The sequence below is a fragment of the Galleria mellonella genome, unplaced genomic scaffold (assembly GCF_026898425.1).
Source record: "Galleria mellonella isolate WM207_F2 unplaced genomic scaffold, CSIRO_AGI_GalMel_v1 utg56, whole genome shotgun sequence".
Taxonomy (NCBI): domain Eukaryota; kingdom Metazoa; phylum Arthropoda; class Insecta; order Lepidoptera; family Pyralidae; genus Galleria; species Galleria mellonella.
In genome coordinates, this window is record NW_026442117.1 from 2,829,040 (window position 1) to 3,033,312 (window position 204,273).

The 204,273-nt window shown below is 33.2% G+C and overlaps 20 protein-coding genes and 1 long non-coding RNA gene across 33 annotated transcripts; 9 read left to right on the plus strand and 12 right to left on the minus strand.

Annotated features, from left to right (window-relative positions):
- Nucleotides 1-510: 510 nt before the first annotated feature.
- Nucleotides 511-12,462, minus strand: LOC113516176 (NADH-ubiquinone oxidoreductase 75 kDa subunit, mitochondrial). Of its 3 annotated transcripts, XM_052899106.1 has the most exons (15): nucleotides 12,423-12,462; nucleotides 12,263-12,316; nucleotides 11,821-11,991; nucleotides 9,297-9,628; nucleotides 8,488-8,629; nucleotides 8,098-8,223; nucleotides 7,364-7,459; nucleotides 6,695-6,868; nucleotides 6,168-6,333; nucleotides 5,302-5,453; nucleotides 4,613-4,819; nucleotides 3,265-3,439; nucleotides 2,371-2,533; nucleotides 1,782-1,929; nucleotides 511-1,458 (listed from the first exon to the last, which is right to left on the minus strand). In XM_052899106.1, exons 3-15 carry the CDS (start codon nucleotides 11,986-11,988, stop codon nucleotides 1,312-1,314), a joined length of 2,196 nt encoding a protein of 731 aa, XP_052755066.1. In that variant the 5' UTR covers nucleotides 11,989-11,991; nucleotides 12,263-12,316; nucleotides 12,423-12,462; the 3' UTR covers nucleotides 511-1,311. The 3 variants fall into 3 exon arrangements, with proteins under 3 accessions (XP_052755066.1, XP_052755065.1, XP_052755067.1); XM_052899105.1 differs by lacking the exon at nucleotides 12,423-12,462 and having other exon boundaries at nucleotides 12,263-12,413; XM_052899107.1 differs by lacking the exons at nucleotides 12,263-12,316; nucleotides 12,423-12,462 and adding an exon at nucleotides 12,108-12,230.
- Nucleotides 12,463-13,943: 1,481 nt separating this feature from the next.
- LOC113516275 (elongation factor 1-beta') lies at nucleotides 13,944-15,477 on the plus strand. Its single transcript, XM_026900669.3, has 3 exons — nucleotides 13,944-14,103; nucleotides 14,383-14,626; nucleotides 15,087-15,477. The coding sequence occupies exons 1-3, from the start codon at nucleotides 14,024-14,026 to the stop codon at nucleotides 15,429-15,431; spliced, it is 669 nt and encodes a 222-aa protein (XP_026756470.1). The 5' UTR covers nucleotides 13,944-14,023; the 3' UTR covers nucleotides 15,432-15,477.
- Nucleotides 15,478-17,137: 1,660 nt separating this feature from the next.
- Nucleotides 17,138-20,392, minus strand: LOC113516274 (erlin-2-like). 2 transcript variants are annotated; one of them, XM_031908733.2, is made up of 7 exons: nucleotides 20,169-20,392; nucleotides 19,979-20,111; nucleotides 19,789-19,869; nucleotides 19,597-19,705; nucleotides 19,257-19,408; nucleotides 18,458-18,610; nucleotides 17,138-18,097 (listed from the first exon to the last, which is right to left on the minus strand). In XM_031908733.2, the coding sequence occupies exons 2-7, from the start codon at nucleotides 20,084-20,086 to the stop codon at nucleotides 17,735-17,737; spliced, it is 966 nt and encodes a 321-aa protein (XP_031764593.1). In that variant the 5' UTR covers nucleotides 20,087-20,111; nucleotides 20,169-20,392; the 3' UTR covers nucleotides 17,138-17,734. The 2 variants fall into 2 exon arrangements, with proteins under 2 accessions (XP_031764593.1, XP_026756469.1); XM_026900668.3 differs by having other exon boundaries at nucleotides 19,979-20,093; nucleotides 20,169-20,391.
- A 794-nt stretch (nucleotides 20,393-21,186) lies between these two features.
- Nucleotides 21,187-28,359, minus strand: LOC113516177 (SET domain-containing protein SmydA-8-like). The gene is made up of 7 exons (XM_052899108.1): nucleotides 28,230-28,359; nucleotides 26,375-26,574; nucleotides 25,692-25,915; nucleotides 24,565-24,849; nucleotides 23,107-23,350; nucleotides 22,579-22,809; nucleotides 21,187-21,966 (listed from the first exon to the last, which is right to left on the minus strand). Exons 1-7 carry the CDS (start codon nucleotides 28,271-28,273, stop codon nucleotides 21,653-21,655), a joined length of 1,542 nt encoding a protein of 513 aa, XP_052755068.1. The 5' UTR covers nucleotides 28,274-28,359; the 3' UTR covers nucleotides 21,187-21,652.
- A 1,495-nt stretch (nucleotides 28,360-29,854) lies between these two features.
- Nucleotides 29,855-43,935, minus strand: LOC113516185 (protein lin-54 homolog). Of its 2 annotated transcripts, XM_052899109.1 has the most exons (23): nucleotides 43,513-43,935; nucleotides 42,452-42,599; nucleotides 41,817-41,908; nucleotides 41,005-41,109; nucleotides 40,472-40,655; nucleotides 40,030-40,127; nucleotides 39,749-39,821; nucleotides 39,220-39,341; nucleotides 38,589-38,673; nucleotides 38,287-38,372; nucleotides 38,032-38,106; nucleotides 37,483-37,597; nucleotides 37,215-37,304; nucleotides 36,522-36,598; nucleotides 35,881-36,033; nucleotides 35,200-35,337; nucleotides 34,779-34,919; nucleotides 34,354-34,447; nucleotides 33,399-33,606; nucleotides 32,280-32,391; nucleotides 31,216-31,388; nucleotides 30,485-30,740; nucleotides 29,855-30,264 (listed from the first exon to the last, which is right to left on the minus strand). In XM_052899109.1, the coding sequence occupies exons 1-22, from the start codon at nucleotides 43,561-43,563 to the stop codon at nucleotides 30,524-30,526; spliced, it is 2,637 nt and encodes an 878-aa protein (XP_052755069.1). In that variant the 5' UTR covers nucleotides 43,564-43,935; the 3' UTR covers nucleotides 29,855-30,264; nucleotides 30,485-30,523. The 2 variants fall into 2 exon arrangements, with proteins under 2 accessions (XP_052755069.1, XP_052755070.1); XM_052899110.1 differs by lacking the exon at nucleotides 37,215-37,304.
- A 589-nt stretch (nucleotides 43,936-44,524) lies between these two features.
- Nucleotides 44,525-49,932, plus strand: LOC113515949 (COP9 signalosome complex subunit 4). Of its 5 annotated transcripts, none has more exons than XM_026900255.3 (10): nucleotides 44,525-44,643; nucleotides 45,164-45,264; nucleotides 45,425-45,504; nucleotides 46,361-46,512; nucleotides 46,869-46,972; nucleotides 47,432-47,617; nucleotides 47,967-48,085; nucleotides 48,512-48,666; nucleotides 48,742-48,958; nucleotides 49,552-49,932. In XM_026900255.3, exons 2-10 carry the CDS (start codon nucleotides 45,182-45,184, stop codon nucleotides 49,683-49,685), a joined length of 1,230 nt encoding a protein of 409 aa, XP_026756056.2. In that variant the 5' UTR covers nucleotides 44,525-44,643; nucleotides 45,164-45,181; the 3' UTR covers nucleotides 49,686-49,932. The 5 variants fall into 5 exon arrangements, with proteins under 5 accessions (XP_026756056.2, XP_026756053.2, XP_026756055.2 ...); XM_026900252.3 differs by having other exon boundaries at nucleotides 44,534-44,685; XM_026900254.3 differs by having other exon boundaries at nucleotides 44,543-44,680.
- Nucleotides 49,933-50,737: 805 nt separating this feature from the next.
- LOC113515995 (voltage-dependent anion-selective channel) lies at nucleotides 50,738-58,767 on the minus strand. The gene is made up of 6 exons (XM_026900323.3): nucleotides 58,635-58,767; nucleotides 57,769-57,927; nucleotides 57,286-57,449; nucleotides 56,602-56,829; nucleotides 54,496-54,704; nucleotides 50,738-51,239 (listed from the first exon to the last, which is right to left on the minus strand). The coding sequence occupies exons 2-6, from the start codon at nucleotides 57,922-57,924 to the stop codon at nucleotides 51,148-51,150; spliced, it is 849 nt and encodes a 282-aa protein (XP_026756124.1). The 5' UTR covers nucleotides 57,925-57,927; nucleotides 58,635-58,767; the 3' UTR covers nucleotides 50,738-51,147.
- Nucleotides 54,698-56,626, plus strand: LOC128201612 (uncharacterized). The gene is made up of 3 exons (XR_008253330.1): nucleotides 54,698-55,725; nucleotides 55,862-56,080; nucleotides 56,511-56,626. It is a non-coding gene; the product is annotated as an uncharacterized LOC128201612 (long non-coding RNA).
- Nucleotides 58,768-64,742: 5,975 nt separating the features above from the next.
- On the plus strand, nucleotides 64,743-73,036 carry LOC113513575 (SET domain-containing protein SmydA-8). The gene is made up of 8 exons (XM_052899184.1): nucleotides 64,743-65,029; nucleotides 65,579-65,782; nucleotides 66,991-67,189; nucleotides 67,373-67,497; nucleotides 69,158-69,384; nucleotides 70,047-70,210; nucleotides 71,743-71,935; nucleotides 72,374-73,036. The coding sequence occupies exons 1-8, from the start codon at nucleotides 64,890-64,892 to the stop codon at nucleotides 72,604-72,606; spliced, it is 1,485 nt and encodes a 494-aa protein (XP_052755144.1). The 5' UTR covers nucleotides 64,743-64,889; the 3' UTR covers nucleotides 72,607-73,036.
- A 3,559-nt stretch (nucleotides 73,037-76,595) lies between these two features.
- On the minus strand, nucleotides 76,596-79,549 carry LOC113516183 (MATH and LRR domain-containing protein PFE0570w-like). The gene is made up of 4 exons (XM_052899055.1): nucleotides 79,271-79,549; nucleotides 77,987-78,925; nucleotides 77,306-77,413; nucleotides 76,596-76,775 (listed from the first exon to the last, which is right to left on the minus strand). Exons 1-4 carry the CDS (start codon nucleotides 79,406-79,408, stop codon nucleotides 76,635-76,637), a joined length of 1,326 nt encoding a protein of 441 aa, XP_052755015.1. The 5' UTR covers nucleotides 79,409-79,549; the 3' UTR covers nucleotides 76,596-76,634.
- Nucleotides 79,550-80,444: 895 nt separating this feature from the next.
- On the minus strand, nucleotides 80,445-91,144 carry LOC113516067 (uncharacterized). 4 transcript variants are annotated; one of them, XM_031908769.2, is made up of 2 exons: nucleotides 90,982-91,144; nucleotides 80,445-81,141 (listed from the first exon to the last, which is right to left on the minus strand). In XM_031908769.2, the coding sequence occupies exon 2, from the start codon at nucleotides 81,133-81,135 to the stop codon at nucleotides 80,506-80,508; it is 630 nt and encodes a 209-aa protein (XP_031764629.2). In that variant the 5' UTR covers nucleotides 81,136-81,141; nucleotides 90,982-91,144; the 3' UTR covers nucleotides 80,445-80,505. The 4 variants fall into 4 exon arrangements, with proteins under 4 accessions (XP_031764629.2, XP_031764631.2, XP_052755016.1 ...); XM_031908771.2 differs by lacking the exon at nucleotides 90,982-91,144 and adding an exon at nucleotides 90,897-90,915; XM_052899056.1 differs by lacking the exon at nucleotides 90,982-91,144 and adding an exon at nucleotides 87,604-88,006.
- On the plus strand, nucleotides 88,026-90,513 carry LOC113516066 (sedoheptulokinase-like). Its single transcript, XM_026900414.3, has 2 exons — nucleotides 88,026-88,484; nucleotides 88,593-90,513. The coding sequence occupies exons 1-2, from the start codon at nucleotides 88,204-88,206 to the stop codon at nucleotides 89,686-89,688; spliced, it is 1,377 nt and encodes a 458-aa protein (XP_026756215.2). The 5' UTR covers nucleotides 88,026-88,203; the 3' UTR covers nucleotides 89,689-90,513.
- Nucleotides 91,145-97,613: 6,469 nt separating the features above from the next.
- Nucleotides 97,614-99,275, plus strand: LOC113516104 (ubiA prenyltransferase domain-containing protein 1 homolog). Its single transcript, XM_026900473.3, has one exon. The coding sequence runs from the start codon at nucleotides 97,810-97,812 to the stop codon at nucleotides 98,803-98,805; it is 996 nt and encodes a 331-aa protein (XP_026756274.1). The 5' UTR covers nucleotides 97,614-97,809; the 3' UTR covers nucleotides 98,806-99,275.
- A 1,281-nt stretch (nucleotides 99,276-100,556) lies between these two features.
- On the minus strand, nucleotides 100,557-118,619 carry LOC113516182 (ubiquitin conjugation factor E4 B). The gene is made up of 19 exons (XM_052899117.1): nucleotides 118,438-118,619; nucleotides 117,642-118,289; nucleotides 116,786-116,924; nucleotides 115,561-116,123; nucleotides 114,570-114,851; nucleotides 113,867-114,113; nucleotides 110,448-110,621; nucleotides 109,332-109,452; nucleotides 108,428-108,559; nucleotides 107,398-107,610; nucleotides 106,301-106,643; nucleotides 105,890-105,985; nucleotides 105,312-105,427; nucleotides 105,007-105,145; nucleotides 104,413-104,526; nucleotides 103,626-103,746; nucleotides 102,974-103,080; nucleotides 101,994-102,087; nucleotides 100,557-101,706 (listed from the first exon to the last, which is right to left on the minus strand). Exons 1-19 carry the CDS (start codon nucleotides 118,459-118,461, stop codon nucleotides 101,645-101,647), a joined length of 3,735 nt encoding a protein of 1,244 aa, XP_052755077.1. The 5' UTR covers nucleotides 118,462-118,619; the 3' UTR covers nucleotides 100,557-101,644.
- A 712-nt stretch (nucleotides 118,620-119,331) lies between these two features.
- On the plus strand, nucleotides 119,332-133,535 carry LOC113516298 (serine/threonine-protein kinase Tor-like). 2 transcript variants are annotated; one of them, XM_052899085.1, is made up of 11 exons: nucleotides 119,332-119,425; nucleotides 119,543-119,975; nucleotides 120,936-124,261; nucleotides 124,381-124,550; nucleotides 124,639-124,924; nucleotides 125,006-126,747; nucleotides 127,234-127,393; nucleotides 127,476-127,691; nucleotides 128,482-128,853; nucleotides 129,916-130,230; nucleotides 130,827-133,535. In XM_052899085.1, exons 2-11 carry the CDS (start codon nucleotides 119,753-119,755, stop codon nucleotides 131,259-131,261), a joined length of 7,245 nt encoding a protein of 2,414 aa, XP_052755045.1. In that variant the 5' UTR covers nucleotides 119,332-119,425; nucleotides 119,543-119,752; the 3' UTR covers nucleotides 131,262-133,535. The 2 variants fall into 2 exon arrangements, with proteins under 2 accessions (XP_052755045.1, XP_026756498.2); XM_026900697.3 differs by lacking the exon at nucleotides 119,332-119,425 and having other exon boundaries at nucleotides 119,454-119,975.
- A 934-nt stretch (nucleotides 133,536-134,469) lies between these two features.
- LOC113516133 (cytidine deaminase-like) lies at nucleotides 134,470-138,008 on the minus strand. The gene is made up of 2 exons (XM_026900506.3): nucleotides 137,863-138,008; nucleotides 134,470-135,177 (listed from the first exon to the last, which is right to left on the minus strand). Exons 1-2 carry the CDS (start codon nucleotides 137,897-137,899, stop codon nucleotides 134,756-134,758), a joined length of 459 nt encoding a protein of 152 aa, XP_026756307.1. The 5' UTR covers nucleotides 137,900-138,008; the 3' UTR covers nucleotides 134,470-134,755.
- Nucleotides 138,009-139,559: 1,551 nt separating this feature from the next.
- On the minus strand, nucleotides 139,560-153,935 carry LOC113516181 (serine/threonine-protein kinase mTOR). The gene is made up of 10 exons (XM_052899059.1): nucleotides 153,527-153,935; nucleotides 151,529-152,326; nucleotides 148,868-151,452; nucleotides 148,298-148,470; nucleotides 146,871-147,156; nucleotides 144,894-146,780; nucleotides 144,377-144,592; nucleotides 143,517-143,882; nucleotides 142,093-142,407; nucleotides 139,560-141,607 (listed from the first exon to the last, which is right to left on the minus strand). Exons 1-10 carry the CDS (start codon nucleotides 153,744-153,746, stop codon nucleotides 141,152-141,154), a joined length of 7,302 nt encoding a protein of 2,433 aa, XP_052755019.1. The 5' UTR covers nucleotides 153,747-153,935; the 3' UTR covers nucleotides 139,560-141,151.
- Nucleotides 153,936-154,516: 581 nt separating this feature from the next.
- Nucleotides 154,517-166,324, plus strand: LOC113515978 (probable actin-related protein 2/3 complex subunit 2). The gene is made up of 8 exons (XM_026900296.3): nucleotides 154,517-154,733; nucleotides 155,211-155,304; nucleotides 157,218-157,317; nucleotides 159,454-159,640; nucleotides 160,503-160,638; nucleotides 160,940-161,024; nucleotides 162,150-162,357; nucleotides 164,273-166,324. The coding sequence occupies exons 1-8, from the start codon at nucleotides 154,660-154,662 to the stop codon at nucleotides 164,298-164,300; spliced, it is 912 nt and encodes a 303-aa protein (XP_026756097.1). The 5' UTR covers nucleotides 154,517-154,659; the 3' UTR covers nucleotides 164,301-166,324.
- LOC113515979 (transmembrane inner ear expressed protein) lies at nucleotides 166,319-169,771 on the minus strand. Its single transcript, XM_026900297.3, has 4 exons — nucleotides 169,558-169,771; nucleotides 168,499-168,651; nucleotides 167,156-167,248; nucleotides 166,319-166,785 (listed from the first exon to the last, which is right to left on the minus strand). Exons 1-4 carry the CDS (start codon nucleotides 169,679-169,681, stop codon nucleotides 166,619-166,621), a joined length of 537 nt encoding a protein of 178 aa, XP_026756098.1. The 5' UTR covers nucleotides 169,682-169,771; the 3' UTR covers nucleotides 166,319-166,618.
- A 627-nt stretch (nucleotides 169,772-170,398) lies between these two features.
- Nucleotides 170,399-177,568, plus strand: LOC113516289 (UPF0047 protein YjbQ). Its single transcript, XM_026900688.3, has 4 exons — nucleotides 170,399-170,747; nucleotides 170,931-171,067; nucleotides 172,272-172,400; nucleotides 173,432-177,568. The coding sequence occupies exons 1-4, from the start codon at nucleotides 170,591-170,593 to the stop codon at nucleotides 173,504-173,506; spliced, it is 498 nt and encodes a 165-aa protein (XP_026756489.1). The 5' UTR covers nucleotides 170,399-170,590; the 3' UTR covers nucleotides 173,507-177,568.
- Nucleotides 177,299-203,162, minus strand: LOC113516180 (centromere-associated protein E). The gene is made up of 12 exons (XM_052899054.1): nucleotides 202,986-203,162; nucleotides 190,519-190,583; nucleotides 185,346-185,565; nucleotides 184,135-184,362; nucleotides 182,720-182,918; nucleotides 182,471-182,638; nucleotides 181,884-182,035; nucleotides 181,274-181,434; nucleotides 180,675-180,831; nucleotides 179,694-179,753; nucleotides 179,441-179,606; nucleotides 177,299-177,737 (listed from the first exon to the last, which is right to left on the minus strand). Exons 1-12 carry the CDS (start codon nucleotides 203,001-203,003, stop codon nucleotides 177,688-177,690), a joined length of 1,644 nt encoding a protein of 547 aa, XP_052755014.1. The 5' UTR covers nucleotides 203,004-203,162; the 3' UTR covers nucleotides 177,299-177,687.
- Nucleotides 203,163-204,273: the final 1,111 nt, after the last annotated feature.

The following is a 204,273-nucleotide window of genomic DNA, read 5'->3' on the forward strand; positions in this document are numbered from 1 at the left end:
AAAATCAACAACAATCAACAAATAAACCAGAGGGAGACTTTGGACAAAAGTCGATTGCTTGGGTACATCTGTCCCATTCATGTTTCAACCGTGAAGCAGTTGTTTGCATGGCTGTGTTTCGGTTTGAAGGGTGGGATATGGCGTGAATTTACTGGATACAGAGCAACAACACCTGAGTCCTGAGGAATGGCAACGCATGGGGGGTATCATGGGCGAAACAGTATACTTACTCTGTTATGTCCATAGTACTGCTCATGTCTATAGGCGACGGTTACCACTTTCCATCAGGTGGGCTGTCAGCTTGTTTGCCATTCTAAGTGGTATAAAAAAAAATCGAAGCGGCAATGAAAATGTGTACCACTTTGTTTCAGCATTACAAAAAAAAACTGCTTGGATGTATCTGTACTAGGTACCTGTGTCAAAGTATTAGTCGCTTTTAATAAACCAAACGATTTAATTAAATTCATATGCTCATATTTGATTTAGAAGGATGTTCAATAAAATTCCGAGTTCGACAATCATTATACTACATTTTATTTTATACTACAAACATTTACTATGTACAAAATCTGTTCTTACATTCCAATACCAGACTATTACATTACAAAACGTTTACTTCCCTTTTGAATTCTAAAATTGATTATTTACTTGGTTATATAATAATACAGGGAAATATTGAAAACATTTTTACGCTTAACTATTAAATAACAAAATAAATAGCATCAATAATCACATTATACACATACGGTTGATGAAAATATTATATACTATACCTTTTTAAAAATGATTGCAGAAAGGCGTAAGTGAATTTAAAAATTATCCTACTTTCTAACTGCTGTCGCTTTTATATTGTGGAACGTGAGTGTATTTGTCTGTCAGCAAATGGTTTGTACTAAAATATATGAATGCGAGTTACCAATAATTATGTTATACAAAGAGATAAGTGTATTTTTTAACACAAAAGCGACAACAGTTACAAATACATTTCATATCCTTATATTTAACCGTAGATACAATTCATTACACGAATTATATTAAAAAATAAATGTTTTATTACTCGGTCTTTTAATTATTCAATACAACCTATATAGGGTATTGCTGAATGTAGAGCTTCTTCATATTTATCCAAAAAACAGCACACGGAAGTTAATAAATCAACTTAAACTTCTAACCACAATTAAGGGTCTATCTAGAGAAATTTTAAGACGGGGGATAATCGCATCATTACGTCAGATCAGGTACTAAATTCGTCAATCTTCTTAAGATTTTTTTCAAAAGAATTCGTGTACTGAACTGATGCAACACAGTTGTTTAATACACAGACGACTTCTGCTTGATGACGGCTTGCACGCATTTGGCCATAGTAGGCGAGGCCCGGCTGATTGGGTCAGTCATGAAGAAATCTTCCAGCTGCTTTAATTGGACATCTAGGGTGCCAGATACAGGCTTCTGGAGACTCTAGTTTGACCAAAATAAAAATGTTCATTATAAACATCATAATTTTATAAATAAGTTTTTTATTTCAATTAAATTATATTCATGTCAAATCCCTTACGGGATATACAGATAGAACCGATATCCTCTATAATTAAATACATACATCTCTTGTAACATACTTATTTTTCACTTGTTAAGAAAGAGTAGACTTTGCTACTTTTCCTTTTATCTAATTTCATAGAACTTTATAAATTACTTCTAGAAATAAAAAATATGTGATAAATTTCTGAAGTTAGAACTTTTATAATAACAACTCAAACAAAAAACCAACAGTTCATATTTACCTTTGATAAAGCTCTCGCCTGCGCGAAGTAGTTGTTATCTTGCACCTCCCCATACGACACTAAAGCGGGACTGATTTGACCGAGTCGGTCGCGTACTTCATCCAAATTGTTGTATGGTAGACGTTCGCCGACAACCTCCGATAGAGCTCTGTGACATGATGAATAAAAATAAGAAAATGCAAATCGCAGTAGCGACAGCATATCTTAGTACACAAATCCCATAATAAGAATCTAATGCAATTAACTGGGGGGAAAGGGATGTTAGTAATGGAGACTGAGAATCCCATTGCTAGCAATATACCCAACCAGGTCGACCTCCTCGCGGTTCCACCCTGAAACTACCATGGTTAATTCCTGATGAATTCATCATGATGGGCTAACTGGCCTGTTTTCATTCTCATCTATCACCCTTTGCTCTGCAAACGTATACTATTAACGCAAGCGGGGTTACCATACCATTTTCACCCATAAAAAAATGCAATTAACTGCAATTTTATTTAATCAAATGTTGAAATACTGAACATATGCAAATAGAAATGGACGGATGCGAACGTACGTGAACGTGTTCGATCACGCGTAGCGTACAAACCGTATAATCTTCCAGTCGTCGCGAGCACGACCAGGCGGCGAGACAGCAGGCAGCGTCTGCTGCGCGCGGCCCTCCGCGTTAACATAGGTGGCGCGTTTCTCGGTGTACGCCGCGCCCGCAAACACCACGTCCGCAATGCTCGCGCCAACATCTCCATGGTGACCTACACACACACGGAAATTTGTACTATTTGTTGCCAACTCGTTTTAATTGCAATTTGCCACTGGAACTTTAAATCAACGCCTCAGCGGTAAAATAAATTCACAATGGGTTAACAAAGTCGTTTTTTAATTTTTGTTCGAATAGGCAAAGCAGGTAGGTCAACAACTGCCTTGAATATTTTTGTTATAGAAGAAAAACATGTCTAAGAGTTTCATATTTGAAGCAATAGGTATTGAAATTATTTATGAAACTCATTTTATCGTAATAAATATATACTTCGTTGGTTCTGATCCAACTAGAAGGACCAAAAAATTTTTGTTCCTATGGACAAAAATTTTTTTGGTCCTTCTAGTTGGATCTATCTATCTATATAGATAGATACTTCTTATTGTTTCTTCCAAAAGATTACAACAGTAAACTTATTCTAGATATAAACAATTACAAGAAATAATCACAGTGAGAAAACAATGGGCGACGTTATCGCTAAAAGCGATCTCTTCCAGGCAACCTTTGGATGGAAAGGAGTATTCTTTTTCATCAGACTTATAACCATAGTAAAAATATTCACACCAAAATTGAGCCTCTAGAGTCTAGACGGTTTTCATTCACATACCCTTTACCATAATGTTGTATGACGATCGAAATTGTTAATTTCATTCATTAATTTTATGACGTGTCGTATTCTGATCAACTAAAAAATTTTGGCCAAATATTCATGGTATAAGCAATCACCTTGGTAGATTACGAAGGCATCCTTGGGCAGCTGTTCCCTGGTGACGACGCCACCGTCGGCGCCCAGCAGGAATACGACGCGAGGCTGAGCCGCCAGAGCGGTGGCAACTCCTGGCCGGTAGCCAAGGTCTAGCGCCGCCACCGCGCCTGCGCTGCGTTGCAGCACGTTCAGCACCTGCGTACACACCACACCACAAAATTTATATCTAAACCTGATAATTCCTCCCCATAGAATAGGAGAGAAAAAAATATAAAAACATACTTAATTTTTTTTTAACGATTTGGAATAGTAAACAAACTAATGGCACACTTGATGGAAAATCGTAACCATCTCATAGACTTGGACAGCACCTAAAGATAAAAAAAAACATACTGTTGCATTCATGGTACCCCACTTGTACCGGTTTAATTAGTCTAAAACAATAAAATCCATGTCTAATACACTAAATAAACCAGCAGTACTATATTTTTTATTGTAAATGCACTGTGTCACTCAGAACAAAAATTACATGATAAAACTTATTTTTTACTACTATAATAAAATTGAAACTAAACGATGTGTACATGGGAGATATTTATAAAAAAAATTCAATGGTCTTAATAAAGGCAACAGAATCCAAAACAATAATTGTTAGAAATTTCATCTATGTATGTATGCTTATTCTGGCATCACGCAAAAACTGCTGCACCAAATTTATTGGTTTTCACAGTTGTATACCTGAAGGCCTAACTTAAAATCTGGTATGTTTCATTTCGATACACCATCTAGAAGTGACCTATTTAATTGGTTTTCCTTTTTTTGATTTGATCAGTTTTGATTTTCGCGCGGCCAAAGTAGCGAACGAAAAGCCAGTACCAAATAACAAATGACAAACCTGTACTATGTATACTAGACAACTGATAGATAGATATTTATATCCATAATTTCCATAGATAATATGAGAACCAAAAACGCAAACATTTGAAAGCGAGGCATTTGTTTAATTACCACCACTAACACAATAATCCCCAAAAACAGGATGCATATAGAGGTCATAACACATGTTAGTATATAGGATACACTAACATGAAGCCCATGGTTTTTGCCTACCGATGATCACTATCCGTTTTGCATCAGGTGGCTCATCAACTTATTTACAGTTCCCAGTTAAATAAAGCATATATTATTTATTTTAGCATCATTGTAATACATTTTGCCCATGTTATGTTCATGGTACTGTTCATGGCTACAGTCGACGGTTACCACTTTCTATAAAGGTGGGCCGTCAGCTTGTTTTCCATTCTAAGTTACATAAAAACAATCATATATATCAATAGTTTTCACTCAAAACCTGTTCATCAGGTATACCTTCCAGTTTTTATCCTGAAGCTTGTCTTGGAGCCTGAGAGCGAGCTCCTGAGTATAAGCGAGTAGTGCTGAACCTTCCTGTGTCTTTAGCTGGTCAGCTCCCAAGATGACAATCGGCCTCTTGGCAGCATCCAACCTCTTCAGCACCTCATGAGAAGATGAGCCAGTCGCCAAATCCTTTACAACGGAAGCTGAATCACCGACGTGCTGTAACAATTTTAACATAAAAGATTAATGTATTATGGATATGTTTTTTTTTATTTATTTTTTATACAACTTAGAATGGCAAACAAGCTGACGGCCCACCTGATGAAAAGTGGTAACCATCGCCTATAGACATGAGCAGTATCATGGACATAACAGAGTATACTGTTTTGCCCATGATACCCCCCATGCGTTGCCATTCCTGAGGACTCAAGTGTTATTCCTCTGTACCCAGTAAATTCACGCCATATCCCACCCTTCAAACTGAAACACAGCCATGCAAACACAACTGCTTCACGGTTGAAACACGAATATATATGTACTTTACAAAACTAGTTGAAGTTTTAGACATTTTTAAAATGTATGTCACTAATTACCTTACCAGAAATAGTGCCGTTTACAATACAGAAATTACAAGCAAAAAATTATTACATTAAATGAGCTGTTTGCTTATTTACCTACCAACTATAAAAAAAAACACTGACCAAATAGTCGTAGGTGAGGTCTATTTTAGGTCCGATGACCGCAACGTCGGTCTCCTTATGTATGAATGCCTTGCGGATGCGTGCGTTCAGCAACGGCGCCTCAAAACGAACGTTGGTGCCAATTAGCAACACGAAATCAGCGTCCTCCACGTCTTGCAAAAAACAGAAAAAAAATAAAAATCATTCTATTTCCTCTTTTGACTACACATGTCTTGTTACTGGATGTTGCTAAGAAATTTTTTGGTAATTTTTTTTTTCCTATCATCATCTTCCTACCCTTATCCCAACCATTTGGGGTCGGCGTAATATGATTTTATCCATATTACAAAAAGACTTGGTTTTTAGTTTTACAATCGGCCACCTGCCTGACGTCAACCCTCTTTGGGAATGCATTTGTTGGTGGTTTCCGCCACTTACGGTATAAAGGACAGAATTGAGGATTTTTTTTCCTATATTTTGTCTATTACACACAAATGTACAGGTTTCAACTGTCCACTGCTGAAAACAAACTGAGGAGTTTTGCCAGTAGTTGCCACGCTTGGCAGGCGGATTGGCAACCACAGTTAGGCTTTGAAGAGTTTTAAGAGGGATGCTGCTGGCCATCCCTCGCCCACCCTTAGTCGCCTCTTACGATACCCACGGGAAACGAAGAGTTGGCATATTCTATGCCGGGACCACACGGCCTTTTATATATTATTATTTATATTTTTTATTTATGCACAAAAAAACTTAATTAACAGCACTTTTATTAAACATTTATTAAACTAAACAAATTAATGAAAATATACCAGATTAAACCATAATGCAACAGGTACAGTTAAATCGTGGTTTAAGACCACGAAAAAGAAGAGTAAAAGAAAACATACTTGCAATCTTAGTATTGAGGAGATACGATGACCGCAAGTCAGTGCCAGAACCCTCTAGAGGGAAGTCACGCTCTGTGTAAACATTCTCTGAACCAAGCCGGTTTACCAGGTCCTTGAGAGCCACAAGGGATTCCGCGTCCGCCAGATCGCCAGCCACTGCTAAAAGCTTTAATAAAAAAAAAAGGTTACATTAGGGACTAGTTATTACCCTGCACTCCTATGCTTATTTTCTTACTTCTTAAGTTTTTAGCTTACTAAGCATCATAATACTTTCTAAATCCGGTTTCTAAGCAAACGGCCAAAACTCAGTTCATTAAAAAAAAAAGAAAAGCCACATTATGAAAAAATATTATTGTAGCCGCGTACTTCTACAATTGACATAAATCACACAAAAAAAAATATAATTATCCATGAACAAAAACATACAACTACATGTTACAAAAAACTATATAACTTAGCCATTAATCGCTTAAAAAATTACCCTTTTTTCGGTAATTGGGTAGTTACGGAAAATAGCACTACAATACCTTGTCAGGGGGGCAATCCTGGATAGCGCGGGCGGCGGCCACGATGGCATCCTCCCATTCGACGGGCGTAAGGTTGCCGCGGCTGTCGGCCAGCATGGGCGTCACCAGACGCTGCCGCTTGAGACCGTCGCACGCAAACCGAGATTTATCAGACAGCCATTCCTCATTTATTTCCTGTAAATTATTATACAGCGATTAGAAATAGAATACGAATACGACAATCCAATGTCACAGTATTCGTTTACACTAATCTTCGTAACCGCTCAACACTTTATAATGATTTTTTTGATGTAAATTTTTTACTTCAACTTAAGTGGGTGGAAAAGGGATTGTTAATAGTGGGATTAGCAACCTCATTAGCAATATACCCTATCAGGTCGATATTCTCGCAGTTGCCCCTGGAAACTATCGTGATTGATTCATTAGTGAATTTGTCACGATGGGCTAACTGACCTGCTTCATCTTCACCTATCATTCTTCACTGGTGCCCCGCCGGTGGATACCGATAGTGCAGGCGGGGTAACCATTCCATTGCCATCCATTAAAAAAACCTAAGTGGCAGATTAATTAATTTACCTCAATATGAATGGACACAGCTAGTATTAATTTGACTAGTACTTACAGATATTTTTTATGAATGATTTTATATATTTAATTTCCAATATTTACCTCATTGGTTCTAGGCAGTATACGTAATACTTCATTAGTACGGGTCGTTACGACTATATTGCTACCCAAGGGGTCCAAAACATCGACAGAGTCAATCTGAAAAACAATAAAGTTAATTATTTTTGACAGTTTAATTTTTTTGTTCATTTCTTTTATTTCTAGCTATTGCTGGAAAACTTACAGATTTTAGAAACTTTATATTATAAAATAATAACAGTAATCTTCAAAAATATTACAATATATAACAATTTCTAAAAAATCTAATATTTCTTCTTTTTTTATTATAGCATGTGATCACACCATCTTATGTGAACACAGAAACAACATGTCCGAGTTTATAGAATAAAGGAAATGATGTAACAATAGATAGTTAATTAAGTATAGAGCCATCAAAATAGCAAAAAGAAAGAAATATTACGTGGGTATAAAATTAACAATAATTAAAATTCAAATTATCTTTATTCAAATAGACTTGGTAACAAGCTCTTTTTAATCATCATTCCCTTTTAAAACTCTCTTAACATTATATGTATTTATTTAAATGTACAATTAAACTTTATCTTAATATTAAATACTCATTCAATAACATTGTGATCCGAGATCTTCTAATCGAATACTATACTCTATTTAAAACTCTGTAATGATACTAATAGGTATCAATGTCACAAAAATTTGTAATAAAATTGTCAATACATGAAGCACTGTTACCAATTTTAATTATGTTTCACACTTACCCTTCTAGTCTCCCATGGTCGAGCTGCAAAACTATATGGTTTCGAAGTGAGAGCACCAACTGGACACAAGTCTATGATGTTGCCTGACAATTCAGAGAGGAACATCTTTTCGACGTATGTCCCCACCTGAATTTAGGATAAATAATTAATTAATAAAAAAAAAACTATCACTCTCGCTTTTTATGTACCAACATCATTTTCGAAATTATAAACACTCGACAAGTAAAGTGGTTTTATTTCTCAAACAAATTCAGGATAACGGTTTCAATGAAGCTCTATTTTGTTTTATAAACAAAATTTTAAACATAATGTAATACTAAACAAATCAAAGGAATATTAAAATTCTTTGTTATTATTATATTTTTTTCACTTAAATGTCAAAGTATGTACCTGCATATCAGACCCTCTACCGGTGGTACCGAAATCGTCGACTCCAGCGACTTCTGATGCAAATCGGATACACCGTGTGCAATGAATACAACGGGTCATGATTGTCTTGATCAAGGGCCCAACGTCTTTATCCTCCACGGCCCTATGAAGGGATTGAAGATTTTGAAGATAAGCTCAAATGCAAGAATAAAAGTACTCTAAATATTGAGCTCGATTCTTTAAATTCTCTTTAACCTAATATTTTAAATTTAATTCATAATAATTTAGACATAAGACTATTATAAATTTAGTTTATATTAATTATTATTCCTTACAATAAAGATTTTGCTACAACATCAAATTGAAATTTTAATTTTAGAAATAGGTTTAGCACAATGGCGCCTAAGGTTTGATTGCATTATACACTTACTTAACAAGGATTATTACATTTCACCACGTCAGCTTGTCCACCATTTTAAGCTACATAAAAAAATTATTATAGGTAGTTCTAGGATATTGGCAACCAACTCTCTCTCTCAACTATTGGAAGCTACATTACAGCAAGTAACACAGGTGGTTTATTATTTAAAAAAAAAAGTGCAAAATCAGAACTGGTCACTAGTACTTATATAAAACAAACCCAAATAAAAATGTATATTTATTTTATACTACAAACTTATAACCCAAACAAATATGATAGACTATGGCTATAATGTTAGTATCTTATTAATATCACCTTCATTAAGTTAAAATCTATTATAGAGAATTAAAGCTTTAACTTAATTAATTTATAAATATAATCTATAACAGATTCAATCTAAAAATGTTACCTCTTTCCAGAGAAATGAATATCGGTGAACCTGCTCTTGTCAGATCCAAAAGCCATTGATTGATCCTGGAGATCACATTCACCACCTTGATCACAAATAGGACAATCCAACGGATGGTTTACAAGCAGAAATTCCATTACACCTTCGCGGGCTTTCTTAGTGAGGTCAGAGTCAGTTTTAACTCTCATACCCTTCATAACAGGCATAGCACAAGCCGCAACAGGCTTGGGTGACTTCTCAACTTCAACCAGACACATTCTGCAGTTGCCAGCGACAGCCAAACGTTCATGGTAACAGAATCGGGGAATTTCAACACCAACTTGAGCAGCAGCCTGGTAAAAGTAAAATTAGATATGTTCTTAAGAAGGTTCTGAACTTTTAAAACCAATCTTAAATTACAAATACAATTAGCTTGCTTGAGACATCCTTTTTAGATTATACACTTACAATATCAATTATTTCAAAAAACTATAACCTATTCATTGTTATTCAGAGATCAGGATATTAAATATAAAAAATAAAGTTTCAAGTCAAATTGTTTACTGCTTACATGATAGCATAATACAATTATTAGTTATTAAAATTTTAATTTTCTGACTGAAGGGGTAGCCACATGGCATAGAATTTAAAGATGTCATTCATTCATCTTCAATTCTATGCCATGTGGCCCCGCCATAGAATAGGCCACTCCTTCCTTTTCTGTGAATGTCATAAGAAGTGACTAAGAGAGGATGAGGGATGGGCAAGAGCATCCCTCTTAAAACATCTCCAAACCCTAACTGTGGTTGCCAATCTGCCTATCAAACATGGCAATTACTCGCAAAACACCCAAGGGGTAGGCTAATGTTCAACAGTAGCCAGTTAAAGGCTGATATAACGATTCATTCAACAAAACAATTAAAAAATAATAAAGTGATTTATTGATACATATGTAAGATATAGAAAAGACTTCAAGAATCACAATATATCCTATTTTTCTTGAGAGGCAATCATAGGCAGATTCAAAAGAAAGGGGACTAGCAGGTTACTCTTAAATCTAATATCAATATCAATCCAATCTATTGCCAATGACAGTTTTATATTATACTCAAGAAACAACAGTTAGGAATTAGGTTATAATTGGGATTGGTTTACAATAGTTTGCAATGGCAACTTACACTAATATGCATCTATCAGAACAATAAGGAATCATTATGTCACTAATATTGCAAATCAAGAGTGTGAAATGTTTTAACTTCAATATTGATTTATTGTAATTTATGTCAAGTGTAACCAAACAGATGGACCATACCCACTCCAGAAATGGATTGTAAGTCATTAGATAAGCTTTACACTAAGACTTATCTATAAGCATATTTTTTAAGGGGCCAGGCCCCTCTAAAACAATTTTAAACATGCTAATGATGTCAATTTTTTCTGAGCATTCATTTATATACATAGAGCACTCTGGAATAACTAATCTATAAGGTACCATGGGATAGTAGTATACACAGTGATACCGAGTATACCATTTCATTTCACATCTATAAGGAATATTTACCAGTTTAGACCTGTGGCTTGTTTATTATTCCACTTCACAAAAGTAAAAGTTTAAACAAATAACAATAAATTTTATTTCACATATTTTTATAAGGTTGATTATTTGATGAAAAGTTAGCTTACACTTAATACATACTGATTTTCTAATTTTCAATAGGAAATAATGATTGTATATCGTTATAGCTGTAGAATACTGACAGATATGTATACTTAACCTTTGTCAGATCCGTCAGTATTCTACAACTATGGCGATATCAAAATAATCATATCACTAAATGCATAATATTGTAAATGTGTGTAAAATTATTAAGATAGTTAATTGGGTAGTCTTTTGGAACTAGTAGTGTTTAGACATTTCAGTGTTAGTTATACATAAACAAGCAGATTTGAATGAAATTTGACACAAACATACTATACCTGAATTAACACAGGATACTTTTATTTATTATTTTATATAATCAAAGCCACAAGGAACTGCTAGTTTAAAATTATATTCTGATCCATATTACATAATATTTTTTATTAATGCTGTCTATATATGTGTGTGTATACTTTTTTCATTATAGGTTTTTGAATACATAATACACATGTAATAAAATTGTAACTGGATGATGTCAATACATAGAAGATATTAAGGGAATATTTTATATACAGGGATCATAACAATACAATAAGAAACAAAAACCAAAACAATAACATTTAAGATACTTGTCTGTCTATATATATGTAAAACTACTGTACCAAATTGAATATAATTTTCACTATTGTTATAATTAAAATCTAGCATATGTTTCATATCGAAATATCAATGTTTCATACAGAAATAGTCTATCTCATTAATTTACCTTTTTTCAAAATTCATACATATGACATTGAAGGTACAAACTAGTATAGCATATGTATAATGAAATACTCCTATTTGAAATAAATAATAAAATAAAGGTCTAATAAAATATTACAATGTTTAAATATTAAATTTAATTACCTGCAGTACTGTGGTGCCTGGAGGAACATACACAGGTTTATCATCAATGAACACCTCCACCTTCTCAGGTTGGGCAGGGACGGCATCAGCGTACCGGCGAGCCCCGAGGGGCGCCACACGGGACGGCGAACTTAACGCAATCGCCCGAGTCAGCGGCTGGCGCAACATTTTCTGCAGTCAAACACCAATCTATCACTACTACGCACATACGACCATTAAATTTATACCGTTTTTCTAGTGATAATAGTGAACTAATGAATAAACAATAAATTAATAATGTGACATACTTTATATCAGAGTTTAAAGAGATAGCAATAGGGGAGAAAATCTTGTTATTGTTACATAAGTACAAGATACATAACCTATATACAAAAGACTACAAATACATAATGAAATAAATTAGACTTATCATATAATGCACATAAGTACGAAAAAAAATTACTTAATCAATTTATTCTCCTATTTTTGTGAAATTCCTATCAAAATATATAATTTTATCCGTTTCGTTTTTTTTTTTTTTTTAGTACGTTTGTTCCGTTTGGAACAGGCTAAGGTCGGAGACCATGCTGCCTAGTCTTCAAAAAGATAATTTGTCTGGAATAATCCGTTTCGTTTACGTGACAGCTGCTGACTGTCAAAAAAAATAACAGATACTATTCTTGTATTGTAAAAATGGGGTGAATAGGAATTACGTGTTCAAATAGGAACGAAACCAAAAATATGGTTTGGAGTAGAGAAAATAAACATTATTGAATTCATATATGAATATTAGCTGTTTTATCCAATAGTACAACAGTTGATCTGCCATTATTTCACACCAAAACAATGTGACGTTTCATGGATTGTCATAAATATTATATTCAAAATGGGTCGACGTATTTTTTATGTTCGCGATATTCATAGTTATTTACGATATTAATCTTGTAATTGTTACGTTTTATAGCTAGTTGTAAATAATAGATCTAAATATGTTTTTTTTTTCTCATAGCTCTTAAGTTAAATAAATGTTCAATGTTCTCTGTATTGTGTTTTACGCCTCATGGTAGAAATAAGATTGATAATAGACAAGTAGTTTGTATTTAATAGAAATATGTTTAATTAAAAAATAAATAGACACCCAGTACTAGTGCTACTCAGAATAGTTAGCGCCTCCCTTTCACACTCGCTCCATCCCGCTCGCACCAACTCACCAACGTGAGTTTTTTTTTTTAATGGGTGATAGTGGAATGGTAGCCCCACCCGCGCTATCGATATACACCGGCGGGGCACCAGTGAAAGATGATAGGTGAGGATGAAGTAAGTCAGATAGCCCATTGTGACGAATTCAACAAGAATTGTTCACAATGGTTTCCAGGGAGAACTACGTGGAGGTCGACTTAATAAGACATATTGCTAGCAATAGGGCTGTCAAACTCCATTGCTAACAATCCCTTTCCCCCACCAACGTGAGTTAGTAATAGATAACGTGCGACCGGGCGGGGTATAAATATAGGCCGCCTACGCCGTTAGCGGCATGACCAAGTGACCAGATGATTAGCCGACCAGAAGACCTCTCCGAACGAGATAAGAAGAAAACTCTTCTGAGCAGCACAACGGGACTTCAAAGGAAGCAGTTGGATATTTTATTTCTCCAGCCGGCATCACTATATACAACCCCAAACCAAAGCGGGTCTGTCGAAGGTGTCCCGCACATTTTATATTTCTAAATTTATGGTATAATTCAACAATCAAAGGTACCTATTTTTATCAGAAGTGTCATTACTAAAATATTTAATTCTTTCTGGAGGTGCGCTTACTTTTATTATCGTTAGCACAAGTGGGATTACTATCAGACGGAGTTACTATTACCTAATTGTAATCCCACCTGCGCAATAAATAACAATTTGTCTAACAAAATAAAGAAATTGAAGTGTAAAGATTTCGTTCGAATTCGGGCTTATTCACCCCATTTTATAGTACAATTTATCTGTTTGATGAAGTAACAATTTGGTACAAGTTATGCGTCTACAGAGGTTATTGCTATCCCTAAATAGAACTATTCTTCATCTATGCTAACCTGTATCAATCATTTCGTTCATGCCGTCATTCCTTCTATTCATTCATTCGTTACATCTATTCATCTATCTCTTTTTTTATTCTTTTCTTTCACTTGCGGCCGGCTAGTGTGTCTTTTGGACCATTATATCTATTTTCTATCAGAATAATGGCAATTGGAGATGTTAAAACTGCTCAAGGTCTCAATGATCTGAACAAATATTTGGTTGAGAGAAGTTATCTCTCGGGGTGCGTATGGTTTTGTTATCATATAGGTTGGAATATCATAACCACGTCAGAGTACAGATGTTAGTCTTTTCATAACCTACCTTTTCGAACACTTATTGCCTAATGAACACTTAATGCATGAATTAGTTGCACCGACAAGAGGAAACTCTTAAATGAAAAAAGAGAGATTGCCTAATAATATTTAGATTATAAAATTTAGTCCTATCTTCGACCTTATTAAAATTTCTCAAATTCACAGGTCCTTTTATTGAATTAATTTTTTTATTAATGATAATTCAGATACACTCCCTCTCAAGCCGATGTTCAAGCGTTCGAACAAGTCGGCAAAGCACCGGCCGCCAGCTTGCCACACGCCCTCCGCTGGTATAGACAAATTGCTTCGTACACACCTGCTGAGCGTAAAGCTTGGCCCGCTGGTGAGAGCCCTCTGACAGCGGGAGGTAAACCTACTACAGCCGTAGCCCCAGCTAAGGACGACGACGATGACGACGTTGACTTGTTTGGTTCTGGTGATGAGGAAGAAGTTAGTATATTTTGCAGCATATCTTAATAGGGCTTTTTTACAATGTAGGGGGGAAACAAGCATGTGTCTCACCTAATGGTTATTACTGATTATCTTAGAAATTCCAGATATGTTACCAGCATTTTAGAAAGAAATATCGTCATAGTCGTACAATACTGACGGATTTGACAAATATTATATATATAGATCTGTTAGTATTCTACAACTATGAAGATATAATCATTTCTTAAATATTTCAGTGTTGATTTATGATGACCTATACAGATGAGGAACCACTCTAAGCATACTTTTCAGTCTAGAAATACACTAATATAGTAATACATTAGCATAAGTTAATGACAACACTTGCTCATCATCTCAGGCCTTTACCATTTTGATGTAATTTTTCAAGATAACATTACATCGAAGTTGAACAAAATTATATTATAAAAGTAATTATGATATCTCTTATTATTCACAGGATGCTGAGGCAGCCAAAATTCGTGAAGAGCGTCTTAAGGCTTATGCAGATAAAAAGTCAAAGAAACCTGCTCTCATTGCCAAATCATCCATAGTCCTTGATGTGAAACCTTGGGATGATGAAACAGATATGAAAGAAATGGAAAAGAATGTTCGTACTATTGAAATGGATGGTCTCTTATGGGGTGCATCTAAACTCGTTCCTGTTGGTTATGGTATCAACAAACTACAAATTATGTGTGTTATTGAAGATGACAAAGTCTCAGTCGACCTTCTAACGGAAAAGATCCAAGAATTTGAAGACTTTGTACAGTCTGTAGATATTGCTGCCTTCAATAAAATCTAAATGAAGCCATAATTTAACATCTTTCCAATAAAACCATGCTTTAATATTTTGTTGTTTTATTACACATAAAAAAATCTTTACACATTAAATTGTGAGACCTTCAAATCAGTCCGTACATCTAGTGAGATTTTTTACTAGTTACAGTACTCTTCAAAAGAATTTAGCTATTTTGTTTAAATTACAAACATTTTGAAGGGATCATTTATTAGGTTTCATTGTTTGTGTAACACCACAAAATATTTATCTAGGAGGAAAGGATTGCTAGCAATCGGGGGGTTAGTCGCCATTGTAATCAATATGCCATATCAGGTCGACTTCCACGCGGTTACCCTAGAAATTATGGTGACTAATTTATCGTTGAATTCATCACGATAGGGTAACTGACCTGCCTTTACATCCTCACCTATCACCTCTCACTTTACCATACCATTTACACCCATTAAAAACAATACCTATCTTTAGGACAATTGTAAACAGCTTATTGTTATTTGACAATTGCTGGTCATAAAATCATAATAGTGATATTGAAATCGCAATTTTGTTTTGATTTAGTTGAGAAATAAGTAAAATATAGAATTACTACAAAATTTTTTTGTGAATTATCTAATGTCATTCCACCAGAAAACACGCTCTCCATAGCTCAGTATTTAGAGTCTACCAATATTTTTTTATTTTTCACTTCTGATGTTAGTTTTTTGAAGAAAATGGGTAAAACTAATGAATATTTCCAAGAGATCATAGGTATAATAATCGGCCTTCGTAAATCCGATAAAAGTAATCGTGATCTTTCAAGACTACAGAAGATAACAAGACAAACTTCACTACATCGTTAAGCTTGCGGCTAAAGGGACAATTCCAAACAAACGTCGTTCAGGTAGACCGACAACTACAACTTGGAGTGAAGATTTAAGTATGGTTATTAATAGCAAACGAAATAGACGATTAACTGAACCGGAAATAGCAGTTTAATGTGGATCGTGATAAACCAGTCAGTGTATCCACAATTAAAATAAGACTGTGACGCAGGAGTTGAGGGATGCATAGCGGTATTAAAACCACTTCTTAAATCTATTAACAAAAAGAATAGAATTGAGCAATAGCAGATTGGAAAAAGATCATCTGGACAAACAAATCAAAATTTGAAATTTATGGAACCAAACGATTTCAAAAGGCGGCAGTCAAACTAAAGAATGAATGACGCTTATATTGTGGCTTTAATTAAACACGACAACGACACCAAAACAGCCCCAAACCGTCACAGGCCCTCCGCCTGTGACGGTTTGGTGATGTTTTGGTGGCTCCGCCGTTAGAGATCTTGTGCAGATATTGGAGGATAGTGCAGTGCCTTATGGAACCTACTTAATTGGTCCGAGATTTATATTTCAACAGGATAAATGACCCGAAACACATTTCAAGACTATACAAGGACTTTTTACAAGAAAAAGAATGACAACAGATGTTGAAACTTATGATATAGCCTCCACAGTCCCTTGACTTAAACCCCATAGAACTATTGTGGAATCAGCTGGATAAACATGTGCGAAAACGTTGTTTTATTTCTCAGGAAGACAAGTCTTCCCAGAAAAAAACTGCAAGAATTGTAAAAGACAAGCAAGACTGCATTGCAAAAATTTGCAACTAGGAAGCCGAAGCTTAGTGAGAGGGAGTGTGGAGGCTGTCATTAAAAATAAATGTGAAAACATAAATTCGTCCAAAATTTATAAATTATATTCTTGTTATTTCTAAAAATGGGTAATAAACATGTTAAAATAATTATAAAGTAGTTTCTCTCAATAAGACTTACAAAATGTATTTACTAGGTGGCCAAATACTTTTGAGCGACAGTACTTCTAATGAAAAAGAATTAGTTAAACCTAGAACATAAATATGTCAAATTTAAATTATTACATAAGTAATATTCCTCCTCTCTCCCCAAGGGGACGATTATATTCAGCAGTGGACAATTAGCTGATATGATGAATATTTTTTTTATCCCACAAATAATGCCTATTAATCAATTTCGTTCGTTTTTTTAATTATTATTTTTAATATTATAAATTATTATATTTTTAATATCAAAAATAATAATGAAAATAATCAAAATGTACATGATTTACATAGAAATTTACAGTAATGTAACATTGTTATTATAAATTAATTTTCTTAAAAATATATCACAATCATAATTCTATTAACAAAACAATTATTTACAAACAAAATGCATGTCTTAAATTCAGAACACATTAAATTCATTCTCAATGACTTATATCATTAAATGACTAGCTGAGCTTTGACAGAACAACTCATTCAACAAGTACATTCTTTTGTGTACTATCTCCGACATTGGCTTGCAGAAACATATTTGGTATGTCACTTCCAAAATAGACCTTATTGTTCAAACTGAGTGCCTCATATTTTTTTAATTCTAAATATTCTTTAGTCAAAAGTAGTTTGTTGGCTTCAGCCTGCTTCTTCAAGTGATAGTAGTCTGCTTCAGCTTTAGTTTGTTGCTTAGCCTTATGAATACTATCCTCAATCAATTCAATCTTTTGCAAAGATTCTTTCTCCATAATTTTTTGTTCATATTGGATTTTAGCAACTTGAGCTTCTTTCTCCGCTTCTATGACAGCCTTACGACGAGCAGTCTCAGCTTCTTTTTCTACAACCTGTAAAAAAGGAGACATGAATAATTGATAATCCAAATTTTTTTCATCATTTCAGTCTTTAACTGCTGAACATGAGCCTTGCTCATAAGAGGAATTTTTCCAGTAGTTGCCACACTTGGCAGACGATTAGGCAATCACAGTCAGACATTTAGAGATGTTTTAAATGGGATGCTGTTGCTCCTTCTTCTACCATTATATTCATTTAGTCACCTCTTACAACACATACAGGAAAGAGTTGGTTGATTCTATAAAGATCTACTTATCCTTTCTAATAAACAGAAGAAAGATTACATGCACAGTAATCTTAATATTATTTTGTGGACTCTTATTTGAATGTATATGAATACTAAGTAACCTTACTTTTTGATGTTGTGCTGCAATAAGAAGTTTAGACTTCTCAGCCTCCATAAGTTCATAATTCTTTCGGATAGCTTCTGGAATCTTTGGTTTGGTTACTCGAACTGCCTGTACTCTCAATCCTGGTGCCATTTCATCCAAGTCCCTTTGTAAAGCCTTGAATAAATATGTAACAATAAATAATATATTGAACAATCACAAAATCAACACTCATTACAATTTTAGTTATTTTTTACACTTACTGACAAATTTTATATATATATTCTTTATTGCACTTGTAAGTTACATATAAAATAATCTATTTATAAATGTTGTGAGCAAGGGTGGACTTATCTTTGACAGAGATCTCTTCCAGTCAACCCAGTACAGTAAGAAAGCATTTCGTTAGCAGACAGCTGAAGTGCTACAACTATTAATACATAAACAAATATGCAGTTAAATAAAATATTAAAATATATAATAAAATATTACATAAATACATACACTATAAATATATACAATACCTACCTACTTATATAGTATATGTTAAAATAAATTAATATACTACTTACATTAGAAATTTCGTTTAATGATTTTAAGATTTGAGAGTTCAATTAGAAAAATACAAAAAAAAAATATTACTCAAGGGAAAGAAAATGTGATTTCAACCTCTTCTTGAAAGAGGTAATAGATTTTATTTATAAATTTGTGGCCTTTTCATAACTTTTATTTAAGTAGTAAATATAGCTCCCCCAAATAATGGCTTTATAACAAAAAACAAATGCTCAAAACAAATAATTTAATATATTATTTTAATACTTACCGTTCTTAAGTTCTCATCTATTTGGTCAAATAAGTCAATGTACACTTCGTGTAGGGAATGGGCACTGCAGAATTGATTCAGTTCATGGTGCACTTTATTGAATATTAATGTTTTGTCATACTCTGCAGTAAAATTGCGTACCATATCCAAAACTGAAATAAAGTTTTAAAAAATGTTATTTTAACCATTATTGATATAAAAGTGTGATTATTTATCACCTCTTGGACCCTTAACAGCTCAAATAATCATATGGAAACTTGATATTTGGCAGAGAAGAATATACATTGCTATCAGCTAAAGTAATAATCACAATTACTGATAATTTGATTAGATTACTTACCGCTGCCTGGTTCCAACTTATTGACAACTTCAATCCTTTCAAAGTATATCATCACACCACCACTAGTACCACATGGCACATTTTTAACTTCATCAGTCTGTAGTGTTGTCTAAAAATGTAATAGAATGTATTTGTAAATTATTATCTATAATAAATTTGAAATTTAAAGTATAATAAAGTTTAAGTTTGTACCTGAATAGCTTTATAAGAGGTCAATAAAGGTATCATCATGTGGAATCCAGGTTGGCTAGTTACTGGGAGAAGGGCACCACCCTAAGGAATAATACAATTAAGAGATATTAGTAATCTTCAGTAAGAATTTTGCATTTACAAAATACACCATCTCATCTATTATAGTAGTGATGCAAAATAGATACTATACCCGGTAATAAACTCCTACATGGCCCTCCTCTACTTTGTGCAGAGAAAAATGCACAGTAACTCCGACCGCTAATATCACTAAAGCTAATACTGACGACTGATCCGCCATAGCTGGACTGCAAAAATAAAGATGCCTACTTATTACACGAAAATTAATAAATAAAACGTGCTAAATAATACGGCAAATTTACCTCCACAAATCCAAATGTACACTCACTATTAGCGGTATGATGAAAGAAAAACGTAATGCTTATTTAATATTAAAATGCAAGTGATACTCAAAAGAATCTAAAGCAATCAACATATACAATACTGTGCTAATGGTTTTAGTTATCAATTATAAATTTAATATTTCTTTAATTCTTATACAGACACCTAATCAAATTTAAACAGTTCGGTTTCGTACAAATTTCACATTTCTTAACATTTAGGAACCGTAGAACGGGGTGAATAGGAAAAAAAACATCGCTTTATTTTTTTTAATTAATCTATTTATGTAGTAAGATTTGATGATTCAACATACAATTCGAGATCATAATCTTTAACATTTGGCTTCTCTTCCAATCTTTCAAAATCCTTCAAAATGTGTTCACTTTGTATATTTGGTTGGGGTGAATAGAAATGGGAAAGGGGTTAGAGTAAGTTAGGGTAAGAGTAATAAAAGTTTACGTTGCCTCTGTGGAGCGATTCACAAATATGAGTCAGTTTTCAAAAGTAATTGAACGTTATTCGATGTTTCCGATTGATTCATTATTTAAAAAGTGTTTTTCTAGCAAACTAAAACGTTGATCATGTAATAATATACATTTTATATATCTATACAGTCTAACTGATGGGTATCTTTTGGGGGAAAGGAACTGCTAGTCTAACAGCTCCATTGCTATCAATATACTCTACCGGCTCAACCTCCATGCGGTTCCCCTTAAAAACTATCATGATTAATTCTTATGGAATTCATCATAATAAGCACAATGAACTGCATTTATTCTCATTTATTTCTTACTGGTACCCCGCTAACATATATCGATAGCATAAGAAGATTACCATTTCATTATCAGCTATTAAAAATAACTAGATAGGTATCTTTTTTTTTAAGTCTAAGTATAACTTATATTTTTAAGTCTAACTCTAAGTAAGGATTAAATCACTAGGTACTTATAATAATTGTTTGAAAAATTAAAAACAGCAGTTTGATATTTTAAACTTTTATTATACATACTAACTTGTGTATTGGATATTTTATTTATCTAGCTGCAGAAGCAGTGGACGTTCCGATGTTTCTGCTATGAAGCCTCACTACTGTTATCGGTTTAGACGTATTTAAAGGAGGAGAGGTGTACTCATCCCAGAATTGTCTAGTGCCTAACCCAGGAACGGCATCAGAGCTTTTAACTATGAACACAAACATGTTTAAAATTCTAAAAGTGGTGCTTTTTTAGGGGCCAAGACCCGCACCTGAAAAACAAACTTAAATACGCCAATTTTTTGCTTAAAGGCGCCCAGGCCGCTGCTATTATTTCTGACTAGATTAACATTCCATGGTGTCAAATTAAACACCCTAGAACATTAAATCCAATAAACGTTTAGGATATTGCATTAAAAATATTAAAGTGATCTTCGGGACCGGGAGGTGGGACATACTGACATTTTTGCGCGGGATGTCCTCAATTCGCAACTACGCCACCGCCTGAGCTTGTGAATGTTCTTCTCTATCAGCAGCATTCACGTATGTTTTACCTTCTGCATGTATACCATCTAAAACGCTATTTATTGTTGCTTTCAAAGCTCGGTACTCTTCTAGTGCCTTAGCACATAATTCTCCTTCAGGAGAATTACCAGGTTCAATAAACAACATTTCCAGGGCCCGTTTTAGGAATACCTCTGCATTTAGTAATTCATCCATGTATCCGGAACCCGTTATTTCACGTCCGTCAAACTTTTTTTTGGCCAATTGCACCATAGTTGCGTGTAATTCATACATAGTAATAGCTGAAAATACGAAAAATATATTTAAAATAAAATAATATTCATAGAATCTGGTAGAGATAGACTAAGAAAACATGGAGCACAGGTCAGGAACCAATTGCGTTGATATATCAAACTACAGATCTTAAATTGATTGTTATAAATTAACTGAATTGATTAAAAAAAATTGACTTCATATTTCTACAGTACATTTAAGAGTATATATTACATCGTATCTTCGCTAATGAAGCACCGATTTCGATTATTCTTTTTTCAATCGACAAGCTTTTTTATACAAGATGACAATAGAAACAAATGGAAAAATAATTCTGCCTGCGCTAACGATATAGACTAGTGGGGCATCAGTGAAAGATGATAGGTGAGATGAAAAGACAAGGCAGTTAACCTATGGTGATGAATACACCAGAAAATCAGCACGAAAATTTTCAGGGAGGACCATGTGGAAGTCAACCTGACAGTGTATATAAGGGGTGGCCCATTCTTTGCCGGGAGCACAGGTTCTAGTTCCATATTAGGTCGTAAATTATTAAATTAGAGAAATTGCATATATAAAAAACTAGGACATTACAAGTTATCAAAGTATCTATTTTAAATCGATTCCAAGTTAGTACCGACCTTTAGTCCTAGATATGCCTGGGACAAGTTTCTCAATGATAGGCAATAGTTCGTTACACAATTGTATTTTACGGCGCATCACCTTCTTGGTCGGGTGTGGTTCCCTATTGATAAGATCCCTTAACACGCCAGCTAGACGTTGCTTAGCTTCCAACAACAGGTAGTGGTTGGGAGCCAACAGTAACGACACATTTCGAATGTACTCTTCCAGCTCTTTTTCATCTTTCTTGTCTAAATGTAAACGAAAATATAAATAAAGTTTAAATTAAACATAATTTAGACAACTTTAGGTCAGATGCTTATGAACTCTTAGTTATTCAATCTCACACACTCAAGGACTAATTTATATATTTTATAAAATTTGCTCAACATAATTACACGGTGTTGGGGCATAAACAACCCTGATTAATAGTTTTTAAAAAAGCTGGATAATTTAAATATTATTTCAAAAGATATCTAAACAAGGTTTTTTAGCCTATCCTAAAGAGATCTGGAATGAGAATGTATATATTTAAGTGAATCACTTACTAATTACATCAAATTTATCAGAACAACTTTGAATCTTCTTGCCAATATATGACTGTGCATAATCTTTTTTGCAATTATTGCATTTCCAATCACCGTTTTCACCCATGGATACGAGGCCGATCTTGCATTCTGGACATATAATAGAACTGATATAGGTACCCAGCTCTGTGGAGTCCGTACACCGAAGACAGGTGCATTTGAAGTATTTGCCTACCAGTAAATGTTGTTGTCGTAACGTTGTGCCCTGAAGAAGCAAATTTAGCGAATCTACAATCTAATTGGTATTGTTTGTTAAAATAAAACATAATGAAATAATAATCAAGTTCTGTTGAAATTATCACCGAAACGGTCTCTAATGAATTTATAAACAAATTGAAACTTCAATCAATCAATGGCCTTTTGTACTATTACTATTAGACATCAATAGACTATCTACTTCAATCATTCAATTGACTAATTGCCAGAGAGAGACTTTATATAAAAATCGTTTGCTTGGGCACGTCTGTCCCATTCATGTTTCTACCGTGAAGCAGTTTTGTTTGCATGGCTGTGTTTCCGTTTGAATGGTGGAATATAGCAATGAATTTACAGGGTACAGAGGAATAACACCTGAATACTCAGGAATGGTAACGCATAGGAGGTATCATGGGCGAAACAGTATACTCTATTATGCTCATTTCTATAGGCGACGGTTACCACTTTTACCAGAGGGAGACTTTGTACAAAAGTCGATTGCTTGGGTACCTCTGTCCCATTCGTGTTACAACCGTGAAGCAGTTGTGTTAGCATGGTTGTGTTTCGGTTTGAAGGGTGGGATATGGCGTGAATTTACTGGGTACAGAGGAATAACACCTGAGTCCTCAGAAATGGCAACGCATGGGGGATATCATGGGCAAAACAGTATACTCTGTTATGTCCATGGTACTGCTCATGTCTATAGGCGACGGTTACCACTTTCCATCAGGTGGGCCGTCAGCTTGTTTGCCATTCTAAGTTTTATAAAAAAAAAAAAAAACTTTCCATCAGGTGGACCGTCAGCTTGTTTGCCATTCTAAATTGCATTAAAAAAATCTGATCGGGTAAATTCAATCAAATTTCAATCAAAAAAATTCAATTGTTTACATTAAGTAAAATACTGTATATAATTATTAAATAACTAAAATAAATATCTAATGTTACATTTTTTAAAATAATTATTATATTTTTTTATACCACGAAGGCGATAAACAATCATACAACTTGGCTGATGGTAAACAGTTACTGTAGCCTATGGACTCCTGCAACACTAGGGGTGTCACGTGCACGTTGCCGACCCTGAAGAAATCTTAATATACCCATTTTGAAGAATCTGTACATTTACATGAAAAATACTGTAGTTTCTAGGAAAAACCTAGACCTCATTTCACAGCCTTAGCGTTCCATTGAAATTCCATTCAATTTCCTGTGCTTAAACCATACCTTTAAGGGGTCCGAGTAATTAAAATAAATCACGTCCCCTTTCTTGATATTTATGCTCGCATGGCACACAAGCAAATTATTGTCGTTTATAGCCATATGCGTATTCCCGATACAGTCGTGTGCAAGTAGTGATGCTTTGAGATAAACTCCGCGCAGTATCTCTGAGCAGCCGATGGCGGGTATCTGAGGTCCCCGTACGTCAAAGCTATTCACGTCGACCGCTGCACACACTTTCTGTACTAAATTTACATCGACGCCCTCGAAAAAATCCAATGATTCAATAAACTGTAACAATATATTTTTTTTTAATTTTCTTAGAATGTCAAACAAGCTGACGATTCACCTGATAGAAAGTGGTCGTGTTTAGACATGAATTGCACCATGGATACTAATAAATATACTCATGGTACCATTCATATAATATAATAAGTATATCTAGTCTTATTGGAGGTGGTAATAAGGTCAGGCCGACCTCCACGCAGTCCCCTTTGAAAGCATCGCGATTAATTGATGAAGACTTTGTGGTCAATGGACTAACTGATCTGATGAGCAACATATAATAATAGAGTAGGCAGGGGAACCTTTAAATTTTAAACCCATAAAAATATTATTTATTAAGTAGTGAGTTGTATCTCCTTCTATTCATATGTATTAACATAATTATTTAATCAACAATATCATTGCAAAATAATATGAAACTTACACATCACAAATAAATACTTTTATATTTTATTTATAATATATTATTTTTAAATCATAAATAAATACTTTTATCTAAAAATATCAAAATCATACACACAATTTATTAGGATTAAGAACCATCTCATTTTGAAGACGATATAAAACAAAATTTGGCCGTGTGGTCCTGACATAGAATGGATCATCCCTTGCTTTCCCATAGGTGTTGTAAAAGGCAACTAAGGTACTTAATGGTTGAGGAATAGGCAGCAGCGTCCATCTTAAAACATCACCAAAGCCTCATTGCGGTTGCCAACCTGCCTGCCAAGCGTGGCAACTACTGGCAAAATCTCTCAATAGATGGAGGCCTATGTAAAACAACTGTTAAATGGTAATGGCTGATATGATATAGTATACGATGTAAAACAAAATTATCCTAATAAATTTACCTGTACAGTATTTTGATAGTATTGCCAGATGCTAGTATTCTTTCTCTTCTCCATATGCGTTTCTAGTTCCATAAACTCTTCCCAAGCTTGTGGATCTGTTTTCTTCTTTAACATTGCGCGAAAGATTAATAATGATCCAACATTCTGAACCATAATCATTGGATTTAGGCCCTTGGTGAGCTTCAGTGTTCTAAAGAACTCACATTCTGTATTAGTATGCCAGTCTAAAAAAGAAGCAAGCGTCTTATATTATTTACTTACGAGTATTGTGAATTTTGTAAAAGCTATCATTTACTAATCCAACTCAGGCCATTATTCATGTTTTCTTTATTCAACAAAGAATAGCAATCGCGCGGAACTGGCAATTAAATAAAAAACAAGTGATATAATACGTAGAATGTTGATATGTTCACGATCATAAACGCCAATGGGGAATTCAGAGGCATTTGTTATGTGTTGGCATCCAATTTGCTCGATCTTTTTTCATTATTTACCTATCGTCCTTCACTGGTGCCCCGCCAGCGTAAACCGTTAGCGCAGGCGGGGCTACCATTCCATTAATCATGTATTAAAAAAAATATATCTAAAGTATAAAAAATATGGCATGAAGAATAAATAGACAGGTAATTAAATATAGTGTTTTTTCATACCTAAATCTACAGTATACAGTGTAGTATACTAACTGTAAGCGAGTGGCTGGGGGCATCCGTCTCCGGGGCATAGTGGCGCCACGGCACAGTTCTTGCATACAATGAACTTGCTTATCAGCGGCAAGTAGCAGTTGTGGCAAACAAGCGACGTGTCGCTGTTAGGACCGAGGACGAACGGCTCGTCCGATAAGATTTTCTCGCCCGCTTTTAAATCTTTAGCGGCTATAAGGTATCTACAATGGAAAATCGAGAGCTGTTAGGAAAATACTCGGGTTTCTTTCGAGCCCGAAATCTTTAGATGGAAATTGTTTAATTTAAATAGGTATATTTGGAAACACCTAATTAGTATATCTTTATTATTTATCTTTTTCTGTGGGATCATTAATTTAAACTATCTACACAGAATACACAGGTGTTGGGATGGATATAGAAACACCATTCGCAGTTTCTAAAATTTCAGATTTACAGCAAAATTATTATATATCTTTAATAATTAATACAAACAAAATTTTATGGATATATAAATTTTACTTAGAACTATCAATTAAAATTTTTATATAAATAATATTAGTATCTCTAAGAAATGCCACTCAGTCTAGTCCCTTATGCGTGATTAGTCTAGGTATAATAATTATACCAGTGTCTTATAATACTATAAAACTATACCTGTATCATATATAACTTGATCAAACAAAAATGCAGGTTCACAATTTAATTATCAGTGATTACTACACTAGACTCACAGGCCTGTTTCGTGGTAACCGGTGAGTGAGTAATTAAATTAATACATGTTTATTGCTATTTGCGGTCCGGCTCTTTTACAATTTAGTTATTTAAATAACTCAAAAAGGTCCATATACTTATAAAATGAAATTAAAAAGGAACAAAAAGAAACAGAATAAAATAGTTATGGTTCTTAGTATAAAGTAGTACTAAGTATCTATTTATTTATTTGCAATGAAGCAGTTGCATTACATTGCGTTTCTCTAAAAAAGGCAATATATCATGCGTAATCACAGTCAAGAAATATACACCTAAGGCATAAAGGATGCTATGATAGTACGTCTACGAAGTCTTTATTGTTTATATTTATAAGCAGCGAATGTCGCTTTGCATCAAATCAGCTTCTATGAAATTACAATATCCGATAAAATATTTTTTATTAAGTTATTGTATTTAATAATTCCAATTGTCGTAAATCCCCTCAAGTATGATTACTCACAATTATTCAATAAAAATACCTCTAAATTTGAAAGAATAAATTACTATTTCTTGAAGGAAGGCAATTACATATTTATAATTAGAGCTGAGCACTATTTGAATTACTTGTAATTAAAATGCGTAAATACAAATACATATTTAGGAAGTAATTGAAATATCAATTACTTCCTAAAAATGCAATTGGTAGGAAGTTCGTATTTCAAATACCTGACGCCGAGGTATTATTCTAGTTAGTATTTTAAATATTTTGGCTTCAGAATGCATTTTGATATAAATATATTTAGCCTTCATTTAGAGATCTTATTTATAGGGGCGTTATGTAGAAAACAGCACTCATTAGCATTTCGTAACCCAAATATCATATTCATGAAAGGTAATATTTCTTTTACCGATTCTATTTACGTTATCAAATACGTAACTATATTTTGTATTTTATATTTCAAATAAACTTTACTTAAAAATATTTTAAAAACACACGAGATAGTTTTTTTAATTTTATTTTAATTAAAGCCAAATCTTTTGCCCAGCTCTGTTTATTATCCATGTCACTCTATGATATTTAATTTAGTTAAATTTTTATAAATAAAAAAATACTAGTATTGTACTGTAATAATAATATAAAAAGTGTAAATCTTATATGAAATTTTCTACACAAATGGAAACAAACCTTCCAAGTTTATCCGATCTCCGTACTTCATATCGTGCACTCATCTTGTAGATATTACTTTCAAAGGATTTATAATTTAAATGTACGAGAAGCAACTAGAAGACAACAATCTCGCCTATGAACACACGTGCGGGACTCGAGTGTGTTGTTATTTATAGTAGTACCTACGCTTACTGTGATTTATTTATAGACATTTCACTAGGTGAAGCACGTCAAGTAGGTATATGACACATTAAGTATAATGTATGCATGACCCGAATAATATAAATTTGCATTTACAAAAAGTGCCTGTATAATACACATCTCAAGCCTATCTCGCGGGGTAAACAGAAACAATACATGCCAATGATCCTCAATCTATTAAATTTTTAATTATAATAGCAGTGTGATATTCTGATATAAAAATTCTTTAAAATTGTAATATTTTTTTAAATATTTATCGATTGTCAGATCGTAAATCTTTTTTTTTATACTACTTAGAATGGCAAACAAGCTGACGGCCCACCTAATCGAAAGTGGTAACCGTCGCCTATAGACATGAGCAGTACCATGGACATAACAGAGTATAATGTTTCGCCCATGATACCCCCCATGCGTTGCCATTCCTAAGGACTCAGGTGTTATTCCTCTGTACCCAGTAAATTCACGCTATATCTCACCCTTCAAACCGAAACACAGCCATGCAAACACAACTGCTTCACGGTTGAAATACGAATGGGACAGAGGTACCCAAGCAATCGACTTTTGTAGTCTCCCTCTGGTAAAATCATAATAATGTCGTTATTTACTAGAATCTGATCAATATTTCATATGTAACTTTTGTATATAATTATAACCCATGTCCCATGAGCTGTAACTATGTACTTTAAAATTATATTTTGTACGTTTTGCATCTAGCGTGAATCAGCATCGCGTTTTATAACGTTGGCAAAGGACATTACGAGTCAGATTTGTATGAGACTGATAATCCAGTCTTAGCTTTACATGTATTTCACGCAACGTAATTAGCTACAAGCGCATTGCACTCATTCCTCAGTATGCAGTTGAAAGTACGCGCACGTAGGGGGGAAAGGATTGTTAGTAATGTGGACTATCAGTCCCGTTTTTAGCAATATACCCTGCCAGGTCGATCTTCACGTGGTCCCCCCTGGAAACCATCATTCTGAATTCCATTCATTACGATGGGCTAACTGACCTGCCTTTTCCTTCTCACCTATGGTCACTCACTGGTCGCCTGCCAGCGTATACCATTAGCGCTGGCGAGGCTACCATTTCATTATTATCCATTAAAAAAGTATGCGCACGGAATTTATATCAAACGCTTGTTTTTATACAAATTTTGTTCGACCATGTATGTATGCAACGCATTCGTTCGGAAACGCGCCAATAAGCCATTAATGGCTCTAACTCGAAAACACAAAATTAAATTTTAGATTAGTAAGAATAAAAGGAAAACATATTAGAAATAATTATTGCATTTATTAATACTATATACATTTCAATACCTCAGTTCAAAAGGTACTCTTAAGACTAGTAAAATATATATAAATAGGAGCGTTCATAATGAAGAATTTTATGTATGATTAATTTTACTATATATATATATATATATATATATATATATATATATATATATATTGTGTTCAATTGTTTTTGAAAATTGATAGTTGCGACGTCACTGCACTTGCTCAAGCTAAAATTATGAACGCTCTTAAAATAAAATTATTTACATTTTACATATGATGTCCATATACATGACCGATGAATATAAATCTTTATAAAATCTGATCGAATAACCTAATATTATTTACATCCTCATTGTCATAGAATATTAATTTATGGTTCCATTTTGTCACTATATACCACTGTACAAGTCTTGATATAATACACAAATTTTGATAAAAAAATCTTCCTTATAAAAACATAGCATGCTATGATATTATTTCTTATAATAAATAATAGATTATTATCACTTGGCAATGGCGGATTAAATACGATGTAGCATCGAAATGGAGTTCGAACATCACACATGACCCTGAAATAATAAGACAATTTATATTTGGGAACACCTAACGATTTAAACTACAAATTCAGTATAATCAATTTAATATTATTAACGAGAAAGATTTTTATTGTTTGTAATGGATAAATTCAAAAATTACTTAAGGATATTTTAATACATTTTTCACTTATAAAAAGCTACATTATCAGTGAGTAACATAAGCTGTAAAAAATCTTCATCTCGTAATGCGTACCTGGTAAGAGAGCCGGTGTGAGGTGACAGGTAGCCGCGATCAGACGTCGTCGCCGAGAGCGAGGGGCGCGGTCTGGTGCGAGGCGCTGATGATATCCTGCAGGCAGCGCGCGAACTCCTCGATGACGTCACGCATGGGGTCGGGCTCCGCCTCCTCTGCCGCTTCTCCTGTCCTCGTGCCGGGCTCTGCCGCGGCCGCTACCAAGCACTGACACACGGCCTCTATTACTTCCGATGTCATGAAGCTGCACGGTTGCCTGTTGATGTTTCAATAATATATATGAATTTTATTTTTTTCTCAAACATGCGTGGAATGTGAAATGTTTAAATTTCGAACTGGCTTGCAAATAGAAAGCTGTTTATTGAAAAAAAAAAACAAAGGAACATTATGGCGCGTGAAAAATTATTATTGTTCGTTATTCGTCATTGAACTTAAAAAGTAAAATTGTGTTTTTGATTTCCGCGCATTGTTTGAGAAAAGTACTATACAAGCCTTGGCCAAAACTAGGCATTGATGGACTCACGTACGTTTGCACGTTCGTCCATCAAAGCCTCAGTTGCTGGCCGCTGCAGTAATGTACTAATAATGATATATTTTTTGTTTATAAATAAAGTGTATCAACCTGGTTACGACTACTGTATTTTGTACGCACGTGTGGTGCGAGGCGGACGTGGTGTGCGAGTACTTATTCGTAGTACGTGGCGAGGCGGGCGCAGCGTGCGGGTACTCACTTGTGGTGCGTGAGCGGCGGCGGGCGGTAGAGCGCGGTGGGCGAGGAAAGGCGCGGGTCGCGGCCGGCGAGCGGGTGCCGCCGTGTGATGTCACGCCGCCGCGCACGCTCCAGCGTCTCTTCCACGTTGCGGCAGCCCACGCACTTGCACATCGACGTACACGCAATTTTGGCCTGCGAACACACGCCACACGTTCAAGCTGGATGCGAACACTCACGAAGCAAAAACATAAATAGTATTAGCTTACTTCCAAATAAAGCTAATCACATTAACATGTTGAGCCCGCGCCGAATTTGCTGTCCTTTCCGTTCAGCCGGCAGCCGACGAGAGATACAATGTTGTATGCTATCGCCAAGAGGTTACTTTAGTACTAATGAGATAAGGAATTCTTTGTCGCGCTATTTTGGACGTTTTGGACGAAAGACAGCTACAAATATTACCAAAAAAAGTTGTTACGTATTGTAATATGTGTAAAGATAAACCGCATTTTTGTTTAGAATGTTTCAATAAATTTCATTAAAATTATATTTGATCACATTTCATTGAGACTAATTTTATTTTTTAACTTTAATACTGTCGGTCTCACAAACCGACGCCAGCTAAATGAAAATTCTAGTGCTGGTTCCCAGGGACCGACGCTGGCCACACGGATAGTTCGCTGCCGGTCCCTAGGAACCGGCGCCGGACACACGGTACGGTAAGTTCGCTGCCGGTCCCCAGGGACCGGCGCCGGGCCCAACGTCTTAAACAGTACTGACATACAATAGATCCCGTTCTACCAATCAATATCATGAAAATGTAAAAAAATAAATAAATTACTACTATTAAATACTGATAGAACAAACTAATTACTGTCTATCAATGGCATTACATATATTATCAGTCAAAACTTTGCATCTCTACATAATGTACAAATTTAGCTTTAAAGTGGAGAACCATTTTTTAATAAATGACTCATCATCAAGTTCCAGCCTAATCAAAAAAAAAAAAAAAAAAAAAAAAAAAAAAAAAAAAACAATAATCCTATTATAAAAATGCATTAAATAAAAATATTAGCAACTCACCTCGTAACACTCACAGTAATTCTTCAAACACCCACTCCTTTTACAATTACAGCCCTTGTTATGTCTCCGTATTATTTCTGGACCACCAGTTTTACTCTTGCCAATTTTTGGTCTACAATATAAAAAAATCAATAACTATATAGTACAAAAGTACTTTTAACCATCTCCATTGGGCAAAAGTACTTTTGACTGATTTTGCTAGTCAATAGTACTTTTGACTGGTAAAAAAATTTTGATTGCAACATATACACGAAACCTTCTTACATGATCTTTATATTTTTAAACATCTCAAATACTATTTTGATCCAAAATATAAGTATTCCATTTGGTGATGATTAATAAATTCCATCGCGTAAAGGGTTAAATTCTCTAATTCTATTAATTTCCTTAAATTTGTAATGACGGTTAAATGGACGGATATTTATTATTCTTTCATACAAAAACTACTAAACAGATTTTAATTAAATTTAGTACATGAGTAAGTTATATCCTAACTAAGCACGTAGGATACTTTATATATTAATTCACGGTGGTGAAATGGCGGGATACAGTTAGTAGTCAAATTTCAAATCTCTTCCAATTCAAATTTGATAGATGGGTTTTGCGATTTATTGCTTAAATATTCACTATTTTCTTCCTTATAACAGACAGTCCCGGTTTGAGGATCAAGTAGACTAAACAAGTATTACTGCTCAAAATGACAACCTCTACTAATTTTACTATTATTAGTTGTACAGTTTGCCGGTATAAAATAGACCATATTTTCCTTTCCCGTGGTTGTCGTAAGAGAGTAAAGGAACATAATGGTTGAAAGATAGGCAGCATAGACCCTCTTAAAACATCTTTAAAATCTTACTGCGGTTGCCAATCCACCTGCCAAGCGTGACAACTACTGGCAAATCCCTCCTTTTATGAATATGATGATGATGAATTATACCGTTAATAATTTCTAGTAAAAATAAAAATATATATATATACCATTAGGACTTAGTTAATAAACAGATAATATAAAAACCTGCTTAAAAGTACCTGTTCATTATGAAACAAGTTAACCATGTAACAGAAGGTAATTTTAATAAAAGTTATATGCGTAATATGTTACAAAAGAACATTATTTACCTGAAAGCATTTGGATTCCTATCGAGACATGCCCTGATGGCCTTCTGTCGCAACTCTTCGTTCTCCAGGTTGTTGTGGCAGTTGTTGCAGTTGCACCGATTGCAAAATTCACCATTCGCGAAGCAATCGCAGTACAACTTGAGGCATTGGGACTTTGTACAATTACAAGCCTTCCTTGGCCGTATACCCAATTCCGTTGATACTACATCTGGAAAAAATAATCAATAGATGCATGTTCTATTTTTTTATACTTCTAAACAATATTTAAAATTGTAAATTTTGCACGTAAAATGGAAAAAATAAAGGGATAATAATACTTTGAGGCTATTAGTGAAAATCAACAAACTGTTAGTACACAGTAAACCCAGATTGGCAATAAGCTTAATATTATTTAACATATTTGTAAAATTTGGGACTTTTTTATCTAAATGGTATACCCGGGTTTTAAAGTTGATTTAAATATATTTAAACCAACTTTAAAACCCGGGGCTTTTCACGCGTTGTATCGTGATTCCTCTTGTGATGTTTACGTTATAAAATGAATATATATCCTAAATTTCAACTTTCTATATTTAGTAGTTCTGACTGTGTGTTAACAGTCAGTCATTATATTAAAAGGCAAACCATTTTATACGTATTCCCTTTTTGATTCCTAGAAAAATCCAGTAGCTGTGTCTAATGTAATGTAAGACTAACACAGCGGGTAATTAAACAATGTACAGCCTGTACTGAGAGTAGGAACTTTGAGATTACTTATAGTAGTTTTGTTTGTAGTTTGTTTTATAGTGTGAATATGAACTACGACTTACAGAAAGAAAACTAAAAGGAAGCTGTAATAAAAACTAATAACACATATTTTTGGAAAACATCTATAGTCGGCAAGACGGTCTCTTTTATAATTTTATATAATAAATTATACCCTAAATAAGTGATCAGAAATAACATATTACAATACCTGATTCCGAGACAGCCGGCGGCGTTGTAGGCGATTGATATGGATTCATTACCTCTTCTACATTTAACATATGTTTCATTTTTCTTTTCTCTTCCTAAAATTATATAATAAAGTTTAAGTCTGTTCCTATATAGAATAATATTCTCCGTATATACATATATAGATACGTATATATACATTTTTTTGTTATAGAGAAAATAAAAATAAAATTAAAACCCATAGACTATATCCTTATTTAGTAATGAGATATATGTGGCATATAAATTATGTACTAGGATAGTTAAGGGAGGTATTTTTGTAAAGAAATTCGAAAAAATAAAATTATTTTAGTTATTATGACGACGAAGTATCAAGAAGCCGAAAATATGTAACAAGATTAAGACTTTGGAAAATGTAATTTGCTAAGATGAAATATAAATACTTACACTTTTAACTAAATCCTCCACAAGAAGTGACTCTTCTGAATTTCTGTAATTGGAAGGGATAACAATGAGCGGATGTTCTTCTGGCCTAGTACTTGAATCTTGCTGATCTATACTGTTTACACTCTCTTCTCGTATTGGACTCTGCAAATGTAAGGTTTCATATAAATCATAGAAGCTTTTAACATTATCAAACATGTAGTGAAATAAAAAGTAATTTCACTAGACGATTCCTAAACTACATAAAATATTACAGCAACTATGACACGAATTATGACAGAAGAGTATTATATTGTCAATTAAAAACGGGCCATAAACAATGATATTAAATATCCAGCAGGAAATTTTCTAGTGGGAACTAAGAAGAAACTCCCCGATTGCTCTTTTTAGTCTAACAATATATAATTTGTTGATTTGAACAAACCTGTTGTCTCTCATATTCCACTTCGACCTCTTGCATGGATTGTATATTCACTTCATTACCAACTGTGTCTGCGATTAAAGCTTGTAGTGAAGTCTTGGAATCCTCCGCCTGTTCCTCTTCCACTTCCTCCTTTTGCACCTGACAGAATATAAATTTATTTTTCAGTTATCTTTGTTATAATGACGACCAAGCACTGCTTGTTAATATATTTACACTAACGGTCCGACCCAACTTGGTACGGGTACATAGAATATACGAAAATAATATAAAATATAATTACTCACAGATAATGTAGCTTTCTATAAGTAAAAGATTTTTTAAAATCAGTCGAGTATTTTTTAAGTTTATCCATTACAAACAATAAAACTTTTCTCTTTATAACATTAGTATAGATATAAAATATACCGATTTTTTATGCCTATTCAAAGGTATTTATTTTTCAGGCATTAGTAAAAGAGTAATAACTCGATCAAAATTGAACTCATTTCTATCTGGCCAATAACGTTTGAGTGCAAATGTCCTGAAATGTTCTTATAATTTTAAAAATATAACATTTGTACACAAAGTTTCATATTTAGACTAGTTATGCCTTGTTCTAAATTTTTTTCTTTAGGATATGCTTTTAACTGTAACTTTTGTATGAGAGTTATTAATTAAGGATTACGTTGAATAATACATTACCTCTTCCTCTACATCGGCCTCCTCGATAACCTCTTCAACGACGGGCAAGGTATGAGGCAACAGCTGTATTTCTTTTATCTCTTCCATCGTCGTTGGCGAAGTATCTGCTGTCGCCAGGGGTGCTAGTAGACTTTGTGCCGATCTGGTCGGTTGCTATTATAAAATATATAGTGTAGAAATATAAACTATATAAAATTATGGTTTGTTATTAATTGAAATCACTTTTCATTTATTACACGTTAAAAGTATTTATAAGTTATAACTTTTCGTTACAAAATAATATTTAAAACTATTCGTTACAAATATTTTCAATAACAAAATGGAGCAAATAATTAAGCATTATATTCGGCAAATCTGAATTTAGCATTTAGAAAATTATAATTTGAAAAGAATAAAAACGCCCAAACAGCCCACCTAATGAGCGTTTTTATATTTTTCTGTGGATTTCACGATAAATCGCGCACTGTAAAGAATAAAAACGCCCAATGCATGTTTGCCATCTCAGCAGTATAAAATAAAAATACGGGGCAATGTATCTCAGTGGTACCCATGTCTATTGAACAATTAATAGCTGAAATGATGTAGATAACAAATTGTATCCTTGTACAAAATTATTTAACTTAATAAATATCGTTCCTTACCACCGAATGCGACGATTTGGTGACAGGCGGAGCTGCTGCTATCCGTACCAACTTTTGCTGCGGTTTCGAGGTCACTACTGCAAAACCAATATTAATTATTCATATAAATAACAAATCTAGCATAATAATCTAATCGCGTTGTACCTATTGACAGCTAAATATTTAAAATTTTCGAATATTACGTATTACATGTTCCAAAATATATTTAAATAGAGAAAACTGTCACTTGGTCATTTTGAATTCTAAAATGGTTTTCACTTTTATAAATATAAAAATGTTAAGTTTACACTATGACCGATTTCCATTCAGTGATACCTAAAGAGTTTCTATACTTTATGGATAGAGTGATACTCCGTGTCTTTCTCCTTATACAGCCGCCATTTTCTGATTTTAATATTTTTTATAGAATTGTATACTAACAAAATATGGGTTTAACAATTATTATTATGTATGGCTAGCTAACTAATGGGCTGGCTGCACGCAACATTTACACATGGAGTAAGTACTATTGTAACTACCACAATCCAAAAACATTCACATTAAAATTGCATTAAAAATTTTTTGCAAACTAAACTGTGCTATCTACTAAAATATTGCATGTACCCGAATTAATAAATATGAGAAACGAGAGTTGTATATGAAGAACAATATAATTATTATGACACTTGTTTATAAAGCATTATATGAACATACGTTTACTAGCCGTGGTAGTATTTCCAGTGATGACCAGCGGCGGTGGTTGACCACTGAGCATTTTCTCTGCAGTCATCTGGATTAAGTTACCTACAATATTTATTATACAAGTATTCATTACATAAGCAAATTTTACGAGGTTAACATGTCATACATTACTATTTACATTATTTTGATGACTGGAGTGAGATAATAATATAATTCTATAATTATTTGCATGACATTTGTATATGATACTGCATTTAAAAAATGTGAAAATTTGACCTACCTTTACTATCTTGTAAAACAAAAGTTTTGGAAGGCACTGCTATTGCAGGTGGTGGTTTCGTGACAGGTTTGGCTGCTGTAGTTGTTGGGTTTGTTATTAATCGTATTAATTGTATCTGAAAAACAAACATAGTCAACATAGTAAACACTTCAATTATTGATAGAAAATATTATTATTACATCAGTCGTTAACTGTCCACTGCTAAACATAGGCTGCCTTCCCCATAAAGGGAGCTTTACCAGTAGTTGTTATGTTTGGCAGGCGGGTTAGGAACCGAAGTCAGGCTTAGGCGATGTTTTAAGAGAGACACTGTTGTCCATATCTCAACCACTCCTTAGTCGCCTCTTACGACACCCACGAGAAAGGGAGAAGTTGTCCATTCTATGCCGGGACCACACGACAAATCTTATCAATGATTTAATAGAAAATCTTAGCTATGCACTAATAGTACTAGTCATCAACATATTTAATCATCATTTAGAACTACATAAAAAAAAAAATTACATAAAAGTATAAGAGCAAAATCATGCTAGTATCTTTAACACTTACGCCTTTGCCGGGAACGTCGATTTTATGAAGTTGCGATCTTTGTCCTTGGACCAAAACTTTGCTCTCTTTGTTTATCTAAAAAGAATTTTCCATATGGTTTAAGAAATTAAAAATTATTTCTACATGACATTTTGTTCACTTATGTTTTAAATTAAATATTGATTAATTCTTTAACGTTTTTTAAAGCTGTCTATATAATTGTGATTTGTACCAATTGCTATATAGTGTTGTTCTACAAAAACTATGATCACTTACTTGTGTAGTTTTAGGGGCAGCAGTTTTCAATATAACATTCTGTGACGAATTGGCAGTTATGACAATCTTTTTCGTAGTAGTAGGTGCTAAGGAAAAAAAAAATCAATTTAATAAAGTTATAAATCATAAAATAATACTATCAAGATGTAGTCATCTTGATAGTATTATTTCATTCTTTGAGAAATAAAATATTTGTGCATCTAAGTATTGGTAAATCAGTTCTTTTAAAATATAACATTATTTTCTCTGGTATTGAAGATTAGAAGTAATATATATAATAGCAATGAAATATTAATAAATACCTTGAGACTGCTTTGTAGGCGCATTTGACTTTATAGTTATGATCTGTTGTTTTTTCCCTTGTTTGGTTGGAGATGTTAGTAACACCTGTAATTTTGATTTAAAGGAACCTTAGCTCAAGCTTACATTTTAATTTAAATCTGTGAAATATTGAATAGATAATTCTATTAATATACAAGATATTGTCTCCACAGTAAAGAATATATTCCCTGTTATGCTTGTTATGCTTCTTGTTTACGCAACAGAAATACAATTTTTAAGGTTCTTTTCGTTTTTAAACTACAACTGCATTGCGTAACAGACATAAAAACCCAATCAGTAGAACTAAAATTAAGTTTTATTCAATGTGCATAAAATACACAGTATAGAGACAAAACATACCAAAATACCTAAAATAGATTTTAATGTGTACTTTTAAAATCATAGAAAATTAAAAGAAATATATTTTTTAAATTTTAATTCTATGTAGTGAGTATGGTTTTTAATTTAGAAGATTTTTATGATTATTAATTTTGATTTAATAATATAGATTTCATTCTGTACAGAAATTCAAATGAACTAATTTTATATTTAACACAATTTAATCATAACTACCGAGGAGACATAATTATGAGCAGGTCTGTTAATATCTACCTTATTATTTGCAATTGATATTGGTATAGTTTTTTGATGCATGACATAACGAGCTTGTGGTGTCACAGCACTTCCGGTCGGTAATATTTTCGTAATCACAGCGGGCTGATTGCTACTCTGAGCTGAAATATTGAACCACATTACAAACCATTCAAATAAGATATACTACAAAGGGTACATATACAGGGTATAATAATTGGATGACTTGACGACTAATAATATATCTATGTGTATGCCATATAGCCATGTGGCTCTGGCATAAAATAGCCCACCTCTTCCTATCCCATATAGAGTCGATTAAGAAGGGTGAAGAATGAGCAGCAGCGTCCCTCTTAAAACATATCTAAAGCCTGATTGCGGTTGCCAATCTGCCTGCATGAGGCCACTTGAGGTGATATGAATTAAAAATGCACCATTCTTCATAGGTTTGTGTGGTGAGTTTATCACAATAAGTCTCATAATATCTCACGAAAGAACAAACCAACCAACCAAGACAAACCAACCTCAGATTTAAATTTTAATAAATTACCTTGTCCTATTACTTTTGCGACCACGGGTTTGGCAGATTGCGTAGTGGGTACACTTTTTGATATTATTTGAGCCTGAAATAATGAAATTATTATCCAAACATTATAATTTCATACTGTACAAAAAGTACTAAAAAAAAAATATTACAACTACTGAAAAATAGATTTACAAAGTAGTTTATTGATACAAAAATGTTTATGGTTATTATTTTACATTTCTGAAACATGTCAAAAGGTTCTCTCAACTGTATATATAAAATATGACATTCCCACTAGCACTTACATATTGAACAGTAGACACACCAGAATTTGAGGTTGACACAAGTTTTATCTTCTGGGAGCCCCCAGTAGGCAACATGACCAGCTGCTTTCCTATTTGTGCTGTAAAAAAACACTATATAAATTAGGTCAAATGTACATATTAATTTATTTGAAGTTTTATGTTTTATACATCATTATCATAATTTCCCATTTAAATTTAGAAAAATACATTTAGAGTCTTTAGTCAGAAAGTGGAATTGATTTTTATATTTAGAGATTTATACAATATATTATAGTAGCATTATAATACAATTTATTATAATGTGTCACTCTTTGATTTCGTTAACATTCACTCTATATACATATGAAGTATTATATTTCCAGTCTTTGCACACAACTCTGTCAAATTCTTGCTTTATATAACTACAATCCTTAGAACTAGGAAAGACAGGTATATCATTTACCTAAAACAGTGTTTCCTTTTGATGTGCCTTGCATAATGCCTGTCCTGTTTGCCACTAAGGCAACAGGTTTAGGTGCTATAGCATATTGTTTGCCATGAACCAGATCTGGCTTGTGAACGGGAGTGCTGAATTTTGATGGCTTCGGTGCTATAGCTACGGGACGAGGAGGTCGCGGTACAGCCGCCTTCATGAAACAATTTTTAGTAAACATTTATTTTTTATATATTTATTTATTTATTTTTTACAACACAGGGGGCAAACGAGCATGCGGCTCACCTGATGGTAAGTGACTACCGCCGCCCATGGTCACCCACAACACCTACGGCATGGCAGGTGTGCTGCCAGCTTTTTTAAATTTAAGAAATGATATGCATATTTCTAGTCTAGTTAGTTAATATTCGAAAAAATTACTAAATGTACAGACTTGGATAATTAAGGTTTCATTATAGATATTGTATACTAATAATAGGTAATCAAATTGGTAGACATTCTTAGAGAGCTATCATTGCAAAAATAAAACTTTTTACATTTACCTTCACAGAAATATATTTAGTTTGTGGTGGATTCTCTTGTTTTAAAGGTGGTTCAAACTGCAAGTTCACCATAGTTTCTGATTGAGACTGTAAAATACTCTGAATCTGTAAATGAAAATGTTCAACTACAATATATCATATATCATAAAATACAGTTAAAGAGTCTCCCTCAGAGTACTTTTCTATTAATTGCATTGCACATGTAAAACTAAAAATGTCACATCTCTGTAGTAGAGTATAATTAATAGTACTACTCCACACAGTATGATCATTCTCTGTCCCTCTCTGCTGGAAAGGTGAACTCAACACCTGCTTGTTATTACAAAATTACCTTTTGAAAAAAATATTTCTCATACTACAAACTGATTAATACATATACATATTTGGAGGTATAAAGGTGTTATTAAAAAAAAAGAGTCAACACTAAAAATGCTAACTCTGTTGTTTGGACTCTGTTTTGACTCTTGTTGTTTGAAAAGTATTTGAATAATGAGAGAATTGTAGTACACTAACCCAACTTACAAACCCTAAAGGTTGTGAATTTGAATTTGGCTGACATTACAAAGATTGTCTATTAAAATTTTCAGTTATGGAAAACATTATTAGCAAACCAAATTAATGTCAGAGATCAAACAGTAGGCTTACCCCTAACCAAATTTGTATGGTACTTCAACAAAACGTTGTGTATGTAGAGTATTACGTTTTCTACAAATCTTTTTAACTACCTCTTTTAGGATAACAGTTACAACACATTTTTTCACAAGATAATTGCATTGTTAGTTTTATAAACATTATATTAAAAGTGTACACACATTAGACTCTTCTGTTGTAGTTGCTCCTGAAGTTTGGTCATCTTTGATAGAATATTCTTGTAGTGTAAATTGTTCTCCCATAAAATCTGAAACTATATATTTATATGTTAGCAAAATAGCTATAATTAATCAAAATACTGCTTCTCCACTACTTAAAATAAGTAATAAAAATATATATATTTCTAATTAAAATAAAATTTTGTAAATTCATTTTATGTGCAAACATTGTATAGTAACTAAGAAAAGCTTATATTAAAAATAATATGTAATAAAATTATGATATAGTCTATTTCAATACAATATAATAAAAAAAATAACCAAGTTTTGTTGAAATTAACACAGCACACTAATTTGTGATACAAATTGAAAGTATTACCTAATCATATTTAATTTTACATGACTACTGAACATAACTGGAATATCTTCTGATCGAGAGAATTATTACTTTGTTTATATTTTTATTACAATTCTATAAAATAGATTAAAAAATATTATAAATATGAAAGTTTATAAAGATATTTATTACTTGATCACACTTAAACCTACATAGACTTGAATGAAGTTTATTACTTGGGTAGGTTACATATTAACTTGGGACATTTAATACCAATTTATGTGGGCTATTAAATATTTACCAATAATTTCTTCATTTCCTGTATCCATTAACATAGGTTGCTGTTCAATATGTTCAAACTCCATCGGTATATCACCTTCTTGCCCACTAGCTTCAAGGGTGATATCTGCTTGGCTGACAACTGCATCCTCAGAATGTGTAAAATCCATCTGTGTGTAACCATTAGAAAATTTTATTTAAACCTTATTGACAAAGTAATTTCACTATTTGATAATAATAATAACTCTTAAATTATGAGATAATATTATTAGGTATATTGGCAATATAGCCGGTTACAGTATCTTTTTGATAACTAGAAATTAAATCTTCTTGCTTTATCCAAAATCAAGGATATTACAGAGGTGAGGGGGTCAAAAGTACCATAAAGAACTTTGAGAAAAGGATGGATGCTTGATTTGTAGAGGGCACTGCCATACCTCCTGATATTCGAGTTTATTATTATATATTCACTAGAAATAAAAAATAAAATCTAACCTCCATATAATATTATTTTATATTTTGAAAATTATTCCTAAATTACTCAACACTCTTAGTTTTTAGTGAAAAGAGGTCAAATGAATCTATCATTCACTTGATAATAAATTATTACCTATGAACATTAATAACTTCAGAGAAGTATATTTATTTATATTTTGGGAAGGCCAAGTCTATCCATTTTATTTTTATACTTTTGTTGGTTACATATATTACTTACTTATGTAGAAAGACTTTTTTCAATTAACTTCTTTAAGAGAAATACACCCTATTATACAGCAAAATCTAAATTACTATAATTCTATATAAATCGAATTAGTAATGTGTGATAAAATCCAAATAACACTTAACTGATACGAAACATTTAACTATATCAAACTTAAGACAACTTAGCAAAACATTATAGTCCATTGAAGTCTATGAAAATTTTAATAGAAAATAATAGCACGAACAAAACATAAAAAATTTAAAGATATTATTTCATTGTGAACTATTACATGTGAATAACATAAAAGATTGAAAGAATACATAGAAATTAAAGAATTGGAAGTATATATTTATCAAGAAAATTAGCATTCATTTACTCACTTCACTTATTGCACTTTCCAAGTTTAAAGTATCTTCTAAATTATGATCCATTGTGATATTTTAACTTACTAACTACAATTTAATTTATCGCACAATTAACATCATAAGATTTGTTTAATGACATGAAATTTATAAAACAATCTGTAGTTCAAAAGAGGCCGCCATTTTAGGTTGTCAAATCTCAATAGCTCCGCCACGGTTAAAAACAAATATATCACGATAATAAAACGCCATTTAAAACACAAAAATGGATAGACTGATACAGTTTATTTAGTCATTTATGAAGAATAATTAATATACTTTAGTATAGAGCACTTGAATTGTCTGAATATCGAATTATTTTGTAAAAATTGCAATAAAATTGAATTATAAAGAATGGCGCTTCTTTCAATTTCATCAGCTGTCAAACAAATTGGAAGAATCAAGAAGCCAACATAACAAAATAAACACTTTTTTGTGGTTTTGGAAAAAAGGAAATTATTTTTATTGAAATTTGTATCTACGATCATTAATGTTTTTTTTCTTGAAAATATTAAAATTAAGTATTTTATTTGTTCCTTGCAAATGTCCTTTTAATTTGTTTGTAAACAAATTAAAAACCTTAACAATGGAAAAAATGCAAACAATACTTTTTTTATATTGATTTAGTGGTGATATTTTTAAAGATCAAATAGTTTACTTATAATTCTTATTCCTTATAAACTACTGCGCACTACAAACAAACAAATACTGCGCACTACGCGAAAACTTTGTAAAGGATTTCTAAGTACCAAAGTATAGCATTATATATTACAAATGCTTCTTAATCGCTAAATCTGCTATATCTGCACTTATTTCTCATAAATGGCATTGTTTTCGATTTAGTGGCAAAAGACAGAATTAACTCATACAATAATTTTAGTTTATAACATTGGTTAGCAGAAGCAGATATATCGTTTTTAGACTAAAAGTACGAAATAATACAAAATATCTCAATATGAAGATTGACAGTAAAAATAAAATATCGTGAAACTATTTCCTTTTTTTATACCACGATATTACGCGATGTTTCTCTAAGTAGTCTGTGATGGTGTAACTATAGTCTCTTTAATCTGTAGTGTAACCAAAACGTAGTGATTATTTATTTTCTATGTTAGTGATTACAAACTTAATTTATAAACTTTAAATAGTAAGGTATTTAGATAATAATTAACAGCAAAACATTTTCATTTTTAAACATTTTGATAAACATAGGTACAAAATCGATACATACTGTTTTTTTTTTACATTTCTTAGATTTTGAGATACTGTTTTTAATTAGATATAATAATTAGTTGTCCTGTGATGTGATGTATTTTTTTTAATGAGTGATAATGGAATGATAACCCCACCTGCGCTATCAGTATACGCTGGCGGGGCACCAATGAGGGCTGATAGGTTACAATGAAATCAGGTCGGTTAGCCCATCGTGACGAATTCCACTAGAATTAACCACGATGGTTTCCATGGGGAACCGCTTGGAGGTCGACCTGACGGTGTATTGCTAGCAATAAGTCATACCCCATTACCAACAATCTCTTTCCTCCAATGTGATGTATTGGATTGCATATTGCATTTTAGACTTACTAACGATAAATATTTTGCTTTATTAATATTTTTCTTTTCTGATCAGGAACATTATCGAAACAAAATGCCGTTAAATTTGCAAGGAGTGAGACAGTATCTGAGTGAACTGAGAAATTCAGGGGGACTTCACAGAGATCAAGCAGAAAAGTATGTACTTATTTATGTACATCTTGTAAAATATAAATTTTATGTAAAACTCAGTTTGATCAGTTAGTACTCTTAAAGGCTATTAAAAAGTACAGTTGAAATAGCAATCAGATATGTGCTAGTTACATATAGAATATTAAATGCTTCTATTAATTTTTAGGTATCGTAATGTTCTTATAGAAATTCTCAAAAACCCAGAAGGTGAATTAGCAGAAGCTCTCAAGGCATTCGTTGAAGCAAGTATGTATTTTAATCATGATTTTTGTTTGTTAAATTTGTAATTACAATATTCATGGTTGTAATTATCAACACTTAATAGAACTTTGAACACATATTGATATTATTACTTTAAGAAACAGAATAGTTTTTATTTCAATAAGAAAAAGAACCTGATAGTATATGGTAAAATTTTATACAATGTTCAACTGATTGCCAGCAGGTCTACTCTTAATTCTGATATCGAAATAAATCCAATCTATTGATAATGACAGTTTTGTGCTGCACTCATGAAACAACAATTAGGAATTAGGTTAGATTTGGTATTGGTTTGTTGTAGTTTGCATTAGTAAGTTTCACAATGTATATCTATTAGAACAATATGACACCATTGCATTGCTAGAGTTGTAATTCTAGAGTGTTAATCACCTCAATTTCAATGCCAGTTTATTGTAATTAATTTCAAGAGTAACCTCACTGATTAGTATAAAAATATTTTATTTTACCCAAAAGTTGCTTGAAAAAAAAGGTCTCAGGTTCAATTCTAATAGGGCCAATTTAGAAAATATTTTTTGTAAATTGGCTTGGGTTTGGGTATTTAGGTTTTTTTATATTGCCTTGTTATTTATTGAAGGATATTCTATTTGGAGACCTATCAATGGTTGTCTTTGGTATAGAACTGATACTATATACAAATACCCAATCCTCTATATATGTACTAAAAAAATATTGTGTTACAAAATCTTAATATATTTTTTAATATTTAGTAATTAATTTAATTATAAAGGTCAGTGGGTACCCTTAGGGGTAGTTAATTAATTTATATTGTTTATTACAGAGATTGGTATTATAATAATACAGTTTGGTTTAAATTTTGCAGTTGTAAATGAAAATGTAAGCCTAGTAATATCTCGACAGCTGCTCACAGATGTCAGTGCCCACCTTGCCAATCTTCCTGACAATGTTTCCCAAGAAGTATCACATTTTGCACTTGATGTCATTCAACCTCGGGTTATATCATTTGAGGAACAGGTAATGGAAGTTTTAAAAAATTACACAAGACAGTAAGATTAATCAAGATGAATATAAACTAAGAACTTTTGTATAAAAGATAGACAACTTAATTGTGTAACACCTTACCGGTAATTTAGTAACACTTTATGCTTTGCCTTTTCTAAGGACTTTGTTATTATGCCTCCATAGTCTATAATTTTATTGCCATATCCACTCTACAATACCCAAACACAGCTGCTTCATAACTGAAATGGGTTAGATAGTCTATTCATGCAGATTGTATAACTATAAATAAAATTTTTAGAGAAGTATAATTTTACCAAACGGATACTCTCTCTGGAGGTCACATGAATATTACTTTTGAAATGTTGTAGGTTGCCAGTATTAGACAACATTTGGCTGATATCTATGAGCACAATCAAAACTGGAAAGAGGCAGCAAATGTCCTTGTTGGCATTCCTTTAGAAACTGGCCAGAAGTAAGTGCCTTTTTTTCATATTTATAATTTTCCAGTATTTCTAAAGTTAATAAAGTTTCTAAAGTCATATAAATATACAAACAAATTTTGTGGTTAGACTTTAATATGGGTTGCCAATAAACCTAATAGCAAAAATGTATTAGTGCCTTTTCAACCAATTTCAAAAGATGGTGAAAGTTAGATTTTCTTAGAACACTGTCATTTAAAAATTTATTTTTTATCTGAAAGGATATGCTTTCAGATTGGTTCGTAGGCATTTTATTAAAATTGGTTCAGTTGTATAGTTTTTAAACCAAAAAAACTGATTTACCATTATGATTGTAGTCACTTTTTTCTAGTGTAATAAAACTTACGTGTTATCTATGCCAATGTGAATATAAGATTTAGATTTTATGCTATAACTATATATCAGAATATACTTTTTATATTATAATTATTTTATGTGATCAATATTTTCAGGCAATACTCTGTCGATTACAAGTTAGAGACATACTTAAAAATAGCTCGCTTGTACTTGGAGGTTGATGATCCCGTGCAAGCAGAGGCATTTGTCAATCGAGCATCACTACTGCAAGCCGAAACTACTAATGAACAGCTTCAAGTATATTACAAAGTGTGCTATGCTCGAGTGTTGGATTATAGAAGGTATGCAATGTTTAATTTATATAACAAAGGATGAATTGTGCCATAATATAGTCATCAATGATATGTTTACTTTTCCCGAGACAAGAACTTACGTCACTCGCTAGATTAGGAATGTTTCTGTTTATCGTAATTTAAATTATAAGACTTAAATTTGTCTTTGGCTATTCCAGTCTCAGCAATGAAAGTGTCATTTGCAATAAGTCTGAATTTGGCCCTGGCATTCCTATATGCCTAAGTTAGTCTTCTTTGGTAGTATTGAAACTGGAAAAATAGATTAATATTATTGTTCCTTTAGAATGTTGAGGTGAGATTGAGGTTGATAATTCAGAACTCTATTATTGTTTTTTAGGAAATTTATAGAAGCAGCTCAAAGGTACAATGAATTATCATATCGCAATATTATACATGAAGACGAGAGAATGACGTGTCTTAGGAACGCACTTATCTGTACAGTGCTAGCTTCAGCAGGTAAATTATCGTATATTATATAAAAAAAAAAAATTACAATTATATGCATGCATGCATATGCTGAATCTGTTAATCACTTCTATGCTGCCTCATTCCACTTTAAAAATGTTTTTATATCAGATTACAAAGAGGTAGGTATGGCAAGTTAATATAATACCTAATTTATTCAAGTAGCAAGAAAGAGTAAACTGAGAGCAAAAGTGTTATCCTTACACTATATCAAAATATTCCAAAAGAAGGTAGGTATAGAAAAGTAAGGTTAATTAATTTATATTTTACGTTTACGAAAAACACACGAATTTATAAAAAGAAATGTTAATATTGAAATTAATTCTCCAGCGATCGTAAATGTCTTTAACAACAGATAATTATGTGGCAGTGTATTAAAACAGTTTCTGATTTTCAACAAATTAAATATTTTTTTAGGGCAGCAAAGGTCTAGAATGCTCGCAACACTCTTTAAAGATGAAAGATGTCAACAACTACCTGCATATTCAATTCTAGAGAAAATGTACTTGGATCGTATAATTCGCAGATCTGAATTGCACGAATTTGAAGCTCTTATGCAGACCCATCAGAAGGTAATAGTAATAAACTGGAATAAAGTACAATACACCAATGCAAAATATACCTATAACAATAATTGACATTATCAGGCAACTACAGCTGATGGATCGACGATCCTGGACCGTGCAGTATTCGAGCACAACCTACTGTCAGCCAGCAAGCTATACAATAATATAACGTTTGAGGAACTGGGCGCACTGCTCGAGACACCACCAGCGAAAGCCGAGAGAATTGCCAGCCACATGATCAGCGAGGGCAGAATGAATGGATACATAGATCAAATCAGTTCCGTTGTACATTTTGAAAGTAAGTCACGCTTAATCAGTTCTGTGTCGAATATTAATTCTGCCGCTGAACTGCTTACTAGCACGCTGTGTTCAGATTTGAAAGGTTGAATATGACAATAAATTTACTGGTAAATAACATAATTTATCTGCCATATGATCTACCAGTTTTACATTGTGTGTGAAATTGTATTTATGAAAGAAAATGCGTTGATTTAAGATTTATTCGGCGAAAAAATAAAATTATAACTTTTACCGTGACAAAATACAGATCGAACGTAAGAGTAAATCATATTAAATCAAAAAAATATATCAAATCAAGTGTCGAGATGTCAAGTAGCATACGTTAATTTTTAGACTTTCGCATTGCACAGTTTATAAGAAACGTGAATTAATGCGATTATTTAGGTAAACTATGGTAATTTACCTGAGTTATCTCGACGTTTCGACCAAGTTACACCGGCTGTAGTCACAAGTAGACATAACTTAGGCAAATTATCATAATTTATATAGTTGCATACACACAAAAAATACAAGCCGAACCTATTTTCCTAATTCGCCTGTATTTAAAAAAGTTATAGTGACACATTTATTGATTTTTTTTTTTTATTTTAGCTCGCGAGATTCTACCACAATGGGACAAACAGATTCAAAGTCTGTGCTATCAAGTGAATAGCCTCATTGAAAAGATAGCCGCTGCTGAACCAGAATGGATGGCGAAACTCATGGAAGAAGAAATGATACAGTAATTTTGATCCAATCGACTTGCTTAGTTTGATTTCATAAATATGATTATTTTATATAGTTATAATCAGCATTGTTTGTCCTGCTTTTGTGAAGATGACTTCTTTTTTCAAATATCGCTAAAGAAAAACCAGAAATCATTTGATAACATCTGCTATTTACCACAAAATATAAATGAAACAAATTTGTCCTTACCTTTAATAGCCATTTTCATTGTGAATATATTGCATAATTAAACAAAAATCTTGTCAATCGTTTTTTATTTATTTTTTTCTAAGAAGTTTTTCATCGCAGTTATTAGAGAAAATAAATGAAGACTTATAGTAGATACTAATGTAGTAGCAAAGGGTTTGTATAGTAGGAATTGTTTCGGAAAAGATGGGTGAAAAATAAAGAGGTTAGGAGCCGCCCTAGACAAACATTTGACAATTTTCGAATAGCTGTTGTACTAAAAAAAGGACTAATTTTGTAATCAGCGCTATGGTGGTATTTTAATATACTCTTTATTTCTAAATATAGGCATGTCAATTGTTTCATATACTATAATGTAACAAACAAACCTGCCTGGGGGAAAAGTGATTGTTAGTAATAGTTTGATTTCCCTATAATTAGCAATATACCCTATCAGGTCGACCTCCACACAGTTCGCCCTGGAAACTATCGTGATTAATTCTAGTGGAATTCGTCATGATTGGCTAACCTGATTTTTCATAGTCACCTATCATCCCTCACTGGTGCCCCGCCAACGTATACCGAAAGCGTAGGCAGGGTTACCATTTCATTATCACAAATTAAAAAAAAACATGCCTGCTTTCGATTACCCCATTAGGAACTAAATATTAAAAAATATAAATATTAAAAACAGATAGTTATAAAAATTTAATATCTTATCGAAATGAAAAATATATCGTATAAATATAATATAGCAAATAGAAATAGCACTTCTTTTCCGTTGGCCTATCACTCGACTACATGGCGGACGTACGGGAACATGGGATTAGTTCAGGAGAACGACAACCGGGTTGACCGGGTCGTCAGGTATAATAAAACAAGTGAATGATGCTGCTCGCAACAAACTATTAATATTTATTTCCATTCAATTAATAGGACAATACACCGTAGGTGTTTATTTACAAGACATCAACTGGGAAAGTTCAAGATATACGGATAAAATTAGCAAAAAAAAAAAATAGGGATGGTTCGAAGGACCGCATGTTAAACAATACATACACGCTAATCTTTACTAGAAGATAACGCGTCCGCCATCTTGATACAAACAAATATACTGACATTAGATGGCGGCTAACAGATGTAAATTTTATAACAGCGTTTCGAACACTAAATTACATTATAAGGGGAACACTGAAGATATTATTTTGATTGATATCTCTATATATGCTTGTTTTATGTTATTACATAATAGTGAATGTGGTAATGTGTATCTACAAGATTAAATAATCAGAGTGCCTAGGGTTCCAATTCGAGGGCGACGCCGACCTTGTGTCCGCCGGCGTTGAAGTTCTGCCCGTCAATCGCAGCAGACAACGTCAGAGTCACGCCTGTAACAAATAACATACATAGATTTAATCTCATATACAATTCTGAAACATTTCGCTATATTACAGATAAGACTTGATAAGATACAGTAACATGGCGTGACAGTTGTTATGAATAAACATAATATCATATGATAACTATGGCTTAGGGAACAACTTGTATAAAGTTAAAGGTAATAGAAGCAGTTAGCTCCGTACTCTTTGGCTACATCCTAAGAAACTGAGCGTGAAGACACGGCTCTAATTTATGGATCCGCTTGTAAACCATCATAACCAGAATAACTATTGCATAATTAAAATATTTTTTTTTATGCAACTTACAATGGAAAACAAGCTGACGGCCCACCTGATGGAAAGTAGTAACCGTCGCCTATAGACATGAGCAGTACCATGAACATAACAGAGTGTTTTACTGTTTCGCCCATGATACCTTCCATGCGTTGCCATTCTTGAGGATTCAGATATTATTCCTCTGTACTCTGTAAATTTACTGCCATATCCTACCCTTCAAACCGAAACACAGTCATGCAAACACAACTGCTTCATGGTAGAAACACGAATGGGTTAGAAGTGCCTAAGCAAACGACCTTTGTACAAAGTCTCCCTCTGGTAAACTTACAGTCCAAAGGTCTGAATATGACCGACACCAAAAAGGTTCCCACTAACCGTCCTATATGATAACACCTTTAAAAAATCAAATATACCCAAGAGATATGCTCATCACCTACACGATGGATTTAAATAATTTTGACCAAATTCCAGCATATCTTTCAATACAATAGTAGCAACAAATAAATGCCTCGGAATACCCCATCATAAAAGTGATTATTGAGTCGTAATTTTTTTTTTCTAATCGTAAGAGGTGATGACACTGTTAGATTTTATAGCATACCGCCACAAACAAATGTAAATAAATTTGAACTAAGTCATGTAATCATTTAGATTTATACAAATAGGCCACGCCCCCATTGTATACGATGATTGACTAAAACGTTTAGGTGTTACATTTTACCACTGAACACATTAGCATTACAACTGACTACAAACTATTAATGAATATTAGTAACTTATTACTAGTATTAGTATTACGGCAGTAAATCCGTTTATGTATCTCAAAATTTTTAATGCACTTTTTACCTCTACAAACTCTTTTGCTTTATTGGTGAAAGGAACTGCGAAAATTTTGGGAAAAATATAAATCAAGATATAATTTATCTACGTATCAAATTTCATTCAAGTCCGTTCAATAGTTTTTGCGTGAAAAAGTTATAAACATCCGTCTATCCATCCATCCATCGTTACAAACTTTCGCACTTATAATATTAACCCTTTTAGTGCCGGGAGCCGATATATCGGCTCGCGCCTTGTAGCGGTTTACTACTCGCATTGCGGGAGAACTATCTCAAAATAAATTTGTAATGCGTTATAAATGATCTAATTTCATTACAAGATAATAAAAAAATTTTTTTTTTTGTTTGAAATCTTTGTGGACGACGTTTTTCCTATCCTTTATAAAACTGTGAAATTCGGCCGGCTTTTTTCGCATAGGCACCTCTGTTTCGCCCAGCACTAAAAGGGTTAATAGAACAGTGGAGTTGTCGAAAAATTATTACGGCACCATTGTTGATTAGTTGTCTCTCAGTGTTCATATAAACGACAATAAAGGGCATAATTTAATTATAATCAATTAATACAAATAATAAAGAACATGTAAATTTATGACAACTTATTCACGTGTTAAGATCTACATATCGAGGCGAGGTTATTATGATTAATTTCAACACACGTACAAGATAAATTGTACATTGCAGCCGCATAAAACTGGTGATGGATCGATTGATACTTTTATATATTATCTAACATTGTTATCTCCATACATCTTATTAGTGGCTTAACTACGCGAGGGCTAGACGGGGCAGTGTCCCGGGGCTCCCAAGCTCAGGAGGGAACCCTCGGATCCTGACTTACATAAATAAACCAGATTCCAGGAACGCAACTTTAATAATGGCATCTTATTTGAAAAAAAAAAAATACAGGGGAATTCCCAACAAGTCTCGAACATCTTTGTATAAAAGGCAAGGAACTCCCCTATATGTTTAGGCTGGTTTTACAAACGCGCCGTCAAATAGCTCGTCTCAATAGCACGCGCTTGATAACGCATTTAGATTACGATAAACCGGGAGTATGTAAATTCGGAACACGACGAATAAGGAACAAATGAGCCCTAATTCATTTTTTGCCTCAGGGTTTTTGCTTACCTTGTAAGCCACTGCATTAAACCCAGGTCTATGAACTATATGACCATGATAACTTAGAAATCAAAAATAATGTCAAATATATAATTTAAAAATACATAACCTACCATTTATATTTGTCTAAGAACACTAAGTTTGGATAGTCAAGTGAGGTGATATTTGAATAGATTAACAATTAAAATAAAAAAAATAGACTACTAATAAAATTTGTATATTAACTCAGAAGTCAGTAAACCCTGTCGAAAAAAGAAACCACACGATCCAAAATCGATGATGATAGTGCACACATAAAATCATTGATGATGATGATGATTGAGGTGATGATGATATACACAAAACAATTATCAACTATTTGATACTCGGCGGCCTGCGATTTCATTTCTAATAAGTATTTTAAATTTTTATCACTTTATTTTCAATTCAATTAGGTACTACATGAATTTCCCACGTAAACGCACGATTACAACTACTATCCCACCTTTTTATAGGTACACACAATGTAATGTGAAGATAACTCGCATAGCACTATGGTATTTGTAAAAACTTTCTACATTGCCATTATGATTGTCAACCTGGGGGAGTTAAAAACTCGGTTCACAAGAATCGAAACAAGATTTTTGTATAATCCGCTAAAGTTACACAGATCTCTCACACTGAAAGCTTAATAATAACAAACTAGAGCAGTTTCATGGACGAGTAATATAAATACAATCCTGTTATGTAATGCGAGTTTATTTACTTCCGTCAACTTTTCTTCTACATCACTAATTTCATGGTTTGTCTTCTGTCATAATGTTGGGTTTAATGATTACTAATATCATAAATGTAAGTTTGTATGAATGTATATTAGTTACTCAACCACAATAAAAGAATGAAATATGTTAATAAATGTAGGTAATTCATTTTGTTAACACAAGATAATTTTTATCTTATTTCACGCTATTATCTAAAAAAATCTTAGTCTGGCATATGTATATATCAGAGAAACCCAAAAAATATCTCACCTGGGCGCAACTTCTGTTGATAACCAAGACCAATGAGGGATTTGTTGTTGATCTTGGCATGCAAGGACGCATCTTGGTCCAGCGCGAATTTGGCGCCAACGCCGAATAGTGTATCCGAGGAGCCAGAGGTCCACTTCATGCTGATACCACAGTCCAGCTTGTCAGACACCTTCTGGTAGATGGAACCACCAAAGTCCTTGCCATTGTCACTGTTTATGAAAACACATCACTATATTAGTAATGTAACAATTTTATATGAAAAAGGTTTCAATGTCGCACAGTACCATCTTGTTGAGACATACAAATTCTTAAAAAGTTTTTATTTTAAAATCCTCTAATCTTAGATAATATAGATAGAGTGTCTTCATACAAATGCTTTGAGAAAAGCGAGTCAACTTTTTCATACAATTTTGCGTAATAAATAGTTATGAGTGATTCCTTTATAACTTCTATATTTATTTTGTTTTATAATTTTGACATATTATTAATGCGTTAAAACTAATTTTATTTACTAAATAATTAATTATAGCAAGGTACATAACATGCGTAAGTATATAGAACAATAATAAAAAAACGAGTCAGCTAATTTGACTATTAGCTGACAAAAAGTTGATCTGTTTTTGAGGCTCAATGTTCTATCAATATCATTTAAGCCTCTAATAATGTCTGTTCTTTTAAAGTCACTGCAAATTTCTATTAAAGCCACTGTAAATTTAAAATACCTAGTTTTGTGATTTCTAAAGGGTTCCTATGAATAGAAAATTAATCATATTTAAAAATTATTTCATTAATTTTTAAATAGAAAAATTGGAAACGAAACCCACTGAGTTAAATTGAAAGATTGAACTTAAGCTTTAATTATTATGCTATAATATAAAAAGAGGCGGACATGACGAAATTATAAAGATTTTGTATTTGCTATTTCATTAAAATCCTAAAAATATATACAAAGATATCACACATACAGAGCATAGCAAAAAAAATTACCAGTGAGATAAACATTATTTCATAAACCTATTTTATGTTTAAAAATGTGATAAGATTAAAGTTCTACGAAATTGTATATTTTCGTAACAAAGCTCGTATAAAGAAACTATAGCAATAAAAGTTATCCAGTAATGTAATTTAACAACTGAATAATAAAAAGCAAAATTGGACCTACTTGCAGTCAGTGTACCACTGAACTAATACAAAGTGTGGTCAATGAGACGTCAATAAAAATAATAAGAGGTCAGGTATAAGATGATATTGAGAGTTCATAACACTTTCTTTAAGGAGCGTATTTGAAATGTGAACATTGAATTCGAAATAATATAAATAGATTTATATAGAAACAAAATATTTATTATCTATTTTTCTTTTATAGATATATATTTGAATAAGCAAAATGTGTGTATGTAACAAAGTTGATTCATTGTACATATGTCTTGAAGAACAATAGTAAGATGAGACCAAACATTAGAGTCAATGTCATCTGGATTATACTGGATATAAGAGACGTATGAAGTGAGGACACATGACATACTGAATTCAAAGTGGCCTGTTATGTAATCCTATAAAATCAATATCTGTGATTCACATTGCAGTAAGCCTCACTTCACTTTGTAATTTGTTAAATAATAAATGTTTAACACAATGACTAAAAATTTTTTTAGCAAACACCTTATTATATTTTGGACTGCATTTATATTCTTTTACTAATATAAAGTAAGCAGAGTGAATAATGTTCAAAAGGTTTTTTATCCTTACATGCACCTCTTAGTGTATCCACTTTCAAATTACTTTTGATACTATTACTGCTGCTTCACAGCAAAAATATGGATGGGAAACAAGTACCCACATACATATAATTTTTGTAGTCTCCCTCTGGTAAAATATATACCCACATTAGATTAGGGTGATATTTTTTTTCAAACAAATCAATATTGTTATTGTTTGTTGATTACTATTGAAAAAAGTATAATCTCTTAGGTGATTTATTAATTGTATTATTGTTGTATATGTTATAATTTCAGCCATTAATTTACCCACTGCTAAACAATAGACTTTCATTGTGGAATAACTTTATAAAATATACTTTAAATATACACTATAGTTTATACTTACACATTGGTATGGAGTGCAAAGTCCCTAGTTTGGTAGCCAAGAGCAAAGTTGTTCTTAGCAAACTTGGCCTTCTGTGAGTCAAACTGTGTGTGAACACCAGCAAGCCAGCCCTGGTACTTGAGCACAGCTGCTACATCCACAATGGGACCAGCGAGATCTAAATCCAAGTTGGTGTTTATCGCCACTGTATCATTGGCATATGAAGACTTCAATTTCCCTGTCTTGCTCCTAAAATTTTATGAGTAATATATGCAAAATTGTAGAATTACTTGATCATTGGGGTTGATTCTAAAAAGTTGTTATATAAAATTCTCTAAAATTTGTCATAGAAATACAGTGAATTATCATCATCAGACAACTTGTAAATAAAAGCCTAAATATCAATTTATGCAATACATAATTATGCAACAGGTAATAACTTTATATCTAATAATAACAATATTATAAAAAGTGAGCATATATTCCCTTAATGTAAACCCCCCTCTCTATTCTAAAATATTGCCATTGGCTTGCAAGAAAAAATACACTTTTTCATCATTTCTTGTATCATTGTTTAGAAATATTTAAACCCTGTATTTGGAAATCTTAAATCATCATGTTATTTTTAATATGGAGTCCAAACTAAATTTATTTTTTAGTTAAATATTATTTCAGTCCCGAAATGTCAAATAATGCACATCTTACCCTGTTTGTGGTGCAAATGTGCCCTCCAATGTTACTTTAAGACCGGCAGCAATCTTATCCTGAATAGTGATATCAGTGGCCAGTGTGTTGTCCGTGTTCCATTTCTCTGTGAATGTGAGACCGTAGTCTTTCACAGCATATTTGGATGAAAGGCTGCCAAATACCTGTGGCAATTATTTCATGATCAAACTTTAGTTAACAATGTCAACTGAGCAGTTATGATACAACTGTCGGTAACTATCTTCAAATAACTCAACAACTATATAAAATATAGTAAAGCTTTAGAACTACTTGGTTACAAACTAAATAAGTAATGTAAGAAGTACTATAACATTAAATTTGTTATAGATTTCATATTACATAAAATTTGTTTTAACAGAGAGCAATATACTTTAGTTTACTGCAACTGTATAATATAATATAATAATTCTGACAAGGTGATATTTAGTAAGAATTAATCAATTTATTTTCTTTTAATTATACCTTTCCACTCTCCTGGTTGGAGGTAATACCACTGCTGAACTCCACACCAGACTCACTCTTAGTCTTAAGATCAAGTTTGAACACACCAAAGTGGTATCCTTTGCCGAAGACATCATTTGCCTTCTTTCCAAGATCAGCATAATAGGGAGGGGCCATTATCTGATAAAAATTATTGTCTTCTAAGTAAACATTAAATATTAACTTAAAAAAATATAAAATTCTAATTTAGTTTTAGAAACATTTATCTGATTCATAAATAGGATGTGACATATCAATATAAAATAATTCATTCTGGTGGATTAGTATTTTTTAGAAATAAGAATATTAGTTGTAGTAACAAAAATCGCTAAATTGACCATCTGTGCCAGCTGGGTCAGGGTTGGGTTGTCTTCGCGACATAGACATATTTACAAGCCACTTTCATTGAAGCTATTACATAACACTATTAGACTACAACTCATACATCATCCATCAAAGTTAGAACAAATTGATGTCTCTAATCACATGTAAATAACTACTGATAAACTTAATATACGAGTCATCGTAAACTTGACCTTAAGAAAATCTGCCCAATTGAAACTAATAGGAGAAATCACATGTCAGGCACATCACATCACATCTCCAGTGGGCACAGTTACAAAGATATTAAAATAAGCTGGTAATGAATTATTCCAAAATATACAATGAATTCTAGACACATTTTTACTGGATCAAGTGACATAAAATTAGAATAAAGGGGGATGACGTCGATAATTTCTCCAAGAAAACCGGCTGATGGTAATGTATAGTGTAACCTAACATAAATGATTTTTTCTATGAAGTACACACTAAAATACTTTCTTGTAAACTTGAGAAATGATACTTACAGAGGTATATATTTATTCACAGTTAGAAACTAAATAACTGTAATATTCGGGCAATAAAATTGCCGTGGCAAACCTCTGCACCGCACCACAAGACAGTTTTAGTTTGAATACATTAACGCTAGAGGGCGTGCAAAATAATACATACCGGATATAACACTATTGATATTATTACATTAATATAATTTTAGCATTTTTAAAAATACTATGAAATGGATTTTTGTTAAAAATAATAAAACTATTAAATATTGTCAGCATAACTTGGAATCAATATTGAAAATAATGTAATATTTAAATAATACTTGATTTGACCATAATTGATTTGACGTAACGTCAATGACGTAAATGTAGGTACGTAACGTATGCAGGTAACTAAAATACATGGGCATGACACTGAGATCGCAGATGAGAGGATTAATTTTACTTTACAACAATTAAAATGTACTTTATAATTACAAGTCCAGCCTCTATAGTACAAATAAAGCTGTCTTTGATTAGGCTATTTGAGGTTTCTGTTTTTTAATGTCTAACGCGAAGGTGTATCAAGCTTATGGCCCGCCTAATGGTAAATGCTAAGAGTAAATGCTTACTAATACTTATAGCCTAGGACGTCTGTATTTCTGCAACAACAGTGATGTATGTGCCAATTGTGTATACTGAAGACACATAGCTGAAAACCTCGCCATACAATAGATTCTAGGCTAGGGAAATCTCGGCTAAAAGCTCATTTCATACAGATAGCGCGATTGCAGGGAATGCGGAAAGTTTTATTTCAGTAAGACACACTTTAATTCTAGTGTAAGATAGACAGTAGTGGATATTTGCCGGCTATTCAAATTTTGCCGTTTTTCCAGACTTCTGATATTCTTTACTATAGTTGCAATCATATTAATAAAAATTTTTATGATTTAAAAAAAAATTAGCCCTAAATTGCCGTCCCTAAAATCTTCCGTCCTAGGCTCCAAGCCTATTGAGCCTGCTGATAAACCGCCACTAAAAGGAGATATATAACGTCTGTAATAGTTTAGCAAAGCCCAATAAATTGTTGTTACTACCTATGTTTTATTGAATACCTTATATCCTAATACATAGTTACTAACTCTTCCTATTGTAATACTTGGCATAATAGTCTAACTAACTTCTTATTCTTACATTCTATTAATTCAAAATGAAAAATTGGATGCTAAGCCCTAATTCGGCCTTGTGGCGTGGGTCTTGTAGTGCTTCTTTAATAGCATCACAAGACCTAAGTACAATATTATATTATATCTAGTCTCTTAATTTAAGAATTATTATTTACTTACAGGACCAAATACTTCTCTAGCAAATATATCCATATGATCATTATAATTATCATCTTCACTCGTCAAAGGACAATCGATTCGGTTTCCATCTTCATCTGTACAAATCACCTTTTCACCGAACGTACCATCCTAGGTATTAAAACTACTAAGAATATTGATGATTTTAATTATTTAATAATTTAATACCCCATCTACCATGTTTGGAAGTGTGGGGGGGGGGGGGGAGTGTTCATAGTTTTTTATATTGCGGTATTCATCATTATCATCGCATATTCCCTGTCGGTGTATACCAACCGAGAGCACAGGCAGAGTTACCATTCTATTTTCATCCCATAAAAAAAACTTTTTTTTTATACAACTTAGAATGGCAAAAAAGCTGACGGCCCATCTGATGGAAAGTGGTAACCGTTGCCTATAGACATGAGCAGTACCATGAACATAACAGAGTATATTGTTTCGCCCATAATACCCCCCATGCGTTGCCATTCCTGAGGACTCAGGTGTTATTCCTCTGTACCCTGTAACTTCACACCATATCCCATCCTTCAAACAGAAACACAGCCATGCAAACACAATTGCTTTATGGTTGAAACACGAATGGGACAGAGGTACCCAAGCGAATGTCTTTTGTACAAAGTCTTCCTCTGGTCCCTATGATTTACTGATCATAATACTGTATTTCATCAATATATAGTATCAACAAAAAATATAAAACAGCACCAAAGCCTAACTGTACAGTAGCGGGAAGCCAATGTTCAGTAGACAATTAACGGCTTACATCATCACCATCATCTTAGTATCATTATAACTATGTTGATTAAAAGTTTATGTAGTCTATGTGTTAACATATTTAGTTTAATATATTCTGAAAATTTCATCTCAATCTGTCAGTCCGTTTTTATGTTAAATGCTAAATAACACTCAAATAACAACATATAGGGGGAAAGAGATTGTAAGTAATGGAGTTTGACAGCCCTATTGCCAGCAATATACCTTATCAGGTTGACCTCCACGTGGTTCCCCTTGGAAACCATCGTGGTTAATTCTTGTTGAATTAGTCACGATGGGCTAACTGACCTGCTTCATCGTCATTTATCATCACTGGTGCCCCGCCAGAGTATACCGATAGCGCAGGCGGGATTACCATTCCATTATCGTCAATAAAAAAAATAACAACATATAAATAAACAGAGGAATATTACAAAAAATATCATTATAGACTCAGTATTACTTATTATTATTATAAACTTATTATTATTAACTCTGTATTATTATAAACTACGCTTCCTAAAATAATATGTATAGCTTTAGGCTTCGTCGTGATTTTATTCTTTATTGTACACAAAAGGTTATTGAAATGTAAAAACAAAGATAATAAGGCGAGCTTATCTCCAATAGAGATTTCTTCCAGCAAACCCAATATGAGAAAACTGACAGTTTATTTGTAGTTACAGTCATACATGTGTACCAATCGACTTAGATGTTATAGTTAAAAATAAATAAATAAAATGTCTTTACAATTGAAAAGACCGATAGGTATAAATAAATAAATAAAAATATATATAATAAAAATATTTTATTATATGTAGCCACTCAAAGATAAAGATTTATATGAATTAATATTGACTTACAGATCGAATACACGGTATAACTTCTTGTCTAAAAGCTGCTTTTACAGTCGGAAATTTGAACGGACACGAAAAATCTACAATTTTATTTAGTACAGTATTTTGTAAACCATATAAATAATCAAGAATTAACATAATTATGAATAAATCATTAAATTATATGTAAACAATACTATTACCGAAAATAAATATGTCAGTAAAAGACGTCTAGATTGTTTAGGTATTTGAATTTATTGAATCTATTAGGCTTTATCTATCTGATTATTATTGACAATACCGCTCAGCATATTAATACTTTCACATTTTATTTAATGATATTTATCAATTTTTTTGCCATTTTGAACGCCACTAATAGAGCGTAGTAACTAATTTAGAGAGAAATTGAGATAGTTATATTATCGTAGCGTTGATGTTTTTATTTTAAAGGGGTGGTGGGTCAGAAAAATTGGGAATAACTGATTTATACAGCTACTGGCACTATTTGTATAAGAATTTATTCTTATCATGAGAATAAATTAATAATAATAAATAAGAATCTTATGCTACTAATCTTTGCCAACGACTTCGTCAGCGTGACTGGGATATGTTACCAAATTTTATGACGATTTAATTACGCCGTTAAAAAGCTAAGAAATAACAAACAAATAAACGCACTTTCATCTTTATAATATTAAATATTTTTTTATTTAAATTTGTTTTTTTCTTTTTCTTTAACCTTAATAATCACAAATTTTAATTTGTATACTTATTTAAATTATAAATTAGATTTGCATGCGACTACGATTTTAAGGCAATTAAATAGATGCCAAAAAGTCCTGTCACATTACCTTTATTATGTCAAATGTCTATTTAAAGCACATAAATATTTCATTTCATTAGTTAGAATAGTAAGGATTTTGTTGTAAAAAATGTGACTATAATAATTAAGTTTCTCTAAGAATATTGTAAGCTTTCAGTAATTAGGGTTCCGTATACCATTTAGGAATACATTGAACCCTTTTTCATCATGTCTATGATGATACCCATGCAGAATGGTATAATTTTATAAATACTTAAATATCAAACAAGACTTATGCAAGCTCACAAAAGATACGTAACAGTTACGTTTTTACGGACCATACCACATGTGTTATATCTAACGCGTTCGTCTATTTATTAACATAGTAACATTCGTAAAGAAATGTTCTGCTAGACTAGAATATTATCTAAAACTATGTAAATTTTTATTAAAATCAGTTCATTAATTTTCACGATGACGTGCAAAGACAAACTGACAAAACTATAATTATAGTAGAACGTATAGACATTGGCACATATGAGTAAGAAAGAAACTAGAACATTTTCGCTGCTCGAGTTGCAACATACCTACCTAATTGTGGATTTTGATCACCACTTGATCAAAATAAACTGTTTTTGTATATTTTATAGCACTTTTACACGCGAGTTTCATTTATTGGTATATAACTGCTGTAACTTTACTAATTTATAATTATTAGGTAGTAGAGAGAGTTGTACTATGCAAAGGAACAAAAATAAATGACTTTCATGAGGTTATTGTTTCAAAAACTTTAATTTGGCACCGTTCCAAAAGTTTTCAGTAAATTTAACTCCATTTACGATTGTACAGTCATCTAGTGCTAATTTAGAAACTATAAAATTAGTACAATTTGAAGTATAATAAACAATAATCATTGAACAAAACACTGCAGGTAGATACAACTACCCATCTACCTACTGGTAAAAAGAGTCTGAAAAGCGTATTTTTTGCAAATTCAAAAATAATACACGATTCTTTATTTAGACGTTCATTTGGTTTGTTTGGGCTGGTTGTAATTTGTGAGATGCCCAGTTATGTCATTTATCTGATTGATCTTCGAACCAGTGTTTTGTTTTGTATTTTGTAATATATAACCCACAGCTGTCCGCGGCTATTTCTATTGAATGAATTCTAGAAAAGTCTAAAAGTAAGTATAGGTAACATAGGTATGGTCATATTAAATATAGAGCAATCTAGGTAATTACGTGGGGTAAGGGATTGTTAGTAATGGAGACTAAGGGCCCCCCCATTGCTAGCAATATACCCAACCACGTCGACTTCTACGGGATCCCCCTGAATACCATCGTGCTAAATTTCAAATGTATTAATTACGGTGGACTAACTGACTTTTCCTTTCATCCTCACCCATCATCCGTCACTGATACTCTGCAGGTCTATACCGTTAGTGCGGGTGGGATTTAGGTACCATTACATTGTCATAAAAAAAAACTGGATAATTATTATAATATTATAAAACTTGTTTATAATGTTTCAGAAATATTTATGAATATTTTTTTCATAAAATTATTTAATTGATATGTTAGCAAATATATCTTCAATAACAAAAAAAAAGAGTAAATAAATGGCTGTACTCGGGACGTTGTTCACGCTGCGAATTTTTATATTTTCCCATGGGAATGAGACATACTATAGTAAAAATGACCTAGTTAACTATTTTTTGATGGATGAAAATGATAACCCCGTCTGCGCTATCGATATACGCTGCTGGGGCACTACTAGTGAAGGATTATTGATGAGAATGGAAAAGGCAGGTCTGTTAACCCCTCATGATGAATGCGTTAGAAATTAAGCCCGATGGTCTCTAGGAATGATCGCTAAAAGGTCTACTTGTCAATATTAACAATCACTATCCCCCCATCCTGGTTAACTAGGTATATTTATTATTGAACTTGACTCCATATTTTACTACACCAAATGTTAAAATCAAATAGACAAATACAAATAGATGACCAAGTATTATTGTATAATTCGGGCACAGATATTGTTTAGAATATATATATATATATATATATATATATATATATATATATATATATATATATATATATATATATATATATATACCTAGATACCTAAATTTAAATAATGCTATATCCTAAAAGTAAATTATATGCGATGTACAGAAAATATTACGAAACAAATATTGAATTGATCAATAAAAAGTTGATTATTTTTTTTATGCAACAACCATTACATATAACTCTCAACGGAACCCTCCGTATGAGTTACCGACACCCGCTTGCCCGATTTTTTTTTTTGTCAAATTGGTATTAGTTACTGTGTACATATATACTATTGGAAATGTTATATCTGCAGAAACTTCTCGTGAACTCGATCGGCACCATTCTCGAATGGTCCGCGTCTTATTATAGCCGCTAATGTTATTCAGACAGCAAGCATTTACAGACGCGTCAATTATCACTCGGCTACCTCTTGAGGCATATCTTTTCATAATCTCAGAGAACAATCTTCGTTAGTTCAAAGCACAATGGCTGAAACACAGTCTAGTAATTATGATGTTCTACGAAATGAAAAGTATGGACGTTATTTAGTTGCGAATAAGGATTTGGATAGTGGAGAATTAATTTTCACGGATATGCCTTTTGCTGTTGGACCCAAACCAGGCAAGTACCAAAGCCCAGTTTCTCCAGTGAAAAAAAATGTTTCCGTTTTAAATTTACTATTCAAAGGCATTTAAAATATGAATACCTTGATAATTTTCGAAACATATTGGTGCATTTTGTGCTAGTGTTAATACAGATACTTGACTAGGTAGAAACTGCCACAGACAGTATAATCTATACTACTATTATTAATAATACTATACTAGACACGTTTCTTCCTTTTATGTACTTTATTTGGCAAAGGTTCCCAAAAAGCACGTCATGACACCTTGTTGAAAAGTAAACGCACCGCTACTGGCGCCAATGTTTACTCTTCATATATTTTCTTCTCCTTATATTACACAGTAGGATAAAAAAATATCTAAAACTATTATATTTTTGTCGTTGTGTATATATATTTTGATTTTGATATAGTGACAAATTAAGTACCAAACATATTAATATACCGCGAACTGTAGAAGTTTCAGAACCCCTAACTTTCATTTACTACAGAGTAAGGAGTAGGAAATAAAATGATATAATAATTATTTAATGTATTTTTTTTTGCAGACAGTCCACCTCTGTGTCTTGGGTGTTATGCTCCTATTGACAACAGCTTGTGTTCGCGGTGTGGTTGGCCTATATGTAGTCCGGAATGTGAAACAGCGGCATCTCATTTGAACGAGTGCGAAGTGTTTTCCGCTGCAAATGTACGATTCCAATCCGTAGAAGACTGGACCGCGAGCTCTCCCCAACTGGACTGCATCACACCACTCAGGTATGCGAGACAATTTTTTCACAACATACTCTCAATTTTCAAGTTAGAAAAAGTGGCTTTTTACAAACTTTTTAAAATTTGGTTACAAATTGCTCTGTATTGATAAATTGTTTATATATGCTTTTCGTTCCAATTTGCAAGACTATAAAACTTGATTATCAAAATATTTTTTGTCTAAATTGTGCAAAAATCACAAAACTTGTGAAAACTTAAACTTGTCTTGTGACTTGAATGTCTTGTCTTTAAAGACACTGACTTGACCTGCAAGTTGCAAGTCAAACGCTCTTTGCCTGCCTCTTTCTGGCAATTGTCCGGAACTGGAATTTATGATAACACTAAATAATATTCTCTCAGAAAATCTTCAAAACTGGAAGTAATTGAATAGAATGTGATAGTCGATAGTGGTAGTACAGTTCGTTAAAATTTCTAAGTTTAGAAGTGTGTGTCTCGCTGTCGACGTGTGGTTGTCCGGAACAAGAACCAACGATACTGACGTTTGATGCTAATCCAAGCCTGAAGCAAGGCCTTCAAATCACAGGAATCACGGGAATCTTCTATTTTTGGGATTATTATTACGAAAATTATAACAAATACAGATTTGTTGTTAGATATTTTTTCGCTGTTGTATACATGAGATAGAACGAGAGACCAATATCAATTTTTTAATATAATAATTTGATTATCTATCCTTACCTTTAATAATTTTTTTTCTAATTAAATTGAATTATCATAACGTATACTCGTACATATATACATAGGACAGGTCAATTGCATTTAGCCGTAGTTAATAGTGTACAATTTACAAACAAACAAATTATAAGTCTCGTCAATAATCCTTTTTCACACTGATAGATGGTAGCATAAGGATGATAGAAATTTGGGAAAAAAACAAGTATAAAATACAAACTACCACTATTGACCGATCCATCCCTTATCGTTGATAAGATTAGGTATTATCATCATCATCATTTTAGCCGTCATTCGTCCACTGCTGGGCATAAGCCTCCCCCATAAAATTGTCATAAAGAGCGGTCCTGAGCCACCTGCATCCATTGACTCCCTGCAACGCATTTCAGGTCGTCACTCCATCTAGTGGGGGGTCGTCCTACACTGCGTTTACCCGTACGTAGTCGCCACTAAAGAACCTTTCTTCCAAGGTGATAAGATAAGGTATAAAGCTTAATAATTTCGCATTATGTAATAAATAGGGTACTTCTAGCAAAAGAAAAGGATCCAGAAAAATGGCAGCAAGGGCTTGAACTGATGGAAACGCATACGGAAGCTAGGCAGCAGAAGCCTTCGTGGGCTGTGGACCAAGTCAACATAGCAGATTTCCTTGTTGATCATTGCAAACTTGGCAATAAATTTGACAAAGAATTGGTACAACGAGTCTGCGGTATTTTAGAGGTAATTATTTAGTATTTATATACATATATAAGAGATGTATTTAATCTCCCTCAGGAGATTACACATTGTTGACTCGATCCTTGGACACGCACATCCAGGTCATGCTTTTTACATTAATATCTTATAGTGGCTTTCTTCTCACTTATAAATGTTGGTATATTAATATGAGACCTACTTATTTAGATAAATTCCGTGGAAATACCATCGCGAGGCGGATTTAGCATCAGAGCCGTATACCCACGGCTGGCAATCGCTGCTCACAGTTGTGTACCGAACATCGTCCACACTATACTTTACAATGACTACCAGTAAGTGGATTTTAATTTTAATTTTCCTGTCTCACATTTAATAGGGCTTTGTGAAATAAATAAATCATCACCACTATAAGTTGGTGCCTACAACCGTCTGTCTGTTGCAAAATGTGATCAAAACAGCGTATAGAATTATTTTATTGAACTAGGTGTTATTTTGCGAAAGTGCATATCACTGGTTAGTCGATTCCAATTATTTTGTATCATTTCGCTACCTAGTAGTAGTATGTGTGCGACTGTCAACCATAATCAAATGCTGAGAGTCGCACGCAAAGGTACTATGCGGTATTAAATACGAGGTTTGTCCGGAAAGTACGTATAAAAGTTTTTAAAAATTTTATTTTACAATTATTCAGGTAAATCAATTTTATCCCCTTCAAAGTACTCCCCCTGTGACATAATGCACTTGTGCCAACGCCGTTTCCACTGTGAGAAGGCTCCTTGAAAGTCCTCTGGTTGTAGGTTTCTCAGCTGCCCCGTCGTAGCTTTTTTTATCTCATTTATGTCCCCCAAATGCCGCCCCCGAAGTACCAATTTGGTTTTTGGGAACAAGAAGAAGTCACACGGGGCCAAATCCGGCGAATAGGGGGGTGTTCGGTCACCGTAATGGAATTTTTACTCAAAAACTCACGGACAACAAGAGAGGTGTGGGCAGGGGAATTGTCGTGGTGAAGAATCCAACGCCCCTCTCGCGCCAATTCTGGACGAACTCGTGCCACACGAGCTTTGAGGCGTCTGAGCACATCGACGTAGAATTTTCCATCAACTGTCTGGCCTGGAGGGACGAATTCTTGATGGACAATCCCCCGAACATCGAAAAAAACAATCAACATTGTCTCGGCCCTCTCTGAATCTTTTTAGCCACTTGTGGACGGTTGGTTCCTTCACAGCATCATCCCCATAAACTGTTCTGAGATCGGCAAAAATTTCACGGCCATTCTTGCCGAGTTTCGAGAGAAACTTGATTACGACGCGCTGCTCTTCAACGGAAGCGGGCTCCATGCCGACGGGGTTTCGTTAAGAGGTAACTTCACAGATGGCGTGACAAGCCAGTTCGCACCGCACGGCGGTCAGACCAGAACTGAAGCATTGTTAGGGACATAAGGAAGGGGTCCTGCGCTTACCTGGCCTCCCCACTCCTCTTTCTCGCATTCCAGAACACTTTTATACGAACTTTCCGGACAGACCTCGTAGAGTAATTGGAATCGACTAACCAGTTAAGAGATTTGTTTTAACAAATGATAACTCAGTGTTTAGAATACAAACATAATTATTATGTTTAATTTACACTTCATCATCTAACATAACGTAACGGAACTTATGTGGTGGCGCGGGCAACACGCCCGGGAGCTGTGTTTGTCAAAATTCTTGTGGTGGGCTTTCATGTCCGACTAGATCGATACTAGTTCACTTTTTACTTTTCAATTTTTAGTTTACTTAGTTCACTGATCTAATCAGTAGATTATTTTGCTCATCCACTATATGTTTACAATATTAATGTGAACGCATGAGAGGTACTGTGGGTATCACAATGTATTCTGTTGTCTTTTACTGCTAACTATCAAGAGGCCGTCAGAGGGCGTCACTTGCTTTACCATATATATATACATATATTCTAAAAACACTATAACCAATTCTTTCTTTTTTCTTATGCTAGGGTACAAGTAAGAGCTGCAGTGCCAATCAAATCGGGAGAAACTCTTCACCTATGCTACACGCACGCGCTGTCCCCAACACCCATCCGCAGAGAGTACCTACTAGAGTCTAAATTTTTCAACTGTGAGTGTGCGCGCTGTGCTGATCCCACCGAACTGGGCACACACCTTAGTACGCTGAAGTGCAATAAGTGTGATAATGGTGTTATACTGTCCACTAATCCTCTAGGTAAGTTATCAGCGGCTATTATAAACATTGTCGTGTTATTTAGTGTCGATATTTTATTAAATACGTAATTAGGGCTCGATGGTTTCGTCTATTGATAAGTGAAAACAAAACATTGTTATCAGTTCAATATTATGAGACTAATATTCCCATCGTAATAGTAACAGAGAGGACGAAAGGGATTTTTATTCCACAAGATCAAACCACCTCCTACCAAAAGGAGACTTTGTACAAAAGTCGTTTGCTTGGGCACCTCTGTCCCATTCGTGTTTTTACCGTGAAGCAGTTGTTTGCATGGCTGTGTTTCGGTTTGGAGGGTGAGATATGGTAGTGAATTTACAAGGTACAGAGTATGCTCCTGAATCCTCAGGAATGACAACGCATGGGAGGTATCATGGGCGAAACATTATACTCTGTTATGTCCATGGTACTGCTCATGTCTATAAGCGACGGTTACCACTTTCCATCAAGCGGGCCGTCAGCTTGTTTGCCATTCTAAGTTGCATAAAAAGCCCTTTTGAAGCTACTTAAAAAAACCACCATCATTCTCGACAAAATTATGAGTAGATAACGTTTATTAAATTGATGAATATATTAATTAATATATACACTTTAAAATGAGACTATTATATCATTTCTCTATATTGATTTCTCGATTCTGCCAGATAACGATGCCCCGTGGAAGTGCACGGAGAAAAATTGTGAGTTCAAAACATCCGGAGCAGCGGTACGTAAGATGTTGGCCGTAGTGCAGGCGGAGGCCGATCAGCTAGATGTGTTGGAACCCAATGCGCAGGCCATCGAGCAACGGGAGGCCTTCATCAACAAGGTACGAGGTTTGTCCGGAAAGTACGTATAAAAGTTTTTTAAAAATTTTATTTTACAATTATTCAGGTAAATCAATTTTATCCCCTTCAAAGTACTCCCCCTGTGACATAATGCACTTGTGCCAACGCCGTTTCCACTGTGAGAAGGCTCCTTGAAAGTCCTCTGGTTGTAGGTTTCTCAGCTGCCCCGTCGTAGCTTTTTTTATCTCATTTATGTCCCCCAAATGCCGCCCCCGAAGTACCAATTTGGTTTTTGGGAACAAGAAGAAGTCACACGGGGCCAAATCCGGCGAATAGGGGGGGTGTTCGGTCACCGTAATGGAATTTTTACTCAAAAACTCACGGACAACAAGAGAGGTGTGGGCAGGGGCATTGTCGTGGTGAAGAATCCAACGCCCCTCTCGCGCCAATTCTGGACGAACTCGTGCCACACGAGCTTTGAGGCGTCTGAGCACATCGACGTAGAATTTTCCATCAACTGTCTGGCCTGGAGGGACGAATTCTTGATGGACAATCCCCCGAACATCGAAAAAAACAATCAACATTGTCTTGACATTTGAGCGGGATTTTCTTGATTTTTTTGTTCGTGGTTCCCCGGATGTCTTATCGAATTAGATCGGCAAAAATTTCACGGCCATTCTTGCCGAGTTTCGAGAGAAACTTGATTACGACGCGCTGCTCTTCAACGGAAGCGGGCTCCATGCCGACGGGGTTTCGTTAAGAGGTAACTTCACAGATGGCGTGACAAGCCAGTTCGCACCGCACGGCGGTCAGACCAGAACTGAAGCATTGTTAGGGACATAAGGAAGGGGTCCTGCGCTTACCTGGCCTCCCCACTCCTCTTTCTCGCATTCCAGAACACTTTTATACGAACTTTCCGGACAGACCTCGTACATGAAATTTTTAAACCTTTTCACCGTTTAACTTCGTACTTATCAATTCCCGCGCGTTTAACAGTCGAATTCAAATCGGCAATGAAAAAAAAAAAGTAAACATACCTACAAATTGTTTCTTTGATAAGTCCAACAAAGGCGGTACAGACACAAAGATATTTGGGTACTTAATGTTTTTGACGTGATTGAAGTCGGTCGGTTCCTTCCTTTAAGTACTATACCAGTTATCTAATACCCATAATTAAGGGGGAAATGGATTGTTACTAATACGGACTACCAGTTCCAATGCTAGGAATACACCCTATCCGGTCGACCTTCACGTGGTATCCCCTGGAAACCATCGTGCTGAATTCCTGGTGTATTCATCACGGTGGGCTAGTTGACCTGCCTTCATTCTCATCTATCTTCGTTCACTGGTGTCTCGCCAGCGTATACCGTTAGCGCAGGCGGGGTTACTATTCCATTATCATTCATTGAAAAAAAAAAATACCCATAATCTCTGCTTAGTTTGGAACATAATATCGCTGTGTGGTATGTCCAAGAGATTAATTTATTTAATGCTCTTATTTGATTTTTTATGTATGTTTTTTTATTTTATTAAATATAAAATTAGTCCAATTTTTTATTTGTCGTAATTTCAGTACAAATCTGTATTCCACCCGCGGCATTCGTTACTGTTGTCCATCAAGCAGGCGCTAGGACAATTGTACGGCCGAGTGGAGGGCTATAATATCGACGAGTTGCCAGATCTAATGCTAGAACGAAAGGCAGAATTCTGCCGGCTCGTATTGAAGACACTTGATGTCATCATGCCAGGAGAAAGTAGAATGAGAGGTAAAGTATAATATCAAATACAAGTTTGTTTCAGTATTACTTAATGGACAATCGATATTTCTTTTATGGAAATGTTCTCTCAGTCGAACAATGATTCAAATGAAAGATTTTCATGTTTATTGTATATTCATTAATCACTATATCTTCATTATTTCAGAAGTGATTTTGGTGCTTTTATTAATCGATAGTTTTTCTTTCATATTATACAAATCACTATTTTCTTCTGTTAATAATTAAACTATGTTATATTAAACTCTTAAAAAAAATAATAGATTTCTAATATCGGCGCAAAGGACACGATATCTTCTATGCTATGAACCGATTTTCATTATATTTTAGCTATTAATAGTATTTATTTCCGTTGGTTGCATGATACGAGATACCTACTTCCATCACACCTGAAGTTTTTTTTTTTAATTCAATAACAAATTATTTCAGGTATGGTACTTTACGAGCTCCATGCTCCAATAATGTTCATGGCAAGAAACGAATTCAGTGCAGGTGTTATAACACAAGAAAAATTAAAAGACAGATTGCAAGAACCCATAAAGTGTCTGGCTGATGCGGCCAGAATCCTAATGCGTGAGGATCCACAAAGTCCAGAAGGAATCACAGGACAGATAGCCTATCAGTCTATGGAGCAACTAAAAGCTAGCTTAGATAGTTTGTAATTAACATGTACCAATCTCTTTTCAATAATGTCCCTTACATTAAAGTTAAAAGATGTAAAAGTATTATATAGTAATTATAGAAACTTATTAACGACGTCGTTAAATTAGACATTTTACAAGTCAATAATAATTTTAACTTTACACCATACCATATATACTCCCTAACAAAACTATATTCATTTCAGTTTTTTTTTTTTTTTTTTATTCTTGTAAACCCATCTTATTCTGGCTCAAACGAGCATTAGATAAGATCTAATATAATGCAATAAGACATCATTGTTTCTGTTAGGAGTATGAGTTGTAGATATACGACCTAATTATCTGTGTCTATCGATGACAATGTTCGTTGCTAAGCATCTTGTTGATTGTAACATTTTATTCTGCTTATTATACGTATTATAATATTTAATATCGCTTTCCGTTCTCCACTTTAATATGGTAGCAGAGCAAATAATAACGATATAAAATGGCCTCCTATGGAAAAATAGAACAATTAAATAAAGATAACTATGACACTTGGGCCTTACAAGCAAAAGCAGTCCTTGTTAAACAAAAGCTATGGAAATACGTAGTAACTCCAGACATAGAATATGAGGATCCTAAAATTAAAGAAGAAGACTTGCTAGCGCAGTCAGAACTCATTCTATTGATGTCTGCAGCAGAAATAAAACTAATAAAAAAATGTGAAACTGCACATGAAATGTGGCAAAAGCTCAATGATATATATTCGAGCAAAGGTCCGGCAAGAAAAGCTAGTCTATTAAAACAACTAATTCTAAGTAGATTACAAAATGACGATGATATACGTGAACATTTAAATAAGTTTATGGATATAGTTGAAAAGTTAAATCAAATGGATATAAGTATTCATGACGATTTACTTTCAGTTATGATGCTATACACCTTGCCGCCAGACTATGAAAATTTTAGAGTAGCGATAGAATCGAGAGACACGTTACCTAAACCTGAGGATCTTAAGATCAAAATTATTGAAGAATCGGAAGCGAGAAAACATTTATCCTCTCAAGATGCAAGCACAAGTAATGAAGAAGTTTATTATGCTTTTTGCAAGATATGTAAGAAAAAAGGACATAATACTAAAAACTGTAAAAAGAAGTCATCATACTACAAAAATAAGACGAATATAAAATCAAGTCATGATAGCAAAGACGTAAATAAAAATAATATTGCGATTTGTCTATATATATCTAAGGAAGAAAACAAAAATGAATGGATCATAGATAGCGGATGCACTTCACATATGTCTTATGAAAGAAATATATTTCAAAATTTAGAAAACACTTGCAAAACGTTAAAATTAGCGTCTAACGATGGTGCTGCTGAAATAAAAGGACAAGGTTTAGTATGTTTACAATTAAATGAACCTGGAAAGAAAGGAGAAATTAAATTATGTGACACATTATATGTACCAGATTTGTCACTGAATCTGTTATCTGTTGGTAAGATTACCGAAAATGGGTGTACTGTACTCTTTACAAAAAATAAGGCAGTAGTTACTCACAAAGATGAAGGTGTGATTTTGAAAGCACATAGAAAAGCCGATGGCTTATACTATGTTGATGCCAAACTAAATAAATCTCAAACATGTTATTACACAGATCAAAGCAAAATTCATCACTGGCACAGGAAACTTGGTCATATGAATGAAAATGACATGAAGTTTGCTTTAAGAAATAAAAGCCTAAAAGGTTTAGAATTTGGTTTAAACGAGAAACTTGGAGATTGTGAAATTTGTATTCAAGCCAAAATAAAAAGACTACCATCTAAAGCTAATACTGTTCCTCGTACTACACAACGATTAGAAATCATACATACTGACGTTTGTGGACCGATGAAGTCTGAAACTTATGCAGGTAACAAATACTTTGTTACTTTCATCGATGATCTTACTCGGTATAGTCGTGTATATTGTATCAAAAAGAAAAGTGAAGTATTAGACAAATTTATGGAATTTAAATCTGAGATGGAAAATTATACTGGCAATAAAATAAAATGTCTTCAGTCAGACAATGGCTTAGAGTACTGTAATAATGAATTTGAAATGTTTTTAAAGAAGAATGGTATAACAAGACGATTAACAGCTCCATACACTCCTCACCAAAATGGTATAGCTGAAAGAAAGAATAGAACCCTTTTAGAAAAAGCTAGATGTTTAATGATAGAATCTGGAGCACCGATGACTCTATGGGGTGAAGCTATATGTACAGCGAACTACATTTCGAATAGAAGTATAAATAAAAGTATTGACAACTTGACACCGTTTGAAAAATGGGTCGGAAGAAAACCGTCTTTAAATCATTTTAATGTATTCGGAATAAAAGCGTACATGCTTCTTAAAAATAAACAAAACAGAAACAAATTTGAAACAAAAGCCATTCCTGGCATGTTTGCAGGATATTCTGAACGATCAAAAGCTTTTAAAATTTGGGTACCTACAAAAGGTAAAATTATGATTTCAAAAGATGTGAAATTTGTTGATAAATTTTTCTATAAAGAAAACTTTAATTCAAATAAATTAGCAAATAAATCAAGTACAATTGGTTATGTAGATCTGCTCTTTGATAATATTGAAAAACTAGAAGAGAGAGATAAAAAACAAACTATAATCAATGAAAAGAACATTGACCCAAATGAAACTGAAAGCGAATATGATTCAATTAATAATGATTTTGAGACAGATGATGAAAGAAATATCCAGATGATAGAAGAAACAAGACCTTTTGAAAGCCAAGCTACAAATGATGAAGAGACACATGAAGAAGTTCAAACAGAAGTTAAACGGTCAACGAAATCGTAATTATTTACGAGCACCTACAAGATTTGATGACTTTGTAATGACTGCTTCAGGAGAGATAAAGAACTCACAAAAGCACCTAAAACCTATAATAAATCATATCAAGCGCAAGCATTTTTGTGTCAGTGAATGTGCAAAGGACAAGCATCCAGGTACAGATTAGTAAAGCATGTCTCATTTGAACATCAACAAGCGGACACATTTACAAAGCTACTCTACAGACCAAGATTAGAATAACTGCCATTACGCATTGGAATGAGTAGCAGCAGCTATAAAAAGTAGACGGGATGTTAGGAGTATGAGTTGTAGATATACGACCTAATTATCTGTGTCTATCGATGACAATGTTCGTTGCTAAGCATCTTGTTGATTGTAACATTTTATTCTGCTTATTATACGTATTATAATATTTAATATCGCTTTCCGTTCTCCACTTTAATAGTTTCAAGATATTTTACAGGAGTATTCAATGTTTAAATAGTAAATTGTTGCATTTTAATTCAAAAGACAGCTATTATAATCATGATCTCTGTACATTTTATTTTTATTGGCTTATTTTTCATTAAATATATTCTGATTATACAGTTACAGGATCTTTTATTTATATTTAACAATACATAATGTCCTTCTAAAAACAGTATATATCTAAGTATTTTAAGAGGGTTGAGCAAATATTCTCAATATTAGGGATCCTCTGATTTTAATTACATAATAATAAAAACAAATAATTTTAATCACCGTTTGTATGAATGCACTCAACAATATGTTTAAAAATATAAACACAAAACAATAATTATCGCTGACAATTTTCTTTAATCGAAGCACGTTCAAAATGACTGCATGAATGACATAACAACGTGCTTGTACTGTCAACACTGAAAAAAGTTTTAATTTGACAGCACAATCCCCATCTTATAAAAAGTTTGAATTTGACACAAAACCCCCATTAATATATATATATATATATATATATATATATATATATATATATATATATATATATATATATATATATATATATATATATATATATCAATTTAAACAATTTATATAATTTACAAAATTCAACAACAATTGGTAACTGGATTCATTTAAAAAAAGGAATAATTGTTCTACTTACTGAACAATTATTATTTAATCTGAAGTAAATAGAAAAGAAATAAAACAGTTGATATAAACAAATATAATATTTATTACAAAATTACATCATTACCTAAAATCTAATTTTCTTTACTTTTTTAGTTGTCTCCAGAGAACTTGCCGTATTATTTCCTTGTGATCCAATACCTTCTACATCATTTACACTATCTAAAGTTTGGAGTTTAATAGATTTTTCCTCTTTCTTATCCATTACCTAGAATTAAATCAGTAGAATTATAGTACTATATAATAGAATATAATACTATAGTTTGTACATATTTTGCAGTAAAAAAAATATTGTAGAAAAATGTTTAAAAAATTATATATATATTCTTTATTGCACTTGTAAGTTACATATAAAATAATGTATTTATGAATATTGTGAGCAAGGGTGGACTTATCTCTGACAGAGATCTCTTCCAGTCAACCCAGTACAGTAAGAAAGCATTTCGTTAGCAGGCAGATGAAGTGCTACAAATATTAATACATAAACAAATATACAGTTAAATAAAATATTAAAATATATAATAAAATATTACATATATACATACACTATACATATAATATCTACTTACTTACATAATAAATGTTAAAACAAATGAATATACTACTAAAATTGAAAGTAATTGGAATATGTTATTACAAATTATTACATATGGATAAAAAATATAAACTGGCTTAATTTAAAATTTTACAATAGAAGTCAATACAGAGAAAAAATATTATTAATAGACTGAAACTTACAGTAGGGCAATCCTTTCTTAAATGTGTGACATCACCACATAATTTACAGCTGCCTCCATTCGGATATAAACCTTTTGGATTATCAGGGCACTGTCTTGCTATATGGCCCTGGAAATTTAACGTTGAATATTAGAATTTAATTATAACTGAGGAGGAAAAAAGTTCTCGACTCGTGATCCTGTGCAAGCAAGTATAGTATGGTTTTTTTATGGACGGTACACCTGCGCTAACAGTATACACTGGCAGGGCACCAATGAAAGATGATAGGTAGCAATAGGACTGAAAGTTCACATTACTAACTATCTCCTCCCCCCTAGTATAGTGGGGGGTGACCCCTCATGAGATAGAGTGTGCTGATCTCAAGTATTGCAGGGAGTCACTGGAAGTAAATAATGAAGGATCATACTTTATGGCATAATATATGTATTTTCCTTTGTTCAGCAATAGACATTGAGTTTTTGTCATAGGTGAAAATTAAATGATAACACTGACTACAGTATCTGTATACACTAGCATGGAACCAGAGTGAGGCAGAGCACTCATTATGATAATTTTGATTTTCAAGGAGAAATAAGGAGGTATTAAACCCTTATTGGCCTTCTTGGCAATCTATGGGGGAGGCTTACATCCAGCAGTGGAGGGATAATAGCTGAAATGATTATATTACAAATACAAACTTACTGGCTCTTTACATATGAAGCATGTTGCAAATCTGAATTCTTTATCCCTTTGCACTTTGCATTCAAACTGCCTGTGTTCTGTTGAGCCACATTTAAAACAAACCCCTTCAGGAGCATCAACACCTGGTATTTTTGATTTTAAGTCTGGACAATCAGACAAGTTGTGTCCTCCTTTTCTACAATTATAACAAACTTCTCTCTTTAATCTTGCCAGAGCTTTCTCTGCTCGCCTCCTTTCCAACTTCATAGTTCTCTGTATTTCACTCTTTGGTATACCTTTTTGCAACATGTTAGCTTTAAGTTCATGTAGACGCTCAGCATCTTTTTTCATAACAGGGAATCCATCAACTCTAACCAATTCCACCTCCTTACCATTGATGATAAGTTGAAAACTGTTATCATTAATATCTTTGCGTCTAACAACTTTGCCATTCACTAATGTTTTATTTTTCTTCTTATGTTTAGGAGGCTGCTTGGGTGTATTATTACCTTTCTTTTCTTCTGTTTGCAATTTTTGGTTGTTATCTAGTGGATTTGAACTAGGAATAGTTGTCTGGTTTGTTTTGTTTTTCTTATTCTTTTTTTTCTTTTTTACTGCAAGTGTTTCCTGTCCAGAAGAGTTATTAACAGTCTCCTCAAGTATTTCTTTGTCAGTGTCAGTTTCTTTATTTTCATTGTGAATCTGTGTTAAATTCTTCTTTTTTATCTTTTCTTTCTGAATTGGTAAGTCGGATACTACAATATTATTTGAACTATATGCAATAATTTTATCATTATTTTCAGTTATTTGTTTACTTTTGTTCTTCTTTTTTTTCTTAGTTGGTGATTGTGTACTTTGTCCTTCTTGTGTCTCTGGAAAATCACACCATATGGCTTTACGTTTTTGAGTCTTTTGCTCTTTTAAAAAGTTTTCATAATTTTGTATCCTTTGTTTTTCAGCCTGGAATAGAAATTTAGCCAAATGTAAAGTAGTCATCTTTATGCTATGTATTCAGTCCACCATAGCTCTTAATATTATTTGCTAATTATCATATTTAAACAGATATGAAAGAAAATTTTATACATGGGTAGATTATATTATAGAATAAAATTAAAATTTTTCATTTTATGTGGTTAAAAGCGCATCTTACAATTAATAATGAATAATTTAAGAGTAGCATAGACCACAATACATATAATGAAAATACAAAAAAATATATATAATGATAGTGTCAGACAAAATTAACATGCACGAAAATGATAGTTCTATATTGAATGATATATATGAAGCAAATATAACAATTACCTCCTCTATTTTTTTATATTCATCTTTTTCTTTTTTCGTACGCAGTAGCTGTTCCTTCATAACCTCCCAGGGCGTGCTATCTTCCGGAGCTTTTTCATTTGAAGCTTTAGAACCTTTACTACGAGCAAATCTCGTCATATTTATTAAAAATTAAAGGAAGTAGCAAAGAAAGGATTAAATTAGGATTTATAATATTTTAATTTTTATATTTATACCGCAATGCTTTTTATGACATAAATACAAAAGATAATTAAAAATACAGATTACAGCAAACATTACAGAAACTATATCTAAAGAAGAATATAAATACAGTAGGGCAGTGACAGTTGACAGCTGTCAAATACCACTATAACCATAGACTCAGTACAACGTACTACGTTATAATTTAAGATTATAACAAATATCACTTATCTACTTACATCACTAAGGGGTTGGAAAGGGATTGTTAGTAATGCGAACTATTAGTCCCATTGCTAGCAATATACCCTGTCAAGTTGATCTCCATGTGATCCCCCCTGGAAACCACCGTACTGAATTCCAGGTATATTTTTCACGATGGGCTAACTGACCTGCCTTCTCATCCTCGACTATCATCTCTCACTGGTGCCCTACAAACGTATTCTGCTAGTGCAGGCAAGGTTACATTATTATCTATTAAAAATCCTATATTAGTAGCAATTTGTTAAGGTCCTAAATCTATGGTAGAGAGAGAGGAGTGATAATTAAAAATAAATTGTATTTTTAATACTTTATTATCTAAAATAAGACTCAATGAAAAGTTAACCAAGTTTTATTGAAATTATATAGACACTCTAAATGAAATTAATGTCTATTTGAAATACGCAGGAGACTATTCGTTTGCTTGAATTTTCTTTATACCGACTATCGTGGGTGACACAGAATTCAATATAGTAACGTCTCCTATAGTCATAAACAGTACCATGAACATAACAAAATATACGGTGTCGCCCATGATATCCTTCACGAGTTTGAAGGTGTTTTTCTTTAATGGATGATAATCGAATAGTAACCCCGCCTGCGCTAATGGGATACGCTGGCAGGACACCAGTGAGGGGGAATGAAAAGACAGGTCAGTTAGTCCATCGTGATGAATACAACTAGAAAACAGCATGTTGGATTCCGATAGTAAAATAAAAATGGGCCACAGCAAAAATGATAATTTAGTATTAAGTATATAATTATTTCCCAATGTATAAATTAAATTACAATTTTTGTTATTTTTTATTCGGTTGTAATTTAGCTTCAATCAATTTAACCCAGTTTTCGTATTGCTCATTATCTTCTTCATCTATTTCATCACAAAATTTATCAATATCTTCATCCTTTACATCCATTTCATTGTCCTGAAATGTTTGTTCATTTTTGTTCTTTGTATTCATGTTTCTTGTTGCTTCGTCATTTACAGTATTCTGTTTCACTACTTCAGTTGCTGCTTTATTTTTACTTTTTACGACATCATTACTGTTTGCACAATTGGAATCACTTTCAGAAACTAGATTTTTCTGTTTCTTCTTTACTTTATGTTTAGTAGGTATTTCTTCAGTGACAACATTTTGAAATATACCTTTAGAGTCATGCTTTTTTTTCTTTTTCGTTTTAGTGCCACCATCATATGTGTTATCAGAACTTTCAATGACTTGAAGCTCATCTTTCAATATTTCTTTTTTAGGACGAATATCATTAGTGATTGCTGAAGGATCAAAATGTGCTTTATTTTTATTTTTTCTTTTCTTTTTAAAAGCTGATTCATTAGTGTTAACATCATTAGAACTGTCATTTTGATTTACTCCATCGTTTGCTGATCTTTCCTCTTTTGATATACTCGTTTTATGTCTTTTGCCCATTATGTTCTGAAACAAAATTATACTTGTTAAATATTATTATTTTAAATAAAATAAAAATAATATAATTGAGGTAAAAAGTGGCCTAATTACCAACGAATAAATGAATTACGAATGCTGACCACTTAGCACAGAATTTTATTTCAAATTTTCCTTTTCTAGCAATGGTACCACCATTCGATACAATACAACATTACAATTCAATTTATTATTGCATTTTCATGTTACAAAGAGGTACAGTATCAATATGAATTCTAGAATGGGCACACAATCATATTAATAAATTTTTACATAAAATACTAGTTGTCCGAAAGATAGAATAGCAATAGTTGATTTCTATTAGATTCGTATTATTTGCGTCATAAATAAAAAAAGATCATTATCATCATCTTGCTCTTAACTCAATTATTTAGGGTCGACGTAATATGTTTTTATTCATAATATACAAGATTTTCACTGTTAGGTAAATAAAAAAATAAAAACAAAAACAAAAAATAAATAAAAATAACAGTTAAAACTTTATATAGCGAAATTGAAAGGACCGATTATTTTAATGCGTTATAAAGAGTTTTCGTTAAACAGAGAGAAAAAAAAATAATATAATTTTATAAGTACATTTTAATTTTGAATATATATACCCAAATTATTCGCAATACCAAATATTACTTAATCCGGCGTGTCACACAAAGTTCACGCACAAGTAAACACCAGTAAAATAAACTCAGAAAAGTGCCAACATCTTTAATATAAATTAATTTCTCAAAAATTTATACTAAATGACCTGTCTGCAAGCGTGTATATGGAAATTAGATGAATTATGTTAAGATATTTAATCTTATGCTGACCTTCACATGTGTTCATACAACACAAACAACTAAATAGCGTTTCACATAATTATTACATTTTTGTGCATAAAATTTGCCTTGTTATTTTGTCTAAGGCTAACAAGTGCCGAGTCATGAGATCCGACATCTATTCTATAAAAACTGTAGATGAGGAACCACTACAAACAGATTATTGCATTTCACATGATTATTTGCGTGCAAGATTCACATAGGAGTTCTAAAGAGTAACCAAAATTTAGTTCAAAAATCAATTTATATATTTTTTTCTATATGCGTTTTTGCTCATAAACAATTTTATAAAATACTAGCTTTAAATCCGCTACTTCATATGCATGGTTTTCAGAAGTAGGAGTAGCAATGAAATAGACTATTCCTAGATGGTGTATCGAAATAAAACACCACAGCAGCTTTTAAGTGAAACTTTTAAGAACACAAAAGTGAAAACCGAGTTCAGTTGGTACAGTAATTTTTACGTGATACCGTAACAAACATGTAATCAGACAGACGGACAAAATTTCTAAAAAATATTGTTTTGGCTTCTATTGTTTCCATTAAAACTTCTTACATCAATTTTTCTCTAATATATTCCAAGAGCAGACATTGTCTAGTTACAACTTCATTATATTAGTAAGAAAATACAACTTGTGACCATAAAAAAAGGTAACAGCCTCTAACTAAAATAATTAGTTATATCAACATACAATGTGTGTGTGTGTGTGTGTGTGTGTGTGTGTGTGTGTGTGTGTGTGTGTGCGTGTGCGTGTGCGTGTGCGTGTGTGCGTGCGTGTGCATGTGCGTGTGTGTGTGTGTGTAAGACAAATTTTATTCTTTAGTTTCGTAAGTACACATTATACTTTAACTAATCGAGCATTCTCAACAAAAGTACTCCTAAGGCAATCCAATCTGACTACAATGGATACTAAAACAAAATAAGTAACATACTCAGAGGTGAATATTAATACTCCTATCTATTACCTAAATCGATAAATAAATATTATTATTATTATTGAGGTCATAAGTTATCATAATTGATATTTAATACGTTTTTAATTTGAAGAACATATCTACAACGGCTCTTTTACAGTTAACCATCCGGTTTTTAAGATTTACTTCGATCCAATGCAAATAACATTTTTAAATACGGATCCATATTCATATCCATTTTTTTTAGAATACCTATCGTCCCTTCCATTTACCGTTGCGCTGTTGTTTTTGTTCATTGTTGTTTCTGATTTTTTTTTTTATTATTTCTTTTATATTATTATCATGTTTACTCATATTTGCGTAAATTACGGATGATGAACTAGGTCCATCGACCAAAGTAAACATATTTTTTAACCCTAAGCAAAAGGCAACGCACTGCGAATATTTGGCCGCGTGGGATCTAAAAGGTCATGATAATGAATTGTACAGAGATATTTTATAATAACAATATTAGTGTATTTTGACGTTATAATGTGCATACATTTCAATGTCATTATTAACGCTAGATGAATAAACAAATGATGCCGAGCGACATAAAATTGGATTGTAACTAACTCTGTAACTTCGGTCTGTTTAATTTTGTTATGATTTATTGAAAAAATTGATTATTCATTAAACAAAATTTATTTAATCTGAACATTCAATAATTGTATAAAACATGGCACTCGTACCTAATCACGGCGTATGCGTCGTGATAAGATTTAAAGGGAGCTCTCCAAAAAAGTTTATACAAAATGTACACAAGTATTTTTTCCCTATGAACGATCATTGACGAGAAGCAGACAAAGCAACATGAATAATGTTTTATACTTCGAATTAGGCAACACGAGTGATTTCGCCATACATTGTAATCAAGCACATGCGTATTTTTTATATAAATTTCATTAGCAAATTAGTAATTTTTAAATATATTGCAACAACAGTATTAAAGTACATTGTATTTTGAATATATAATCGACCTAAATAAAGTAAGGGAACCAGGCATCTTTTTAGTTAAACTCATAAATCTCTTCGATAGTTATCGGTGGGCCACTTTATAACTACTGATAATGATGATGTGTATACAGTCTAGTCGACTCCAGTCGATTTTGTATTCATGAATATCGTGTGGATAAGTACCTGTTATCTCAACAACTGTCTGATACTTTGCTAAAACAACCTACCAATGAATATATTAAGTTGCAAAGTAAAATTAATATAATCGCATCTATCCGAAGGGTCAAGATAGATATTATTCTTAATGTATGACCGAGAACAGATTTTTTAAATGTATTGCATTTATTTGCAAATTGTATTTTCTAAATCTATAAAATGTATATGTGTAATAATTTGTATAAGGCCTTGTCATGCGTAATTGGTGAAAGATGTAATTCCTGACAAGCTGTTTTATAAATAAAAACAAAAAAAGTAACTGCCAGCCGGCACAGCTGCGACATCGCACTGTACTTATAAAGAAAATGAGATCAAATCTTTCCTTTTTTAACCTAAATGTTTCACTTTTGCGTATGATTATTCAAATATTTCCTGATATACAAATCTTGTCTTGACAACAACAAAAAAAAAAATAACAAAAAAGGTAAAGCTGTTCTAAGTGATACGCTAACATACATCCAGCGATTGACTTTAATTTAACGCATCTTACTTCGTAAAAAATCAGGGAACTCAATTACAAAAAAGCACACCGATGAAAAACAGATGTTTCGCAGAAACTGATAATACAAATAACAAATAGTTCAGTTTAAAATGCAGATCGTATTTCTAAAAGTAGATTTTCACAATAAACAATCCTTTGAAAATTAATATGGGACCAACACGGCAATGAACGCAATAATTGTAAAAAAACATTATCAAAGTTGGTTTATAAGTGGCTACGTGAACGAGTAACGTAGTAACAAAAAAAAAACAAACTATATAAAAACAAAAGCTATATCGATTGTAAATCCCTCCTATTTACACCGATTGAAATTTTATTTCATTATTCGCACGGATCAGTATTGTAAACCGTACTTCGTTATTAATTTCATACTGGAATTTATAACGAAGGAAACTGGAATTCAAGTGGACATTTTCCAAAGGCAAATTATCCACCAAGATTGTGTCGAATATGCGAGATTGTAGCTGTAGCTTGAGATTTAGATCTATGTTTATGTTAGTTGTTTAAAGAAGTTATTTACTTAAAACAAAGTAGTCTAAATTGGCTATTATATTTTTTTACGAGCATTGTAACAATACTGAATCGTTACTCGTCAGCATTTGCAAACAATTTTGGTATTACACTTTTTTTTTAACATTTTATAAGCTTGTGGGTTTAAGTTTGGACTTGTGAGTTTTGACCCAGGGATAATTTAATACAATGGAGTCATTTGTCACTAAAAGTGATAGTATACGTGGAGGAGTTAGTATATTCTTGAAACACTACGTTATTATCGTTTATCTATTGGGTTCATACCAATTTTTAATTGTGTAGCTTCATTGTAGCTGTAATACATAATACTTCAATACGTTTATTTCATTCCGAGACCAGTGTCTAAATTAGTGCTCGCGATTCAAAGAAATGTTAATGTAACTATGTATTTTTAATGTTGGATTTTAATGTGATAATATAATAATAATGTACACTTGAATTACGTGACATGCTTTTTGTTCTTCTTCACCTTAGGAGTGACAGCTCAGTCGGACCATGTTTAACTACTGTCTAGGGATGTCAAGATTGAAATAATTCCTTTGAATTTACAGTTTTATTTGGACTAATTAAAAATTATTATCGCTCGTTTTGTGCTTTGAAGGGTACGTAAGGCCGTCGTCCGGTAAACCACGTCAGAGGCCTCTGTACCTATATAATACAGGCGGCCTAGAAATTTGTCACGAGAGTGCGACGCCCTCACACGAAAAGTAGTAGTACTCTCGTGTATCTCTTGATCTTATGTTAATTTTTTCATGATGGAAGTACCTAGTTGTTTCGCAGACCAAAATTTGCCTGTAATCGTAATAAATTACAATAAAAATATGGATACGAATACATTGTGCATTAAATACTAAAAATCAAGAAAATTTTATATACTATATATTCATACTATATATTTCTACTGATTCATATAAATATATTACTTGACTTCTTAAGAGATAAACTATTAATTGATATTAATAATAACAATCAATTATGTTTATCAATTATGGCAACTACTGGCAAAACCACAATTTGAGAGAAGTTATTTTCAATATTGGACAGTTTACGTGACACAACAACAAATGATGTGTATTGTCAAATGTTTTCTTGAATCTGTATATTACTTTCTAGTATTTTTTATAGGAGTTTATGATTACATTTTGTTCCACAAAAAAAAACACCTACTCCAATTGTGGCAAAATTAATTATTTTGATTTGCAAACAAATTATTGAACTGATTTTGTTAAAATTTCTATGGGGCCAATTTGAATCTATATCTTTTCAAATAAAAAATAATCTAATAAATGGCGGAGTTCTAAGGTAACAAACAAAAAAAAAATATACAACCGAATTGAGAACCTCGTTCTTTTTTTTTTAAATCAGTTGACAATAATATGTAAAGGGTTGTGTGTATTTGTGTAAAAAATTTAAGAATCTGATTTTTATAAGTAAAAAGTATAAAACATTCCACTAATGTACATAAATGTTTGATTACTAGGTATAGCTTTATAAAACCAGCGTTTAAATCCGTTATGAAAAGCATTACTCATACATAAAAGGAAATTCTCAATTCATTTAAATAATAAAAGCATTTTAATAAAGACAATGAAACAAAGTACAAGTTTTTGAATAATATTACATATGTAGTCGATAAGTTTTAATCTCGCGTTGGTCTCATATTAATTTTGTGACGAATCGAAGCTGCAGTTTTTCTTTACGGGGCCCCGATTCCGTGATCTAAATTCAAACATTTTTAATGTAATAGGTATGTTTACGAAACATCTCGTCATTCATCGGTATATGTATGTTCACATATCATTCTATTAGAGTTATCTCAGTCTATTAACAGTTAGAGATTACAGACAGAAAGGTAAAAATCTTTTTGTCTGTAATTTTTGATAAACCTACTTTTTACGTTGTTACATTTCACTTGAAAATGAATTGTTTTAAACTTTAACAAGTTCTTTATCCAATCGATCAATAAAAAAATATAATGAAAATATTATATGTAGTTTTCTTATTTTTTCGGCTAAAGTTTGAGTGTTAATAATAATAATGAGTATTCTACATATTAAGTAAACATTTGTATAAAAGGTGTGTTTTAAGTGGGTATACCCAAAGACAATAAATAAATAGACGCTCACAAGATGAACGCTATGAGTTGATTTGTAGTCGTTCTATTTCTATCTTCTTGGGCAATTGAATAATTATGAGTGACACGGATAACATCGTCGCTGCTCGCCCAGCTAGTAGTTTTTGATTACTATGTTGAATATAGATGACTCAGAATAATTATATCTTACATTAATTTTAAAAACATCTACTATATTTAAACGATATTTCCTCAATTATCATAACTACCTAGATAAAATAGGAATTTAGTAAGTAATAATAGGTACCTAAGAAATAAGATATAAGACGCATCTAAATCATGTTATATCAAAGCAAAAATTGTAAATTACTAACACAGCTTACTTGTTGATGTCTATAGTACTTGTCAAATTTTGAAGACTTGCGCTGAAAGTCTAGAAGTGTGTGGAAAGTCAAATCAAACTTGTCAAACAAAAACTGGAGTGCCGACTAAAATGTTTTTGAAACGTGCCTATGTAAATTATATACTACACAAACTACATAAATGCTTACAAGCAACAAGAGCTATAGTGCTAATTATATAATTATCATTTTCAGAAATGCAAAATTTGATTGGAATAACAATTAAAGTTAGTTATATCTTAGTCGAAAATAGATACAATTTGGAGGAGATAAATATTGTCAGGAGTAATTTGTTAACAAGTCAGTGGCTTGAAGTAAGTGATAAACAATCGGCAACTCGTTGTGATAACAGACACAAGTGAATTATGTTTACGTAACGGATGGGAAGGGGGGGGGGGGGGGTAGCGCGGCGGCGGTGTAGCCGGAGCGGCAGACTACTTACTATAAGTCGCGGCATCTACTGCCCCGACCACAAACTCACAGAGCGTAATCTCCACAAAATATTGCATTCACCTACAGTAAAAACGCGTCTATATATATGTGATAACAAAAAAAATTGTAAACTTCTTAGAACAGTGCATTATGGCGGAGAAACAATTTATCTTAGGAATGGACATTGGCACTACTTCAGTTAAAGTATGTGTATACGATCCTGGTACAAAAGAGTTGGTGGCCAAACAGACTAAGGACACAGCAGCTAATATACCAAGTGATCAGGGAATTGAAGGAAATAAGCAGGACGTTCCAAAAATAGTATCAGCTGTTCATTACTGTGTTTCACGTCTTCCAAGGGATGTTTTACGGCATGTTACGAAAATTGGAGTATGTGGACAAATGCATGGAGTTGTATTGTGGAAAAATGGGTAATGTATATTTTTGTCTTTATTTGTTGATTGCATTAATTTAACTACAGTCACGAGTACATATAAAGTATCATTATTTTTATATTTCATTATTTTTTTGCCCTACAGAGCTTGGGAAAAAGTTGAAAAAGATGGTAATGTAATTCGTTTTGAAGCTATCAGGGAAAATATGTCTGCTTTATATACCTGGCAAGATTCTAGATGCAAGCCTGAATTTTTGGACACATTGCCAAAACCCGACTCACATTTAAAATGTTATACAGGATATGGATGTGCTACTCTTTTATGGATGCTTAAACATAAACCAGATAAACTTAAAAATTTTAAATATTCAGCCACAGTACAGGATTTTGTGGTAGCAATGCTCTGTGATTTGGACATTCCTATTATGTCAGATCAGAATGCTGCAAGCTGGGGCTATTTCAATACAGAAAATAATAAATGGAATACTGATATCCTACAATCAATAGATTTTCCAGTAAACCTATTGCCTAAGATAATAAAAAGTGGAGAATTTGCTGGGAAGTTGAACAGCTCTTGGAATGGTATACCTGAAGGAATACCTGTAAGTGTAGCTATGGGTGATCTGCAGTGTTCAATCCTTTCTACCTTAGAAAATGAACATGATGCTGTATTGAACATATCAACATCTGCTCAACTTGCCATAGTTGCTGATAAAATTTCCGACTTGGGTTGCAGCACTATAGAACACTTACCATATTTTAAGAATAAATATTTAGTTGTGGCTGCATCACTAAATGGAGGCAATGTTTTAGCTACATTTGTGAAAATGCTACAGCAATGGATGCTTGAATTTGGATTTCCCATACCACAATCAAAGGTGTGGGAAAAGCTAATTGCTCTTGGTTTAGAAGCACCAGAATCAGCTATGCAAATAAATCCTCAACTTTTAGGTGAGAGGTATGCACCTCTGGCTAAAGCATGTGTTGAAAATATAGATCTGTCTAATATCAATTTGGGGCAAGTATTCAAATCTCTTTGTAACAGTTTAGTCGCAAATTTGCATTTTATGATGCCTAAAGAAATATTGCAAAAAGCAAACATAAAAAGAATAGTTGGAAATGGATCTGGGCTATCCAGAAATGCAGTATTACAGAGAGCTGTCGAACATCATTACAGTTTGCCACTGGTGTTCACATCAGGAGGTGATGCTGCAAAGGGTGCTGCTATAGCAGTTGCATAAAATTTATTTATTAAAGTTAATCTAATTAAACCTTGAATCTACTATCATTTCATTGTTTAAAAATAATTTTAAGGTAATAAAATTTTGCTAAGGCTTAATATTTTTTTTAATCTTAATTACACAATTTGACTTTATGTACGCCTTGATAATAATATATTTTTTCTTCAGTACATATTATTCAGTAATATAATTAATATATATATATAAATTGAACTTAATCCCAAAAAACTATTTATTTTTATTTATCTCCAAGATCATATTGAATTATCAAAAGTATTAGAACTTTTATTTAATACTAAATAGATCTGTAATAATGTAATCCATTGCTAAAAACCTAAGTGTATATACCACCTAATTTAAAAAATGAGATAGTGTGAACTAGATATTATTGAACTATTTTTCTATATAATTTATGCTTTTGAATATTTGATATCATTATAAAGCTTTCCTTTTTTTAGTAAATTATAATACAATATTAGATTAAAATAACTACATCATTTGAAGTAATATTGATGTCTTCTGACTTTTTATATTATCAATTTTGTGCAATCAATAGTTTTGCCTATTATCATCATCATATCATATCAGCCATTAACTATGCACTGCTAAACATGGGCTTCTCTTATGAGGGGAATTTACCAGTACTTACCATGCTTGGCAGGCAAATAAAATGTCACAAAAAGCTATGGTAACATTTTAAAAGAGACGCTGCTCGCCCATCCCTCTGCCATTAAGATTTTACTTTAACTTTTTAAGACTTTTTATATTTATTTAGACTAAATTATCAAAATGTCAATTATGTGCAATAAATAATTTGAACTGTGATGTAGTGAATTTATTGGAAATAAATCATCATTATTATTTCAGCCTGTCCCTACCCACTGCTGAATATAGACCTTCTTCAATGACTTCTGATATATGCAATCCTCCACATTTCACACTGAGGGCAAGACATTATTCATTGCAGAGTTTACAGTCATAAAATACCGTATTGGGCAAGCGGTTTGAAGACTGAAATTTTTGAAAGGAAAAGTAAACAATTTAAATTTACACCTTAGGACATTTTCATAAGACTGTCTATAGGAGGCGTCTAGATGTTGACAAGCAAAAAAGTAAAAGTGACGAATGTGGTAATAATAAAAGTAACACTTAAAACTACTTACTGATCACAACTGATACTATACATATTAAATAAATCTAATACAAACCTGTTGAATATGTGTACCTCATGTGCCATAGTACAGTTTTAGTGATTATAATCTATGAAAACAATGAATATCATTTTTAACTTACCAATGGCGAACTGATTAATGTATTGAATAAATATGTCACTTAGCAATTAAACGTTATGTTTTATATTAAAACACAGAAAACTATGCTGTTTATTTTGATTTTAATACATAAAGGCGTGCTATTAAGTATAGCCTTTAGGTTATGTTTATCATTTTTTTTTTTTTTAGTACGTTTGTTCCGTTTGGAACAGGCTAAGGTCGGAGACCATGCTGCCTAGTCTTCAAAAAGATAATTTGTCTGGAATTTTATTTTTCTAATGTCGCTTCAATTATTGTCATAATCTTCAATATTTCATTTGTCAAATCCGGTAAGTACATTTTCATAAATATCTTTTCTTGAGTTTTCTTAAACCAGTGAATTTATCAAATTAAAAATAAATAATTATAAAAAATCATTGTCTTGCAATTCAATAAAAGTATTCTTATAGCTTCTTGAATGTTGTAGTAATATAAGTGAAAATAGCTTTGAAACAAGAAGGAAATCTTAAGAGAAGCGGGATTGAGTGCGGGATATTTTCGGGTTTTTTGAAGATAATCCTAAGTTCGTCAAACATAATGTGTCTTTGAATGACAAATTCAGAGCAATCAAAAAAAAGGTGATGTAGAGATTGGGCTGTATTTGAGTTACACCATGTGCATGATGGGGAAGCGATCATGCCCATTCGGTGCAGGTGTTCGTTGAAATGTCCGTGGCCGATTCGTAATCTACAAATATTGGTGTAAAATTTTCTGTTTGTGTCCTTTCCTTTGTAGAACCACGGTTTTCCAATACGCCAATTAATTTTGCGGTACCATTTGCCTTTAGTCTGTAATATTTGAGTCCAATGCTCCTCCCATTTAGTTGTAACGATTTTATGTATTCCAATACTACAATCTGAGTAACAAAGGGGTAAATCTTGAACACGAGCAGCACTTGAATTAATAATTTTAGCCAAAGTGTCTACTTGTTCATTCCCAAACACTCCAATATGTGAAGGGGTCCAGATGAAGATAATATCTTTTCCATATATAGTACAGAGATGATAATATTTATTACGAATTTCTTGAATTAAGTAGTTTGATGATGAAATGATTGTGTTATTTTTTAATGCCATAAGAACACTCATACTATCTGTAATTATAATCCATTTCGAATATAGTACCTGTTTTTCTATGTATTCTAATGCTAAAAATATAGCTTTTGCTTCTGCTGTGTAAATACTAGCCAAAGTTGAAATTTTATAACCGTGACCAAATCTATTTGACAAATCGTAAAAAGCCACTGAAGTGCTAAGTGCATTTTTGGAACCATCTGTATATATCTGCCTGTAGTCAATAAATTCTGATAAAGTCTCATACATATCGTGCTTTTCTTTTATGTCTTTATGTATAACAATTTTGATCTTACAGAACTTACTCTCATAAAGGCCATTATAACAAGGAAGTATCTTACTACTATAGATGTTATATTCATCTCGTAAATTCAAATCATTGATAATAGTTTTATTCAAAAACATAGAAATGGGGCAATTTAATAATTTGAGTATGAGTGGGTTATTGGAAACTGAAAAAACTTTGAAGAGAAATTTGAGTTTTAGGTATTCGAAACGAAGAAGGATAGGAGGCAAATTACATTCTACTTGCATTGAGATAATTGGAGAAGTATACATAGCACCTAAAATAAGTCTTAAATTCATATTTTGAATTTTTTCGAGTTTTTCTACTAATTTATGTTCTGAGGCATAACAAAAGAAAGCGTAATCAAAATTACTTCTAACAAGAGATTTGTAAAGTAAAAGGATAATTTTAGGATCAGCTCCCCAGTTACGACCAATTACAGATCTTATTATATTAGTGGCTCTTAAAGCACGATCTACTAAGCAATCAACGTATAGATCCCATTTTAAATTTTGATGAAAAATTACCCCCAGAAATTTAACGCTACAGTCTGTTGGAAGAGTTTGATTATTATATATAATATTCATTAATGGAACATATTTATGAACTTGATGAAAAACAACTACTTTACTTTTGGTTAAACTAATATCGAGGGAAAGAAGAGAAAAATATTTCTCAAGTCTTTTTAATGACTCATTTAACACTAATTGCATATCAATAATATTCTTTCCTTTTATATAAATTAATAAATCATCGGCAAATTGCAAGTTGTTCACACTGTTTCCTAAAATTGAATTAAGTTTATAGATATATAAAATATATAGTAGCGGGCTTAGAATACCACCTTGACATACTCCTTTAGAGCTTAACCTAGGTCCTATTAATTTACTATTTACTTTAACATACACTTCTCTATTACTAAGAAAATTATAAATCCATTCGATAAGTTTCATTGGAAGAAATGAGGATAAAATCGAAGATAGAACTGTTAAAATTACATTGTTAAAAGCTCCTACGACATCTAAAAAAACAGATAGAACATATTCATCGTTATTCAAAGCAGTACTAAGGTCGACATAGAAGTTCGCTAAACTTTCGCGCGCTGAATATCCACGGCGAAAACCAAATTGATTCGATGGTAATATACTATTACTTTCAATAAAGAACTCTAAACGCTGTTTAATTAATTGTTCGAATAATTTGCCTGCACAGGACGTCAATGTTATAGGTCTATAGGAGTCGAAATTTGTAGGATCTTTACCGGGTTTAATTACTGGAATCAAACAATCCATTTTCCATTCTGGTGGGATAATACAGTCCTTCCATAAATCGTTAAAAATTTGTAAGAGTTTAGTAAGGTTTATTTTATTCAGCAATCGAAACATATTGTATGTTAAGCGATCAAGGCCACTAGCTGTATCTTTTCTAGATTTTACTGCACTGGATATTTCATCAATTGAGAATGGGTCAGTGAGAAATTTTGGGCATGAATTAACAGAATTAAACTGTTTGTCATCAAAAGATGAGTGTACAAAATCAGGAGTATATTTGCGTAAAAAATCATTGACCCATGATATATCTTTAAAATGATTTTGACGATGTTTTGAATTTAGTTTTCTCATATTTTGCCAAACAGTGGAAATTGGTGTTAATCTATTAAATTTGGAACAAAATTCCTGCCACCCCTGTTGTCTTACTTGCTTAATTACTAACTTTTTAACAGCTTGAACTCTTTTAAAATTTATGTAATTATCGAGAGTTGGATTTTGTTTAAACCTAAGGTAAGCCGCTTTACTATCATTGACAGCTGTCGCACACCTGTTATTCCACCAAGGTACTGCAATATGTTTGTGCCTCTTTGAAGTATTTGCACCGCTATTTGATAAGTTCCTACGTGGAACGGAACGTTCCACAGCTGTCAAAATAATTTTACAGAACCTATTGTAATTGTTTAAGGGTTCATTGACATCATACTCGAAATCCAAAAGTAATCGATTAACAGTTTCAGAATAAAGATCCCAATTAACGAGACGTAGGTTTATACGATTTAACAAAAGTTTATTAACTTCATCTATAGGAGCATGTTGTTCACCTGACGGAGTTGATGAAGAGTTCTTTGTGTTTATTTTAGTAAAAGTCGGCAGGTGATAACTTCCTAACGGATCATCATGAACCGACCACTCGCATTTTAATGATATGGATAGGGATACCATAGTTAAATCAAGGCCATTGGGTCTCCAAATATGAGAGCCAACAGTAGTAACTTGCTTATCATTTAATAGTACCAAATTACATTCATCTAAACAATCAGGAATGTCTTTACCTCTTGTATTAGTGGAGGTACAACCCCACATAGTATGATGTGCATTTAAATCTCCAGATATGATAGTGGGTTTAGGAAGAGACTCCAAAAAGAACTTAAATTTGGCTTTAGTAAAACTAGGTGTACTATTGGTAGGACAGTAAATACTGGCAACTGAATACCAAGAATTATTAACTTCAATACTAATAGCTATAGTTTGCAAAGAATTGTCGAAAAAAGAGTGAAGTTTTTTATATCTAATACTATTATGTATAATAATCGCTACTCCATTGTGGTTATTACCACAATCATTTCGTTCTATACAATAATCTTTAATTTTTAATTTGTAATGTGGTTTTAGCCAAGTTTCTGAGATGAGAGCAATGTGGATATGATGTTCATTTAAAAATTGTGTAAAAATATGTCGATTGCTCAGTAGGCTCTGAGCGTTCCACTGTATGATAGTTAATTGGTCTCGATTGAATTTTGTGAAATAGGTCTATTACCAAAAGTATCATATAACACATTCAAAACACTTTTAGTGTTAATAGATGTGTTCTTTGTGTTATGTAGTGAAATAAGTTTGATTATGCTTTCTATTAAAAGTGATAAACTCTTGTTATCAGAATTTAGAATTGAAATTAGGTCTACATTTTTTTTAGGTTTGTTACCCAGTTTAGGAAATATTTCAGTGCTAAGTATATCTCCAAAAGAAGCAGGTCTGAATTTAGATCTATTTTCAGCAATTTTCTTTTGTTTAACAGGGCATTGCGGTGATACACTTGTGTGATTTCCATTGCAGTGTACACAAATAGCGTTTTCCATTCCAGTTGTACAAGTTTTATAATTATGCTCACCTTTGCAGATGCTGCAACGCTCAGAATTCTTACAGAATTTAGCTAAATGTCCATACCTCAAGCACCGGTAGCATTGTTTAACTGGTAGTATATATGGAGTGACATTGTGGCGCCAACCTCCAATATCCAGATATTCAGGTAATACAGATGCAGCAAAAGTAATTGTCACGGTTAGAGTTGGCTGTAACACATATCCATGAGTCAAGGTATTTTTTCTTAAAATTCTTTTAATAGCAATAATTTTCTTAGAACTCGATATCATAGTATATATTTTTTTATTAGATATATTTGTAGGTACATTTCTAATAACGCCTGTAACTTCTGTTGAAGAAGCAGGAATACTGGCCTTAAAATGGTAGTCATTTAAAAAAGTTTTATTATTTAAAAAAGCATTGGCTAAGTCTGGCTTTTGAAAGTATACTCCGATTTTGAATTTATTTATAGATCTAAGATAAGTTACCCCTTTATTAAATCGTTTTAAACAGGAGGAGAGTGAGAGCAAGTCTCTGGATCCAATGGTTTTCTGACTATCTGAGGATTCTACAAAGACAACAAATTCTGTCCCAGGGGATTCCTCGGGATATCTTCTAATATAATCTGTGACGTAGTAAGGTTTATACTTATCGGCCTTATCAATTTCAGATTCTGAGTCAGTAGAAGTATCTTCCGAATATATATCCTTGTCATTACAAGGTTCATGGTCTACATCACCTGAATCGTCATCTTTTTTTTTCCTTTTTCTACAACTGCGCTTCCCCATGAATGCTAATTATATTACTGTCGCTGAATTTAGTGAAAATATAATATTTTATTCAATAATAAGAATTGATAGAGATAGTTTTAATAAATTAATAAAAAAAATTTAAAAAACCCGCTTGTTCTTATTCGAGTTTCCCGCCTTTTTTTCTCTTATGTTTATCAATCAAAATCAAGTTGACGTTGACAGATTAAAACAAGTTTGTCTAGGCAGCATGGTCTCCGACCTTAGCCTGTTCCAAACGGAACAAACGTACTAAAAAAAAAACAAGTTTGTCATTCATACTTTCGTAGATATCAGTAAAAGTTCATAGATTATATTCTTTACGTATCAAATTCTATCATTTATTCACGAGTACATATTATATCACGAATTTATTTCTATGGGGGCGCTATTGTGTTCTGTACCTTAATCTGAGTTACTTTCTAACCCTGCAAAATATTAAGTTAAATATATTTTTACTTTGTTATGTCTGTATATTAAACAGCACCATTTGAGATCTAAAGACAACAGACAAATCAATTAATAATAATTGTTTTTATATACATTGAAGTATAGACTTAATATAAAGTACTTATAATTAAAGGACTAAGGAGTATTTAAGAATAGTCCGTACTTACCCCAAAATTGTCCAGTTCCTATCTTAGGCTGCGAGAAAACTTTAGCAAAAATATGCTTGAGCGCACATATTATATATACCTTATTAAGAGGCTAAATTAGACTCGCCTTAGGTTTGCATAATTCCACTTTTTTGCAATACTGAATCGTTAATGGCTATTTAACTTAAATATTAGATATTGAAACTGTATATTTCGATATTTTCTAACGGCTAAAAAAGTGCTGGAATGGAAACTAAATAATTTTGGGGTGAGAACGGCTTTTGAACACGCCTTTGTTTTTATTTAATTTTAAATTGTTTAATGTTATTTATAGCATACACTTATTATTTTCAATAACTCAGGGTTAAAATTGAGGAGGTTTTATTTATTTTACTTTTAAAATAGAATTTCTTTATTTTCTGTTAATTAATATTTTGTTTCATAGATAACGTCATTTTAAAATATTACTATTATCGTACTAGGAAAAATATATATTTATTCAGCATTTTTTATTTATTGCCCTATATAACGAACCTTCACAAAATGGAATGGTAAGGATTTTGGTATTAGTGATAGTTATAGTTTGATTTTATTATGAGAAATAAAGGAACCCTAGGAGCTATAGATTAAGCGATGAGCTAACAGATATAAAATAGACGTAGGAAAAGAAATTTTTAATGAAATGTAGAAAATAAACACTGCACTCAATGAGGCATCTTTTTTCAATTTGTCAAAATCATTGTCAATGTCACTTAATAGTCATGTCTGTAATATGGATCTGTGCAAGTTGACGGTTTTTGCATTAAATTTGTATATAAAATAAAAAATATTAATCTCAAAGTGAGAAAATTAGTAATAACGATGAATTCTTGACTATTTTGTATAGGCCTTTTTAAAATATATACTAAAAAGATAACAGTCTTTAAAAACTAAGGCAATGAGTAATAGAAGTAAACAAGAGGATATGGATATAACAGCGGAAGGAAATCTATTGGAACAACCAAAAGAGGTGAAAGTCCCTGTACGAAATCCTTTAATAAAGATGCGCACATATGTACTTGCACTCCGGCCTTGGTCATTGAGTGCCAGTTTATTGCCTACTTTATTAGGCGCTGCGCTGGCATACCGGTTACCAGGCGAAACAGGCTTCAGTTGGCTCACCTTGCTGCTTACATTATGTACCGTTATACCAGTTCATGGTGCTGGTAATGTTGTTAACACTTACTTCGATTTTGTCAAAGGAATAGATAACCGTAAATCAGATGACAGGACTCTAGTCGATCATATTCTAAGTATTGATGAAATTGTCTCACTTGGAGCAATATTATATTTTGCTGGATGTACCTTTTTCGTTCCACTGGTAGTCTCATCACCAGCACGAATGGAACATCTGGCATTAGTTTATTTTGGAGGACTATCTTCATCATTTTTATATACAGGTGGTATTGGTTTGAAGTATATAGCTCTTGGTGACATATTAGTCTTAGTAATATTTGGCCCTGTATCAGTTGTCTTTTCATTTCTGGCACAAACAGGGCGGGTAGATTGGCCTATCATCTATTATGCTATACCACTTGCTTTAAATACTGAAGCTATTTTACACAGCAACAATACAAGAGATTTGGAGACAGACAGCAAAGCTGAAATAGTTACATTGGCAATATTAATTGGAAGAACAGCTTCCTACTTGCTTTATGCCTTTTTACTATTTACTCCTTATATAATGTTTGTAGTTGCATCAGTTAAATGTTCATTTTGGTTTTTATTACCTGTTCTTACTTTACATAGAGCATTTGATATTGAAAGAAGGTTTAGGAGCCCAGACACAATGAGATGTGTCCCACGACAAACAGCTAGACTTAATTTTTACTTTGGCATGCTGTATATGATATCTTGTTTATTTGCTTATAGACTTCCTTTCTTGTTACGATAAAAATCAATAATATATAATAGGTTGACCAATATTACATAGTTAATTAAAATCTAAATATGTTAATGAGCTTATGCTTTTAAATAAAAATTATCTTAATCTTGCTATTAATCAAAACGATTTTTATTTCATCTTGTGACATATCAACCACCTTTGATCTTATTATCATTTAAATGTGAATGAATATGTATTTGAATTTGTAATATTGCTTTATTCTCAGTGAAACACATCTGATAAAGTGATCATTTCCATACAAAAATTATCAGTAAAATGCATTGTGTCTCATCTTTTGAGTGTTGTAAGAAATACAGTATTGTTAAAGTGTATGAATAATAACTACCTCTTACTTTAGACTTATGAATCTTGTTGAATCTTAATGATGGTGCATGTTTAAACTACAGTGTAAACTCCATATAACATAAAACTCCTTAGAGAATATACATACATATACATACATATATATATATATATATATATATATATATATATATATATATATATATATATATATATATATTATATATATATATATATATTATATTATATAGTATATAAAAAAAATCCAAAGAGGGTTGACATCAGGCAGGTGGCCGGTCGTAAAACTAAAAGCCAAATCTTTTTGTAATATGGATAAAAACATTACGCCGACCTCATATAATAATTGGGATATGGGTAGGAAGATGATTATATAAAAAATTTAAATACTAATATTTTTTCCACAAGTAATGGAAATAAAATATGAAAAATTATATTGTAGATAGGTAAAAAAACAAAGTTAAAAAGAGAAACAAAAACAATTTGATTATATTATGGAGTTTACACTGCACTTTTATATGGATGTTTAGAATGAAAGGTTGCGAATATTGAGATAATAGATCCTAATGATTAGAAATAATACTTATGCTTATGAAACACAATTATAAGGTCAGAGCTCACTGACAGAGTGCCAGTGAAGAGCAGTTATCAGTTTCAATGCAAACTCTATGACACAGGGGTGTTGCCATGCTACCGTACACTGCTATTTATTATGCCAATTTCAACCATATGTTCAAGTAAAAACACTAGTCTATAACACAATTATTATCTTCCCTGCCATTCTGTTGTGTTGGCTGAACTGACTTTTATTGAGAGAAACTTGAAAATTGTAATAAAAATATTGTGTTCAATAGTTTCTATCTGTAGATCAAACTGTTGAATTTTTTTATTATATACATTGTTATATCTTTATGTATGTATATATAATTTTGCAACTGTTTGATGTTGTGTCTGTAATTTATTAAAAATCTCATACAATGTGATGACAATAATTTATTGTAATTGTGTATGACAAATATATTAGTTTGCTAAAATAATCTTTTTGGTGGCTTTATTAAAAATTCCATTAAATTAGAAATCATTCATGACTGAACCAAAATTATAATTTATCTGTGAATTAGCACATTATTTTTATATTGAATAAAATAACATTGGACATAATGGAAATCTATATGATTTCAAACAATGATCAAAAGCCATAGATTTTTGTATTTCAATTAATACATAATTGTATTGTATTGATAGTGTAGTGTATTCATTTCATTAATTGTTAAAATATCATAAAAATTAAAAAAACAATGTAATTACATCTGAAACAATGGGAAATTTAAAACAATAACTAAACAATCCCTTCAAAACCTTAATATAGACTCTAGTAATGTATATCTGACATACCTTTGGCTAGTTTTTATGTTGTATTACTAATTAAAACAAAGATATACAGTTATTATTACATTTTATTTGACATTTTAACATAAAAGACCTCTAGCATTATAATCTTCATATTATAAAGTTAAATACAAGTAAAATTATTATAATACAATGAGACCATTTGTAATTTTAAAAGAAATGGACTTTTATCGGCTCTAAAGAATATGTTGATTACTTGGCAGTGACTGGAGAAATTTTTTAAATGATATACTTGTCGACACTACTAAGTATACAATACTATATTATGAGTAATGTTCTCTAATTCCATTTCAAAATGTGAGATAATATTGACAACTAAAATAAAAGGAACAAATCACATCATTGATATAATAACGTTAATAATAATGTCTGCTAACAAAACTAAATATAATATCACTATAGCGAATAGTAATTTAATACATAAAATATAATAAATTCATTTCTACTCTTTTATTTAGAAAAAAAAAAAATAGTCTTCAACTTTCCATAGAATACCTAATTGTTTACAGTAATTTTTTAAAACTATATCATTAGTTACACTAATGTTGGGCTAATTAATCTAAAATAGAAATGACTTGCATGCAATATCTGTAATTGGTTTCATATAAAATGCAAGAATACACCATATTACGGTGATGTATAAGCTTCATTCCACATTTGAAAGATGTTTGGGGTCCAATTTCGAACAAGCACCTTATAATGGACTTGAATAAATTTAAAATTTAGGCCATTTATTGATGTGATATTAAAATATTACGAGTCTAATATTGCAACTTGAAACAGTGCTAGGTGATAAGTGTGTTACAAAGAAAAATATATTTATAATTTGATAACTATAGTAATGATGTATGCACACGAGATGGCTCATACTGCAGCACTATCGTCAGCACGCCGAATACTTACAAGTTTTATCATATCCCCAAATCTCCAATTGATCACAATCATATTATTTTTGTTTCATGTGTATAAAACACACACAAATTAATTATAATCGTACTTATTATAATCTCACATTCATGCATGGACAATAGTCCGTCGAAAGCTGGAAATATCCAGGCGGAGTCTTTATATATGTATTACATTATATACATCAGACTTTAATGTTGGCTTAGTATGCTTACGATGTAGATCCTTTCTTCTCACGTTGCCATTGACTGATTTTCTCTTTAAGTTCCGTTGCTGTAAAAGAAGTAATGTTATTATATACATACAAAAGATTTTACTCCACTTATAAATACCTGGTTTCAATCGTGACAAACTTATTATGGTGTCAACACATAACTTAACTCTCGTTTATAAAAATAATATATATTATTATATAATCAGTTAAAAATTAACGAAGATATCGCATTGCATAAGAATTTATCATCGCTTGAAAATAGATAAGAAATTCAACCGAATCTGTTCTCATCACACTATAGTAAAAAGGTATTTTTTGGAAAAAATACAGAAATATTAATGCTAACCTGGACGCAACTGGTCCTCGGTAAGTGGCTGCCGATTGAAAGGATCGGTCGCACTGTTGAGTAAGTGGCGCAGTATCACAGACCGATCCATCACCTGAAATGCAGGAATATTATAAATGTTCATCATTGTAATATGCATATTGCAATAAAGCCAGTGAGATAGATTACTAATTTTAAATACCATCAGTTTTTTATTTATATATTATATATATATATATATATATATATATATATATATATATATATATATATGTGTGTGAAGCAGTTGTGTTTGCACAGCCATGCAAACACAACTGCTTCACGGTTGAAACACGAATGGGACAGAGGTAGCCAAATAATCGACTTTTATACAAAGTCTCCTCTGTTATTTTGCTGAAAAGTCCATATCACTGATTAGGTGATAAAAATTGTTTTGTTTAATTCCGTTACCATTAGTATATGTGCGATTGCCAACATTTGACAATTTAACTACTATTACCTGTAGACGTTCTACGACTTTCCACATTAGTCATCAATCTCTAACCGTTATCCAGTCCAGGCACATGTTGCGACACGAGTTTCACATCTAAACAAGACAATTTATTGCTGATTGCCTAGTGTTGACCTTTCAGCGATTAGACTATGAAAGTCTTAAATTTTCATTTTATTATTTTATAGTATTCAATAATACTGTAATAAATTATTAATAGTAGTCAATCCATACTAATGGTAGCGGAATTAAACAAAACAAAACTCTAATCGAGTAACTAGTGAAATTACAAAAAATTTTCACCAGTGGCAATCTGAGAGCCCAACTGATGGCAAAATAAAATCAATAGCTATCACAGTATCCACATTATAATACTAACACATTTTGCTAAACTGTCTTTCTGAGCGAGACTTCTATTACACTGTACCATGTTAAGAGACTGATGTAACTTGAGCTTTATTAATTTTCGAAAACAATTTAAAATGTTCTAAATAAAAAATTGTTTTGTTACCTTCCCGGACGGTAGTAACACAGGGTCAGTCATAAGCGTATCCATTAGCGGATCCCGGAACTCTTCAGGGGCATCAGCGAATTCATCACTCTTCTGTTGATTTGATACTGGAAATATATGAAATATATGTTTGTTATATATATGTTATTACGGTTACAACTATATAAGTAACTTAGGCTATATCTGAGGTTTTTCTTTTATTGAAATTCAGATTCATACTCAGACAGAGATTATGTCGGATCAACGAAATACATTTGCGTACTGTTGCAATTCAAGTATCATTGGGCATTTATTGTGTTTCGACTAGCACAGGGGTTAACAACCTTTTGAGTTGGAAGAGCCAAAAATTACAATTTACAAAATTACAAAGTTTTTAAAAAGCCATAATATTTTTTCTTGCCAACAATAAGTAGTACTTGCATAAATAAAGTTTGGTGCCTAAACCCCGTTAACTAATACAAAACTATTTTTAATTTTTTTTTTTTTTATAAATCAAAATAACATTTGCGTATAAAACTAAAGAGCCGCAGCTTCGCGGATTACCGACCCTTGTAAATGAAATATTCTATACATATATGAAGTAGATAAGAATCTTACATATAAATTTTAAATTCGTATTATGGTGAGTCAATTTATATGTCAATATACTCACCAGCAATTTGATATGCATTGTCAGCGAGTGCTTTAAAGCGCTCTATTTCGGTGGTAGTCTTGATACAAGACTTTGCCAGCCGTACAGCTGCTTCTTCAAACAATTCTTTGCGGAATGATCTCTGTAGGAGTAAAATATTATATTTTTATACAACTTGGAACCATAACCGAATGGTATCAGATTATCTCGTGTACAAAATAATATACATATTGATAGATTCATTTAGCACTCGTTTAGAGTAGAAGGTTCATTGCAGTCTGTTAGTAGAACATATGCCTGAAGGAACAAAACAAGTTGTACGTTACTTTCATCTATCTGGCCGCTTATTAAATTCTGCGTAACATTCATCGCCTTTTCATAGTACGCATCTAAAATAATTTTATTCCATCACTGCAAAAACCATAGGCTTGCTTTATGAAAAAAAAAAACATAAATAAAAAAAAAATGCTAAATTGGTGGAAAATTTAGAATAGATATAGAGAATAATAGAATAAAAATAATAGACCATATATTATGTTATACTATTTAATAATATTTATATTCGTCCGTGTGTACCCTGACATAAAATGGGCCACCCCTTCTTTTTCCGTGCATCGTAAGAGGCGACTAAGAGAGGGCGAGGGATGGGCAGCAGCGTCCCTCTTAAGACATCTCCAAAGCCTAACTACGGTTGCTAATCCGCTTGCCAAGCGCAACTATTGGCAAAATTTATGGAAGGCATATGTTTAGTAGTGGACAGTTTACGGCTCAAATAATAAAAAAATAATACACATAAAATTATATATACCTCGTCAGCAGCAAGCGCGGCGTGGAATTGCGGCGAATCAAGATGCAGGTAAATGTCCACCAGTTGGCTCAGCAGACGCCGAGGCTCCCATCCGTATTTCTCAGGCCGTCTCACCTGAATCATATTTGTAATTATTATCAAAACCAAATGATATTTCTAATAACAATTCCTAAGGGTTATGGTCAATTTCGACGCTGTGACGCAAAGTGCTGTACGCTCTATAAAGATTGTCGGATGAATGAAATGAAACCATTGTTGGAAAAAAAAAATTAAGGTAGTAAAATTTCCGTTGTGAGTAGAAATCCTAATACTAAGGGGTTGATAAAGATCGTAAACTGCTATTTGTTGCTATCTTGTTCAATCGTTAGTGCTCCAACTGTAAACATGTTCTGTAACAGAACATTGATTCGACAGATTTCCAACACCACCATGAAAATCATTAAAATTTCTTTATATTCAACAGTCCACTACTGTGCCTTAAATCATATCATTTATACAATCTACTTTTTTTTAAATTAAGAATAATTTGACAAAATTTATTAAAATAATTACACAAGCCATCTACGTCGATTTACAAGTCAAAGCAATATTTACCTTAAGGTTTTTGCATTTAGGTCCACACAACTGCTGCAGGTTAAAATTCAGCATGGAGGCAAGCCTCTCAACGAGTTCCGCCCGCAGGAACGGCTCCTTAATCTCCACGGTCAAATACTCCAACATATCCACTGTTTCCCTGTATAAAGGAAATAATAAAAACACATTAATATGGTTCAATAAATTAAGCATGATTTTAGTAGACAATAGTAGTACATTTGTACATTAAAAAAAATATAATATACAAAAGAACCGCTCGTCCCGCGCCGCAGTGCTACAGTGCAGGGTGTACAGGGGCGGCTCACCTGGCGAGCGTGAGGTACGAGCGGCACTGTCGCTCGTCCTGAGCGAGTCCCCGCGCGCGCGCCTCTCCCCCCGCTCCGCCGCTCGCCTCCTGCGCCTCATGGATGCGCTTGAGGTACTGGAGATATATAAAATAAATTATTAGAATATTTGCCTCCATCCCGCACGAGCGTCTATCAAATATGTAAGTGGAAGCTTCTCACGCCTATACAGTTATAATATTATATGTATTTTTTCCGAATGAGCTTATTAGTGATATATTTTAGTTAATTAACCCTTTGTTGTTCTCGTCGGTGTTTAGTTGTGGAAGAAACTCCAAAGCTGAATATAGAACCAATAAAAATAATAACATATGCAATTATTTATGACTGTATTAAAACAAAAAATAATAATACTCTTATTATGTTTATATCAAAAACAACTTCAGTGCAATGAGCATTAGATCGCTTGGTCAAAATCCATCTTTCGATAATCTTAAAATCGATCAGAATAAATTGGCTTGAATTAGTCATTTTTTTATTAAAATAATACATTGAAATACCTACTTACTGAACAAATCATTGTTTTATATATTACTTACCGTAAGACATTCATCTAATAAAAATGTGGTGTCATTCATAAGCATGTTGATGAACTTGACGAACTGGCGACCCGAACGCGACTCTTTTACAATTGCCTGTAATAAAAAAAAATCCAGCTAAATTATTGCAATAACACAGAAATACAATCAATAATAGATATTCAGAACAAAGAGCATAAATTGTTTATGCTCTTTCTTACTGACACACTAGTCAGTATGTCAGTCAGTCAGTCAATATGTCAGTAGTTAGTAGTGCTTTAGTTTAAATATATACACATACAGTTTGCTTAGTTTTAATAGTTTTGTACTTTATTTTTTTCTCTATTAGTTGATTAACTATTTTAGAAAGAATGTGTGCATTGTTGTGTACACATTCTTAAAAAAATAAATGAGATTTATACACAAAATTACCTGTTTATGAATAGGCCGCTCCCACATCCCCTTGAGTATAATGCTGATATGAAATCGTATCGTGAACTTGTCGTAAAACTCTGTGCTTTGTCCTGTCGTCTCTATATCCGTGTAGAATTTCATCAGAGCGCTCGGCAGAGCGGTCTGCGACATCGGATGGTCCATGAACTTCTCGTATACGTTTTTCAACTTGAGAGGCATAGAGAGATTGATTACGAACAGCACCTCAACGATCTTAGCAACGAGATAAGGGTTCTTGATGAGATGCGAGTGGCAGATTGCGTTCAGCAACCACGTTATTATCGGATCTTCAATATAGTCTGCCACTATTTGCGGAACATATCTGCAATTTTATCGTGTTATTTTAATACAAAATATATAAGTAATATAATAATATACATTAGTCATATATATATATATATATATATATATTTACATTTTACTCTTGGTAAAATATTTTGACATCTTTTTATGTATTGCTCTATACTGTAAATACATGTCACGTTCATACGCAAATGACGATAATATGTACGAATGAAAATAACTTATTTTTTTTACAATTAGAAAACTGTACAGTGGTCGTGTCGACTTGTTGTTTATAATATATTTTATAATATATATGAGGTTCATATTTATTCTATTTAAATTCAAAACCCTTTGGATTGAACTGTTTAAAATTCCCCGATGCAGGGATAGCATAATAGAGTTCATAATGAAATATGGAAACAATGTAAATATCTATCCATTTTTAAAAACAAAAAATTTCAATGTTCTGCTTACGAACTAAAACATAATAAAATACTTATTAATCTGATCTTGAAAATTTGAATTATCATGACAAATATTTGAAAAGTAGGTGCGAAGTTTTTAAGGGTAAATTTATATGCAACATTATATGATTAACGTTTTAGCTTGCAGGCAGAGCACTTTTTAAGTAATTAATCAGTAATATTAAAAACTCTTCAATCGTTTTTGAAATTTGATAAATAATAGCAACATTGCCACACTTGAGTAAATTATGAGCACTTTTTAAAATATGTTCAAATGTATATTTTAAAAATAGAAGGATCGATAATGAGACTAGGCGGGGTACTCACTGCACGGCGAACAGCATGAACTCGGCGATGTCCTCGACGTACCACTCGGGCAGGGCGCGGAAGGCGGCGGCGGCGGGCGCGGAGGAGGCGGCGGAGGCGGCGCGCGCGGCGTCGAGCTGGCCGCTGAGCAGCGCGCACGCCGACGCGTAGAACTGCACGCTGCGCCGCATCAGCTCGCCGTCCAGCAGCGCCGTCTCCGCGCACTGCTTCGACCTGCGCCCAGCGGTACCCACATTCTATATTGCATGCCTCGTAGCCTGTATCTAGTTTTCCGACATTCATTTCATTAAGATTTCATTTATAATCTTGTTTTCTTGTATCACGAAAGGGAAATAATGAATATGTAGAATAATAACCCCTCTGTTAAAAATGTATTCTCGAGTCCCCCTCCATGTGAGAACTCATCGTGAACCATTTCTGGTAAATTCATTACTACTTTTTCTGTAGGTATTGTAAGAGACGACTAAGGGAACTGAATGGTTGAGGGTGAGGCAGCAGCGTTTCTCTTAAGACTTCACCAAAGGCTAATTGCAGTTACCAACCAGCCTGCCAAGAATAGCAGCTACTGTCAAACCTCCCAATAAGGGGTAGGCCTACATTCATCAGTGAACAGGTAATGGCTGATATGATAATGATGATGAAATTACAACTGAAAACTAAACTATTTTCAGCCTCACCTTTCATCCTTCACTGGTACGCCGCTAGCATAAACTAATAACACGCATGATAAACTATTCAATTTTGACCCATTTAAAGCATATTTTATTAAACTAAAAATCATACTGATATTTTATAATTTTTTTTTTTTTGCAATATGGTGTTATGTCAAAGGCTTCCTTAAGTAAATTATAGCTTGTATTTTTTTATTTGTAATCAAGTTTTTAACTATCTTCAAAAGAAAAACAGGAAATTCTCATTAAAATGATTTACTCTTAGATGTATCAATAAAATTATTACTTGGTGAAGTCACCATATTAGTCATGAGATTAGTTTTTTGATATAATTTAAAATTACATTAAATTTAATTTACCTGTGTAGTCTTTTAATTTGTCGCCGCCACCGACGGAGCAATTCCCTATTGCGGAAGGCAGATAGACTGTTGCGCCACTGGGGCTCTGCAGCCACTAGCTCTTCTATCACCTTCTGCAGGTCACGGAATGCCCTGAAGCAACCAAACAAAAAATCTTAATATGTATATAAAAATTTTATATCAATATTTTCATTCACGATAATCTCCGAAACCGCTTACTCAATTTTAATGAAATTTTTAAATATGTTTAGCCTATTTTCAACAGACTTCAAAATTTTCTTAATTTGGTTATTTTTTATGTTTAATATCTCATAACTCTGTCAATATTAAACCGATTTGGAAAATTATTTTTTATCTAAAAGGTTTTTTTCCCTTTCAGTTAGTGCCATAGAAATTTTATCAAAATTAGTTTAATATAGTTTAGTTTTTAAATAAAAAAAAAAAAACTGGTTTTGCTTGTGTATAAAGTTGTGTTTTTATGTTTTAATTAATAAAAACACAACTTGAATTAAATTATGGGAGATCGTTTTTAACCTGATAAGTAACTTAAGGGTTTGTTTATAAGTAAAACTAGTTCTGTATAAATATATTACCATATCAGCTGTGAACTGTCCACAGCTGAACATAAGCCTCCCTTATAAGGAGTGTTATGACTAATAGCTATAAAAATATATAAAAGTTAATATGGCTAGAGTTAGCGATCTTCCCTTACTTTACAGAGATGTAATTTGTCCATAAAATTATCTAAACCTACACTAAAATCTGATGTGTGGTTAAGAAGATGTAAGAGAAGAAACAGACCGGCATTAGACTTTGTTTTCTACTAAAGATAGTAGTAAAGATACTAAAGATTAATTATGATAAATATTTATATTGCTAGTAAAAATTAATACAGAAACCTTACCGAATACGACGCTGATGAGTGTGTAGTGCAGGAATGAGAGCAACGTGATGCATGTGAAGTGTTAAGAACCAACAGATCGTCTGGAACTTTGCTTCTGGCCATTTGTGATTAGGGTCATTATCTAGACAGAAATAAATTTTATTATAACATTAATAAAAACAGTTTTAGCAGTGTGTTAGCTCTTCATTTATTTTTCTTACATAACAAAGTGACAAACATACGGGTCACTTCAACTGCAGGTCATTGGTCATGAAAATTAACATATTTTGTTACGAAAAAAAAAACTCCTTTATGTGTTCACTAGAGCATTTCCATAAATACGTAATGTTAAACAATGTTGAATATTTGAGTCAATACAATGAAATCTTTAGTACAGTTAGTTGTTACATGAAGAACTGTACAGAATGATAATTATCCTAATTCTCTGAATATTATAAACGTAAAGTTTATTAACTTTTGTGCTGTATGTTTTATGTTTTATAAGAAATTAAACGAAAACTAATGGGATCATTTACGTAAACTGTGATAATTAAAATTAAATTAACATGAAAATTGGCTAAGAAAGTTCAATACTTGTAACTTGATCAAACTCAATTAAGTGTTTATACCAAAACCATATTGTGATAGTATCAAAATTAACTGTCATTTTGCAAATTTTTCAATTGTTTATTCAAAAAATTACTGATACATATACTTGATAACGAATTAAAACGTCAACCACACAACTTGAGCATGAACGCTTATAAAATATTTAAAGATTTTGATTAAATTTTTTTACACAAACACATCATATCCTAGATCAGCCTTTCCCAAAGTGGGCAATAACGCCCCCTTGTGGGCGCTGCAAAGCGTAAAGTGCCCAGCGGTAAGCGGTAAGGGACCCAGAAAAAAAATGAGGGTGTTGTGTAGAGGTTTGGGGGTGATTTATAATTTGAATAATAGTGGTTTTTAAGTAGGTAAAAAAATGGGAGCGCTAAAAAAACAATTTATTCTCAAAGTGGGCAGTAGACAAAATAAGTTTGGGAACCCATGTCCTAGATGAATACATAGGATACTTTAATGATTCCTATGTACAAAACTGCAGGACACGGCTAATGATTAGATAGTGGTAGTTACTGAGTGATTCGAGCCAGTCGGCTGCCTCCTGCGCGGTGAAGTAAAGGCGCGTGTCGTCGCGCACGCTGGCCCACGAGCCGGGCTGGAACGCGTACAGCGGGTACACGCGCTCCAGCCGGATGCGCACCGACAGCAGCTGCAGCACCGAGCACACGTTCAGCATGAACCCGTCGCCTGCCGACAACACAATACGATGCGATCACAACGGCTCAACCACGGTTTTTTTTAATAATAATAATAACTTTATTTCATAACCATGATTGTAACAAACTCAGCGCTGGAAATTACAGTAAAAGTAGGTACGAATTCATTTGTACATTTGGATCAGTTTAAATATCTCGGTGTATAAAACCTGTATCTCAGACAGTAGCGCTCAACCCTCATTAAATACTATATTAGCTCAGCAAAATTTTAGTGCTACATATAGAATGTTGATTTTATATAAAGTTAATTCATATAAGTTAGTTCATTCACCGGTGAGCGTGTATGAAAAGATTGATGAATGTGGAGGAAGCGAAAGAGGTTTGTTTGAATCGAAGCATTTGGCGTTCCATTGTTTCTGCCTACCCTAATGGGAGACAGGCGTGACAGATATGTATGTATGTATTAATTCATATAATTATAACTATTAGTAGTAATGAAAATTGTAAAAAAAAAGTTACTTGTTTACTTCTTCTAATAAGCAGGTAAGCTCAAGGTATAACAGGGAAAATTAGATTAAGACTTTTTATTTTTATTACTAGTGTGAGAATAACGTCCTTGGCGTATTATTGTACGTGAAAGCATTTGACACATATGTAATATAAAAACACTTTAAATTTTTATTTACATATTTTTTATTTATATTTATTTGTATATATATACAAAACTGCAAATGTAACGATATGTAATTATAATAGTTTTACCTATAAACTGTTATAAAAGAGGATGAAAAAAAATTTTTGTCATTTCATAACCACCTTATATTAATAAAGCTATAAATATTTCTGTATAAGAACAGAGTAAGAATACGACGTGTCATAACTGGCATCCATCTCCAGGTTATTAAAAGAAAGCACGTTACAACAGTGCAAAATAAGGAAATCTCAAAATAAAACTCTATACCGAGTAACCTGGTCAAACTAAACATAATGGAATGATAAACAAATGTTTCCAAACAAACTGTGTGTAAATAATAAAGATAACTTATAATAAATACAGTGTAATTACAACGCATATTTTAATCAATATCATATAATTGTAAGGAAGACTGAGAGGGAGACTTTGTATAAAAGTCAATTACTTGAGTACCTCTGTCCCATTCGTGTTTCAACCGTGATGTAGTTGTGTTTGCATGGCTGTATTTCGGTTTGAAGGGTGGGATATGGCGTGAATTTACAGGGTACAGAGGAATAACACCTGAGTGTTCAGAAATAGCAACGCATGGGGGGTATCATGGGCGAAACAGTATGTGTGTGTACTGTTATGTCCAATGGTACTGCTCATGTCTATAGGCGACGGTTACCACTTTCCATCAGGTGAGTCGTCAGCTTGTTTGCCATTCTAAGTTGCATAAAAAAATAGTTTATAAAACCTATATATCTTTTTATATTTATTTATGAAAATATAATAATAAATAATTCAATAATAATATTAGTAAACATTATATTGATTAATCGCGCAGTTCAACGTGATCGATTATTAATGTGACCGTTTTAGACCTAAATATAATAACCGCTAAATTTTATCAATAATTTAAATTTAATATTTAGAATTAATACAATTACAAAATTTGATAAATGTTATTTAAATACATTATCTTGTAACTACAGTCTACCGGAAGTAATATTTGTTGTAAAATAAAATAAAAATTAAGATGTTTAAAGACTACGGGTGGAGTGGGCAGTTGGGACATGTACTCGGAGCAATACGTAGCCACCTGATTCCTTATATAATTGCTGTAAAGAACTTCCATCAAGAAGATTCATATAACATAAACAGTGGATTAAATAAGGTCTATGTAGAGATCCTACCACGCGCGGTTCTTTAATAGGTTCTTGGGATGCGATTCCTTACATCACAATATATAGAATTTTTCTTTTTTTATTGATAACAAAAGAAAATAATGTATATCATCTTGCTCATTTAAGTTAGACATATATACTCTTTTCTGTCTCTGGATATAATCTATCTCTCGATTATAAATTAATAAATGCAAAGATACAATAATTGAGATTGTGTTCTACAAAAAAGTCGACTTTAATTGTGGTAAAACCAGTTATTTTGATATGATTACTAAACTACTGAACCGATTTTGATAATATTTCTATGGAACTAATCTGTAAGTATATCTTTTCAGATAAAAAAAAAAGAATTTTCCAAATCAGTTTACAACTGACGGAGTTATGAGATAACAAACATAAAAAAACAACCTCCTTCTTTTCGAAATCGGTTGAAAAATATTTTCATGTTTATAAAACAGATTGAAAATTTATTTTTCAAATAAAAATAGACAATTCCTCAGAACCATTACTTTACAATTCTTTCAACAGTAACAAACAATTTAAAACGTTTATATGTTTCATTCTAGTCTAGATAAATATAATGCGCCAAAAAATAACGGAATAGTAAACATAATTATTTACAAAGTGAAAAAGTAAATAATTTGGAGGCACGCCAATAGAAACTGTGTAATCGATGCGAGGTAGGTGAGAGACATTTGAACGAATTTACGAAGTATCTATTTTAGCAAGTCATTAAACGTGTTAGCACTGAATACTGTTCAATGCCATAATTTCCATTTACTATAGCCAGTCAATGCCAACGACCTTTATTAATCGTTAATACGACGACGTGGCCCTAATTAAACGGTAGCAAAGGACACGTGTAATGAAATATATTACAGATTTTAGAACGACGCATCATTACAACTAAGATACGAATAAAAATAAGAATAGGAAATATTGAAATAAAAATTATGTTTTTGTAATTGAAGTATTACTAAAATCATGAGCATCAATAATTGATAATATAAATAAGAAAGAGTAATGTATATTCATGATAGAGTAAAGAACTTAAAAGTATCATAGGAAGTCAATGAATGTAGGTAGATTAAGAACGTTTTGTATGAGGTAGGTCTGCCTTCAGCAGTAAATAATAGACGGTATGTAATGAGGATACAGCCAAAGATGATGTGGGCTATATTTCGGTTTGAAATGCAACTGGTTTGGCACTTTAAGTTGCATAAAAAATATATCGAATGAATGAGTGAGTATACCTTAATTTGGATTATACAAAATAGGGAGTAAAAGAATATAAGCAATAGATACAAGATGTACACTTACATAAATACAATAAGGTTTTATCACTGAATGCAACCTTTTCAAAGGAACCTTAATAACGGATGTATAAAGTTAAACATTATATATACAATAACTTACCGGCTAATGACCTTTCGTCAGTCAACAGTTGTGCTCTGCGCTCATTTCTTTGTAAAAGAGCTGCAAAATAGTTCAGCAGAGGTTCCCTGGCCTCGGGACACAGGAGTATATTGTGGCAGATGTTATGCAGCGTATTGCGACTCGCTTCGACCTCGCGCTGCAACGCGAACGCGAGACTTCGGTCCCCGGAGCCGGTTGCGAACAGGCGTTCGGCTAGACGCGGATTCTCCTCCGCGAATAAAGATATCTGCAAGAGCGTATTATTTTTTCTTTATTAATTGTAACGAGTGTATTCAAAGATTTAAAAATTTTGAAGGTATTTTACATTTGTGTGATTCAATAAACTGTTGGTAAAGGGATTCTGATAAAACCAATAAAGTAAATATTAGTAATAGACAAAATCAGATTAGATGCACTGGAATTGACATATTCAAGGTTAAAAACCTCAAATTACTTACTATTCACTTTAGGTTCATTACGAGGAAGGCCGAGAGAATTGAATTAACATCAAAACAGGGGGAAAAGATCGTTCCTCTGGAAATCATCACGGTTAATTTTTTGTGAATGCTACGACAGGACATTCACTAACGCATCATCCTTCACTCCTACCCCACGAGCATAAACCAGTAGTTCAGGTAGGACTACCATTGTAGCATGGTAGTAGGCGTGTACACCAGTGGGAGCAGGCAAGGGGAGTACTAACGGCGAAGAAGGGCCCGAGGAAGCTGACGCGCGCGAGCTCGCGGCCGGGCGCCGTGGTGACGGGCGGCGGGCACAGGCTGCGCAGGCGCGCCAGCAGCTCGGCCACGGGGCGGCGCGCCAGGCGCGGCGGCGCGCGCAGCTCGCACAGCGCCCGCAGCGCGCGCAGCGCCGCGCCCTGCCCGCGCGCGCCGCGCCCGCCGCCCGCGCCCCGCGCGCCGCCCGCCGCCGGCGACACGCTGCGCCGCATCTCCTCGCGCACGCCCAGCAGCAGCGGCGTGAACACCTGCGCGCACGTTTGTTCTTTCATACTAATTTAAAACTGATTGTTCTCAGTTTAAATGTTCAATATGAGGCTTAGAAACATTTATGTACCTACAATTGAATTTTTTTTATGACACTTAAAAAGACGGCCCCACAGAGTATTTTTTTTTATGGGTGAAAATGGAACGGTAACCCCGCCTGCGCTAACGGGATACGCTGGCGGAGCACCAGTGAAGGGTGATTGATGAGAATGAAAACTGGCCAGTTAGCCCATCATGATGAATTCATCAGGAATTAACAATGATAGTTTACAGGGGGAACCGCAAAGAGGTCGACCTGGTTGGGTATATTGCTAGCAATGAGATTCTTAGTCTCTATTACTAACAATACTTCCCCCCCCCCCCCCACAAAGTATATTATGAACCTGTATGTCTCATGTGTTACTGTTCCTGAAAGCTAAGATGTTACACCTCTGTACTCCATAATTTTTAATACAAAAATAAGAAAAACTAATGCAATAGATATCAATGCAGAATTGAAAAATAAAGTTTTTCTTCTCTTGTTATCATTAATAACAATTTCAACTAATATGTACATGCATAAACACGTTTTTAAACATACATGTTTGGGTAAAATTAAAAAAATGACAGATAATGAGATCTAATACTTTATAGTCATATTTGATTGGACAAAAAAGTTGAGTTGGAAATAGTAAAACCAAATGAAGTTACCTCTTCAAACACATCTTTGTCCAAGTATGTTGCAAGCAGTAGTTCTGGAATAAGTCCAGTAGGCGTATTTCCAATAAGAATATAAGGAAGAAGTGGAGATTTCTTGCATTTTTCTAACTCAAAAGCCCCCTGTAGCACTAGCACCAAGTGATTCACGAGTAAAGTTCTTAGATTTTGCAACAGATCACTCAAAGGCGGCTCTGAACTTTTCTTTGGATGTTCTCTTTCATAAAGATTTATGTTATTATAAAATCTTAAAATGTAGCTAACAGCTAGACCCTGTGTGGGAATAGTTTTGGGCATAGGTAGCGATGGCGTAGGGCAGTCCAACTTATCAGCGTCAATTTCAGATCCGAGGGGACCACTCGTTAATGTGTCATCACTGCAATCTTCGCTCAGTCTTTTAGATGTTTCAGAAACGGCGATTAGTTTTTGATTTAAAGGATCTGATCCATCTGTTATTTGAAAGATTATATCCATTATTGCATGGGATGCTAATTCATCTAAACCTAGTTTAGGATTATCGAGTAACGCCACAGCAACTGATGGTACGAAAATTCCACCTGCAACAATAATTTTACATTAAATTTAACCATGAATTTACAGTCACAATATAATATTGAACTGATTATTAATATAAGAAGGAAATTTTTCTAAGTAAACTTTTTAATCTTATAGTACATTCTTTCAAAATTGGCAATGTAAATGTGGAACAGCTGGTTAACAGCCTTTATTAGGTATCTTGTTTGCCATCATTGTAGTATAAAAAATCTTGAATGCATTTCCAAATTGTATTAGCTAGTAGCCACCATAAAAAGACCTAATTATAGATATCCTCTTAAAGGACATATTGAATCTAATCATGTTTTTAAACTCATTAGTTTATACAATGACTGTTGATAAGTCAATTAGTTTAAGTAGTTAATTATATATTTGACTAAACATTTCTGTGTGAAAACCGCTGTTACAAAAAATTTAATAATACACTAGATTCTTTGTATTTAAGAGATGAATTATAAGAAAGGATTCTTGAAAAAAATGTGATCCAAAGAGGCAAAAAGGGGTTGAAGAAACTAATTTCAAAATTCAGAAAATTAAAACTTATATTTAGGCTTTTAGTATCAATTTATGGAAAATCATCCTAATAAATGTGTGATGGAGGTTATTTACATTATAAGTCCAAAGAACTTGTTCATAGATTATAAATGTTAAATAAATACTTTACCAGCACTTTCATCTGACCATGAGACCTGTAGGATCTTTGCAACAATTTGTCGCAGCTGATCCTCTGTCAACTCAGTACAGCTTACAGTCCGTGATCGATATATTTTTCGTGCAGGTGATGCTGATGAGTCATCTTCCACCTTGTGAAAATAATAAAATAAATTTTAATAATATTATCTATAGTATTGTTAATTAAAATGCTTTATACATTAGCAACTTAGTATTTTGATTTGTAATGGTAAAATGCACAATAGATGACATAAATCTCAGTCTTAAGTCATATATTCTACAGAAAGACAAGGAAAGAGCATGAAAAACAAAAACCTTTATTATTAATTTCCTTATTATTTGTTGTAATGGATAAATTATGACTATTTCATATACTTTATTGACATTAATTATATAAAACTATATGGTATGAAACAGCAGACTTAATGCATAAGATTGCATTATATTAGAGTAATATACATATATTACATGTATGTATTCAAACATTTGTTGTGTAACAAATGTAAATTAGAACATAAAAATAAATAATGATAGACTCCACAGATAATTTAATAGTAGTACCTATTTGTGTAGTTTATCATTACAGATTTATAACTTTCAAATTAATTACAAATCTATAGGTAATCATTAATTACCTAAAAATATATTTATTATTATGAATATTCTGACAAAGTAAAATATTTATATCAACTGTAAACTTTTTTTTTCTTTTAATCAGATAATTTTCTTTTTAAGGAACCATTTATGATACTTAATTCTTCAATTTCTCCATGAGCAATATGAATTACTTAAGAATATGAATATTACAGACATTACACAATATAAAACTATGTTCTACTAGTACTAACCTCCATTGGTTCCTGCTGTTGTTCAGACTGTGAGTTTCTTTCAGATGCATCATCGACTTCCATAGATAGAGAGCGCCGTGAGCAGCTGGGTGACACAGTGCTAGGTCTAGTTCTTACAGGAGAGGGTTCAACAAACTGTGCTGGAAATATTGACCTTGATGTGCTGTCTTCTCTCGTAGAAGTTCCCTCTGATCCATCTACAGTTTGTGGTAGGCTGTTCAAACGGCCCACTCCCACTGAGCCACAAGACAATAGTGTGTCATCACCCATTGAGTCGAAGCTATTGTATTGTCTTGTCTGGGACAAGTCTGTCATTTTTGTGTCAGCCATTTCATCTAACAAATTATTGTCTGCTTTTTCAGTTACAATTAACCCATCAGCTGGTATTTTATTTTGATTGGATACTTCACTTTTACTATCCCCATCTGAATAGTTTGATTGTTGGTTAGTGTTACTAGCATCAGGTGTAGTTGGTTCTGTGGAGCTACGAGGAGTCGGCGCAGGAGACAAACGGGATAATGGAACTTGGATAGGATTGACATCTGGCGAGGGCACTGACGCCCCTGGAGTGACTGGTGGGCTCACGGGCGTAGGGCTAGAACCTGCACCACTTAGAGCAGCGAGCCTCTCTAAGCGACGTCTCCTTAACTGAAATAAAGGAATATGAGGTCCTAAGACACGTGTTTAAATCTTAGTGCGCGCTAATATGAAACACCAACGCTTTGTTTTGTTACGAAATTAGATTGGCCATACGTACAACACCAAGGTTCGTTTACAAAACAAATATTCGACTTACCTCCGCTTGGCTCAATTCACTCATGTTGAAACTAGCTTTATACTTTGAGCAATAATCGTCGTAAACACTATTTTAAAGAATTTTAGTTTAAATTAAGTATATAAAAGAATTTAAGACCACAAGCCTAACAACTACAAGCAGTCAGTCACCTCGCTCAGCTGTTTGACGTTTGTAGTTTGTCGTTGGTAAATGACGAGAAAGTATTGAAAATACACGCGTCATCGTCGGGTGCACCACAGAGTACTTTTGTACTCTTTACGCTAATGACCGTATTACGCGTACAAAATTCTGGCTAACTGTTTTTAACGTTTTATTGTACTTTATTTCTTTCGCAAAAAAGATTAACTTTTATGGTGTCGTGCAAATTAATTATTAATCTGAATATAAACCTTGTAGATTAGAAAAGAAGAAATATCAAAATTAATTTGACAAACATATCGTCAAATAATCACACAAAAATATATTCGAATTTAAAAACTTCTTTTTGAAGTCGCTTAAGAATGCTAAAAAACTTAGAAAAGGATACTATGATCATACGTTGAAATTTCTAAGAAATCATTAAGTACCTACAATTAGCGGTGTGTGAATTTAATACTAATAATTATTCAACTGAGAAATTCGATTGAAATAACCGAATGAATCTCAAAATTATTTGATTACTAAATTTATTCATTCACTATACTGCCTCTATATTTATATATAATGAAAATTATGTTTAACATCTATTATCAAATTATAAAATTTCCATCCATATTGTAAAATTTAAAATGGTGCATTGATAATATAACTGATGGAAATTATTATAAAGGAATATAGGTACCTAGTTGTATCTATTAAGTGTTTCAAAATTTATGCTGTCCTCCTAGTATGGCAGGTAGAATAGGTGTAGGAAATAATAAACAATAATATCATAATGCGACGCTCGAACGTTAAGGTAGTCATACTCTGTAATCTGTGATTTGGAAGCAATTATCTATTAGTTTAGTCGGTTTGGTCTAGCTGTGTTTATCTTTAGAGACTTTAGACATACTCTTTGTAATCTGTGGGCCTGTCATGAATTTTTTGTACTTGTACATCATTTATTATTTTATTTGTTTATTTACAGTGCATTAAAAATTGCAATTATACATCAATGAAATTAAATGAAAAAACTAAACATTAAATATGATTATCGCATTTTTCACAACGGGAATATGTAATAATTGTGTGAACAATTTATTAGTCTTCAGTTTGTTTGTGTTCGTAATGAATAGTGAACTATAATTGCCGTTCTTAATTAATAATTAATAGCGTATTAGAACAAAACTTTTATAAAATGACTACCTATCAAGTGGCTGAACTCGTATCTGGATTAAAGTCTCGCCATGCAGACACCCGACATAAAGCTATACGAGAGTTACTGCACTTTGCCAGAACAGATCTTCGTGAGATGTCCCAGGACTCATTGTCACAAGTTCTGGATGACTTTAATCAACAAATACACGCAATGACTTCTAGCTACGATATGAATGAGAAAAAAGCAGGAATACTGACAATAGGTACTGAAACTTCGTTTTGGAGTGTGGAGTGTGGAGTTTAATATGGATAAGATAATCAGCTTGATTAATTCTCCAATTCAGGTTTTTTTAAAGTGGGGTTTATGTATCTCTTAGTGATCCATAGCATGTGTATCAGGGGACGGTCGGTTAACCGTAAAAATATTAGAGGAAATTGTGTAGTAAACATGACAAGATAATTAGAATGTATTGAATTCGCCAAACAGCAGCATCATTTTCTTGAAATTAGTAGTAACTGTAATGATAGTTTAGTTGTAGAATAAGTTTACTATTGTAATCTTTTGGAGGAAACAATAAAGAGTATCTATCTAAGCCCACTCTAATTTATTGTTAAGTTTACATTAATGAGTAATATATTTTACCAAATATAATCTTATACAATGACATCATTATCGTGAATTTTTAATAATATCTTAATACAGCTTGGGAAGTGAAATATTGAAATATATAGATTTAATATATATAATATTATATATTCAAATTGATTTTTTAGTACTGCTTGATACATACCTTCATGCGTAATGGTTTGTATCTATAAGCTTGCTATTTAGATTTGTTTAGCTAACATCCACATCAAAGGGAAACCCTTAAAACCATTGTGGTTAATTTGTGGTATATTTATCACAATGGGCCAGCTTACCTTTCATATAGATGAAAATCTATCATCACTCACTGGTACCTTGTCAACATAAACCAATAGTACAGTTGGAGTTCTATTATTACTAATTAAAAAAAACTACTTCTATCAACATTTTATAAATAATTGTGATAAAATGTTTATTTCACTTAATTACTTGTTACTTTTTACAATAGGCACTAAGAGGCCATAACTTTTCTTCTTAAATAATGAATATTTGAGCATTGAGCAAGGCTAATGTATCATTAATCTGGTTTCTTTTGCAGAGCAAAATGTGTGTGTTAAATTGTATTTTATTCTTTCAGTATGCCTTATTGGTGGAGATACAGAGACAACTAAGACAAGAACCCTTCGCTACGCTGATTACTTAAGAAATATTTTTCCTACAACAGATGTGAATGTTCTAGAATTAGCAGCAAAAACCATGGGTCGCTTAGCTATGACTTTAGGAGTTAAAAGAGGTGATTATGTTGAGTATGAAGTAAAGAGAGCTTTTGAGTGGTTAAAAGATGATAGAAATGAAGGCAAAAGGTTTTCAGCTGTCTTAATTCTGAGAGAATTAGCAATTGCCATGCCTTCATACTTTTATCAGCATATAAATGGATTTTTCAATCACATAATGTTAGCTTTGAGAGATCCCAAAGATCAAGTTAGAGAGGCAGCAGCTAAAGCTTTAAGAGCTGCTCTTGTTGTCACTGCACAAAGGGAAATACCTGAACAGAGTAATAAAGCTCACTGGTATATCCAATGTTATGAAGAAGCCATTGCAACCTTTAAGAATAGAGATGATAGTATTCATACAGCATTGTTAATTTTAAATGAACTTTTGAGATGTTCCAATAGTACTTGGGAGAAAAAATATACAACACTAATGCAGAAATTAGATTCCGAACAAGATATGTCTGATGATATGTCTTCTCTAAGTGCCAAAATGCAAAATTCATGGTCTGTACATAATTTTTCTGAAGAGAAACAAGTTTCCACAATTCATGAATCTAGTATTTGTAAACTCCTCATTACTGAGAATTATGACTCTATGTGTAATATTATATGTGCTGATATAATGACTCAACAAGTATCAAGAGCTCATAATGTTCATCAAATGCTTTTGCTCATAATTCCTAGGTTGGCTGCTTTTAACAGGGAAGCATTTGCAAGGAAACACCTTAAATCAATCATTAACCATTTAATAACTTTTCTTCATGGTAAGGAGAAAGAAAAGGCAATGGCTTTTACAACTTTGGGACTTATTTGTGTCGCTGTTGAGGCTGATATTCAACAGTATTTAAGCAGAATCATAGAAATTATAAAATTAACACTACCTATCAAAGACTCATCAAAGAAACGTAATGGAATAGACACCCCTTTGTTTAACTGTGTGACATTATTAGGCTTTGCTATGAAAGAAAATGTTGCTAATGAAATGAGAGAATTATTGGAACCAATGTGTGCAACAGGACTAAGCCCACAACTCACTACATGTTTTAAGGAATTAAGTCAAAATTTACCATCTTTAAGGAAAGAAATAACTGACAGACTTTTGAATATGTTGTCACTAATACTCAGAAAAAAACCATATAATCCAAATAATTCTGAACATCAGATTATGCACATCATGTCTACGGCTTTGATGGTAGAAGCACATGATGCTACAAAGTTGGTCTTAGCCCTGAGAACTCTGGGTTCATTTGATTTTGAGTGGAACAATACCCTAATGTCTTTCATAAGAAGGTGCACCGATCATTATCTATTAAGTGAACAGCATGACGTACGTCTGGAAGCTGTAAAAACTGCAGCAAGATTATTAATTAAAGCAGTTGAGCGATGTTCTCAGACAAATTCTAGAACTCTAAACTTGTTAGTAGATGAATCTCTTGGCAAACTTTTGTCAGTGGGTAGATCAGATTTTGATCATGAAGTTCGGTATAGAGTTTTAGAAATATTTACCAATCCTATTTTTGATAAATACTTAGCAGTGGAAGAACATTTAAATTGTTTATTTGTTGCCATTCATGATTCAAATACTGAAGTGGGTGATCTAGCATTATGTGTTGTTGGAAGATTAAGTAACATGAATCCTAGTTATACTACACCTACCCTTCGACAATTATTTGTACAAATTTTAATGGAATTGCAACACTCGGAGTCTACAGGTAATAAGGAACAGTCTTTGAGAATGATAAACAATATAATTTGTCATGCTCCAAGAATTACTAGACAATTTATTGACACAATTCTTAAAGTGCTTGTACCAAAATTAAGGGAAGAGGAGAGTAATACCACTATGGTGTCAACAATATTAAAAGCTATTGGAGATTTGGCTGAAGTAAATGGTGGTGGAAATGCTCTGAGTCTATGGCTACATGAATTAATGGCGATTCAAATTGAAATACTCTCAGATCCTAATCAACCTGAAAAAAGAAGTGTAGCTTTATGGTCATTTGGACAGGTGATAAGTGCCACAGGTCATGTGATTATGCCATACATGGAATATCCACAATTGATGGATTTGCTGCTTAATTTTTTAAAATCAGAACAGCAATCGAGGGATCGAAGGGAAACAATACGAGTTTTAGGACTCTTGGGTGCTCTAGATCCATATAAGCACAAGGTTAATCAAGGATTAATCGATTTCCAGACAGTGTCCACTTTGATACCTATCACAGAAAGGAATGACAACTTTGATACAAATGTTAGTGAAATGCTCGTAAACATGTCGCCATTGGTCCTAGACGAGTTTTATCCTGCCATCGTGGTAACGTCACTGGTGAGAATTCTCCGTGACCCCTTATTAGCTCAGTACCACACAAGTGTAGTACATTCAGTAACAATTATTTTCCAATCACTTGGCATCAAGTCTGTTCCATACATTTCTCGAGTTACTCCCAGTTTATTGTATGTGATACGTAATACTGACAATAATAAATTCCGTGAATTCCTCCTCACGCAACTCGCTCAGTTGATTTCTGTAGTGAAGATACATATCAGAACTTATTTAGAAGATATATTTGATATTATCAAAGAGTATTGGAAACCAGATAGTCATTTACAACCCACATTAATAATGCTGGTTGAACACATCACTGTTGCTATCGGGATTGAGTTTAAAATATATTTGAGAAAAATACTACCAAACATTCTTAGAGTTTTAAAATATGATAGAACTAAAGATAGATATTTAACAGAAAAGATGTTGTTGACTATACAAAAGTTTGAAAACAATTTGGATGATGTACTATTGTCAATAGTTCCTGCTATTACTGGGCTCTTTGATGGTAGAAATATTCCTACCCCGATATCAAAATTGGCGATGGAGACTATCAAGCACCTATCTATGTATTTGTACTTTAGGCCATATGCTGCGATTATAATACAGGCGCTTGCTAAGGTTTTAGACAATAACCCTTTATTAAGACAGACAGCAATGAACACTCTTTGCGCTCTCATTGTCCAGTTAGGCCGGGAATACATTGATTATATACCATCGATTGATCGTATACTGGCAAAGCATAAAATACAATGTCCAGAGTACATTGTATTAGTTACAAGATTACAGGTCGTATCAACACTTGCATCTGATGATGACTACCTAGATGAAACGCGCACAAGGCTTCGTAATCAAAAGAATGCAGTAAGTAATCTATTCTTTATTGTTTTTAAATATACTTTTTACATTTATCTGTATAGTAGTTTAAGCAATTCAATTCAAATGAAAACATTGACAAAAAAATGATTCTTATTACATTTCAGTTGCTGGGTAAAACAAGCGATACACAAACAATTCAAAAGTTATCAGTCAACGTTCAAAATTTACGTAAGTGTTGGTCTACAAAGAGTATCATCTCGAAAGAAGATTGGGTCGAATGGTTGCGTCATCTTAGTGTGGGCTTTATAACCGAGTCCAATAGTCCAGCAATTAGGTAAATGTGGACTTAATAAAGAACGCAATTCTTGGTCGTTTCTATTTTATATACATAAAGTATAATTATATTTATTTATTATTTACAGGGCATGTTCAACATTAGCCCAAAACTACTCTCAACTGGCACGCGACTTGTTCAATCCAGCATTTATGTCTTGTTGGACCGAACTAGGCGAGGAACCTCGGCGGGAACTCATAACTGCCCTGGAGCGTGCCTTAACTGATCCCGATTCACCTGAAATAGCATTGGCTGTTTTGAACTTAGCCGAGTTCATGGAGCATTGTGAAAAGGGGGCACTTCCTATATCAATTAAATTACTTGGTGATACAGCCATCAAATGTAGAGCATATGCTAAAGCACTGTACTACAAGGTAATAAATGAAGTATTTAATATTTAATTAATATAAATATAGCCTTTATATAATTAATTACCATGCATATTATGTCTATAGGAGACAGAATACAGAAGAAACCCATCAACTCTAGTCGTGGAAGCTCTTATACATATTAACAATAAACTTCAGCAAAAAGAGGCAGCTAATGGCCTATTAGAAAAAGTTATTATGCAACAAAAAGATGGTGACTGTTCTCTAAATATTCATGTGCGGTGGTATGAAAAGCTTCATAATTGGGAACAAGCTTTAGATCTCTACAATAAAAAATTAGAAGTGGAACCACAAGATAGCGAATGTAAACTTGGTTTAATGAGGTGCTTAGAAGCTATGGGCGAGTGGCGAAAGCTATACAACATTACAATTGATCAGTGGGATAATATGTCTGAAGATATGAGAAAAAAGTCGTCAAAAATTGCTGCCGCCGCCTGTTGGGGTTTACAAGAATGGGATTCTATGAAAAAGTTTGTTGATTGTGTCTCAGAAGACACTCAAGAAGGTGCTTTTTATAGAGCGATTATCGCTATACGCGAAGGACAGTGGTCAGAATCAAGGCACTACATAGATTCAGCTAGAAGTTTATTGGATAGTGAATTGACAGCTGTTGTTGGCGAAAGTTACCAGAGAGCGTACGGAGCTCTCGTCAACGCTCAGTTATTGACAGAGCTCGAAGAAGTTGTTACATACAAACTAATTGAAGAAAGGAGAAATGTTATCTGCAAAAGTTGGTGGTTAAGGTTACAAGGAGGTCAAAGACTTGTAGAAGATTGGAGAAAATTACTTCAAATTCGTAGCCTAGTGTTATCTCCACGAGAGGATTTTCAAACATGGCTAAAATTTGCGTCTTTATGTAGGAAAACTGGTGCTATAAATCAAGCCCGAAAAATAATAATATCCATATTAGGTTCTGATCCTATTACTAATCCAGACATACTGCTACGTATTCAGGACCCACGTGTCGTCTTAGCGTACAGTAAAAATTTGTGGGAGGCGAGTAACAAACGTTATGCTTATGATGTTTTACAAAGATTTGTGGACAATTTTGAACCTGATAACGAGGACCATTGTAAGCTTTTAGCGCGTTGTCACTTAAAACTTGGTTCGTGGTGTGAGTCACTACAGGAAATAAATGAGTTGTCTATACCAGAAATATTGAGGAATTTTGCAGCTGCAACTAATCTCGCACCGGATTGGTATAAAGCGTGCCATGCGTGGGCTTGCATGAATTTCGAAACGGTATTGTTTTATAAACAGCAAGATAACACATCCGAAAGCAGTTTAGCGGGTGGTTCAGGAGAAAAGAAAGTGTCAAGAGCTGATTTCATAAATACACATACAATACCAGCTATTGAGGGATTTTTTAAGTCTATAAGTTTGTCTAATGGTAGTGCACTACAGGATACATTGCGACTGCTAACTCTGTGGTTTGACCATGGCCATAATACTGTCATTTATGACGCCTTGTTCGAAGGAATCAGACAGATTGACGTCAAAATTTGGCTGCAAGTAATACCGCAGTTGATAGCAAGGATAGATTCACCGAGAAGTTTAGTTGCCAAGTTGGTGCATATTCTCCTTATAGACATAGGAAAGTTACATCCGCAAGCTTTAGTTTATCCATTGACTGTCGCTACCAAATCATCATTTATTTCACGGAAGACTGCAGCAAACTATATCTTGAACACTATGTGCACACACTCCCAGAATTTAGTAAACGAAGCCGCTGTAATATCTGAAGAGTTAATTAAAGTTGCAATTCTATGGCATGATCAGGTTTTCATTGCACTTGATGAAGCTTCTAGGTAAGTAATATATTCAAATTCAATAAGATCCATTATGTTAGTAACAGACTTAAAATTATGTTAGTAAAGAAGGTCAGAATTTAGTAGGCCATATACTTGAGAGGCATCCGGTCGGGGCGGCAACGAACTTGAAAATGGTTTTGATTTTTAGTCATTGTTCTGACGACGCTATCATATAAATTTTTTGATTCATCATCATCATATTAGCCTTTAACTGTCCACTGCTGAAGATAAGCCTCCTTTTTAGGGGGTTTTGCCAGTAATTGCCACGCTTGGTAGGCAGATTGGCAACCGTAGTCAGGCTTTAGAAATGTTTTAAGACGGACGCAACTGCCCATCCCTCGCCCTCCCTTAGTCGACTCTTACGACACCCACAGGATAGGATGGTGTAGCCTATTATATGCCGGGACCCCACGGCCAGTTTTTTTATTATATTTTCCAAAAGCATTAATGAACGATAAATACTTGTCATTATTACTTTTTCAGGCTATATTTCAGTGAAAAGGATTACAGAGGTATGTTCAAAACTTTAGACAAAATGCACGCCATGTTGAATCGTCCCCCTGAAACATTGAAGGAAGTGTCCTTCATTCAAATGTATGGAAGGGACCTGCAAGAGGCGCAGCGTTGGTGTGAACTTTATAAAGTATATACTTTGTTATGAGAAATATGTTTGTGTCTTGCTTTTTCATATTTCCAAATGTTACAATTTCAATACTTGTTAATAGGCTATTGGCGAAGACAAGTATTTGAACGAGGCCTGGGATTTATACTACCACGTGTTCAGACGTCTGCTAGCACAGTTCCGGTCACTCACCTCGCTAGAGTTGCAGTACGTCAGCAAGCGACTCCACAATTGCAAGGATTTCGAGCTCGCAGTGCCCGGCTCCTATGTGCCTAATGAAAAAATTATACGAATATCTACCATACATAGTCATTTACAGGTCAGTCATTAGATTATGGGGCATAAAATTGTTTTTAGGATTCCATACACAAGTGGAAAACACAACCCTTATAGCAGAGGTGGTCAACCAAATGATCGCGAAGTCGATCGCGACTACTAGTCCAGTCGATCCCAGCAATGCTGAAAAATATTCTTAACAACTACTTATTAGTATGAGCATTGCGTCTGAGTATCTTCCACTAGATTAGCAAAATATTATAATTTTTACCTTGCCACGATTGACTGGACTTATGGTCGCGATCGACCGGTTGGTAACCCCTGGTTTATAGCATATATTTTGACATTTACAAGGTTATCAATATCTAGAGGTTACTTCCTGTTGAAGTTCCCTAGAGTCACGAAATTTGCCAAAAAGCAATTTTGTATAGCGCAAGTAATGGGAAAGAACCGAAATCGTAAATTTGTAGTGTACTCACAAAAAGTTTCAATTTTTATTATTATAATTTGTACGAAATCCTCGGTGCGTGAATCCCGCATGTACATTTCAGTTTTTTTTTTTTAAGACTTGCTTACTGACATTTTTTATGATTTGACAGTGAAAATAGTATACATGAAAAACTATTGACGCGTTTTGTATTAATTATTTTTCAAATTGACAGTGTCATGGTTATGTGACCTAGGTAAACTAAGGGTCTTCATATATGTGATCTCATAAGACATTCTGGTGATGAAAAATAATAGGGACATTTTGTTTTCTTTTTCCATCACCACAAGTACCATAGACGGAACTGATAAGAGATAATGGAAAATAATAAAATTACATATTTCAGGTTATAAAATCAAAACAGAGGCCGCGTCGGCTAACAATTCAAGGATCAGACGGCAAGCAATACATGTTCCTTCTGAAGGGCCACGAGGACCTCCGCCAGGACGAGCGGGTGATGCAGCTGTTCGGCCTCGTCAACACGCTGTTACAGGCCGACACCAACACGTATAGACACGATCTTGCCATACAGAGATACGCTGTTATACCGCTTTCGCCTAACTCGGGCCTCATCGGCTGGGTTCCCCACTGTGATACTCTCTACAATCTTATAAGTGACTACCGTGACAAAAAGTCCAACAAAATGTCCTTGAATACAGAGCAGCAAATTATGTTGCGAATGGCATCTGATTATCACAAGCTCTTGTTAAAACATAAGGTTGGTTTTTTTTTTTTTATTATATAGGTATATTTTTTAAATTATTGCACTAGGAACAGTGAACAAACTTCTGACCTACTGATATATTAAAATAGTACCTCGTTCAAAACAAATTTAATTCAGTGCCTCTGAATATTTAACTTGATATTTACGTAAAACGGAAACATGCTCGCAGTTCGTGCATTGTCATGCATCCAAGTTCGTGGCTACGTAGCCGATGGCATCGCACATTTACAAAATGGCCAAAAATACGCCCATAACTACGTGATACAGTTTGTGGTACATACCTTGCAGATTATGAAGTCCGTGCTTGTAAAAACGGGTCAACTTTTTGTTAGCTAATTGTCAAATTAGTTGACTCGTTTTTTTATCTTTATACTTACATACATAATGTATCTTAACATATCTTTATCTAATTATTGAATAAATAAAATAAGTTTTTACATATTAAAAAGATGCAAAAATTATAAAACAAAATAAATATAAAAGTTATAAAGAAAACCCTCTTAATTTTTTATGAGACAAAATTGTATAAAATAGTTGATCCGCTTTCTCGAAACATTTGTATGGAGACATTATCTATATAATCTAAGGTTGTACGATTCTTGTTCTACTTTCAGTTTTCTTCAGATGATGTCTACTCTATTTCATAAGTTACCAGAGGGAGACTTTGTACAAAAGTCGATTGCTTGGGTACCTCTGTCCCACTCGTGTTTCAACCGTGAAGCAGTTGTGTTTGCATGGCTGTGTTTCGATTTGAAGAGTGGAATATGGCGTGAATTTACAGGGTACAGAGGAATAACACCTGAGTCCTCAGGAATGGCAACACATGGGGGGTATCATGAGCGAAACAGTATACTTTGTTATGTCCATGGTACTGCTCATGTCTATAGGCGACGGTTACCGCTTTTGTATAAAAAAAAACTTATATAATAGAATATTTAATATCTGTCTGTGATAAGTTCATTTCTTGCTATATTTTTATCATTGTTCATTGTCTCACGACTATTCGATCATGTAGGCCACCAACTTTTTCGCCATATCAAATAATACATTTTACAGGTGGAAGTATTTGAGCACACATTATCGCAGACTCCTGGAAACGATCTGGCTAGATTACTGTGGCTTAAGAGTCCGTCAGCTGAGGCGTGGTTCGAGCGGCGTACCAATTACACACGCTCTCTGGCTGTCATGAGCATGGTGGGGTACATCCTCGGCCTTGGAGACAGGCACCCGTCCAATATCATGTTGCATCGGGTTACTGGCAAAGTCTTACACATAGACTTTGGGGATTGTTTTGAAGTGACGCAAACAAGAGAAAAGTTCCCTGAGAAAATACCCTTCAGATTGACACGAATGTTAATCAATGCAATGGAAGTAAGGATGTTTTTATGTATATTTTTTCTATGTGTTAGATAGTTTTATGGCTAGGTTCCCTTCTTTTTAACCAACTTCAAAAAAACTAAAGGTTCTATTGTAATTCGGTTGTATTGTTATGTTTATTACCTTTATACTCCGTCATTTATAAATTGATTAGGATTTTTTTTTATTTAAAAGTATGTACTTTCAGATATTTTCCTATAGAAATTTCATCAATATCGGTTCATTAGTTTGGTTTTTAAATCAAAATAACTGGTACATGGTTATGATTACTAGTTTAAAATAAGAATAATGTTATTTTAAAGCAATAACAACAATCATTAACCAGTTATTTGTGACAAAACTGAATTAATACTGAAACTAAATTATTTAATTTAGTGTTACCATGATTGAAGTTGGTGTTTTTTTTTTTTTTTGTGGTGGACCAAATGTATTCGTTCTGGTGAATTTTATTATAATGAATATTTAGTAAGTGTAAAAAAAAAAATGTTTAAATAATTTTTTATCTAATATTGCAGAAGATTGAGATTCCACGGGAACCCGGAGGTTAATCTTTATACATAGCATACTATTTGCCTTTACTTTGTCCACAGGTCACTGGCATTGAAGGCACGTATCGTTTCACGTGCGAATCTGTGATGCAAGTGTTGCACAAACACAGAGACAGCGTGATGGCCGTACTTGAGGCGTTTGTGTACGATCCATTACTGAACTGGCGGCTCGTCGACAACGATTACCGTTCGCTCACAGAATCGACCTTCTCCTCTGACATCGACTCTTCGTATACGCTTCCCAGCAGGAGCCGTAATCACCTCCACTATGAGTCCATAGAGATACCGCCCGAAGCGAATCTAAACAAGCGAGCTCTCGCCATTCTGAACAGAATACGGGACAAACTCACCGGACGGGACTTTCCACATGTGGAGGCAGTTGTGAGTGTACCCAAACAGGTGGACTTGTTGATAAAATTAGCGACTAATAATGAGAATTTGTGTCAGTGCTACTTAGGATGGTGTCCATTTTGGTAAGACATCGTCAATCACCAATCAGTGCTACTTACTTGATTGGTTATGTACTCATTATAATATTATGTAAAGCTTTCTGATAAGGGAGATATCCCTGTTTTCTGCCGTGAATCAGTAAAATGCGTTTGTTGTATTTCAATCTGATAATATCGGATATAGAAATGGTCAGCACAGTATATATTAATGTCTCTGCGGCGTTGCTTAATGTTTAGTTTTGTTATCGATAATTATCACTTTCTACTCGTTGTGTCATCCGCTTGACTGTTGATACGAGAAAATAATAGTTATATTTATAACTGATTGTATTTGACTGCCTAAAGTATATATACCTATTTTAGTTATTTGTATAATATTGTACAGAGTTCCTATATTGTAACAAATTGAGATACACTTGTTTCTCGTCAATTTTTGAAAATAACTGTGGTTTAAGATTTGGGTTATACATACATTGCTAATGTTTTTTTTTTTCATTGTGGCTTGGCACTTATATATTTATTACAAGTGAATTTGGAAAACCGTATGTAATTATTATGTTGTATAGAGGCAATGTTATTTAACTATTAAGGCACATAATTCGAATTCAGGGGGCATATTATGAACTTTTAAAACCTGACAGTTTTACAGATTTTGCTACTAGAAGTATAAATTAAGAACACCAATCGAGAGAGAAATAGGACAAGCTGTTCTATGTAAAAAGTCTTATTATATGGATGAAATTATGACATTTGATGTTCTATTTAAAAGTTTGTAATAGGCCCCTAGGTCATAATGTAATTTCATTCGTTAATTCTTATTTATATATATTATTTATCTTGTTTGGACTTGAATACACTATCATTGGAAATGTTTTAAATGTATGACTGACATTATCATATATTTCAAGCACTTATGTTTTTTTATGCAATTTAAAATGACAAATACACTGACGATCTACCTGATGAAAAGTGGTAACCGTCACCTATTTTGTCTATGGTACTGTTTAGATATGAAAAGTACCATAGACAAAAACAATAAATGTACATAAAGAATTTTTCTATTATGCTACTTATTCACGCTATGTATTTTTTTTTTAAGTTTACTATGTGTTTAAGATTGTTTATTATTTATTCAATCTATAAAAAAGAATCTATTGCTTAAAATAAAAAAAGACTCATAATATTTATAAAATTGTATCTATAGTTTATGGTAATAATGAGTTTGATGTTTATAAAACCTATTTCTTAAAAACTAACGTTCTCTAAATTTACTTATATTACTTAAAAGAAAAATACTACTCCATTATAAATAATATTCAAACTTGTATGTTCTATTGTTTACGAACCAAAGTTATAATATTGCTAATTATTTACGACGACGGACGCAACGATACAACAGATATCATTGTATGACTTAAAAGTGTGACATGCTTCTATCTTCTAACATTGATTTAACAGTATTTTAATATTATAACAGCTTGTTTTTTAATTTCAAATGACTTATTATTTTGTATAATACAGATAGGTATAAAGATATCGTTTCTCTATATTATATATATAAAAAAAAATACATAAAAATAATACGCGTAAAAGTAATTTATTAGTTGCCGTCATGTCTATGTGTTTTTATATTCATAGTTCTAAGTATATCAATATTGTTATTACCACCGTATCTTCTTATTAGTTTGTTATTATTTAGGTATGTAAGCAAATGTATTTTTTATTAAATTGTTGTGCAAATAAAAATATAGCATTAGCAGTATTGTTCATTTATAATTTCTCATTATATTGGCTTGTTTTTGTATATTCGGGACAGATATAAATGATTTACAATAAAAGTTTAATTATTGTGTTATTCTTAAAGAAAACGTAACGTAACGATCTTCGAAAAAAAACTTACTTTTGTTTCTCTTACAATTATATTTTAGTAATTTAATATAATTTGTAATTATTAAATACATTCATATACAGCAGATACACACAAAACACTTGATTAGTGTCAATGTGGTCGATTTTGAGGAGCCATTTTTCTAAATGTACGAGGTCTGTCCGGAAAGTTCGTATAAAAGTGTTCTGGAATGCGAGAAAGAGGAGTGGGGAGGCCAGGTAAGCGCAGGACCCCTTCCTTATGTCCCTAACAATGCTTCAGTTCTGGTCTGACCGCCGTGCGGTGCGAACTGGCTTGTCACGCCATCTGTGAAGTTACCTCTTAACGAAACCCCGTCGGCATGGAGCCCGCTTCCGTTGAAGAGCAGCGCGTCGTAATCAAGTTTCTCTCGAAACTCGGCAAGAATGGCCGTGAAATTTTTGCCGATCTAATTCGATAAGACATCCGGGGAACCACGAACAAAAAAATCAAGAAAATCCCGCTCAAATGTCAAGACAATGTTGATTGTTTTTTTCGATGTTCGGGGGATTGTCCATCAAGAATTCGTCCCTCCAGGCCAGACAGTTGATGGAAAATTCTACGTCGATGTGCTCAGACGCCTCAAAGCTCGTGTGGCACGAGTTCGTCCAGAATTGGCGCGAGAGGGGCGTTGGATTCTTCACCACGACAATGCCCCTGCCCACACCTCTCTTGTTGTCCGTGAGATTTTGAGTAAAAATTCCATGACGGTGACCGAACACCCCACCTATTCGCCGGATTTGGCCCCGTGTGACTTCTTCTTGTTCCCAAAAACCAAATTGGTACTTCGGGGGCGGCATTTGGGGGACATAAATGAGATAAAAAAAGCTACGACGGGGCAGCTGAGAAACCTACAACCAGAGGACTTTCAAGGAGCCTTCTCACAGTGGAAACGGCGTTGGCACAAGTGCATTATGTCACAGGGGGAGTACTTTGAAGGGGATAAAATTGATTTACCTGAATAATTGTAAAATAAAATTTTTAAAAAACTTTTATACGTACTTTCCGGACAAACCTCGTAATATTTTAATTTGATAATATTACGAAATTACTGTTTCTATCGTCGTCGCCATAATTAGATAAGCGACACAGGGTGACGAGTGAAACAAGTGGAGGTTGAATACGCACTGTCTCTATTGACACATTGCCTTGTAGACCCACTCACCCACAGGTAATATAATATAACAATAGACTACCTTTGAATCTATTTTAAACGTAAAGATTTTGCTTAATATCAAATTGAAATTTTTATTATGTCGCAAAAGTTAGAGCCGTTTATGAGATCTTTAATAACTTAAGATTTAAAACGTTATTTGATTAGTACTAATTTAATGGCAAATTCCATATCCCTCACAAACCGAATAAATGTTAATGTAAGTATAATGTATATTTTTGTCTTTTTGGTATTGTATAAATTTACTTGAGAAAAATTTAATTGAGAAATTCATAAGCGACTCTCGCCATACCCATTGTAGCTTTGGTTTGTATTGTTACATTTATACAATACAGAACATAGAAATAAATATAAATTTTTATACTTAATAAAATTTATTCTTTACGCTTACTGAGTTGCACTTAAAATTTGATATCTTCATAAAGTTATGAGACTTAAAAAACTATGTTATAATACTGTCCTTTGTGTAACTAATAAAGGAAAGCGGCAAGAGGTCAGATAGTTTCGTACATAATACTTTATCCATCTGTGGCTTGCTCAGGTATACATCTATATCGCCGTTTGACCCACGAAATTCACTTAGTGTTTGTCGGCAGACTCCGCACGGTGCAGTGAAATTGTTTTGATGTGCAACCACCGCTATGCATTTAAACTTAGTGTATCCCTCGGAAACAGCTTTGGGCACGGCAGCGCGCTCTGCACATATCGAAGGTCCGAGTGCTGCGTTTTCAATGTTGCACCCCGTATATAACTTGTTGTCCTCTTCTGTGAGTAGGGCTGCCCCGACTGCGAAGTTCGAGTATGGACAGTACGCTAATTTCCTTGCTGCGACTGCTTCTTTAATTAAATTTTGTATGGTTTCGTCTGCAACGAATATTATGAGTTATTAAGAAAAATATATTAGTTATTTAGACAAAATTATTACTTATTCTTTTATAATATTTCAAAATATTTTTTAACATCACTCGTTCATATCATATATATATATGTGTATATATATATATATATATATATATATATATATATATATATATATATATATATATATATATATATATATATATATATATATATATATATATACATATATATATATATATATATATATATATATATATATATATATATATGTATGTATGTATGAGTTACTATTATAGCTTGCTTTTTGCTTGCATTTATTGAGGGAATCCATGCTCGCAGATTCGCACAAATAATATTCTGAAATCTACTATTGAGTAGGCAATTAAATCGGTTGTCGCCCTGACCTGTTTGCACCATGCAATAAACATGTGTCATGTTATGAAAGCACGTAAACATCACAATTTAATTGTTATCAAAACAGATACGTAGATGCACGACCGACCTGGTTACGCTTAAATTATGTATTAAATAAAGTCGTAGACACCTCGGTCGTACATGATCGTATCAGACAAACCTAGGTACATAAGTTATAAGCACCTAGTTATAAATTATCTAATAATTAATTTTACTATCAAATAATATTATCTAATATCAGTGATGTTGATATGAATTTAAATAATAAATTATTTATGTCATGTAAAAAGATAAATACTAGACTCCGACCAAAAAATGATGCACCAAAAGTTATATAGCTCACACATCAAATTGTAAAGAATTCGTGTAGATTAGGGCTATATTAGAGGCACGAGAAGGAGGAATTCGTTACTCTATCTATCCCATAAGAGACATGACATGAACATATATGGATAGGTAGGTAAGTATGTCGTTAGTTCCACTCATTCCAATTATCTATATAATCTCCACTTACACAGGGTTTTTGAAAATGAAATGGAAAGCCCTGTGCTATCGATATACGCTTGCTATACTATGGGCACCGGTGAGAGAAGATAACGCAATGAGTGCTAATGAAATTGAAAAATTTGCCCCAAAATGCCTAATCCGGTTGCGGCACTGGTACGGTCTCTAGTATCTCAAGTAGAGAATGTGTTTAATCCTAGCTGACTTTATATATTCCAAACATTATCTTTGTCTTCTATATTCAAATTCCGATTAGTAAAGGCATGCTGCATGAAATCCGCTCTCTAAAACCGCCTTGATCTTATGATTTATTAAAGAACCGTTAACCGTCGGTATCTCAAGGATGTAATTATACCAATTATAGCCATTAATAAATTAAAGTCCGCGTCGGGTCAGATCCAGTGTCTAACTACAATTATTAGATCGATAAGCATTGTATAAGTTATAAAATATATAATGAAGTAATGTTAGGTTCTCTAAAACATGGGTGAATGTATTTATTTATTTATTTAACACTATTGCACCAACATAACATGATTTGTTAAAACAATTTTCAATACGTATAGTGTAGTACAAAAGGCGGTCTTATTGCTAAGCAATCTCTTCCAGACAACCTTTGGGTAGAAAGGATTAAAGCATAAGTAGGTAGGTGGCGCGTTAAAAAAGATAGATTTGTAAAAAATAATATTTGTGACAGCATAGTCATATACATATACATACATAAATAAACACATACAACCAAACATATACATATATATACATACACATATAAATATATATACATACATATACATATATACGCATAAATACATACAAATATACCATATTAATACACATATATATATAACACACATAAAACTGGAAATACGTAGGACTAAGTGATTATAAGGATAGGTAGTGGGCTTTAACTAAGTTTTTAAAAATGGGCAACGATTGAGCGCACCGTATAGAGGTAGGGAGTGAGTTCCACAAACGAACTGCTTGCACGGAAAAGGATTTGGAGTAGGAAGAGGAAGAATGGGTAGGAATTATGAGTTGGAGGTTGTCAGTACTACGTAAAGAATAAGAATTAGAATTGCTCTCTCCAAGAAACATAAAACGTTCTTTTAAATAATGAGGTCTTTTAAATAAATAATGTACCTAATAATTATTATTTTATTGGTCATACTCCTGAACTATTAACTTGTGGAATCCAGTCTGCTCGGATCAGTCCTTAATGTATAGCTATATCCTAACTTTTATGGTTTAAGTACAATACAATGTAATTTAATTTATCTTCACAGTAAGTCCTTTAAATTGATATAAGCAATCGATAGGTTCACAAAATATGGATGTGCTACGTTAAAGTATAGGAAAATATGTTAATTTATTTGAAAAAAAAAATGGTATTTCCCATTGAAATAATAAGCAACCACGATTTAATCTACATCATACATATACACTTATGTTCGCAAAATAATATATATTATGGGACCGACCCAATCGGTTTATAAAAAGGAAGTGGCTAGCATAACATGACAGTAACAATGAGCAACGGAGGGTTATTTTACAAGTACGTAGTTGTAAAATCAAAGTATGATATGATAACCCATATACCCGTATCACATTATAACTTTTAAAACAAACATATGGATTAAGTTAATTATATAGAACATAGAAGCGTGATTTCAAATCCATAGTTTTTTCTACAGACGGTCCTAAAGTCCCACAAATAAAAGGTTTTTCTAAATTAATTTAAATTTGTTTTAGAAATATTACGAGAGTACTTACTTAACGAGTTAAAATCTACTATTTGATAGTTGTCCATCGCGTGCACGTTGCAGTAAATTGAATAAAGATTGTGTGTAACGTCCTATACTTGTAGCGGTCACCGACCAACTGATTAAGCCAAACGATCGTTGATTACGACTATTATTTATAGCATTTGTATTGCAAAATATGTTTGTTTATACCTAATCTATTACAATTGCTAATCATGTCATCATATTAGTTTTTGTATCTGCTTACTGAAGATCTAGCAATCAATAATGGTAAATATTGATAATAACAGTATACGTATACAGTTATAATCATGGGTCATAAGGTAGTCTATTAATTAATTAATTATGACCAGTATTTTCTATATTTGTACTTCTGTAAATTCACTAAATAATTCATCAATAAATCATTTATAGGTAGATCACTTAATTTTGTAGTAATACCAGGCACCATAATAACAGATAGAGTCAATGTAGGCAAGTGAATGGTATAGTTAGAGAGCGGCATTTTTATTTAAATAAGTTTGGTCCTTCTATTTACAGTTACCTGAAGGTCGTGAAGTCGTGATTATCATTAGTAGTCGTGCTAATATAAGTGTCGTGATATTTTTATATTCGTTATATAATACAGACAGAAAGATATTTATAGGTCATTACTCGGTCAAAAATAGTCTTTGTGATGACGAGGTAACACAAAAGTGACCAAGTAAACCACGCACAATGCCGTAAGAATAAATCTTTGTTTTTATGCAATACTCCAGTAGAAAAGAAAATCTTATGAGCTAAGCCTATGTCGTCTGGGCACCATGGTAATAAGTACCCAATTTAATATTCTCCTTTATGAGAAAAATTAAAATGCAGGAGTAACTATTTTTATTTTTTTTATAATTATTTAATTTATAATAAATTTACTGTTGTAATCTTTTGAAGGAAACAATAGAGAGTATCTATCTATTTTTCTACGGTTTCGTACCATGGAAAAATATTAAGCATTTACCATTAGTACTTGTCATTTTTTTTCTAGAAAAAAAAAACTTATTATTAATCTAAATTCTTAGCCAGATAGATTAATTAATTCTGCCTGGTTATCTTGTAGACAAAGACTTACGGTTGTATAAAAATTAAACACGCTATTATAATTATGTCGAGTGAAAGCAACCGTTTATAGTTTTTTTTACAATAGCTTATTCTTGGATAGAGCGAGCGAGGTTATGCCAAAGTTCTGTAGTCTAGGACCGTAACGTAGTGGTTTACTACTTTGGTCCGCAGTATTAGGGTCATGACTTCGATATTCTCGATTGACAAAATATAGAATTAGTTATTTAAAAAAAGTTAAAACGTTCAAACTTTATATTTTTATTGCAAACCCTTTCCAGTACTTAATTACTGTTTTTTTTTTTTTTTCTATAATTGAAATATGAATTCTACATGTTTCACAAAGCATAAATTTTGAGAAAAACGTTGGATACACTGACGGTGGGACAAAGATTGGAATCTCATCATAAGAACCCGTTTGGATTTCTATTTTGTGATCCCTAAAAATATAAGCAACCCTCTTTATAATCTATGTAATGAAGCGTAAAAGTATATTTGTTTGAAGACGTTAATCTCTAAAAACAATCTTTTTGCATTTGATAGCTTACTTTTTGACGCTATTCGACATCACGACATGATTAGAGACGAGACCATGTTATTATAAAAAAAAGCCAGTTAACGAAATAGTTCATTTATTAGGAACATAATAGTAGTGTAATGTCGGAAAATAATTAAATTAATTATACATTTTCATTATTCTCCTCTCCAGCTTATATTTTATTGACATACACTCACAACAAAAATATTTAACAAAACAAATGAAATAGTCGTCCATTGCTGTCACATTATATACAGGAAAAATATGCAAATATTATATTTATTCATTATCCTACTTTTCACACCAAGGATGTCGTTAAAGGCAATTAAAGAAACAAAGCGTAATACAGTAATCCCCCCTATAACACGGTACTCTTATAACGCGTTTTCAATCCCTCGTATAAAACGGGTATTCCTCTCGCGGGTATTGAATATTTTATTAAAAAAATATGTCGGTGGAAAGTTATTTCGGATAGCTCCGACACCAAATAAACATGTAATAAAACTGTTAATTTGTTTGAAAAATAACTGTTTTTAGTTAAATATACATATGCTTTTTATTTATAATGTTTATAATTTGATTTTAATAAAACACACATATAGCGTCCATAACATCATAGTTTTTTCTTAATATTCAATTTAAAACCACTTTAACGAGAAAAGTGAAACGTGAACTATTTGTACATTACACATGTTTGTACATATTCGTACATAACACACATGAGGTCGTACAAGCGCGTTATACGAGAATATTCGTACAACGCGGAACGAATCTTCAGTGTTATAGGGTGGATTACTGTACATTAAAATTCTACACCACATCGCCTGGCCATTGTGAAATAGAATTATAATATTTCATTTATCGATTACATAGTACGAAAATTTATAAGCATATTTTTTGCACAAAAAAGGCTTGATTATATAATCATACTCTATGCATATTGAAATAATTATTTGCTCATTATTGAAATATTACAAATAAAAAAAAAAAAACTTAATATACTAAGGCCGCTTTCCCATTTAATGGTACAATATAGTTTTATTTGGTAAGCTATTTTGTACTTCCAACTTGCTCTGTAAGTACAGAGCTAGTCTGAGTAAAATAATGCTGTACCACATCAATAAATCTGGAAGTGGCCTAAAGAATACATTTCATTTAATAGAATTAACTTAAAAATTATAAATAGTATGGCAATTTATATCTTATTACATTATAATTAGACCTTGCCTGTATATCACAATTTTATATTACCATAACATTCATAATATACCAGATGTATTTTTTGATAGGTTACAAATTATAGTATTATCCGTATGTATATTTAAATATATAATTGTGAAAACATCTTTCCATCAAATGTGATGCGAGATTTTTTGTTACTATGCATGATTTATATTTTTTCATAAAAAGAAAATCCTTTTCATAGAATTGGTATGAGGCTAAAGGAATTATATATTAGGATAAAAGGACATTTCGTGAAAATATAGCGTAATACATAAAAAAAAAACAGAGCCAAATTGAGAACTTCCACTTTTTGGCAGTTTTACGGCGATATTGACAACGGTCAAACGTTAGACTATCATGTTACAACTATACAGTTACATACTTACTATAACTACACATGCATATTTATTTAAAAAAAGATATATGAAATCGCAGTCACGAGCAACTACCAGAATGGACACCATCCGACGTAGCACTGGCAGAGATTTTCGTTACTGGTAGCCTGCTGGATCAAGAGGTCCACTTGTTTCTGCACAGAGACAACTTCGTCGATGTGGGGGAAGTCGCGGCCGGTGAGCTTGTCTCTAACTCGATTGACAATAGCCAGCGCACGCTTGTTAAGGTTCGTCTCAGCGGGTGGGTCAGGGGGGTCAACAGTATCGGTTAATGGGGCAAGTGGTGTGAGGGGCACTCGCCCGCGGCTGGGGGGTGAGCCGGCCGCGTCCGACGACGACGCGTCCGCATCGGCCCGCGACCGGCGGACTGCGTCTATCAGTCGCCAGTTGAGTAAGGGGTCGTACACGAATGCCTCCAGTACAGCCATTACGCTGTCTTTGTGCCGATGCAGGACCTCCATGACTGACTCGCATGTACGTCGGTACGTTCCTTCGATGCCCGTCACCTAAAAGAGGGAGAAGTTTCAGTAATTATCAAATATTATCAGTATACTTATTAAATCATTACAAGTATGATACGCATTATAAAAATAACTGGATTAGCTTAGAGAATGATTGATTAGTTGCAGAATTGGGGGTACTTTGTAGATATAACACTGATCTTTCACAAAATCTCCCCTAATTCAGTAATATACTACTCCTCAAGAATACAACATGCAAGTTGATCAGTTCATTATGCAAGAATCATCAATGAATTCAAATAGGATGTAGAGCCATTAAAAGAGGCACTGTTTTAGATTATTGCAACTTGTGTGCATTAAGTCTAAAATCTACAGAAAATAAAGATACGAATTAACAATAGTTTAACTAACAGTTTTAAGATTTTATTCATTATTAGGCTACAAATATTCTTTTAGAAAAATCTGCTATATATAAATAAAAAAGAAAAATAGAAGTAATGTCAAGTAACTTTATATAATTAGTAACTCACCTCCATAGCATTGATAAGCATCCTTGTAAGTCTAAATGGTATTTTCTCTGGGAATTTGTCTCTAGTTACGGCCACTTCGAAACAATCTCCGAAGTCAATATGTAGGAATTTTCCAGTGACTCTGTCGAGCATGATGTTGGATGGGTGTCTGTCTCCGAGGCCAAGGATGTATCCCACCATGCTCATGACGGCCAGAGAGCGTGTGTAATTGGTGCGCCGCTCGAACCATGCCTCAGAGGAAGGACTCTTCAGCCACAGTAATTTTGCTAAATCGTCGCCAGCCGTATGCTCCAGTGCGTGTTCAAAAACTTCCACCTGGATTAAATGCGAAATTAATTGTTTATTTTTGTAACCATGACACCTGAATATCGTTTGCTAATTTGCAGGAACCTATAGGGTCGAAATTCAAATACAAACTTTATTAAAGTTAAAAAAATTAATCAATAATAATATTATTTTTGTTATTTGCTATTTAGAACATTTAACGTATTTTTTTTATAGAAGATCTCATTACTAAATATACTAACACTTGTAATTTTTAAAATGATTTTGAAATTATTTCTGTACTCAATGCCAATGTTAACAAATTCAAAATGATTATATTGCGTGATATTTAGTTGGTTCATAAGTACTGTCACTAAGTCAAATTTTTAATTACGATCTAATAATTATAAACTTTTATTAAAAATGTTTATAGTTTTGAATTCGACATGAAAATTGGCCCTCGTCTAGCCCAGATCTTATCTCGTTGGAACATAAAATATGGCAGTATTTAGAGGAAAAAGAAGTGCTAAACTTAAAAAAAAAAATTCGACTTCTTGAAAGTTTATGAAAGCAGTAACAAATATTGACATGAGTGTTGTGCATGACACAATTGATGACTGTCTCTGAAGGTTTGAAAAGTGTATTCAAAATGTGTACTCGGGTATTTGGGCTTACGAATAATAATATTGTTAATATAATGCATTTAAACTTTACATTTCAATTAAAAAAAAATACTATATATCTTTATTTTTTTATTTTATGCCTAATATCTGTTTGAGAAAATTTAAAGACTTTTTTTTATACAACTTAGAATAGCAAACAAACTGACAGCCCACCTGATGGAAAGTGGTAACCTCGCCTATAGACATGAGCAGTACCATGGACATAACAGAGTATACTGTTTCGCCCATGATACCCCCCATGCGTTGCCATTCCTGAGGACTCAGGTGTTATTCTTCTGTATCCAGTAAATTCACGCCATATCCCACCCTTCAAACTGAAACACAGCTATGCAAACACAACTGCTTTACGGTGGAAACACGAATGGGACAGAGGTACCCAAGCAATCGACTTTTGTACAAAGTCTGCCTCTGGTAAAGGTATGGCTATTATGTATTTCAATAATAACCTTGATAATATACCAATGAAATTTTACAAACCTTTTGCATCAACATCAATCTATCCAAATCCGATGCCATTCGTTGCATGATCTTATGCTCAATATTAAGCAGACATTTTCTTTTGTCTCTATAATCTCTTATTAGTGAATGCAACGTGTCGCAGTGGGGCACCCATCCGATAAGGCCCGAGTTGGTGGACAGCGGTATGACGGCGTATCGTTGTATGGCGAGGTCACGGCGGAAGGTGTCTGGGTCGGCCTGTAACAGTGTGTTGACGAGGCCGAACAGCTGCATCACCCGCTCGTCCTGGCGGAGGTCCTCGTGGCCCTTCAGGAGGAACATGTAGTCTTTGCCGTTCGAACCGCGGATGCATAGTCGGCGAGGACGTTGTTTTGATGTTATTACCTATGTTTAGAATATTTAAATAAAACATTAAAAAAAAAAACGTTGTAATATGATTATACCAAACTGAAAATGTTCAAATAACTTTAAAATCTATTTTAAGTCAAAATAAGTGTAGAAGTTCCAACAGTGCATTTCTGTGTGTCTATCTGTGTATTCATCGACATTTTATAACTTATTCGTTACATTTTTATGAAAACGTTATGTGACCGTTATTAATTTATATGACAAAGTATCTTAATTTACATGATGGCTATAGAGATTTATGTAATGAAAACTACATATTGCACGCTATTAAAACAATATGGCTAAATATGTATTTATATAAAACCTATTAAGATCTATTTTAATCACATTTAAATAAAAATTTAAATAAATTGTTATTATTACTCTGGACATGTTAAATGTATCGCGGGCACTAAAAACATAAACAATTAAAATTTATAAGAATACACAGGACGTGTCAGTGGCATTGAATATGTTTAGCAAATGTTTACCTGTAGGCTGCTCTGTATGTGGGCGATGCGAATGAGGTCCGTGTCGGGCACGTAGGAGCCGGGCACCGCGAGCTCCAGGTCGCGGCATCCGAGCAGCCGCGGGCTCACGTACTGCAGCTCCAGCGACGTCAGTTGCGGCAGCTGTCGGTTGATGCGACGGAACACGTGGTAGTACAGGTCCCACGCTTGCGTCAGGTCCCGTACTGAGCCCGACTCCTATACACCGTCGACGATAAACACAAGGAAAAATCTCAATAAAATGGGCATCTACTATTTTTTTTTGTACTAAAATTCGAATTTGGAATCGATATTTTTTTGAATATTCGTAGTATGAAATTTATGATCAATATCAAAACAAAATAAAAAAATTCCAACTTAATATATAAATTGTACCAGTTCTTATTTACAGTGGTCATTAGTAGTTATTACTGCTACATGAAAAATAAGTATGACATCAAAATAATATTTCAATTTCACTAAAAAGTATCTAAAAATAAGAATAAAGGTATAATAATACCTTGAATCGATTGCACCACTCTTGTGCATCGCTGAGGTCTCTCCCATAAGCCTGACTGAATGATACTTCTTTCAGTGTCTGCGGACCCCTTTCCAGCATTGCATGTAGAGGTTCTAGTGTTTTGAACATCGCCTTTACATCACGCTCACTGAAATATAATCTGGAAGCTTCCTCCAATGCTTCATACCATTGTTCATGCCATAATATGGCCACTCTGATCAACTCCTCAGATATCATAGCGGCCTGGTTGACTAGGTTGCTCGAATGAGTACACATTGATTTCAAAATTTGATTAGCCGCATTCTTACGAGCCACGAAGGAAGACTTCGAAGCTACAGTAAGTGGATAAACGAGGGCTTGAGGGTGCGATTTACCTATATCTATCAACAATGAGTGAATCAACTTCCCCACTAAAGCCCTCGGAGTATCAATTCTAGCTATCAGCTGCGGTATAACTTGTAGCCAAACGTTAATTTCGATGGTTCTGATACCCTCTACAAGTGCTTCGTGCACAGCAGAGTAATGGCCATAATCAAACCACAATGTCAATAATCTTAGTGTGTCTTGAAGAGAACTACCATGAGATAGATTGATTGACTTAAAGAAACCCTCCACTGCTGGAACAGTGTGCTGTTGAATACATTCCGGCGTTGGTTTCTTTTCTCCTTGATTTGCATTGTCTGCATTTGTCTCTTGATGTTTATAGAACAAAACTGTTTCAAAGTTCATATAGGCCCATGCGTGCCAAGCTTTGTACCAATCAGGTGCTAATTCAGTAGCCGACTCATAGTTGCGTAGGATTTCTGGTATAGACTGATTATTGATTCCAAGCAAAGACTCACACCAAGATCCTAATTTCAAATGACAACGAGCAACTAATCGACGTTCTGCTTCACTATACGCCATTGCGTTTACATAACGTTGTAACTGGTCATACGCCAGCTGCCTATCTCCTGCCGCCCACAAATGCTTTGCGTATGCGAGGGTCAATCTCGGCTCATGAGTCGGAAGGGGTTTATCTCTATTTTGACTTGGATCTATTCCTAATAACATGACTAAGGTTCTATGAGCTTGTCCTGGAGCACCACTTTTTCTGCAAAGTGAAGCAAATTTAAGCCAAGTCGTCATATCCTCCTGAGGAGTTAACACTAAACCTCGAACCTGAAGTATTTTACGCCAATCTTCAACTAGTCTTTGTCCACCCTGAAGTCTTGTCCACCAAGCGTGACGAATGGATTCTCGCCTTTCACTTACTAATTTATAAGTGATCACTTCCTCCAATTCAGCTAAAAGCTGAGCATTGACTAGAGCTCCGTAAGCTCTCTGGTAGCTTTCTCCGGCCACGGCAGTTAATTCGGAATCTAGTAATGTACGGGCCTGGTGTATAAATTGTTTAGACAAATCAAATTCAGCATTATGAATACTGAGAACAGCTCTAAAGAAAGCTCCATCCTGGGTATTCTCTGGTAAAAAGTTTACATATTTGGACATTGACTCCCATTCTTTCAGGCCCCAAGCGGCGGCTGCTGCTAGTCTTGCAGTTTTGAATTTCTCATCGTTACTCATATTCGGCCAGCGTTCGGATACCGTATTATATAATTTAATCCATTCGCCTAGAGCTTCGTAACACCGTAATTCACCCAGATAGGCATCCATATTATTAGGTTCCACAGCTAGCTTTTCACCATACAAATTTAGAGCTTTCTCCCAATTATGTAATTTCTCATACCATCGTATTTGTACTTTTAAATCGGCATCTCCTGCTTCACGCTGAGCCATTACCCTTTCGAGCAATCCCTCCGCCGCTTCTTTCTGCTGTAATTTGTTATTTATGTGGATCAGAGCCTCTACGACTTGAGATGTTGCCCCGTTCCTAAATTCTTCTTCCTGTGAAGATTGAAAAAACATAAGCAATCTGCATCGTATGTATATGCTTACCTAGGTACTAGGTAGTAAATGTTACAAAGCATGCGTCACCTTGTAGTGCAAGGCCTTCGCGTAGGCGCGGCAGTGCATGGCGCGCTCGCCGAGCAGGTGCGCGGAGATGGGCAGCGCGCCGCCGTCGCAGTGCTCCATGAACTCGGCGAGGTTGAGCACGGCGTGCGCCAGCTCGGGCGCGGCGGGCGCCGTGAGCGCCTGCTGCAGCGCCGCCGCCAGCTCGGCGCGCCACGCCTCGTCCAGCTCGCTCCAGCACGACACGAACGCCGCGTTGAACAGGTCGCGCAGCAGCTGCGAGTAGTTGTGCGCCAACGCCAGGCACGCCCTGCGTAGTCACGTATCGAGTCGACCTCATTCCACTACCTAATACGTACTCCAGTGGGAGGAGGAGATTGTTCGTAATAGGGAGGTTAGTCCTCGTTGCTATCAATATACCCTATCATGTCAATCTCCACGCGGTCCCCCTGGAAACTATCCTGATCAAATTATCGTTGAATTACACACGATAGGCCAACTGACCTGCCATTTCATCCTCACCAATCGTCTCTCACTGATGCCCTATCATTGTATATCTATAGCGCAGGCTGCGTTACCATTTCATTATCATCTATAAAAAAAAAGTACCTACTCCGTAGAAAAAAGTCCTTAGTAGAAATTAATTGAAAAACTACTCGAATCTGATAGATAACTCAAATACCCACATATGTAACTTAGATAAGTACTTAAGATTTGTATGAGTCTTCGGATTTGAATCATGATTCAATTGTACAATGGGTAACAAAATATAATACTTAAATACCAAAATAGCCAGACTCGGCATCTCTAGCCTTGTGCCCTCGTGCATATATACACACATACACCGGGATTTACATTAAGAAGGTAATGTCATAAAACATAGTTAAAACGAAACCTAATTTATGAAACTTGTGCCTATTGGAATGAAATTAATTAAAGTAATAACATCCGGGGGCACGGCAATGAGCCCACCGAGCCGAGCACGCTTCGCTTCGAGAAAAGAATGTTAGGTTTAATCCCCTGTACTTAACTTTTTATTTTGTATAACTGCCTACCTATAATGTTTGTACTACTATAATGTAGTTACTCTATGTTTAATTTAGTTGATTGTAAGTATTAGTGATGTCATATGTATTAGTTAAATCTTGTTTATTTTATAAATAATATAAAGATCTGTAATGGGCTTTTTGTCTTTACTGTTTTATTTTTTATTATGAAATTTTCTAGCTGTTGGTTTTTCTTGAATAAATAAACAAATAAAAATAATGATTGATAATTGCATGTAACCATAATTGTAAAGGAATAATCCAATATAAAATCTACTATTTCTATTACTAAGTAAATATTAAACAGTGCACTTAAGAATAAAATATTTTATTAGTATAATATGTTGCCGTATCGTGCGATTGAGAATCTGTAGTCAAATGCAACAAGATCAATTAGTGGTCTACCTTAGTGCGGGGCTATGCGACTCCGTCAGCAGGCCGATGCTGAACCGGCGCAGCCACTCGAGCCAGTCGTCCTTGGACACGCGGCTGCTCACTGTCCACGCCAACTTTAAGTTGTGAGCGTTTACACACAGCTTTCGGATCGATGTCGTAGAATCACACAGAACGTACCGTGCCTGAGAACATAACAATTTACTTATATTAAAATATCAAAATAATTTAATCAAATAATTAATATTATTTTAAGATTTTAGTAAGAGAAAACTGTAACATGTATACGTTTGCTTTCACAAATTTAATACATTACATATCACTGACGTTATATTATAATATTGTTTATCCTCTTTTATAAATAACTAGATATAACTCTTTAAAATTTTTTTAAGGATCTTAAAAAATATATTTAACTTACTTATGGTTTATTATGTTTAGAAAAATTACTATAAAAAGGAATAATTTACACTCAAATAAATAAATCATAAGATCTTGATAAATATTGTATAACATTAGCTTATCATTAGGCAAATGCATAAATTTTATTTATAGCATATTTCAACAAAATAAAATATTTACCTCCTGGTTATTGTTTCTTGGTTTCCGCCTACTGCTTTGTAAGAATTCATCAAGGGCAAGTGTTTGACTTGATTGCAATTTAGCTAATATTTGTTCATAGTTCTGATGTTGAATTCGATGTTTTATAATTACTTTTTGCACTAAAGGTATAAAGTCATTGTATTTGCGACCCAATTGCACAATTAAAGCGCACAATGTATCCATAGCTGTAGTTCTTAAAGATGGACAGGTGTCTAGACTTCTCACCAAAGGATGTATAATTCTCGAGACTAATTCGCTATAATTTAATGAATCAGACAGATAGTCTACTGTCTCCATAGCGACCTTCGCTACATTAATAGGACAGTCGGTTGCATCAAATAATTTTACTATTGATGGTATTACTAAATGCATATAGTCATCCAAATTATCTTCAAATTTCTGCAAGGCATATAATAGCTTTTCTGTTACGAACCTATCTTTGCTCGTGTCGTGAGCAAGAACACGTAATATTTGTGGCATCAACTGCGGTAGGTATACTTTGAATTCCGAACCCAATGCCACAGCAATATGTTCCACTAACAGTATCAATGTATGTTGCAAAGGGCTGTTTGGTGTCCAAAATTCTTTTATAAGGTCAAAGATTTTGTCAAGATAATTCCGAATATGTTGTTTCACAATTGCAATCAGTTTCGCCAGCTGCGTGAAGAGAAATTCGCGGAAACTATTGCTGTCAGTGGCCCGAGCTACGTAGAGAAGACTTGGTGTGACCCGTGAAATATACGGTACACATTTTATACCAAGAGATTGAAATATAACAGTGACGGCTTGGACAACACTAGTATGATGCTGCTGTAGTGTCGGGTCTCGCAATATACGCATAAGTGTCGATATCACAATCGCTGGATAATATTCATCTAGCACAGGCGATGACATATTGACTAGCATTTCACTTGTGGTCATATCAAAATTGTTTTCTTCCGCTTTACTATCAGCTACAGGTACTAAACTGGAGTCTGGTTGTCCGTCAATCCATAATCCTCTAGTCATTTTATGCTTATACGGATCTAAAGCGCCTAATAGACCCAAGACACGTATGGTCTCACGCCTATCCTTTGGTTGTTGTTCTGTTTTCAAAAAATTCAATAGAACATCCATAAGATTTGGGAACTCAGTATATGGAGTAACAACATGACCTGTAGCACTTATAAGCTGACCAAAGGCCCACAGTGCAACACTTCTTTTCTCTGTGGCACTGGCATCAGACAACAACTCTAGAAGAATTGTAAGTAGTTCAGGCAAACATTTTTTAAGACCAGTATTGTCTCCATGAACATCAGCTAAATCTCCTACAGCTTTTAAAACACTGATAACTACACCAGGGTTAGAATCAGATTCTTTAAGTTTTGGAACTAATACATTTAATATTGTTTCCATATAAGGTTTGACTAGTTTAGGAGCATGTAATATGAGGTTATCTAACATTCTGGCAGCTTGTTCTTTATTTCTGCTCATTCCTGAATGTTCTAATTCTGTCAAAAATTGAATCAGGGTTTTTCTTAAACCTGGCATTACATATGCAGGATTCACAGTACTAAGACGTCCAAGAGTACAGATGGCTAACTCACGAATTTCAAGATGTTCATCATTCATAGCTATAAATAAAAAGCTTAAATTTTCGATTTGAGCCAAATGGGTATCAAATATATCATAAAGGGATTCTAATACCCAGTAGCGAACTTCGTAATCTGGGTCTGTTACAGCTACGACTAGTAATTTGCCTATAACCTCGGCTGTCAACATAGTGAGTGTACGTGATGGCGTTTTTTGAGTTCTAATAGTAGCATCTGCCAATAATTTCGCAGCAGTTTTAACTGCTTCTAATCTTATTTCCTGATGTTCACTTTGAAGAAAGTGATCAGCACAACGTCTAACAAACATAAGTAAACTTTGTTCACCTTCAAAGTGAAATGTTCCAAGAGTTTGCAATGCTAGAACTATGCTTGCAGTGTCTTGTGGCTCAATTACAATATTCATGTTACTCATTTGTTGTTCTAAGCTTCTCGGAACACCAGGATGTAAAAATGGTTTATTTCTTAATACCAGTGATAGCATGTTCAAAAGTCCTTCTGATATTTCTTGTTTGAGTGATGGTAGATTATGGCTCAACTCGTTAAGACATACAGTCAAGTATGGACTTAAGCCAGTGGCAAACATTGCATCTAATAGTTCTCTAATATCAGTTATTACAAGATCTTTGACAGCACTTCCCAATAAAGTGATACAAGCGAAAATTGATGGGTCTACCCATATTCTTTTTTTGCTTTGTGTGTCTCTTATAGGTAAAGCTTGTTTTATAACTTCCATAATTTTGGGTATGTAGTTTTGAATATCATTTCCAATTGCTGCAGCCATAAGTCCTAACGTAGTGAATGCCATGTTTTTATCCTTTTCTCTGCCACGTAATGAAGACAGCAAATAGTGCATAGTGATACCCAAATATTTTTTGCAAAAGAATTCTTTATTGAAAGCTGCTAGTCTTGGAATAATGATGAGTAGTATTTGGGGTACCCCTTGTATTTTCAGCATGCGATGCATCATAACATCTGAAATATTAATTAAATTTATTTAACATGTTGCAAAAAGTATTTTTAAGACTTTGTATAGAATATAAAATATTACCTTGGCATATCCTTTCAAATTTTTCAGATAGGAGTTTGCAGCAGACCTCAGATTCATAAATAGGAACAGGATATTGGACATTTTCAGTCTTAAAACCATCACACAAATAACCTCTTTTTACAGATGGACTATGAAGTTTACTACTGATGAAAATAATATCATCAGACACTGTTATATCTTTCTGGGTGTCTAAACTCCTCATAAGGTGTGTGTATTTTTTCTCCCAAGTAGCATTTGAGCATCTTAAAAGCTCATTCAAAATTAGTAGACCTCCATGTACTCTATCTTCTCTAGTTATACCTTTTTCTTTTAATGGAATATCTTCAAATGATGCCATAGCATCCTCATAGCACTGCATGTACCACTGCGGTTTAGCAGTTGATTGTTTAGCCGTTTCTCTTTGTGCAGTAACCACAAGACCAGCTCTAAGGGCTTTAGCAGCTGCTTCCCTTATTTGGGGCTTGGGGTCTTTTAATGCTACAAGTACATGATCAAAGAAGCCTGAAACTTGTTGATAAAAATATGTAGGTACTGCTATAGCTAGTTCCTTCAGTAGCAATACAGCAGAATGGCGTCTACCCTCATTTCGCTCCTCTGATAACCATTCAAATGCCCTTTTCACCTCAAATTCTACATATTCAGCTCTCTTCACTCCTGATACTATAGCAAGTCGGCCTACAGTTTTAGCAGCTAATTCCATAACACCCACATCAGATGATGGAAGCAAATTTCTCAGGTAGTTAGCAAATCTAGTTATTCTTGTTTTAGTTGTATCACAGTCACCTCCAATAAGACACACTGTAAAAGAAATTATATAACGTAATAAAAAAAAAAATTAAATAAATATATTTATACATGCTTGGAATTTGGAATTATGCAAATATATTTTTGTAGTTTTTCTCCTGTTTGAAAGAAAGAAAGAAAGAAATATTTTCATTACCACCAACTCAGCTGTTGCCTTTTCAAAAAGTTTAACTGTATAAATAATGAATTTGTGTGAATCTGCAAATTTGCAGTATCAGATCATAAAATTTAAAATATATAGTATATAATTAAAACAAATCAATAAAGTAAATCAGTTGCAGTAACCAGAGCAGACTAGTCCCTACAAGCAACACCCATTATTGTGCTCAATCATATTTTAGGGAATTCAATAAACCGACTAAGAAATTGCCAAGGGAAAAATTTCTAGTATTAACCATAATGCAATTGATATAGTTTAAAACTATTGTTGGATATGAGCATAAAGAGGTTTTATTATTATTATTTATATTTTTACAAAAATTCATATTAAGAAGAGGAGACAGCAAACTAACCCCCGGCAGAAGCAGTCGGCCAAGGTTTAGGGCTCTAGGAAGAGAAACCGGCGTACAATGCTGGCAGTATCTAAGAGCACTGCTTTCTGCATGACATCAGGTTTGTTCGCAAAAACAGCAGCCTGATGCTGTTGCTTTCGAGGACCAGCTAGGGCTCATACTTATAGTATGGTAACCATTCATTCACAAGGCCATACTTCAGAACTAATTCTTGATGAAGTATTTTGTTTACCTTGTTGTGTTTGTACAAGTTTTCAGTGTTGGCAAGAACTGAACAACAGGGATGGAGACAAGCCCAACAGATGTTCTCAGTGTCATTCTTCAGAATGTGCTTTCGGTATTTTATTATTAATATATTATTATTATTATTAATAACCTGGTCTACCATGCCACCTCCTATCTGGACATTTTAGTGAGCATGACTTACTCAAGGCTCCCAACCACATCAGAGCCAAATTTAAATTATTATAATTTCATACTACATAACAGTTGCAGTATCCACACTTATACAGTAAAAGACATACGTTAATTGATAATAAAACTGCCATATAATCTAATACTCTTTCTACTTAGCCCTTTAGGGACCTAGCCTAAAAAGAAAATTAAAGATAAAGTAATAAGCGCCACTACTACTACTTAATTTTCTATATATATATATATACAGATTTAAAAAAATACGCACCAATAGCTAACACTCCACCTTTCTTTTCATGGACATCGTTACTGGAGACCATCTCAAAAATTTGATGATTAAACTCGTCAAGGAACTGGGTGAGTTCCTCTTGAGGCACCTCTCGTAGTTCAGTCTTTGCATAGTGATATAATTCACGAGCGGTTTTTATCTGTACATCAACATTTCGTGATTTCAGACCAGCTACAAATTGAGCTACCTGATTAGACATTTTCTGGCATCCGCGAACTCGTCAGATAATACAGCTAATTTTTCATAATGCTGGTAGGTATTTACAAATTCAAATATATTTGTTAACTGCGTAAAATTTTCTTTTTTCCATAAAAATAAATAAACAAGACGTGAAAATCACAAACACCCAGAAGCATGTTTTCCATAGAGCAGAGAATTATTTTTTAATTTATTGAGACTTTGGCTATAAGCGATCCAAAAAAGTTTGAAACCATACCTATTGAATCTCACCGAATTGTGTTTACGCACTATCGGAATCATATATTATTTGCAAAAACAGATTTTTCGGGTGACTTCTTGACTTTGAGTGTGTATGATAATCGTAGCAGGTATCCTTAATCTACGATACAATTAGATTCTTATGCACAGCATATTGAAAAGTAAAATTACTATTATGAATTAGTTTAATTAAATGTCTTTTGTCACTAGATCGCAAATGGGTGTTTGTTGAAGAAGGTTGAATAAAAATGCATTTAATCTACTTAACCTTTAGAAAGTGATTCATAAATCGAAACATTCGATTACTAATTCACTGATGATATGTAACCAATCTATTCATATAATTAGGTAGTACCTACTTATATTATTATTTGTCTTATTTGTATTTATTATTGTAAAATTATTAAATATTCTTTTTTGTAGTATAAATAAATATCAATTTAATATGTATTTACATCAAAATATTAATATAGTTTTCAAAATGCCCTTGTCATATTAAATTAGTCTATGGTTACATGGCTGGTATTTCATTCACTTCGAGCTTCCTTTTCTGTCGTTCGTTTATGGATATCTATACGGGCGGTCATCGTTGAAGATTTCTGTAGAAATTATTAAATGAAGGTGCTATAGGCGTTTATTTTATGAAAAAGCTGTAGGTTATATATTATTAAATAATGATCTTACTCGAGATCAATAATAGAATTATAGAAGAAACTCTCACTGTAAAATATAAAAATGCATTGGCCAGGTGAGTACGTTACGCTTAGAAAGTTTACTGATTTTATAATTATGTTGTGTTTAATAAGCGTGCACAAGGATTAGGGTGATTAAGACCGTAATTTCTGTATACATGGATTTTTACAGGAGTGATAATCTTGACTTCTAACCCCTATCTGGGAGTAACATGACAAGTGTCAAATTGCTAGGGTGGGCCGTAAGCCCACGTTGGCTCCCGCATTATTGGAATATTGGTGTTCATGACAAAGAGTATAAACATATGATGTCCAGATTTGCTTGCCATCGGTGGTCTTAGTATGACGCTATGGTGGCAGCGCCTATCTCAACACGTATGAGTCATGGCGCTTGTTTATTAGTGCTGACGGCGGCGGATTTGGAACCCCTCCTAAATCCTATATTTCTGAATTCCATTGATAATTTATTTGATACTGGGAATCTAATTAATAATTTATGGGATTCCTATTTAATTTCAACCCTTCTATTTCAGTTTAAAGCCAGAATCTATTGATGTGACGGTTGCAGATTTTGATGGAGTTCTCTTTCATATATCTAATATCAATGGAGATAAAACCAAAGTTAGGGTAAGTGTTATACCCTATATTTGAATCCCTTATCAATTTTATCAGAAATTTTAATTGAACTCAAATGCCTAAAGCAGTAAATAGAGCAGCAGCATGCACAGTAGATATATACAGGAAAAAATATTGATTTGAGACCATCAATATTTAGGTTTTTTGTTTATTATTATTATTTTGTTATAATATGGCTTATACTATATTATTTTAGGTGATATTAATGGAAGTTTCTTATTAGTTAAAAAAAATTGTTTGTGCTCATCAATGGTGAGTTCTGTAGTGAGAAACTAAATTGATATTGCACTAGCATATCTATGCTATTTTGAATATTTAGTTTAATTGAAACATATTAAAGAAATAAAGATATAAGTCGAAATAAATGTGCAATTGTGTACTATGTTTATTTTACTATATGGTATACAGTTACATAAAAATCAAATGAATCAGATAACATTCACATTGTTTGAAAATACAATGCAAACACAAATAGATACAAGTAAGGTCCCATTCACATAGCAACACACTAGCAGGGATTGCACATATGTATCATTCACATATTGTTTAGCTTTATTGTTTTTCATAGGATACATTTGATAACTGGAGTTATTATAGCATGCTCCAATGTGACACAAAATATATATGTATAAAAACAAGATTGGTGGGAAAAGTCAAAGAAATTTAAATAGAGCATATCAAATATTTGTTATAAATGCACCATTCAAAAGTGTGCATAATATGTGTTATTGTACTTAGCAAACATAGTTGCCTGCTTATCAATATAATTATGCATGAAATAAGTAGCTGAAATAAAAAGCTTTTTGTAATAATGGATCATGTTTTACAGAGTAATATAATTATTGTCCATTTTATTTTTAATTACCAACTTTGTAAAAAAGAATGCCAAAGTTTTTTACTTAACAATCTAAGTATGCAATGGATTAAAAAAAAAAATCAATAAACTAAAACTACTACAAGTGATAGTTAATTTTAAACTTTCTCATTGTTGACACATATTTTAAATACACTATTTGAACTTAATGTGGAGCGATTGCCAGTAAATAGTATCTACATATAATAAAAATCTCATATATAAGTACTATTCATCTGTAATTGCATTGTGTTTAGTTTTGATAGTGAATTTAAAATACTAAAAGTGATATTGGTCCTCTTTATTCTTTAGTTTCTTGGTTGTCATTAGTATATATGGAAGTGTCTAGTCTACCTGACATTATCAGCCTTTATGTGCCTTTTAAAGCATAAAGCAAGTGACAATATTTTTTTATCAAAACATTGTGATGAAAAATTTTGGTGTTCAAGGTTTAATCTTAGAATCTTGAGTAGAGAAGGAATTTCTAGTAATAGAGATTGGCAACTACATTGTTAGAAATATACCCTATCAGGTCGACTTCCATGTGGTTCCCTTTAAAAATTATCATGAATATTTTATTTTCGATTTTGTCACTGGTGAACCAAATATATATTGTAATGTATTGTATACCTATAGTGCAATGGGTGATTGCCATTCCATTATCATCCATTCAAAAGAAATCATAGGATCTCCAATTTCTAGTCCAACTGAGCAGTCATCATTTAGTACAAATACTAATATAATGCATTATTTTCACATAAGATATTATTTTATGCACTGAAAAAACCTTATCTGAGTGAATTGAAAGGAAATGAACGAATGTAAATATCTTTGGTCTGATAGGGAAAGGATAACAACAAAAATATATTGGTATAAAAAGTTGATATTGATATTATTTATAATATATCAAACAGAAAAATGTTTTAATGTTGATTGTATAAATAGTCAACATTTCCATATAAAAATAAGGTTCCAGAAATAAATTATTTTGTTTATTTGTTTATAGTTTCTGTAAAATATTTGTACTCATATTAAGTGCATTATTTTTTAGGTTAGTATATCACTCAAGTTCTACAAGCAGTTAGAAGAACATGGTGCAGATGAATTGCTTAAGAGAGTTTATGGACCACTCCTTATAGAACCAGAATCAGGTATGATTTTTTATTATCCTATGTATTTTTAAAATAATAAAAATAAACACTGTAGATGCCAACCTGGAATATATGGTGTTATGAATTTACAATTTACATTATACATATGTCATCCATAGTTTTATATCTATTAATATTACTTTTAATAATTAATTTATAAACTATTTGCCTTGAAACTGATGCTAATAAACTCTTGTTCATTACACTAAATGTTTTCCTTAATTTCAATACAACATCAGAATAATTTTATATAGACACATTAATGACATATTGGAAATCTTGCACAATTATAAATCAATCAAGAAATTGTTACAAAATTAGTCTTTTTTTTTTATACAATTTGGCAAACAAGCTGATGGCCCACCTGATTGGAAGTGGTAAAGTGGTAAAAAAAAAGTAACTAAATTTTATTAGTGCTACCTCTAACACAGACTAAACACTCTTAGTTCTTAGAAAAGAGTGTGAATGTGTATATATGAGGGGTATCATGGGCGTCATTGCATTATGTCATCGCGTCATACTATTACATACATATTATGACACTTCTCTTTTGTTAGGTAAATAAATAAAAATGTTAGAGCACCCATCGCATACACTTATTACTATATTTTAACAATGTTACTGTATCTAATTTAGACATGAGATAAGATATAAAATGGATACTTTATGAGATATTAAAGATAAGGTTGTTTAGGTAAGGATTGTTTTTAAGAAAATAGATAATTGTTTCAAATACTATAAAAATTTTATTATTTTATATATATTATATAAAATAATAAAAATTTATATATTGTTATATACTAGAATTAATAGTATTTTTAGTTCGTCTATTTTTAGTGTCACATTTCGCCTTCAAGTGTGTGAATACATGGCAAATAAATTACTAACTACTACTTATTAATCAGCCTTATCTCTGGTGTTGTAACAAATAAGGTTCTACGTAGCCAATTCGTCAGGCGAACCGTATGCTTGACCTTCGTTGTATGAAAAATTCTCAATGTTACCTTCTAGTTTTTCGTTAAAATTAACTCATTAATTACTACGACCCACATTCCTAATGGTCATAACATGATGACTCATAACATCAACTTCCTTTAAATAAATAATTATTTACTACAACGCGTTGAAACCGTAATGACACATAGATGATGACATACACACATATTATATATAAACAACGATTTATAATATAAATCCGCAGTATGCTTATAACACACACATGCATGGAAAAAAATCTCCAAGCATAAGCATAATCATAGTTAAAATAATATTTCTTGCTTTATTTGTATATAATAAATCTATGAGAGAGCCTAAAATCCCCATGGCACAGGAATCATAGGTGTAAAATTATTATTGTAACTATGTGCTCCATATTTAAATAAACGGTTTATATAATGGTTAATAGTTCAGGATATAGAGGCAATTGTATTTATTAGTATAAATCAATAATAAATACCACTGGACATATACCACAGCGCCGTCTAGTCCTAAACTAAGGAGAGCTTGCACTGGATACACAGATAAGGAACAGTTTTACTCGTGAATAAAAATATTTTTAATTATTTGAGGATCAAACCTGCAACTATAGGAAGGTAGAGCGGTATATTAAGCCGCTTGACTACGAATGTCGTCATTATTATAATGAATATAATTATATTAATTGAAAATATTAGAATTAATATGTTACCAATTGTTTCTGTAGGATTACTGTTCACATATTAACTCGTATTAGAGGCGCTTCAGCATATGAACGCCGGTGGCTACAGAGAAACAGATCGGTGTCAGTTTTAAGCGCATTTCTATTCTTCTATATGTATGAATTAGCCATACTACTAATAAATGCAAAAGTTTACGTACATGTTTAGATTGTTTTTGTTTGTTACTCAATCACACTAAAATGACTGAATAGATTTGATTAAAATTTAGTACATGGGTAGGTTATATCCTAAATTAACCCATATGATACTTTATATATTAATTCACATGGGTAAAAAATAAATAATACTTTATTTGCATTACACAGTACTGGAATAAGCGAGACAATGAATGTAACGTTACGGTAATGTCGCCGGAAACAATTAGTTTATAGACTATATACAAGTTGCGCATGGCTAATAATGAAATGGCAATACACAGGTTACAATGTATCAGTGTTACTCGATCTGGAGAACATCCCGGACGACTGGGAGGACGTCGTGAAGAAGGTGGGCCTCCTGAAGAGGAACTGCTTCGCGTCAGTATTCGAATGCTACTTCCGGCTGCAGGAGGATGGCGATGTTAGCAAAAAGCGGGCCGTTATCAATTACAGACAAGATGAGACATTGTAAGTGCCTCTTTAATAACTTTTGTATTTCTATATGCAGATGTATTAATTATAAATTATAATAACGATAAGATGTTAAAAAGATATGATAAAATCCATATTTTACACAAATTCAATAGAACAGATCAGAATGCCACTTCTGCAATTATAATATTATTTTTAAAAAATCAGGTAACAAATAATCTTGAATGAATAGAATCATTAATTACTTGAAGTTTAATTAATAAAATAGATATAGGTTTCTATTATTCTATCATAGGTCATATGTTTTTTTTAAACTACCTTTTAACAATAGACAATTTAAATTATAAACATTTAAGGAAAATGTGACTTCTATTAATAATTTAAAATGTGATTAGTACATAAAATAACTCAGTTAAGTAATAGCAATTCCGTTAAAATTGGATAACGTAACTTTATAATTACTTACCTAATGTCAGTCACGCTTGGGTTCATACCAGTTCATACTGACTAATTCATACTGGCCTAGATATGGTATACTTTGTATTAATTACAACATGAAGGAAAAAGGTGTTGTATGATTAGCTTATTGGTGTTTACAATACTATATTAGAGAAATACGCCTTAGCATCTTTTTCGGTACATCGAATTTTTTTTTTATATAAACTTAATTTTTTAAATAAGTACATATACTGATTGTGATTAAACATTAAGCAGGTCTCATACGCAATACATACCTGCAACTATATAGGTAATCTTGAGTATCTATGATACCAATTGTATTTTAACTGAACACTGTTTGTCATCTAATAATAAAAAAAAAAAACTGTTCGATTTGTATATCTAATACAAATTAGATTAATTTTTCTATTCTGTATTTATATATATTTTTCTTTATTAGGTATGTTGAGGCGCAACAAGATCGTGTGACAGTGGTTTTTTCAACTGTATTCCGGCACGAGGATGACATGGTTATCGGCAAGGTGTTCATGCAAGAACTGAAAGAGGGAAGAAGAGCGTCACATACTGCCCCACAAGTAAGTATATTTCTAATTGTTCTTTTTTTGTTTTTCATTATTTTTTAATATATTTAAATTGATCCTCTAATAAAAAGTGAGTATTCTGGTAATTTTCAGTTGCTCTTTGCAAGGCTATCTATCTAATGTAAAAGCAGGCATCTTACAAAATAGTGGAATACATAAAGTTCATAAAAGGAGCGAGATTGTCGCAGACTTGAAGTCCTCTGTGCGCACACATACAACTTTTTAGAAAATTATAGTATTTTATATAAAAGAAATGTAAAAGTTCCCCATAACAAAATGAGATTTATTGTTTCAGGTTTTATTTTCACACAGGGAGCCGCCATTAGAACTCATGGATACTGATGCAAAAGTAGGGGAAAATATCAGTTATGTTACATTTGGTAAGTTCTAGATGTAATTATTATAATCCACTATATACATGGAAATAAATATGTCAGTAGTAAAACTGTAACTCCAGGAAAAATATCTAATATCAATAAATAATATTTTGACGCTTCTAACTTGAAAATTTTGAGTTACATAACCCAATAGTTTATTCCCCTCCAAGAACCAGAATACAGTATTCAAGCAAATTAATAAATAGGCTACAGAAATAATGGATGAGACAAAATAATCCACAAAAACGACTGAGCAAATTCAGCTTGTCGTGGAATTGATGTTATTTTAGAAAACTTGTCATTCAAATATTTTACGTCGATAAAATTTGTTAATCAATAAAGTATATTCTTTATTAGAATGTCAAATTTTGCCTACGTATTGTAACATGTTTTAATTTTCATCAAATAGACACAATACAATAAAAATAGAAAGTGTCTATTTTTTAATTTAGTTGTTTTGATACCTGTTTTTTATCTTATATTTTAAACTTGTTATTTCTCAAATCAATATTGTGTAATTTTTTATGAAACAAAATGGCAAATTGGCGACATACTTTATGTACAATGGTACCATTTTCTATAGACATGAATAGCACCATGGATATCACAGAATATGCCTCACACGTTGCCATTCCTGTGGACTGATGGTATAACATCCTACTTGTAATTTTCCTGCCATATTCCATCCATCAAATCGTAGCACCACCATGTGAACATAGCTGTTTTAGGGCAGAAATACGTGTGGGGTGGAGGTACCAATGCAGATAGGGGAAGGGATTGTTAGTAGTGGTGTCTAGCATCCCCATTGCTAGCATGTCATGTCGACCTCCACGTGGTCCCCTCTGATTAATTCTTGTGGAATCATGGTCAATTCTTGTAAAATCGTCATTGTAGGCTAATTGATTGGCCTCCATTCTCACCCATCACCTATCACTTGTGCCTCGCTAACATACACCGTTAGCGCAGGCGGGGTTAAAAAACCAATGCAGATAACTTTTATACAAAGTGTCCCTCTCTATTTTAATAGAATTTGTTGCTATGCTATCGTCATATTTTATATTCCTGCCTCGCATGTCGTTCGTTTGTTTTGTCTATCATATACAAGAATACGTGCGTTTGTTGTTACAGTGCTGTTCCCGCGGCACACGTGCTCGGAGGCGCGCGACAACACGATTGACCTGCTACACATGTTCCGCGACTACCTGCACTACCACATCAAGTGCTCCAAGGTGTACGTGCACTCGCGCATGCGCGCCAAGGCAGGCGACCTGCTCAAGGTGCTCAACCGCGCTCGCCCGCAGAACACCACCCGCCCCGCCGAACGGAAGACGATCACGTTAGTATTACTTTTGCCATGCTCTTATCTGAATCCCTTGAATAGAGGGTAGAATATTAGTAATGGGGATTGATGATCCCATTACCAGAAATATAATCTGTCAACCTCCACGTGGTTCCCCCTGGAAACAATCGTAGTTAATTCTTGTTTAATTCGTCACGATGGTCCAACTGACCTACATTCGTCCTCATCTATCTTTTATTGATGCTGAACCAACATATACCAATAGCGCAGGCGGGTTACCATTCCATTTTTACTAATTAAAAGAAGACTCCACTGAACACTTCATACCACAACTTGCAGTTCCATAAATGTATGTATGCGAAAATGTGTGTATGCAACTGTATATATGTAATATATGGTACCTACATTCCTTTTCGGAACGGCCCTGAGTGTTCGTATCTGTACGTACGGAGTGTAGGAATCATCTGTTTTTTCTTAAATATTTGTAAAAGCAATGCAGCCTGTTCAGCCTGGTTTTATCATTGTCCAAAACGAAAATTGTGTGTAAAAAAAGTTTTGAATCAAAATTCGAATTATTAGGAAAAATAATACATACTCGTATTATATTGTTGTTAATTAGTTTATTGTGTATTAAAATTTCATTTTAATGCCTATTTATATTTTAAACAATTAACGAATATAAAAAAAAATATAGATAAAATTAAAGAAAGTTCTCGACATTTAGAATCTGATAAAATTAAGTACGTAAACGAGCCCATAACAGACTTCAAAGTTGTTAAAAGATTCTATATACTCGTAGTATTTCAGTGAAAGTATTATTCCCATTCATGTGATTTTAAGTCCATGCCTTTGGGGTTTTTCTGCAACTTAGAATAGCGAACAAATTGACGGCCCACTGTCAATGATTAGTAGATAGAAAATAATAACCGTCTGTTATAGACAAAAAGAGCACAGATTATATTGTGTTATCCATAGTACTCCTCATGCGTTGCCATTCCTGAGGACCAAGGTGTTTTGCCTTCATACCCTATAATTTCATTACCATAAAAAGACAAAAGTTAAATGTTTTTTTGTAATCTTTTTTTATACAACTTAGAATGGCAAACAAGCTGACGGCCCACCTGATGGAAAATGGTAACCGTCGCCTATAGACATGAGCAGTACCATGGACATAACAGAGTGTACTGTTTCGCCCATGATACCCCCCATGCGTTGCCATTCCTGAGGACTCAGGTGTTATTCCTCCGTACCCAGTAAATTCACGCCATATCCCACCCTTCAAACCGAATGGGACAGAGGTACCCAAGCAATCGACTTTTGTACAAAGTCTCCCTCTAGTAATCAGTTACATTCTTCTCTCAGTGAATTGTTACCATCACATAATATGAACCAATAGAAGTAGGCAAAATGAATCAATGTTTCACAAAGCACGCATGAGACTAGCAACAGTCTCGCGTAATATTATGTCTATCGAATATTAAAAACTATGATTTATCGGAAATTGCATACGCATGACGTACACATTAACAGTGGTTTGTAATCTTCCTTCGTAAACTGTTACCTCATTATATAGTTCCGGTTATAACAGCATAACTTAGGTTAACACTTAAATAGACTTTGTTGTCATTTTGACTCCCGATACCTACATAGGTACGAAAAATATAATCCTCTGATTTAATATTTAAATTTATTTGTATTAAATTAATATTAATATTTAATCATAAATATTCATGTCTGCCTTTATTTGGTTCTCTAACTAAGATCTGTGTCAATCACACTGTAACCATAATTGCATTTAAAAACTTTTTATAGATTGACTATTCATCTTGATTATAAATCGAACCCACGCTGTGGCGACTACTAGCAGTATTACGATATTAAAGTCTTTAATGAATTTGTTTTTCTATATATACTGTACATATTATTAAAAAAACAATTTTTCATATTCTAGGGGCAGAACATTTGTAAGGCGAGATTGAGTGTTGCGAGCCGGCGGGACGTAGGCGCCGACCACAGCATAGCTGTCCTCTTGTTTAGAGTACGACCTGTAACGACGCCACTCCGGTAACATCTCAACACTATACTTCCAACGCTCGCCACCATCACGCCGGCGTCGCCGGGTGATCACTGTCAGGAAGTGCAATAAACATCAAGTCATACAATCCACCTTGTAAAGCGAACAATTTTCATATAACTAACTTGAGGAAACTAATGATATTATTAGAGTGGTCTCGTTATTCGACGAGGCAACCACAATGTGCGTATTTCTTATTTCTAACCATAAACATAACGTTACTGTAAGTTTCCGAGTTTCACTAAACGTCACAAAGTACTTATATTTCCAACAGTGAATGATTTAACTGCTGTTCGAGGCCAATATGAATGGATTGCCAAATATTTCAAATACATGCTCAATCGTACTGCCCATGGACAATTTTGTGATTGAGTTATGAAATGTGCACATTGTATTAATATTATTTATTGTCAACTCTTCGAGCATAGCGTAAAGTCTAAATAATGTTGTCGTAGAACTTGTTGATAACAAAATTATGCTTTAATATAATGAGAGTTCTATATATAGCACTGCGACGATATTAAACTTGGGTTCCTATCTATAGCGTACACCTGGACATATAGAAAAGTTGTTCGTTTGAACACAGTGCGAGTTGAGAGCGAACCTTTCACCTAGCTTACGTAATTATGTTGTTGTAAGTAATGCAATTACCAATCCTCAAGTAGGATATAATGTATTATATAAAATGTAGCCTATACTTGTTTCGGTTTACAAACTTGTAAAAATGTATATCTCTGGAAGGTCACGATGACAGGTATAATGCACAAACATGTATTAATTATTTAAACACTGTCCCATTTAGTTTAATAATGTTATGTCATATGTGAACAATATTTTTTAATGAAACATACACTTTTACGTTTTAGGTAGGTCTGATTCAATTAAATATAATATGTAAGTGAAAATGTATAGTATTTCTCAATAGATTCTTCCACAAACAAGAACGCGATGAATAAATTACAATGGCCTTATTTGTGATCGTCGTTGATTTTTGTGCGAAGCGCTGTCGCCGCCGCCGCCGCCGGCGCCAGTTCTATAGAATCGCTAGTTTAGATCACGGTCTTATTAAGTGCAATTCAAATACACACTATTTTGAATTCCATTGTGCATTTACTTTTTGACACAATATATACGAATAAGCTCCTAATTTTAGCAAAAAAATCATTTTATTATATCATACTATGTTTTAAAATGTTATATATATTTAAGTGTTTTATTGGATGAAAATAAAATAATACAAATATTTTTACTTTATCAACACATCGCACCAAAAAGAATTGCTCAAACTATATTGAAACACCAAGGAGCCATAAAAAGTTTTTAAATGAAATAATTGTCATATGGAAGCAATAGGTAACGCTATGAATCCAGTACATGTATTAGAAAGAGTTAAAATACTTGTAAGGTTGCGAGGAACTAGCGCGTAAGGTAATTTCTGAGTTGGGCTGAGATTGTGGCGTAATATAAATTGAGTCATGGACTGAGTTGTTTAGGCTACCAAAACTGTCTGGAAGTTATTGGAGTTATATAAAATATTAATGTAATTTGCTAAGTCATAAAATAAATAATGAGACGGAATAACATGACACAAAACACATCATACATAAGTGTATGAGTAAGTATGGAACTAATATGAGCATGTAGAAACAATTTAACTATTTAATAAAATTTTTGTAGCTAACTTGAATTTTATGTAATTTTTATTTGCAAGATGTATTATTTATGTATAATAAAATGTAAGTTAAATGTTGCTTTAAAGTTATTGCTACAATTTGATAATTGTTTTTTTACTGTCAGTTTTATGCGAGAATATGTAAACTGAGAGCAAAATAAGGAAGTTATTTGTGAATATGTAATTATTCTTATGATTTAAAATCCGTTTATACCTTCTGTATTTTTATTTTCTAGATTAAAGAAAACATCTTACTGCATATTTTTTTATTTCAGTATAACACATACATTTCCAGTTATATGAATGACAAATAAGGAAATTAATTATTAACCTTTCTACAATTACTACTACTACACACCGGAGAATATGTAATCAATAATAGCGAGATTCTGAAATAATCCATAATTTATACAAATTTATTACAATTTTCAGGCGTCCTAATTTTTATATTAATTATTTAAATACACCATATATTTTTGCACAAAGTCAAAACTTATCAACTATTTATATTCTTAATATTTATCTATTGTTGTCATTGAAAACTAAACATTTCAAAAATCCATTTTATTTCCGGACGGAGTTGGCGATGTCGGTGACTTGGGTTGGTTGAACTTCGTCAAGTTAGCCACTTTGTTAGCAATCCTTGCAAAATTATTGCCTGACACTTGTGGTTCGGGTTTTTGTCCGCCCTCCGGTTGGAAAGATGCGTCTAATGAACCTGTTCATGTCATATAATTTATCAGTGTTTTATTTTATTTTTATACTATTACACCTCGCATACGAGTCTGCCAGGTGTAACAGAACAAATTATGAGGCCCAATCTAGGATTTGTCAAATATTTAAAATGTGAAATAATTTAAAACTAAATAAATCAAACTTTGTAGTTTTTAATAATTTTAGAATATTATGTGAGGATTTTGGGTCGAGTTTGGAGAATATAAATAAGAAATTAAAGGTATATAGAACATTTATCGTAATGAAGTCGTCAAATTGATTATTACGAATAGATTTTGAATTAATAATTTCTTAATATGGATGAATGGAGTGTTTAGTATTTTTTACACAAATTATATCAGGATCATACTTACTCTGTTGTGGCGACATAATAGAGCTCTGCTGTGATATCCTTTGGTTGTTATTGTCCATGTTGTGAGCACTTTTTTCGTGTAGCAAGTCTAGAGCTGCATCAATGAGCAAAATAATTAGAGGTGAACAGAGAGGAGATTTATCTAATATCTTGTAAGTTGAAACTGACACAGTACTGCAATATCAGTTTCATTATCTTATCTAATGTTTGATGAATTAATCCAACTGACTTCATTTACGGAGAATTGATATAATTATTTAATAAAGCAAGTTTTGCTAATTAAATAAGACTTATTTCTATTACATATTCAATACAGTTCTTTTTAAAGGATTATGGGACGCTTTATGGGATTAGCTTATAATAATTGCCTGTATGAGAAGGTAATAAATATTGAAGGCACACTACTCAAAATTGGCTCAACAGTACTCTGAAGAAACTAAGATTAATAAAATACCCCGATCGAGATTTAATCAGGAAAGTATATGTAAAGCAGTATGTTTTACAGTAAGTGGTAAGTGGTAGCAAAGTGACAAGTGAAAGTAGTAGGTTCACATATATAGGACACAGGTCACGATAGCTTCCAGAGGGGGCATCGTGGGTACTTATTAGCAATGAGGACTCTCCCCATTACTAATGATTCCTTTCTCTATTTCGAATTCTATATCTAGACTGGTATCTTAAAAAACGAGCTATTCTATTTTTAGACATTAAAAGAAAATAATTTATAAATGCCACGGAAAAATACAATGCCAACGCCCGATTTTTGATCTATTATTTTTACATGGTAGTAACAAACGTAAGGTCTGTCAGATGATAATGTACGTATCATAGTACTTTTTATAGATAGTAAAATCGCTTGCGCTAATGCTATACACTGGCGTGGTACCAGTCATCATCGTCATCAACATAGCAGCCGTTTACTGTCCACTGCAGAACGTAGATCTCCCCCTATTTCCCAATAGGGGGAGATCTACGATTCTGGCAGTAGTTGCTACGCTCGGCAGATGAATTGGTAACCGTAGTAACGCTTTAATGATGTTTAAAGAAGGATACTGCTACCCATCCCTCGACCATTAAGTTTCCTTTCACAACACCCATGGAAAGGAAAGGGTACCTTATTCTATGCCGGGACCACACAGCTACTATCATCACCACCAGTGAAGTGTGATAAATGATGATGAAAGCAAGAGTTAACACCAGGGCTGTGAACTGCATTGTCTAACCCTGAAAATATCCTTTACATCTTTTGTAAAGAAATCCTTGATGTAGTTTCAGTGATTAGCAATTCGATTATATTTAAACTTTATATTATACAAATAAAAGTCTGGATTCTAAACTATTTACCATCTTTTAATGACATGGAGTCCATTTTAGCGTCCTGGATTGTTTCTAGTTGCTGTCTGAACTTGGAGGTGATCTTCCGGCGTTGGTAATCTGCTTCTATTTGTTGCTTAGTGCGCGGAATACGGAAGCGGAAACAACAACACACCATTACAACTAGAAAAGTATTGACGAATAAAAGCACGAAAAAAGTTGAACTATAATAATTTTTCATTTAATTATTCAAATTCTATCGTGACGATATATTTTGTATGTAAGAAATTATGATTTAAAGAAATACTACAAAAAATGAATATTGATTAAGTATAAAATATGCATAATTAATGGATTAATGGATTTCATATTTATTTTACATATATTATTATTTTAAAATTTTAACTAGACGATATCTATATATGGGAGCTATTTAAGAAAAATTGATATAAGGTGAATTTAATAGAAGCCAAACCTATATTTTTTTAAATTTTGTCTTTTGTCTGTATGTTTGTTTCGGTATCACGAAAAAACTATTACATCAAATTAGATTCAGTTTTCGCATTTGTATTCCTGAAGATATAACTTAAAAATTGTTGTATGTTTTATCTAGAAGTGGTCTATTTCTTTGAGTTTTTTATTTCTGGAATCTACGTGTACGAAGTAATGGGCAAAAGAGCTATTTAATACAAATCCTTGTATGGGACCCATATGTAGATATCTCTATAGAGTCTAGGTATCTATAGTCTTTTTCAATAGAATTTAATGAAAATATAGATAAAGGAATAATTGACCTGACCTAACAAGTGGAACTGGCTAGATATTCTGCTGTTGTCCAACAGTAATAAAAATAAAAAATCTATTTTAATTGATTGAATTATACACTTTGATTTGTATTGATATACTTTATTTTACTAACTTCCTTTTAAAAGTGTTTCTGTGATAATTTCAACAAAATATTCATATTCTAAATAGCAATAACTATAAGTACGAGAGTAGAAATAATATTTTCTGACTTAGATAATAAAACTGTTAGAATACGCTCTACTTCATTTATTCTAATGAGATACGATGGAATATAAAACTTACTAAGAGACGCAACACCAGCTAAACAAAGAAATACCATCTGCCAGAGCCTAAGGTCACCAATTATGCGTTTTTCAAGCCATTCAGGTTCTTCAGAGTTTTTAATTACGTCCATTATTGGATCCATGGTTAAAAGTAATCCTTTTAATTAATGCACAAACTAGGGCAATCAACAAACATTCACACAATATGCCAATTGAAGGAATAGTTAATTGTCCCAATTTCTAGGAGTGGTTTTTGCCACACCTAGTAAGCTATCATACCTCGGCACTCCCCTATACGTTTAGTGATATAGTGACATATTTAAGAAAAAAGTGGAGTACAGTATTTATTAAAATTGTTTCAAATATCTAAGAAATTAGAATTACGGATATAATAATATTTTGTTTCAATTACCTATTACTTACGAATGCTCGTGCCCAGTATAAGTGCTCTAAAATTTAAATTTCCCGCTTATTTATATTGCAGTAGTACAGTGTTTCTAGTTTATATTTTTCATTTGAAATTGGAAAATCTTCAAGAAAAACGTAAAGTATTAAATTTTTAAAGCAATAATGAATGAATAAATTTTTAAAATTATGCATAAATGCATAACAAATAAAAATGTAAAAGAAATAAAATACCTTAAAAATATTTTTCTATCTACTTATCTACCACTATTAATGTAGATATTTTATGTATACTTTCTAAATATATAATTTTATGTTATGTTCTAAACTTGGTGATATTATTATATTAATTTAAATTTATTAATTTATTTTATACGACAGTATGCATAATTTTGATTGCTGTTTTTTTCCTATTGACAACATTCATATCTTTTTTCTCTTTCGTTTGTTAACTATTTCACTTTCCCGCAGAAAATAGGGTGTCGAATCTGTCCTATAACCTCCGTTATATTTATTACTATTTAAAGATCGAAGATGAATCTTTTATGATAATTGTGGATTAATTTGTGTAAAGGTTGTTCTAAGTGATGTTGTGTAAGATCGTTTGTGTTCTTGCGGTCACTCTGTAGCGTTTTTAAAAATTAAACATGGCCTCGAACCGAGGAATTCAGATCGGATCCGCGTGGTTTCAACGGAAGCTGAATTTGAGGCCGCAGCATCGGGGCGTGCACCTTGTTACTGAGGAAATCCTCAAGCAGGTGCCCGAGTTGTCGCAGTTTGCGGTCGGCCTCTGCCATATCCAGAGTGAGTACCCGTCACCCGTCAAGATCGCGTTCTTGCCGCCGATGATGCACCCCCTCCCACATGTCACATTCGCCCTACATTCTCTCATGTGATTTTTCTATGTTCTATATAGTTGGGGTGCATTTGGCCTAAAAATGGCTAATACATGATAACCAGCTGATCAATGGTGCATGTTGTTTCTAGTAATGCACACATCGGCGAGCCTCGCGCTCAATGAGAGCTGGGACCCTGACGTCAGAGACGACATGGAGATGATGCTCAATAAAATTGTGCCAGAGGGCTTGCCTTACCGCCACTCCTGTGAAGGACCTGATGACATGGTGAGACACATGTTTAGCTATACAGTGCAATGCCAGTGTTAACAAAGTACTTAATAAATAAACTGTCCTCAATGACAGTAGTAAATAAACATTCTTTTGTTTTGTACCAGTTAGGTGCAAATATTATATTTATAATTACATTCCATAAAGTTGGGGCTCATTTGAGTTTCTTTTTTAATTTTTTCATATATTCAATAATATTGTAAGCTATTAAAAATTTTAGGTCATAAAAAATATAGTTTAATAATCTTGTCATTTACATTTGGTAACTATTAATGTCTAATAACTGGTTTACAGTTATTAGAATACTTATTTAAAAAAACATTAGGAGGTAAGGATTTTAGGGAACCTCAAAGGGGTTATCATTTGAAGTGACCTATATTATTTTCAGTTATGATGCAAAATATAATATTGTTATGAGTATTTGTTTATTAATATCACTGTGTGTATAGCATGCTCAAGGTCAGTTTGATATATTACCTAAAAGTATAGTCTTATAGTAAATATTTTGAACTACAGAATTGTAGTTATGTGTAGGCATCAAATAGTAACAATTAACTATTTAATTGCTTATTTAATATGTTATTGATATTTAATATTAGCTTTTGAAAAATTTTAAAGAAAATTTCTTATTCTTTTTTTGAGTGATCCTTGAGTATCTTTTAAATTATTGGTATGGCTTGTGGTTTAGAAGGATAACTTAATGTAATACTTGTTTTTATCTATTTTTAAAGACAAGCTTTCATATATGGTAATAATTATTGATAAGATGCTATTATAAAGATTTCTGTTAAATCCTGACTTAAATTTTAATTAAAGTAGTTGGCATGTGATAATATTAGATATGAAAAGTTTTAATTAAATAAACGGTAAAATTGGTTTAAATTGATAAACATGTTATTTTTTTATTTATATAATAGAATACAACTACACATATATGAAAAAGATATTCTAGTTTTCAGAAATAATTTAAGAACCACCTAAGAAGGTTTTCTTGAATAGAATAGAAAATGTATTTAATAGAAAAATTGTTTTTATAGATTTATTTATTTAAATTGCCACTTATTTTTCAACCAAATAAGTGTATATAAATATTGGTTCAACCCAATAGTTATATTTTTTAAATTAATGTATGTAGAAAATAATTTTATATTTATTTGGGTACAGTGACTATTATTCTAATGATTATGATGGTGTTCTCTAGCCTGCACATGTGAAGGCATGCTTCTTGGGCTCTTCGCTGACGATCCCAATCACAGATGGAAAGCTCAATTTGGGCACATGGCAGGGTGTGTGGCTCTGTGAGCATCGAAATCATGCTGGCAGCCGGAAGGTGAGTTATTTGACTATGTATTGCTATATACTAGATATGATCATGTTATATTCATAATCCATCAAATTAATAATATTAACTAGATTTTAGATAAATAAACACATTTCATTGTTTTCAGTATGTTACTATGACAATAAAGATTTATGGACTTTAAACATTAACATAATTAACTACTAATGGAAATTATTTTTCATTAAAAGTAAAAATTTTTCATAAAACTTTGAAAGGCAAATAAGCTGACATCTCATGTAATGGAAATTAGCTGTCATCTCCCACACATAATGACACACTGTGATGTCAATAGTACTCCTCATGTATTGCTGTACTTGAGGACTATGGTGTTATGCTTCTGTAACTTCATTGCCATATTGTAACTCTTATCGTCATTGATATATAACTAATCTTATTAGCATAGCATGTGGTTCTGGCATAGAATAAGCCTCCACTTCCTTTCCTGTGGGTGGCATAAGAGGTGACTAAGAAACTTACATTCGTGTTTCAACCGTGAAGCAGTTGTGTTTTGGTTTGAAGGGTGGGACATGGCGTGAATTTAGTGGGTATAGAGGAATAACACCTGAGTCCTCAGGAATGGCAAAGCATGAGGGGTATCATGGGCGAAACAGTATACTCTGTCATGTCCATGGTACTGCTCATGTCTATAGGCGATGGTTACCACTTTCCATCAGGTGAGCCGTCAGCTTGTTTGCCATTCTAAGTTGTAAAAAAAAAAACTTAATAGTTGAGAGATGAGCAGTAGCATCCCTCTTAAAATATCACTAAAGCTTTACTGTGATTATTTTGTGTGCCTGCCAAGTGTGGCAACTACTGGCAAAACTTGTGTAACAGAAGTGTTCAGCAGTGGAAAGTTAACGGCTGATATGATGATTGTTACTCTTTAAACCGAAGCAGCCGTACAAGCATAGCTGCTTGATTGCTAAATGTTCGTTTGTTTTGGTTGTCATAACACTTGTTAATAATTCAGAGACCAGTTGGTTGGTGTGTTTGTGACACGTATGATATTGGTGTTACAGGTGGTGGTGACCCTGTCCGGGTGTCCGCGCGACTCGCCGCTGTCGCCGGTGTCGGCGGCGTCGTGCTCGAGTTAGGAGCGGGGGGGGGGCGCGACCCCCCACACGCACTCACACTCGCGCCCCTCCTCCAAGAGCACGCGGAGGTAAACCCCGCGGTGACACCTTTTATATCCCCGCACCTAACCTAGACGATAGTTCTTATTCTTATCTTCGAGCGACAATATGTACATAAGATTAATATTTTGTAACACTTTGCGTGGCATTTTGAACGTCTACGATTTTAAATTTTAAGCTCCGACTAGGTAGGCCGGCTCTCGGTGATACCGGCTCTCTGGGTTTTAGATGACGCGCGGTGTACCAGTGGACCCGAACGAATCGGAGCGACGTATTCGAGGAGATCCTACTTGTAATATAGAATTTATAGGAATTGAAGATTAACTCATTAAAATTAGCTTCAGTAATAATTAATTTTGATCGAATTGCCACGCGAAGTAGCCGTATTGATGTTAGGTTCGGTCAAATTTTAACTGGACCCATTGAATTTGTACATAAAAGATTATGTGCGACCGTTTTAAAGTATAAATAAAGTAATTGTTGTTTTGTTATTGCAACTTGTCGATATGTATATAGATCACGCGTGGACGTCGATATTCGCTTTGTAGGTACGGTTGTTAAACGGGTCAATGTGGCACCTATTTTATCAATACTAATCATAAATACCTTAAGTGAAATAAATGGTAAGGCATAATGATTTGTACGGGTGACTATAATTCACTACAGCACACGTTAAATTTTTTCGAAATTTACTGGGAGACACTATATTTTTTAACATGGCAGCACATTAGACGTTTTAATGAAGTCGGACACTCATTTTACTACACCAATTTTGTACTCGTATGTAATCGCACTGGTTAACGGTCAGTTCATGTAAGTTTTAAGAGCTGAATGTAGGCTATATAGATACATACTTTGTACGTCTACGATAGATAGCTCCCATCTCTCTCCGTGTTAGGTTAGACTTATTAACGATTAGTACGTGAAACATGTCCATAGCTTTAAATGTGTCACACCCGTTGTATCAACGGGTTCCTTCACGGGAAGACAATGAGCTAAAATATTTGGTACCACTAGATAGTAGTTGTATATCATTACTCTTAAGATCATGTAAGTGCCTCTGATTTTGGGGTGGTCATGTATTAATTTGCAGACTTGATTTCCGACACCTGTGCAAGGCGAGAGTGTAGTCAGTGAGACTGATTCATTTTGCTTGTGTCCTTCCTTACCTACGACTTCCTCACCCTTTATAGATACAGTACAATCTATGCCCAATATTTCTTTCTATACAATATCACTAGTATCGCACATGATATAAATGCAACAATTTCCACGTCATGGAATGTACTACGTAATATATGCAATTTTAATTTCGCTGTCTATTATTAAAAGCGTATATGTATAGTTGTATGTCTTCCTATGTAAGTTCCATCACATAAGAACAAGTATAGTGTAACTGTTGCAGTAATGCATCTGGTATTCGCGCGCGGAATTAGGGTACATATGAACATCACCTTTATATCCGGCCACTTCTATATTACTTAGATAATGTAAAGAAAATATTGCTATAGGGAGTTCCAAATTGAATCCAAAGAATAACCATTATTGTTGTAATCAGAAGGAGTAATAAATAAGTAGTGGGTGTCAGTTTATATATGAATTAGTGGTAGCGAAATAATATTTCTCATTTTACAGGGTTGTAAACCTTTTATTGGAATTTTCTCCATAACGAACATTCCATTACTGATTGAATTTGAAATAAGTCTAAATTGTCATGTCACGCGTTCTGGTCGCGACTTCGTGTGAGTTATGAACGTCATTTTTTGCTTTAGTTGTCCTGTTGGGACTGCTTAAGTGGCACAATTTACACTCAAAAGTTAGTTAGGAGTTAATGAATTATAAATAGTAGGATACAGTTGGCATTAGGTAAATTTCAGTTATTATGATGGTGGTAATGCCTGTATTCCGTACTGTGTGTCGTAGTCGCAAAGCACTCGCAATATAATGCTGCGCCCGACGGAGACATGGGCATAATGCACGCGCGATGAGAGGCTCGAGCTGGTCTCAAGGTCCCCGTGTCTGATGGACAGCAAGGAGGGCCACGTAACGATAGCCTTATGAACAAGGTCTGTAGTGTCACAATGCGGCCGATTCTGAGGTGTCAATTCTTTAAATTTATTTCTTAATATTTTAATTTGATAATCTTACGAGATTACTGTTTTGTGGACCATCATAAACTAAAATTATAATAATTTTGACAAAAATCTATTAGAAAGTTAGTTCATACCTACAATAAAAAATATGCTGTGATATCAAATTGAAATTTTAATATCTCTAAGACAAATTGCATTCCAGAATCGACCGCATTGTCTCTTCATCCGGCTCACGTTGGGACTAAAGCTATAAACTATTTTTTCACCTTTCTCTCGTCTGTCGAACACGGTCCAACGCCCGATCCGTCTAACTCTTGCGTTGAGGGAGCCCAGCTCCACACTGCCGAGCTCACAGTCAACGCTGCCCAACGCTGTACCGCCGGGAGGTTTTGATACCGCATTGTACAAAGTGTAGATGTCACAGACATGAACAGTTTTGTCTCATGGACAATCTTAGATTTACTCACTTAGGGAGCTTGTTGTAATTTCATAATTGGACATTTTATAAATTCATCTTAAATTCGAACATTATTTTAATGTTTTATTTCAAGCCATATAGACATAGATACATAATATTTTTGAATTTATAAAGCGTTAAAAAGCTTAATATGTTTCAATGAACATTAGTTATTTATAACGTACAAATACATATACTTTATCTACTATGCATGATCGATGTACTCTTTTAACGATTCACTAATTTCGTATAGTCTATGTTTTCTACTGCTTATATTTTATTAGATATAATTTCATCTCTTTTGGAGAGAATTTTGGGGGAGTGGGGTAAGGGACGGTTATTAAGTGCTTTTTAACACATAATTAAGGAGTTGTAAATATTTTTTGCATTAATATAATGTACATGTACATTTATCCATGTACATAACAGTGATTCATATTGTAAAAAAATGTTCAAGTGCTATTTGTGTATGCGTGTTAGGTATGCCACTGCCATAGAACATTTATGCCTCTTGTAATAACTTCGAGTTCGTACTTATTTTTTTTAATATGATATAAAATATCTACGATGATTAGATGAACTGAAAATATCCTACTAAGTAGATAAGTTTCCAAAGAAACCAATTAGCGACTGGTTCGCATAGGTAATACACATTCCTTGTTTTATCTTTAATTGTTAAATGTTTTCTATTTTTTGGGGCATTGTTGATTTCGTACCACCAATAATATTTAGCTTTTAGAGGATGTCCCATTTTAGGCTATTACAATAACAACGAATGTCTAGGGTTTTACCTTTAAGTGGAGTTCTCTTTCCATTCTGGCTGTCCAACTCACTGAATTGACGTTATAATAATTTTTATGCCATGTACAATCATATTACGCTACATTATTTATACATAACTGAAGTGTACCTATACATTGTAAGTGTATGTACTGAGGACGCAAATAGGCAATTATAATGTTATTGTTATATTAATCTGTGTTTATTATGTATTCGTTCTCCTTTGTATGAAGCATTGTGTGTTTTCACATTTTCAAATATATTACAGTTGTAAGCGTAACAAAATCACTTAATGGCACGGATTTTAATCTTCTTATATATGGATTTAAAAATTCTGTACTTATCAGTAATTATTTATTATATTTAATATTAATTGCACATAGGAAAATGAGGTTGTAATCGGATTTAATAAAAACAACCGAAAAGGGAGACAAATAATTTGTGTGTATATTGTTTAAGAACAATGGTTATTATATTATTGTCAATAATATATTATTATGATTGTACAGTTCATTACATTAATTCACAAGTTTTCTTAGAGGTATCTCGTCAGTTGTATATTGTTGGTTTTATGCGCTCACTTGTGACATTGGGATATCTGTCACAATGAAATTTAATTGTATCATATAACTTGTACAATATAAATATATAGATCCACAATTATGAAAGAGATTAAATATTTGCAAAAGTTAATGATGTGTGAGTTTTATTTATCGTGAAATACATCCTATACTTCAGTCTACTTACAATTAAAACCTAATTGGTATATTAAATAATTATGTTAGTTTTGGTGCTTATTTAAATTATTTACTTTATGGTTTTACTTCAGCGCTTGTAATGTTATGGGGCCCCGGTCCCGCATCTGCAACAACAGAATCAAATTAATACTTATTTAAAATGATTTAATTTGTAATTATTATGGGCTTACACCCGTGAAAAAGATTTTTGTCCGCAAATAAAAATTCTTCATTTGTTGCTTTTCTCTTTTCTAAAGTCCATCCTTAGATTATATAGATAGTGTTTCTATACAAATGCTTCTAGAAAAGTGGGTCAAGTTTTTCATACAATTTTGCGTGATAAATAGTCATAAGTGTTTCCTTTATAACTTCTATATTTATTTTATATTTTTTGTATCCTTTTAATGCGTAAAAACTCATTTATTAAATAGTTAAATATAGATATATTAAGATACAATATGTGTGTAAGTATATAGAACACTAATAAAAAACGAGTCTGCTAATTTCACAATAAGCTGACAAAAAGTTGACCCATTTTTAAGGGTCGGTTCTCTATCTATATAATGTAAGAGTCCATCGTAGACTTGCTTCACAACATTATGCAAAGCAGTTCTGTATTTTGAGGGGCAAAAAAGTAGAAGAGATAAATTACCATCGGTTATATTCCGCCTTTTATCATTCCTCATTGCAACAAACTAAGGTGTCCATCGCTATTATATGCCGATGATTTAAAGGTTTTTTGTACTATAAGAGATTTCAATGATTCACAATTGCTTCAATACGATTTAGATACAATATCCGAGTGGTGCATTAATAATTTAATGGGTCTAAATGTACGTAAATGTTTTGTGTTGTCTTTCACTCGCAGATCACAAAAATTAATTTATAATTACACTATTAATGGACAAATATTAGAACGCAGAAATGTCGCTAATGATCTGGGTATTATTTTTGACGACCAACTTTCTTTTAAACCACACTATGAATGTATTATAAACAGAAGCAACCAACTGCTGGGATTTATTACTAGATTAACTAAAAATTTTAAAAATCCTAGCAGTTTTCTTTCTCTATATCAATCACTGGTAAGAAGTATTCTAGAGTATGGCTCGGTTATCTGGTCTCCATTTTATAAAGTACATTGTGATCGTATTGAGAGTGTTCAGCGAAAATGCCTTAATATACTCGCGTTTCGAACGGGCTTGCTTCGCAAACTGAGCTCTTATGAAAACAAGCTTGAACACTTTCATATTACATCTTTAGAGAGGCGTCGTCAGCGTAGTGACATACTGTATCTGTACAAAATCATCCATAACGTCATAGATTCTCCATCTCTACTGCTTAATTTAAATTTTAATACGAGGTACAAAGCACGTAATCCCACTCATAAATTGTTTACATTGCAAGTCTACAAAAATAACACCTCTTATTACAATCCTGTGGTAAGAATGTGTCGTCATTATAATGACTTACTGCTCGACCACAAATCCATCGACATATTCGGTACAAAATATTTGATATTTAGGAAGAACTTGATTTCTATTATGTAGAACACGATTGAAAATATGTTTTTTTTTTTTATATATATAGTTTTATCTTTTATATATTTATATAACATTTTAATTATTTCTTTTTATATTATGTGTTTGCTTTTAATGAATTACTCAAGCTGTGCACATAATATAATCGGATTATAACCTAGCCGAATCACAAATGTAATTATTACTTAAGTTTCTTATGGTTGTAATCTGTTTTATGTGTCAATAAAAAATAAAATAAAATAAATAAAATAAATTAATAGTCTAATAATAATTGCCTTCTTTTTTACCTTCAAGTTTAGCTTGTACCGTATTTAGACCGGATTTGGCTTTTTCTAGAGCTTCTCCAAGTCCAGTCTTAATTTGGTTGAATTCCTGAGTCACAAGCGACAGTCTTCCCAGTAAATAGTTCAAGTTGTCATCTACTTCAGACATACGAGATTTTATTGTTCCCACCTGAAACATTTATATAATTAATAATTACTTTAATTAATAATAAATAAATGTTGCACTTCTATGATAAGGAAAGCTTAATTGGCTTACTTTACTGTCGATGTTTTCCATTGTGCTCGCACTGCCATTGACATACAGTTCCGTTTGTTCCTGGGAAAATATATGATAAATTCAAAGATAAACTGCGATAATTTTCGTCTATATATAATTTTCTACGCACGTAAAATTTCAAGTAGCCTATTTTCAAGGAACTTTTCGATACATAGTGATTTAATAGATTAACTGAAAAATCATTAAAATTTTCACCTTCATTACATGACTTTAATAGTTGTAATTATAGCTTAATGTTTTACAGTTACCACAGATAAAATTTTTAATTAGAAGTGTCATCAGTCTATTAACTGGTCTTGGCAAGAAGAATATTTTTTGACAACTTTAAATTTTGGCGCCCTTTATTTTTACCGGTTATATTTGGGCATTTTTCCCGTTTGAACATGTAAAAAGTGTCATTAATGTTCTTTTTGGTAAAGTAAGGCCATTTACACGTAATGATCCCAGCTGGTGGTCCAATAGCTGCAACTAGGGAATTGTTAGTAATGCGGACTACCAGTTCTATTGCTAACAATATACGCCGACAGGTCGACCTCCACGTGGTCCCTCCTAGAAACCTTCGTGCTGAATTTCAGGTGTATTCATCACGAGGTTAACTGATCTGCTTTTTAATTCTCACTTGTAATTGATGACAGGTGAGGGATCACTGGTGCCTAGCCAGCATATACCGTTAGCGTAGATGGGGTTACTATTTCATTATCATCTAATAAAAAAAATTGTAACATGTATAAATGCGTTTTTTTTATGGGTGAAAATGAAATGGTAACCCCACCTCGCCTGTGCTATCGGTATACACTGGCGGGCAATTCAGTTAGCCCATTGTGACGAAGACTTAATCTCAATGGTTTCCAGGAGGAATCGCGTGGAGGTCGATCAGATTGGGTACATTGCTAGCTATGGGGCCATTACACCCTATTACTAACAATCTTTTTCCCCCTGTATAAATGCATTAATACTCACTGTGAGCTTATCCAGTGACTCCTTGTTGGCTGTTAACTGTTTGTACATGATGCCAATTTGCCGCCACACAGGCGCCATCTCCGCCTCGATCTTGTCGCTCAGGTTGGACCGTGTGGTTAACTGGTTCTCTAATATCATTGTCTCTACGTTTTCAAATCTGTAATAATATATACGATCTCCAAAATTATAATTGATAAATAAACAATATTAAATCAAATATGTAATTATTTTTAAACTGGCATAACGAAATGGACAAAATGAAACATTGAAATTTCCTCACGATATCTTTACAGTAATAATTTATTTAATATATCTGGGCGTTGCTTGTATTGGTGCAAACTTATGCAAACTTAACTATTTTTTACCCACTTAGGGGATACATTTTTAAAAGTTTGCTCAATGAGTATAGATAAAATTCCGCATAGATGTCGGGACAGTCTTTGGTATAAAGTGTAAATCTATTTGCTTATCGCATAACAGATGGAGAATTTTAATGCTTCGTGTACTTTATAAATTCTAAAATTGTTTTATCTAGACAGACGGAACGTATCTCCAAGAGTTATCTCTCGACAATGCAAGTGTCAATAAGTTACTCTAACCTTTCATATAAAGTTTTATTCAAATGTTTCGCGTGGGCTTTCACTAGTTCGCCAACCTCCGCTAGTATCTGGTGTACTCCGTATTCCACTCGCTTTTTAGTGGCGATTACATTGTCAGCAGTTTGTAGTATTACATGCTCGCTTTTAGACAACGTTTGTACCTGAAAAAATAGTAAAATTATTTTAAATTTTATCGTAAAGTTAAAGGTATTAAATATTTGTATCAAATGATCTATGTATATCAACATATTTTAAATAAAATCGCCTGCACATTTATTTTGTTTTAAATAAAAAAAATGTCATATGCCAACTATATACCTACTACACACTAAATTTATATACATCGTTCATTTGAGTTTTGGAAAACTGCATTGCTTTGAATGCAGTTTTAGATATTTATTCTCCATAACTGGCTGAGTAATCAACAGTTCTATTTACTTAGAAAATTATAATGGATATTTCGCCGTGTTATAAAATCCGAAATGAGGATATGTATAGAAGAATTAAACAGGCCAATATAGATCGAAGGGTTGTAATTTAAAGTGCCAATGTTCCGGCCGTATAATTATCACAAATCGACAACAAATTTTCTCCAATAAAACAGTTTTACCTCTGTTCGTAGTGTATCGTAGCTGCGAGATATATCATTGTAGGCGCGTTCAGTCATAGTATTTCCTTGAGTAAGGCTGTTTTGGATGTCTTCATTAGTTGCGGCTAGTCGATCTGTCATCTCCCGAAGTTTTGTTGTTATCTTGCTTACAGCTATAAAAATTGAAATAAAGAACTGTTAAAATAAATAATAAATTATAAATATACAAGCGAATCGACCTGGCTCCACATGGGTAAATGGTAAGTACATAATTATATAACCTATATATTATGTACCGATGGGAATTATTACAGGAAGGTGTGCATCTACAAACATGCTATTAACTAATAAAATATAAATTATGTACGTATGTCTTTTTTTTATTTGGATGGTAACCTAAATGTTTTAAATTTTTATTCAAACGGTAACTTAATTTAAATCTTAATGTTTTCTATATTTTTCCCCCGGTAGGGGGGGTGCAAATGCATGATATTTTTTTTTTATTTTCATGAATAAGAGGGATAGATTACGACAAAATTAGTCCCAATTTAGTCATTTCACAATAAAATCTTAAAACCCAACTTGGTACATGTACAATGAGTACTTACACTTTTCATCATTCTCTCTGGAGTCGCTCTTGGCAAGTTCAATTGCTTCCAAAGTTCGGTTTGTTGCGATTTGAAAATGTGCAAGTCGCGGGAGATCCTTCCACATGCTTTCAGCGTCCGAAAGTAACTTTTGAATCTTTTTAATGTCTTTTTCTTGGCGCTCCATTACTATAAAAGGATAAATAATCAAAATGTGTTACTTTTTTTTGTCAAATAAAAATATTTGGATATATATAAATAAATTTATACCTTCTGTCATCTTGCTGTGCCATGCTTCATCGGCCATGGAGACTTCATTCAGCGGTACAAAATCAGTTTGGACCTTTGTGACATTGTACTCATTTAGTTTCAATTCGTATTTGGTAAGAAGTTTCTCTGCGTCGGATATATGCTTTTCTAGCGGGTTAATGTCTGATGCCACTTCTAGACACATGGCGTGAAGGGCCTCCTGTAAAAGATAGTCTGTGTTGGAACATTTCATTATACTTGAACGTTTATTTACAAGTATAAAGACTTTTGAATGAGGATATCATAATCCTAAGTCGAGTTCTATGTAAGTATTATAACATATAGACATTACAAATTCTTAGTAATAAGAAGTGAGTTTGTTTCTTCGTTACTTCTTGGCACCTTAACGGTTCGACTAATCATCATGAAATTTAATATACACGAATTGTATTGGATGGAAAAGGACAAACACTTTTTTATCCCGGTCAATTAGCATATCTCGATTGCCCGGTAGAAATCATGGGTAAAAGACTAGTTATACGGGTAAGAATTAATACGTCGAGAAACTGAACAATTTTAATATTATTGTATCCTTTTTTTGGCACAATTTTAGTAAACAATCTTGGCAAATCTTTTTATATTAATAACAGTGCATAAAATAAATATCTAGCTAAATTGTGTCAAGTACAGAAAGACATTATATTTTTTATATTTCAAGTTATCTTCCTCGTGGTCATGTGAGCATCAATGACCTAATCGTCTTAGTAAGTACTTACTTGATATGTAAAGCTTCAGATATTATTTTTATATCTATTTGGACTTTATTCTCCGGGATAAGTAGGTAGGTCAGTTTAATTTACTATCATATGCATTTTTATAATGGCTTGATAACCTTGCTTGTGCTTACGGTATATGTTGACGAGGCACCAGTAAGGAGTTAGATGATGGTGAAAGTAGGTTCGTTAGCCCCTCGTGACGAATTCCACTAGAATTAACCCAGATAGTTTCTAGGGAGAATCGCGTGGAGGTCGACCTGATAGGGGGCTAGTAATGGGGAAATTGGACCCTTTTACTAACAATCCCTTTATCCCCACTATCATAGGCATTGAGGTAATATGGGTATAAAGTGTTAAAGTAATTAAAGCAAATGTACAGAAATAGAGGCTGAGGTACATAAAACCACCTACAAATTTTTGTTTCGCTTATACATTCATGGATTATGTGCTTGTAATGGTGAATAAATAATTTCTCTATCTATCTATCTAAATGAGTTTTCATATTTTTTTTCTATATATGAGGCATGGTGTTATTATGTATTGTTTTTATACAGTAATTGTACTGTATACTTACTTCAATGTTTATAACGGTACGGGTTGGTACAACCATTATGGATAATCCTACTATTTAAAAGTTATTAAAGTATTTCATCCACTGACCTTACTCAATGCATTCTTCAATTTTTCTATTTCCACCTTGAGATTGTCAATCTTGGCGTCGGTTGCATCGAGCCGCCTTTCCAAGTTATCACCTGTTGTGGTCAAATTGTCTTCTGCAGGTGGCTTCGCTTTCTTGTTCACTGTGCCGGCCAGCGTTTGGAGAGCCTTCTGAATTGCATCTAATGCTTCGTTTGTTTTCTTTTGCGTTGCTTTCTCTCTTTCTTCTTTCTATGAAATAAAATTGAAAATAACAGATATCTGATTATAATAGTACATATTTAAATATTTTATGACATAAAACCAAATTAAATGTTGACGAATTCATATCTATGACCCTGATCCCAATAATCAAATGTGATCGACACCTAAACTTTGTGTCAATTTTATTACGATAATCTGATAGTAAACTATTTACAAATGTAATAACATTGCATTCCATTATATACGCGATATATTAGATTTAAATATAATATAAGAGCCGTAGCTTCTAATAAAGAAACCATAATATGACGTGGCACTTTTAGAATAAATAAAATATTGTTTCATTTAATTGGTAAGATGCGGGCAGAGTAACATTCAACAAAGGGGAAGTATTTGACAAAATAATTCCGATTGCCTCATCTAAGGTTATAGTAGTAAGTATTTTATTTATTTTGATACATACAGATGATTTTGTGTGAAAGACGATATACATAAAAAAAATGAGGCTGTAAATGATAATTGACAGGAATTTGTGGAGGTAAAAGATATACTTACTGCGCCGGCCGCAAATAAATGGAAAAAGGCAAGGCAATGATGATGATGACATACTGATGACTTCCATAGTGCAATAGCACAAAAATTATAGTAAATGAAGAGTTTGATTGTCGGTGAAATAAATTTAGAAACGAGCACTGCTTTGTTACTCTTCATAACAGAGAGTATTTCAGAATTAACCATATCCTAGCTTGAGGATCAGAGGCAACTGAATGTGATTGTGTACCAATGCTTTTCACCAACGAAAGACTTTGTATAACAATCGCCTGTATGGGTACCTCTGTATGGCTAGCAATGAAACCACTGAGCACCGACTGACCGACCGACACACTTACACGTTAGTCCTTAGAAATGGTAACGTTTGCGGGGTACACAATGTACTTTGTGATGTCCACTTCTTATCAATAGGGCCGTCATTTTGTTTGCTATTGTCGGATATATAAAGAAATATATACCTGCAATAAAATGGTTTCCACGTTAGACAACCGCTCATCCAGTCTCGAGATCATGCCCTTTAATGGTTCCAGTGCTCTGTGTTTCTTATCAAGACCTGCGAGGGTCCGCTTGAGCTGTTCGCCTAACGCCTTTTCCCTGTACTCATGTCGCTCCAGTTTGTCTTCTGATACCCGGAACATATGTACTAATGACATCATAGCGTCTCGGATGTCTTCGTGTCTGAAAAAATAAATAGAATACTTAAATAACAAGGTAGGTAGTAGGTAATTAGATACTACTGCAATCTTTTAGAGGAAACAATAAAGAGTAAACAGAAAGATGTCTTAAAGGCAATTCAGTGTGTTTTGTGATATTTATTGTGTTATTATCACCAAAGTCTAACTGCGATTGTCGATCCGCCTGCAAAGCATGGCAACTACTGGTAAAACCCCCCAATAGAGGGAAGCCTGTGTTTGGTAGTGGAGAGTTAACGGTGATATGATGATAGTACTGATCGTTTAATAAGCAACAGTTATCACTTTGAACCGTTAGCGTATTTGTAATTCTAAGTATCATAAAAAGATATGGCATCGTCATTAGTAAGGATTGGGAGTAAAGACATACAATCATTAACTTGCCCATCTGCTACCAAGCAACTTGGTATGCTGTGTTCCAGTTTGAACGGGGAAATATGACAGTGAAACTGCTGGGTTCTGTGACGCGTAACCTTCATGTTACAACGCTACTGATGGCACAAAGTATGAGGGCTGTAAAGGGGCTCACCCTTTCTATCAGGCGGACTGTATGTATATTGCTGTTATTTTTCAAAAAATAGCACATCTCAGTAGCGACTTAGTATAAGAGATAGTCTGCACTGAAGAATTGGCGTGAATTTACTGGGTACAGAGGAATAACACCTGAGTCCTCAGGAATGGCAACGCATGGGGGGTATCATGGGCGAAACAGTATACTCTATTATGTCCATGGTACTGCTCATGTCTATAGGCGACGGTTACTACTTTCCATCAGGTGGGCCGTCAGCTTGTTTGCCATTCTAAGTAGTATAAAAAAAAAAAAAAAAAAAAAAAAAAAAAAAAAAAAAAAAAAAAAGAATGCATAGAAATTGTCAGGTGGGACAAAAAGCATTTGATTTCAATGTATAAGCGTATCATCTAATAGGTAGAAATACGTTATACTCGTATTATTTTTACTAAGACATTATATTTTTTATCATAAAAAGTAAAATTGTTCAGAAAAATTGAAAACAGATTAAGAAATCAATTATGTAGTGTTTAGTTAATCCATGCCACTTATATGAAGTTGCAGGTTATTGTTGGGTATAAATAAAGGAGTATGCACATAGATACATATCGAGTGAATGCTCTTTAAATAGATTAGGCGTTCTATAAACGTAGATGCAACCGAATACTGAAAATTCAAGGAAATGCAGACAAGTGACGCTTACAAGCATTTATTATTAGGCGCGAGTTCTAGATTCTAGACGCATAATGTAATTTCTGCCACTCATCGTGAGCAAGTGTGTATATAAATGATAATGCACAAAATTCGTATAATAATAATTCTATTGTTTAGTAACAAGCTGCACTGATAGCCTAGTAGAGCAATGAAGGGGGAAAAGGGGTCGTTTGTAATGGGGAATAGCAACCCTATTTAGCGTGGGAGAAAGGGATTGTTAGCAATGGAGTTTGACAACTTCATTGCTATCAATATGCCCTATTAGGTCGACCTCCACATGGTTCTCCCTGAAAACAATCGTGAACAATTCTCGTCGAATTCGTCACGATGGGCTAACTGACCTGTTTCATCTTCACCTACCATCCTTCACTGGTGCCCTGCCGGTGAATACCAATAATGCGGGTGAGGTTACCAATCCATTATCACTCATTAAGAAAAAACCTATTTCTAGCAATATACCTTATCAGGTCGACCTCCTCGCGGTTCCCCTTGGAAATCATCGTGGTTGATCCATTGGTGAATTTGTCACGATGGGCTAACTGACCTGCCTTTTCGTTCTCATCTATCATCTCTCACTGATGCCCCGCCAGCGTAAACCGAAAGCGCAGGCGGGATTACCATTCCATTATCATCCATTAAAAAAATACAGCAATGACTGAAAGTGGTAGCTGCTGTCCATAGAGATGCAGCTACTGAACAGTTTTATCAAAACCGATTCAATGGTTATTATGCGATACCTGGACAAAGTTACAGAATGATTTTGTATCTTTGTCTGGTATAATGTTCCTACAAAAATTACTTCAATAATGACAAAAATAGTAGACATAGGATCAGTCCTATGTCTCGGAAACAACATATTCTATAGTAAAAAGAATTATCAAAATCGGTTGGATAGATTAACTGAATTATTATTGTCAAATTCAGAAATATGCAGTACGAATTTATTTACAGGCATAACATGCTTATTGTTCTTAGGTTATTAGGGTTATCTTTGTTAAATTTGAATCGATATTGATTATTATCTTGACAATCAATTACTTCTGTTTTAACATTGAAGTCCTTCTTTAGTAGAACAAAACCTTAAATAATTGTCTATCTGTTTATATGATAAAACCAGTTATTTTGATTTTAAACTAAACTGCTAAACCAATGTTAATAAAATGTCTATGAGACCAATCTGTAAGTATATAGATATTGCAAATAAAAATGATAAAAAGATCCAAATCGGTTTAGACCTAATGCGAGTTATTACGTATGTAATAAACAAAAAAAATTACAACCGAATTGAAAATCTCCTTTTTTTGGAGTCGGTTGCAAATAGAATCTATGTGTCAAGTCCGAACAATGTTTTCATTGTGTATACATTTTCGAGTAATATACCTTAAGACTAAACATTAAATTATTCCGTTTATTAAACGAATCCATTAGTAACATACATTTTAATTATATTATTTTTTTCTAAATACTAAATAAACCTTATTACAACGATCAAGTAAAAACATTATCAATAACCATAATAAAAGAATTTATTATCCAATAAAACGCCCGGGCGTTAATAAAAATCCCAGAATATCATCTAAAAAGATCGACGACCTACTTGAAAATCGAAATGTTTATTCTATTCATAGATATAGTCTTAAAAGCTTAAATGAAAGGAAACGTGATTACTGGTCTTCTGTAACATGTTATATGAAAATTAATACTAGAGAATGTATTTACAGATGCACTTCAGTTTGGCGTTTGGAGAAGATAATAAAAACTAGTCAAGTGCGTGTCGGTCTTTTAAAAGAAATAGGTTGTCCATCGAACATCGCAATATTTCGTGAAAGAAAAAGATTGGCTGGGACAGAATGTTGACCGGATATTGCATGCATTATGTATGTAGTTAATAGTTATGATAAATTAACTGTATTCTATAGCATCGCTCGTGTGAAAAAAATAGGCTGTGTTAAATATGTACAAAATCTATTTCAAATCCATTTAAAGTATAAAACATTGATTTAAGTTTGAAATGTAATTTAGTTTAATATGTGTTAGTTTGGTCATTTGGAGGGGATGGATGAAATATGAATTACGAAAGAAATTTACCATGTGTATGTAAAGATTAATGAATGTAGAGAAGGCGAAAGAGGTTTGTTTGAATCGAAGCATTTGGCGTTCCATTCTTTTTGTCTACCCTAATGGGAGACAGGCGCTAGGCTTGACCGATATGTATGTATATATTTGACTTTTATAATAAGAGTAGGAATTAGGAAGTAGGACAAATAAATAATAATAACTGGCAAAGTTGACACCCTATCAGGTCGACCTCCACGCGGTTCCCCCTGAAAAACATCGTGGTTAATTCTAGTGGATCCATCGTTCACGAAGCTTGGACTGTATAGGCAGAAAAGAATGTCATCAATATGATTATGATAACAGATATCTATTTTATTAGATTACTTCGAGATCGTTGCCGTATGATCCCGGCATAGCATTGGCCAACTCTTTCTTTCCCGTGGGTGTCGTAAGAGGCGACTAAGGGAACTTAATGGTCGAGGGATAGGCAATAGCATCCGTTTTAAAACATCGCCAAAAGCTTAACTGCGATTGACATTTCGCTTGTCAAGTATGGCAACTATTGGCAAAACTTTGCAATAGGGATGGACTAGATTCAGTAGTGGACAGATAATGGCTGGTATAATGATGATGATGACTCTGAGATTCTTAGCATTGAAGATATCATGAAGAGAAGAAGAAAATATATACTCGTACAACATCTTTGACTAGATGATACTGGTCAAACGTGCTGAAATTAAAATATATATATATAAAATATATATATATATATATATATATATATATATATATATATATATATATAAAGAAACAAGGTTTGTATTGCTTTTTAATATTCGACTGCTAAAAATGAAGATAATGGTTTTCAGATATATACATACGTACATATATAATCCATGTAAGTTCAGTTCTTTCATTCAAAGGGTAGTCCAAACGGTTTGAAGAATTTTAAAGGTTTTTTTTTTACAACACAAGGGGCAAACAAGCATGCGGCTCATCTGATGGTAAGTGACTATCGCCGCCCATGGTCACCCATAACACCAATAACATTGCAGGTATGCTTCCGGCCTTTTAAAAAGGAATATGCTCTTTTCTTGAAGGTTATGTTGTCGTATCAGTTCGGAAATACTGCTGCTGGAAGTTGATTCCAAAGAGTGGTTGTACGTAGAGTTTTGGCAACAGTATGACAGCAATAAAGGGCACGTTTCCTCATTTTGTCACGGAACCCTAATACTTAGCATTATAGCTGTTATACCCTACTAATATAATAAATATGAAAGTTTGTAAAGCTGTTTGGATATTTGTTACTCAAATAGGTTTTAACGGTTGAATGAATTTGAATGAAATTTGATATTAAAATGGACCATAAACAGAATTAACATATTATAGGCTACTTTTTAGTATAATTCATGCTGGCAAAGCCGTGGGAAACAGCTAGTAAATTAATAAAGTAAATCGTCGTTTATGTATTAAACTGATCATATGAATTATTGAAGTACTTACCTCTTAAGTATGACGGATCGAGTTGTTCGTCAATCAAATTGTGTAAGATCGATAATAATTGGACAGAAGGTACTTAAACAGAAAATAGTCGCTTTTAACTGGGTACGTTACAAGCTAAACTTGCATAAAACATATTTTTAATAGGTAGGTACTTACGTAACATTCCGACAATGTGTGTATGGTGTGCACACGAGTAACACCGCCGCGATCCACCATAGTCTCTGGGGAATAAAAAATAATGATAGCAATAATTAATTGTGTCCCATATTTATTAAGCGTAATAAAAAGTAAATAGAACATTTTTAGAGTTTCTCGGGCCTGGGATTTTCTTTTTGGTCTTCTTATAGGTCACGCAAATAAATGCCAAACAATCGCCCTGTATATAACATATATTTATTTATTCTATATTCAAAAAATGTCTGGACTAAAATAGGATTTAATATTATATAGCATTCTCTCCCAATCAAGCTTTGGCAAAACAGAAATGTAATTATACGCAGAAAAATTGAAAATTGTTGTAGATAAACAATTAAGTACACGTTCGTATTCATATTGACTCATATATATAAATAAATATATTTATTTATTTAAGGGGTTATATACAGTTAATGGGTCGAAAAAAAGCGAATTTTTAGGAATTTTTTTTGAGAAGCCGTTAAAATTTATTGATTCCAAAAGTTTACATACTTATTATGGTATTATTCAACAACATTTTAGTGCTTATTATTAGTAAAAATATTTCTCTGGAGAAGAGCTACAGCCGATCTCCAGGAGGTCCTCTAAAAAAAGACGTCTTGCGGTGACCACTCTATCTCTGAACTGGATCATCTGAAATTAAAAAAATAAAAAGATTTAGTTAAAGTAATGTTAAATTCAATTATTAATCGATGGAATAAGCAAAAAAAAATTTTTTGTCAAAATGGCGCCTTCTCAAAAAAAAAGTCGATTTTTCACCAAAATTTCAACTTTAAATTGTTTATAAAAAATCGAAGTTTTTATTGGAAAAATAAAAGCTTCGATTAATAACTGAAAAATATATTTAAGAAGCTTGTATCAAAATTTTAGACGAATCGGAGAAACCGTTTTCGAGTTACAGTGGTCACCGACTTTGAAAACACCATTTCGAGAAAAACGCGTTTAAAGTTTTGAGTGCACTTTACATGGGATAAAAAATTTTTTTTTTCAACTTACATGGTGTCATCTATTCCAGGCCCATATAAGAGACCTTCTGCTGATTCATTAGCTTCCAATAACTCGAGCTGATGTTGTCTGCGAGCCATTCTTCCATCTCGGGTGCTATCGCGCGCTCTGCGGTCGGAGATGTTCACGCGCTGCTCATCTTCTTTTTCGGCATATAAATGTGCGTTGGGTCCAAGTGTAATTCCTATTGCATTCATATAATATAATAATGAAGCCATTCCTTCATTAAAGACGCCAGCAGCTATGTATGCAGCGGTTTCTACAGTTTTCGAGCCTGCCGGAACAATTTTGGGAGAGATTTTCCAAATCAGTTGATTATAACTCTCGTTGTTGTTTTGGTTAAAACCACCGACACATCTTTCCAATAAACTTTTATTGCTGAGGTCTATAAAAATCGGACGTATAGCTTCAGCAACATCATCAGGTAGTGGCTCATAATCATGTTCGAAAGTAGATACTTCATTGGCAGCAGCAGCCCTCTGCCAGCTGCACCATGAGTCTGGTCCACTCGGACAGTTGTCGTGCTGAGGTTTTTGGTCAGATGAACAATAGTGATAATATGTGGCCCAGATAGCATTATACATTTTCTCAATGGAATCACAATTTCTACGTATTGCTAAGCCATAGTAAACTGTTAACTTATCGATCATCTTTCCAGTGAGTTTTCCTTTTCCACCGAGAGTTTTCTTTTGTATTTTTTTTCCTTTCGCATTCTCAACAGTCTCAACATTTTTTTTTACACAATCTCGAAGTCTCGTACCCATTCGTTTCTGTACATGTCCAATACATTCTTTCTTTACAACTTCCTCATCACCATAAGGTTTAACCTTTAAAATTCCCGAGTACGTTTTGGAATCACCGTCTCCGATATAATTTTTATAGATGACTCCGAGTTTTTCCAATGAACGTTTGAACATTTCAACGACTGAATCAACTTCCATTTTCCCTGAGGAACCAGCATGATTTGCAGTGCAAGTATTTTTATGTTCTTCGTACCATTCATTATACTCTTCTGTATCAAGTTTCTTCTTCCAAGTTTCACACAGTTTACAGTAGGCACTTTTAACAACTATATCTATTATTTTACCTGAATAATATCCAATCAAAGAGGTCACACCGTACAAGGAAGTATACCCTCGCTTTTTCCATGTGCCATCACCAGATACAGTTAATTCTGTTGAATGTTCGTTACCTTGATTATCGGAAGTCAAATTTTTCTCTTCGGTACAAGCCTGTGCAAAAAGTTTTTCAGTGGCTATTTTTACACTGGAGTGAATGTTATTTATTATCAAATCATAAGTTGGCTGTGATATAAAAGCTCGCATGTCCATTAATCCACAAAATTTTGCTGCACCTTTCAATCCTAATCCGAGAACTCTCATGACAAATAAAAATCGTCGATTTATTTCATAAGAATGCGTGACGAACGGACTAGAATTTACGCTACGGTCGGCACACTTATCACACAGCACAACTATTTGAAAACCAAGTCCTCGTTCAGAAGTTGTTTGAAACTTGACATCTCCGTCACAGACTTTACACTTTACATATTCAGCAATTGCTGCAAAAACAGTAATGAAGTTTAGTATGCGATACTCAACAGACGGATCACGTGTGACGGAGATTTCCTCTTGCTCTTTAAATTTTTTCGCCGAGGCACTGAAACTCCTTTCATCTGTTTCAGCTGTTTTTGGGTTGAAAACATTTTTACGTTTTTTTACTCTCGACTTACGTACATTATGAGATTTTCTCATTATTCGGGAAGACTTCATTTTCACTGGAAATTACACACAAAAAAATAAACGATCTCACAAGTTTACAGCTTGGCTTGGCTCCATATACTGACTACCACTCTTAAATATGTTCCACTTTAGGGTCGAAAAAATATAAACTCACTTTTCAGGTATAAAATAAAATAATCACACTGTTGATTTACACATCTAAACACTTTAGAAGGGGAATGCTTACAATAGACAGATGCATGAAAGGGACAGCGCTCAGGTAGTCGATGCCGCTCCGGCCTTATACTCCCAAGCGCTCCGAGACGTCGTTACAAATATGCGTGTAACTTCGAAAATATTTGCCGGATCGATTTGAAATTTCTTGTGTGTATTCTTGAATATATGTAGAATCAGAAAATAAAATAAAAAAAAAATCGATTTTTTGAAAAAATTAACTGTATATAACCCCTTAAAGCAAACAGACAGCTATAACAATACATATAATAATTTTACACACGTAAATAATAATTTAACAGCCACTAAAGTTTGCACAAATGAAAATACAATACAAGCGAAGGAAACATAAAAATAAACAATACTATTGAAAACTACAGCAACACTGCCACTAATAAAGTTTAGAAATTAACAAAGCCTTCGCGCATCCCATTATTTGAAAATAACACTAGGCAAAAAATTTGCAATTTGAAAATAAATCGAAATTAAAACAAATCAAAATTTAAGAAAATTTAAACTTTTATTTCTTTAATAAAGAAATAAATAAAAAATTCTCGGACAACGAACTTAAACGTTAATTACACAGTGTCACTATATGACGCTTTATCTTGTTTTTAAACTTTAGTTTCGACCCTACAAAGAGATCAATGTTAGAAAAGATATTGTTATAGGTACTTGGTAATCTGACAAATAAATAATTTTCGTCATAATTAGTAGTATGGCGTGGTACCTACATGTGATAATGGTTTATGTCTAGTGCAACGCATGGGAGCAACAAGAGACAAAAGTTCAACTAATTCTGCGCCGTCCATTCATATCAACCACCCTCTGACGCTGATGTCATAAGATTAATGCGCAGATTACATAAATAAGCTCCGTTTTCTAAATCGTTTCTATACAGAATATAAAATTCTATATAAAAAGAAAAAAGTCGAGATCGAAATCCCATTCACGCACAGTTGTTTAAACTTTGTAAAAGAATATTTAATTTAATAAAAAAAAAATAACAATTAATATTACGTAATAATATTTAACATATTAAAACGACTGCCTGCTTTGAGTATGTTGTCATTTTAGTATGATGATCTAATAAAATTATGACGTTGTGATATAATAACAATATTTTATTTCTTCCACAATCCTACATCATAATCTAAGCATGGTTCATAAAGTAGGATATAATTAAGTTTCTGTGAGACTGGAGACTAAACTAGGCACGAAGCCTGTCTCAGTATCCAGTACTCGTCCCTCGGAATGTGCGATTCTACCATCTTTGCATTGTGTTCTGGTTTAAAGCATAAAAGGAAAGCAGATAGAGGTAATTAAGCATTACAATTACTTTAAGCATTTTAACATATGGGCAGAAAAGAATAAATCATTGCATAATCGGGGGATAAAAATATTTTCACATAAGGTATATTTCACTAATTATATTTATTTATTGAAAGCTATATATATATCTAGATTTAATTCAGACTTAAATATATTTCTGACTGCAATGAAAAAGTTTTTTTTTTATCGACAGAATAATGAATGTTGAAACATTCATGATTATGAGATGTACTTAAAAATATAGGTAAGTAATTTAAACGCTAGATGTATTGAATTATCCGTTAAAAAATATTTTAGTATAATTATTACATTTGGTATAAGTAATGTTTTTACACGTCAACCTCGCTGATACTGTATAAACATTTAAATGTCCAGTAAATTAAATTAAATGTCGTATAACATTGAAAAGAAGCGATAACCTTATAAATACGTGAACGAAGGGTCGCGATATCGGAGCTCCATCACCTTATGTGACCCCAGCTTAATAACTTATTATGAACTTTATATTAGCATCACTACGTTGCCTTATACTCAGTATCTCTTACACGGATAACTTAGCTATTTTATGTGTCATCAGGTGTCATCATACCTCACGGCTGCATTTGTTTCAAAGTAGGTCATATTCTTAACAATGAGTCCCTATTTCAAATAATATTAATCCGTGCTTATACTCTATGGTGTCTATAGACGGGCTATACGAGTATATACGCTTTCTCTACACTAAATAAAAACAAATTGCCACTTACGTCTCTCAATTTAAACTAATAATACATTCGATGAAAAATGATTATTTTATTAGCCCATGGACGCCTTTCCATTGAGACTAAAACCAAAGCTGATCAACTCATTTCTATGTAGTTAAATGTAAGGGATAGAGGTCACTCTGCAATGGTTACAATCACCCTAATGCATATTAAACTATTCTGTTGGCCCGTATAGTTAATTAGGACGTGACCTACTTAAGTACTATTTAATATTTAGTATTGTAAGTTACGGATTAATAAAAGTTTGTAAGATAATTATTATTTTGAGAACATACTTTCTATTATAGTTTGTAGCTCACAATTCTGTTCCCATTTTAGCGATATTTTACATTTTCTGAAACCAAACAATGTATCATACGTATGTGATTAGTAGTTACCTTATGCGTAGTTACCCACATGCCACTATATGTATATGTAACAGCTGTGTCAGTGACCTAGTGTGGCTCAGAGTTATTATTAATTAAAACAAGTACATAGATCTTTACGACGCAATTAAAATTTATAAGTACTTCAAGAATAAAAATATTAAGTACGTATTCACTAAAATACAATCATCGTAAATGTTTTGAAAAGTTCTTTCGCGAGATACGCACTGCGTTTATATGAAACATACCTATTATATGATAATGCACGTAGAGGTCTTAGGTATATCCAATTTCATTGCATGCTGTGGTAGTTATATATATATATATATATATATATATATATATATATATATATATATAATATTCTTATGTAAATGTTTCTGCATTTATTTTTAATAGCTAGAGTGTATATACATACATATTACAAAAATAACATTTATTTCGGCGGAACACCCGTAGGCTAGGAATTTATTGAAATATCTCCGTTTTCTATATTTCCGCGAAGGGAATTCAATCTGTATTTTCTACACTTAAAATGATTTGTACCCTACTGAATAAAATATTGAAATATGTACTACGTAAATGTATATAATACAAACTGGTGTGTGAGGCCTAGCTCCTTAAAAAGGCGCATTGCTTTTTGTTTATAGTTTAAAGCTCCTCTTCTGACCTTGACGTGGGTACCAGATAATTCTGGGGTAGGCATAGACTATCCCGTTCACGTTTAGATACGCTTTATATATATATATATATATATATATATATATATATATATATATATATATATATATATATATATATATATATATATATATATATATATAGTAAAAGAGAGGGGTGGGGGGTAAATCATTATGAATAATGGGGTCTAACTGCCACATTGCTAGCAATATACCCCATCAGGTTGTTCTCCACGCGGTTTACCTTGGAAACCATCGTGGTTACTGATCGTCAAATTCGTTACGAAAAGCCAACTGATTCATTCATGCCTCACTGGCGCTTCGACAGTGTATATCAATAGCGCAGGAGGGTTTACTACTTCATTTTCAACCATTAAAAAAAAATTGAAAGCAGAAGTAGGGAAAAAGTTATTTTTTTAATGGTATACACTCGTTATTGTTTTACTTTTTTGATAAATTAATTTCACAGGCCACATGTCAAAGTCGACTTTGTTGTCCATTGGTGTTTATGTTTATCACTGAATGTTACATAAATAGCAAATTAAATAAATTGTTGCGTTTCTCTAACAAAGAACAATGCTATTAGATATGAAAAGTATCTATTATGTTGCTTTTAATTCGTTATAAACATATCAAAATGTAACGTCATTTTCTGAGAGAAAGGATATCCTTTTAAATAGGGACTGTAGTACTGAGTAGACCTTGGCCGACATCCAGGCTAGTTATGTACGTGATCATATAGGTATACCTAAAGCTGCTAATACTGCGACTGTCATTAACAAACTAGCAATGATGATAAATATGAACATTAATGAAACTCAAAGAAACCATTAGCTTTATGAACAAACTACATTTACATACACTTACATTATTATTTTTTTTTAAATGGGTGATAATAGTATGGTAACTCCGCCTTTTTTATATTACTGAGGTGGCAAACAAGCATACGGCCCACCTGATGGTAAACGGTTACCGTAGCCTATGAACGTCTGCAATACCAGAGGCATTACGCGCGCGTTGCCGACCGCGCTGCCGCCTGGCTAACGGTCGGTATACACTGGCAGGGCATCAGTGAGGGATGACAGATGAGGATGAAAACAGGACAGTTAGCCCATCCTGACGAATTCATCTAAAATTAAACACGATAGTTTCCAGGGGGAATCACGTGGAGGTCGACCTGATAGGATATATTGCTAATAATGGGGCTATTTGAACCCATTACGAATAATCCCTTTTCCCCCACACTATACTATTACATTTTATGTACAAAGTTGATACATGGAATAGTCAATTAAGGTTATTGCCTAAATTGTCTACGATAAGGGTAAAAAAGACCACCCTTGTGTTATAGGTACCTTGACATGTCTTCCTCTACGCGGTTCCCACTGGGAATTAATAATTTCTGGTGAATTCATCACGATGAGTCAACGGACCTGCTTTCTTCCTCACCTGTCATCCTTCAATGGTAAAATGGTGATGCAATAGTGCGGACGCATTTAAACTGTGAATATTTTTTCGAAAATTTCGACTAACCAATTTCAAATTTAATTTTAATTCAAAAATATCTTTTAAGAAAAAAAAAACTGTTGTGAAACCTCTTTATATTTCGTTATTTTTATTTTTCTGTCAATGACAAATAATTTTAATATTTTTCTTGATGTTCTTTGTTTAGAAATTGATTGGACGTATTAAAAATTTTCTGAACTCATCATCTACTATTTTTCTTCACCTGCTTCCATTGAAACCTAATTTTATTTATTTTTTTTATATTAATCGGATTACTCTCAGTAAGGTTGCGCATGTGGGCATAATAAATTATATACTGAGTAACTATATACACTTCTTAGTATCACAGTTCACACATACGCGACAGTTTTTTTTTTATCTAGAATGATACATCCGGTTTTTAGCTTTTCGTACCAATCCAGACTCTAGCGTTCAGTATGAATACCGGAACCAAAATCCGGTGGCAGGTTTAGCGATCGGTTGTATAATATTTTTATTTATTCGAGCCTAGCAGGAATAGGTACCTAATTTGTGTTTGTAAGGGGTTACCTAAGGGAACCCTTTACAAACACAAATATCTTCAAACCCCATATAAGTACACTCGATTACATAATATTATAATAAAGTTAATAAAGATGTTTATATATTTACTACTCAATCACATTAAATAGCTAAATGGTTTTCCATTAAACTTGTTATATTGTAAAATAGATATCGCCAAAGAGTAGTTTCCAATTAGCTTTAATATTTTTTCAATCATGTGTCACTTTAATATACTTTAGCGGTTTATTGATTGTTAATGATAGCGTAGTTTTTAAATTATGCTTTATCTAGTCATAAACTAAGCAGGTTTTAGTTAATTTTATACTTTCGCATTGTTTACACATAGTTCAAAAACTCAATAGGAATTTAAAACGATGTAAAATCATTTACTATAATCAGATTTTACAGGTAAATAGTATCCACATACCTGCTTCTTTATTTCGACGTGGCTTGCACCACGTCGTGGTCACGACAGGGTGTGTAGTGTGTAGGGTGGCTCTAGATAATAACGGTAACATAGACAATAAGCATTACACTTACATTGTCTATGTATATGTCTGTAGTCATATACCATCTAAGTATATAGGTGCCTAGTAAGTAGGTAAAGGAATTAATTATGTACGTAAATGCACCTCAGCTTGCTTAAACAAATGCTTTATTACAAATGTTATCTACATCGTACTCTACAATCGTATAAGTTAATCTGGCTATTTGCAAATACTGAGCGACATCACTTAAGTTATATAACACACGAGTAAAGCCGGATAATTTTTACTCCAAGTAACAAGGCGGTATTAACCAATTTTGTAATAATAAACACGGAATAACGATTGAGTAAGCTAGTCCAACGTTACAGTAAAACCCAATCACCAGGTAGTTTAGCGATAGAATAAGGGTGTACCTTCAAAGGATCCGTTATTTTATGGTCCGGTCGCATACTCGCATATTTAGTTTTCAGTCGTTATGTAAGCACTTTTTATAATTTGTTGTTTTGACGTGTTATAATTTACTACTCCATGTTTATTAATAATACTGTCAAAACGAAGTTACTACATGGTTAGTCTGAAATTAACTAGACCAAGTGTAAGCTCGAGTTAGACCAGGAATATGATATTTTTATTAATAAGACGGCATATATAAACTTAAACTATGTAGGTAATAGTCACGCGGTACCAACAAATCTCTACCTGTCCCGTGGGGACAACTAAGGGAACTTAATATTCAAGGGATGGGCAGCAGCGTCTTAAAACATCACCAAAGGCTAGCTGCGGTTGCCGACTCGCCTGCAAAACGGAATAACAACTGGCAAAACCCCCCCAAACGCTCAGTACTAGACAGTTAACGTCTGATATATTCGTAATATGTATGTATAAAACCATACTTTTAATATGAAACCTTGACAACTGACATACTTTTTTCTAAATACATACATATGTGCTATAAATTTAAAAAAAAAAACATCCACACTAACAAACAAACCTCATCTGTACGATACACCTACAAATACGAGTAGGTACTAAGTTTATTGTGCAGGAATCGAACCTGTAAACATTGGATACTGGTGCACTTCCAAGGCCAATAAAAGCACGATTGATTATTTTTTTTTCCAAAGTAGGTATCCAAAAAAGTCCTTTTCATTCAACTGTGTTTTTATGTTTAATAGTCGTATGTACATACGTAAACGTTAAATACATGAAAGTTTTCATGATTCTTTTTATAATCAATAGAATTTATTTATTGTCGCGTTAATCCTAATGATAATGACCAATTGGAAGTATTTTTTTAGGAACAATACCTATGTATAGGATAGTAAGTAATAGTATATTAACTACTTTATTTATAGCGATGACGGCCATGATTCCATGCACGACAAACTTTTAAAGACTTCATATAACTCAGCTAATTTTATTAAAGTTCGTTCAGGAGTTTAATTGCGATGAACACACGGAATAAAAACAAATGTTCGCAACAAAAATTATTAAAAAATTGTTTTATAATTGTCAAATAATAAACAGCACAAAATATATACAGATGATAACGGTCGAATAGTGATTTTGTATTTTCAACCAACTTCGAAAAAGGATTATTATTACCTCATAACTCTTTATTTATAACTTTTTATCTGAAAGGATATGCTTTCAAAATTGATCCTATAAAAAATATCAAAATCGGTTCAGTAATTTAGTTTTTAATCAAACATTTTTTGTGGAAAAAATTATTGTTTATTGCGTACGAGTAGCGTATACGGACACAAGCGAAATAAAAAAAATACCATCAGGTGGAGTAGAGTATTATGGAGTTCTTCTGGACAAGTACCACCATACTACGTAGATCTGCCACAAATTAATATTTACATTTATCATGTTTGGGTCTGAACGGTTAAATAATTTATGCGTATGACATTGATCGTTAGTTAGTTTATATATTTTTTTTTTTATTTGTGCTTTTTATTTTCATTCTTTTATCTCTTTTACTGTGTATTATGTGTATGTTTTTTTTTTTATTGTAATTTGTGTGCTGTAAGGTATGTAAATAAATTATCTATCTATCTATGATTGTATTCAGTTACAGATGTACAATAGTATCTTTAGATAAATTAATGTGTATCGAATAGAACTTTACATTAGTTTCATTGTAATTCTTGGCATTAAAAAATACTAGATAATTGAAAGTTTCCACATATGTTGACCTCTTGCTTGGTCGGTTTGATCACCCAGGAAGTAAAGCCATAAAGCTGTCAGTGCATGTGTAGTTACGTAGAGGTGAGCGGAAAGCGAGTGACAAACCCACGCAGAACTAAATTCCTGGCCCTGCGTAGGTTTCCTCTCAATGGCTACGGGTATGGTAATGGTACTTTATTAGTGACATCAAAATGATAACTAGAATTAGGAATTCTCAAAAACATTAGAGCAGGTACATATACGCTCATTTCCAATAGTAAAAAAATACCGATTAATTGACAGAATATTTGGATTTGTGCCCTTATAATTTTATTCTGACCGTTTAGTCCCGGCATAGAATAGGCCACACTTTACTTTCCCGTGTGTCCTAAGAAGCAAAGGACTGCTATAATAGGAGATACGAATATTGTAGGATATCAGTCAAAAACGCCAAAAAAGTAATTCAAAGAAGTGTAGAATTTTATTGAAGGCGGATATGACCTGCTGTACTCGTATTATTAGGACTGAGATTGGGTGCGGAACTGACTAGAAAGCAAATAGAGTTGACTTTACCAGAGTATAGAGAAAATTGTACGCTCCGAAAGGACATTTATATATATTTGTCAAATTTACTTTAGTATATATGTGACAGGTCCAAAAAGATGGTTGTATGGTTTTTTTATCAGAAATTCAGGAACACGAATCGGCGAATCAGCTGTGAGAAGTTTAGTGATAAATCTACCTTGTAGACTTCTACCAATATGATGCAGAAGATCCATCTACGTAGTGCGTGCGTGTGCGAGTAAATAAAAAAACAATTCTTCACACTACTGTTCATTATGGACAAGGAAAACTCATATTAGGTAATGTCTACGGATAATGTAGTCGAATGCTTGTTTGTTTACAGTATCTAATTGCATATTTACGCCATAAATAGGTATGGTTGGTACTTACTACTTTTTAAGTTTCTACAAGTTCCTACACACATCGTACACGCAACACAAATTATGTTCGGAGGTGCGAAAAGCTTGCGCTAACTGCAATGTTTAGGGGCAATAAACTTTCGTATTGATCTAAGCTATTGATGGTTGAATGTTATGTGTCACCAATCTTAAACGGTTTTTTTTTTAAATCATCACAAGTTAGCCAAGATTTATTAGTAGATAGGTATTTACATAGTGCGAATGTCTTACATTATTTATACAGATTATAAATGTATTTCTAATACCTAATATATATCTCATTTTGTAGGACTGTTTATGTAGTAAGTTGATTATACTATAGAAATAAAACACGGACATTAACTAAAATAATTTAGATAACTTGTTATACGTAATTAACTTGTATACTGATAAGTAATAAATCATTAAATGGAGAATCAACATGTGAGATATCATAAATATATCTAGTTAATGCATTACTACTTACAATGTTGAAATTAAAAATGTGGAGATTATTTAGCTATTTATTTTATTAAATTCTTATTACAACTTACTACTTAAGGGAAGAGTAATGTAATGAATATATTTAGCAATTATCAGATAATTAACTTCCCTATAAGTCCCATAAATAGGTTTGGTATCACACTATTTATAAAATAAATACAAAAGTAACTTACCAGTCTATATCCGGCCATGTCGCCCTTTTAATTTCTAATTTAAACTAACAACCACCTTTGTTCGTATTGGTTTAATTCGCGGCGCTCGCGAGTACGATCCAAATAGATGACGCGACAATGCGTCTGCGATCGCAGCCGATCGCGCACTGAGCGATGAACTTTGTCGACGTCGCCGGCGCCGGTTGCAAGACGGGTGAACGAATGCGCTGTACAATATGACTTATTGATGTATGTATACTAGATCAACATTCCAAAGGGTTGAAAGTGCCTTATTTTTGGACACTATCGGTCAATCAACGTTACTGCGCTGTGTATGGTTGTTCATGACGTACGCACTGGATACAAACAGAGGGCCTACCATGAAATCTTTTCCGAAATTTCGGATCCGAACGAAACAAAAATTTGATGCTAAAATTACATGATACGTACCGTTTAAAAATATTAAAAATGCTAAAATATCGTTCCTTTCAACTTTTATAGTACGATTTATGACAAACGAAATGTTAAGCTCCATTTCGGTACGAACAAAAACCCGAAATTAAGCCCGAAAATTCGAAATTTCATTTCATGGTAGACCCCCAGGTATTTATCTCGTCGTTTTAAGATAAACACGCTCCAGCTTGGACATTACCATCTGGGGTTGAGGCTGAGGCAATAGATAAAGTTTTTGAGGACGTTGCTCCTCAACTTTGGTTAAGTCAATATTGTAGGCGCCATCTGTTGTCAACTAATCTCTCTATATTGGGATATATCTTTGTTTAATCCGTCTTAGCATCAGATGTCTATAAAATACATTTAAGGATCAATATAACACTGAAAAATAAAATTGATTTTGTATTATTTTATAGGCGAGAAAAAAGAATTCAGCCTGCCTCGCATAGCCTAAACTGTTGATCTAAGTCTAGTCCCCTTATTCATAAAAAAATTAAACCTCTCATAAACCTATATTTTAGCTATTTTAATGTATTGTCTCTTTCTTTTACATTAAATTCCCAATTTGAAAGAATGTGACTAACAGTGTAGTTTTTATGAATAGAGGCGTCAATATTTTAGCATTATAACAAATACAAACAGCTGCTTATCTACTCTTCTTAAAGTTGTTGGTAAATTACAATTACGCATATTTATTTATGTAGTACAATAGACTGTTATCATCAATTTTTTTAATGATGTCACCTTTGGAAAATAATTCTTCCTAAGACAAGTTTATAAAAACAAAAACATTGTGATAACAAAAAATGTAAATACAATACGTAAAGAAAAACAACCAAATTAATAGTAAATAATA

Coding starts and splice junctions, on each gene's coding strand:
- LOC113516180 (XM_052899054.1), bottom strand. Junction 185,566..190,518: donor ACACATTGTCGGAATGTTAC/GTAAGTACCTAC, acceptor TTATTTTTTCAG/ACACGAAGACATCCGAGACG. Junction 179,754..180,674: donor AGTCACTGGATAAGCTCACA/GTGAGTATTAAT, acceptor ATATTTTCCCAG/GAACAAACGGAACTGTATGT.
- LOC113516185 (XM_052899109.1), bottom strand. CDS start 43,563: ATGGATCATAATTTAGAAGATACTTTAAACTTGGAAAGTGCAATAAGT. Junction 40,656..41,004: donor CTAAATATATTTCTGTGAAG/GTAAATGTAAAA, acceptor TGTTTCATGAAG/GCGGCTGTACCGCGACCTCC. Junction 37,305..37,482: donor TGTTTTACAAGATAGTAAAG/GTAGGTCAAATT, acceptor TAAATATTGTAG/GTAACTTAATCCAGATGACT.
- LOC113516274 (XM_031908733.2), bottom strand. CDS start 20,086: ATGGCGGATCAGTCGTCAGTATTAGCTTTAGTGATATTAGCGGTCGGA. Junction 19,870..19,978: donor ATGTAGGAGTTTATTACCGG/GTATAGTATCTA, acceptor ATTATTCCTTAG/GGTGGTGCCCTTCTCCCAGT. Junction 19,706..19,788: donor CCTCTTATAAAGCTATTCAG/GTACAAACTTAA, acceptor TTACATTTTTAG/ACAACACTACAGACTGATGA.
- LOC113513575 (XM_052899184.1), top strand. CDS start 64,890: ATGGCTGAAACACAGTCTAGTAATTATGATGTTCTACGAAATGAAAAG. Junction 65,783..66,990: donor GACTGCATCACACCACTCAG/GTATGCGAGACA, acceptor TGTAATAAATAG/GGTACTTCTAGCAAAAGAAA. Junction 67,498..69,157: donor ATACTTTACAATGACTACCA/GTAAGTGGATTT, acceptor TTCTTATGCTAG/GGTACAAGTAAGAGCTGCAG.
- LOC113516183 (XM_052899055.1), bottom strand. CDS start 79,408: ATGACGAGATTTGCTCGTAGTAAAGGTTCTAAAGCTTCAAATGAAAAA. Junction 77,414..77,986: donor GCTTCATATGTAAAGAGCCA/GTAAGTTTGTAT, acceptor TTAAATTTCCAG/GGCCATATAGCAAGACAGTG. Junction 76,776..77,305: donor TAAGAAAGGATTGCCCTACT/GTAAGTTTCAGT, acceptor ATTTAATTCTAG/GTAATGGATAAGAAAGAGGA.
- LOC113516067 (XM_031908769.2), bottom strand. CDS start 81,135: ATGGGCAAAAGACATAAAACGAGTATATCAAAAGAGGAAAGATCAGCA.
- LOC113516177 (XM_052899108.1), bottom strand. CDS start 28,273: ATGAGTGCACGATATGAAGTACGGAGATCGGATAAACTTGGAAG. Junction 25,916..26,374: donor CCCCCAGCCACTCGCTTACA/GTTAGTATACTA, acceptor CTTCTTTTTTAG/ACTGGCATACTAATACAGAA. Junction 22,810..23,106: donor TGATAAATTTGATGTAATTA/GTAAGTGATTCA, acceptor GTTTACATTTAG/ACAAGAAAGATGAAAAAGAG.
- LOC113515949 (XM_026900255.3), top strand. CDS start 45,182: ATGCCGTTAAATTTGCAAGGAGTGAGACAGTATCTGAGTGAACTGAGA. Junction 45,505..46,360: donor CAAGGCATTCGTTGAAGCAA/GTATGTATTTTA, acceptor TAAATTTTGCAG/TTGTAAATGAAAATGTAAGC. Junction 46,973..47,431: donor CCTTTAGAAACTGGCCAGAA/GTAAGTGCCTTT, acceptor CAATATTTTCAG/GCAATACTCTGTCGATTACA.
- LOC113516181 (XM_052899059.1), bottom strand. CDS start 153,746: ATGTCTAATCAGGTAGCTCAATTTGTAGCTGGTCTGAAATCACGAAAT. Junction 146,781..146,870: donor CGAAGGCCTTGCACTACAAG/GTGACGCATGCT, acceptor CAATCTTCACAG/GAAGAAGAATTTAGGAACGG. Junction 141,608..142,092: donor TGCTTATCAATGCTATGGAG/GTGAGTTACTAA, acceptor TCCCTCTTTTAG/GTGACGGGCATCGAAGGAAC.
- LOC113516289 (XM_026900688.3), top strand. CDS start 170,591: ATGGCCTCGAACCGAGGAATTCAGATCGGATCCGCGTGGTTTCAACGG. Junction 171,068..172,271: donor GTGAAGGACCTGATGACATG/GTGAGACACATG, acceptor GGTGTTCTCTAG/CCTGCACATGTGAAGGCATG. Junction 172,401..173,431: donor ATCATGCTGGCAGCCGGAAG/GTGAGTTATTTG, acceptor TTGGTGTTACAG/GTGGTGGTGACCCTGTCCGG.
- LOC113516133 (XM_026900506.3), bottom strand. CDS start 137,899: ATGGACAACTATCAAATAGTAGATTTTAACTCGTTAA. Junction 135,178..137,862: donor AGTAGATTTTAACTCGTTAA/GTAAGTACTCTC, acceptor TATTCGTTGCAG/ACGAAACCATACAAAATTTA.
- LOC113516066 (XM_026900414.3), top strand. CDS start 88,204: ATGGCGGAGAAACAATTTATCTTAGGAATGGACATTGGCACTACTTCA. Junction 88,485..88,592: donor GTTGTATTGTGGAAAAATGG/GTAATGTATATT, acceptor TTTGCCCTACAG/AGCTTGGGAAAAAGTTGAAA.
- LOC113515979 (XM_026900297.3), bottom strand. CDS start 169,681: ATGGATCCAATAATGGACGTAATTAAAAACTCTGAAGAACCTGAATGG. Junction 168,652..169,557: donor AGCTGGTGTTGCGTCTCTTA/GTAAGTTTTATA, acceptor ATACTTTTCTAG/TTGTAATGGTGTGTTGTTGT. Junction 166,786..167,155: donor TATTATGTCGCCACAACAGA/GTAAGTATGATC, acceptor TGACATGAACAG/GTTCATTAGACGCATCTTTC.
- LOC113516298 (XM_052899085.1), top strand. CDS start 119,753: ATGACTACCTATCAAGTGGCTGAACTCGTATCTGGATTAAAGTCTCGC. Junction 119,976..120,935: donor AGCAGGAATACTGACAATAG/GTACTGAAACTT, acceptor TTATTCTTTCAG/TATGCCTTATTGGTGGAGAT. Junction 124,925..125,005: donor CTAAAGCACTGTACTACAAG/GTAATAAATGAA, acceptor TTATGTCTATAG/GAGACAGAATACAGAAGAAA.
- LOC113516104 (XM_026900473.3), top strand. CDS start 97,810: ATGAGTAATAGAAGTAAACAAGAGGATATGGATATAACAGCGGAAGGA.
- LOC113516176 (XM_052899106.1), bottom strand. CDS start 11,988: ATGTTGCGCCAGCCGCTGACTCGGGCGATTGCGTTAAGTTCGCCGTCC. Junction 2,534..3,264: donor TGCCTTCGTAATCTACCAAG/GTGATTGCTTAT, acceptor GTGTGTGTGTAG/GTCACCATGGAGATGTTGGC. Junction 1,459..1,781: donor AGGCGAGAGCTTTATCAAAG/GTAAATATGAAC, acceptor TGGTCAAACTAG/AGTCTCCAGAAGCCTGTATC.
- LOC113515978 (XM_026900296.3), top strand. CDS start 154,660: ATGATCTTACTCGAGATCAATAATAGAATTATAGAAGAAACTCTCACT. Junction 154,734..155,210: donor TATAAAAATGCATTGGCCAG/GTGAGTACGTTA, acceptor CTTCTATTTCAG/TTTAAAGCCAGAATCTATTG. Junction 160,639..160,939: donor CGTCACATACTGCCCCACAA/GTAAGTATATTT, acceptor TTATTGTTTCAG/GTTTTATTTTCACACAGGGA.
- LOC113516275 (XM_026900669.3), top strand. CDS start 14,024: ATGGCAATTGGAGATGTTAAAACTGCTCAAGGTCTCAATGATCTGAAC. Junction 14,104..14,382: donor GAGAGAAGTTATCTCTCGGG/GTGCGTATGGTT, acceptor ATGATAATTCAG/ATACACTCCCTCTCAAGCCG. Junction 14,627..15,086: donor GTTCTGGTGATGAGGAAGAA/GTTAGTATATTT, acceptor TATTATTCACAG/GATGCTGAGGCAGCCAAAAT.
- LOC113516182 (XM_052899117.1), bottom strand. CDS start 118,461: ATGAGTGAATTGAGCCAAGCGGAG. Junction 116,124..116,785: donor ATGGTCAGATGAAAGTGCTG/GTAAAGTATTTA, acceptor TTATTGTTGCAG/GTGGAATTTTCGTACCATCA. Junction 106,644..107,397: donor TTCATGCTGTTCGCCGTGCA/GTGAGTACCCCG, acceptor ATAAAATTGCAG/ATATGTTCCGCAAATAGTGG.
- LOC113515995 (XM_026900323.3), bottom strand. CDS start 57,924: ATGGCCCCTCCCTATTATGCTGATCTTGGAAAGAAGGCAAATGATGTC. Junction 56,830..57,285: donor ACATTTGCACCACAAACAGG/GTAAGATGTGCA, acceptor ATAAAATTTTAG/GAGCAAGACAGGGAAATTGA. Junction 54,705..56,601: donor TTTGCACTCCATACCAATGT/GTAAGTATAAAC, acceptor TTTCATAAACAG/TGACAATGGCAAGGACTTTG.